The sequence below is a fragment of the Mus caroli genome, unplaced genomic scaffold, assembly GCF_978045245.1.
Source record: "Mus caroli unplaced genomic scaffold, Mus_caroli_1 scaffold_17, whole genome shotgun sequence".
NCBI classification, from domain to species: Eukaryota; Metazoa; Chordata; class Mammalia; order Rodentia; family Muridae; genus Mus; species Mus caroli.
This window is the reverse complement of record NW_028227272.1, coordinates 75957101-76245458: the sequence shown is the minus strand read 5'-3', so window position 1 is coordinate 76245458 and position 288358 is coordinate 75957101. Positions and strand designations below refer to the sequence as shown.

The window sequence follows — 288358 nt, the reverse complement described above, 5'->3', positions numbered from 1 at the left end:
CACTCTTGTACAGCTCATGTTGGGACAGTCATGTTGGTGAGACTTTATAGTTATAGTTTCTGCTATTACCAGGAGGCATAATATCACAGAAAACTCCCTGATCTTCTGTCTCTTAGAGTCTCTCTGCCCCTATTGTGCAACGTTCATTGAGCTTTAGGTATGGGAGTGTTTGTAGGTATGCCCATGGGACAGTACTAAAAAGAAGAAAGACACATGAGATGGGAGGCAAGTTTACAGATGTCAGTATCATCCTCCAAATGCTGATATTTATTCATTTTGATGCTATAGATCATAGCATTGAAATTTGAAAAGATGTGTTAAAAATTGACAGTAGTGTAGTGATAGAAATTAGAGCTTCAAGTCTATCAGGGGTAGTGGTAACTTGCTACATAGCATAGACTGTTTGTACTTATTCGCGAACTCAAAGCCCTCTGAGTAAGTGCAATAGGCCTGATATATGAGTGCAATGGTTGTATTGTAGCCATAAAAAGGCATTTTGAAGCCATTCTCCCTATCTTCTATCTGTTAAACTCTCTCTGCTCTTCTAGAAAGCTTTCTGAGATTTAAAGAAAGTGTCATAAATGACTTCCTTAGAACTGATCACTGGACCATATTGTAACTCTCACCACATTGAGCAGTTGTAAGTCTCTATACTCATTTCAAGTCTCTGAAAAGAGAATTCTCTAAGTTATTTAAGATGAGAAATAGCTGTGGATATAAATAGATACATAGGAATTTGGAAGGTAATTTTAACTACATCACTTTAATCTTACAACAGTATAGTAAGTTCCCACCTTACAACTATGACTTTCACAACTATGAGATTTTAACTGGGATTAAAATAGGAAACATGGGATCTCTTTCCTCTGGAGCAGTCCTCAAATCTAATTACAGAGTGGCTGGTTATGTCTATAATTGTCATACTACTTCTGTGCCAATGGACACACCTACAAATTGAAGTTTGTAAGTTTAGATGTAAGTTAGACTATTGATGGCTATTCTCTTTTAGTTAGCCACCAGATATGCAAGCTCAGTTCCAGCTTGACATGTCAGTGTCTTGCAGTTAAGATTTGTGGTATTTTCAGCCAGGGTTAGGGTTAGGGTTAAGGTGAGTTAGTCTTATTAGGGAGGCATTAGATGTATGTATGATATTGTCAAAGAATAAATTACATTAATAAACAAAAACTAAGATGGAACTACTATGTGATTATGCTCTACCACTTCTACATATATACCTAAATGAATTCAAATCATCAAATGTGAATAAATGCATAGTCACATGGATTATGACATTATCTGTCACACCCACACTGGAGAGTTATCATCCTAATTACCCATCAAGTTAACTCAGGATGCACACTGGACTGTTAGCCATAAAATAAATAATATATTTTCTTGCAAGAAGTAGATAAAATTGAGCATTATAACATTAAGTAAAATATTTAATACCTTGAAAGACAAAAATCACATATCTTCTCTTAAGTGTGGAATCTAGATAGGTAATATTAAAAGGACATTGAAGATAATGGGGCCTATTTTAAAGATATTAATGGTCCCAAGGTAAGATTGAGAGAATATATGAGCAAGCAATATGAAAAATTAATATGATCAAGTTATATTATATACAAATAAGATAAGAAAATGACACAATGAAAGAGATTGTTTGTACAACAAAAATGTTTGGGTAGTAATTAGCATAAAATAATGACAGTATTTTTGTAAAAATGTGTCTCTAAAAAACACATGGTGAATTATAGGATGATTTCCTATTTTTAAATATAAATTTGAAGGGAAAACTATTCTGTAGTGTTATGTCAAGGCACTGACACTGGATACTCTGGTTTAAACATTGCTAAGAAAATTCAATTTCAATTTGTGCATCAAATATAATTTGAAAGTATCATTCAATGGTCAAATGTGTCTTTTATAACTAAAATATATCTTGCTCAAAATAAATGAAGTTAGTTGTTTCTCAATTTCAAAAGTGATTAGGTGGCATAAATTTCTGTAATATTAGAGGTATATTAAGCTACCTAATTATCACAGAATTCCAACTTGACTGGTTGCATTATGAAAATAATATTCCTCCCAAAATATTTTGAGATGCACTCCCAAATACATTAGACAAAAGTTGTGAGATGATAAGTAATTTATTTGTAAGTAAAGTCACAATATTTTGAGTAACTGAAATCAAAGTTGTTTACTTAGAAAAGTGTAACTCTTCACCAAGTAGTGTAAAAATTGGTTAAAGTGTGGATGGAAAAGAGGATATGGGAGCTATAATAGAACATCAGTTGTATGCAGTGGAGTATAAAGGTGAGAAGTTCATAATTACTCATCTCTGGTAGGAAATTCAGTGAATAATTATACAGCATGTACAGGAAATGAAGTTAAAGCTTTAGAAACCCAAAGGTCGCTCATTCTTATGAATAAGAAAAAAAAAAAGAGTACTTTTATTTAAATACATAAATGAGCATACTATTTTCCCCAATGAGTTTGAACTTTCTCTATACTTTAAGAGGTTATGAACTGTAAACAGAATTTACAGAGAGAATTCTATAGAAGGTAAATCTTATGAAAAAAATAACTGGAATCCAATGGCTGAAGTGCTGGGTATGGAATACATACATGCATGCATCCATACACAAGAACACAAAGCAACAACAACAAAATTAACTTAAGAGTCATTTAGGTGGCCTTCAGTATGCAAAGTTTGTGTCAGAACGTACAGAGAAAAGTGGATTCTTAAGGATTTTGAATTATATGTAGTGAAACAAGTAAGGCAGAAGTCCATATCTTTCTATTTATATCATAGCTACATTTTCTACAATTTATGTAAAGGGAAAAATTTTAATCAAGTTTCAACAATTGTTGGGGAATTTTATTTCTTACAACAAATTTTACCTCTCTTTGAGTAAATAGTAGCTAAACTAACTAAGTAGTTAACACTGTGAGGTGTCTCATGAAGTAATGTCTCAGCCTTCTCTTAGCAATGCTAAAATCATACACTGTCTTTTTCGTCATATAAGTTACGCTGGGAACTGGGATTTCCAAGTAAATGCACTTTTCTTCCAATATTTCCAACATAACAAGAACTTGTAACCATGAAAGTGGGCAGGCACCATACCCAGCAGCACGTGGAAGTCAGGGTTTGCTTTCAATTAGGCCTCAGGCTAATTTGATGAACAAATATGCCCACGGCAACAGCCCAGCTTCACTTAATGCTTTTTCTCTCTATTTGGTCTTCTGGATTCTTCAGTGCTACATCCACTCCAGTAGTGACAAGCACAACAGGCCCTGAAAACCTGGGCGCTGTCCCAAGGCAAAAAGTTCATGCAAACTTAGTCTCCTGGAATCATGGCATAGTCTCCTGGAATCTTGGCATCCTATATAAAGAATGCTCCAATGTCCTTGCTTTAGTTGGTAAACAAATCTGTGTGCTTTACCTTAATATTGCTTTATTACAAGTGCTCCTTTTTTTTAATTTTTAATATTTTTATTACATATTTTCCTCAATTACATTTCCAATGCTACCAACGGATTGACTTTTTGACATATAGCTAAGTTAGATTCTAGGCAGTCCTTAATCCGACCTTGGGCATGGATAGCTAAATCACTGCCTACACAGGAATTTACCATTATCTAGGAAGGATGTTTGTGATGTAAGAAGGAACCAGAGTAGATACTTAGAATACTTAGAACGATAGATAGCTGAGTTACACCCATACACAAGTATTTACAATGGCCTAGGGGGAAGGTGGAGTATACAATAGACTGAGAGTAGCAACTATGGCAAGGGAACGAAGCCCTTGACCCTGGCTTCTAAGATTAAGTGGACCTTAGGTGAAGCTGTTTTTGATCCCAGTTGTTAACATTAAATTTTATCCCAGTTGGTTCCTGCCAGTCCTTCCGTGTTTGCATTCCTCTGTTTTGTGTAAGAATCCAGTAACCTCTTTGTACCTTGCCGGTGTGTCACTTTACTTCCCCGTTTTCTTCTGTATAAAAAGTTTGATGCTCAATTTGACAAATTACAGTCAGATTCTACACCTTCTCTTGTGTCACTTCTATTTGTCATTTGCCTACTCCTTGTCCACCTGTAACCAGAGACCTGTTCCACACAGATAGGAGACCCAAAAAGGGAATAGTCTGGGGCACTTCAGTACATGCCAATATCTAGAATTTAAAAATATGTTGTATAAGAGAAGGGTAAAAAGAAGTGTATTACTTTGATTTTGTTTATTGTGAGTTTTGTTTTGTTGTTGTTGTTCGTGGTGGTGGTGGTTGGCTGGTTGGTTGATTTTTGTTTAAATGAAAGTATTTGTTTTCAATGAAATGGAACCAGGGAGAATAGGCTTAAGTCAAGCCATACTAAAATATTTTAATATCAGAGATAATACAGGTTTATATTATTGATGAGGAAGACAGGGAAACTCTTACTACATTAAGATTAAACTGGAGAAAGAAGATGTAAAATTAAAATAAAAATTTTGTTGTGGTAAATCTCCAACCCAAATATGCCCCAGCAATGAAAACATAACACAATTAATATGAATACATGCTATGCACCTAGATTGGGCAAATCTACCACTACACTACCGTCTTCCACATCTATGAGACCCCTTGGAACTTGCGGTTTCTCCAGACCATGTGCTTCTGCTCTGCTTTTCCTCTTTTTCTTCTTCCTCGTCTGTGTCCTCTCCCTCTTTTATTTTCTCCTTCTTCTCTCTCCCCACCTTCCCCTCCACCTTCCCTTTTATTTGCCCAATCATCAGCTCTCCTTTATTTTACAAATTAAGGTGGGAAGCAGATTTACAGGAAATCACCTGAGTGCTGACTCAGTCCTTAATTGTAACCCGTCAGAGGAGAACAGAAATAACATCAAATATAATTAGCCCCAGGGCTATCCACAACATAAAAATATTAAAATGATGAAAGATTTAAAATCAGAAAATTATCAATTCTTACTTATACCTTCTAAATACCTGGGTATGAAAAGCCCAGAAAGCCTCAACAATGAACAAAGAACTACAGGCACCTAAGGAATACTGAGAACAATAGAAATAGTCTTCTGTAGAGATGACCATAACACTTGGTTAACCAATACAAAATATCCCTGAAAACATATGCATAAAAGTAACAATAGATAGGAAGATAGGTAGATGATAGATATAATAGATATAAAGAAAGCTAGATAGCTAAGATAGATGATATATAAATAAGACAGGTAGATGATTGATAGACAAATAGATAGATAGATAGATAGATAGATAGATAGATAGATAGATAGATAGATAGATAGTATTGGTATTGTGGCATTGTGTCAAGCCCACTCATCTGAAGTCTTCCAGTCATATTGCACAATATGAATTAGAAGAAACCATCAATGAACCTTTTTTTCTTCCAGCTTCCTCTTGTAATTGTAGACCTATCAAAGCTTCATCTATAGTCATTAATCCTTTGTGAAGAGAGAGAGAGAGACAGGATTTTACTTATATGTTTCATTTATGAGAGTCTGCCCTGAACTCCTATGCAATATTAGTATATTTTTTCTTGTTTTCTAAGGCACCTGAGGGGATGAAAAGCGGGGTAAGCATCCCAGTAATCCATCATTCTTATCACACTAGGTTTCATTGTCAGTCCACAGTCTAGAGAGACAAGTGCAGCATAGAAATGGAACCAAGACTTCTGGTTCTTAAGCTGTCTCTACTCATGGTCTTGGATTCTTATTTCAACTACAGGAAAAAATGGCTATAACAAAACCATCTACATCTGACTGTATAACGTTCTGGCTGCTCTGAACATAGTGGAGCATGTTCCCCTGTTCTTTTGGGTATATCTTTTGGGTATATGCCCAGTAGTGTTATAGCTGGGTCCTCAGGTAATACTATGTCCAATTTTCTGAGGCATCTCAGGGTTGTTTTTGATTTGCATTTCCCTGATGACTAAGGATGCTGAAATTTTCTTTACGTGCATCTTGACCATTCGAGTTTCCTCAGTTGAGAATTCTTTATTTAGCTCCGTACTCCATTTTTAATAGGGTTATTTGGTTCTCTGGAATCTAACTTCTTGAGCTCTTTGTATATATTGGATATTAGTGGTCGATTGGTTGTAGGATTGGAAAAGCTCTTTTCCTAATCTGTTGGTTTTTTTCCTAATCTGTTTGCATTTTTTTCTTACTGACACTGTTCTTTGCTTACAAAAGCTTTGCAGTTTTATGAGGTCCCATTTGTTGATTATTGATCTTAGAGCATAAGTCATTTGGTGTTCTGTTCAGGAAAATTTTCCCTATACCTGTGTTCGAAGATTTCCCCTCTTTCTTTTCTATTCGTTTCAGCATATCTGGTTTTAAGTGGCGGAGCTTCTAGAAGAAGAACATCCACTTTGGAAGTACATTCTTGGCCTATCCCCGGTGTCTGAGGCCTCTTCTTTTTCTGTATGAGTTTGCTCTCACATGGATTCCTGTCATGACCTTGTTCACCATGAGGTTTCCCATCAAGGCTGAAAACATAAACCATGTCAAAGTGAGGTCATTGGTTTTTAAATGTAAGATAACCAACATTTGTAAGATAACATATTTAGTCTCAGAAGTTTGTTCTGACAATAAAAATTCAATGTTATAAAACTTTAATGAAAATTGGATTGTCTATATGTGTTAAAATATGTAAAAAACTTTGTAACTGTAACAAGATATATATATATATCATATATACTTCATATATGCATAAAATATGATATATGTATATATATATATATGTGTATACGTTGTGCCAATATACAGTATATATCATATTATAGCCCAAGCTGGTCCTGAACTTATAATCTCCCTACACTCACTTCTCATGTGCTTGGATTATATTGTGTGCTACCACATGATTCCTGGTAGAGCTTTAATACTTCACGCCTTCCCTGCTAGGTTAGTCTTTCTTTCGAGTTATTTATTGCTTCCTACTTCCCTATTACTTTTTTAATACAGGGAAGTTTATCTTCTTCATTATTAATTCTTTCTCATTGTTACAGTCCCTAGTTAAAATGACTTTGCCTTGAATCACAGATGAGGTCGTGATTTTGGACTTTTCACTGATGACAGAATAAGACTTGAGACTATTAGAGTTGGAATGAATATAGTTTGTATCTTGAATTAAACATAAACAAAGGTAGCCTAGGGTTAAATATTACAGTATTTATATTGAGTATGTTCCTATAATGTTTCAGTCTTCAAAGATGGTTGCTAATGAACCAAATTTAAGAGTGACACATTGAAAATTTGAGGCATAGGGCAAGGTGTTTTTGCCATTGAGGGCATTATGAGTATAGGAGCAAAACAAATTAGACGTTTTTATTTTATAATCATTATTATTATCTGAGGAGGGGGCAGGGTCACACGGTTGAGGGAGGACTGGAAAGTGAGTGTAATCAGGATTTATGATGTGAGATTCCCAAACAATAAAAATATTATGAAAATAAAAACATCCTCGATGAAACTACATAATTCATGTGAGGCTTTAGGCTGTTGTAAACAGGAAGATTCTCTTCTAGGCATGCTGACTTACTGTCTTTCTTGGTGGTGTTTCTATTATACACATAATACCATGGTAACATACATCTATAAACAACATACTCAGGAGAACCTGGATTCAGTGGGAGCTAGAATGTTTATACTTTAGTCTCCAAAACTATGCTCTAGGCAAGAACCTTCTCTTCATAAATTACACAGCACCGGGTCTTGTGTTTTAGCAAAAGAAAACTAGTGAGAATTCTTAATATCATAGAAGAACAAGCACAGTTGGATTCTCAATCTGGCAATAAAGAAAATCCCAAAGTGAGCAAACCGTGATGAAATTGTAATGCCTGAATAATTAGAAACATAAGAAATTAATAATGGATAAAATTCTTCCCTCAATCTCAAAAAATAAAAAAATTCTTGGATCTATTATAAACCTAGAGAAAAGCTGAAAGTAACCTTCTGGTTTCAAAATTTTTTACTTAAAATAAAACAAAGGATATATTAATGCTAAAGGTCTTCCAAATAAATGCTGTTGTTGGCAATATTTGTGTCCTTGCCAAGATATGACTGGTGTGAGTCATCATATGTACTGACTAATCTATTACTTTGGCAGTCAGAGCACCCAGGCTAAAAATAGCAGTAGAGAAGTTCTTCACAGTGACAGGCATGGCTTTGTGTAGAGTACTTGGAATCTTGCAGTTTGATTTGTAAAACAGGAATCAGATATCCTCATTGTTATCATCCACTCTTGACATAAGGTGGATGACATAAGGTTACAGACTTTGGACACCGGCTCAATGGTACACTCTGGAAATATGTCTTACAATTTCACTTGATCAAAATTGACCATATTAAAAGCCATCACAGCACATATTCATTCATATATTCATGACATAAAAATATTCACCTGCTGTGAATGTTGTTTAGTTTTTATAAATACATATAGACTCCTCTTGAAATCATTGTGTCTTACTTTGCAAACCTATCAAATATATGGAAAACGGTGCAAGCTACTCATAACAGAATGACTTCAATGTTTTTTAAAAATCACTATACATACATGTGTGTGTGTGTGTTTGCATTTTTTTCTTGGGGTTTTATGGCCTTTGCAGATGGAGCAAGTGGTAGAAATGAGAGGCTTTTCTCAAGAAGGAAAATAGTAGTATTTCATAGTAAAGCAAGTATTATACACTGTTTCTGTTCATATTGCGAAATCAGAATTGAGCTTGTGGATATTCTAATAAGCTTATTTATATGCACAGACTCATTAGCTCAAAAGATAGTATTATAAATAATAAAATATCAGAAAAATAATCAAAGTCTAATTAAAACCCTGACTCATATAGAAATGTTTTCTAAAAAAGTGCTGTTCTTCTTGAATACTTATTCTGAAACTAAAGATAAAGATTTAAAAGGTAAGAAGTTTGACTTAACAAGGAAAGCAATAATAACCTTCAGATAATCTGTCTGGAATGTTAGTCTATGGAGCTTAATGCTCATTTTTTGATTTGTTCCTATAAATAATTGTATACAAAGAACTACACTCCCACAATAAAATAGTCACAAAAATTATAATATTTAGAACAATTTAGAATATTTGTGTTAATTAGAATATTAGTACAGAATGTTTAGTACTAGATGCAGTCTCTACCACAAAATGGGAATGTTACCAGATATTTAATCAAAAACTGACAGCATTCCATGGGACAGCCCCAGATACATGATTACTTCAAAGTCTTTTGACTAGAAATCAGCACATTGTATCCAGAATATGAAATGAATACCCAGTGTCCGGGAATAGATCATTTATGTTATTCTGAAATTATTTGCTGCATTGTGGAGTGAATGCATTCATCCTTTCAATTTGTAATGGCTGCAATGCTGTATCCATATGTATTAGAAGACAAGACACTGATCATGGATGATGGTCAATATTCTAGATAACTATGATATAGAACTTTTTAATTTAAAAGAAAAAAAAATGTGCCAGGAGGATGTGAAACAAAAGAGAATCCAAATGAAACGTTGTCAAAGGTATAGCAAAATTTATCATGAACATACATCCATGAATAGTTATTGGATTATAAGCATGGTTTATCTACATCCTGGCATCGTGTGATAGTTAAGCACAAGTTTTTGTACTTCTGCAATGACTTGTTAACCTTTAAATGTTTTTTGTTTGTTTGTTTGTTTGTTTGTTTTGGGTTTTGACTAAATTCACATCTTTAAATGTGGAATCTACAGAAAAAAATACATAACAGGTAACATGCTGCTATTGACAAAATTTTTTTCTAGATGCAACCAAACTCTATTTTTAAATGAAAAGACTTCCAGTCACCTTGAAAATTAAGTTAACTCTGGAAAAACACTTTCCTCTAAAGCAGCATGATCAACATGACAACAGGTCATTTGCCTACAAGTTATTTGTTCTGTGAGAAAATATTCACTAGGCAAGTGTCATTAACTGGGGATGCTTCATGGTGTCCTAATATGACTTGGGGACCTCAGGGAAAGAGGAGTACTGATGTGAACATCCCCTGGTGACAGTGGATTTAATTAAGCTTCCCTCAGAAATGTTCTTTGTCTAATGCATACGCAACCAAGTGAACTCAAACTTAAAAGCTCCTGAGCTAAATACTCAGCTCTCTGGAAGAACATTCTAAATCATTTCTCCGAAAAACATGACAACTGAAAATGATGCGTTCCTAGGATTGTTTGACATCCTATGACCCTCAAACTCCTTCAGTGGGAGAAACACAGGAAAAAGCAGCACACTTGGGAACCCTCCCCTTCAGAGCCCTTGGTCAGCATTACAAGTGGCTCTTAGGTCTGACTGCCCCCTCTCAGGAGAAGTCTATCTATGACTTTCATCCTGAGAGCCAAGGTATTGGTTATCAGTATCTAACATGGATACCCGTGTTGTGGTTCCCAGGGATCTCCTGCTCTGAGGGCTCCTTGTCTCCCCAGATTGAGCTCCTGTTTGGAACCGTAGAGAAACAAAGTTTTATTTTTTGTTTTTTTGGTTTTGTGGGGTTTTTTTTTTTTTATTGCATTTCTGCTTCCTTTCAGAACTCAGCACCTCAGCATGTGGAGTCTGACAGCTAGGACAAGGACTTCAAGATCTTCGTAATCCAAACAAGAGAAGCTGTGTCCTAGAACAACACTGGCTTCTGAAAACACCTTTCACCTCCCTAGACTCAGACACTAATGACACATAAGATCCTAAACTACTATCCCATTTTACAATTTCACACGATAAAGGAAAAGAATATAACAAACTTTATTTGCTCGTTTCTAAGGAGATTTAAACTGGGGAAATAAGTATGTTTTACTTAATCTCACCAAAAAATAAAAAATAAATAAAATAAAATGAATACTTGAATGAATACTCATTTGAGAGTTTTCTTCCTGTGGGTGTTATCATCAAATAGTTTAGCAACACTCCTCTAAATAATGAGTTTTTTCCCACTCATCCTCCATAAATTTCTATTATTAAATATTTGGTAAAATATAAATGGCAGTCTAGAATCTTCTTTTATATATTTAAAGGTCATATACATGAATAGATAGATAGATAGATAGATAGATAGATAGATAGATAGATAGATAGGTAGATGATAAAGTATGCTCCCAGTCTTATGATAATAAAATGTATCATTCAGATAGAAGAAGTTAAAGGGGTTCAAATGGACTTTTGGCTACACTAGGCAATTTTGGAATTTCTCAGCGTATCAGTAAGTGATCAATATTTTCATAAAATAACTACTCCATACAACGTAAAAATATTTTTATAAATGCTACTTTCTTCCTTCTGTACTTTCCTCTTACCTAGAAAGCACCTTATTCTCTCTGATAAAATCCTTCCTCAATGTGAAAATGTTTGGCCGTATATGTCATGTGTGAGCTCGGAGTTCTGGGTTTTTATAGTCATTGTTAAAAAGGTCAGGACCCCTGTTCTTCCTAGTGTAGGTTTCATTTTTAATTCAATTGCATATCTGAACAACATTCAGACAGCAAAGTCAGTATTTTCCTTCAATGCTAGTAGATACTGGTTTTGGAGGACAGATCTCCTACCGTCTTCTGAGATGCCCGTATTTAGATCATAAATTAGTTCAGACTCTATCTGACTACAATCATGTAGACCTGAGAGTCCAATTTATTTCTTTTCACACGGAAAAGATCCTTCTGCTCTCTGAAAACAACGGCTTTTTAACCTACTACAAAGTGATTTCTCACCTGTAGCCCTCCTGGTCTCTATCACATTATAGATGACCCTTGTTAAAATGAAGACATTCTACTAATGATTTTTCTCATGGTGTCTTTAATTCTGCTCATCTTCTGTAGAAATTAGAAATTATAATTATTGAATTTGCTTAGCAAGTAGAATTGCAATTTGATCCCAGGTAGATAGAAATGCTTGTAAGACCTTTAAAAAAAAAAAAAGTGGTTGCCTCCATTTGAGTCTCAGATCTTTTGGTAAAGTCTTCCTGCAGGAATAGTTGGTGAATATAGAGCAAAAAAGTCAGAATTTGCCTTGAAAATGATAATCAGGAAGGTGCCTATGAAATGAAGGGCTGTGTTTGATGGTCCATGAGTGCCCTCCACAGGGTGCAGGGCAGACTGAAAGTGTGTCTCTGCTTAATTTTCTTGAGTGTTCTGCCTTGGATCATTCCTATATCAGAAACTCATAAAGGCTTGAAAAGAAATTAAATCCCTTGATCTAATTGAACAAAGGTTTAATCATTTAAGTGAGGAAGGAAAATGTCAACGCCAGGGTAGCCCTCCTCCCGCCCCAACCCTGACTGAACATCATCTGATCACACTCAATTGCTTGATAGGATTTTCTGGAAAACAGTATTTTGGTGCCTGAACAACAGGTAATACACTTTTAATAGTTTTTTTTTTTCCCCAAGTCTTTCTTTCTGTAGGAAATGAAGTTAGGAGCATGAATGTTGGGAATAATTCTTGCACTGCATGGCATTTGCTTGGAAGGAGTGGTTAATAAATCTCCAGCAACAGTTTTACTTTCTAGACGGTTTATTATGAACCTTGTCTAAATTTCTTCCGAAATAGAAATAGCTTCATCTTACTGTTTCAAAATGTAATGCGAGTAAGAATTTTATTGTGTGATAGCAAAGCACCAAATATTCTTGTGCAGCATTCGATTTTGAAAAGTAATTATTTTAGATTGTCAGAGAGGAATCAGTGAAAGAAAAGAAAGCAAAGGAATAAGTAACCTCCATAGGAGATATGAATTATTTTGGAGTAAATAGAGCCTCTCTCTCTCTCTCTCTCTCTCTCTCTCTCTCTCTCTCTCTCTCTCTCTCTCTCTCTCTCTCTCTCTTTGAGTAAGTTTTGAAATTACAAATAGAGATCATCAGACAACCAAAGCAAAGAAAGTGCATAGTGCAGAGAGCAAAGCGATCATGGAGAGTATTTTGTCTCATGAAAATAAGGTGCTATACAAAAGCAACCGTGTTGCTCTAGATGAGCGAGTAGAAGGACATGTGCTAACAACATTGAAATCAGGAGAGACTGAACATTAAACATGCCCCCCAAATAGCTCCAGGCTTCTAGCATGGTTGGGCCTCGTCAATTCTGACAGCCACTGATACAGAAAGTCCTAGACACAGAGTTGTTCCTGTAAGGTTAATATGTGTCACTTGTGTAGTGCATCACACACGTCAAAATATAGCTGTCTCTTGTGAGACTAGGCCGGGGCCTGGCAAACACAGAAGTGGATGCTCACAGTCAGCTATTGTATGGATCACACGGTCCCCAATGGAGGAGCTAGAGAAATTACCCAAGGAGCTAAAGGGATCTGCAACCCTATAGGTGGAACAACAATATGAACTAACCAGTACCCCGGAGCTCTTGACTCTAGCTGCATATGTATCAAAAGATGGCCTAGTCGGCCATCACTGGAAAGAGAGGCCCATTGGACTTGTAAACTTTATATGCCCCAGTACAGGGGAACGCCAGGGCCAAAGAGTGGGAATGGGTAGGTAGGGGAGTGGGGGGGAGGGTATGGGGGACTTTTGGGAGAGCATTGGAAATGTAATTGAGGAAAATACGTAATAAAAAAATATTAAGAAAAAACATATACACTTCAGAGTGGCCTTGAGTAAGAGAAGCTTTGAATTGATTTACTTCTAACTGATAATACGTCTGTGCATGTATGTGTGTGCATGGGTCTGTATGCATGCACACCATGTGCTCACACACACACACACACACACACACACTTGCCTTTTTTCATTTCTTAACTAGCTTTTCAACTTTTTAATCACACAAAAAAAGACAAAGCCAAACACAAAAATAAGATGACTAACTGATGAAAGATAAAACTCTATCACAAGTTACATTTCTATCCTCTTCCAAAAGACAAATCAAGTCATGTCCTGTGATCTCCCGTGACGGCTGGTACCAATAGATGTGTATGAAATTGGAATGGTGAGTGTGCTCTATACATATTTAGAGAACACACAAGTGAGCTATCGTAATCCTAGCTTCTAATTGGACCAACAGACCCTGGAACAGATGGACATCCAAGGCTAATGGAGATGAGGAACAGAAGTAGGGTGAAACATAGATGACTTTTTAAGAAGAAGAGAAAAAAAAAAAACAGTAAAGAGAACTCACAATATCTCTGTACACTCAAAAAAAAAAAAATCTTCCAGTGCCCCAAAATGATGTCAGTGTGGGGAAGATGATCTGAAAAATTTATTGTGTTATCGAGAATTAGATGACAGGGACGATAGATTACAGAAACAGACATTAAAATATACTGGAAATATAATGGGCCAATTTCTACTATTACATGAAATACCAATATCTCTTTCCCTGTCAAACTTTAAACAAATGTGATATTTTGTAATGCTAGTAGTTATAAGTAATTATTGAATATCTCTCCTTACTTTTGTTCAAAACCCTTACACAATAAATCTCTGGGTTTTTTTTTTTTTTTTTTTTGCTTTGTTTGTTTGAGTTTTTTGTTTGTTTGTTTGGTTTGGTTTGGTTTGGTTTACTTTGTAGTTTCTTTTTTCTTTCTTTTTTATTTTTTGGTCATATCTGAAGAAAGCTTTGGGGAGTATATTAAATTTCACTTTTGTATACTTCATTTATTTAGGTAAGAGAGTTTAGAAGAGACCCTTAGGGCATTTACAGGGAATTGAACACTGAGACATTTACCTCAATTTTACAATAACGAGATAAAGCAAAAGAAATCCTTGTCAATTTAATAGAAAAATCATCACAGGAGAGAATTCGGTTGCCTTTGAGCTTCACAGAGAGGCATGTTTATTGCCTGATTAAATATTAATATGATTAGAGGTCATGTTCCTTGGCAAAATCCCATTAGTAACACAGAGTGGAATAAAAACATTCAACTTCAGCATTTTTTGTAATGCACTTAGAGCTATGTGAATAAGAGCTAAAAAAGTGAAAACTTCAGCATGCTTCAAGAATTCACGGGGCAGCTCTGCTATGATCCAGTGATGCTCAAGTCAAGGAGACATTAAGTATGCAAGGAATTAAAGAGGAAGGGTTTCATCCTCTGACAGTGGTGACTGGGAGAAACCATATTTCAATCCTAAGTAGATCAAATTGCAGTTAAGTAAGTACATGTGTCTCGATTAACTAATCAACCATTATACTTGTAAAGGCTAATTAGGTAGAGTTGAGTTGTAGCCTATCATAAACTAGTGATTAAATAAGAAAAAGAAGAATATTCAAAGACCTGCCACGGTGAAACAGCAGTAGAGTGAACTGGGTGCTTTATGTCTTCATTTCTCTTTATGCAACGCCAAGGTAATCTATCTCATGGACCTGATAGCTTTAAAACACAATTAATAAAGATAGTGCCACTCAAAATGAGCGAAGCTTCAAGCAGGAAGTTTGAAAAATATTGAATGATAAGTACAAAATTTTTGACTTAAAAATATGAACATATCAGAATAAAACTTGTGAAACAGAAAAGGAAGTTTTCATGGTAAGCCGTAACCAAGTTTGGGGTTGGGAATGTGGGAAATTAGTGGGCACATTGAGGTTGCTGCTGCTAAGGAAATCGTGTAGTCCACATAAGGACAGACAGCTCCTTTTTCATAGACATTTTTTATTAATCATTTTACGTCTTTACATTTTAAATGTTATACCCTTTCCAGATTTCCCCTCCACAAACTCCCCATCCCATCCTCCTTCCCTGTGCTTCTATGAGGGTGCTCCCCCACCTACCTACCCACTCTTGTATCACCACTCTACTATCCCCCTAAGCTGAACATCGAGCCTCCATAGGACCAAAAGTCTCCCCTCTCATTGATGCCAGACAAAGCCATCCTCTGCTACATATGTATCTGGAGCCACGGATCCCTCGATATGTACTCTTTGGTTGATGGTTTATTCTCTGGGAGCTCTGTGTGATCCCGTTAGTTGATATTGTTCTTCCTACAGGGTTGCAATCCCCTTTAGCTCCTGCAGTCCTTCCCCTCGCTCTTCCATTGCTTTCAGTCTGATGGTTGGCTGTATCTGCAGCTGTATTAGTCAGGTGCTGGCAGATAATAGGCTCCTGTCAGCATGTGCTTCTTGGCATCAGCAATAGTGTTGGGGTTTGGTGTCGGCAGATGGAATGGATCCCTAGGTGAAGGGCTTTTCCTTCAGTCTCTGCTCCAGGTTTTGTCCCTCTCTTTCCTTTGGACAGGAACAATTCTGGGTCAAAAGTTTTGAGAGCCAGAATACAACCTACAAACCATATGAAGCTTAAGAAGGAAATAAGACCAAAGTGTGGATACTTTAATCCTACATAGAAGGGAGAGCAAAATAATCACAGGAGGTAGAGGGAGGAAGGCATCTAGGAGGGAGAGAGGGATGGGAAGGGATGGGGAAGGATGTAAGAGAGAAATATGTAGCAGTGGGGGATGGGAAACTAGGGGTAGCCACTAGAAAGTCCCAGACTCCAGGGAGGAGAGAGGCTCCCAAGACCCAAAGGGGATGACTTAAGACAAAATACCCAACAAAGGGGAGATAGAACCTGTAGAGACCTCCTCCAGTAGATAGGTATGGCTCCCCAGTTGAGGGATGAGGCAGACAGGTTGTTTGTTTGTTTGTTTGTTTTCAATGAACATCTTTGCCTAAGACTTACCCTTGGGATTTCTTTATAAGAATGTTAAGTCTTAAAAGCTACTTTTTACTTCTTATTCAAATCTACATATCATCAGACACACCATAAACTCTACTACATATTTTCTCTCCTCCACATTTTATGGTTTGTCTAGGGTTTTCAGAACCATCTGAGTATATACAAAAATCTGCAAATGCTTAATTAAGTCTGTCACATAAACTGTTCTACATTAGAACTTGAATATTATCTATGCACCTCTCTCCATTATCATTCATCGTCTCTGAGTTACTATGTTGAATCCAGTGTCTAATTGGTTGATATATATTTCTAAGTAACACATGTACCTATGCCCTGCAGATTTTTTTCAACATTTTTTTCCATTGTTAGTTAAATCTGCTGATTTGGAGCAGACCGAACTAGAGGAGAGACTGTATGTACCAAGATAAAAATCACTGTGGAAAATAACACCCTTTTCACTTGTATTTTGAATCTAATGAATGTGGATAGAATTAAACTATTAATAAAATAGAATTCCACTATGATTGTTCCCACAAGTGAGATCCTTGGGATTTGAATTAACAAGATAGGCCTCTATAGTAAAACACTATCTAATTCAATTATAATTGATACTTCTTTCTAAATTGCATGGAGGAATACGATATTTCACACAGGAACTCTGCACCACACATACATCATGTAGTGGTAATTTATGTCAGGCTTTTTAACGCTCGGCTCTTTCAAATCAGTTCAAGACTCTATAAAGGAGCTGATTGACAATCCTTAAAACCTCTTGCTTACGTGTATCGATAACACAGGCATCCACTGTGCAAATTTCCCCACAAGCCCGGAATTTATGTGTGAACTATAGGCATCCTGAGCTGATGACAACAGGGTATTTGTTACGCTTGGTTTCCAGGGGAACGATACTTTACAGAGACCCCACTTATGCTGCTCCATGCGAAGCTGTCTCAAAATCGCCTTCAAAGAGCCCTTGTCTCCATCTGTGAGCTGAAGGTAGGTGCTGTGAAGGCAGCTGCTAATGAGCTGACTCGCCTCCATCAGGGCAGGTCTAAATTTACTTCTGCTGTCCCCCTAGGGAACTGTCAATCCGGAATATGAGTGAGAGGAGACGAAATCTTTGCCCTTTCCCAGGAGTGTGGCGCTCGCGCTAACGCACTTGCTAATTTGCTAAATACAATAAAGAATGGATAGTCAGAGGAAAACCCATGTCAGCTAAATGCTTGCTTCCCAGCTTTCCAGTAACAGCTTCTCCCAGACATGCCTACTACCTGTGCCTGGAACTACATTCTGTCACTGTACTCAGTCCTAATTACAGATTTTTGCATAGCATACCCTTGTGGAAGCCTGTGTTACCTTGCTCCCATTGTTCATTTATCAGTGAAGTATTTTAACAGCGGTTAACACAACCACAAATGGATGTGCTTGGGATCAATTGTCTAAGACACACTTTGTTCTGGCGGCTCTCATTAGTCAGCCGTGCAAATCCTGAGAGTATTAATGGCAGGTGGCCTTCGCTCTTGGTGCTGTGACCTGGAGCCACAATGAAGCTGTGTTTGGAATGTGTGTTCATGGATGATGACAATTGTATACATTCTGCTTAGATTGGAGTAAATCAGTGAATGTTGGTGTACTTTGACTTGATATGTGCGGCTTGTCACGCTTCCTGGAGCTGTGATTCCAAAGGTTGTAAAGACATCATTCTACCTTATGAATTAATTACAGGAGAGGGGATGCTTGCCACCACTTGAGTTTTCCTCTTGTTTATACATCTGCTATGCCTCATCTAACTAACCTTATTATCTCCTCCTCAAAACAAAAAATAATTGGCTACATTTTATAGCACTCAATTAGGGAAAAAAAAAAAAGCGTTGGTGAGGCTTATAGATAATTTAGGCTTCCAAAATTATGTCAGTCCTTAAGAATACCATAGAAATCATGTCAGACTATATTACATGTTGTAAGAGAAGGAGTGATATTTCAAGATCATGTGCAGCTGTATCTGTACAAATACATGCCTACATGTAAAGGATTTAAGATGGGAGAGATGTCATAGTAAAACAATAAGAACAAGTTGTTCTAGTTTCACTCTGTTGTAATAAAAGTCTGACCAAATAGAACTTGGTGAAAGAAGAGCTGGTTTGGCTTACATTCCAGGTCACAATGAATCATTGTGGGAATTAAGAAGAACTCAGGTAGCAGTATGCTGCCTCACTCATAGGTTCATGCTTAATCATCCTTATTATATAGTGCAGGACCATCTTCACAAGAAATGGTGTTGCCCAAGTGGGGTGGACACTTCCCCATCAATCATCATTCAGGACAACCTCTAACAGGCTCAGGCAGAGGTCAATCCCATCTTGATAAAGACTCAGTTGATGTTCTCTCTTCCCAAGTGACTCTAGTTGATGTTGACGATAAAATCTAACCAACAACAACAACAAAAAAAATTATTTCTTTCAAAATAGTTGAAGGTAATCTGAATAATAGCAAAGCCAAAAAATACCAATGGGAGGATAGGCACTTGGAGAGACTTGTTGCTCCAGTGAAGAAGGATGCTAGAGGGATGAGGCGGGAGTGGGTGGGGAGCACCCTCTTAGAGGCAAAGGGGAGGGGGGAAGGGGGAGGGGGATTTGCAGAGGGGAGGCCAGGAGGAGGAAAACATTTGGAATATAAATAAATAGAATAACCAAACACACACACACATATATATATATGATAACATATATATATGATAACATATATATGATAACATATATATATGATTATATATATATATATGTATATATATATATATATATATATGTTATTAGTTGGAAAGAAATCAAATAGATAAGAGCACATCCAAAAGAAAGTTGAACGATAACGGAAGTAAAGTTTCTCAAAGACCACAGAGTCGTGCCCTGAATAGCAGAGATAATAGTCATTTATGAAACACAGAGAAAAACCATACCTCAAAATGTTGTTCTGACAATTACCCTTAAGAACTTTTTGTTTTGCTCAACTGACAGTGCTATATTGAGAGAAGAAATGACAGGTGATCCTTAAAGAAAAATGTGTAAAATCTCCATGGTGCATAGACACGAGGACCTTCCAAAGACCACAACCACTGGTAGTTTCCTGTAGAAGTGCTCTGATATGATGTTCTTGCTGAGGAGGACACTATAAGAACTCTCTCTTCTTTCCCCCATGTGAATTTGATGAAGAACACACATCAACAAAATTATGAAGACACTCAGAATTCAGAACCCCCAAGAACTGCTATATGGACACTCCTCATACATCATTAAATAAAATCTCATTTAAATTGTTCTGCCTCGACTCTCTTCTCCCTTTCTTGTTAAAAGTGCCTCGTTTTCCAGCACAATATTATTCCTACCCCTTAGGGGTATTTTTCCCTTCCTTCATGGAATCTTTTCCTCCTCTTGATTTAAATCCCAGAATCTAGGGAATGACCTTGAAAGAACTGACATGTCTTGCTACGCTCTCCAGTCAAGTCAGCTGGACAAGCCGAAAGGCTTAAAAGTCACTCATTAGGCAAAAGAGTTTCAAGGAAGCTCTCCTCCTGGAGTCTAGTGTTCTCTACCCATACATTAATTTTTCATTCCCGCATTCCATTCCCGCGTTAGTCTAGCGTATGGATCCACGTGCTCTCTTTCAGTATTTTCCTATTATAAGTGCTTTTTAAAATTGAATTCTGACATGGCTAAAGCCTTCCGCCAGTGTTCCAACAGTCCTAGAACGTCCTTGACCAAGATCAAGGGCTTGGAATTCAGTAAGATTGTAAAAGCTAAGTCACTCCCTTACACAGGAATTTACCATCACTAAGGAAGAAGGAAATTTCAGACCAAAGGAGAAACCAGAATAGATACTTAGAACTATAGCAGAGTTACACCCATACACACGTATTTACTATGGCCTAAGGGGAAGGTGGACTATACAAGAGACTAAAATAGGAACTATGGCAAGGGCTCGAAGCCCTTGACCCTGGCTTCTAAGATTAGTGAATCTTAGGTGGAGCCCTTGTTGATCCCAGCTGTTATCAATGAATTCTATCCCAGGTGGTTCCCGTTTGACCTTTTGTGTTTGCATTCCTCTGTTTTATGTAAGATTCCAGTTACCTCAATTGTACCTTGCGAATATGTCACCCAACTTCCTTATTGTCCTCTGCATAAAAAGTCTGATGCTCGATTCGAAAATGACACTCAGATTCCACACGATCTCTCCTGTGTGCATCTGTTTGTCATTCATCCACGCTTTGCCCACCCGCATCGAGAGACCCATTCCACGCAGACACAGGGACCCAGAGGGTCTGCGGCAATGTCTCTTGACCTAAATGTCCAAATGAAAAAAACAGCAGCAAGTGATTTGTGTCAAGTACATGCTGCCAAATAATTCAAAACAGTGGGCCTGTCCATTTCCTCAACGGGAAAACTCTTAAAGACGGTCTTCATTGCTCTTCCAAGAAAAAAATGACTATGGCTAGACTCATACAAAATTGGGTGTCAAGTCAAAGAATTCAATTTCCATATTAATTATGGACTAAATCTTTACCATTGGCTACACTTGCATTCAGACAATTGTATGACAAGAAGACTTTACCTCATGTATATTTTGCTCTCTGAAATGCAAACTAACTTGATTTGGGAAATTATATAACCTGCTAAAAGGAACAAGTGCTTAAGGAACTGTGTAAAAACAAACTACTCTTCAAATTATTATTTTTATTTTCATGCATCTTATTATTTCTGTATTTCAAATACAAGACAAAAGTTGCATCTATTAAACAAAACTTGCTTTAGCAAAAAATTTTTCCCCTATGCCATTTACTAAGTATCAGAAAAGGGAGAAGGCACAGCCTGGAGGGATATTAAAAATGAATGAAATATCAACTTTTCAGTAACATCTCTAGAGAATCGTAAAGTCAGCACCAGAGTGCTACAATTATTTGATGTTGGAAGCAGGCCTGAGAACCAGATTTTCCAGTACCATTTCAACATTGTTTTGACCAAAATACTAAACAGCGTATGAAATATATATAGTTACATAATAAGAATTCCTGAGTGCCAGATGATTAAAGATCACATCAGTATGTGATTGTGTGACGTATACTATCAAATTTCTCTGATTTGGTGTATGAATATGCACTATATATTGCATTTTATGCTCATATATATCTTTTCTATACATATATATCTCCTTTGTAATAATAATTCAAGTTTACTTAAATATTTGAATTCAATGAATCAATAATACATCAAAAATGCAGCCAATCATTCGAGGACACACAGTAAATTTGGCGCATGTTTTCTTGATTCAGTTATCTCACTGGGAGCTAAGAATAGTCCACATGGAATTATAGTGACTCTATAATTACAATAAAGCTCATTCACGTAAGAAAAGAAGCTAAAGCAGATAAACATGCTTTTTCTAGTAATTTCTATATGTTATAATTTTTACTTTTGAAATAAGGACTTGTGCTTGAAAGAAAAAAATAAAAAATGCTCCATAATTTCAACTATAACTCAATAGTTAGATAAAATTAGCTGGTTTTAATTTAAATAGTTACCTAGCTTTCAAGGAACAACTGCTTTAAAAACTGTGTAAGAACAGACTATTTGGGGCTGGAGACATGGCTCAGAGGGTAAGAGCACTGACTGCTCTTCTGAAGGTCCTGAGTTCAAATCTCAGCAACCACATGGTGTCTCACAACCATCTATAATGAGATCTCATGCCCTCTTCTGATGTGTCTGAAGACAGCGACAGTGTACTTAGAAATAATAAGTAAAATCTTAAAAATAAAAAACGATTCTTCAATTCACTGTATTTATTTATGTTCAAAGACCTAGAAAGTCTTTGGATGTAATTTTTTGCCAGAGCGGCCATGCCCCTGGACTAAAATTCTTCTACAGTTGAGAGAGTAATAATTGTTCTTATTGGTTCTAATCTATCTGAAGTTTTCTTTCTAACCAGTATCTGTACCACACCTTTCACTATAAATGTAAATTTTAGAACCATCAGAAGAAATGAGTTCAGTTCCTCTTTACCATTAGTAAGCTTCTGAGGAGCTCATTTATTCCAAGTTGGTTGGTAATTAAAGTTGGTTCATAGGAGGAAGCAGCCATGTGTAAAAGTGACTTCTAATTGAGGGTCAGGCAAAGTGGTGACTCAGAGAAAGATTTAAAAGAATGAGATCCAATAGGCCCAACTGTCACAAGAACAGGACAGAAAAGAGGGGCGATCTAAAAAGTTCAGCTGAGAGAGGTGGTGGCGGGGGTGGGGAGGTAGAGGAGAAACTTTTACTCGGTCAGTTTTACAGAGACACACTACAGGTAAAAGTATAAGGAGCCAGAAAATGAGAAGAAAGCCAGAAGATTAAAACAATGTAGCAGAGTTAGTGTGAAGTCAAGCTGGGCAAATCAATAAGTAGTCTCAAGGAGCCAGTTTGCATCAGTCAGCTTGGAGCAGAGTTTGGGTCATAATAGTTCTAAACCAGGCAACCAGTGTTGTGAACGAGCTGGAAAGCCTCTGAGACAACAGATGCATATAGCACATAGCAGTGACACTCAAATCTCATGCCACAGTCAAATTTGATGACAGAAATGTCTATGGTATGCTTCAAAGAAGCCACAGTAGTAAAATATATGTGGCTGTGGTAAGCTAAAATTGAAATTTCTTCTTCTTCTTTTCCTTTTAATTCATACATACTTATTGTGCATATTAAATTTTTTTCTTTTGGAGGGAAAAGGGTAACTTGGGAAGAAAAAAATTCTTGTAAGATACACAAAACTCATATCTCTGGTAATGGAAGCTGTGAGTGGGTTGAGCAGAGCAGACTCTGAGGTAGGATAGTCCCAGCCTGTTAACTCTCTGCACACTGGGAGCTCCAGGGATGCTGGTCTCTTGACCAGTCACCTATGCCCGGATAGGTTCTCCAGTGGTACAGCTAACTGAACCATCCTCATTTATGCATCTATTCTAAAACCATCAGTTTGCTAAGGAGGACTTCAGAAGGAGTGTTTATTTGGTGCGTCTGCCTGTCCTACCTGGGATAAATACACATTTGTTCACATCTCCCCTTGAAAAAAATCACACAGCATTATGTCTAAAGTAAATTTGTCTTAAAGAAGTTTTACTGCCATTCTACAGAAGACGACCCCGATTCTAGCACTCTGTATCTAGGACATACAGAATTGAAAGAATCTTAATATAGCTAAACTTGTGAATAAGTTAATAGTATACCAAGATAAAGTAATGCTATATATTCATGAATGGTAAAATATTAGTGCCTTAAGCTGTATACATGTTAAAATTAATAATGGCCCCATTTATATACTGTGCAACATTTAGGTCTGCAGTGGACCATGTATAGGAAGGTATATATTCTATAAAATTATTGCACCTAGTGACATATTAGCTATCTTAGTTTGTGGGTGTATAAGAATATGGTGTTAGTGTTACTTCACCTTCTCTCAGAGTTCATTGAACAGAGTTCTGCCATTGAGGGAGGTGATAAGACTGTGGGCCAGCTATAGAGTTCTGCCATTGAGGGAGATAAGACTGTGGGCTAGCTATAAAGAAGACTCCACCAAATGGGTTTCTGCTACATTGCATCCTATGTTTATTATTTGCTCTGATTTTTGCTTCTTTGCGACTTCTGATTTCTTTTGTTTTTGTTATTTTTGTTTTTGTTGTTGTTGTTTTGATCTTTAGATACATTGTGCTTGAAATCCTGATCCTCGTGGCCCTGTCTGTCAGGCTTGTAGATGGAGATTCTTAGAGAATTACAATACTGATTAGTTCATATTGGTAATCCTCCTAGAGGGCTGCAAACACGTGGGGGAGAGGGGATAGAGGTTTTCTGGAGGAAAAACTAGGTAAGGGGATAACATTTGAAATAAAATATCAAATAAAAAGAGGATAAACTTTGAAAATATCAAATAAAAAAAGAAAAGAAAAGAAAGATATTATGGTAAACCAAGAAACACGTAGCAAGGCTTCTCTTTATCATGAAGTATCAGAAAACAATATTCTGTGACAAGCTGGTTATCATCTGTACTGCACGCGGACTGTCTTAGCAGAGGGAGACGTCAAGGAGAATGCATAGGCAAGCACTTTCCTAGGTATAGACTCAATACAAAGATGACAAAGGTATCTTAGTTTAGCATTGATTAACTTAACCGGCATGCAACGTTAAGATAAAGTTAACATCACTGAGACTATCTCAGGTACATCTAAGGTACACTATATTTCTCAAGAACATGAGAAAGTACATTGTCACAGCTGGCAAGGGAGATTATGATGAGGATCCCCTCAGTCCTCTCTATATTTGTGTCACTGGTCTTTCCATTTGTTTCTGTCTTAAGAGCTATCGTTTCAGCCAATACTCCTTCTCTTCATTGGTTGAGTCCATATACAATACTTAACCCTGATATCTTTGGATGTCCTCTCCCTTCCATGAGAACTGACTAGTCCTCCTTCTTCTCCCAAATCCTTTATGAAAGAATGCCTTCCTCCATGGAAGCGATCTTTTCTGAATTAGTTCATTCTGTGGCATGTTCACTTCCAAATCCTGACATGTTTAAAATTTCACTTCAGGGAATCCTTAATTCTTTAACTCTGATGCATATTTCATATCGTTCCTCCAACACACATCTAAGATAATTGCTTTTAATATCTCAATGGTAGCAGCCCTTTCTCTAAACATAAAGACACAGATTGACCTACATTTTAGACTTAATCCCCTGTTCTCTTTTTTCCCACTGCAGTCAAAAAGGCACCCCTTCCTTCTGGTTTAATTAGCATTTCTAAATATAACTCTAAATTTATGACAATATAAATCCTTTCTGCAGTGAGTTCTGCATTTCTAGGGAGAATGAGTGTATTTAATCAAAATGAAAGACTTTTCAACACTTAAAACACCACTGATTTCCTTGTATTTCTCTATAGCATAGACCTCCTTTTCCTTTCATTTTTACATCCTGTGGGCTTATTTTCTTAAAAAGTTTAGCGTATTTTCTATTTTATCTCTGTCCTTGAACACCTACCATTAATTAGTAAAAGTTATTGTCTCTCTGTCTTTCCAAGTGGCATATTTTTTGTCTTTTATTTTCCTTGTTTATCACCCTGTCATTATTAATATTCTTACCATTTCATGGTAGCTTTATGAAACAGATCACTCAAAAGATAAGTCTCTAGTTGAATATGTAGCAGAGGATGGCCTAGTCGGCCATCAATGGGAGGAGAGGCACTTGGTCTTGTGAAGATCATATGCCCCAGTACAGAGGAATGCCAGGGCCAGGAAGCAGGAGTGTGTGGGTTGGGGAGCAGGGGCCGGGGGAGAGTATAGGGACCTTTGGGGATAGCATTTGAAATGTAAATGAAGAAAATATCTAATAAAAAAATAAGTCTCAAACAGCTATCTTTTTGTAATGCCAGTTGGGTCACATCCCATACCTGATTGCCATAGTCATACAAAGTTTTTATGTTCATTTGTCTTTTTAATGGTTTCTAATTTTTTGATGTATATGAATATTGTCGCATGCATGTTAAGTGTATAAGATATGTGCCTGAGGGACCAGAAGGCAGGGCTAGATCCCTTGTAGCTGGAGTTATGGACAGTTGTGAGCCACTATGTGGTTTCTGAGTAGTGAATCAGTTCCTTTGCAAGAGTCCCCATTGCTCCTAACTTCTGACTATATCTGTAGCCCCCGTTTATCTTCTTGTTTCTACTTCCCCCTAGTCTCTTTATCAAAGCCTGTAGATTTGTATATCTCATGCCACAAGGTCTACCTGAACCTGCAGAGTTCTGAGTAATCCTCTGAGTAATGTCTTACAAACGAATTTGAACATAAACTCATGTTTCATGACCAAGTGCAAAACATGTCTTTCTGCCATAGAGGACTGTAATTCACTGTGACCCACAAGAAACTCCTAACTCTACCTACCCAGCAAGCACATTTTTCACATATGATGTGTGATACAGGCTTTTGAAGCATATTCATCATAGCTCCTTAAGCATCCACTGTTCTGAATCAGAAAATATAGCGTATTTCTAAATTAGTCATCATCTGTTGTTTTCAGGATTTATTAATTATTATATCTAAGTACACTTTAGCTGTTTTCACACACATCAAAAGAGGGCATCAAATCTCATTACAGATGGTTGTGAGCCACCATCTGTGATGCTGAGATTTGAACTCACGACCTTCGGAAGAGCAGTCGGTGCTCTTACCCTCTGATCCATCTCTCCAGACCCATAATCTCTTTATAATAAGCACAGTATGTCTCAAGCTGACTTTAACTAAAGGTTGCAATACTACTAATGAAATATAAGTTGTATTTCCCAACCACAAAAGTTGAATTTTACATGTCGATATAGTGTAGCATTTTACTAATCTAAGTAGAAAAATAATTCTTCCCCAGCATTTTTATTTTTAGGTGCATGCCTGTGTATTTTCATCTCCACTCCTAGGTGTCTTACACAGGCATTGCATTTTGCTTCTCAATCTCTTTTCTTATCTGTGAGTCATGAAAGTACCTGCCTTCTCGTTTGCACCGTGGATGGGTAAATAAGAATGTGTGCTATGGTATGAATATAAACTATGTTTGCATAAGTATGTCATAGCACCACAAAAGGAGGCCTGTCTATGCAGCAATGGCTATTAGATTTTTTTCACATGATGAGGAGCAGAATTTTTTTACAACGAAAAAAAAAAAAAAAACCAGAATTATGTCTAAAAATTTTCTGTAGCGTGAGTGCCAGATCATCTTTCTTTTTTCTCATTCTGGGTAATGATCTCCAACTGTATATCACAACGATAGGTAAAATGAGTTTCACGGAAATTCCAAGTTAAATATTCAACCTGATAAATTATATAAACTTCAATTAATTTATTTTCCTCTTTCTGAGAATTTCATACCAGAGTACAAATTCTCCACTCAGCCAGTTTTTAAATCCTCGGTGGCTAGTGAGGGTACAAATGGTGCGCTAAAGAGCAGCAGTGTCCCCTAGTGGCGACATTCTATGCAAGCCCTATAAATAGTTTTTAAATCTCTCAAGTATTTCTATGTTACTCATTTGACGCTTCTGGTGGTAATTATTTCCTAGCAGAAATTGCAACAAATATGCAATTTTCTTCTCTGTCTATTCATTATAAATTTTATTAAAATGTATGCAACCGTTAATTATTTTCTGAAATTAATCACCCGGCTTTCTAATGTACAAACCTACTCTCAGGGATAGGTCCATTGGGTTACTACAATAACTGCCTTCACACGTTTGCCAAATAAGATGAGACAGTCAGCCTACCTTCAGACATCTGAAGCAGTTTGTAAAATGATATTTTCATTTAATTTATCTGTGAAACATTGTAATTTAAGAAGACTAAAGTATCCATGAAGAAAAGAAATACCTGATAATAAATCCAAATATCTATCCCTATTACTTAGTCGCCTAGAATACATAAAGATATTAAAATAATATATGCATTCTAGAGGCTTATTTTCCTGTGTATGAAAATAATCCTATGCCTATTTGTAGTTTAATTCGTTTAAATAAATATTTATCAAATATCAATTCGTTTCCTGGATGATGAAGATGCATTAGGGAAGGGAGGATTTTATCTTCAGCCTCTCTTCCATTAATAAGCCCCCTTCGTTTCTCTAGCAAGGCCGTCAGTTCCTAAACGTCCATCCCCACTCTGATCTAGTCTTGAGTCCCTCAGGGGATATCTTTACCAAAAGCAATGTTACAAGTTCATACTCAGCACCAAAATTCATATGGTGAAACCCTAGCTGCAAGGAATTTAGAGTCGTGTCCCTATAGAGTATTTAATTTATAATTAATTTGAAATAAAGCTGTAGGCATGGACCTTTATCTTATCTGATGGTGTCTTATTAAAATGAAGGTACTAGAAGATGAATGAGAACGATACACACAATATACATATGCACACATGCGCATGTTGATATGCACACTCACACACATACACACACATACACACACACACACACACACACACACACACCTGTCATAAGACAGGGACAACGTGAACAGCAACTGCAAGCCACTGAGAGCAGTGGTATGAGAAATCAAGCTTTCTGGAATCTGTCTCTAGAGTCTTCGAGAAAACTAACGTCTGAAGCTTACACTCTTTCAGGCTTGCAGCCTTAGAACAGTAGTCAGTAGCCCGCACCACATAATAACTCCTCTGAACACTATGCTTGCCTTTGTAAACGCTGTCGGTTTCAGCTTGCGGAATTACCCTATTTGAGGATGCTGCATACTTCTTAGCTGCAGCCCCCTCCCTGTTTACCTTTGTTCTTGCCTTTAGAGTTTGTGGAAATGATGGTTCTCTTGGTTTCCTGGGGATGCTGTAATGAGATGCTGACCAAAATCTTATGACCAAAATCATGAAGCATAGATCTCAGGAGGCTACACTACCATGTGATGCCTTGGGGGAAGCCCTTGGCTGCTTCTTGACCTTCTTCAAATCTGAGATGCATTCCCTGGAGACCCACAGGACACTCCACCTGGGAAATAAAATGGTCTACATGCTGATCTACATCTCTCTCTCCTCTCAAAATCCAATCCCTAAGAATCCACCCCAGCTCTTTGGCAACTTCTGAGGCTTCCCCTTCCCCTTACAACACCAGCAGGCATTCCCTAGGAAGCTGCCAGATAAGCCTGTCAGGGAACTAACTAGGCTAGGGAAGCAGGCAAGCAAGACACAATAGAAGAAATAGATATTTTAGCCAAGGAAATGTTAAATCATATATATATATATATATGATTTATATATGGAAGAAGAAATCTACAGAAAAAAAACAAACTTTTAACAAAAATTATAGAAAAATTGTACAAAAGAAGAAAATATCTTATCAAGGTAAAATATTCATACAGAACATCAAGGAAACTGGACCAGGAAACGAATTTCTCTGAGCACATAATTATTAAAACATTAAGTATACAGAAGAAAGACAGACTATTAAAAGTTGAGAAGAGGAAAAGCTTAAAAACATCTCAAGGTAGACCTATTAAAATAAAATCTTAATGGAGACTCTAAAAACCAGAACAGTGACAAATATTTAACAAACTTAAGAGACCATGGATGCCAGCCTCAGACTACTATACCCAACAAAACATTCAATCACAACAGATAGAGAAAATGAGGCGTTCTGTGGTTAGAAAACAAAGTTAAAATCAATCTACAAATCTAGCCCTACAGAAGGCATGATGAGGAAAATTTCAATCTGATGAGGTTAACCACACCCAAGAACACATAGGGAATAAGTAATAATACCAGACATGGAAATTAAACAATAGGAAACACACACACATACATCACCACCACTTAAAAATTCAACAATAAAAAAAAAAAACAGGAATAAACAAACACTACTCACAGATAACTCTCAACATCACTGGTCATGATTCTCCAATAAAAACATTCAGACTAACCAAATGAATAAGAAAACAGGACCCATCTTTCTACTAAATCCAAGAAACACACCTTAATATTAATGATAGACATCACCTCAGCATAAAAGGATGGAAAAAGATATTCTAAGATAATGGACCTAAGTAGCAAGCCAGTGTAACCTTGGTGGTTCTACAGATTGCAGCTTGTTTATCTTTGTCTTAACAATAAAAGAAAAAAAAGATTTTTCCCTTTATGATTTGGCAGGTTAATACTGGAGGTGTGGGCCTATGGTATCCTATTCTACTCTTGAACATTGACTCCCAGTGGCTCCTGTGCTCTCTCTCTCTCTCTCTCTCTCTCTCTCTCTCTCTCTCTCTCTTTTCATTTTTTATTGGTTATGTTTCTTATTTACATTTCAAACATTACCCCCATTCCCATCACCTCTGTCTTTATTCCAAATGAAAACCCTTATCTGAAAATTCAAAGATAGTATCCATAGTCTCTCTCCCAATGTTCAAAGACCATCTCCAACGATTGAGAAATACTGTAAGAGCCTGGAGCAATAGATGGCCATAAACCAACCAACCAACAAACAAACAAACAAACAAAAAATGGTTCCCAGACATGACAGTACAGTTACACAGTGGTTGTGACATTATACACAAGACCTTTGCAGGTTCACATCAGCACCAAATCCCAGAGTGTGCAGGCTTGCCTCTACTTAAGGAAATATTGGCAGTTGATGACTGTTGAAAGAGGGAGAATTCTTCTTAAGGGTGTGACCCCAATAAGTTGAACACACTACAGAACAACACTACATGCTTAAGGGTGTATGGGCAACACAAATAGTACTATATGGGTTTTTGAAATGAGAATACAAAGTTGGGTGGGTAAAGAAAGGGGGCATGGATCTAGGAAATGTTGGCAGATTTAGGAGTTAATATGAGCCTTATCCCATGGCTCTCCACACACACTTAGTGTTGGCACTAAAGATGGCATCAATTATATAGCTGATTGCATATACAGCTCCTTGTTTTCACAGGAGGAATGAGTGTATGAAGTTCTCAATGCCTTAACAAAAAATATTTCTTTTAAGTTTTATGTGTGCAACCCTTAAACCATCTCCCTTCTAGGGAACCTTTTGACTAGCACTAAGCTCAGTCTGAGAGCTGAAGCATCCAGAAATGACCACACAGAAGGAAGAAAGCATTACAAAGAAATCACAGCCTTCCCATTCAGGAGGCAGCTAATATTTGGTTTATATTTGATTCATATGCATTGAATACACAGGTTCAGACATTTCTTTTACATTCATATTCATCAAGATGTCTGCTAAAGACTGACAAAATATTGAATAGTCTTTAAGTATTTCAGCAGGAAGCTGTGCTCTAGCTGTTTTACAGAGAGATTTTTTTCTTCATGTTTAGTGAGACTTGCTTGCTAGGAAGATGCCATATGGTGCTGAAGTCATTAAATTCTTCCCAACTGGACATGAGAGTTAACTTCATGCTGGAGTCCTTATTTGCAAAGAAATATGTTTGTTTAAGGAATTATTCACAGAGATGTGTAAACACAAGGACCTTTATATGCATTCAACTGAGTGATTGATGTCATCTTTAAGTGTCAACAATAAATATGTGTGGACAACCACAAGATAGGGATCTATTGATAAGTCAAGGATGTGAAAAATATGAATCATAGAGCATGCCTATATTTTTAATTTTTTTATTATTTAGCATGTGAAATTGACCACAGCCAGAACATAGAATATTATTACTTTCCAGGAGAATGAATTCAAGACATTTCATAATATAAATATTCCTTTATTCTTTTTCTTTTAAAAAACCCACCCATATTTTATATTCTCCTCACTGTGAAAAGAAACAAATTCAAACTCCAGTTAAAAAAAACAAAAAAACAAAAAAACAAACCTGTAATGTCAGATATTTGTACGCTTACAAATTTACCCACAATTTCTCCTGGATGCAGGCACCATGAAAAAATCATTTGCTTCTGCATCTAACAGGCCTGAGATGAGGCTTGCATGCTACTAATCGGTTCTCAGTATTGATTGAAAATCAATAATTTTCTCTATTTCTCTTCATGTGCATACATTGGTATAATCACTGTTCATTTATTTCCCAGTGTTACTTAATTGAATCCTCCCATTCCTACCTCAAGATCTATGTTAATTACAACATAGGCCCTCAAAATATTGTATTGAATTCTTAACGCAGCTAATGATGAACCTTTCCATTTGTCTCTCTTCAAGCATCACAACTGCGCAACTTTAGATCTTGAACAAGTAGCTCATTCTTTGTGAACCAAGTCCCTAATGAACAAAAATACACATTTCAGTAAAAATACTTTTGTACTCTTCAACTTTGAAGCCCTCAATAAAAAATAAAAAAAGTAAAGGTGTAGTTTTATAAATTCACACTAAGTCACTTAGTAGGAATGTGATCTTTGGACAAAGGATTCGATATGAAAAGGTGAATATGTCTTCTTCAAAAGTGCAATGGGATTCTGTACCATCATCATGAGCACATAAAATTAAAGGTCCAGTGATCATCCTAACTAGGAGTCATGGCCGTACTAGTTAGCACCATGCTGAAGGCTAATTGGTTTGGGAAAGCAACACTTGAGCATAGCCACAAAGTGCAGATGATGTCTAATGACGAGTGAGAGAAGCCTCATGCATAGTTGCTCCCACTGTTTAGCAGTAGTTATTAGTGGACGCCAACGTCCCTGCCTCCAGCAACGTCGATGTCTCCAGAGCTCCTGAACCCATTTAATTTCCACTCACTGCTTGTCTCACTGCCTGCAGCTGTATTAATACATCCCAAAAGAATTTGTTCCCATAAATTATTGTAAAAGTCACAATTCCGTGACACGTCAGTGCTACTAAAAGAAGAAAGAGAGAGAGAGAGAGAGAGAGAGAGAGAGAGAGAGAGAGAGAGAGAGAGAGAGAGACCAGAAATTCAGCTCATGAGTTATGTAAGTAAGACACAGTACAACAATGAGAAAACAGAAAAGACTCGTCTGCTTGTAAGAGGATTATTTGACACCTGAACTATTTTTAGATACATAGTACAATAATGCTTTTATGATGTTTCTGGACAATATGTGCAAAGTAATTTTAAAAATGATGAGGGGCCGGGTGTGGTGGCGCACGCCTTTAATCCCAGCACTCGGGAGGCAGAGGCAGGCGGATTTCTGAGTTCGAGGCCAGCCTGGTCTACAAAGTGAGTTCCAGGACAGCCAGGACTATACAGAGAAACCCTGTCTGGAAAAAAAAAAAACAAAACAAAACAAAAAAAATAATGATGAGTATTTTTCATGTTAAACTTTCAGAGTGACTAAATGGTTAAAATAAAATTACAGAAGTGGAGGACTAGATTAATTATTTCAATCTGTAATTGTAACACTCTTGAGACTGAGAAGATTAGCTTTCCACTTAGAATCAGCTTGCGAAATGTTTATCCTACTGCTGGAAATTATTAGTGAAATAAGACATTTTAACAGTTAAGTGGTACTGCAGTAATGCTGACAAAACATTAAAATCATTTATAAAATAGTATTGTGATAATTACTATGACTGATACATTTTAAAAAACAGATAAAAATCACACCTCCATGCCATTCTTCCATTGGAGCGACTAAAACGTCTTATCTGGAGACTGAGTTGAGAGCTTCAGAGTCAGGCGATTTTTATTCCACGTAGTCCACACACAATCATGGCAAAAAAATGCAAAACTGTATGTTCTTAGTGTCTCAATTATCAACTGAACTCTCTTGCTTCATGTCTTGCATTCTTAATGAAGATAGTAATCACCTCACCTTATATTTAATATTTTAGCATGCTTATCTTTCAACAAAGAACCTTTGGTTCTTGTCCTTCATTATACTCTGCTTTTCCTTTGCCACTTTCTATCTTTTTTTTTAAAAGATGGGGATTTGGCTTATGCTCACTTCATGTTAATGTAATAACTTATACCTTATTATAAGTTTAACAATCACAATGCATTGTTAATTGGTACTTATATGTGATTTATTATTCAGGGGTGTCTCCTCCATCCCAATGTGATGTATCTACTAAGACAGCAGATTGCTTCACACACTTGATTTGAATATATGCACACTGGCAAGTAAAGTCATAAATAATATACAGTAAGATCAAAATAAATAATAACAAGAGAGAATGTGATATAAAAAGTCCTCTAAGGAATAAGAGGGCATAAGTTTATACAAAATGTGGAAAGGAACTCTTTACCAATAAACCAAAAATATATACAAGAAAAATGATGATTTTGATTAAAAGGTATCCGTTGTAATTTAATGGAAGAAATTGATGGATTATTTTTATGTAAAATATTGTTTTACCTTACATGAAGTAGATGTGTGAGAATGTCATCTAAAAGTTGGATTTAAAATATCATAGACTGCATCCCTTGGAGAAACTGAAATATTAAAATAGCCACAGATAGATCACAGAATAAAGTTCAACAGGTATCAATTCTCTTCCAAGAACCACTGAGAAAAGAACAGATGATCAACAGAGTGCGGTAGCAGTTCAAAGATCTCCTCTGAATTTTCTCTCTGAGTGCAACCATCCGCAGTGTTAGTAACAACGAAGACAGACATCCAGACTCCATAAAATCTCGGGGCTCTGATTTTCTCATGTAGAGGAAATCGAAGGATGCAGAGCACTAATGAAAATGGAGGATTCAGCCTTGACACGGAAGGTCATGCTGCTCTCTGAGGAAATCTGCACTGGCTATAAGAATGGAAAGACAGGAGTTTGTAATGAAAGAGCTGCATGTTAAATTTAAGATAAGAAAGGCAACAGATAAAAAAGGAAAAGGCCAAAGTGGGACCATTTCAGAAGGTGAGCAAAACCAAACTGAATTCTGAAAATTATGAAGGATTGTAATAACAGAGTATTGATAAGTGTTACTTGAGTGTCCTGAGCTAATTCAACATACAAATAGTACATAGAGAAGGGAAAGAGGCGACTGTTATCCCCATAGGAGAGACCTCACTGTGTTATTTATTTATTTATTTATTTATTTATTTTGTTCCTGGGAAAGGATTGAGTCATCATGGGCAGATATATCATGGGGTATGAACCTCATGGAGAAAAACCTCTCTAAGAAATTGTATGGAAGTGATTTAGAAGTACAAATGAGCCAGGGCACAGAGCGCACTGATAGAGAGCTTACCTAGCTTATGAAGCTCCGGTTCAATCTGAAGAAATACAAAAAGATAACACAAAAAACCCCACAATACAAACACATGAGAAAACAGAGGCCAGAAGAAAGCTTCAGGTGAAATCAAAGGCTGGCTGAACTTAGAAAAACACTAGCCGTGATATCTAAAGGAACTCCTCTTGTTAATAAGACAACTGGGTTTCAATTAACAGGATTTTTCCCCTTGTTTGTTTTTGGGGTGTTTGTTTGTTTGTTTTCTTTTCCTTTTATTTTGTTCTAAATAATTTTTTTTTTACACTCCATATTTTATTCCCCCATCCACCCGCTGAATGACTGCTCCATATCCCATACCTCCTCTTCACCCTCCCTTTCTCCACCTGGATGCCCCCACCCCCACTGCCCATCCCACCTGACCTCTAAACTCCCTGGGGCCTCCAGTCTTGAGGGTTAGGTGCATCTTCTCTGAATGAACACAGACACAGAAGTCCTCTACTGTATGTGTGTTGAGGGGCCTCATATCAGCTGGTGTAGGCTGCCTCTTTGGTGGTCCAGGGTTGAGAGATCTTGGTGGTTCAGAATTTACTGAGACTGCTGGTCCTCCTACAGGATCTCCCTTCTCCTCAGCTTCTTTCAGCCTTCCCTAATTCAACAAGAGGTGTCAACTGCTTCTGTCCTTTGGTTGGGTGCAAATATCTGCATCTGAGCCTTTCACCTGTTTGTTGGATCTTTCAGAGGGCAGTCTTGACAGGTCCCTTTTTGTGAGCGCTCCATAGCCTCAGTAATAGTGTTAGGCCTTGGGACCTTCCCTTGAGCTGGATTCCAATAAAGAGGATTTTATTAGTTCTATATGAGGGTTTCCAAACACTGTAGTATCTTGATTTAAGTTGAAGTTATTGTTGTTTTAATTTTTGAGCTCTTTTTTGTTTTGTTTTGCTTTTTGCTTTCTAATTTAAAATTAAATATGTTCCCAGGAACTAGAAAATCATATTAACAGAGAATAAGAAAAATTAAACAGGTATTGAGCCAGCAGGGATATTGAAATCATGTGTCTGTGTATATATAACTCACCAAACAATATCAGTTTGTGGCAATACTATGGAATTCCTTTAATGAGGGCTAAGTATTAAAAACCTGAAACAAGCTTGGGAGTGGTGGCACATGACTTCAATCCCAGCACTGTGGAAGCATAGGCAGGTGATCTCTGTGGGTTTGGGGCTAACTAGGTCTACAGAGTAAGTTTCAGGACAGAAACGGTTACACAGAGAAATCCTGCAGGATAGCCAAAACAATCCTGTACAATAAAAGAACTTCTGGAGGTTCATGTAGAGAGCATTAGTTATAAAATCCACATAGTATTGGCATAAAACAGAAAGATTGATCAATGAATGGAATTGAAGAAACATAAGGAAATCCACACACCTATGACACCTGAATTTTTGATAAAGCAGCCAGAAATATACAATGGAAAAAAAAATCTTCGACAAATGGTGCTGGTCTGACTGGGTGTTCACATGGAGAATAATGCAATCAGATCCATATCTATCACCCATTCTGAAGACTGTCAGTTGGTCCTTTTGACTGATGTCTGATATTCAAAATATATAAAGAACTCAAGAAAGTAGACACCAACAAACCAAATAAAAATTTTAAAATTAGGATACAAACCTAAACAGAGTATTCTCGACAGAGAAAACTCTGATGGCCAAAAAAGCAACATCCTTAGTTACCAGGGAATAAGTCATCAGCAAATGAAAACAACTATGAGATTCCATCTTACATTTGTTAAAATGGCTAAATTCAAAGACACAAGTGATGGCTCATGCTGATAAGGATGTGGAAAGATGGGAACACACCTCCATTGCTGGTGGGAGTGCAAACTTGTATAGCCACTTTGGAATCAATATGGTGATTTCTCAGAAAATTGAAAATCCTGGGCATATACCCAAAGGACACTCCACCACACCACAGGGACACATGCGCAAGTATGTTCATAGAGGCTTTCTTCATGCTATCCAGAAACTTGAAACAACCTAGATGCCTCTCAACTGAATAATGTTTTCTTTTTAATGTAGTACATTTACACAATGAACTATTACCCAGTTACTAAAAACAATGACATCATGAAATTTACTGCCAAATGTAAGTAATGGGGGGGGGGAACGACCCAGAATGAGGAAGCCCAGACCCAGAATGACACACATGGTATAAATTCACTTATAATTATTAGCTGTAAAGACAAGCATAACCATGCTACAATCAGCAGACCTAAAGAAGCTTAAGTAACAAGGAGGGCTGAAGAAAGGATGCGTGAATCTTACTAAGAATACTTAAGCCTTAAGAGAATAGAAATAATGGGTTGTTGGTGAATGGGGACTCTGGTGGGGTGGGGGATTGGGATAGAAACAGGAGGAATCAGTAGCTGGGATGAGAGAGAGTCCTTGGAGATTTATTTGGAATGGGGGCTGAGGAGGGGCATTTCTGGGATAAGCTAGAAACCTACGACAAAGGAAAGCTCCCGGAATGACTGATGGTGACCCTAGCTATGACTCCTAGCAATGGTGGATACAGAGCCTGAACTAGCCATCTCCAGTAACCAGGCAAGATTTCTAATAAAGGGATTGGAACACCAACCCAGCTATAAAATCTACAGTTTCTCTTGCCTACCAAATGTGCTGGAGTAAAGGTGCCACTGAAAGTATAAGAGTGGCCATCCACTGACTATAGTGTAAGAGTAGCCATCCACTGACTATAGTGTAAGAGTGGCCATCCAATAACTATAGTGTAAGAGTGGTTATCCAACAACTATTGCAGCTTAAGACCCTTGCCTTGAAGGGAGCCAATCTCTGATACTGCCTGGAGGGCCTGGAACTAGATACTGGATAGTTGAGAGATCTACTAGAGAACAAACCACAAATGGAAAAAATATCAGTGAAATGATACCAAATGATATTCTGCTATATTCAATGATTGGCACCTAGCCCAATTATCATCAGAAAGGCTTCACCCAGCAACTGATGGGTAGAGATGTAGGGACCCATAGCCAAACATTAGTCAGAGCTTGGGGAATCCAACAGAAGAGGGAGGACAGGATTGTAGAAGCCAGAGGGGTCAATGATACCACAAGGAATTTCATGGAATCATTAGTACTGGGTTCATAGGGCCTCACAGAGACTGAACCATCAACCACAGAGCCTGCATGCGACTGACCTAGGCACTCTGCACATATGTCACAGTTGTATAACTTGGTTCTCTTGTGGGAATCCTAACAGGAGCAGAAGCTGTCTCTGACTCTTTCCTGCCTTTCTACTTACTGGATTGCCTTGTGTAGCCTCAATAGAAGAGGAGGTGGCTATTCTTGCTGCAAGGTGACTTTCCATGGCTGGTTAATATCCATGGGAGGTCCTCTGTTTTCTGAGGAGAAAGGGAGGAGAAGAGGATGGGATGGGGGAATGAGAAGAGGTGGAGGTGGGGACTGGGAGGAGAGGAGGAAAAAAAACCTGTGGTCAGAATATAAAATAAATACATTTTTTGAAAAACCCAATAGGGTATACTATGTGTCAAATACCGCAATTTTTTTTTCTGGTAACAGTAAAACAAAAATAAAAGAGTATCAACTGTCATGTTTCATACAGTCTATTAAGTTCTAGCCACTGTAATGAGATCAAAGAAGGAAATAAAACTCATTATTTAGTGAATTGTGTGACTACAGCATGTATTTATCAATTGTTCTGAAAACAAGACTTATCAAAAACAAATATGTTACCATAATTTATGATGATATAAGAAGGAAATTTTTAAAATACTGTTTTTACAAGAAACAAAATACGAAAATTACAAAGTGAACAATAACTATGTAAAAATTCTATCCTAAGTCCAAATAATTCAATAAATTAATTCTGTGTGATACGGCTATACTTATTCTGCTATCATATTTATAAGTAAAATAAGAATTTAATTTGAAAGTCTATGAATGAACACACAAACTAAAGATAGGTTTTTTCCTTTTATTTAATTATTTTTATACTCCAAATTTTATACCCCCCAGTCCACCCTCCAACTATTCCACATCCCATACCTCCTCCACCACCCCCTGTCTCCATGAGGATGTCCCCACCTCCCATCCCACCAGACCTCTAAACTGCCTGGGGCCTCCAGTCTCTCGAAGGTTAGGTGTATCTTCTCTGACTGAACCCAGACCTGGCAATCCTCTGCTGTATGTGTGTTGGGGACCTCATATCAGATGGTAAATGCTGCCTGTTTGGTGGTTCAGTGTTTGAGGGATCTCAGGGGCCAGATAGAGATTGCTGGTCTTCCTACAGAGTCACCCTCCTCCTCAGCTTCATTTGGCCTTCCCTAATTCAACCACAGGAGTCAGTATCTTCTGTCCATTGGTTGGGTGCAAATATCTGTATCTGACTCTTTCAGATGCTCATTAGGTCTTCTGGAATACAGTCATGATAGGTCCCTTTTGTGAGCACTCCATAGCCTCAGTAATTGTGCCAGGCCTTGGGATCTCCTTAAAGATAGTTTTAAATACTAAAATAAAATAAAATAAAAATATAAAGACCACAGAAAAATGTGTACTATAGTATCTGCTAATAAACAATAGGAGGTAAGATTAAGCAGAATAACTTAGCTATTATCAAAATTTATAGTGGATACAGAACACAACACAGCAACACATCCATTCTTCCACAATAAGCTTTAACAACAAAATCAAAATGGTGTTGTTCAAATAGAAATACAATTCGAAGTTCTTTGAATTGTCTCTACATCTCTACATCACATGATATACACATATACTATATATGCATATATACATTTATTTGTGTGTGTGTGTGTGTGTGTGTGTGTCTGTGCTATACAAACTCACATATTTAAGGAAAGAGAATAATATGGATGAATAAATTAACAAGTAATTAAACACATCTTTCTAGTGAGAAGTCAAGGATTTAGGGTCGAAGTTGGCTTGTATCTTATTTCCTCCTTTTAATGGGGATACATGAGAAAAAAATAATCTGATCAAATCCCACTGAACTTATGGTTCTCAATGGGTGCTGGCCAAAGGCTTGTATTAAACATTTCATGTTGGATGTACAGGAGAAACTTGCCTAATGCAAGTTATAAAGAGCATTTGTAAAGCAGTATTTTAAATTCCAGGCATGGCTTTCCTCTGATCCTCTGAGTTTTGTTAAATTTTTAAAATGTGACTTAGGTATACCTCCTGCATGCCAAGAACTCTGAATTGACCAGACATCAAATTCCTCCTCAGATTGGATAAATATGTGGTGATAAAGTAGTAGTAGGATAGTGGAGAGAGTGAGAATTAATTTAAAAGGTAAGCAGTCATTTGCCCAAATTGCTAAGGATAATGATGAGAAAGGGAAGGGAAGAGTAACAACAAAGAGACTGCATAACACTTGACCCTACGGTTTATGTAACGAATTTAGGTAATACACCACAGAAACATGTATATTTTGACTCCCCTACGCCTTGAATCCATGGACACCAGGCATATTTGCTCCTTTGACCTGATTTTATGGATGTCTTTCCATGGTGAAAAGAGAAGAGAACAAATAATCTGTATGGTTTATGAATAAATGCAAGTACTTCAACTTGAAAAATCAAAAGTGAAAAATGTCTAAACAAGTGAGATGGTTATCAGCCATCATACAATTATTTTAGGGAAAAAACAAAATAAATTGAACTGCAGGGATTTTTTTTTCTATTTTGATTATCTGTATGTATTGGAAAAAATACAGGCACAAGTATACTAAAAGAGGACAAGTAACTAAACAAAGAATTCATAAATTCTTAGGTAAATGAATGGAATTAGAAAATACCATCCCGAGTGAGGTAACAGTCACAAAAAAACACACATGGTATGCACTCACTGATAAGTGGATATTAGCCCAAAAGTTCATAATACCTAAATAAAATTTACAGATCACATGAAGTACAAGAAGATGGAAGACCAAAGTGTGGGTGCTTCTGTCCTTCTTAAAAGGGGCAACAAAATACTCATGAGAGCAAGTACAGAGACAAAGCGTGGAACAGAGACTGAAGGAAAGACCATTCAGTGACTGCCCCACTTGGGGAACTACCCCACATGCAGTCATCAAACCCAGACACTATTGTGGTTGCCAAGAAGTGCATGCTGACAGGAGCCTGGTATAGCTGTCTCCTGAGAAGCTCTGCCAGAGCCTGACAAATACAGATGTGGATGCGCACAGCCAACCATTGGACTGAGCATGGGGGCCATAATAGAAGAGTTAGAAAAAGGACTGAAGGAGCTGAAGGGGGTTGCATCCCCATAGGAAGAACAATATCAACCAACCAGACCCCTCAGAGCTCCCTGGGACTAAACTACCAACCAAAGAAAACACATGGTAAGACTCATGGCTCCAGCTGCGTATGTAGCAGAGGATGGCCTTGTTGGACATCAATTGGAGAACAGGCCCTTGGTCCTGGGAAGGATAGATGCCCTAGTGTAGGTGAATGCCAGGGCAGGGAAGTGGGAGTGGATGGGTAGGTAGGTGAGCACCCTCATAGATGCAGGGAGAGGGAGAAGGGTATAGGGAGTTTTCTGAGGGGAAACCAGGAAAGGAGATAACATTGGAAATGTAAATAAATAAAATTTCCAATAAAAAGAATATTTATGTTTTCTACTTTCTAATAAATGTTATTTGTTTCCTCATACACATTGTGTTTTATAAATACATCCATAAAGGAAAAATCTCCAAAGAGATTAAAATACATGCTCTGTATTGTAAAACTATCATGTCAGCATTGTTAAAAATCCGAACCCCTGGTGTTAGAACAAATGGGATTAATCACAAGCATTTGCTAAACATGAGAATATAACTGTTTTATTTGAGAAATAGCTTGACATCTAGGGAATCTCTCTACTTTTTGGAAAAGTATTAAAATATCAAAAATAAAAGTACTATTACCTGTAATTGGGCTTACCCTTTGAAGAGCACATGTGCTCTGAACTTTAGCATGCTCTGATCAAAATGAAATGAAATGACAGCATAACTATGTAAAATTGGTTTAATGAGTTCCAAAGGAAATTAAAAGTTATGGTTCTACATATTTAATAGGAAATGCAAAAACGTACATCAACATCAGTAAGTTGGAATTGTGATTTCTTTGAAAAGTATAGCTGGGTAATATAGATAATAATAATATAGTAATAGGTCTAATCACAGCTATAGAAAAAGAACTTTGCCATGTGTGACCTGAGATTTTAGGTATGATCTGTACATATGGAAAAGAAAAAGGCAAAGATAAAAATCCTGTTTATCACATACCTCGTAAATAAATGGAAAAATTATTAGTATACTCTGACACATTAGAATAATATTAGTTAGAAATGAGAGAAAAGCATGTTAGCTAAATCTAGAAAAGTGTGAGCTGAGAGTGCCCTCGCAGGCCATGGGATATTAAGTTGGAACATAGAATTACATGCTCACACTTGGAGGGAAAAGCATTTCAGTACAAAACCCTCATAGGCAGAGTTCAAAGAATTTGCTAGTATAGTAGAATCAGAAATATAAAATTTCTTGTGTGGTTGGTTAGTTTGGGGGCTTTAATGGGACAGTGGAAAATGAAAAAGGAATGCATTGAATAACATACAAGATTAAAATAGTCTTCATTCTGGGCTTAGCAAAAGGCCACAGGAGTACAACACTAAAGTGAAAAATATGCCACTCTTATCCCACATAGTCTATGATTACACTGTAAACTAAAAACTCGATGAAATACACAAAATGTTAGTAGATTATTAGAATAATAACATTCTAATATTATATAACTATTTTAAATATTTTGAGATATATTATTTTACAAATATACTCTATAGTGGTGTGTGTGTGTGTGTGTGTGTGTATGTGTGTGTGTCTGTGTTTTCTCAAATATTTGTCAAGGAACTGTCAAAAATTGTGTCAATTGAAAAAGTGTCAAGACATGTTAAAATTGGAAAGCTATTTGTAGCTTCATAAATGTATTAAGGATACATAAAAGTAAATGAATCCATATAATTGTGTAGTACAATATTAGACTAAATGCACTAAAAAATTCTAAGTGTAAAGATACTTTAAAAGCTTGAAATTATAATTCACAACAATTTATCAATACCAATATAATTGCTGAATCAAAGGAAACTGAAAAGTTCATATTTTCCAAAAGCATTACTATTCAACATCTAAATATGTACTGCCCTTAATTTTTTTTAATTTTTAATATTTTTTATTACGTATTTTCCTCAATTACATTTCCAATGCTATCCCAAAAGTCCCCCATACCCCCCCCACTTCCCTACCCACCCATTCCCATTCTTTTGGCCCTGGCATTCCCCTGTATTGGGGCATATAAAGTTTGCAAGTCCAATGGGCCTCTCTTTCCAGTGATGGCCGACTAGGCCATCTTTCGATACATATGCAGCTAGAGACAAGAGCTCCGGGGTACTGGTTAGTTCATCATGTTGTTCCCCCTATAGGGTTGCATATCCCTTTAACTCCTTGGGTACTTTCTCTAGCTTCTCTATTGGGAGCCCTGTGATCCATCCAATAGCTGACTGTGAGCATCCACTTCTGTGTTTGCTAGGCCCCGGCATAGTCTCACAAGAGACAGCTATATCTGGGTCCTTTCAGCAAAATCTTGCTAGTGTATGCAATGGTGTCAAGTGTTTGGAAGCTGATTATGGGATGGATCCCTGGATATGGCAGTCTCTAGATGGTCCATCCTTTCATCACAGCTCCAAACTTTGTCTCTGTAACTCCTTCCATGGGTGTTTTGTTCCCAATTCTAAGAAGGGGCATAGTGTCCGCACTTTGGTCTTCATTCTTCTTGAGTTTCATGCGTTTAGCAAATTGTATCTTATATCTTGGGCATCCATTAAACCATATCAGATAGACTTTTGTCTTTGTTTCTATTGCTTTGTCTATAGAGTTTAAAAATAATTCCAGCAAAATCCAAATGTGGCTTATGTGTGTATCCTTAAAATTGACCTTACTTAAATGAAGCTGATATTCTTTTCCCTGCATACTGCATTAATACAAAGTTTAGAAAGGTTGTTGCTGTCTATAGTATGAGAAAATAATAAAAAATAATTGAGACACAGAGATATAACTGTATTCATGAAACTGTACATAGGACTGGAAAAATATGATTAGAACTTGTCTATTCATCTCCATATATAAGATTCTATTTTATAATCCATCTTTTTATGTTTTTCTTTCTTTGACATGACAATAATTTGAAAGAGGATTTATCAGTCAATGGCTTCTCCCCCATGATGTAAAACAGGCATCAACAAAAATGCTTCAAAGAATAATATAGATTGAATTGCTAATGAAATTTGACTATATATGTATTAAATAAACCACATCATTATGATTTAGCTTATTGGGAATAAACTAAATGATTTGATGAAATTCAAGTTATTGGTTATTAATCATGAATCAGGCTAAAGTCTTTCTTATTTATGGTTTGTAACTGAGTATTATGTAGCTCAGGCTGGCTTTGAAAACACTGTATAGCTAGGATATCCTTGAAATGTTTATCCTCTTGCCTTCATATCTGCATATTCTGAGATTATGGATCTGCACCATTATACGCAGCTTTATATAATACTTCAAATACAACCCAGGAATCTATGTATGATAGGCCTGCCGCCCATTCCTTTGAACAACATCTCCAGCTGAGCTGTTCTTAAGTTCACTATTTTATTTTAGACTCACAATTAATTGAAGAAGTTAAAGTCAGTATTTTGCAAATGAGAAGAAAAAGCATTTAACATACACAGCTACAAGAACCAAGCACACCCAAGAGGAGGAGACACCAGGAAATAGCTAAACTCCAGGCTGGAATCAATCAATTAGAAACAAAGACAACAGAACAAAGAATCAACAAAACTGAGAGCTGGTTATTTGAGAAAATCAACAACATAGATAAACCCTTAGCCAAACTAAGTAGAAGACACAGAGACAGTATCCAAATTAACAAAATCAGAAAACAAAAGGCAGATATAACAGAAACAGAGGAAATTAAAAAACAAAAACAAAACATTAGCTCTTACTTCAAAAGTTCATATTCCACAAAACTAGGAATTCTAAATGAAATGAATGACTTTATAGATAGAGATCACCTACCAAATTTAAATCAGTTTAGGTAAAATATCTAAACAGTCTCGCAATCCCTGAAGAAATAGATCAGTTGTGGTGGTGGGGGGGGAGTTTGCGGGGCTGGGATAGGGGATTTTCTGAGAGGAAACTAGAAAAGGGGATAACATTTGAAATGTGAATAAAGCAAATATCTTAAAAAAAAAAAGAAGCAGTCAGGAAAAAGCTCTCAACCAGAGAGAGCCTATTTTGCACTCAACATGATTTTAGTGCAAAATTCTACCATAGTTTCAAAAAAGAGCTAATAACAATTCTTAAATTATAGAAACAACATGAATACTACCAAATTCATTTTATGAAGCCACACTCATTCTAATACCTAAACCGGATAAAGACTCCACAAAAAAATTGAAATTTAGACCAATTTCACGTAGGAACATCCACATTTAAATATTCAAATTTTTTGTCTCAAACTAAACTGAAGAATACATCAAAAACATCATTCACCAGAGGTAGACCTTATCCCAAGGATGCAGAGATCGTTCAGTATATGAAAATTCATCAACATAATCCACAATATAAACAAACTGAAAGAAAATCAGATGAATATTTCATTGAGCTGGAAAAATTATTTGACAGGATCTAACACCCCTTCTGTTAAAAGGCTTGGAGAGATCAGGGATTCAAGGTAGATATCTAAACAAAATAAAAGCAATATACAGCAAGCCAATAGCCAAAATCAAATTAAATGGAGAGAAATTAGAAGCAATCCCACTAAAATCAGGGACAAGGAAGAGAAGCCTGCCCACTTTTCTGCTACGTACTTGATATAGTACTTGAAGTGCTAGCTGGAGCAATTAGACAACAAAGGGAGATCAAAGAGATACAAATTTGAAAGGTAGAAGTGAAGGTATCACGATTCTCAGAGGATATGATAGTATACATAAGCAGTCCTCAAAATTCTACAGAGAACTCCTCCAGCTGATCAGCAACTTCAATGTAGTGGCTGGATATAAAATCAACTCAAAGAAATCAGTAGCCTTCCTTGACATAAATGATAAATGGGCTGAGAAAGAAATTAGGCAAATAACATCCTTCACAATAGCCACAAATAGTATAAAATATCTTGTTGTAATTCTTAACGAAGCAAGTGAAAGATCTGTATGACAAGATGATCAAGTCTTTGAAGAAAGAAACTGAAGATATCAGAAGATGGAAAAATCTCCCATGCTCATGGATCATTTGGATTAACATAGCAAAAATGGCCATCTTACCAAAAGCTATCTTTAGATTCAATGAAATTGTGATTAAAATTCTAACACAATTCTTTAAAGATGTAGAAAGAACAAGTCTTGACTTCATATATAAAAACAAACAAACAAACAAACAAAAAAACCCGGAGAGCTAAAACAATCCTGAACTGTGGATGCCAACAAGTGCTTGCTGACAGAAGCCTCTTATAGCTGTCGCCTGAGAGGATCTGCCAGAGCCTGACAAATACAGAAATGGATGCTCACAGCCAACCAGTGGACTGAGCACAGGGTCCCCAATGGAGAAAGGACCCAAGGAGCTGAAGTGTTTAGCAGCCCCAAAGGAGGAACAACAATATGAAATAACCAGACCCGCCAGAGTTCCCAGGGACTAAACCACCAGCCAAAGAGTACACATAGAGGAACTTATGGCTCCAGCTGAGGATGGCCTTATTGGTCATCAGTGGGAAGAGAGGCGCTGGGTCCTGTGAAGGCTCTATGCCCCAGTGTAAGGGAGTGCCAGGGCCAGGAAGCAGGAGTGGGTACATTGATGAGCAGGGGGAGGTGGGAGGGGAAACCAGAAAAGGGGATAACATTTGAAATGTAAATAAAGAAAATATCTAATAAAAAACTTTATGTTAACCAAACCATTATGTTAAATTAATTACTGACCTACTTTTTTAATAATAAAGATTTTTTTTACATTGATAAAAAAAATCATGAACAATAAAAGAACTTCTAAAGGAAGTTGCTCTTGAGCTTTATTACAGAGCAATAGTGATAAAAAAAAAAGTACATGGGTTTGGTAAAGAAACAGACAGGTTGATTAATGGAATCGAATGAAAGACCAAGAAATAAACCCACATACAACTTTTTCTTTGACACATTGATAATTTGCAACAATTGCTGTAAATATAGAATACAATATATTATATATATACCTAATTCACATAAAGATTTGAGAAGCCTCATTCACTACAACGGTGAGCAGAGCTTCAATTCTTTAGAATCCAAACCCTTCTTTCACTACATATGTCATTTCTTGGTGCTTCCTTCCATGACACATCTCTAACACTGAAGAATTTCAGATATAATTAGGTCCAGTTAACAGAAAGCATGAATGACTTATGAGCTATATTACCTGACCTCTCCCTGGTGACTACCATTTCTTCAAAGAACTGGGCAGCTCTTTTCTTTTTCAGGGCAAAGCTTCTACAATCAGCAGGATTCAGGCAATATTTTAAAATAGCGTACGATCTGAAAGCATGAAGTTTTACAATACAGGGATATAGCAACTTATTTTTGTTAGCAAAAATGGTTTGTCTGTAATGATACCTATTTTGAACAATAAACATGTGTTTCAGGTTAGATATAAAGCTTTGAAATTGGTTTGAAATCACAATTCTTTTTGCACCAAGCTAATATTTATAAATCACATACTATAGCAAATACACAAACCATTCTTCAAGTCATAACTTATTAATGCAACAATATTTTATTTAAGCCCTATAACCTTGTAACCAAGAACTGTGGTGATACAGACAAATTAAATCCTTATGCCCTGCAGATATGTACATACAATCTATATCCAGACAGTACTGTAGTGCTTATTAAACAAAGTAAGTTAAAATGTTAATTAAAATCAATGATTTGGTGATAAATATAAATAGTAAATTTGCTTTATTATAAAATAGTTGGTCTATTTTCACCAAGAAAAGATATTTCATGTTTTTTTTCTTTTTTCTCCATTAAGTTTATTACACAATGTTTGAAAAGTTACTTATTTATCTTTCATTTTGTAATTTGATCTATAGAAATATTTATCATTCAAAAAGATTCGATATTACAGTTTCTGCCACAATTCTGAAAATAATACAGTGAAGGAGAATTCATAGAGTTCCATGATACCGCTAGGCACCTTAAAGTAATATTAAAATATGGACCATGCTATATCATATCAACCAAAATTTATAATTCCAGTGCAGGAGGACATTATTCCTCACAGTGTTCTAAAGGCCTGTGATGAATAAAAGAGATGAATGTTGAAAAATATTATTCAGAGTTTATAATTTTAAAGAATAACTTCTTTCTTCAGATATAATTTTAATATTATTTGAATATTCCTTTAACTCAGATATACATATATTACATCAAACCCTTTTTGGCACCCATTAAAATATAATTGTCATGAGTAATTTACTTCCTCTATTCTCCAGTTCCAATCATCTTATAATTAGTGTAGTATTTCCCTATTGTTGTCAATAAAACTAAATAATATTTAATAGATATTGATCACAATTTCATGTGACCAAATAAATATCTGTACAAAGTCCACAGTCAATCTTGTGGGGAGGAAGTAAGGAAATCTGAACTGTTTAAGCTTTATTGCACAGTAGTTACTCTCTAGACTTGCCAGTAGTACTTGTATCAATAAAAGAGTTGCCAAGAAACAACCATGCCTGGACCTAAGCTTTTCATGGCCACTATTACTCAAGATCCAGATCAAACGCCTGTGTCTTGGATCACAGGTGTTTCCTCCACTTCTTGTTTGTAGTCCATTCCAGATTAAAAGTCCAAATGAAAACAGCAACTTAACATGATATAACTATCTATTGATCAACTGTAAACACATAACAATAAGGTTAGCTGGATGTGATCTTGCCCCAAGGTCACCACTCCCTTAATTTCATTTTATATCCTTGAATACAGGATTTAGCTCCATTGCACTTCTTGATACCATTTTATTACTTAAACTATACATTCTGTATTTTTCTGTTCTGAGCTTGCTATGCTTCATCAAAGAACTCTTTTTGAATGTAAACCAAATGTTAAAGTCTATGAGGGGCTTATCTGAGATTTCCTGCATCAATGCAATTAACCAGATTCTCTTCACCTTAATCTCAGGCAAATTCTTTAAACAAGGGCAAAAAATCAGCCACATTTTTCACCGAAGTATCATAGGAATGATCTATAGACAGCATACTAAAATTCTTCTCCTCTGAAAACACTTGAGCCAGGCTGCCAGAGATCAATTCACCCTCATCACCAATCTCTTCCATATTCCTACTAGGACTGCCCAACAAGTCCCACTTAAAACATTCCATAGCTTTACAATGTCCCCAAATCAACCTTCCTCCAAACAAAACCATGGTCAGGCTTATCACACAATACCCTACTCTTGGTAACAATTTCTGTCTTAGCTAAGGTTTTATTGCTGTGAAGGCATACCCAGGTAACTCCTCCACCTACCCCTGATGTCTAATCTATTTCCCCTTCTCAGTGAGAATCAAGAGTTCCCTTTGGGGACCTCTTTGCTACTTAGTTTCTTTGGGTCTGTGGATTGTAGCATGGTTAGTTTGTACTTTATGACTAATATGCACATAAAAATGAGTACATACCACGTTTGTCTTTCTGGGTCTGGCTTACCTCACATTGGATGATCTTTTCTACTTCCAATCATTTGCTTGCAAATTTCATGATGTCATTGTTTTTAATGGCTTTATTGATGAAGGTGTTTATCAGTTGTAGGAGTTTCCTGGTATGACTTTTTGACATATACTATTATATCACCTTTGAATAGAGATACTTTGACTTTTGCCTTTCTATTTTGTATCCTCTTGTTCTCTTCTTGCTGCTATATCTAAAACTTCAAGTACAACTTTGCATAGATATGGAGAGAAGGGCTAGACTTGTCCCTGATTTTAATGGGATTGCTTCAAGTTTCCCTCCACTTTCATTTGATACTGGCTATAAACTGTTGTATATTGCCTGTATTGTTTTTAGGTATGTGCCTTGTATCTCAGATCTCTCCAAGACTTTTATCATTGAAAAGGTGTTGGATTTTGTGAAAGACTTTTTAGCATCTAATATGAAGATCATATGTATATTTTTCCTTTCACTTTGTTTATATGATGGGTTACAATGATAGATTTTCATATGTTGAACCACCCCTGAATCTCGTGTATAAATGTTACTTGATCATGGTGGACAATATTTTTTATGTCTTCTTGTATTTGGTTTTTGAGTATTTTATTGAGTATTTTTGCATCAATATTCATGAGGAAGATTGGTCTCTAATTTTTTCTTGGTTGAGCTTTTGTGTGGTTTAGGTGTCAGGGAGATTGTGTCCTCATAGAATGATTTTGGCAGTATACTTTCTGTTTCTATTTTGTGAAATAATTTGAGGAGTATTAGTGCTAGCACTTCTTTGAAAGTTTGATAGCATTCTGCACTAAAACTATCAGACTCTGGACTTCTTTTGGTTGAGAGATTTTTAATGACTGCATCTACTTCTTCTGGGGATTATAAATCTTTTTACAGTGTTTACCTGATCCTGTGTATTTTGCCCTTTTAAAATCTTCCTTGTGCCTGACGGTGGTGCCACATGCCTTTAATCCCAGCACTTGGGAGACAGACGCAGGTGGATTTCTGATTTCTAGGCCAGCCTGGACTACAGAGTGAGTTCCAGGACATCCATGGCTACACAGAGAAACCTTGTCTTGAAAAAAAACAAACAAACAAACAGAAAAGAAAAGAAAAGAAAAGAAAAGAAAAGAAAAGAAAAGAAAAGAAAAGAAAAAGAAGAAAAGAAAACTTCCTTGCAAAGTTAAGTTTGGTGATAATGATAGATAGTTCCTTTATCATGGAATAATATATGTAAATATAGCAAAATAAAATATGTCTTATCTCTTCCTACTATTTATGCATGTACCTCTCTACATGTTAGATACACAAAGACATATAACATTATTTATTTTATAACATAAATTTATTTTTATATATAAAATGTTGACATCTATACAGAAAGATTCAAATTGATATCCATACATACACATATAAAAAGGTAAATAGATTTTATATTTGTGTATTTAAGTTATAAGCATATTAAAAATTACTTAAAAAGCTACACCATTACAATTAAATGCCTGACTAACTTTCTGGTCACTGGGTTATTATCTTTAATAATAGATGAATACTATCTATGTACTATTATAAATAATATTTTAATATATCTATGTATACAATACTAACAATAATCAATTATACAACTAATGATAATTTGATTCAAATAACACAAATCGACAGTGGCAGCCTCATTAGGGTAGCATAAAAAATAGAGAGTAAATCATATCAATAAAATCATTTTCCCTATTTGTTAATAACCACAAGAAGAAAGCTTCATTAAGGAGTTTTCCACATTCTATAAAAATTTCTATGGCCAATATTTAATTATAATATGCAGGCACTAAAATGGAAAAGGAAAACTAAAAATAGACATTCTCACAGCAGGAACAGGAAGGGCATGAACAATACAGCCAACTTTATTTTGCTTTTAAAAATGACCTTTTTTGAAATCCAGTTTCCTACAACTTCTCTAAAAACACTTTTTTGAAGATTAATTTAAATGAAACATAGTATTCATAGTAATAATCCCTCCACTTTGGAGACAGACACAGGAAAATCAGAGGTTTAAGGTCATAACTGACTTGGAACAGCTTGGGCTACATAAGACCTTGGCACATTTTTTTCAAAAGATAGAATGGATTATTTGAAGTATTGTCACAAAACAAGATAACGTAAAGAACAATTAAAACACACACATACTTTTTACAGAGATATTTAAAGAAAATGTAGGTAACATAAAACAGGATGCTTTTAAAAAATAAAGTTGGGTCAGTTGGATATTCACCCAAGTAAGAGGTCTTATGTTATTATTAACAAACTATCTTTGGTTATGATTATGAATAGTGTCTGAAGAGTTTATTAGTCATTATGAGAAAAGGTTCAGAGATATAATAACAAAGGTATACATTTTAGTAACTAACCTATGTTACATTTTAAAATAAACCACACTACGTTATCTCATGGCCAGTGACTACTGTATGGGATAGAGGTTGTTATTCATAGATAAAGGGAAAATGCACACTGATAAACCAACCACAGGACAAAACAATCTGATTTCTATAATTGAAATATTTTGTCATAAATGTATTCTGATCACTGCCTCCTTTGACCAAATCCTCCAAGATCTTCCCACTTCTATACTTCTATACTTACCTAACTCAATGTTTGTTCTCTCTCTCTCTCTCTCTCTCTCTCTCTCTCAAACAAACAAAGAAGGTAAACAAAACTAACAAGCAAACAAAACAAAACAAAAAAATCAAGAAAAGACACATAGCTATGCACACACACACACACACACAGGTTTTGAATTGTAAGCTTTATAACATGTACAGAGTGTCTGATTCACATCAGAATCCTCTGTGATTTCCTTCAGCTCATTGCTGCTTGAAATTTCAAAAACTGGAGTATGGCAACAGCCTGAACACATTCCTTATTCCAGGCCTTAACAGTGATGTTTGGCCATAACAAACATACGGTGTTTGAACATAAACAGCATATATCTTGTAGTACTAATTAATAATTGTTAAATTAATGATTCCTTAACCTTATCTGTACCACCTAGAATTCAGAAAGCTGTTTTAATATAACTTTGCTGCAGTTTTTCTTGTAGCCCCAACTTAATAATCCTAATAGACTGAATGTTCTTCTGGTTTACTTTGAAGTTTTAATAAATGCTTATTTTCACATCAGTGGGCTTAGGTTCTCTATCACACTACATTCCACTATGGAGAACATTATTGTGGGCCTTAGTGGTTCCTTTATCTATATATCAGCCATTCATTATATTTATCCAACACATTACTCTAGTGCTTTGTATCTAAATACATTTATATATATATATAATATATATATATAATATATATATTATAGTGTTTTGTATGTATATATGTGTGTATATATAAAGTGCTTTGTATGCACATGTATGTGTATATATGTACATGTATAGTGTTTTGTATGTGTATGTAGATATATGTATAAATAATATATACAGCTATTTATATTTAGTTTACTTGAAAAATTACAAAAGCAAAACAGCCAAGCCTGAATGAACATCTGTTGTTGTTCTGAGGCTTACTCATTACCTCCACCTCCAGTCTCTCTTTGTAGAATCAAAGTCAAGTGTTGAGTGATATTGAAAATAGCATCATTCATAAACGAGTATTTTCATATTCAATAACTACTTCTTAGTATCTGAGTACTATCAATTTCTCTCTTTTTTTTTTCTGTTACTTCTCATCTGACTGTGCCATTTTCCAGAAAAGTGTGACTGAAGCAATTGCATTTTTTGAAAAGGGAGACTTTATTTTCTGCATTTTATCAATTTGATGTTATTCCCACATTCTATTCATTGCTTTTACCCCATTAAAGAAGTCAATCATTAAGGCTTCAGCATTTCCCTTCATGGTTCATGCTGGCTGTTTAATCCCCCTGCTTTGTTTTATCTACAGGAGGCCACATTGTAAAACCCATCTGGGGTTGTCTTGCTCAGAGTGTTGGCAAAGATCTACTGGAACATACAACCTCTGTTGATGTCTCTAACACATCGGCATAAATATTTCTCATAATCCAACTACTCTTGCCAATTTTGTGGGTAGCTGCAAATATCTCAAAAAATGAAATTAAGTTTTTCAATTACATTTGTACAATGTGTTAAGACTTATTACACACACATACAAATACACACAGTGTTTTTGTTTAATATTCTAAACAGTTATAATATAAATCATAAGAATAATAAGATGAGTTCAAATCTAGACTGCAAATGTATACATGAATAAGATTTAGGCCTTAAGATTTGCTATTTGCAAGCTCCAAACTGTAAGCTATTCCATACTATGAGAAGATCCCACAAGTGTAGCCCTTTTCAGTCTAAATGATGAAAACAAAATAAACTGCAAACCTAAAATAATAATATCTATCACACTATTCTGTTTTTTTTTAGCATGAAAGTTTAAGATGGATTCATTTTCTGTGAGATTTACAAAATAGAGACGTAGAACATATTCCTTTTATTGTTGTTAAACGGAGTGCTATGAACAGAATTATTAAAGTAACCAAGAAATTGGTATCTAAATTATACAACAATAACTCTTTTTTGAAGCGAGACTACCATTTATAAGTTTGTGTTTTTGATAATGAGTCACTTATCAACAGCCTCTTATCAAACCTTCTTGTTTTGAATTTTTTTAACTTTGTTTGTTTTTCTTTTATTGAAAATGGATGTTTTTCTCACATGATATATCCTGATTATGGTTTCAGATTTATCTCTTCCTCCCAGTTCCACCCACTTGCCCTCCCATTCACACCCAACCCATATCTGACACTCATTAAAAAACAAACAGACTTCTAAGGGATTCAAATATAATAATATAATGTAATATGAGATGATACTATATGATATTATTGGTAGGCAATACAAAAACCTAACACAACAGAATGGAGCAAAACAAACAAACATTCATGCAAACAAATGAAACAAAAAGAATTTAGCCTAAGAAAGTCACAAGAAATAGGGACTCACTCATTCACACAGTAGGAAACCCCATAAAAACCACTAAACTGGAAACACCGGATACTCTTTCAGCCTCCTGTAATACTGGTTTCACTGATCCCTCCCTGAGGAAGGATTTGGTGAAGGCAGCCCTTTTAGAGCTGAGTGTCCCAAGGTCTCTCATTCTCTGCATAATATCTGCTAATGGGACTCTGTATTTGTTCCCATTTTCTGTAAGAGGAAGCTTCTTTGATGATGGGTAAGCATGCGGATGATCTGTGAATATAAAATCGATAGCAAAATGCCATTAGCATGACACATATATATGCACATATATAAGTTATATGCATGAATATAAATACATACATATTCCTAGGCTCTTTTACATTCTTATCAGAGGTTCTTGGTCACCCTAGCAGTCTCAAGTATAGGGTCTACCTCATAGAATAAGCCTTAAATCTATTGGGTGGTTATTCCCATAAGATTTGTACCACTATTGCACTAGCATATCTTGCAGGCAGGACACGATTGTATATCAAAGGGTTTGTGGCTAGGCTAGTGTGTATAGTTCTCCTTCAGTACCTTTTTGTTGATACAGAATAGCTTCCAGGATCAAATACTCCAGCATGTAGGTGTGAAGGCTCTATGTAGTTACCAGTCTCATTTCTCCATATTCAGTGAGTGGTGGAGGTTTTGTCTTTGGTAATAGGTTCATGCCATCATTTGTGGACAGCAGCCTGTTGCCTTCTCAACAGCTTAGGTTGTTCTGTAGGTTCCTATTAGATCCCTTTGACCAACAGCTCAACTATATGAACCTAATCCCAGTAGTGGAAACTTTATGGGATAACAAGAGATATCCAGTTGCACTCAGTCTTCCTAATATTTGGAGAAAGAAAATAACTACAGTCCTTGAGGAAACTCTTTAGGTATCTAGCAGAAATCATTATAGTAGAGAGAGTAATTATTATTATTATTATTTTTAGTTATTCTTCTCTCTGTGAGTTGAGCCTAGGATAGGTTAGCAACTACTAAGCTTTAAACAAACATATAATGGCTGATGTCTGTGACTTCATGCAGAGTTAAACAGGTTCTGATCAAAATGAGGGAGGTTCAAGTGAGAACAGAGATGCTAGGCTTTTATCCTGCTTCTAATTGTCCATCGGAAGACTGATACTTTGCTGTATACAGTCTATATGATACTTTGTTGTATACAGTCTATATGATACTTTGCTGTATACAGTCTATATGATATTTTGCTGTATACAGTCTATATGATACTTTGCTGTATAAAGTCTCTACGGGCCTCTTATAAAATCTGTGGTTGAACTTTATCAATATCACGAGGCATTAGAAACAAATTTTGAATTTTTGAGCTATTTTTTTTACCACTTGTTTATACTGCCTGATCATGTTCCAGAACATTAGCAGAGAAAAATTTCATTCTGAATACAAATTGCTTGTAAAATGTAGACCTGAAACCAACATGTCATAATACAAAATCTGTTACTGTATAAGCACTTTCTTCAATATACTTGCTATTTTTCAAGAACATGTTTGCTCATAAATATAGCACCCCAGTGTTTCCTTTCTATATTCATGTGGAATATAGAAAACCAGTTATCATTCATTGCAACTATATAAAAGAACAAAATCATCTAAGAGTGATTTAAATTCCAAAATGAAGTTGGAAAAGGAACAGTATCACAGAGGACATGATATAAATACTTTACTATTAACTTCACTGGGAGAGAAATATGAAGTATTAATCCCCAGTAATCTTAGGTTGGTCAAGAAACAAAGAGCCATGGCAGTAAGATACTTGTTCAGATGAAACATAATTAAAACGTTTAGTCTATTCCTTTATGTTAGATACAAGAAAATGGAAAGTAGCACTTATTGTAACTCAGTTTACCAAAAGTTAAGAAAGATTTCATTTCTTCTCTGGTTATCATGGTGTACTGGCTAGTTTTGTGTCAACTTGACACAGGCTGGAGTTATTACACAGAAAGGAGCTTCAGTTGGGGAAATGCTTCCACGAGATCCAGCTGTAAGGCATTTTCTCAATTAGTGATGAAGGGGGAAAGGCCCCTTGTGGGTGGTGCCATCTCTGGGCTGGTAGTCTTGGTTCTATGAGAGAGCAGGCTGAGCAAGCCAGGGGAAGCAAGCCAGTAAGGAATATCCCTCCATGGCATGTGCATCAACTCCTGCTTCCTGACCTGCTTGAGTTTCAGTCCTGACTTTCTTTGGTGATAACTGCAGTGTGGAAATGTAAGCTGAATAAACCCTTTCCTCCCCAACTTGCTTCTTGGTCATGATGTTTTGTTCAAGAATAAACCAGTTATCATTCATTGCAACTATATAAAAGAACAAAATTATCTAAGAGTGATTTAAACTCCAAAGTGAAGTTGGAAAAAGAACAGTGCTACGCACTCGAGTCAGCTTGACAGGCTGAGAGACCTGGAAGCCACTCATGAGTTAGAGAGTTTCATGGAAACTCACCTCCTGGAGTCTGGCGTCCTCTCTAACCCATACATTAATATTCCACTACCCCATTAGTTTGGTATATGAATCCACATGCTCTCTTTTAGTATTATCCTATTATAAGTGCCTTTTAAGATTGAATTCTGACATAGCTAAGCCTTCACCAGTGTTCCAATGTCCTAGAAAGTCCTTGAGCTGACCATGGGCTTGGAATTCAGGAAGAATGTTGCCTATTTAGTGACATTCAGAATTGCCTCTGGTATTACACTATCACTTTGAATAAAAGCTAAGTCACTGCCTTACACAGGAAGTTACCATCTTCTAGGAAGAAGGAAGTTTGAGATCTAAAGAGGAACCAGAATAGATACTTAGAACTATAGATAGCTGAGTTACACCCATACACACTTATTTACAATGGCCTAAGGGAAAGGTAGACTATACAATAGACTAAAATAGGAACTATGGCAAGGGCACAAAGCCCTTGACCCTGGCTTCTAAGATTAAGTGAATCTTAGGTGGAGCTCTTGTTGATCCCAGTTGTTAACAATGAATTCTATCCCAGGTGGTTCCTGTTAGACCTTCTTCTGTGTTTACATTCCTCTGTTTTATGTAAGAATCCAGTAACCTCTTTGTATCTTGCGGGTGTGTCACCCAACTTCCTTATTTTCTTCTGTATAAAAAGTTTGATGCTCGATTTGACAAATTACATTCAGATTCTACACAACCCCTCCTGTGTGCATCTGTCTGTCATCTCATCCAACGCTTTGCCCACCTGCGACTAGAGACCCGTTCCACACAGACAAAGGGGCCCAGAGGATCTGCAGCAGAACAGTATCACAGAGGACTTACCCCTAATAAGACACATGGTAACTGAGAAAATTCAGAATTATTTGTTATCATTAATAAGGTAATACTAAAATGTTGTGTCTCCAGAATTAATGCTTAGATGGCTCACGGAAATAAAATTAATGACTTAAAACTTTACTAAATAATTTTATATTATATTTCGATTGGATTACAGAAAAAAAAAACTTCTTTCTTTTTTAATAAAAGAACGCATTTAATTTGATGCTTAAGCCTTTAAAAGTTAGGGTCCATGACAATCATGGCTGGGACCATGGCAGCAGGAAGGTGAGCAAGGCATCTTATATCTGATCAATAAGCATAAGAGAGTGAGAGAGAGAGAGAGAGAAAGAGAGAGAGAGAGAGAGAGAGGGAGAGAGAGAGAGAATTATATATAGAGAGAGCTAACTTTCAATTGTATGATCTTTTAAAACATCAAACATCACCACCAGTGACAAACCTCCTGCAGCAAGCCAATACCTTCCAGTTCTTCCACAGACTGGGGACCAAGCATTGGAATATATGAGCTTATGGAGCTATTTTCTTTTTTTTTTAATAGATATTTTCTTTATTTACATTTCAAATGTTATCCCCTTTCCTGGTTTCCCCTCTGAAATACACCCTCCCCCAATCTCCTCCCCATTCCCCTTGCTTACCAACCCACTCACTCCCACTTCCTGGTCCTGGCATTCCCCTGTACTGGGATATATAATCTTCACAAGACCAAGATCCTCTCCTCCCATTGATAGCCAAATAGGTCATTCTCTGCTACTTATGCAGCTAGAGACAGGAGTCCCACCATGTGTTTTCTTTGATTGGTGGTTTAGTTCCAGGGAGCTCTGGGGGTACTGCTTAGTTCATATTGTTGTTCCTCCTATAGGGCTGGGTCCATTTTCATTCAAACTATTGTATCTAGTGAAGCACCTTGTCTTAAAAACAAAGTAATAAGTTTTACTTAAAATGTGTGTGTGGATGCGGTGGGGGTGTGTCTGTTTACATCTTGGGTGAGTATGCATACACTTGATGGTGGTGGCTAGAAGTAAGCCTTGGGCATTTTTATTTACAGAAAAACTCCTTTTTAAATTGGTTATTTTATTCATTTACATTTCAAAGGTTATCCCCATTCCCAGTTTCCCTTCCACACACCTTCTATCCCCTCCCTCCACCCTTGCTTCTATGAGGGTGCTCACCCACCCACACACACACACCCACTGCTGCCTCAGCACCCTGGCATTCCCCTAAGCTGGGTTACTGAGGCTCCACAGGACAAAGGGGCGCCCCTTCCATTGATGCTAGATAAGGCAATCCTCTGCTACATATCCAGTTGAAGCCATGAGTACTCTGTGGTTGTTGGTCTGGGAGATTTTTGCAGGGGTCTGGGGAGGGTCTGGTTGGAAACTTCTTAAGACACAATTCAGAATAATTTCTCACTAGTCAATGAAATTTTCTCCAATATATATAATATGTCTTTAGGACTACATTTTTTCCTTCCATAAATAAAATTTGAGCTAATACGGTTTTATAGCTGATACATCTATGTCTACAGATACTTTAATTTTCTTGCTTAGGACCCATACACCTTTCTTTCATTCCTATCTCACTTACTTTGTCTACACACACACACACACACACACACACACACACACAAACACACACACTTTGATTAAGTATGAACTTCTATAGTACTGACCATCTTGAAACTCCACTTATCCTACCAACATCTTATTCCTCCTTTCTGTTTAATTTTCATTCATCCTTTTGCTTGTGCTATGATAGAAATCCCTACTAAACAGTTTATTTTCCTTCCATGGCTCCTGTTAGTAATCAACACTTCAAGGAATAGAATTCAACCACATAGTTTTGTTTTGATTTTTAAATTTTGACAATGAATTATTATCATGTGTGCATATCCCAGTGTGGAGAAAAAACAATGCAGCATGACTTCTCTAAGATTTACCAGTTTCTCAGCAGTGGCCTCATTACGAGGGAATTAGATTGATAACCACTTGCAAATGGTTTTCTCCCAGGAAGTCTCACTGGGGAAAACAAACTACTGTGAAGTGTGGGCTGCATACCCAGGAGAAGTTGGCCAACAGAAAACAAACTCAAAGGCCTCTTTAGAGTTTCCTTGTCTCATAATGTCATGTTATGACTCTGCCAATTTGAAAAATTTGTCTTTTAAGATTAATTTTCTCTTTTTTCTACCCTATAAGTCCTATGCATATATATCATGGTCTCTAGTTTTGTGTTTTTACAAGATTCCTGAGTGTGCAAATATGTGTGTCTCTGTGTATATGATTCTTTTGCCTTTTCCTAAACACTCTTCCTTCTGTTCATTGACTTTGTCCTATTCATATGTGTTTGTTTCAATTTTAATTTTCATATTAAATTTTAGTATCATTCCTTGTATCTCTGTTCTCTTTTTTTATGTTCTTTTTTTTATTGGGTATTTATTTCATTTACATTTCCAATGCTATCCCAAAAGTCCCCCACAAGCTCCCCCACCCACGCCCCCACCCACCCACTCCCACTTCTTGGCCCTGTCGTTCCCCTGTACTGAGGCATATAAAGTTTGCACGACCAATGGGCCTCTCTTTCCACTGATGGCCGACTAGGCCATCTTCTGATTCATATGCAGCTAGAGACACGAGCTCTGGGAGGTACTGGTTAGTTCATATTGTTGTTACACCTATAGGATTGCAGATACCTTTAGCTCCTTGGGTACTTTCTCTAGCTCTTCCATTGGTGGCCCTGTGATCCATCCAATAGCTGACTGTGAGCATCCACTTCTGTGTTTGCTAGGCCCCGGCATAGTCTCACAAGAGACAGCTCTATCTGGGTCCTGTCAGCAAAATCTTGCTAGTGTATGCAATGGTGTCAGCATTCGGAGGCTGATTATGGGATGGATCCCCGGATATGGCAGTCTCTAGATGGTCCATCCTTTCTTCTCAGCTCCAAACTTTGTCTCTGTAACTCCTTCGATGGGTGTTTTGTTCCCAATTCTAAGAAGGGGCACAGTGTCCACACTTTTGTCTTCGTTCTTCTTGAGTTTCATGCATTTAGCAAACTGTATCTTATATCTTGGGTATCCTAAGTTTCGTTGGTACAACCACTCTGATATCTCTGTTTTCTAAAGAGAGACAGAAAGGGCATGTAGATTAGAAAGAAGATAATCAGGATATATGTTATAAGAATATCTATTTTTAATAAAACCAAAAGGGTGAATTAGATGAACACTAAAAGAAATAATGGAGGATTTTAACTCTACCAACTTAACAAGAAACATAATAAACCTGACTAAGGTTAAAGGCAATAGTAACCTAAATGACATCAAGAAGAGAATACAAACCCGACAACAGAAACCAACTTAACAAAGAAGCAGAGACTTTAAAAATTCAAATGAAAATCTTCTCATTTTCAGAGGGAGGGTGAATTAGGGTTTAGTCAGTGGGTTGGGAGTCAGTGCATTGAGCTCAGTGCAGCGGAGTTGAGTTCCTTCTTGAGTCAGTGCAGTTCAATGAAGGCCAGCAGAGGCAGTTGAAGCCAAAGAATAAGAAGGAACCAGAAGTTTAGGACAAATTGCCAGAGTTGGCTTGAGGCTAAGCAGAACAAGTCAGTGAGACAACTAGAAAAGCCAGAATGAACTAGTGTGCCTGGAGAGAAGTTTGAGCCAGAACAGATGAGATGATCCAGGCCAGCCAGAGTTCAGAAAGAACTAAAAAGTGTAGGCTTATTCAGTAGTAAGCCTAAGAGGACAATTACATCTGGCAAATAAAAATTATATTTACATATAACTCTTGCTCTGCTTTTTTTACAGGATTCCCTGATCTCTGTCTAATGCTTGGATGTGGGTTTCTGCATCTGCTCTGATCAGTTGTTGGATGAAGCCTCTCTGAGGATAATTATGCTAGGCTCCGATCTCCAAGTATAGCAGAATATCAATAAGAAAAATTCATTGGCAATTTTTCTGGTTGCATTTGGTTCTACCCTAGGTGCACAGGCAATCCAACCTCAGGCTCCTAGCCATTAATTCAGTGTCACATAGGGGTTTGCTCTCATGGCATGGGATGCAGGTTGGACCAGTGATTGGTTGGCAGCTCCCACAAGTCCTGGCCTATCTTGAGCCCAGTATATCTCACATGCAGGAAATTTTTTGTGGCTGGTTGGTGTCTCATTTCCTCTACTGGCAGCTTTGCCTGGTTACAGGAGAATAGGAGAAATTAATTAATGATATGCAACTGATGATATTATTATCAAGAATGCATAAGGGAATCAAAATAGCTGAAAAACCAAATCACCATAATCCATAAATGGACTAATAACATTAACAGGAAGTTCACCAAAGTAAAATTGTAATTAGACAATGAACAGATGAAGAAATAAGATTATCAGCCATTAAAAGGTAAATTTAGAGTTTATACTTTACTTTTGAGACATGCTATACTTTAGAGAATGCGTAATAACAAATCTGATAAAATTGTGGAGGAAAGGGAAATTTCATATGTTTCTTGAGGAATATGTCAGTGTGATGCTATGAAAATTGTATGGTAGTTCTTCAGCACACCAAAAAGTCGACCTGTCATCTGAACCCTCCTATGTCAACCCTGGTAGAGTCGTCAAGTAATGTACCACAGAGAAATATCAATCTGTGTTTATTGTACCACATTTCATAGCAGCCAGGCTATGGAATAAATCCATATGTCCATCAGCCAATATACATATGAATATGGCCAATGAGGCTATAGAGAAAATGACACTTCTACTGGCGTTGCATTCATTCATTAATAAAAAACATAATTTTTATAACACCAGGAAAATAGATATATACAGAGGTCACCATTAAGTGGTACTCAGACAAATACTACATTTGTTTCAGTGGCGAATGGAATTTTCTTTAAACGCATAAAATTATTTATGTATGTTTTTGACAAGCTATTGTAATGCAGAGATCTGCTGTGAAAAGAAGAGATGACAGAATGCATGACTTATGTGTGTGAAGACATCTTTATGACATGCAGTCCTATATGATGAACTTATACCAAGAATATACACACATAGGCAATTTTACAATTTAAATTTTTAATGAATTAAATTATTTAATTTTAAGTAAGAAAATCTGAAGCCCAAAGTGAGTTCCTCTGATATTTAAAAAGGAAATGACTTTTCTCTTCAATACAAACATCCATTTACATCTAGGAAATTCTACAATTAAGTATGCCCTCCTTCTGCCTTCAAAATGTAATTGAAAAAGAAAAGGGAACTGCTGGAAGCACGGCTACTGTTAGGACTTTTTTTCATTAGCCAGCTGGACATGAGAGCCAAGTGTTTCAACAGCCAGCTGCAGTTGATTTCTCCTCTGGCAGTTATGTTAAGGCATGTGATTTTCTACGTTATATACATGCAAATTTCATTAGCAACCAAAGTGATTTCTCTTTCATTGAAAGGAAATCATAAGGTAGGACTATACATGAATATGCCACCGTTTATTTTGGTTTTCCCAACTAAAAGTTATTAGCAGAACACATTTTGTTGAAACTAGCAATACAGCTTCCCCTGTGAAGAATAGAATTACATATGGTACCACCTGGAGGTCTTATAGAAAGTAAATTAGAAGGCGAGGGACCAAGTATACAAGACAAAGTACAGTTATTTATTTTAAATGAAATAAAACAAATTACTAGGCTTGGGTAAGGGAAACGATTATTCTTCTCTCAAGTTGCTTCTGTACTGTATGATTTCTGGCTTGGTCTCATTTCTCAGTTCGGAAATGAATTGTATCACTGTAGTTAAGAGAAGCATTCTAAGGAACAATCAAAGAGATTTATTTAAAAATTATACAAAATACTTACTAATTATATCTGTGCTTGAAAAACTAGAGAGTTTCTGGGTTTGGTCTGCTTTCTACATGCACCTATAACTGGTCCTAGAGAGGCTTAACAAGTAATGCTGAGAACAGTGAACAAGCCAGAAAAAAAGATCTTGTCATCAATCAGTAACTATATGTCAAGTACAAATGAAGCTAAGCTGTCTGACATCCGCATAAAGGAAATGCATCCATGGCTTGTTTTTCCAGTGTGTTATACCAATCTGGGTCCTGAGCACTAAAGGAGTCATAAAGAAGGTATTTCTCTGTACCTTGTATAAAAATAGAATAGCAATATTCAGCTGTCTTTATAAATTTTAAATTACTGAGGACCTAAGATTGAAACAAGAGAACAAGAGCTCACTGTTTTGTTTTTGTTTTTTTTGTTTGTTTGTTTGTTTGTTTGAGACAGGGTTTCTCTGTGTAGCCCTGGCTGTTCTGGAACTCACTTTGTAGACCAGGCTGGCCTCGAACTCAGAAATCTGCCTGCCTCTGCCTCCCAAGTGCTGGGACTAAAGGCGTGCGCCACCACGCCCAGCAAGAGCTCACTGTTGAAACTATACAAGCACATAAATGTTTTTTGTATAAAGGAGGGGATGGTCAACATTTTTGGAATTCATTTTTGAAAAATCCACCTTTCCTCTTGCTTTTTTCCATACAGCAGTTGCCTGTCTTATATTTTAAAAAGAAATTAAATGACAGGAATTTTTACAAAATAGGATTTTTGTTTGTTTGTTTGTTTGTTTGTTGGTTGGTTTTGTTTTTCAAGACAGGGTTTCTCTGTGTAGCTCTGGCTGTCCTGGAACTCACTTTGTATACCAACCAGGCTGGCCTCGAACTCAGTAATCTGCCTGCCTCTGCCTCCCGATGGAGAAACTGTTTGACATTCCCAGAAGTCCTGTTTTTCTTCTTAAACATAGATACTTAAAAGCAATATAAAGCAAGAGAATATATATGTATGTATGTATATGTATACACACACACACACATACATATATACACTTACCTGTGCTAGAGAGATAGTCGAGTACTTAAGAGCATTTGTGGATTTCAAGAAGACACATATTTGGTTGCAGCATTTATGAAGATAAACTATAGCCACCAGAACACCAATTCTAGAAGACCTGGTGCCCCCTTCTAACCTCTGTGGCCACCTGCACACACAAAAGACATACATATACTAGAAAGTGTTTAATATATTCTAAATAAGTATTTTAGATATTGTATTTATGCATTTAAATCCTCAGATTGGTTTCTCTACATGTGTTCATTTATAAACAATAGCTGCTTAATTATGTCTACTTGTGATTAATGTCACTAAACAGTTTATCTTCTAGATTTAATACAATACCCCTTGGTAAGAAATGCACATTAGAGATACATAGAAAATTAGAACACTTTGTCATGATTTCTTACCTACAAAAAAGATTTATAGACACAAATTCATAATTTAATATAATATATTCTGTGGTATTTTCTTGCTACTGTATACAGTCATGAATAACATTTAAATTAAGATTTTAATTTTGTGTCACATTTTTTCTTCTTAGAACCACAATTACCTGCTATTATTCTGCGACCTTGGCTAGAGAGTTTGTCTCTTGTAGAGTGAAAGTGTATTTTTGGTGAGTTATCAATGCTATGCAATGATCTTAGTTTTGACTCATTGTATGTGACTTGAACATTGATCAGTACAATTTTGAAGGATAAACAACTCTCTTGATCACAGAGCATGCATTTTTAACTAAGTCTTGTTTCTCTTTGTTTGTTTGTTTGTTTTTATAAGTAAATGTAACCTCCTCATTGAAACAAAAGGTTATGAAATTTGAATAAATTAAGAGCTGTAAAGATTTGAAAAAAAAAGTAACTCCTAATTATCAACAACAAAATAAGATAAAATTATCCTCATGTGAATTGAAAAACACTTTAAAAACTTTAATTTATGGTTACAATAGCAGCTTTACATAGAAAATATACAGTTCTTTCAATGTAATTAAAACAAGCATAAACCTGGGAAAATGCAATCCTCAGTAAAGAGAACTATGGTTATTGAAACACATCAGTTTAATGGAGGACAGTTCTAATATGCAAAGGTATTAGTTACTTCCCTTCTCCCTGGGATCAAACAACAGACAAGAAAAAATGTAAATGAGAGTCTTATTTTCACTTACGGTTTCAGGGAGCACAGTACATTATGTGTTTTATCTGAAAAAAGACTGCATTGTGGCAATATGGAATGCTGAAGCGTTAATACAAAGGAGATGCAAATCAGAGGGACATGTTAGTAGACTCCACTCCTGAACGCTGCATTTGTGGATTTCAAGAAGACATGTGTTTGATTGCAGCATTCATGAAGATAAATTTCAGGGTCTTATCTGATCAGCTGTTTATTTGAAAGGAGTAACCAATTGTCTACTCAGTAAGGTGATATTCAACAGGCTCTTCTGGGTTGTTCTTCAGTGTTCTCTCCCTCCAGCCATCGGCCTGTCAGTCTGCAGTGTATATTTGGTGCTGGTCAGTTTTCATAATGATGTAAAATAAACCATGTAAAATCAATTCTTTTCTCCTCCATATACATGATATTCATTCTATTTCTATAGGGAACCCTGGCAAATGCAGGTATAAGTAAATAATCGGCTTTGTGAAAAATTACAAAGGAGGAATCTGTATACATGAAATACACCAATAAACTACAAAATAGGTGATTTTCAGACAAAGAATAAGATACCAAACATGCCTTATAATTCTTTAATAAGTCATGGAATTTTCTGCCACTGAGTGAATGCAGCAGGTAATTCTCTTGCCACCCAAGTCAGATGATCTGAGATCTACCCTAGAACTCAAGAAGTTAAAAAGAAAAACTTTAATCCACTGACATCCACACCTGCTGTGTGGCACACACACACACACACACACACTCGCATACCTGTATGAGCATGCACACACACTAATATGAATATATAAAGTAATAAATAAAAGAATCATTTAGAACAGTTAAACAGTTTTAAAGGAGTTTCGAGAACTATGTGCAGTATATCTACAATGGTATTTATACATCATTTATAGTTTAAATCAGTGCAAGCATATATCATTATAAATACATATTATGTAAAAAATTGAGTAAAATGACATAAGTTCTCCACAGGTTTTTTTTTAAGTCTCCATCATATTTCAAAGTGTTTTTTTAATAGAAATTTACAAAATGATCATAAAGTTTCCTAGAAATGTAAGAATCTAACATGAGAACAAAACTGGTTTATAAAAGGAAAGTCATTAACATGATTTATATTACCAGATGTATGCATTTATTTTAAAGCTATATTAAATAAGACAGACATTAATTTATGGGTAGGAATATAGTCTAGTGGAACAGACTGCAGAGTACAGAAATAGATGCAAAGTTATATGATAGATTGATACTTGAAATGTATTAGAATATTTGGAAAAACTTTGCTTCAACGCATCATGCTAGATCAAATGGATATCCCTATGGAATAAAGGTGAGATGAAGCCTTCATATACTTTATACACCTTACTTTATACGTACTTAACAAGTCAGATGCACCATTGAGTTAAACAAAATGGGTACTAAAGAGTATCTTTACTCTTTGTGGTTGAAAATAAAATGAGGCAAGAATAGAACCAGGGAAAAATATGTGTTTGAGATCATGAACTTTAAGTGCCAGTGGGCCTATGCCTTCTTGCTTTGAGAGCAGCTACCACTGGGTGAGTCACTGTATGGGAAGATGCATGGGCTTGCTGTTCATGATGTGAAGTGCACAAATACTGAATAAAAAGTTATTAACATGGGAATCAAACCTAAGTATCAACAAGAAGAGCTACATGGAACGTTTCTATGCAGCAGTAAAATCAATCAGCAGTCCAAGAAATTAGCCTAAAGAACAGGAGAAAATTTCTACCAGTTACACTCCTGACAAGGGATGAACATTCACAACATACAAAGTACTGCAAATAATAATAATAATACAAGAAATTAAATCTGCTACTTTACAAACCCACAAAAATAGTAATAGAAAGTTGTGGGTTAAAAGTGGGGTCCCACGTCCTGCCCAAGGCCTTTACATGAAGCAGAACTGTGCAGCCCATGCCACCTCCACTGGGCGGACATCGGGCTGTGAGAAGCTGCAGGACTCTGCTTGGTGGGTCAGGAAGTAGAGTATGAGGTCCCAGCGGACCTGTTGGAGTTGGCTCAGGGTTCCCAGGCCTTCAAGGAGGCCAGGAACAACAAGTTCTAGCTCTTGGACACCACAAACACTTCTGGATGTCACAGAAGAGCTGAGAATAGAGTAAAAGAGTAAGAATGAGAGAGTAAGAGAGGTAGGAGGGGGCAAGCAGCCCGTTTTATAATGGGCCGGGCCTACCTGTCTGTTGCCAGGTGACTGTGGGGAAGAACATACCTGGCTGTTGATGGAACTGTGAGAATAGAGTCCAGACAGAATACCAGGAGCTTGGGGCATTGCCCTACATGACTGATGGCCATACACCTCTCTGTGGGGAGCTGAGGGAGGCTGAAGCTAGGGACCCAAGGGGCGTGGCCAAACACCTGTCCTTTGCAGGCTAGACAAGAGTCACGTGCTGGATCTCCAGGGTTCAAAGCCTGCAATCGACCAGGGACCAGGCTGCCTGTGCACAGCTCACTGACCCACAGAAGTCTTCCCAACAAGAAAAGAAACACAAATGATCATTTTGTAAAAATAAACTTCAATCCCCCAGCTCTCTACTTCTTCCCCTATTTGAAGGATATTCCAGAGCCTGAGAAATAACTGAACAACTAAATGCTCTGTCCATTAAGCCCAATGACCTGAATTCGGAAGACTTCTAGTGAAGGGGCACCAACAGAGCCCCAAAACGTTCAACCTAAATTTGTCCTGCCTGCAAGTTGAGGTGAGATAAAGATGGCGGAGAACTTGTGGGAGTGGCCAATCAACTTGAGGAAATAAAGACGTAACTAAGACTACAATGGTTCTTATCATTAGGTTTGTTTCCAAAAAAAGACAAACAGAGGGGGTGACCATCTGCCCTGACTTTAGATTGCATCATCCCATGAATCTGAGCATCATACTCAGTATAAAGGAAAAGGAGGGAAAAGAAGCTGAGCAACGCAATTCGTCTTTGTCTACCTCCTGATCCACTGAAATATGAGCAGCCCACCCCATATCCCTGCCCTGCACCATAGAGTTTCCTGCCACCATGCCACTTAACCAGGCTAGACCTTATTCCCACAAACCTACAACGAGAATGTAGATTTTCTCCTCATTTAACGAATATAATTTCTGACAGCATTGAGAAATATATTACTAATATATGTGCAGTATATGTTATTTTGTTGCTCAGTATTGATTATTATGAAGCAAAATGACTGTAACTTGTCACAAAGGAAACAGGATATAAAAAATGGATCTTTGGTACTATTTTCTGCAATGTACCAATATAATTTTCCAAAGAAGTGCACAAAGTCTGCATATGTTTATTGTTTTCTTCTTGCTAGTGCACTTGATTTCAGTACCTAAGGACCAATATTATCAGTCAACTATGACAAAAAAAGTCAGAGAAGAAATTAATTATTCCAACTCAATTTTTGTTCCATCATCCTGGCTGAAAAACCTGCCTACATGGTTAGTGTGATCCTATCCAGATTAATTTATGTGCACTTGCCTTTTAAGGAAGTATACGGGGATCTAGATTGCTCCTATGCTAGGGTCCTTCCACCATCCAAGTATGGTTAGCAGGAAGATGCTAGCCATGGTACAGGCCTGAAATCTGTCACGATTGGAGAGCAAGTTCTAATATGAGCATGGCAAGGTGTATGATCAGGTTAGCCCTTGCCCTGGGTTGTGAGTAGCAGCAAGAGCCATCATGTGGGGACATCACATATATGCCTCTGGATGAGATGGCCATATGTATGGTTTGTGAACTACTTAATATATATATATATTAATATATATATTTGGGCAATGTCTTCCATTCATCTAATATAAGTACATTACACCTTTCGATGGATCAATTGCAATGTTATGAGTTCTTTGCATACCAAATTGGGTTTCCCTACATTTTTGGTTATTTGTTTCAGTTTTTGTTGTTATTTATATCTCATTAGCTACTGAATCTCAAAACCAAATATATTTGATTGGAAGAGTGGAGTGGAGTTATGCCTTAAGAGAACTTGCCAACCCATCATCAAATGGTTTCACTAGCTAAAGCTAACCATATTTTCCTACCTAAACTGGGTAAGGAACTATGTTCACAAGACCCATAATGTTGTTGGAACAAAATCCCTATATCAACAATACACATCTCAATGTAGATGATTACTGGGAAGGGTTCTGAAGGCATACACAACATAACATATTGCTACTGCTTTGAGTTGAATACCAAAACTAGTATTTTTGAGTCTTACAGACTTGAAAAAATCATCTAGATAAAATAAGAATGAACAAACTTGCACAGAACAAAACAAAAATTGAGAGAGCAAGGAAGTGTGTGCATTTTTTTGGTGTGGGGAGTTAGGAAGGTTCTGGAAGGAGTTGATAGAGAAAAAACATAACTGTGTGAAAAATATTCTCAAAATAACCAATAAAATTAAAAATATTTAAGCTAAAAATTAAATGAAACTTTAAAATGTAGAAGAGTAAAAACATCGTTCATGAAGGCGTTCTCCATCAGGATAGAAAGGTGTTCTCAAAATCCATAATGTTGTCAGAAGAAAAGTCCTGTATCACTAACATGTTTCTCAATATAGATATTGTCTAGGGAGGACCCTGGAGCCACATACTTTTGGTTGAATACCAGAATAAATATCGTATGTTCCTATTCCTGAAGACAACATATGCTTCGCCTTAAAGGACAAAACAGAAATCACACCAGTTTCACTAGTAGGCCCTTTTTCTGCTTCCAGGCTTCTCTAGTACCAGAAGAGACTGTGAAAGTTGCTTGGGGTGCACTGTCACACAGAATGCTACTCAGTTATGATACTGTGTGCAACAGGTCAGGTAAGATATGACCACTGGTGAAACGGTGACATGACTTTTTTTTTTTCAATTTTTTTATTACGTATTTTCCTCAATTACATTTCCAATGCTATCCCAAAAGTCCCCCATACCTTCCCCCGCACTCCCCTACCCACCCATTCCCACTTTTTGGCCCTGGCATTCCCCTGTACTGGGGCATATAAAGTTTGCAAGTCCAATGGGCCTCTCTTTCCAGTGATGGCCGACTAGACCATCTTTTGATACATATGCAGCTAGAGTCAAGAGCTCTGGGGTACTGGTTAGTTCATAATGTTGTTCCACCTATAGGGTTGCAGATCCCTTTAGCTCCTTGGGTATTTTCTCTAGCTCCTCCATTGGGAGCCCTGTGATCCATCCAATAGCTGACTGTGAGCTTCCACTTATGTGTTTGCTAGGCCCCGGCGTAGTCTCACTAGAGACTGCTATATCAGGGTCCTATCAGCACAATCTTGCTAGTGTATGCAATGGTGTCAGCGTTTGGAGTCGGATTATGGGATGGATCCCTGGATATGGCAGTCTCTAGATGGTCCATCCTTTTGTCTCAGCTCCAAACTTGTGACATGACTTTTATATGTACAAATAAGTATTGCTTTTTAAAATTTTATTATTTCATGTGAACAAGTGTTTTACTTACCTGCATGTGCATATGTGTCTGTTCAATGACTCTGGAGACCAAAGAATTCCCTGAAATTGGAATTACAGATATTTATGAGACACCACGTGGATACTAGGAAGAAAACTTGGGTCCTTTGGAAGAACAGCATGTGTTCTTAAACATGGAGCCTTTGTCTCTGGTCTTTTTTTAATTGTCTTAGTGCTACAAGAAAGAATTCTTGTTTGTCAATATAAGATGTATCAAAAAATACATGGGTGGAGGGGTCTTCTAACCCAGTAAGTAGGAACTGCTAGCGTTCTCTTAAATGAATGTCATTTGCTTGCCAGATCACTGTATGTACCATTGAGTTTGTGCTCATAAATTAATGCTATTTTCAGGCTTTGTCAGGAATTTATGTTCCAGTGATTGGTGGAATATTAACTCCAGACGCCCCCCCCCCAATAAATGGCTGTTTTTATGGCGTACTTACACAATTTTCTGTCATAAATGGCACAAAAATAGTACACCTCTTTATTATCCCTCCCAACATTCATGAGAAAGTGTAGAAGATGAAAACAAATGAATTAAAAACCCCGAAGGCACGGGGTGTCACGTAGTTTCTTAGATTGAAATAATCTGTCCCGAGGAAAGGACAGAGGTTCATTAAACAAAAGTCAGAAGCTGAAAATCTACAAGGCTCCTGAGACCCATTCTAAAGTTTGAGCGAGCACTAAGTTCTCACCAGGGGAGAGTTGACTATTCAGTAGAATATGTGTGCATAAGTACTGAGGACTCCATTGAAGCGTTCCCCATACATGCCACTGAGAGCAGGGTCATTTTAGGACTACAGCTGCTGTTCCCACCCATGCTCTTGTAAGGAACCTGTGTCTGTCACTATGTCCAATAAATCTTTGATGGAATTGTTTCTTTGGTGTGGGCTTACTCTTCCTAACAGGGTTGAATTAAAGTAGTCAAGACAAATAGTTAATCTCTTGTATGTAACTACACCATGTAGAATTGCTAATGGGGCAGAGAAGAAATGTATGTTTCCAACATTCCCTTATCCTTAATTTATGAAGAAAGGTCCATATATTCTAACGCTGACATTATCATCTATAATATAACTATAACTACTCCTTACTCTTTGATCCTAGAGTTTACTGGGAATTTTTGGTATTGCAAAACCTAATTTATATTATGTATAAATTTCATTTTATATAAGGATATATCATATACTTTAAGTAAAGTTATTTCTAGGTTGATATATATTTAGAGTGAAAATCACATTTTCTAGAAATCTGTCTATTGAGACTGTATATTAACCATTACTAAAGATGGTACATTTGTTGAAAGTATACATATCGGTTATTTTGCGAGCAGTAGTATAATAAGCTTATGCATCCATTACATTACTCATCAGCCGTTTCTTTTTATAAAAATTCTGACAATCTTCAGTTAGACATTGGCTTTATATTTTTCACTTTTCCTCCTGTTATTTTGAAAGATTATTTTTAATTCAATGATTCAAGTACCTTAATAAAATGTAAAAAGCTATGTAGCTCTCTTCTGCTCCATTACTAGATTCTTAAAAATGAAGAGGAGCTAAAATATCCTGAGGTTTGCAGATTTTAAGTGTGCACGTATGTGTGTGTGTGTGTGTCTCCATGTGCTTGTGTGAGAATGCTAAATAACAAGATGTGAAAGGATAATTTGAGAACTTTGAAAGCAACAATTCTAAGAAAAATAAATAAATTCAACTCAGTTGTTCAGTGAAATCTTTTCTATAGGCATTCTATTTAAATATTTACAGATGAATGAGGGTGTACTAGAGAATGTCTCGGAGAAAAGATAAACCTCCTGATGTTCTTCTTACTGAACAGCTAACTTCTTGTGGACATGTTCAATTTTTCCATTAAAGAATTCTATACTATCTGTCAAGAGTAATTGTGGTAATCTCATTTCTTTGACAAAAAAAAAATAATTATGTGACACTTCTAATTAAATTATTTTCTTCTTTGTTAATTATGATGATATAACCTCACCCAAAGAATTAATTTTGTTTGAAATAATTTTCATGATCTGGGGACTATTCATTTTAGTAATCTACAAATAGACGGTAGTTAATTATTCTGAAGAAATCAAATCAATTTTTAAATCAAAATTGTTATACAATACTGCAAGTGGAAACTGTTTTGCTTTCATTTCCTTTTTGGGCTTAATTTTAGGTTCTCAATAAGTGTGATTAGTTCCAATCATTTGCTAGCCCTTCTTTCCCTGAACTCATTGATTGTCACTGTTGGTTTCTGACACAAAGCCATAGGCTCACGCTGAGAAATTTAAGAAGATTCTTTTCCCAAGAGCTCAGGCCTATGAAATAAGCAGAAGTCTCCCTGGCTAAAAGGAAATGTTTATAATTCTGCAATGCGTTAATAAAAGCTCCAAGGTCTGGGGCTTACTACAGTTTTAGAAACTAAAATCCTAATATTTCTAGGCTCATAACCTCAGCAGTGCAATTTTGGCAAAACTGCTGGCATGTTGTCTGTGTGCCTTACAGAAACATGTATTCCACAGAGGACCATGATTATAGGATTTGATGGCCTGCAAAAGAATTTGATCAGACATTCAAATTAATTTACCTTTTAGACTCCTAGGAAGAGCAGTCAGTCATTGTTCCCACTGAGGGAGATGTGTCAGCTTAAGTCCACCTAATGGAGCCAGCTGGCAAAGCCCTGTTTCTGTGCATGTTGATTGTGGTGCTTCTGAATTTGATTAGCACTTGATTATTTTATAGGTCTGACCTCATGTTATTATAGAGTGAAATGTCTCTGTTACAGCTCTTAGTACGCCGTGTATATTATCTGCTGTATTTATGACTATCCTTCCTTCCTGTTTTGGGATACATAGAAAATCTTATTTAATCCCTTTGCTTTCAATATATATAACCTCTAATTTTTCAACTTTCTTGTGATCATGTTTTGCTTTTTCAATCTGTCACTGCCTCTTTTAATTGGAAAATGAAATCAACTTACATTCAAGATAGTTTTGCTTTAACTCCTTAGATTTGTTTATATGTTTTAACTGCATGTATGAATGAAGACCATGGGCTTACTTGGTACCCACAGAGGCCAGAGGAGGGTGCAAGAGCTTCTGGAACTGAAGTAACACATGGTATGATAAATGACCTTGATTAAAGATACGATCCTCAAACCTGAGCCCTCTTTAAAAAAAAAAAAAAGTATTCTTGACTGTTCAGACATCTCTCTAGTCCCCAAGGTAGTTTGTGAGCAACAAAATTTTAAGAATTTTACAGACTTGTGTTATCTGTTTCATCTGACAGATATAATAACTTCTAGTATTTTATTTGAAAAGCCTAGAATTTATATTTGCACACAGCCTTCTTACCCTGGAGGGTGACACCGGAGGAATCTACAGTAATGCTGACATTTAAAGCTGTGTTGAATTTTTCTACCAGCTAAAGAAGCATTTAAGTGGGTCATGGCCCAAAGGTACTGAACTTCTTCCCTTGCTACTTCTGAGAGCACAGTGGAAGGAAAGAAGAGGAAGTTCAAAACTCACAGTTCATTGTAAGGAAAAAAAGAAGGTGGAGGGGTAGGCAAGAGGGGAGTGGTACTGAGATGAACCAGTGGTAGAAAGAAATAGGATTGTGCTCAATACACACTATATTGTATGTATGTATATATAGGAATTATGTATTCTGTATTATTGTAATGCATGTATGCAATTATCAAACCATTAATAAGAATATTCTATTACTTTATGTGTTCACTCTCTGGTCCATCCATTTATTCATTTATTCATTTATTCATTTAAAGCAATTGCTAATGTCACTCAAGGGATAATTATGGCTTCTAGAGACCAGATGATGAGAGTGTAGCAGAATGATTACCAAACTTGTTAAAGCTCCAAGAGCTCATACAATGGACTATGAGGCAGTGAATTCTCACCCTAAATGACTCTTAGCATTGTAATGACTCACACTTAGAATAGTCTGAGGAGAGTAGTTAGACCTGTTCTCTGATACATAAGTCACTATATACCATGCATGCTGAGGAGCCAGGAACAAATTTATTACATTGGCTGGTTTTATTTAAAAGCAGCTTATTAGATGCCCCAAACTAATTTAGAAGGATTCTTCATAAATAAGTCTATAAATAAATGTTTTCTAAACAACAACAACAAAAAATGGTACTTTTACATAATTCCCAGAGGAAGCTCAACTATTTGGAGGTTTTGAAAAATTGTATGTTTTAGTATTAAGACCAGGCCAACGTTCATAGTTTATGAAAAGTATGTGCATTGATAATAACATGAAATAAGTTATCCAAGGAGAGATCTGTTGACTGGAGAGTTTCATAACAATTAGCAGTAAGTAAAAGCAAGAAATAATTGTGAGAGTAGAAAATCTATACATAGATGTTAAAGACAAACAGCATGTCTGCAATATTACCTCTATAATTTGTTTTAACTATTCTGCTGCAGTGGGAAAAAAAATTTGGTGTTCAATCTAAGGACAGTGAAATGCAGGTGTGCTTGAGGTTAGCATTTAAAAAATGACTTGAACTTCTTTCAAAAGAAAAGCAATCTCACACCAATACCAAAAGCATACACTACCAGAAGTTCTATGCAAACTAGCAAGGAAGGGAAACAAGCAATAGCCACCTTGTGGTCATGTTTATTAACCACAATCAAAATCAGTATTGCAAGAAATCCTTAAGGATGAAGTAGTGTTCCTCGTGTCTTTGCAGTAGCACACAATTGTCCAACCAAACTTAAGGCCAGCTTAACAGGAGCAAATTCAACTGCAGTCCTAGACACCTAACCAACTCTCCATGGATAGTCAGGTATGGATCTTAGAGGACAACCTACTTGTACTACTTTATAGAAACAGCAGAACCCCTAAATGCTTTCTATATACTTATTCTTATGCCTACATATATGAGGGGCATATAGACCTTGTCCCTCATAAAATACTTCTCCTTCAACTTCTTTCTTTAATGAAGAAAATCATTAAAAAAAATTACAACTGTTCAAAATGCAAAGAAAAAATGATCAAGGGGTCCCAGATCCAACTGATTTATTGATAACACAACTGTACCTAAGGTTCAAGGAGCATAACTAAAGATGGGACAGAAAGATTTCAAAATCCCGAGGACCAAAAAAAATCTGTGAAGTTGTTTCTTGTAAAGATGACAGAGGATCCGGCTGGATCAGCGCCGGGGTAGCTGGAGCGCAGGGTTGCCTGACACCCGCCAGCTACCCACGACCCCCGCCGCAGGATTTTGGGACTGCTGGTGAGTGGAACACAGCTTCTGCTCCAATCCAATTGTGCGGGACCTGAGACTGCATTAGTTAGGGAAGCAGAAACTGGCCTGAGTAGGGCCACAGGCCTCACCCGGCCGGATCAGCGCCAGGGTAGCAGGAGCGCAGGGTTGCCTGACACCCGCCAGCTACCCACGACCCCCTCCGCAGGATTTTGGGACTGCTGGTGAGTGGAACACAGCTTCTGCTCCAGTCCAATCACGCGGGACCTGAGACTGCTCTGGTTGGGGAGAGAGAAATCCGGCCTACATAGGGCCACAACCCTCTTCCGGTCAGAAAAGCACCTGGGCAGCTGGGGCGCAGGGTCGGCTGACACTCACCAGCTACCCACAACACCCACCACAGGATCTTAAGACTTCTGGTGAGTGGAGCACAGCTTCTGCTCCAATCCAATTGCACGCGGGACCTGAGACTGCATTAGTTAGGGAAGCAGAAAACCGGCCTGAGTAGGGCCACAGGCCTCATCCGGCTGGATCAGCACCGGGGTAGCAGGAGCACAGGGTTGCCTGACACCCGCCAGCTACCCATTACCCCCGCCGCAGGATTTTGGGACTGCTGGTGAGTGGAACACAGCTTCTGCTCCAATCCAATTGCGCGGGACCTGAGACTGCATTAGTTAGGGAAGCAGAAACCGGCCTGAGTAGGGCCACAGGCCTCATCCGGCTGGATCAGCGCCAGGGTAGCGGGAGCACAGGGTTGCCTGACACCCGCCAGCTACCCACGACCCCCGCCACAGGATTTTGGGACTGCTGGTGAGTGGAACACAGCTTCTGTTCCAGTCCAATCACGCGGGACCTGAGACTGCTCTGGTTGGGGAGAGAGAAATCCGGCCTACATAGGGCCACAACCCTCTTCCGGTCAGAAAAGCACCGGGGCAGCTGGGGCGCAGGGTCGGCTGACACTCACCAGCTACCCACAACACCCACCACAGGATCTTAAGACTTCTGGAGAGTGGAAAACAGCTTCTGCTCCAATCCAATTGCACGCGGGACCAGAGACTGCATTAGTTAGAGAAGCAGAAAAACGGCCTGAGTAGGACCACAGGCCTCTTCCGGCTGGACCAGAACCGGGGTACCATCAGCTACCCACGACCCCCGCCGCAGGATTTAGAGACTGCTGGTGAGTGGAACACAGCTTCTGCTCCAATCTTTAAATAGTGACAACGATAACAACTAACCCCAGAGATTACCAGATGGCGAAAGGTAAACGTAATAATCTTACTAACAGAAACCAAGACCACTCACCATCATCAGAACCCAGCACCCCCACTTCGCCCAGTCCAGGGCACCCCAACACACCGGAAAAGCTAGACACGGATTTAAAAGCATATCTCCTGATGATGATAGAGGACTTCAAGAAGGACTTTAATAACACACTTAAAGAAATGCAGGAGAACACTGCTAAAAAGGCAGAAGACAATAAAGAGGAAGCACAAAAATCCCTTAAAGAATTGCAGGAGAACACTGCTAAAGAGTTACAAATCCTTAAAGAAAAACATGATAACATAATCAAACAGGTAGAAGTCCTTACAGAAAAACAGGAAAACACATCCAAACAGATGATGGAAATTAACAAAACCATACTAGACCTAAAAAGGGAAGTAGACACAATAAAGAAAACCCAAAATGAGGCAACGCTGGAGATAGAAACCCTAGGAAAGAAATCTGGAACCATAGATACGAGCATCAGCAACAGAATACAAGAGATGGAAGAGAGAATCTCAGGTGCAGAAGATTCCATAGAGAACATCGGCACAACAATCAAGGAAAATGTAAAATGCAAAAAAATCCTAACTCAAAACATCCAAGAAATACAGGACATAATGAGAAGACCAAACCTACGGATAATAGGAGTGGATGAGAATGAAGATTTTCAACTCAAAGGACCAGCAAACATCTTCAACAAAATTATAGAAGAAAACTTCCCAAATCTAAAGAAAGAGATGCCCATGAACATACAAGAAGCCTACAGAACTCCAAATAGACTGGACCAGAAAAGAAATACCTCCCGACACATAATAATCAGAGCAACAAATGCTCTAAATAAAGATAGAATACTAAAAGCAGTAAGAGAAAAAGGCCAAGTAACATATAAAGGCAAGCCTATCAGAATTACACCAGACTTTTCACCAGAGACTATGAAAGCCAGAAGATCCTGGACAGATGTTATACAGACACTAAAAGAACACAAATTCCAGCCCAGGCTACTATACCCAGCCAAACTCTCAATTAACATAGATGGAGAAACCAAAGTATTCCACGACAAAACCAAATTCACACATTATCTCTCCACGAATCCAGCCCTTCAAAGGATAATAACAGAAAAAAACCAATACAAGGACAGGAACCACGCCCTAGAAACAACAAGAAGGTAATCCCTCAACAAACCTAAAAGAAGACAGCCACAAGAACAAAATGCCAACTTTAACATCAAAAATAACAGGAAACAACAATTACTTTTCCTTAATATCTCTTAATATCAATGGACTCAACTCCCCGATAAAAAGACATAGACTAACAAACTGGCTACACAAACAAGACCCAACATTTTGCTGCTTACAGGAAACTCATCTCAGAGAAAAGGATAGACACTACCTCAGAATGAAAGGCTGGAAAACAATTTTCCAAGCAAATGGCATGAAGAAACAAGCTGGAGTAGCCATTCTAATATCTGATAAGATTGACTTCCAACCCAAAGTCATTAAAAAAGACAGGGAGGGACACTTCATACTCATCAAAGGTAAAATCCTCCAAGAGGAACTATCAATCCTGAATATCTATGCTCCAAATACAAAGGCAGCCACATTCATTAAAGAAACTTTAGTAAAGCTCAAAGCACACATTGCACCTCATACAATAATAGTGGGAGACTTCAACACACCACTTTCACCAATGGACAGATCATGGAAACAGAAACTAAACAGGGACACAGTGAAACTAAGAGAAATTATGAATCAAATGGATCTGGCAGATATCTACAGAACATTCTATCCTAAAACAAAAGGATTTACCTTCTTCTCAGCACCTCATGGTACCTTCTCCAAAATTGACCACATAATTGGTCACAAAACAGGCCTCAACAGATATAAAAATATTGAAATTGTCCCATGCATCCTATCAGATCACCATGGACTAAGGCTGATCTTCAATAACAAAATAAATAATAGAAAGCCAACCTACACGTGGAAACTGAACAACACTCTTCTCAATGATAACTTGGTCAAGGAAGGAATAAAGAAAGAAATTAAGGACTTTTTAGAGTTCAATGAAAATGAAGCCACAACATACCCAAACGTATGGGACGCAATGAAAGCATTTTTAAGAGGAAAACTCATAGCTCTGAGTGCCTCCAAAAGGAAACTAGAGAGAGCACACATTAGCAGCTTGACAACACACCTAAAAGCACTAGAACAAAAGGAAGCAAATTCACCCAAGAGGAGTAGACGGCAGGAAATAATCAAACTCAGGGGTGAAATCAACCAAGTGGAAACAAGAAAAACTATTCAAAGAATCAACCAATCAAGGAGCTGGTTCTTTGAGAAAATCAACAAGATAGATAAACCCTTAGCCAGACTCACTAGAGGGCACAGGGAAAGCATCCTAATTAACAAAATCAGAAATGAAAAAGGAGACATAACAACAGATCCTGAAGACATCCAAAACACCATCAGATCCTTCTACCAAAGGCTATACTCAACAAAACTGGAGAACCTGGATGAAATGGAGAAGTTCCTAGACAGATACCAGGTACCAAAGTTGAATCAAGATCAGGTTAATGATCTAAACAGCCCTATATCCCCCAAAGAAATAGAAGCAGTCATTAATAGTCTCCCAACTAAAAAAAGCCCAGGACCAGATGGGTTTAGTGCAGAGTTCTATCAGACCTTCAAAGAAGATCTAATTCCAGTTCTTCACAAACTATTCCACAAAATAGAAACAGAAGGTACTCTACCCAACTCATTCTATGAAGCCACAATTACTCTGATACCTAAACCACAAAAAGACCCAACAAAGATAGAAAACTTCAGACCAATATCCCTTATGAATATTGATGCAAAAATCCTCAATAAAGTTCTTGCTAACCGAATCCAAGAACACATCAAAACAATCGTCCATCCTGACCAAGTAGGTTTCATCCCAGGGATGCAGGGATGGTTCAATATACGGAAATCCATCAACGTAATCCAGTATATAAACAAACTCAAAGACAAAAACCACATGGTCATCTCCTTAGATGCGGAAAAAGCATTTGACAAGATCCAACACCCATTCATGATAAAAGTCTTGGAAAGATCAGGAATTCAAGGCCCATACCTAAACATGATAAAAGCAATCTACAGCAAACCAGTAGCCAACAGCAAAGTAAATGGTGAGAAGCTTGAAGCAATCCCTCTAAAATCAGGGACTAGACAAGGCTGTCCACTTTCTCCATACCTATTCAACATTGTACTTGAAGTCCTAGCCAGAGCAATTCGACAACAAAAGGAGATCAAAGGGATACAAATTGGAAAAGATGAAGTCAAAATATCACTTTTTGCAGATGATATGATAGTATATATAAGTGACCCTAAAAATTCCACCAGAGAACTCCTAAGCCTGATAAACAGCTTCGGTGAAGTAGCTGGATATTAAATTAACTCAAACAAATCAATGGCCTTTCTCTACACAAAGAATAAACAGGCTGAGAAAGAAATTAGGGAAACAACACCCTTCTCAATAGTCACAAATAATATAAAATATCTTGGCGTGACTCTAACTAAGGAAGTGAAAGATCTGTATAATAAAAACTTCAAGTCTCTGAAGAAAGAAATTATAGAAGATCTCAGAAGATGGAAAGATCTCCCATGCTCATGGATTGGCAGGATCAACATTGTAAAAATGGCTATCTTGCCAAAAGCAATCTACAGATTCAATGCAATCCCCATCAAAATTCCAAATCAATTCTTCAACGAATTAGAAAGTGCAATCTGCAAATTCATCTGGAATAACAAAAAACCTAGGATAGCAAAAACTCTTCTCAAGGATAAAAGAACCTCTGGTGGAATCACCATGCCGGACCTAAAGCTCTACTACAGAGCAATTGTGATAAAAACTGCATGGTACTGGTATAGTGACAGAAAAATAAACCAATGGAATAGAATTGAAGACCCAGAAATGAACCCACGCACCTATGGTCACTTGATCTTCCACAAGGGAGCTAAAAACATCCAGTGGAAGAAAGACAGCATTTTCAACAAATGGTGCTGGCACAACTGGTTGTTAACATGTAGAAGAATGCGAATCGATCCATTCCTATCTCCTTGTACTAAGGTCAAGTCTAAGTGGATCAAGGAACTTCACATAAAACCAGAGACACTGAAACTTATAGAGGAGAAAGTGGGGAAAAGCCTTGAAGATATGGGCACAGGGGAAAAATTCCTGAATAGAACAGTAATGGCTTGTGCTGTAAGATCGAGAATTGACAAGTGGGACCTCATGAAACTACAAAGCTTCTGCAAGGCTAAAGACACCATCAATAAGACAAAAAAACCACCAACAGATTGGGAAAGGATCTTCACCTATCCTAAATCAGATAAGAGACTAATATCCAATATATATAAGGAACTCAAGAAGGTGGACTCCAGAAAGTCAAATAACCCCATTAAAAATGGGGCTCAGAACTGAACAAAGAATTCTCACCTGAGGAATACCGAATGGCAGAGAAGCACCTGAAAAAATGTTCAACATCCTTAATCATCAGGGAAATGCAAATCAAAACAACCCTGAGATTCCACCTCACACCAGTCAGAATGGCTAAGATCAAAAATTCAGGTGACAGCAGATGCTGGCGAGGATGTGGAGAAAGAGGAACACTCCTCCATTGTTGGTGGGATTGCAAGCTTGTACAACCACTCTGGAAATCAGTCTGGCAGTTCCTAGGAAAATTGGACATAGTACTACCGGAGGATCCAGCAATACCTCTCCTGGGCATATATCCAGAAGATGTCCCAACCGGTAAAAAGGACACATGCTCCACTATGTTCATAGCAGCCCTATTTATAATAGCCAGAAGCTGGAAAGAACCCAGATGTCCCTCAACAGAGGAATGGATACAGAAATTATGGTACATTTACACAATGGAGTACTACTCAGCTATTAAAAAGAATGAATTTATGAAATTCCTAGCCAAATGGATGGACCTGGAGGGCATCATCTTGAGTGAAGTAACTCAATCACAAAAGAACTCACACAATATGTATTCATTGATAAGTGGATATTAGCCCAAAACTTAGGATACCCAAGATATAAGATACAATTTGCTAAACGCATGAAACTCAAGAAGAATGAAGACCAAAGTGTGGACACTGTGCACCTTCTTAGAATTGGGAACAAAACACCCAGGGAAGGAGTTACAGAGACAAAGTTCGTAGCTGTGATGAAAGGATGGACCATTTAGAGACTGCTGTATCCAGGGATCCGTCTCATAATCAGCTTCTAAACGCTGACACCATTGCATACACTAGCAAGATCTTGCTTAAAGGACCCAAATATAACTGTCTCTTGTGAGACGATGCCGGGGCCTAGCAAACACAGGAGTGGATGTTCACAGTCAGCTATTGGATGTATCACAGGGCTCCCAATGGAGAAGCTAGAGAAAGTACCCAAGGAGCTAAAGGGATCTGCAACCCTATTGTTGGAACAACATGATGTACTAACCAGTATCCTGGAGCTCTTGTCTCTAGCTGCATATGTATCGAAAGATGGCCTAGTCGGCCATCAATGGAAAGAGAGGCCCATTGGACTTGCAAACTTTATATGCCCCAATATAGGGGAATGCCAGGGCCAAAAGAATGGGAATGGGTGGGTAGGGAAGTGGGGGGCGCTATGGGGGACTTTTGGGATAGTATTGGAAATGTAATTGAGGAAAATATGTAATAAAAATATTAAAAAAAAAAAAGAAAAAAAAAAGATGACAGAGAAGTTTCACCCATGATACACCAAAAACATGGCTGACTAACAAGACCTGAAGAAGAAGTAAAGCATAAGTAGACATACTAGCATGTTTGTGTGTGTGTGTGTGTGTGTTTGTGTGTGTGTTTATGTGCACTGCATGATCTCTCATGATTGTGTTTTCTCTGTGTGTATGTGTGTGTTTGTGTGTGTGTGTGTTTATGTGCATTGCATGAGCTCTCATGATTATGTTTTCTCTGTGTTTATGTGTATGTTTGTGTGTGTCTGTGTTTATGTGCATTGCATGAGCTCTCATGAATGTGTTTTCTGTGTGTGTGTGTGTTTATGCGCATTGCATGAGCTCTCATGAATGTGTTGTCTCTGTGTGTGTTTGTGTGTGCATGAGTTTGCACTTTGAGCCAATGTATATGTATATCTATTCATGTATACATCTGTGCTTTCATATGTGTGCATATGCATTTTTGTGTATATGTATGAGGTTCTGTATGTACATATCTGTATACATCCCTCTATGTGGGTATTGTGCATGTGTATTTGTGGTGTCTTCTGGCCTCTCTTCTTTTAAAGCTAGCAGTATTCAACTTTGACTGCTTTCATAGTCCCATATAGGATCAGGGTTAATCAAAGATTTACTCTAATGTTGGACATCTCTCTAAGACCTCATTTCTAACCAGTATGATAGAAACAAGTTCCCAAAATCCTCAACTTTACAACATGGCTTAAATTTCAACCCAATGAACACCTGATTTATCTATTCAACAATATCAAATTGATAGCAGCCAGACATAAGTAACAACACTTGATGGCAAGAAAGTGAGGTTTCAATACCATCACAATTTCTTGCAAACATAAGCACCAGAGGCAAGTGATTGTACTGACCAGGACATGGTGGGCAGTGGGCAACAAGAATTAAACATAAACTTTATTTTTCTTTCTTTTCTTTTTGCCTCCTAACATTCTATTATGCTTAAAGACATTCTAGTTGCTTTTAACGATCATGAAAAACAAACAAACAAAAACAATTTTATCGTTAATTTTAGATTATATAAAATGTAACCAGCCCCATGCTACATCTACCAGCTGCTTCCAAATGCAAAGCAGACAATATTATTTGAGACTGACTGTCTATAATTTTCAATGTGGATTTGTCTGTAGAATTCTCTATTTTTAAAGTAGTTTTGCTGAGGGCAAGGGGAAAAAAGCATGAATGGTGAATCTGTATGAATAAAGATTTCAATAACATTAAGCTTGCAGCTTCTCAGTTGGGTCTTTCTTGAGGAGTTTTGGGTGTTGCCCTTTCAAGGAAAGCCTTCTTTCCTTTAAGTTCTGTTCCTTTGTGAATACAGAGCACTCTGTTCTATTATTCATCTACTGGTAGTGAGTTGATTTTCCTTTAAACTCTCAGGCATTTTTTCCCCTAACATTCTCTTAAATCTTGTTTATTCAGTTTCCTGGTTCTCTCTCATGCTGCAGTGATCTCAAAAAAGCTCAACAAATGACTGGCAACGTCATTGTCCCTTTCCTGTAGTTCCTGTGCCCGGCACTTTGGGCTTAGTAGTTCTATTTTAAACACTACCTTATAATTCATAACTTCTCACAAAGCACAAGGCAGTCATTTGCACAGTCGTCTTTTCCCCCTGTCGTTCCTTTGTCAATTCTTTACATGAATCTGCCGAGTCGACTTTAGTTAGCTCTGACTCAGAATTCAACCTATCCAGGTCTTGCTTATGTTTTTCTTCTTATTTTAAGCAAAACAGCATCATGAGTTTTATGAATCAAAAGACTAATGAGCCCATCTGTCTTTTTTTTTTTTTTTTTTTGCAACAATGCTACAATGAATCACATATTTTCCTGGCTTTAACCGGTACTGGAAAATTACTACATGTAAATAGACTCACTGAGATGTCAAAACAAGCATGGTACATAAAACAACTCTATAGTTCCCTTAAGAAGTTTTCCTGCATTTAAAACTTTATCAGACACCTGGGAGCAGTCGGGGTAGCAGCGTTTAAACAAAGTCTTCAGAATTGTAAAAGATATAACAGAGGATTAAACAGCTGGAAAATAGAATTTTCTCTCAAGTTAACAGAGTTATGGGCCTTGCATGTTATGGCTGAGGTAAATGAAAGCCGAAAGAATAAATAAAACACTGCATGTGGTGGAAAATGCTTTGAATCCCAGTGCTCAGGATGCAGAGGCAGATGGATCTCTGAGTTCAAGCCAGCCTGGTCTACAAAGTAAGCTCTGGGATAACAATGGCTACTCAGAGGAAAACCAAGTCAAAAAACTAAAATAATTATAAGACTGTAAATAATATGATACAGGAATTGGTTTAAGTATTTAACACATTTGAATTAAAGGTGAAAATATAATCATCTATCCTTTAAGGACTGGTAAAGAAATCGTCCTATTTAAATATATAGCGAAAACATCAATGTCTAGCTGAACCTTCTACTGTTACTGTCTATCCCATTTCGGTTTCTTGATGATGAGAGCTTCATGATGGTTCCCCATAAACTAAATGGGGATGATGATGATGTCAAATATCCAGATGCAATGCTAACTACAGTGAGCTATAATCCATTTCTGTCACATTAAGCTTTCACCTCTTGATATCAAGAAACATCTTCTATTAAAAAGTATCTTTATTTCTTAGAGATGTATCACACAGTAAATTCTATTAGGAAAGAAGAACTTCAGAGGCATAGAAAATAAATGAGAGCTGATATCAAAACTTAAACTCTGTGTGACTATGACAAAGGACACTGAAACAAAAATCAGTAAGATTATGATCAGAACATCAATCACGAAATAGCAATAGGAAGAATCTAAGGCAAGAGTTAGCAGTGTCTATACAAGATTACAGTCTCTCCGTTTATGGAACAAAGGGAGTAACTGAAGATCAGGTGAACAACAATTTTAAACCTGTAAATAAACTAATAAAAAGAGTGGTAAGCTTATACATATAACTGAGAATTCATGTCTATTTTTGCTATAGTTTTCTCATCAATTATAATTCCATTTCTACTCATATGTTTAAAGACTTCAGCCCTAGATAATTGTCCTGTTTAGAAAGATCATGAGACCTTTAAAAGTTGACTTTCAAGGCTATATATCCTGACACTGTTCACTACTTCCTGAGTGCACTGTGGTCAGCCAGTTTTGTGTTTGATCCTGTAACTATACATTCCCTGCCTGTTAACACATCTTTGCAACCATGACAGAAACTGTGAGCAAAATTAAATAATTTCTTCTCTAAATTTCTTTTGTCTGTGTATTTTTTCTCAGCAACAGAAGTGAAACTAATACAGGTATCATAATTTGAGTAACCTTCACAGGGAATCAGAGCCCTCCACTCCAACCCTACATAAAAGCTTTACCCACAGCATAAAGAAACTAGAGTTACAGAGATAAAGTTTGGAGCTGTGACGAAAGGATGGACCATCCATATCCAGGGATCCATCCCATAATCAGCTTCCAAACGCTGACACCATTGCATACACTAGCAAGATTTTGCTGAAAGGACCCAGATATAGCTGTCTCTTTCGAGACAATGCTGGGGCCGAGCAAACACAGAAGTGGATGTTCACAGCCAGCTATTGAATGGATCACAGGGCCCCCAATGGAGGAGCTAGATAAAGTACCCAAGGAGCTAAAGGGAACTGCAACCCTGTGGGTGGAACAACATTATGAACTAACCAGTACTCCCAGAGCTCTTGCCTCTAGCTGCATTTGTATCAAAAGATGGCCTAGTCGGCCATCACTGGAAAGAGAGGCCCATGGGACTTGTAAACTTTGTGTGCCCCAGTACAGGGGAATGCCAGGGCCAAAATGTGGGAGTGGGTGGGTAGGGGAGTGGGGGGGGGGGGAGTGTATTGGGGCCTTTTTGGATAGCATTGGAAATGTAAATGAGGAAAATACCTAATAAAAAAATTAATTCAAAAAAAAATAAAGAAGAGATGTAAAATTAAAAAAAAAAAGAAACTAAAGTAACCCTGTGCTCATATAGTGTTATGTTCACCAAAATACAAATCATATGGATGATCGGTAACACATTTGATACCCACAAAAAGACCTAGACCCCTGCAATCATATTTCTCATTTCCTGTCCACCATTTCACATCCATCTTTCAAATTTCATAAGTTCCTCTTGTTCCAATCATACCAAAAATATTTAGATGTAGATATTCTGAAACAAGTAAAATTAAAGTTTAACTAAGAAGACACATAGAAAGCCACTGAGGTTAGTATTAAGATTCAAATTCCCTGAGTTATTTTTTTTAATCTAGTACCTACTGGATTGAATACATGTGGTAGTTAATCTCAATTATCAACTTAATGAGCTCTACAGTCTCCTGAGAGATGAGGATCTCTGGGAATGCCAGAGGGGTATTCTCTTAATTAGGTTAATTGCAGTGGGATATCTGTCCAACTATGGGTAACACCATTCCCTGGGTTGGGATCATTAACTGTATAAAAAGGCAAATGTGAGGTGAGGAGTGGCATTCTTTGCTCTCTTTCTCAAAGGAGGATGCAAGGTGGCCAGCACGTCAATCTCCTGTCTCCCTGGTTTTTCCACTATGATTTTTCCACCAGACCTTCAAAGTTAGAGACTAAGTGAACTCTCTCTAAGTGGCTTTTGTTAAGGAGGTTTATAAAAGAAAAATGAAAAGTGAATAATATATTAGATTATTTCCATACGCATTTCTTGTGCCTGTTTCCATATTGCCAAAGAATAGTTAAAGTATCTGACACCTGGGTTGATGTGAATTTAGATAAATAAACATTAAGGTCTTAGAGCCCCATGTAGAACATACAAGATGACCATTGATTGTAAGTAATTATATATAGGTGCTTACTTTATTTTGTCCACTTTCAATGCATGGAGAATGTAGGTCAATGGTAGCATGCTCCTCTCATTTCCAGGAGGTCATGAACTCAGTCTTCTGTGAGTAATAATTCCATAACGTGGTGTTTTGAGCTCTTCATCCATGCTGCATGAATCTTTGCTTAGATTCAGATGCTCTTTTTAAAGTTAGAAGCAACATCCACTGAGTCTCACCAACATAATTGCCAAAACATGAACAAGGACTGGAACAACAGACATGCTAAGGAAAACAGGTCAAAGCCCAAGAGACTTCAACCCTACAAGACAAATGATCAAACAAAGAAACAAACACAAAACAACAAAAAAAACAACCCAAACACCCTATAGGACACCAAGGAATGTTGAGAGCTGGAGAATTTGCATTCATTGGGAAATACCAAGTTGTTATCTCTGAAAATATACATCCAAGTAACATTATGCAGACTGATCATATTATGCTTATATACTTATGTGTGCATGTAATAACAATTAATGAAAAAAGTCATGAATTTGAAAGAGTGAAAAGGTGGGTATATGAAAGAGTATAGAAGAAGCCAAACAAGGGGAGAATTATGTAATTATAATCTCAAAGAAAAGAAATATTTTTCAATAATCATAATAATGCCAAGTATCAAAACACTGTTTTAGATTTCTCTGTTATCTCTTAAACATAATGCATTGGTTCAGTGCTCTACCTGAACTCAAAAGCTCCAGTAATTTGAGTAGTTCTTAACTGAAAGCTAGCATCAATATCTAGTTGTCTTAACAAAGCTAAGGCAGGGTAAATGGTTTAGCAAATTTGGCCTCTCCTGTGCTTGAGTGTTGCACACTCCTATACCTTAACAATGCTCCTAACCACTTGTTTGCAACCTGGGACCCACCCTTCATCAGACTGCATGAATACCTACATTCAACAATGGAGACTGTTATTCCTATAGCAACACTTCGTTAGCACCCTATTTCTTTCAGGCATACTATGTAGGCATATGTGCTACCTTTGCCCAATCAAACATCAGTGCAGGGTGCATGAATTATAAGGAAAACTGTGTTCTCAATTTTTTTTTAATTTTCATTTTTTATTGGATATTTTCTTTAGTTACATTTCAATTGTTTCCCCATTTTGAGGTCTCCCCTTTGAAAGCTCTTAACCCACCCCCCTTCCCCTGTCTCCATGAAGGTGCTCCCCGACCCACCCACCCACTCCTATCTTCCAGCCCTGGCATTACTCTACACTGCGGCATCAAAAACCTTCAGTCCCAAGGGCTGCTCAATTATTTAGGGCAAATAATCTCTTTACCATGATATCCCTATTGGGTATGCATGTGATTAAAATAAAGTGCTTATAGGAAGAGACTTGTATAGGAATCCAAGACCAATACAATCTAGGGTATCTGTTAAAATAAAGAATGACACTTTCTACATGCCTACCAACCAAACTCCTTCTCTTGAATCCATACAAGAAAGTCCCAGACAATAATTGAAATTCAAGAACTCATGTTCCACTATGTTCATAGCAGCCCTATTTATAATAGCCAGAAGCTGGAAAGAACCCAGATGTCCCTCAACAGAGGAATGGATACAGAAATTATGGTACATTTACACAATGGAGTACTACTCAGCTATTAAAAAGAATGAATTTATGAAATTCCTAGCCAAATGGATGGACCTGGAGGGCATCATCTTGAGTGAAGTAACACAATCACAAAAGAACTCACACAATATGTATTCACTGATAAGTGGATATTAACCCAAAACTTAGGATACCCAAGATTTAAGATACAATTTGCTAAACGCATGAAACTCAAGAAGAATGAAGACCAAAGTGTGGACACTGTGCACCTTCTTAGAATTGGGAACAAAACACCCAGGGAAGGAGTTACAGAGACAAAGTTCGTAGCGGTGATGAAAGGATGGACCATTTAGAGACTGCCGTATCCAGGGATCCATCCCATAATCAACTTCTAAACGCTGACACCATTGCATACACTAGCAAGATTTTGCTGAAAGGACCCAAATATAACTGTCTCTTGTGAGACGATGCTGGGGCCTAGCAAACACAGGAGTGGATGTTCACAGTCAGCTATTGGATGTATCACAGGGCTCCCAATGGAGAAGCTAGAGAAAGTACCCAAGGAGCTAAAGGGATCTGCAACCCTATTGTTGGAACAACATGATGTACTAACCAGAACCCCGGAGCTCTTGTCTCTAGCTGCATATGAATGGAAAGATGGCCTAGTCAGCCATCAATGGAAAGAGAGGCCCATTGGACTTGCAAACTTTATATGCCCCAATATAGGGGAATGCCAGGGCCAAAAGAATGGGAATGGGTGGGTAGGGAAGTGGGGGGCGCTATGGGGGACTTTTGGGATAGCATTGGAAACGTAATTGAGGAAAATATGTAATAAAAATATTAAAAAAAAAAAAAAGAAATTCAAGAACTCAAGAAGCCCTTGAGTTCCCATACTCAAGTGATCATGTTACTCTTGACCTTTTGTCTGACTTGGGCTGTTCCCTTTGAACAATGTTTTCCTGCCACTTTGAAAATAGGTATGGCCTTAGATTTTATTCTTAAGTTTGAAGCCAAAAACCTGGAATTATACAGTCTGGACTGTGACTACTGAGATATATCATACATCTTTTTTTTTTTAATTTATTTTTTATTAGGTATTTTCCTCATTTACATTTTCAATGCTATCCCAAAAGTCCCCCATACCCACCCCCCCAATCCCCTACCCACCCACTCCCCCTTTTTGTCCCTGGGGTTCCCCTGTACTGGGGCATATAAAGTTTGCAAGTCCAATGGGCCTCTCTTTGCAGTGATGGCCAACTAGGCCATCTTTTTTTTTTAAATTTTTAATATTTTTATTACATATTTTCCTCAATTACATTTCCAATGCTATCCCAAAAGTCCCCCATACCGCCCCCCACTTCCCTACCCACCCATTCCCATTCTTTTGGCCTTGGCATTCCCCTATATTGGGGCATATAAAGTTTGCAAGTCCAATGGGCCTCTCTTTCCAGTGATGGCCGACTAGGCCATCTTTTGATACATATGCAGCTAGAGATAAGAGCTCCAGGATACTGGTTAGTTCATCATGTTGTTCCAACTATAGGGTTGCAGATCCCTTTAGCTCCTTGGGTACTTTTTCTAGCTTCTCCATTGGGAGCCCTGTGATACATCCAATAGCTGACTGTGAGCATCCACTCCTGTGTTTGCTAGGCCCCGGCATAGTCTCACAAGAGACAGCTATATTTGGGTCCTTTCAGCAAAATCTTGCTAGTGTATGCAATGGTGTCAGCGTTTAGAAGCTGATTATGGGATGGATCCCTGGATACGGCAGTCTCTAGATGGTCCATCCTTTTATCACAGCTCGAAACTTTGTCTCTGTAACTCCTTCCATGGGTGTTTTGTTCCCAATTCTAAGAAGGGGCATATTGTCCACATTTTGGTCTTCATTCTTCTTGAGTTTCATGCGTTTAGCAAATTGTATCTTATATCTTGGGTATCCTAAGTTTTGGGCTAATATCCACTTATCAGTGAATACATATTGTGTGAGTTCCTTTGTGATTGTGTTACCTCACTCAAGATGATGCCCTCCAGGTCCATCCATTTGGCTAGGAATTTCATAAATCCATTCTTTTTAATAGCTGAGTAGTACTCCATTGTGTAAATGTACCATAATTTCTGTATCCATTCCTCTGTTGAGGGACATCTGGGTTCTTTCCAGCTTCTGGCTATTATAAATAGGGCTGCTATGAACATAGTGGAGCATGTGTCATCTTTTGTTACATATACAGCTAGAGACAAGAGCTCCGGGGTACTGGTTAGTTCATATTGTTGTTCCACCTATAGGGTTGCAGTTCCCTTTAGCTCCTTGGGTAATCTCTCTAGCTCTTTTTCTAAAAGAGTGAAACCTGAAATTAAGGCATTAGATAAATTATAATTAAAACCTCCAGGAGGTTTAACTGTATTGCCCAGGACAGGTTTTAAAAAGTGGGAATTGTCATAAACTCTTGTCAGAGACCACATTTAATGTAACAGTCAAGTGTAAGATTACTCAGAAGTTTGAGACTATAGTTTATCTGGCTGGTGCATGCAGCTTAATGTAGACATTCTATTGAAGTGGTGACCACTGGCACATCAACATGGATGACTGACTATACAATTCTTAGAATACAGCATTTCTAGCAGGATGTTCTCATTCTGACTGCCTGCAGTCGCAATAGAGAAACATGAAATAAAAACAGACTAAATCCCTTAACTCTCTTGCATAATCCACAGAAGCAGGATACCCACGTGACCCTTTATTTTACAAGTTGACTTTCAGCTAGCACCAAGAACTAAAATGACTCCTGGATAGAGGAAAACCAGAGGAAAAGATGTACTCAGAAGAGATGAAGTAACTGCTACATTCATTTGTTGATTGTTCATGACTACAAAAACACATATGTAATAAATTTGATTATTTTTTTCTGCTGAAGAAAAAGACCATGTTACAAACTAACTCTTTTCACTGAATTGCTAGAAAGTCCCAGTCTCCCCCTGTAAACAGTACTCCATCGAAAAACTAGGCTATTTTTGAAGGAATTATTTGAAATTTTTATGTAGTTTTTTTCGCACATGTCAATTTATTTGTATATGTTTCTGAAGATATACATATATAATTAGGGGGGAAATGACCATGTTAACCTGAGTATGTGTATCTGTATGTTCCAGTGTTGGGTATATATACATACTTGCACTTGTAATATTTGAGTGTTTGGTTTTAGATATGAAGGGCTGTAGTTTTTGACTGGCATATATAACTGCTTGTAACATCACTCCCCTAACTAATATAGGTCAATTTCCATTGATCACAATTAGCTTCTGGCAATCTGGGTAAGTCACTTCACTGAAGAGTCAATTTTATTATTCTTCATCAAAAACAACTAGCAGGTACAGGCATCTGAGAGTTTTCAGCTCTACTTTATCAGAGAGTTACTGAGAGGTTGAATTTAATTAAGTTGAGAACATACCAGACTTGCACAGTACGGATAGTAGGAATTTCAAAATGTTTCAAAATCATTACTCTTGTTATTTTTGTCCCTTACTATTGGATAAAAAAATTTGTTAGCTATTATAATTGCATATTTAATTACACAACTGTACTATGTAACAAATCCACCGTATCTGTGTTAAATTTTGTCCCCAGAGACTCCTCTCTAGTTCCATTGGACCTTCTTATTTGCAATGACAGAAAGGTTTTGGTAAAGGAGACAGCCCCGGTAGAATTATACCTAATATTGAAATCATTTATTGTTGCCTTCATATTCTCGTGGAGTGGAAGACTTTGATGGGATTTTATTACATATTTTCCTCAATTACATTTCCAATGCTATCCCAAAAGTCCCCCATACCGCCCCCCACTTCCCTACCCTCCCATTCCCATTCTTTTGGCCCTGGCATTCCCCTATATTGGGGCATATAAAGTTTGCAAGTCCAATGGGCCTCTCTTTCCAGTGATGGCCGACTAGGCCATCTTTCGATACATATGCAGCTAGAGACAAGAGCTCCGGGGTACTGGTTAGTTCATCATGTTGTTCCAACTATAGGGTTGCAGATCCCTTTAGCTCCTTGGGTACTTTCTCTAGCTTCTCCATTGGGAGCCCTGTGATCCATCCAATAGCTGACTGTGAGCATCCACTCCTGTGTTTGCTAGGCCCCTGCATAGTCTCACAAGAGACAGCTATATCTGGGTCCTTTCAGCAAAATCTTGCTAGTGTATGCAATGGTGTCAGCGTTTAGAAGCTGATTATGGGATGGATCCCTGGATACGGCAGTCTCTAGATGGTCCATCCTTTCATCACAGCTCCGAACTTTGTCTCTGTAACTCCTTCCCTGGGTGTTTTGTTCCCAATTCTAAGAAGGGGCACAGTGTCCACATTTTGGTCTTCATTCTTCTTGAGTTTCATGCGTTTAGCAAATTGTATCTTATATCTTGGGTATCCTAAGTTTTGGGCTAATATCCACTTATCAGTGAATACATATTGTGTGAGTTCCTTTGTGATTGTATTACCTCACTCAAGATGATGCCCTCCAGGTCCATCCATTTGGCTAGGAATTTCATAAATTCATTCTTTTTAATAGCTGAGTAGTACTCCATTGTGTAAATGTACCATAATTTCTGTATCCATTCCTCTGTTGAGGGACATCTCAGAAGATGGAAAGATCTCCCATGCTCATGGATTGGCAGGATCAACATTGTAAAAATGGCTATCTTGCCAAAAGCAATCTACAGATTCAATGCAATCCCCATCAAAATTCCAAATCAATTCTTCAACGAATTAGAAAGTGCAATCTGCAAATTCATCTGGAATGATGGGATTTTAATAATGTCTTTTTTAATAAGAAACAGTTTAAAAGTAAAATGATGAGATCAATGGTGATTAGTGTTACATGTAGCATTATAAGACTCCAGTTTGGAAGATGTTTGAGTAAAAATTGGCTGAACAACAACCAATAGGATAATTTTTCTATATTTTCCCTTTATTTGAGTTCAGTTATTTGAGTGTATGTAAATATTGATCTTGCAATTGGTCCAAATGTAAATTGATTGCCTACCTACATTTTCATTTTGCTATATGTAAATTTGCTCTATTTAGTCTCGTTACAAGGAGCTAATATCCTTATGGAATTTTAAAACCAGCCAGAAAAACACAGTGTGCTCAAAAATAAATAACCAGAGCTTTCTAGAGATGTGCTGTCTACCATAATATCTATAGTGAACAATAGAGCCTGGTATAGTTAAAAGTAATTTTGGAAAAGTATAAGAAGACATATATCAAATATTCTTAATATACACTGGGGACAAAAATGAACTATTAGAAGAATTGAAGTCGCCTGTAAATTCAGTTGTAGTGATATTTCAATGACAGCTCATGCCCATCCTTAATAACCTCTTCACATTAAATACCTATATTGATATATATATATAATCCAGAAAAACAGAATAAAATTTAAATAGGAAAAAATGGAAAATTAAAAATAATACTAATAAAAACACCTTAATTGATACAAAAATTTAACAGTTTAGTGGGTGTTAAATTGTTCACAGCTGATAAATTATTTTCCTGAATTACTTGCTAAAGAAGAAAATGTCATTATATATAGAATTGTGGAATCCCTGCTTTTAAATAAATGAATAATCATCTTCTAAATAAATAACATTAATTTATAACATGATTTTTATTTAAAATTCTAATTCATACTTATAATTCTTATCTCCCCGTATACAGTATGACAAGGAGGTATCAAGAAAAGGAAATTCTTGATTCGTGGATACATACAAATGTCACTAAGAATGGCCATGTTCACAGTGATATCCCCAGATAGCTTTTGAAGATGATGCTTAGCCTATTTTGTCACATTTAAAGAGAAGAATAAAAATGTCATGAAAGTTTTTTTGTGTCACTTCATTTATTTTTGTAAGGCTTACTGAATATATTTTTGGTTATTTTATTTATTTACATTTCAAATATTGTTCCCTTTCAAATATTGTTCTCCTGTTCTCCTTCACAAACCCCCTATCCCCTCCTCCCTCCCCCTGCTTCTATGAGGGTACTCTCATACCCACCCACCCATTCCTGCCTCACTCTCCTGGCATTCCCCTACATCTCATTGATGCCAGACAAGGCCATCCTTTGCTACATATCCAGCAGGAGCCTTGGGTCCCTCCATGTGTACTCTTTGGTTGGTGGTTTAGTCCCTGGGAACTTCAGGGAGTCTGGTTGGTTGATATTGTAGTTCTTCCTGTGGGATTACAAACCTCTTCTGCTTCTTCAGTCCTTTCCCTAATTCCTCCATTGAGGTCCTTGTGCTCAGTCCTATGGTTGGCTGTGAGCATCTGCATCTGTATTGATCAAGCTCTGGCAAAGCCTCTCAGGAAACAGCCATAACAGGCTCCTGTCAGCAAGTGCTTCTTGACATCAGCTGTAGTGTCTGGGTTTAGTGTCTGCACTTAAGATGGATCCCTAGATTGGGCAGTCTGTAGATGGAACTTTCCTTCAGTCCCTGCTCCACTCTTTGTCCCTTCATTTCCTCTAGACAGGAGCAATTCTGGGTTAATATTTTTGAGATGGGTGGGTGGCCCCATCCCTCAACCGGGATCTGGGCCTAACCTCTGGATATGGTCTCTACAGGTTCTCTCTCCCCTTTGTTGGATATTTCAGCTAATGTCATTCCTGTTGGGTCCTGGGAGCCTCTTGCTTTACTGGTATCTGGGACTTTCTAGTGGCTACCCCCCCCCCAGTTCCCCATCCCCCACCGCTACACACCTCCATTCAATTTCCTGACCCTCTATACTTCTCCCCTATCTCCTCCCACACCTGATCCAGCCTACATTTTCCCCTTCTTCTCCTCTCTTGCTCCCAGGTTCCTCTTCCTCTACCTTCCTTGATTATTTTGTTCCCCCTTCTAAATAAGACTGAACCATCCACACTTTGGTCTTCCTTCTTCTTGAGCTGCATATACTCTGTGAGTTTGTCGTGGGTATTCCACACGTTTTGCCTAATATCCACTTATAACTGAGTACCTACCATATCGAGGGCCCTACCCAGTCTTTTCACCAGGCTTTACTAACCAGAGATCCCCATTTTTCACAGCAGTGACACAGGCTTCGACCAGAACTCAATATGTAAACCATTCATTAGAGACCATTTAAAAATCCAGACCAAACTAAATCCATATACAAATGTCACTAAATATTGCATATCTCTGCAAAAACTTTTGTTAGAAATGTAATTCAATGTGCCAATATCCTCTTTAGTTTTCTAATCAGATCCATCTAACCTGTCTCTACCATTCCTTTTAGTTATTTGATGCAACAAAAGCACTAGCTAGCTTCCTTTCAATATTAATGGTCATATTTTTTAGCAGCAACAGTAGAATCATGGAAGTGTTCATTAAGCACACAATTTTGGGTGCAACATTATGTTATTTAAGAAAAAATTACATACATACACACTACTTTGTATCATATGGCACAAAGTAAGTAAATAATATTCATATAAAGCTATGTATTAACCAAGACTAACTAATCCCCCAGTGTACTTAATTTCAGTGGTATATAAAACTTTTCTTTGAAAAACTTGAGACTTTTGAGATGTAAAAAACTTTAAATTTTCTAAACTAAATGTGTCTAAATTATCATCAACCCTGTTCTATCACTTTAGGAAGAAAAAAAGTGTAAGCTTTTGGGCTTGTTTTAATGAAAAGACAGAAAATTTAGCAAGTTGATGTAGAGAACTTGTTCTGTGGAAAAAGTGAGAGTGGATGTAACAGTTTGGAGATGATAGCAGGGCAATTAGATAAAAAGAATGCTGAGAAAATTTGACAAGCAGGTTCCCTCCTTTTCAATATCAAAATATGTTTTGACCTCCAGGCACTAAGATGATTAAAGTTAAAAAGGAACATGGTGAGAAGATAAATCCTGCCTGAGCTACAGATGCGGCTGGCACAACAATATGAAATCATGGGGTTGAGAATTGGTTAGGATCCTGGATACACAGGAGGTTTCTTTGAAAATGACCTAAACTAGGAAGAACATGCTGATATTTTTTTCAAAGCTCCCTACTAACCAACTAAGATGCTATAAAACGTGTGGTAACCCCTACTAGGAAAAACCAATCTCCCCCCAGCCTAGTTCATTTTTCTTTGCTGAAATACAGGTCTATTTTTGAATACTTCTGTGAATAGAGTTCTTTCCTTCAGAACAGTTAAGTGCTAGTGCTATGCCATTCAGCATGTTCTGGTATAATACCCTTTATTCAAAAGTTTTATAATCCACTCTACAGATAAAGGTAGATTAGGGAGATAGGCTTGGTGAGAGTGACTTTCATATGACAAGGTAAAAAGCCACATGTGGAGCCTGAACAAAGGCTGGAGGAGCTGGGAAGAATTTGCATCAGCAATGAGAAAGCAAATATGGTTTCTCTGCAGTCAGAGGAGTTGGGCAGGCAGTGAAATGAACCACAATGAGAGAGAAAGGTCAAGGTGAAAGATCTTAAGAAAATGTTATAAAAGACAGTGTCTCACAGAGATGAATTTTAGGTGACTATCTGAAACATTTGCTTTGCTTTTAAATATGAAGGTGGAAAAATCATATGCAGTCTTTTGGAAGGAGCCATGAAATTGTAAAGCCAAAGTCATGATTTATTTTCTTTTGTTTTACTAGATATTGTCTTTATTTACATTTCAAATGCTATCCCGAAAGTTCCCTATACCCTCCCCGCATCCCCCGCTCCCCTACCCACCCACTCCCACTTCTTGGCTCTGGCATTCCCCTGTACTGGGGCATATAAAGTTTTCAAGACCTAGGGGCCTCTCTTCCCAATGATGGCCGACTAGGTCATCTTCTGCTACATATGCAGCTAGAGACACGAGATCCAGGGGTACTGGTTAGTTCATATTGTTGTTCCACCTATAGGGTTGCAGACCCCTTCAGCTCCTTGGGTATTTTCTCTAGCTCCTCTATTGGGAGCCCTGTGTTCCATCTTATAGCTAACTGTGAGCATCCACTTCTGTGTTTATCAGTCACTGGCACAGCCTCACAAGTGACAGCTATATCAGGGTCCCTTCAGCAAAATCTTGCTGGCATATGCAATAGTGTCTGGGTTTGTAGTCTGATTATGGGATGGATCCCCGGGTGGGGTAGTCTCTGGATAGTCCATCGTTTTGTCTTAGCTCCAAACTTTGTAACTACTTCCATGGGTGTTTTGTTCCCTGTTCTAAGAAGGAATGAAGTATCGACACTTTGGTTTTCCTTCTTCTTGATTTTTTTGTGCTTTGTAAATTGTATCTTGGGTATTCTAAGTTTCTGGGCTAATATCCATTTATCAGTGAGTGCATATCTAGTGACTTCTTTTGTGATTGGGTTACCTCACTAAATATGATATCCTCCAGATACATCCATTTGCCCAAGAATTTCATAAATTCATTGTTTTTAATAGCTGAGTAGTACTCCATTGTGTAAATGTACCACATTTTCTGTATCCATTCCTCTGTTTAGGGAAAATCAGTAACTTTGTTCTCTAGATGAGAAAACAGTAGCACAGAGTTTTCTGGAATTCCCAAGTCACACAATAAGGTCGGTTGCTCTGCAGAATCTTGTGCTAGCACTTCTAGGGTTTGTGTGTGTGTGCACATGTACATGCATGAGCATATGTATGTATGTGTGTCTACATACGTAGATATATGTATATATGTGTGTATGTATATAAAAAAATCATACCACCTTGTTAAATAACAACATCTCTAACTACTTGAAAGGTTGTGCTTTTTATATTCAAAGATTGTCCTCTATGTACAGAAGAATTAAGAGGCAGCTTTAAGTCCTAAACTGAAAGAAAAAGAGGAACACAAATATGGTTTGATAAGATTGCAATAGAAGCAAAATATTGCAACTGACTTCAGTTTTTCTTGCCATCAATTTGTAACGGTATTCTGCCAGACACTGAATTTTGTAGTATTTTTTAAATGGTTGATTAACTGAATAGTATGTCCATTTCTAGCTTGTCATAGAAAGGAAACTTTGATATGAAACTTAAATTAATTTTTACATTCAGTTGTAATAGAGTAAAATTAATGTAGGCTTCAGATGTTTAGGTCAAAAATTGCATTAGTTTAACATGCAGTTGAAGCTGAAGGACAAAATATTTATCTCACATGTATAACCCACATACTGGTAAAAACCTAGTAATACTTCAATTAAAAGCTTACCATAAAAGGAAAACCAAAATTAAATGTAAGCAAGTAGACTAAAAACTGAAATTCATAATATATGATTTGTCCAAAAATAAGAATATAACAGACCTGGGATGTGAGCGGCACCTCAGCAGTCAGGGGCTCTCATGGCACTGCCAAGAAAATTGGGTTCCCAGGACTCAAGTCTGATGGCTCACAACTTCTGTAAAATCAATTACAAGAGACTTAATGTTCTCTTCTGGTTTCTGTGGGTACCCATACACATGTGCACCACATATTCAAAATGGAAACCGTTTTTTGTTTTTGTTTTTTTTATTTTATGGAAGTGAGTGTTTTGTCTGCCCATAAGTGAGTGTAGCAAGTATAGACAGTGCCAGTGGAGGACAGAAGATGCAATGGATCCCTGGAATTGGAGGGCGCTGTAAGTTTCCATAAGGGTGTTGGATCATACTCAAGCAAAGAGAGTGCACTTACCTACTGAGCCATCTGTCCAGAACCCAAGTGAAAATCCTTAAAGGTGAATTACTTATTTTAATAGAATTTTTTTTCAAAAAACAAATATTCTGATTACAGTTTTTCCTTCTCTATTCCTCCTAGTTTTTCCCCATCTCCTCTCGTGTCTGGATCCACACACTTTCTGTCTCCTTAGAAATCAAATGGGTTTCTATGGAAAAATAAGGAAATTAGATGAGATAAATCAAAACAAAACAATTCTATATATGACAATACATCCAAACAAGACAGAAGAAAAGCACGTTAACCATATATAAATATAGAAACACACATGACCACCACACACCTGGATTGCATAAAAATCCCAAACTGATAGCCATAAAATAACCTTCAATATAAAGCTGCAAATAACCTATAAGGTAGAAAAATAAGTCAATAAATTCCTGAGAACATTCTGTGATGAATGAAACAAAGAACCTCCAAAGAAACTATTGAGTTTATTTTATACAGTGTCGGGCATTGCGCTTACACTTTAATGTCTGTGAACTGGAGATAGCTTTGGGATTAAAGATGAGAAATCTAGAAACCCCTCTGGTTCAGACTCCTTAAAGACCTGTGTATACTATCTCCATCTCTGGGAGTTCAAGGATGCAGCTACTGAACTGAGTCTAGAAAGCCTTGATTCCTTAGTGTCTTCTATCCTCTATGCCTCTTAACACTCTTTCTAAATCCTCTTCCACAGAGTTCCTTGAGCTCTCAAGGGATAAGATTCGAAGGAAACATCCCTTTATGGAAAAGCATCCCAGGGTCCTTTATCTTTTGCATCTTGTCTGGCTGAGCATCTCTAGAGAAGAAAGGCTCCCTGATGGTGGCTGAGCAAGATACCCATCTATGAGCATAAGAGAATGGTCTTAGGAGTCAGTCATTTTATTGCTAACTTCCTTTCGTGAATGGTCGTTCTCAACTATCCTTATGCTATGACCCTTTAATACTGTTCTTCATGTTGTGGTGACCCTAAGCATAAAATTATTTTTGTTGCTACTTTATAACTGTAATATTGCTACTGTCATGAATCATAATGTAAAATAACTGTTATGCAGTATATTAGATATGTGACCTGTGACCCACTACCTGAGAATCACTGTTTTAGTAAAAAAACAGTATTCCCTTTTCCCCTAAGTCTCTGGTCTATCTAGTCACAGATTTTTGGCCACCCAAACAGGACTGGGTATGGGTTCCATGTCATGGAGTGGGCCTTAAACAAAGCAGAACTTGCTTTGTTACACACACAAGCTTCATGTCATGATTGCTCCAGTGAATTCACTGGCGAATCTTGCAGGCAGGTCACTCACTCTTTGCTCAAAGGGTTAGTGGGGTTTTGTTTTCCTTTATTCTTTAGTAGCAAGCATAGCACTTTCCACTACCATGAATACTAGGTCATAGGAATAAAGACTTTAGTTAGTCACCAGCTTGATTTTGTTCTATGTTCAGTGAATTGTATAGGTGTGGTCTCCAGCATTAGGGCCTCAGTTTGTAGAGAGTTCCCAATAGCCTGAGTTGTTTGTAGTGTAGGTGGGACCCCTTTGACCAACAACTCAACTAGATGTAATCAATTCCCAGTAGTTGCATTTCAATTGATGATGAGAGATGAGCAGTTGAGGACCTATATCATACCTTGTTCTTTGCCAGTTTTATTTAGATCACCTTCTTGTGTATCTATTTTAGAAAGCTACTACTATATGAGGTTTCTACATGCTGCATCAAATATCCCTTTGTTTTATCTTCTTTCTCTTATTCCCTTGCATGTTCCCCTCTTACCTTCTCCTTCCTGTTTGATCTTCCCAATTCAGTGTTCCCCCTGTCCATCCATAACTACTTATTCTATTTCCTCTTCCTAGGCAAATGCACATATATCTTCCCTGGGCCCTTATACTCTCCCTAACCTCTAGTTGTATGGATTATAGTTTGTTCATGAATAAAGTAAATGCTAACATATACATATATGTGAACATAGGCCTTATTTTTCTTTTTGGGTCTGTGGTTACCTCACTCGGGATGATTTTTTCTAGCCCCATCCATTTACCTGTGAATTTAATGATTGCATTTTTCATAACAGCTGATAATATTCTGTTGTATAAATGAACCATCTTTTTTATCCCTTAATCCATTGATAGACATCTGAGGAAATATAATGCAGAAGTAGCAAGAACAATTTTGCTGATGTTCCTGGCTAGGCAAGGAAGACACAGAGCCTTCCATTTCCTAGAGATTCCAGTCAATGTATAGAGAACATCTTGAGTATCTATAACCAAGCAAATGAAAGACTTGTATAATAAAAACATTTTGACATTGAAAGAGATATCTGAAGAGGAAAAGATCTCCCATGTTTGTGAATCTATAGAATTAATATAATAAAAATGGCCATCCTATCAAAAAAATGTAGATTCCCTTTTCTTCAGATTGTTTGCGGTTTTAACTTGCTTTTCTGGAAGCTACAATGTGGCACTGAAGAACTTTAAACGGGAAATAGAACGTCAAGATTTTTAATACTTTCTTTTAAAGTATGCCCTTATAATTCTCTGGATTTTCTTGGTTTCTCTTTTTATGTCCCACTTTTCATCTCTAAGTTTGTCAATTTGCTTCTTCTTTCTCTGGCATTTGGTTAATTTTATTAAGGTATTAAGTCTTATTGTTTTATTGATTCTATGTATTGTTTGTTCATTTATATGATTGTTACTTGTATTTTATTGATTTCAGCCCCGATTTTACCTTTTTTTTTTAATCAATCTTTTTTATTAGGTATTTTCCTCCCGATTTTACTTTTTGATATCTGCTCCTTTTGGGATCTATTTCTTAATTTTTTATTCTTGAGGTTTCAGGTGTTCTGTTAAACTACTATGATGAGTTATACTTTTTTTTTCTTAAATGTTGAGACTTAGTGCTATGAACTTGCCTCTTACAACAGGCCACATTGTAACCCATAAGTTTAGAACGTTGTGTTCCGTTTTATTCTTTCAGAATTTTTTTTTCATTTCAATCTAGGCTCATTTAACATTCAGTATTGAGGTTGTCAGTTTCCATGTGTTTCTTTTGTTGTTGATATCCAGCTTTAATCCTTGGTGGGCAGATAAGATGCAGAGTGTTATTTCAACTTTCTCCTATCTGTTGAGATTTATTTTGTGTCCAAGTATATTACTCAATCTTTTTGTCTTGAACCTTTTAATATTTAATTTACCCTGTACAATTATTGTTTTATTCATCATGTACTGCAGGGAACTTCTTTTCTGAAGCAGTCTATTTGGTGTTTTACACGCTTCTTGTACCTCGATAGGCACCTACTTCTTTAATATAGGAACATTTTTCCCTATGGCTTTTTTTTTTTTTTTTTTTTGAAAATACTTTCTGTGCCTTGATCTGGGTTTCTTCTTTCTCTATCCATATAATTTGTAGATTTGGTCTTTTAATAGTGTCTCAAATTTACTGAATGTTTTGGGGTCATGATTTATTTATTTACTTACTTATTTATCTATCTGGTTATTCATGCATTAAGTTATCTACTTACTTACTTAGATTGAACATTTTCTTTGACTGAGATATTTCTTCTATCTTGATTTTAATCCCCAAGATTCTCTCTTTCATCCCTTGTATTCTGCTGGTGATGCTTGCCTCTCAGATTCCAGTTCAAGTTGACAAACTTTCTGTTTCCAGTTTTCTCTCATTATTTTTTAATTCATTCTATTTCCACTTTTATGTCTCGGGCTATTTATTCATTTAATTGTACTGTTTGTGTATCCATGGATTTTGATGGTAGTTTCCTTCATATCTTCTTTGAGGGTCTTGAAGATATGGATGATAGCTATTTTGAACTCCTTTAGCTCTATTGAATTTCTCATGGCCTATTATAGTAGAATTGCTTGGCTCTAGTGGAGATATATTGCCCTGGTTGTTATTGGGTGTGGTTTTTACACCTGTCGTCTAAAATTCTGAGTTTGGGATGATTATCTGCTCTTGTAATTTTTGAGTGGTACATAGGCCCCCTCCTGACAACGGAAGCACATGAAAGGGAGGCCACAGAAGGAAGCATTATACAGAGCTGGGGACAAGTTCAGGGAATTAAAATTGGAAGACTGGATTTTTTTCTCTAACTAACAAGGAAAGTCACTTTTTTTGTAGTGGCATACTTTTAGTGTTTCCTGGTAAATTGCTCATATTTATTACAATTCTATACTTACAACTGTAGTCAAGTATACACGCATACACACACGCATACACACACACACATACACACACACAGAGAGAGAGAGAGAGAGAGAGAGAGAGAGAGAGAGAGAGAGAGAGAGAGAGAGAGGCATCTTTTCTTTCTTTTTTTTACTGTGTGTGGTTTTGGTGTTGCTGGGGTGGTCTTTTGGTTTCTTTGTTTGTTTTTGTTTTCAGTCTTTTTAATTTCCTGCTACCTGTATTCACTAACTAAAAGATCATTAGGAAGTCTTTTTAAAATTCTCTCACTGTCTTCATTTTTGGTGTATATCGTTGTGCAAAGCAGCAGATTCCACAGTGTCATTTTTAAGAGCTGACAGGCACTGTAAAAGTATCCTCCACGAATGTGAATTCTCCTTCACCCCAGCTGATGAAACAAGCATCTCATGAGTGTCCATCTCTTCTCCTAAAGGACAAGCTGAATATGCCAGAGGGAAATAGATAGTTCTGGAGTCACTCTCCCACACTGAGCATGGCTCTGTGTTGAGTAATGATACAAATTACTCACCGGGAGACCTTCGAGCCTGCTTTCTTAGGCTTCCACTGGTACAGGCAAGATCCTTTTCCAGGTGCCAATACTGGTATTGGTAATGGACTTGACCCCACCCGTGCGTCAGTGGCTTTATTTGCTTTGAGCAATTACATAATTTTCTTAGTGAACCTTCTGTGGACTACTTCCCTAATCAATTTGACCATTTTGGGTTATGGTGGTGGTCTAATGACTACTGTGTTGCAAACAGATACAGAAAGATAATCTCATAACCTTTTCTCTAGCTTTGATTTGTTTTTGTAAATGTATATGTAGTTCATATATATTTACTCCATCTTGAGTTTATTCATCCTTAGGCTGTGAGATAGTGATCTAATTTTATTTATTGTGGTGACAGATAAATCATCTTAGCATCATTCCTTGAATAGTGATTCTTTGTAAGATAGTGACAATAACACTATGTCTGATATATGATGTTTTCCAAGCACAAATCAGATTGTTTCTGTGCTCTTTGTTCTACACTGAGTTGTATTTCTGCTCCTTGACTGACTCTACACTCACAATGCAATGAGTTCTGTTACCTAAGAGGGCAGCTCTGATTTTGTTTTAATAGGATTGTATGCTTCAAGTCTTTATATATTACTTCTCACATACACTTGTTTATTTAATCTCAGACTGCCCTGATAAAGCATTGTCTTAAACAAGATATTGTTCCATGTATATATTGCACAGAGTAAACTCAGCTATTTACAATGTATCAGGAGAAAGTAATTATAATCTCAATTTTTTGTATTATTTCTAAAACTAAATATATTCCTTTGGTATTTCAATTTTATATTTTATGTCTGTTTTGTATGCGTGTAATAAATTTTATGAACTCAATACTGTCTAACATAATAAAAAGTATATGTCTTACTCCAAAACAGATCAGATGCAAATGATTGATTGAATAATTGATTGATTGATTTATATCCTGGGCTCATTATTTTCAAGTTAAGAAAGTTCCAACTGTACATTCCACTCTAATTATAAGAAAAGTTTCATTTTTCTTGGAAAACACGGGTTTATGATTATTGCTATGTACTTCTTAACCTGGTCTCCTGCTTTTTTTTGACAAATTTATGATGCTAAACTACAAGAATAAATGAACAAGGTCTTCTCTACCTAGCACATTTTCTTAAAATAGAAACCACCAGTCTTTTTTATCTCAGAGTTATTAACCCCAAATACCAATAATTGCTCAAGTAATGTAGAGTGGTGATATGATGCCTAAGTGGATTTTCCTTTAAGCACAATCAATACTGCCTTATAGTGCAAAAACTTCAAGTGTGACATCATAAAGTTCACAACACTTGTGTTTGTTTCAATTAGGTGTCTATGTACACATGCATACACATAAGAGGAAGACTGGGAAAGAAACAGGAAGGAAGAAATGTCATGAGTAGAATAAGATACTATGCACCTATACTATACATGTGTAGATATATACACACTATGCATCTATGTATTTTGTGGCTTAGTATTTAACCTTTCTACAGAAATATGCTAATGATAAGAACCTTAGTCACAGGACAGAAGGTTGATCTGTTTGGAACACTCCTACAAATATTAAGTGCATTTCCCTAATGACCAATATGTCTATCATCATTCTCATGTTCTTACTAGTTCTCAAGGAGGCCAAAGGTCAATTTTTTGTTGTTGTTTTGTTTATGGCCTGCATTTAGTTTTTTCTCACCCTGACAAATGGTGATTTGTGTTCATGTGATTGTAATTTACAATTGTAGGCATCTTTACTTGCTATATTGTCTTAAAGATTAACTACTCCTTTTAAAGATACGGAATGTATGGAGACAAACCATTTCCAGAGACACGCAGCAGACTCACAGTGAAGAGTCCCAACATTAGCTTGAATGGTTGACGACTTCAGGAACTTGAGAAGTTTTACTCTCTAGTTAATATCAGAGTATCCATTTTGTTGATGTGGAAAACTACGTTTTCTCATAGTTCCTAGCACTCAAAAATCAAAAATGAAATCCAGCAGAGACAAGGCTGTAGGACATCATTCAATCAGCTCTTTTGAAGTGATGCTCTCAGCGCTCTTCATTATGCTCATGGTCTTCTCTATTGGATTAATTGCAGTGTCCTGGCTTGCAGTCAAGGAATCTGAAAGAGGTAAGTCCTGCGCTGAGACAAGAAAGGTATTCTAAGTCATCCTTTGCTGTATTTTATTCATAACCTTGGCTTTGAATGGTTCTGGGCATCTTAATTTGCAGAATATTAAGAAAATGATTTTGTATGTCATTTAAAATAATCCCAAATTCAAACCCGGAACAAAGTGTTTTTTTTTTTTTTCATTTTTGGAAAATAATGTTCTTTTTTTTTTTTTTTTCATTTTGGCACATAATGCAGGAGGTTCCATACCTTCTAGATTCATGGTGATGAAAATGAAATCATAAATATGTTGAAATATTATGGACAATGCAAGCTTATAAACATGAAGATTAATTAGAACTATTGTCAATTTATATAAAAATGATCTCTGTATTCTGTTATTGGTTTAAAATGTTGCTGTTCAATTTGAATAAAGAAACTCAAACTTAAGTTGATAAATATATAGGAATTTCAATCTGTTTGAGGAGTAGTATGATTTTAAAATTTAAAATGAGAACTATGTTATTATGGGCCAAAAAACCTTCAAAGATAGTCAAATATAATACCATGCTGTAACAAATCTTTGACTTGTTTGTTATTGGTGCCTCATTTTCAGGTTATGAATCTGGGAAAAAATTGAGAACTAGCTTGCAATAAAAGTTGGCAATATTTGGTACATAAAAGATACCTGTTGCTGAGCTGGATCCCAATTCTAAGAGTCTATGCCTATTCACTACCTATGTACTTATAAATACATAAATAGGTATCACTGAAATAGCCTGCATAGTAAAAGTTGATTCATTTTTTGATAAAATATAATTTATGTTTTAAAATGATGTATGTGGGCAAATTAGTTCTAAAGCCTCCCAAATGGGAGACTTTAATTGTGAATGACTTTAGTGTGACCCAGTAAGCATTCTGTTTTCCTTGACAAATTGTTTTTTAAATTTGAATATAATAAGAAGTGTTTGTGGTTTTATAGGAACAAGATTAGTATAATTCTTGAAAAATTAAAAATGTTATAACTATTTATAGGGAACTTGCATTTCAGATCAATAATAATACTTGTAAGTATTTGATATGAAAAACAGAAATTTCACCCAGATTTTTAGAGAAATGTTTTGCATCTTATTTATATCCTGCAAATAACTCTTAAAAGCATAATAGTTTTCAATCTACTGGAATTTTGTGAATTCATAAAGAATATGTTATTTATGGATATTATTTATCAATGTTGATGTAATGCGATGAGTAGCTCAGAATAAAAATTTGAGTTTAACTACTAGCAAACATTAGAGGAAATCAAATGTATTATAGTTATTTAATTTATGCATTTATGGACATAGAGTAGAAATTTAACATTTTCCATTGGAATGTATTTCTATCACTTTCACCTTCCATTTGCTTCCTCAAGTCTCTCCCAGCTAGCCTCCCTTGCAACACTCAAAAGTCCCCCAACTCTCAAGATGAGAGCCTCTCTCCTTGATTATTGTTATATGCATAATCGTGTGTACAATTTTAATATGTAAAAATTATAAAAAAATTTTAATATAGCTTTCACAAAACTTATTTTTATGTGTGCATAGTAATTATCTCTACAAAAAAATCAGATTGATACAATATTATTTACTAGTCTGTTTTCTTTATCCAGACTCTGCCAGTTTTGCTACCAGTTTCCTCCTGCCTAGGATGCAGCTCAGTTCCATATATCATGCTAATAAAAGTCTCTGAGCCTACTTCAGTCAGACATCTCCTAACCCTTCATCATCTTCCATATCTAAAAGGGAAATTTTAGATATAACTAATTTGTTCACAAAATGAAAAATTGTATAAATACCAGTAGAGTACGTAATTGCATAGTGCTGATTGGTTGAGCTAAATGTTAAGTTAATCATTTGAAATGTTAGGTTTCATATTTTGGGGGACAGGATAATTATATATCTAGAAGGGGCTTGGAGTTATAGTTAGTCAAACATATACTTAAATTTTACTACCATCATTGCTCATATTTACTACATTAGGAAATGATGTCATTCTAAGCCCTCATTTCCTTTTTGTAGGAGGAAAAGAAAACTTTATATCTACCATTGTGATAATTATGTAATGTCATTATTGCATTGAGAAATGGTTTCTCTTTTTGTGTGTTTAAGCAAAAGCTATTCATTTTTAATATAAATATGTATCAAAGAAAATATTCTGATAAAAGGATGGTTTAATTTGTTCACCACATCTTACATCGTTTCCCCACAGTGTATTTCCTACATCCTTCTCTGTCACTTCTCCAAAATAGATAGTTCCCATCTCATGCCAAAAGTCATACATGCCAAATTTATAATTACTAGGATGTAAGAAGTGGCTTCAAAGCTGTGTTTCAAAGTTACACACGTACAGAAATCTTCACAGAATTTCACATGCAGAAAGCCAGCAGTGTCCTGGAGGCTTGGGGTCCAAGAAACATCTAACAGCAGCTACACAATTTTAATGGTCCATTTCTCACTATGTTTTCCTGAATTGCTTCCCATAATTGGTAAGGTCTGATTATTCCCTGTGACTTCCAACAGGAATCTCAATTTGAGAGAGAGAGGGAGAGAGAGAGAGAGAGAGAGAGAGAGAGAGAGAGAGAGAGAGAGAGAGAGAGAGAGAGAGAGAAGAAAAAGTATGGCTTATTTTCAAAGAAAAGAGGAAGAAATAACGAAGGAGAAAATAAGCCTATAGTTTTTTTCAGTATTTTAAAACAACCAGACAAGTGAAAATGAAAAGGATGGAAGGATGGGGATACCTGCTTTTGAATTAGAAGGACAACAAAGCAAAAGCAAGAATTAAATAATTACAGGGAAAATATATTAAGTGAAAAATGTTGCCTCTATGTTATAAACCAGGATGCAATATTCTCTTCTATTCATAACTGGGAGCATTTTTTCTTATTAATTCATCTAGATGCAGCCCTGGGAAAAAGCCATGAAGTCAGAGGGACATTTAAAATAACATCTGGAGTGACATATAATCCTAATTTACAAGACAAACACTCTGTGGATTTCAAAGTTCTTGCTTTTGACCTTCAGCAAATGGTAGGAGCCTGTTTCTCCAAAGCTGGTTTTAAATTTCCTAATCAGTTTCAGTAACTTCTCTTCAACTGAGGAAAAAGATCACATTTTCTCACTCAGAAAATATCAGTAAAAGTATGTCACATTCATTGTTCACAATTGTATGAAGCCCGCATTCTGAAGATTTCTTCAGTTCTAAATAAATGTATTACCTCTACTCTGTATTAAAAGTTCAAATATTCTGTTTAACACAACTTTCATCTTTTCAGATAGACGAGATCTTTGAATCAAGTAGCCTGAAGAATGAATATGAAAAATCGAAGGTTTTTCAATTTGAGTGAGTATACTCTAAACCGTGCTACTCTTAGCACATTGTTTTGAGCCAAGATTAGACACAATGTGTAGTGTTTTTATGTATAGGAAAGAAGTAATGTTTCCCACATCTTCTGAGAATTTGAAAATGTTTTATATTAAAAAAAGTATTTTTAGTAAGAGATGACAGTAATATTTAATAATTTATATATTAGCATGTTTTCTCATAAGGAGAAAATATGAAGACAGGAAAGCATTGAGATTGGATATATGCACATGTAGATTTAGTATTTAATTTGTTAAGAATATGTAAAAGAAACTGCCTTACTAATATAATAATATACATTGTAAATCACAAAAGAAAGTAGATGTGTTAAATATCTTACTTAGGAAAAAAAAATACTATAATTGTAGCATCCTCTGCCCCTTCTGAATTCTATGGACACACACACACAGCAAATATTTATACTTTCAATGTTTAATAAAGGAATGAGTCTCAGATTAATAGGATAACATAATTACATTATGGATATTTCAATTTAGAGTATGAAGTGTTGTGTAGATATATTACCATACACTTTGTATGTAAGTATAACCTATACTATAAGAACATTTAATATGAGATTTATCCTTTTAAAAACTAATACTTCCTCAGATATTGATCCATGTGTGTCCGTTGAATCATTGTGTCCATAAACGAAAGTCCAGGACTCCGTGTCCCGTCAATCTGCTTATGTCACAGTGAATTTACTGATTTATAAACTCTGAGGACCCAAGGAACTTTGAAACAGAGATACAAATGAATAGCACAGCTGGCAAAGAAGATTGTAGCCCTAAGAAGAATCTATAAAATTTAAAGAAAAAAATAGATAAAGGAGAGTTCTCCTCAAAAACTAGAAAATTCCAACAGAGAGGAAGAAACACCTACAACAAAACAAATATGGGAGATTTGCTTAAAATGAGAAAAGGTAGAACAAGGCAAATGCATTTTGGATGAGAAAAGAAACCTAATATGATCACTTCTGTCCCTTTTGGATAATTTTTGTGTAAAAACATTGCTAAAGATGGAGAAGAATGGAATGGAATGTGCACCTCCAAGGTCACACTTCGTGAACTGTCACATCACTGTTAGGAACATTTTTCCTGGTGGCTTCACTCACCTCTGCATGTCTCATTTAGTTCCTTTCCTAAGTTGACTTATTATAGGAAAATTCCATCCTTTAACTGCCCCTCATTTTGGTCTCCTTCCTGTTCTTTCCTCTTCAGGGAATTAATCAGTTTATGTGCAAACTTAGAGCACAATCTGAATATGAAATTCCTTTCTTTTTTAAACCAGAGAACTAGTGACTCTGGAAACTATAGAAACCATAATTGAAACAGTGCAAAAATCTCCATATTCTTCCATGTGATTTGTCTTCAATTTTATCTGTGTAAATAGTTCTATAAGAGAAACTCTTCTCTGAAATATCAATGGTGGATGTTAGAACAAGCATATAGAAAGATAATAAATTAGATCATTTATTAAACGAACCTGACCGGAGTCTGATGTGTGCTACTCAATCCTGAAACCTAGAAGCGGTCTAGCATTATGTTTTATATCAAATATGATGCAAATTTAGTTTTACAAATCATACAAATTTGTTAATCAAATCTATAGGGAAATTGAAGGTGTAGAAAGATTCTCCAGTGACTGTCTTGTGGATATGATGTAAAGACACATCAAAGTTTTAAAATGACATATGGGTAAGGATGGGTAAGAAGAGTGCCATAGATGAAGACCTAACTGTACCCTTTTTCAATGCAAGCTGTTACCTTCATTTTCATTCTCTTTTACTTGCTCCTCAGAATGGTACATCATTGTTGTGTTTTATTCAGTCTAAGCAATTACAATTACTTCTTCAATTTCATGTGATGGAAACTGTCACCATGACTTTCTGTAATCTCTAGGAAGTAGCATTCTCTTCCCAAAATGATCTTTAGCTGAGTCATAGAAGAGGCCTCCACTACTCTCTAGAGGAAACTACATGCTTTGAATAAAGCTGTGGGAAGCAAAAATAAAATCAAGTATAATGAAAATAAAGTAAAATCATGCAAATATAAACTATTGTTCTACATGTTGAACAAATAGAGGGCAGAATCATACCAAGGGGCAAACATAGGTACATAATTCTTATAATCACCAAAAATTGCATGAAAATGGCAGTCAGTCGTGGGTAGGAAAGATACCTCAGTCAGTGAAGTCTTTGCTGTGAATTCTTGGAGACTAGAGTGCATTGTCCAGAATTGACATAACAAAGTAGATTTGTCACGTGCAGGTTAGGGTGGCAATGACAACCAGATCCCCAGTCCTTTCTGGCCAGCTAGCCAAAACAAAATTCAAATCAGTAAGACCCAGAAAATAATAAGAAATTCTGTCTTAAAAGTGAATGTGGGCAGCATGCTGAGGGAGGACAGCTGAGGTTACCCTTGTGTGCACACACCCTCCACACCCACAAATGCAAATGACACCTACCACAAGAACATACACACATACATGCCCATGTACACACACAAAGAATGTAAAACATAACTCATGAATATTAAAACAAATAGTTTGTCTTCTCAACAAGAACCAATGACTGTCCACCGATGGACAGCCATTCATCCCAGTCACAAAGGAGCCATCCTTTGAGCCAGAGAATTCGCAAATCTTTTAAGAACAAAGATGCTGAGAAAGCTTTTCATTAAGGAGATCATATAACCAATACCATCAAGACGTTCTCTTGTGTTGAGGTACTGGTGGCATATTATTTACCTTCCTATGATTGCGGTGCTCAGACAATTTTTAATATCCTACCTACCAAGAGTTACCTAGGAGGCAACTGATGAGTACATACAGCCTTTAATTAATTAACAATAAATCACCCTGAAAATGTGATGAGGATGCTGTTTTAAAATACGTTTTAAGGAAGTGAAAAATATTTAAGAGCTCTATCAACCTCAAGGAAGGTCTAATAACGTTACCAAATGGCAGCTTATAGCATAGTATGCATACATATCATATAAAAGTGCAAAAAGAAATATAAGATAATGATGCCTAGAATTTGATGGGCTGTTTTGTCTGGATTATGTTTACAACTTCAGAAGGAAATTCATTCAAGTAGCATGAAAAGTATGCATGCTCCTTAAAATTGATCCCCTCAAGCACTATGAAAAGACTGGGAATATCCGTGTTTAAGATGGTGGTGGATGCCCAGAAAACATCCCACTGAGTAATCATTGCTTTCTAGTTCCAAAAAGCTTTGTTGCCCTTAGCCCAATGCACCATTTATGCATTTTCATCTACGATGGAGGCTGTCAATGACACCTGAGTTTGACTCCCAACGCATACCTTGGGTTTTCAGCTCATGAAGACTTCATAGTATTGCCATGCTAAATGCAGGCATGTTCATGTGTGCTGTTTCAGGCATCCATTCAGGCACCCAGTTAGATTTCATTTCTTCTTCCTGTTCTGGTTTAGTTTCTCGGCTGACTTATCATGTCATGTAAGATAGCCCTAGAGCCATCCTGCATTCTTCAGTATAGCTTGTCTTCAGCTTGACCCCCGTGTCTCTGCTTACCCTGACCCCTTACCTTCCCATCGGGCACCAATCCATCGATGCTTAAGTGACACACCTGTTTTTTCTTTTGAGGGAGGATTTCTCTCACCAACTCATTCAAAATACCACTGTCAACATGGTTGTGATGGAATTATTTATTTTTTTTCTCCTTACTAGACCATGTGGTCTGACTACAGAGGTCAGAAGGTGACATTGTGTCTCCTGGAATTGAAGTTATGTATTGTTCTGAACTGTAATGTGGGTGCTGGGAACTTAACACTGGTCTTCTACAAGAGTAACAAGGACTCTTAATGCCATGACTCCTCTCTCGAGCTTAGAATCCTCTGTAATTGATGACTAAACTCACTAACAAAGAAATTGTCCCTAGAAAGACATAAAGTCAAGTGAAGATTAATGGGAAAGGACAGGCCAGAGGTTTGTTACATTCTGTGGAGCAATAACCTGGAAAAGAGAGATGTGGTAAGGGGAAAGAAAGGAAGGGGTGTGTGTGTGTGTGTGTGTGTGATCAGAGTCTTTTATTTGAACCCAGACTGGCTCAGGTTTGCCATCTCTGCCTCCTAAATGTTGGTACTGCATGTAGAAGGCAAATACCTTCTTAGCATTTATATTTGAATTCCAGTTCCTATTCTTATGTGGCCTCTCCTCAGACTCAGGGTTATCTTAAATAATCATGGAAGACTATCATAGGAAAAAGCAACAAAATTACCATTCGATTGAAGCATTTAAATATTTAAATCCTAAAATCAGGAAACAGAAATGGTTGCTGTGACAAAAAATTCTAAAACCCCTTTTAAAACACTACAATTTTAGTGACCTCACATGACATATTACTAAGAATATCAAACATAGTCTTTTATACTATGGCACAATTAATTGATGTATTTTTTTGCCATTTTCAAAAGTGTGTGTGTGTGTGTGTGTGTGTGTGTGTGTGTGTGTTTAACCAGTCTGAATAACAGGCAATTTTTTTCCCTTTCTTTTGGGGATACTCTTATTCTGCTGTGTGGAAAGTGTTTTGATTCACAGAGTATTAGCAGTTGACTCTTTTAATAAAGGGCTGTTTACCCTCTGTGGCAATGTGCACTTTAAGCTTGCCCTTTTCTCATAGATGAGTCACAAAGTTCTTAAAGGAAAAGGCTGTGTTTATTCAGCAAACCTAAAGGTTATCAGTATCATTAAGGAAAATATAAGATAAGAAACATTTTGATCTATTACTTCCAATCTCTCTGTACAATGATAGGATTTATCTAGCTATAAAATTAAACACACACACACACAGAGAGAGAGAGAGAGAGAGAGAGAGAGAGAGAGAGAGAGAGAGAGAGGAGAGAATGGGGTTATGCAGCTCCTTTACTGGAAAAAAAAAAACCACCTAGTACTTCACAATGAAAATGGCTATTATTTTTTCTTAAAGGAATGATTTTTCTCATTTATCTTAATAAATAAAGTAAATCTTACAGCACAGATACAGATCATTGACAACTACCAAAAATAAGTTTCTGTCTGCTTATGAGATGAAACGAATATTTATCATGGTTTCCTTGATTTCTACCATGTATCTTTCTTATCTCAACATTTACTCTGAATAAGAGAATAAAGTATAAGGAATACAATTGTATGTGTGTTTGCAATATAGAGCCTTTATCTTCACAGATATAAATTATTAAGTACAATATATTATTCACAACTAAAATGACATATCTTTCATATAAATATGTTTACGCCTGAGGTTGAATTAATCCAGTTAGTTAAAACTCATTGAAGGGAAATTTCAGAATTGCATTTTCTCTGCCCCAAATACCTTGTCCCGGTGTCTTCTACTGCCTGATTCAAGCAAAGCAAAGTCAATTGTTCTGTATAATTAAATATGTGGAAATATATAGAGAAGATGCAGATTTCATTACCATTTAAATCATCTTCTCTGGCTCAACAAAAGAGAAAGTAAAACCATGGAGCTGAAGAGAAAAGATAAAAAAATCTCTGTGAACTAATGCTTTATTTTAAAGCATATTTAATCCTAGCCACTTTTAGTTCATGCTTAAGCAGTCATGTTTTGGCAAAGGGCATGGATTCAGAACACATAAAGGAAGAGAGAGGGATTAAAGAGAGGTTGAGGAAAGGGGAAAGCTGATGAGATGAGTGAGGAAAAGGAAGCTGTGGCTATCAGAAACATATGGGAACAAAATATCTTTTCGACTGACAAAAACATCCAAGTAGCTAGCTGTTTCTCCATCCATTCATATCTAAATTTCTTACAACAATGCAAGACCATAAATATAGGTACCAGTCACAGTCGCTTTCCTTAAGATGAATAGTTCACTATAGTGTTGAAAAACATGAGAGAGGAAATCATATTCATGGGTTTCTAAGAAACAGAAATGTGGTTATCCCCTCGGTTATAAAAAGACATAGAAACCTATGTAAAGTTGACACTCTTTCTTTAGGTGTCCATGTTTGTATAACTATAGAGAACATATGGGCCAGTGTGAAGCACCATGAACATCTCCTGATCTTCACCATCCTTTCCTCCAAGCGTGGCATGAAACATGAGGGTTGTATACCACTTAACATGTTTTTTTTTTTTAATTATCAGTTAACAAAGTCTATAAATTATTGAAGCCTTAAGAAGTGGAGGGATTCTTTTTAAATTTTCTTTTCCTTAGTTTTGTTTGATTTTTCTGACATCACGAGGAGTTTTGGTTTCTGTGAAGGTTAATTCAATGGTCTGTTGACAGCAATAGAAAAGATTCACCTGTTTGATTTCTTTTAATATGCTGCAAATGACTTTCAGCCATGGCTAGCGTAATGATCCCCAGATGGTCTTCAAATGGTTCTCTGATTCTAGCTGCTATGTGTAGACATAAAAATAAGCAAATAATTAAAGCAGTACTTCTCTGTAGTTTGTTATTATTATTATTATTACTGTTAAAAATAATAGTCTAATGGTCTGTTGTCTGTCTTCTCACATTCAATTCATAATGACCCAGTCTTGAGAAATGAATAAAGAAGACAGCTTCCTTCCTGACAAGTGGAGAGCTAATCTCCAATAAGAGTAAGGTTAAGGACACGAGTGTTAAGGATGCTTGCTCTTGCAGAAAACCAAAATTTAGACCCTAGCACCCACACCAAGGTACCAGCAAGAGATCCATTGTTCTCGTTTGATCTCCATACACACCTGCACTCATATGTGCATACCCACAACACCCCTGACACAAACACACAGACAAGTAAATAGAAAACAAGATATTAAATAAATATTTAACAAACAAACAAACAACAACAACAACAAAACACAGTGGTCAGCTGGTATAGAAAATGTAAGGGATATTGAAGACCAGATTGTAATAATGTGTCTGTGAATAACAGAATCCTTAGTAAAGAGAAGAGTTTCTTATGTGTGAACATTTAGGAGCTCTGACTGATTACCAAGGTGCTGTTCCTCTCATAAGATTTGGTTATTGGGAATTAAGAAAGTAATTGGACAGTTAAACCTCCCCACATCTTCAAATAATTAACTCAATAGAAGTGAAGTGTGAGATAATTCTAACAAAGTGTCTTGATCATTTAAATAATGAACAACCAGCTTCATGGAATGAAATAATTCCTGCTGAGCAGTGAATCTGCATTCTGATGCAACCATTAAAAGGGGACACCATGTCTTGGGAAATGGTAAACTACTGTGGTCTCCAGAAACTTCCTGCTCTTGGTACATGATCATGGAAAGGACAAATAACTTTTACTCTAAGTTCCAGCAGAAAAAGTAGCTAATGAAATTTTTCAGGGGTAACCAAGTCTTTGGAGATGCTCATTATCTTAAAGATACCAAGGTTGCAAGAGCACAATCTTTGTATTATCAGCAGCAACCCCATGTCGGAGCTGACTCTCCATGGCCAGTCTTAAGGAGCTTACTGGACCATTTCGTTTTCAAAACCTTTCAACAACGTAACAAGAAAGACCCTTTAAACTGTAAAATACGGGAGTTAAAATAAGAAGGAATTTAGGACCACATGGTTGAGTTGTACTATGGTGGCAGATCATGTAGGTAATAAAATTATTAGTCAGGATGATAAATATCCTGAGTGTCCAGTAATTTCAGGTATGTTTGTGTTCTTTCCAGTCATCAAAATTTAAGACATATTTTTAAGGATTTAGGTGAAACAAAGGAAAACGGAAAACTAAGAGCAGACCTTTATAGAAGCTTAGTATCAGGCCCTTTGAAAACGTGTACAATTTATTTGAAGCAAGTGAAACGATGCCAGAGTCCTCTTGACCTAAAATCCCACCAGACACATTACAAAACCCGCACACTCCATTCCCTCAAATAGTAAAACAACCGGACACTGTTTAAGTTGACAGGAGACTGGAAACCAGCGCTGTTTTCCTGGATCTGTACTGAACCGGGACGCCTCTGTTGGGTGTAGGTTAGCATTTATCTTCTTGGAAAACAATATTGACAGTTTCTAATTACCCTTTCCTTCAAGGGTAAATTAGGATAGTATGTCGCCGCATCTATTACATTCATTCTTATTTCTGCATTTTAGAAAAGCAATCTTGTAAACCATGTTGCAGAGCAAGGGTTACAAGGTCTTCCATGCCGTAATGAGGATCAAGGACAGGATAACTAACTAGCACATTCTAAGGACATTCTGCCTGAATTGAGAACAAATCACCTGAAGACTTTATATTCTTATATCATTACATTTGTTTTTTCTTTTGCTTTGCAGCAAAGGCAGCGTTATTGTCCTCTTTGACCTCTTTTTTGCTCAGTGGGTGTCAGATAAAAATGTAAAAGAAGAACTGATTCAGGGCATTGAAGCAAATATCTCCACCCAACTGGTCACTCTCCATATTGATTTGAACAGCATTGATATCACAGGTATCTGAGAACATTATTTGATTTCTTTGAATCATTAAGCTATGAAATTAAGATTCTAGCAACATAGGAGTGAGGCAGGAGAATCGTCCTTGGCATTAGGAGCATGTCGGATCGCCTGAGGTAACACATTTACATGAGAAGAGTGAAATATTTGAATGGAAGTACCAGTGAAGAGAAGTTTGGAAAGCATCAAATATAAAAAGGATTCTGAAAATGTCAGTGGGCAGAGATGTCTTTGAGTCTTGTCACATTCTAACTATGAGTTTCTTCAGTCATTCATTAGGAAGGCAAATTATAGAATTTATGTTTGAGTCACAGACCATATGAAATTGCAGTCAAGAGGCAAGGACAAATGTCTAATTAGAAACTGAAACAAAGACAAAAGAGGGAGAGATAAATGTAATCCGATCAATTTTCTACCAAAAAGGTTACGCTTACTCTTGAAGTGACAAAGGATTTTTATCCTAAGAATAAACAAAAGGCAAAAAGCTTGGGAGTCAAAGACAGCACTGGAGATGCTGGGGAGATGGCTCAGCAAGTGGCAATGCATGGCAGACAATGTGAGTTAAAACTCCTGAAGCTAAAATGATGACGGAACTGACTCCAAAAATTGTTTTCTAACTTCTATAAGCGTGCCCTCTTGACATACCATTCACAAAAACACACATATGCACTCACAGACAACACACACACAAACACAAACCACAAAAACACACATACTCACACAAACACACACACATACAGCACGCACACATACAAACAGCACACACAAACACACTAATACACACATTTATAGAAAATAATAAATAGTCTGTAACACCCAGACAATATGTCCCCTGAACCACTAATTTTGTGTATGACGTTTCCCCTTAAAACGGTCCCATTGAAGAGTTGGTTTTCCACTCATATAGTGTCTGAGAGATACTTGGCTCAGGAAAATGCTAAATTAACCAATGTATTAACTCATTAATGAACTGCTTATAGAGTATGCTATTAGGAGGTATGAAATGCTTGAAGAAGTAAACCACTTTTGTGGCTTAATTAAATACACACACACACACACACACACACATGCACACACACACACTAAGATACCTAAGCATTAGAAAACATTTCAGTTCAGGAATTGTCTCTACTGTCTCTGCCCCTGGTCATGTATGTGGGCATTTTCTGAAGGAGCAACCAGCCCATGGTAGTTAAAGCCAAGCCTGGAGAGATAAGCCTAGACCGTTTAAGAAATATAGCTGAGCAAGCTATTAAAATGGAGCCAATAAGCAAAGTGTTCCTGTGGCCTCTCCTTCAGTTTCTGCACCCAAGTTCTTGTCCTGGTATCCCTAGATAATGAATAGGAATAGGCACTTTCCTGTCCAAGTTGTGTTTGGTCATGTTGTTTATAACAGCAATACAAAAGCAAACTAAATCATTTCCTAAATCATTTCCTTCTACCATGATTGTCCAACCGCATCGCTTACCCAGAAACAATAGAGTGAGTTACCTAGACCTGAACCTAAATAAACCTTTCCTCCCTTCAGTTGTTTATCTTGCCATATCAACAATTAAAATTAACATATATATGCTAATGATATTTTATTTTTTATCCTAGGTTTCCTTCATTCAGCTCATTTAAAAAATATTTATGATCTGTTTAGCCTAGTTATAGATATCAACAATTTTCTTTGCTTTTTTATGTTCACAGTGCCTTATTTATAAATGCTGAAGCTAAGTGTACTTCAGAATTCATATTTTGTGAATATTAGGACACTCGTATCCAAAATAACATCAGTAGATAAGTATGCATGCCAAAAACAGTAGAGACAAACTGAATGACCACCATCAGTTCTGATCAAACCCAGACAACCCATGCAGGTTTGCTTTTCAATTAATTGCATAAGCTTGCAGAAGGTTATGTCTCTTCTAGGTTTGGACTTTTTTAAGCAATCAATTCACACCTGTGACACATTAGTATAGGATAATTTTCTTAGCAGGGTTGGTTCATGAAGCACAGTTTTCAGTTACTTTCCTGCTTACTTCCTAATTACTTGCCAAAATGTTACCTAAATTTCTCTGTATGTCAAGTAAAACCATGTATCCTTCAGTACAGCCTATAGAGTGGACATGGTGTATTTTGGACAATTAACTTTGAAGTTAATTTGAAAGTTACCATTAGCCGCCATTATATATGCTAGATATATTTATTACCCATCAAACCTTTTTGTAAATAAGTCTAGCAGAATATTGTTGTGCAATCATGTCCCCACTCCTATTTTGCCAAGTAAAAGAGCAAAATCCAGAGGATTTTGGTGACTTGCTCATCATAAACTATTTTACAACAGATAAAGAACTCTGACCCAGGCATTTTAAGATTACTGTTTTTCTTCTTGACCACCACTAGGGTTTGCTTACAATAGTTATATGATTGAAAATTAATGCTTGATGTTTTTCAAGTAATTTTTTCTGAGTAAATCTTCTCTTTAGTGTGCCTTCCTGTCAGTAGTCTATTTGACAAACTATTGACAGATATGCTAAAATTAATCTTAATGGGTCCATAAACTTGCATAACCTGAGAGATGAAATTTATGATCAAAAAATCAGATACTGAGTCGAGTAAATAATATCTTCTTGAGTTGACTTTAGTCTGCCTTACACACACCGCAAACTATATTGCAAAATTTCTCAGGAACAGTCTCAAGTCAAAGTTGCTATGTTTGATTTACTGATTATCTTAAAACATATCTATAAACACACCAAGCTTAACTTTTGACATTTATGTTTATTATTTGCATTTTACAATTTTTCAACTATATTTGATTTTTAAACTGATTGCTATTATTCCTGGGAATGGCAAGGTCTGATATGCTTTGTTCTGTTAGTTGAATATAAACTATTCCATACAACTATAGCAAGAATGTTTACATACTATTCATGAATTGATTCAGAACAAAGCAAACGTTCCTTAGGTAAGTTATATAAACTGATTATTAACTCACTAAAAATATATCTAAAGTATCATAGCCACATAATGAATAGGAATAGTATGCAAAAAAAGTAAATTGGAACTCAAAAATATACATGCCCTTTGTAGAAATATTCAAATTGTATACAATGAATTATAATACATTTATATTATAAAGCCAAATATAAAATCTTTACTTTCTTCTAGCATCCTTGAGTGACTTCACAACAGCAGTTCCTGTAACAACTTCAGGTCAGTATATGAATTTATAACATTGTGTGTGTGTGTGTGTGTGTGTGTGTGCATGTATGTGCGTGTGTGTGTGTGTGTATGTGTGTGTGTGCATGTATGTGAGTATGTGTCTGTGTGTGTCTGTGTGCGTGTGGACGTGTATGTGTGTGTGTTTACTTGTGAGTACAGAGGCATATCTGTGAACAAGTAGATATAAACATGAGGTTGAAGAATGCTGTTTTGCATATTTCTATCAATCTTATGTTTTTGAGACAAACTACTGGCCAGTTAGACAGGAGAGCAATCTTCTGGGAACCCTCCTGCCTTCCCTCACACACTATGTCTGGGATTACATATGTATGCAACCAGGCCTGATTTTCTTTGGGGGGCTGTAGGGTGTTTCAAAACAGTTTTTTTTTTAATTTCTCTGTAGCCTTGGCTGTCCTAGATCTCACTCTGTAGAACAGGCTGGCCATGAACTCAGAGATTCACATGTCTTTGTCTCTCAAGTGCTGGGATTAACGGTGTGCTACCATTGCCTGGTCAGACTCAAAATGTTTAGAAGTTCTGAGGAACTAAATTCAGGTCCTCATGCTTATGTCACACGCACTTTGCTGACTACACCAATTCGCCTGCTCACAACTCAGTGATCATCACACTTCATGACATTACAGAAGAATATATTTTCTTTCTGCAGTTAGCTATGATATGTAGTCTTCATTTTAAAATATGGAAGTCATAGTTTGGTGAAAAGTAACGTAGCTGAGAACATTATAAACTTAGTAATATAGAGTTGTTCATGCCAAGGACAGATATTTCTGATTTTGATAGTTATGCTTTGTTTTAAACTTTATATGGTATGCATATTATTTTACAGCTGGTCCATGTAACAAGAGCCTGGAGATAACACCTTGAAAATAATCACTGTGGAAATGTATTGCATTTTCAGAAAGTAAAATCCAACTCTAATGCTAACTTACCCACATCAGCACTATCCTGTCTCTTTCATTGACATTGCTATCTTGGCTTATCATATTTTAGAGCTTTCTCTTTTCTCATCAAGCTAATATCGCTATTGGAAGAAATCTCTTTGACAAATGATGGATCTATTTTTGTACAATTAAAACTAGTTGCCTTCAAATGTAAAAATAATGGAAAAAAATTAATGGAAAAAAAGTATTAAATAGCAACCAGAAATCTGAAAACTCATTGCAGTTCTGCCAACTACCAAATCCAGAAGGCACCTTGTTTTATAAAGTCGTTGAAATCAGTGTCCTAAGAATTGTGTGACTATTAATCTTCCCCTGAGCATTGCAGAAGTTATCCTAAATGTCAGTCTTAACTATGTATCATTAAAAATGGAAATTGTTATGAGGTTGTAAAGATAATACTCTTAGTGTTTTGTTTTGTTTTGTTTTGTTTTGTTTAAATTTTTTTATTTTTTTTTTATTTTTTTCTCTGTTTTTTTCCTTCTTTTTATTTTTTTTTCTTTTTTTTTTTTATATTTTAATTACATATTTTCCTCAATTACATTTCCAATACTATCCCAAAAGTCCCCCATAGCGCCCCCCACTTCCCTACCCACCCATTCCCATTCTTTTGGCCCTGGCATTCCCCTATATTAGTGTTTTTTGTAATCATGATATTCCAACAATTCTTGAGACAAATACATAACTGGGCTGATCGTTACATCTTGTAGTTTTCAGGCAGACCTGTTAGGGAAGTGACCTTTTTCACATGTAAAAGACATAAAAGATGAAATAGGATGGAGAGATAGCTCAGTGGTTAAATGTGATTACTGCTCTGGCAAAGAGCTGAGTTGGTCTCTGCATCTACATTACAGTCAACAACTTTTAGTAATCCAAGTCCCGGGTGATCCAGAGCCTTCAGGCTTCCATGCAAACCCCACACATGCATGGGGTACACACATATCCATGAAGGCAGGGCACTCCCACACATAAATCACAACAAGTAAATCTTTTTTTAAAATAAAGAAAAATCACATGCCCATGGTAACAAAGGTTGTGTCAGTGTCAGAAAACAAAATGTTCAGTAGGAGACATGCTTAGACTACGAGATGAGAAATCATGTCTCCTACTTGTATCCAGTTTGGAAAGTTTCAGCTCATAGGCACAAGATCAGTGATTCCTGATGCTGCCTTAATGACCACTGAATAACATCATCTCCTTAGAAATGAAAGAGTAGGTAAGAGGTTAAAACCTACATCTTAATATTTTGAAAATCAATGAATAAGTATTTAAGCTTAGTTTATCAATCTAACTTAATTATCTCACTTTGTAGTTATATGTCGAAAACATATTGAATCCCATAAATTTGCAAAATTACTTGCAACTAAAATAATTGTAAAGTATTAAAATAAAACATAAAAAGTTTTACTAATATCAGAACATATCCAACATGAACAAAAGTAGTCCAAATAAACTTGAACATTCCTAGGTGAAATATTATAAAGTCCTTATAACCAGTATAAAATATGTCATAATGATTTTAATTTCATTTGTCTTTTCAGATAAGCTAACAACCAGCAGTTCTATGACAACTTCAGGTCAGCCTTAATATTGTCATTTATTTTATTTATGATTTTATTGTTTGAATATGTGTATGTACCTGTGTGCATATGTGTGCATCTGTGGATGTGTGTATAAATGAATGTGTATATTCATTTTTTATTTATGTCATTGTCTCTACCTGTCTGTGTGTGTGTCTGTGTGTGTGTCTGTGTCTGTGTGTGTATATGTGTGTGTGTGTGCATGTGTGTGTGTGTGTGTGTGTGTGTGTGTGTGTATACCTGCCAATGATGCACTTGACAAAGTCTTGGAAAACTCTCCTCTACCTTGTGGATTCCAGGGACAAAATCCATGGCATTAAACTTGAAAACAAAAACCTATTTCATGAAAGGCATGCTTTAGTTTCTAGTATGAGTTACACATTTGAGTTTCTTAATTCTAGGGAAAAATGCTAAAAGATGAAGAAGAAAATAAAAAACATAAAAAGAGCTGAATAATTATTACATTATATTTTTATATTTATTTGCTTGTTGATTTCCTAATGAGGAAGAAGGAAAGGGTGTGAAATAGGTTGAGTGAGTGGGTGGAGACATTCTGGGGGGAAATTGGAAGGGTAATTAGAATATATCATATACAGTGGGAAAGTACTTCATACTGAAGCAATTCATTTCCAGGAAATATTATGTGGACCATTATTTTGAGATTGAAATCATTCAAATACATTAGTGAAAAAAACTTTCTAGGAATGGCAAGATCTGAATATAAATCATTCTATACAACTATAGCCTGAATAGATACTTTTCTTGAATTAATACAAAACAAAGGAAACTTAGCTTCTGTGAATTAGGCAAACAGATTATTCAGTTACTAGAAATTCACTGAAGACATCAAAGAGAAATAATGAATAGGAAAGCATGGGAGCAGGCAGGAAAGGAACTCAAAACTCAAATATTCAAAAAAAATGTCCATGTTCTACAGCCTATTTTAAAACCAAACTGTCAAGTCAGTTTTACTTTCTTAAAGCACCTTGGGTTCTCACAGCAACTGTCTGCATGGACTTAATGTGAGGTAAGCACTAAGCAGCATAATGGTCACCTCACACTGAACCCCATAATGTGCACAGTTATCCAGCAACAATCAATAGCTGCAAAACAATTTTTAACGATCACACAGGATTTATCCTTACATTTGGATACAAAGGGGAAATCTGAGTTAATATACACTAATGGATCACAATAAGCTAAAAATACATGAAAAGTTATATTTTAGATGCATTCATTTCATTTATGTATTATACTCTATGAATGAATGTTCTGCCTGCTTATCTGTGTTCACACTACATATATGCCCTGTACCTATGAAGGTCAGAAGAGGGTGCCATATCTCTGGGAACTAGAGTGACAGACAGTTGGGAAACACCATGTAGGTACTAAGAAAGCTACCTAGGTCTCCTGAAACAGTAACCAGTGCTCTTAACTACTAAATCATCTCTACAGCCTCATTGAATGAAACATTAAATAGTACTCACAACATTTTATTAAAATATGTGATGATTATTTTAATGTTACTTATCTTTTAAGTCCACTGGCAACCTAAGTTCAGGATTAATAGCATATCTACAATAGGTGCTAAAAATGCAACCACCACCACCACCACACAGATAACATAGGATAAGCAACTGACACTGTAACAGTGACTTACAATAAATTTATATCATAAATCTGAGGATAAAATCAACTTTGTTTTCTTCCAGCATCACAGGGTAACTTATCAACAACAGTGGCTGCAACAACTTCAGGTCAGTTCTTATAGCATCAGATTAACTTAAAGTACAATAATATTTTACATTAAATTTAGATCATAAACCTGAAGGAGATTCAAAGCAACTTTGCTTTCTTCTAGCGCCATTGTGTAATTTATCAACAGCAACTGTTGCAACAACTTCAGGTCAGGTCTTATAACATTATACTGATTGCCAAAAATATGCAAAAGCTTTTGTCAACAAAAATAATTGTAAAATGTTCAAATATCAAAATATGTATATCTCTAGATCTGCACTAAATTATATAATGAGTTAGCATGCATTAATAATTTACAATAAGATAAAAATTCTAAGGTAAAATATTATGCAGAGAAAATATATAATGAATAGTTAATATTCATTTAAAATATTTTAATTCCTGACTTATTTATCTGTTTATTTTTACTTATTCACTTTATATCCTGCTCAATGCCTACCTCCAGGTCACCTCCTCCCACAATTCTTGCTTTCATCCCCATCACCCCTCCTCATCTCCTCTGAGACTGTGAGGGCCCCCCTCCCCAGTATCCTGCTACTCTGGTACATCAAATCTCATGAGAATAGGTGCATCTTCTCCCACTGAGCTGAAACAAGTCAGCGCAGCTAAAAGAACATATCCCACGTACAGGAAACAGCTTTTGGATAGCTTCTCTCCAGTTGTTCTGGAGTCTTAATATTTTTTATATGTTTTAAAGTTTTTTTAATATTATTTGGAAATTATCTGGTGCATCAGAAGTTTCATAAACTCTCTAAAGGAACAAATATGGTTGTATAGTAGGGACTAATATCTTTATTGCCTAATTTACTTTTGCATTCTGGTTTTTAACACTATGGTTATGACCCATTATTATGCATGTAATCACTAGAATTGAAGCATTTTCTAGAAAGGATGACAGATTTATCAGATATTGAGAGATTCTCTTTTGACCACATTCTCCACATGCAACATAAACAGGGTTGTTCTATTAATGTGGTCCTCTTATTATTAGTAATAAAATATGCCTTGATTCATTTAGTCAATCTTGTTTTTCAGTAGAAGTATGCTATAAGCTAGTTCCCAGGATGATTTTTTTTCTATGTATTCACTGATTTATTCCACAAGTAGAAGAGCACATGGGTCATAACCCACATGCAGAAGTCAGAGGACAACTTGTGGGAGTCAGATCTCTCATTCGGTGTGTGGGACTCAGCGATCACATTCAAATCATCAGGCTTGAGAGCAAGTGACTTCATTCTGCACCATATTGTCCTCCCATGTCTATCTGTGAAGTGCCATTTTCTCTAGAATCTTGGTAATTTGAACACTGAGCTTCTCTGGTTTACATTTTGAGTTTATAATTTAATTACAAAATTTCTCCCTTTCCTTTCCTCCCTTCAAACCCTCCCATATAAATTCTGTGCTCTTCTCATTGGTGGCTTCTTTTTTCACTGTTATTGCATATATAGATACGTATTTTCATATGCATAAATCTCATATAAGTGGCAGACATATTTCATATATAAATGATATGGCATATATAGCTGCATATATATGCATGTGTGTATATATATGTATATATACACACATATATATTTCATTCACCATATATATGTGTGTGTATATATATATATATATATATATATGATGTTATTTTTATGTTACATGACTGCTTTAGTGTCATCCTTGCACTCATACTTAGGTGGTCATGATGGTGAGACTTGCTCTGGCCTTAACTTAATCTTCATGGTAAATGGCCAAAGTATGTTTCAACATTTAAGTTAACTCAGCAAAGTCAAAAACTCAAATCTCCTGTTGTTCACTCCAAGTTGTTTGAAAATTCTCAGAGCCCCGGAATTCCTAAAACAGCAGGTAAAACAGAACACAATACACAAAGTCACAAACTTACAGTGGTTCAAACTAAGACTTTGACTATTATGACATAGAATGTACAGGTTACATTCTAATCTGTAATTTTAACATTTAGTAAATACATAAAACATGCCATGCTTTATTACACAGTAGACCTTCTCTTGTATGAGTTACACAGTTATAAGTTAATACAAGTTCTCTGAGCATGTTTAAGGTCAGCTCAGCTTAGGTAAGATGTTAGTACATAAGATGTATTAAGTGCAGCTTTGACATGACATGATCATGATGATTGTTTTAATAAAGGTGTAAAACTATGGTAGATAGAATAGCATCTCCATGTATTATTTCTTTTCTTACAATACATGGATATTATTATGACAAACATTTCACTTTGCATTTTAAAAACCATATTATGATGTTCTAAGGAAATATACAAATTTTACACCTGATTCCTATGTTTTGGGCTGCTTATTAAAGCAAATCACATGTATGTAAGCTATGTGACTCAAAAACAGCACGAAAAATATACATTCTTAGTGACATACAGAGGAGTGCTGTGTACAGGATGGGTGCACTTGAAAGGGGGTGACTCACATCCCAGGTAACATAAAGTATCTAAGCAAAAGATTTTATCAGGCAGACTTGAAAGGCATGGAATTCTGCTATTACAGTACTTTCTCTGTTTTAGTTTTATTTCACTAATCTGTATATCTCAGATGACAGACATATAAAAAAATATTTCTGAAAGTATAAATGTCCTCTGTTACTTAGAATTGATAATTCCTGTACAATGTATGCTGGTGCAGTGTTTGAAATGAATTAATTAATGAATAAAGCCTTGTTCATTAATTAAAATGATTTATTACCAATAATAACAAGTCTAGAGCTTACTGAAAGTCCATGACAGTGTGGAGAAACCCGCGGTACTATTTAGGCACAGCACAACCGTGGACCTGGCACTTTGAAAATTGTCAATTAGTTACATTCGTTTTTACAATATGGAGGAAAGAGTTCCAAAGATCACACACACACACACACACACACACAAACAAAGCATGCACGCACACACATACACGCACGCGCGCACACACACACACATATATATGCATCTTTAAATACTAATTATAATATTTTAAAAATAATTATAGATAGTTACACTTTCATTCACCTAAACAAACTGGAAAAGTAGCTTAGTATTGCAAGGCATTCTTCATGAGACTTGAAAATAATCAACAAGCATCTAAATTAGTGCTTGTCTTTCTTGTTGGACATGAGCAAGTGATATTCGAGATAATAATGAAGATGTTATATAAAATATAACATGTATCTCAAAGGTACTGAACTTTTCAAGCATGCCCAGAGCTCTAGTTTATAAAGTTTAATATGACATAAAAATGTTATATAAAATTGTTCATTCTTGACATGACATGGTCTAATATATGCATTGACCAACTGCAGCAACTGTTCCTTATATACTTAGAAAGCTATTTAGTATCTTAGAACTTAATAACTATCACATAGAATATAAATATTAAAATAAATGCCTGCGATGTTGCCTTGATATTTCTTGTTACTAAAAAGTCAAATAAAAATATAAAGAGAAATTATTCAGATACCTTGTTACCGTGGATACCACAGCAATTCACACAAAGGAAGACAAAACCAATACTAATTAGGTCAGTATTTCTACTGACTTATATCAAAATAACAACATTAGTATTATTAGCAGCTTCATGTTGTTATAAAAGAGATTTTTTTCTAACAACAGATTTTAAACACAATTTTAAATTGGTATTGTTCATTTAAATCTAGTAACTTATTCACCAACAAATATTGTTTCCAACTATTTCTTTTCACTGAATTGTCTTAATTAACCCACAAGCAATTGTTGTAAGGTAACTAGGTAGTGAAATACAGTATTCTCCTTGGCATTAAGTTCATGCTGCCCATGAGTCCTGAATCCTACCTCTCATTTATTCCTCTCATACAGAGAGACACTATAGATTTATAGAGAGGAACGAGGCAATTAAACTTGAAAACTGCAGTTCCTAAGCAGTAATTTATTATGAATATGTCTTTCAGGGATGTTAAGTTTATTCTCATTTTTATATGCCTTGAAGATAGAGTTTGAGAAAAATCAACAAACACATGCATCATATACCCGGCATTAGTACTATAATAAATTCTGCCAAAGAGAATTTTTATATGATAACAGGTAAAAAGTCCATGTGGGTTATGTCCTTTTGTTCAGCTGCCTTTGTCGCCAATTACTGTAAAGTTTTACTAACCAATTTGGAGTACTGGAGGGGAGCGACAGGAGCTCAGGTAGCATTACACAGATTGATTTCTTGGCTGCTGCAGTGTACCTGGAGGGGCTCTCTAGGGCACTTGCTCATATGCATGCAGGCTTCCTACACAGCAGCTTGATCTAGGCCTTTGTTGCTGACTGTGCAAGCAATGATTTCAGAAACACAGAGGTTTCAATACTATAGGCGTTCTCTACTTCAGACAAAATGCAACGCCTTGCCAGTATTCTACTGTGGGGTAGAATTTCAGGATAAAAGAAGGAACGCATCAGCCTGCTTTTGTGAATGACATGACACGATGATGGGCCAAAAGAATCTAGGAAAACTTGGACCCTTGGTTGAATTCCTCAAGCCAGAGATTTTTATACCTTCAGAAACATACTGAGGTCCTTACTTGAGAAACGACTCTTTTCACACATCTAAGCCTTCTTCATTCTTTTGTGGCATGGTTCCAGCATCATGACTTCTAGATAAATTGAGCTTTCTATACATCTTATATTGATATCCTCTTGCAAGGTTATCACATATAATCCATACTTGTCTACTTAAGTTACTTTTAGGAATTCTTCTTAATCTAATTTAAATGTGAATTCTCTTGTGAAGATGGTTTTAATTTTTGCCTAATCCTCAGTGCTTCTATTGCACCGTTAAGATCTCATTAGAAATAATTAGGACTCATCCCAGATACAGTCACCAAACTCCGACACTATAATGGGTGCTAAGAAATGCTTGCTGGAAAAAGCCTATTATAGCTGTCTCCTGAGAGGCCCTGCCAGAGCCTTACAAATACTGAGTCGGATGCTCACACCCAACCATTGCACTGAGTGTGGGGTTCCCAATGGAGGAGTTAGAGAAAAGACTGAAGGAGCTGAAAGGGTTTACAACCCCATAGGAAGAAAAACAATATCAACCAACCAGACCTTCCCCCAACCCCCCAGGGACTAAACCACCAACCAAGGAGTGCATATGGCTCCAGCTGCCTGTGAAGCCGAGAATGATCTTGCCAGGCATCAATAGGAGGAGCGGTCCTTGGTCCTATGAAGGAAGGCTTGATAGATGTCCCAGTGTAGGGGAATCGAGGGCAGGGAGGCGTGAGTGGGTAGATAAAAGCAGGGGAAGGGGGAATGGGACAGGGGGTTTACCAGGACAGGGTGAAACTGGGTAAGGGGATGACACTTGAAATGTAAATAAATAAATAAATAAATAAATAAATAAATAAATAAATAAATACATAAATACATAAATACATAAATACATAAATACATAAATACATAAATACATAAATAGTAAAAAAGAAAAGGAAAGAAATAATTAGCATGCAGCTCAGCGGGTAGAGTGATCACCTCCTGCTAACCCCTGGTTGTAACTTTTCATGTCTCATAACCTAGGTATGGGAATACACATCTACAATCTCTACACCCTCAAAATGGCAGCAGGATGATCAGAATTTCAGGGTCACCTACAGCTACATGGGGAGTTTGAGACCTGCCTCCTCTTGAGACCCTGTCTCAAAATAAATTAATTGACTAATTAATTAATTACTTTTGGAAGCCTACAAAAATGAGTAGTAAACTATTTTCCCATATCAGGTTGAAGGAGAAGAAAGGCTGCACTGTGCCACATTTTTTTCTCCTTTTATGTTTGTCTGCACACTTTACAATTCTGTGACTTAGTAGCCATAAAAACTTGTCAATTAAGGACCACTGTAGTGGACATGATAAATCACCAGAGCCAAAAGCCACTTGAAAAAGAGAAAAGTTGGGTGGGGGATAGAAAGAAAGAAAAGAAAGAAAGAAAGAAAGAAAGAAAGAAAGAAAGAAAGAAAGAAAGAAAGAAAGAAAGAAAGAAAGAAAGAGGATTGGAGAAGAGAGGAGAGGAGAGGAGAGGAGAGGAGAGGAGAGGAGAGGAGAGGAGAGGAGAGGAGAGGAGAGGGGAGGGGAGGGGAGGGGAGGGGAGGGGAGGGGAGGGGAGGGGAGGGGAGGGGAGGGGAGGGGAGGGGAGGGGAAGGGAGGCGTGAGTGGGTAGATTAGGAGAGGAGAGGAGAGGGGAGGGGAGGGGAGGGGAGGGGAGGGGAGGGGAGGGGAGGGGAGGGGAGGGGAGGGGAGGGGAGGGGAGGGGAGGGGAGGGGAGGGAAGGGAAGGGAAGGGAAGGGAAGGGAAGGGGAGGGGAGGGGAGGGGAGGGGAGGGAAGGGAAGGGAAGGGAAGGGAAGGGAAGGGAAGGGAAGGGAAGGGAAGGGAAGGGAAGGGAAGGGAAGGGAAGGGAAGGGAAGGGAAGGGAAGGGAAGGGAAGGGAAGGGAAGGGAAGGGAAGGGAAGGGAAGGGAAGGGAAGGGAAGGGAAGGGAAGGGAAGGGAAGGGAAGAGAAAAAAAGAAAAAAGAAAAGAAAAGAAAAGAAAAGAAAAGAAAAGAAAAGAAAAGAAAAGAAAAGAAAAGAAAAGAGTTTATTTCAGCTTACAGTTCCACATCATAGTCTAGCACTAAGGGAAGTCAACAGAGCCTGAATCTGGAGGCAGGAGCTAACGCATAAATACTGCTTACTGGTTTGCTGCCCCAAGGCTGCTCAGCTGGCTTTTTATATACTTATATACTCCAGGGCCCCCTTCCCAGGGGTGGCACCACCCACAATGGACTGAGTCCTCCCTAAATGATCACTGATTAATAGAATGCACCACAGGCTTGTTCATAGGCCAATCTCCTGGGGGACATTATCTTTTCAAATTATTCCAGACTAAATAAAGTTGACATAAAACCAGTCATCACAGGAATCAAAGGGTACTGAGCACCAGTGAGATTTTGAGAGTCAACAGATAATAGAGACAAGTTGAACTTCAGGAAGCAAAGATCTATAGGTAACATCAAGAGAGACAAAATTACTTTTCTTTCTAGTTATGGCCCCTAATCTAGTCTTCCAAGCACTGAAACATATAATCTTACAGGCCTCTAGTAAAACAATGTATCCATTTTAGTAAGTGCTTTATTAGCACCTATTTATTTAACATACTATCAAATGTTATGTCTTTTGAGATTTGGAACATAGGAATATAGCAATTAAATTACTTGCTTGATAAGTAGTATTAAATTCTAAGTATTATGTGACTTGGGTTTAATAAATATTATTTCCATTTTTATTGTATTAAATGAGAATATTCTCCCATTTGAGAATATCACTGATATTTATACTATGTTTTGGACATTAACCTTTCTATTTGTCTCTCAATGATATATGTTTATTTTAATCGGAACCATTTTTAAAGGTCTAGTTTAGGTGTTTATATAGTCACCAACTCTATCTATAAATGGACTCAAGCAAGGTTTAGCTTGGTATATTAATACAAATATTGATTTTATAGAGCATACGAGCTCTCAGAATTCATTTTATAGTTTTATGCCCCAGCAGATGGCAGTACAGTGTTTCTTTTCATGTTAGGAACACCAGTGGATGTCTCTACTCATCGCACATACCAGAAGCAATAATATTACTCACTGGGGGGAAAGCAAAAGACATGAGGTTAGAAAGAAGATGTGGTGTGGGAGTCTAGGTAGAGCTAGAAGGGAATTGGCAAGACAAATGATCAAAGTATATTACATACATGTATGATAATTTCAAAGAATAAATAAAGAGTAAAAGTATTGGTAAAAGTTAGAAAAAAATAAAACAAAATGTTAGAGTTAAATTTTTCAAAACCCTTTAAAGTATCACTGGTACTCTAATCGCAAACTGGAATGTTCACATTTCCACATTGTTCTGAAAAACACAATACATATTATCTTATAGGCATATAAGAATATGTCTTATTCTTAGGATTGAACTTAAAATTTCAAAGTGAATTTCTAGAAGTATCTGTATCCTGGAATGTCTCTATACCATACCCATGGAAGCCAGGCAGCTAAAGGATAAACAGACTGAGAGCTAGACAATGGACCCTCCTGGGCAGACAGGGTATGATCTAGCACCCTGGAGGGATGTGTTTGTATTGGATGCCCTAAAGAATGGCTGGGACAAAAAGAAGAGGGTTATGGAACAGAAAGAGTCAAAGGGTTTCTCCAATTTTATTACATAGTACACTTGCAAATAGACATTTTATCTTATCAAAATGTCTTTCTTTGATACATTTTCCTATGCATAATGTATAAACTTTATGAAATCCAGTGTTTTCAAATAATAGTGTTGTGAGTACATGAAGTTTCTACTACATGGCATGATAATTCCAATGTATTATCTCAAATAACTCAACCTTGTTCAAGGTATAAATTTAGGGAATTACATACTTTTCTATTGCTGTGATATGACATCATGACCAAGGCAGATCTTCATGGCACCCATAGCACTGGGGTAGTGGCTGAGAGCTTGCATCCTGCTCTTAAAATATGGGACACAGAGAGAGGCAGAGAGTGCTAACTGGGAATAGCTTTTGTATGTTACCTTGTATACTATGGCATTGTGTACAAAGAAAAAAAAAAACAGCTAATATTTACCATGTGGACCAAAGTGAAGGCAGAATTAACATATGTTTGATACATAGATTTTAAAGGTCATAACTTTTAAAAATAAATAATATACTTGCAAAAGACAATGAATATTTGCTTCCTAAAATAAAACACAGACTCTGTTTTTTTGAAAGAGATATGGGACAAGTATTCTTATGAAACAGTGATCATAATCAAAATATTGTATTGTGTACATGTAAAAACGATCAAAGAATAGATGTAGATATCATGTTTCAAACAACAACAAAAAAGAAATGTCAAAGCTGGTCCCTTAGGACACATTCTCTTCAACAGTGTCACAACTTCTAATTCTTTCTATGGAGTTCCAACAACTGAAGATGAAGTATTCAAATATATGCTCTTACAGGGGTAGAGGGTCAGTCTCACTCAAATTACCAAGAGGCTAAGTGATTAAACTATACGTTTACAGAAATAAGATGAGCAGCATCAACATTCACATTTAACATTAGTAAAACATATATATTTTAATAGAATTTAAAGTGCTTTAAACTTTTAGGAATGACTGATTCACCCAAGGAAATAAATATTTCTTTTTGCAAAATGAATTACATCAATCCATTAAGAGTCTAAACTGGCAAAAAACACAAAAGAAACATTCAGCCATTGTGTACATTGTGTGTAACTAAACCAATCAGAAATTTATTGTCCTAAATCTTACGATCTGAATCTGTTTTTAAGGCCATGTCTCAATAGAGTGCCAGCCTGGTTCACGGCCCTGTGCTCATGCTTGGAACTGTGTAGCAACTGATTTGTTTTGTGATGGAGAAGTGAACTGTCCAGATGGTTCAGATGAAGACACTGGGCTATGTGGTAAGGTGGGCAACTCCCTGCCTTTCACCCTTCTTCATCTTTTCTCCTCCCTGACAACACACACACACACACACACACACACACACACACACACACACACACACTGCAGAACACACTTGCAAGCAAACACACTGCAAAACACATGTGCAAGCACACACATACACAAACTCCTGCACATGTATTACATCTCATAGCTGAAACCAGTGATTTTTCAATAACCATATGCATAACAATACAGAACCTAAAAATATATATATATATATGTATATATTATTTTTAAACTTAATTGCATAATACTTGGTGCAATTAATTTTACCCAATCCCATTTAAGAACACTGTGGGGAATTCTATGAACAGGGGTACATCATTCAGGTAAGCGGGGAATGTCACTTTTCTTCATCTCACTTTGTCTTAAACACTCTGATTGTTAGGTCCAAGCACTAATAATATGTTTTCATAATATTTTCACATTCATATAATATCACTGCCCTTACCCCTTTCTGATGGAAACAAATCAGTGAGCATTATCCACTGTTCTTCATTGCTTCTAATTTCCATCTTGCCGCTCTATAAATAATACAGTTGTAACAACCTAAGGGCTTCTGAACAAAAACCGCTGTTTTGTTCTGTGTTCTGTCTGCTCTTATTTTAATTGCATCATTAGTAAACACTTAAATAACACATTCACTACACCAAACACTAATGTAGATAATCTAAATGGAATCTCTCTCTGATTGATAGTTCACCTTAGTTTGGTTGCATTTACCAAAGCTGACCAGTAAGAATCTAGTCAAATAATGCTCTTCCACGTGCAAATCTATCACCATGTAAGTATGAATTCAGATTGTGAACAATGAAAAGAACCATTAACTTAAGGCTAACATATAACTGAAGTTTTTGAAACTTAATGAGAATCCTGAATGAAGCTTGATTTGGTGTGATGCATAATCACCTTTTTTATTTCTGCCTTTTTGAGAGACTCTCTGACTTTGAGCTCACTGTTAGGATGCCCCTGACAAAGGCTCCTGGGTGCTGGGGTAGCAGACCCACTGTGGAATATCATCAACCCTCATAAAGTTGATTGTGAACACAGCTCCTGGGTGTGCTAAGTCTGTAATTTCCTTGTCTGTGACAACTGTGTTCTCATATTCTTTGACATTAGTTAAAGATAAAGTTTTGAATAAGGAACTAATTTAGAAAAATCACCTATCCACTAGGTCCATGCTTCCTAAGACAGGTCCTGGGTCTGTTATCCAACAACAACTCAAAACAGCACTTAAAATTTTTTTTCACTGAAAATTCCCAAATCAAGTGTTCTTGGATAAATTCCAAACACACAGAATTGAACTACGTACTTTGAAATGCAGTTGTCATGTATTGGGGTAAAAAGTGCAATCTATGGAATATTTTAAATCTATTTTATATAACTATGTTATCATACAAGAGGATGGCGATTGTTGCATGTATTTATTCCTGGCATTTTCCAAAACCTTTTCCCAGATAACATGATCCAAGTGTGACATCAAGAAGAAACATTGGCAATGCTGATTTCTGTTCAAAAACAATCATCCATATCAAAATTAGATATATAGCTTTAAACCTATGTACAAATGATCCACAACCTTAAATATAGGAAGTGATATAACAACACTAGGCAAATCAAATAATTTGAAAATGTGTCTCACTTACTCTTTGGTCCTAACCAAATTTGCTTATTTACTGAATTCTTTTTCTCTTTCAAAATAAGTTGATAACAACTCATAGCAAAAAAAAATAATAATCATATGATTAATAATAGAAGGATGATAAATTGACTCCAAATAAGGTTTAAAGTAATAAATTATTTTTCTTTTTTTTTTTTTTTTTTTGGTTTTTCGAGACAGGGTTTCTCTGTGTAGCCTTGGCTGTCCTGGAACTCACTTTGTAGACCAGGCTGGCCTCGAACTCAGAAATCCGCTTGCCTCTGCCTCCCGAGTGCTGGGATTAAAGGCGTGCGCCACCACGCCTGGCATAAATTATTTTTCTAAGTCACAAGATGAGTCTCAGTATCTAAATTAAATGTCTACCTTTGCTTTAAACACATGAATTTTTTTCGGTGGCTTTATATTTATTAAAGCTTACGGTCATCCAGCTGTCAAATGACTCCTGAGTTTTGTGTGCTTATAATCTCTGTTCCCCTGTATGTACTATAAATTTAGCATTGCATTCATTTCTGAAAAATAGTTTCAAATCATTGTTTAGACAAGGTAGCAGAAAAATCAATCAAACGAACTATCTTCAGCAGCAGGTGTTTCAGAGCACAGGTGGTCTTATTCATTTTAATCAGCGGTGGTGGTGAGCCCCGAGCCCTAGACAGCCCTTCAGCACCAGCTCCAATGTTTAGCAGCAGGACAGCATCCCAAAGCCCCAATGCATCAATCCATACTCAGAGAAAAGAATGTATAAGCTAATTTAAGCGTTTTCTCTGTGAAACACTGACCTTTGCTCTCTTGCTTATTTATTGATTTTTACCCCAGCTGCAGTTTCTGATTCTAGTTGTGTTATTAATAGAGTCATATTAATGACTGCTTCTGTAACGAGTTTCTGTATTTAGTCTACGGTTATTTAGGTTTATACAACTTATAGCTGATTGTAGCTAAAATAAGATTTCTTTAAATTGTGTTCATCTTCTGCTTAGTATTGGATCAGCAAGAAAGTTTACTTTTTAGCTGACCTGTGTGGAGAAACCTACGCTGAATAGCAGCTCTTAGGCCAAGGTACTGGGCTGTTTCAAAGTTGGCAAGTGTTCTTATAACTTGCACGCTCGTACGCGTGCACACAGTATTGTTTGCTGTGTCTGAATAAATCATGTTTAATTCCTCTAACCTACAGAAATCAACACGGGAAGACAGAACTGGTAAATAGTGAGCCAGCAGAGGGAGCGCGTTGGCCAGCCCCAAGCTCAAGCCACTGAGACTATTTCCCGAATGCAGGCAACATATCTGGCTAACAGGGTGGCTGCTGTCATTTGCAGACTGACTTACGTCCCACTCAGAATTTGTTGTAGTGTTCATTTAGGAGGCTCTCAGAAGGTCACAGAATCACAATTCTAAACACTGTTTTCATTCATAGTTGAGATGTATTTGTAATTCTTTTTAAATCCTGAGGACCTATCTTGCTTCATTGTGTAAAACTGCTTTTTTCTTTTTTTTTTTTTTAAATTTTTAATATTTTTATTACATATTTTCCTCAATTACATTTCCAATGCTATCCCAAAAGTCCCCCATAGCGCCCCCCACTTCCCTACCCACCCATTCCCATTCTTTTGGCCCTGGCATTCCCCTATATTGGGGCATATAAAGTTTGCAAGTCCAATGGGCCTCTCTTTCCATTGATGGCCGACTAGGCCATCTTTTGATACATATGCAGCTAGAGACAAGAGCTCCGGGGTTCTGGTTAGTACATCATGTTGTTCCAACAATAGGGTTGCAGATCCCTTTAGCTCCTTGGGTACTTTCTCTAGCTTCTCCATTGGCAGCCCTGTGATATATCCAATAGCTGACTGTGAACATCCACTCCTGTGTTTGCTAGGCCCCGGCATCGTCTCACAAGAGACAGCTATATTTGGGTCCTTTCAGCAAAATCTTGCTAGTGTATGCAATGGTATCAGCGTTTAGAAGCTGCTTATGGGATGGATCCCTGGATATGGCAGTCTCTAAATGGTCCATCCTTTCATCACAGCTACGAACTTTGTCTCTGTAACTCCTTCCCTGGGTGTTTTGTTCCCAATTCTAAGAAGGGGCACAGTGTCCACACTTTGGTCTTCATTCTTCTTGAGTTTCATGCGTTTAGCAAATTGTATCTTATATCTTGGGTATCCTAAGTTTTGGGCTAATATCCACTTATCAGTGAATACATATTGAGAGTTCAGTTAAAACTGCTTTTTTCAAAGACATCCTGTAAAAAATAATAAACCTACTCAGGGTTTATGTTTTCTTTTTTCTTTTTTTTTGACATAATATTTTTGGTATCTTGACCATTATTATTGCAAACTGTTTAATGCTGTTGTAATTTTAAATGCCTTCGGGATATTGTGTACTTTTGTTTATTTTAGGAACTAGCAGAGTCCATTTATATCAGACTAAAATACAGATTATTTACTGGCAATAAAAATGTGAAGATTCATAGAAAACTAGACAGGCTAGATACCATGACACAAAACCCTAGCCACTTAAGATGACAATAGCCCTCTTAATTAAGTCACAGATATTTACCTGATGATTAGAGGTGCCAGATTCGTGGCTGTTTCTCTCTTAATTGGCTCTTTCATAAACTGTTCATGGGCAAGAAGATATTTGGAAACAAACACAAGTTAGTTCTAGAAATAGCTGATTAAGCAACTCATCCCCATGACTCCTTGACTGCAGGATATCTGAGGATGTACAGAGAGTCACGTGTTCCTGGACGACCAGCCAAGGGCTTCAACAAACACAGACTAATCTCAATCTTGTGTAAAATTACACATTAAATCATACAGCATGACCCTGATGATTCCTTTACTCTAGAGCTATGTCAAAAACAAATCTGAAGGACAGCTCAGTTTCATCAATCAGCATAGTAAACTGCGATGGAAAATATTTAAAGTGTTCTGTTTCCTCGTCTTTTTATTTCACCGTCTCTTCTTTTCATGCTAATACTGACATGACTTGTCAAGAACTTTGCAAAAGATGGAAATTTTTAATTTACTTTTGCTTGTTTGGTGTACATTGTCACGGGGAAATGCAGATAGAAGCCTCTAGAAAAAGAAGGCCTGCTGTGACTATTATTTATGAACAATTGGGTGGATTAATTAATCCCTTGAATTCAAAGACTACATAGAGCTAACATTACCTGACCTATTCACACAGCCACAGCTTGTGATGGAAGATTTTTGTTGACTGGAGATTCTGGGGTTTTCCAAGCTGATCATTATCCAAGGCCAGATGAATCAGGTGTTGTTTGCCGATGGATCATCCGGTAAGAGATCATCATCATGACCCGCTCTTGGGTCTGAAAATCTGCTAACATTACAGTTTTTCCCTTTCTATAGTATGTTTAAAATAATTATAGTTTCCATTAACAAACAATTGACTGTCTCAAGTTTCTCTTTCAAGCTTAACCTTAAAAACTACTCTGTACCAAGAAAAGCTATGTGTCTGAGAAATGGCAGTGGGATACTGGGATCTAAACTATTGCCTCAGAACAGATTTTAGACATCATGCTCCGACTGCATTTAGTTAGTCAAATAAACCATTTAATATTTCTCCTTTTAAAAGCATTTGCTATATTTAGAGATGAATTTACCAAATAGCATGCCCCCCCCAACCCCATGTATCAAAGTATGAGTAAATACAGTGAATTTTATTCAAATTTAGAGGACAGATTAAATAGAGATAAAATTTTCAATGTGCCAGTAAAATACTAGGAACAGTAAGTTTAACCACTTTGAAATGTATAACTGAACTTAGCATCTTGCCAGTGTTCCATAATGTGGACAGAAGAGATGGGTCCTCTATTATTATTTCTCCATTCATCAGATTCGCCATGTTCCCATAAATGTGAACAAATCTCTTTCACCTCAAATTCACACATCTATTTTGTTCAGAATCTATAACTATGGGATCAAAGTCATTATATAATACAATAATGGGCAAAACCTCTTTAGCATATATCAAGTGTCCTTTGGCATGGTTAGTTAAGAGAAAAATATGCAATGTGTGAATATTGCATTTGGAAAAGTATATATTTCCTTTAAAACATTCAGAAGCAAACAAAAATGCCCGAATACTATAGCATAGGACTCTAGTTTCTATTAACCATATTTCCACAGGAAAAAAATGCTTCACTATTTCTTTCATTATTTTAATATATTTAAAATTATTTCGTGTATTTTTGAAGTTATTTTAATTAAAATATAATTACATCACTCTCCCTTTTTCTCCATCCTATTCCTCCCATGTCCTCACTCATGACATCTCAAATGGACGCCAATTTTTCTATGATCATTATTGTCACAGAATAAAACTGAGTTTATTTTTGTTGTTTGTGTTGCTGTACAAAGGCTTACCACCCTGCATTGGATAACTAATGAGAGGTTTAAAATAGAAGAAGGGTTATTCCCCATCTCGTAGATGTACCTGTGTTTCTCTTTACTGTGAGTTAGAGCTTCTGGTCCAAAATGTAGCAAAGAACCAAATGGGATTGTTCTTCTCCTCTGTTCCCTGGTTCTTCCTCCAAAAGGCAGAGGTCAATGAGCAAACAGCTCTAAGCATGCTTCTCTTATGTTCATGTGAATTATAATGTCAAACCCACATCAGATGAAGAATTCACTATGTCTTGTCTTCAGACACCAAGGGTTTAACTAAAAGATCAGATTTTTCTTTTTCCTTATCTTTCTTTCTTTCTTCCTTTCTTTCCTTTCTTTTTATTTTTCTTTTTTCCATCTTTTAAATATTTTTTAAATATTTGTCTTCTTCAGTATGGGCTCCACCTTCCCCATTGGTCTTACTATAGATAGGTTAACTCAACATTTCTCTGAACTGCCCTAGCAGCCCCTAAATTAACTATGCAGCTACAACCATCAGCCTTGCCTCTCTCCTCCTCTTAGTCTGGGCTGGGCTCCTGTATGCCAACTCCATATTTGCCCATATCATATTCCTGCAGTGAACAAGCAAATCTGAGCAAATATCCATATCCACATACTGAGCCATATCGACATGCTGAGCTATATCCACATACTGAGCCATATCCACATAGTGAGCCATATCCATATACTGAGCCATATACACATACTTTTGCAGCCTTCTAAATTTATTACTGCAACATAATAACCCCATTAAGCTAAACATTTGCAATCCACCCATCTGCTTTCTGCTATGAACTATTACTGAAAGTTATCCTGACAGTGTTCAATTTGTGACCATGGAAGAATGTATATAAATATTAGAGAATACAAGAATTAGTCAACAAGTTGGACTTTGAATCACAAATTTCTGATAAACAAGACAGCAAATATGTATCTAATATTATCACTAATATAATAAGATTATAGGCAACATAATCCACATAAATTAGGAATCAGAATTGTTTAAATGTTCACTGTTTGCAGATTCTATGTCATCAGTAACAAAATACTAATGGTAATTTTACATAAGTAAAAACATTATTTTTCACAAATAATGAAAAGAAAACAGATAAAATAGAATAGACATGTAGACATGTATTGTCACTGCTCTTGACAATAATTTCTTAGGTATGACATAGCACAAGCAATGCTAGCAAATGGGTAAATAAAAATCACCTTCAAATTAACAACTTCCAAAAAGCAAAGGAAACATTAAAATTGTAGAAACACAGATAAATTCTTTTCTAATAATCTACAATTCTAGTGAATAAACATCTAAAATCATAAAGAATTTCTACAGTAACACCTTAGAAAATAATAACAATCTGAATAAAAGTGAAAAAGGCTGGGGCAGTTAAGCACATTTTCTATTCCTTCCACAAACCTGGGTCTGGGTCCCAGAATGGACAAGGCACCTTACAACCATCTGTAACTCCAGTTCCCAGGCACTAGGCTCACAGGTGAGTACGCAGGCAAAACATCCATACACATAAAAGGGTTTTCAATTGCATTAATGTGTGTCTTCATGACATTTACCAAAAGAAAGTGGATAAAAGGGTTAATTAAACATCAACCCAATGAGATAGAAATGGACAAGTATATGACAAAATTTAAATGTTCCAAGTAAAAAAAATGACCACCACTAAGAGCATTTACCAAAAGCAGATGGTAAGACCTCTGTATAAAATAACAAAATAAGTGTTAGCATAAAGGGGGAAATGGGAACTTTTGTTTATTAGTAGTAGAACTATAATGTGGTGAGTGGTGCCTCTGGTATAGAAATACTGTAGAGTTTATTTTTTAACCTGTGATCCAGTTCAGATTATTAATACAAAACGTTAGAATCAGGATCTCAAGAGACACTGTAATTTCCTGAACATATCAGCAGTTCCCACAATGGTCTGTATGTGGAATGCAAATATTGTAGAACATCTTTATTCAGCATAGAAAATGGTTGCCCATCACTTCTTCATGATTGCAACTTGAGAGTTAAATATGAGATATGCTAGAAATAAGGGAACCATGCAAGAAAAATCCTGCTTAATTCCAATTAAATGACTTACTTAAAATGGCTAAAGTCCTAGAATAATGTTACTGGTCTGAAAGGGGCAGAACATTGGAAGGAATTTGTTTCCTAGATGCTGAATTTCAGCTGTGCTAGATGAAAAAGTCCTAAGTGTGTATGTTCTGATAGTAGTCAACAAGAGTGTATTTTGTGGTTAAATTAGTAGGATGGCTTATCCAATCTGTTTTGTATCACAAGAATCGAAAATACAAATTGCAGAATCATTGAGATTTATCACAACTGAAGAACTTTTATCTTTTTTTAATTTAGTGTAAACCAAGGACTTTCCATTAGAATGAACTTTGGATCTTTTATTCCACATTATACAGATGTGTTAGATATCTATGAAGGTATAGGACCTAGCAAAATTTTAAGAGGTAAGTTAAAACAAATGAGGAATTGATTATCAGAATTAAAATAAATGGGCAGCTTCGTGAGTGGTAATGTTTCTCTTTGATTGTTTGATGAGAATATTAACTTGATATTTAGTTTACTAAAAGAAATATGTCCTTCCCTGTCAAAATTAGGACATGAATGCTGTACCTTGTCTTCTTGGAGTAAAAGTAGATTTTAAAAAGTCATGTAAATTAGTGTATCTGTAAATATGTTATTTGTTCTTTAAATGTTGATGCCCTGTCCCTAAATATTACATTCTCTTTATTCACAATACTAAGCAGGTTACAAACTCAGAATCTCTTATCATATTTTCAAGCATGTCCTCAGTTTTTCTTGAAATTAAAAATAATAATAATAATAATAATAATAATAAAATGAGTGGCATAGGACCTTCCGTAGGAGGGATCTCAGTAACAAAGATGTGTAAATGATGTCATTGTGTCAGAACAATTTGTCATTAGAGCAGAAGCAGAGATAGAGTCCTGAAAAAGTAGGAAATCAACTCGTGGTCTACACCAGACCTATGAACTTCGTTTCTCTTGGTCTAAATTGCAAACCCCTGTTATCACATAGAGTGAAAATAGAGGGAAAATTCCATATGGAAATTAAATATATATAGTAGCTGGATGCAAAATATATATAGTAGCCAGCTTTCCTCATAATTGAGGGAAAATAGAGAAGAAAGAGTTTCTAATAATTCCTGGTAGTCAGCATAATGATTTTACTTTTGATTTATATGAATGATGAAAATGATTCTGAAATACTTAAATGGTTTTGGTTGATTTCTTAATGATGTGTACCTAAGCATATCCCAAAGATACATATATTGAAGCATATTATTGATCTACTATTGCATTAGATAATCTGTATAAACTTTCCTTTTTTATTTTATTTATTTATTATTAGATATTTTCTTTATATACATTTCAAATGCTATCCCAAAAGTTCCATATACCCTCCTTCCACCCTGTTCCCCTACCCACCCACTCCCGTTTTTTGGTCCTGGCATTCCCCTGTACTGGGGCATATAAAGTTTGCAATACAAAGGGGCCTCTTTTCCCTGTAATGGCCGTCTAGGTCATCTTCTGCTTCATATGCAGCTAGAGATATGAGCTCTGGGGGTACTGATTAGTTCATATTGTTCTCTAGCTTCTCCATTGGGGGCCCTGTGTTCCATCTTATAGATGACTGTGAGCATCCACTTCTGTATTTGCCAGGCACTGGCATAGCCTCATACGAGACAGCTTTAACAGGGTCCCTTCAGCAAAATCTTGCTGGCATATGCAATAGTGTCTGGGTTTGGTGGCTGATTATGGGATGGATCCCTGGGTGGGGTAGTCTCTGGATAGTCCATCCTTTCGTCTTAGCTCCACACTTTGTCACTGTAAGTCCTTTCATGAGTCTTTTGTTCCCTATTCTAAGGAGGAATGAAGTATTCACCCTTTGGTCTTCCCTCTTCTTGATTTTCTTGTGTTTCGAAATTGTATCTTGGGTGTTCTATGTTTCTGGGCTAATATACAACCACTCTGGAAGTCAGTGTGGAGGTTCCTCAGAAAATTGGACATAATACTACCAGAAGACCCAGCAATTCCTCTCCTGGGCATATACCCAGAAGAAGTGCCAACTGGTAATAAGAACACATGCTCCACTATGTTCATAGCAGCCTTATTTATAATAGCCAGAAGCTGGAAAAAAACCAGATGTCCCTTAACAGAAGAATGGATACAGAAAATGTGGTACATTTACACAATAGAATACTACTCATCTATTAAAAGCAATGGATTTATGAAATTCCTAGACAAGTGGATATATCTGGAGGATATCATCCTTAGTGAGGTAACCCAATCACAAAAGAAGTCATTAGATATGCATAATGATAAGTGGATATTAGCTGTATAAACTTTCTAATTTAACATTGTCAATAAGCTTGAAAAATGCATGTTACTAAAGAATATAGTCACATAAAGGGGAGCAATCTAAGTTCAGAGAGGGTTAGAGGCAGAAGTCATCTAGTAGCTTTTGACCTTTAAATATTGTGAAGTTGCACTCTGTGTTTGTTCTTAAAGCCCAAGCCAGCCATCATAATGAGAATGCCTACAACACCTGAGATCACATGCTCACATTTCACTTCATCAAATACAACGATCAGCTGATAGGCTCTTTCTGTAGCTTAAGACTGCAGTTTTCAAAATAAAGATAGAAAAAACACAGATGGTTAAATATGGTGACCCAATTAAGTATCAAGAAAGTCCAATATGTCATCAGTATATATTTGCTAGAATCGCCACTAACAGTGTATAAATCAGTGTTTCAGTCTTCTCAATAAATGCATTCCAATTGGTATAAACTATAGAAAAATATATCATGCTGATGATAAAATACATTTTCTGCCGGGCGTGTTGGCACATGCCTTTAATCCCAGCACTTGGGAGGCTGAGGCAGGCAGATTTCTAAATTCGAGGCCAGCCTGGTCTACAGAGTGAGTTCCAGGACAGCCAGTGCTACTCAGAGAAACCCTGTCTCAAAACAAACAAACAAACAAACAAACATATTTTTCTATAGATGCACAGTTTTCATCTTCTTTAACGCTTAACTATTATTTTAAAATGTATTTCAATTAAACAATGAGCAAACTTTGAAATAGTTAGGTATGCTGATGTCAATAATACAATAATAATAATAATAATACACAAATGTTTCAAATTAAAGCTATATCAATCTTAAAAGAAAAAATGATGTCATTTAAAATGAAAACACTCACTTTTAACACCAACAATGCTGCTAATATTTACCATATATACAGAATTATAAAATCTCAGATTTCTTTGTTTGTTTTCTTTATTGGATATTTTACTATTTACATTTCAAATGATATCCTTTTCCCAATCCTCTCCCCCCCCCCCCCAGAAAACCCTTATCCCACTAAACCACCTCCTGCTTCTATGAGGGTGTACCCCCATCCACCCACCCACTCCTGCCTCCGTTTCCTCCCATTCCCCTACACTGGAGCATCAAGCCTTCATGGGACCAAGGGCCTCTCCTCCCATTGATGCCCAACAAGGGCATTCTCTGCTACATATGCAGCTGGAGCCATGGATTCCTCCATGTGTACTCCTTGGTTGGTGGTTTAGACCCTGAGAATTCTGGTTGGTGGATATTGCTGTTCTTCCTATGAGGTTGCAAAATCCTTCACCTCCTTCAGTCCTTTAACTCCTCCATTGGGGACCTTATGTTCAGTCCAATGGTTGGCTGTGAGCATCCACCTCTGTATTTGTCTGGCACTGGCAGAGCCTTTCAGGAGACAGCCATATCAGGCTCCTGTCAGCATGCACTTCTTGGCATCCACAATAGTATCTGGGTTTGGGAACTTTATATGGGATGGATCTCCAGGTCGGGCAGTCTCTGGATGGCCTTTACTTCAGTCTCTGCTCCACACTTTGCCTCAGTATTTTCTCCCATTAGCATTTTGTTATCACTTTAAAGGAGGGCGAAAGCACCCACACTTTGGTTTTCCTTCTTCTTGAGTTTCATGTGGTCTATGAATTTTATCTTGGGTATTTCCAGCTTAGGGCTAATATCCACTTATCAGTGACAGCATAGCATGTGTGTTTTGTGATTAGGTTACCTCCCTCAGGATGATATTTTCTAGTTCCATCCATTTGCCTAAGAACTTAATGAAATCATTGTTTTTCATCGCTTACTAGTAAGCCATTGTGTAAATGTACCACTTTTCTGTATCCATTCCTCTGTTGAGTTCTTTCCAGCTTCTATCTATTATAAATGTAGTGGAGCATGTGTCCTTGTTATATGTTGGAGAATCATCTGTATATATGCCGAATAGTGGTATAGCTGGGTTCTCAGGTAATACTGTGTTCAATTTTCTAAGGAACCACCAGACTGATTTCCAGAGAGGTTGTACAAGCTTGCAATCTCACCAACAATGGAGGAGTGTTCCTCTTTCGTCACATCCTCACCAGCATCTTCTCTCACCTGAGTTTTTGATCTTAGTCATTCTGACTGGTATGAGTTAGAATCTCAGGATTGTTTTGATTTGCATTTTTCTGATGACTAGAGATGTTGAACAACATTTCTTTAGGGGTTTCATGACCATTGGAGTTTTCTCATTTGAGAATTCTTTGTTTATCTCCATACCCCATTTTTAATAGTTTTATTTGATTATCTGCGGTCTAATTTCTGGAGTTCTTTGTATATATTGGATATTAGCCCTCTATCAGACAGATGTAGAATTGGTAAAGATCTTTTCCGAATATGTTGGTTGCCATTTTGTCCTATTGACAGTGTTTTTTGCCTTATAGAAGCTTTGCAATTTTATGATGTCCCATTTGTCAATTCTTGATCTTAGAGCATCAGTTATTGGTGTTCAGTTCAGGAAATTTTCCCCTGTGTCCATGTGTTCAATGCTCTTCCCCACTTTCTCCTCTATAAGTTTCAGTGTATCTGGTTTTATGTGGAGGTCCTTGATCCACTTGGACTTGAGCTTTGTACAAGGAGAGAGTGGGTTGATTTGCATTTTTCTACATGATGACTGCCAGTTGAACCAGCACCATTTGTTTAAAATGCTGTCTTTTTTCCAGTGGATGGTTTTAGCTCTTTTGGCAAATATCAAGTGACCATATGTGTGTGTATGGATTCATTTCTGGGACTTCAATTCTATTCCATTGATCTTCCTGCCTGTACCAATACCATACAGTTTTTAATCACTATTGCTCTGTAATACAGCTTGAGGTCAGGCATAGTGATTCCCCCACAGGCTCTTTTGTTAAGAAAAGTATTTGCTATCCTGGGTTTTTTGTTATTCCAAATGAATTTTCAAATTGCTCTTTCTAACACTATGAAGAATTTATTTGAAATTTTGATGGGGATTGCATTAAATCTATAGATTGCTTTCTGCAGGATAGCCATTTTTACTATATTAATCCTGCCAATTCATGAGCATGGGAGTTCTTTCCATCTTCTGAAATATTCTTCAATTTCTTTCTTCAGAGACTTGAAGTTCTTATCATACAGATCTTTCACTTGCTTAGTTAGAGTCACCACCAACGTATTTTATATCATTTGTGACTATTGTGAAGGGTGTTGTTTCCTTAATTTCTTTCTCATCCTGTTTATCCTTTGAGTAGAGGAAGGCTACTGATTTATTTGAGTTAATTTTATATCCAGCCACTTTGCTGAAGTTGTTTATCAGGTTTAGGAGTTCTCTTGTGGGATTTTTGGAGTCGCTTAAGTATACTGTCATATAATCTATAAATAGTGGTATTTTTCACTTCTTCCTTCCCAATTTGTATCCCTTTGATATTCTTTTGCTGTGTAATTGCTCTGGCTAGGACTTCAAGTATTTTATTGAATAGGTAGGAAAGACTGGTCAGCCTTGACCAGTACTTAATTTTAGTGGAATTGCTTCAAGTTTCTCTCCATTTAGTTTGGTGTTGGCTACTGGTTTGCTGTATATTTCTTTAACTATGTTTCAGTATGGGCCTTGAATGCCTGATCTTTCCAAGACTTTTATCATGAATGGGTGTTGAGTTTTGGTCAAATGCTTTCTCAGCATGTAGTAAGATTATCATGTGTTTTTTTTCCTTTGAGTTTGTTTATATAATGCATTGTGTTGATGAATTTCCATATATTGAACCATCCCTGCATTCCTGGTGTAAAGCCTACTTGATTATGATGGATGATTTCATGTGTTCTTAGATTCAGTTTGCAAGAATTTTACTGCATATTTTTGCATCGATATTCATAAGGAAAATTGGTCTGATGTTCTCTTTCTTTGTTGGGTCTTTGTGTGGATTGGGTATAAGCATAATTGTGGCTTCATTGAATGAATTAGGTAGTGTTCCTTTTGTTTCTATTTTGTGCAATAGTTTGAAGAGAATTGTTATTAGGTCTTCTTTGAAGATCTGGTAGAATTCTGTACTAAAACTGTCTGGTCCTAGGCTTTTATTCATTGGAGACTTTTAATGACTGCTGCTATTTCTTTAGCGGTTATGGGACTGTTTAGATCATTTATCTGATCCTGATTTAACTTGGATACTTGGTATCTGCCTAGAAAATTGTCCTTTTCATCCAGATTTTCCAGTTTTGTTGAGTACAGTCTTTTGTAATAGGATCTGATAATTTTTTTTTAATTTCCTCAGTTTCTGTTGTTATGTCTCCCCTTTCATTTCTGATTTTGTTAATTTGGATACTGTCTCTTGTGCCCTCTGGTAAGTCTAGCTAAGGGTTTATCTATTTTGTTGATTTTCTCAAAGAACCAGATCCTCATTTGGTTGATTCTTTGTATAGTTCTTTTTGTTTCCACTTGGTTGATTTCAGCCCAGAGTTTGATTTTTTTCCTGCCATCTACTGCTCTTGGGTGTACTTGCTTCTTTATAATCTACAGCTTTCAAGTGTTACTCAAGATTTGTTTATTTAAACAAACTAAAAGCCTAATATTCTGATACTATGATAATACACTACAAAATCAGGATATCAGCAGTATAATCTTCACTGTACATTTTTATGAAATCACAGCTAATAACTATTTCAATTTATAAGCATATGTTTTCAAAACTGTTTTTACATCTTTTGTTTGAGAGATGTTCACTAGATATCTTTCATTGAATTCTAATTTAAAATGTATAGCTGAAATGCTATTATTATTTTATCATTTTGGAAAATTGATGAATTTCTTACTTAAACCTGGATAAAATATCTAAAGAAATTATAAGAAAATAAAATAATCCAATATTACAAAAATAATTGTTATTTCATTGTTAAGGTAGTCAAAATATATAATTTACAGGATTATTCATTAGTAATATTTACATAATGCTTCTAAATAATTGCCAGAATTAGGTCAAAGTCTTGCTCTTTAGGTTATACTCATTAATAATCTTAATTCAGTGACTTTAGTAAATATCAATGTTAAGTATTATAGGATGTCCTGTGAGCAGTGGAGTCCTTTCTATTACTGCCTAAAATAATATTTTTCTAAGATATTATGGTTACCCTAGTACTTTGTATATGCTGGGTAAAGGACATTATTAGATCAATATCCTCAGTTTTGTTGGTTAATTTTTTTGAAAGAGTTTTACAAAGTTTCCCAGGCTAGTTGTATTTACCTTGTACCATCAGCATGCCTTGAACTTGCAATCCTCCTGCCTCAGTCACCTGAATAACTATGCATCTGGGAAGATAGTTTTGGGTCTCCTAACCTTGCAACAAATGCATGCTTTGCCAAAAAAATTAATAATAATAAAATAAAAAATAAAAAAGCACATGAAAACTTGTTTCTAAAGGCTATACATAGCCTGATATTATGTTTTTGAAATCTTTTTTTTTATTCTAAAGGCTTAGCAAATTCTATTCCCATAGACAGAACAGTTCATAGTGCATGCCCAATACTGTAGCTTGATATCACATACATATATAGACTATGCTTAAGTGTGCATAGGTATACCCGAGGAGCTGCAAACAAGACTGTAGAGTTTCCTGAAATGACGTATTGTTATATTGTAATAAAAGCAAACATAAAGCACATAAATAATTAAACAACATGTTGCAAGTATGTTCACAAAAAAGCAGCTTCCATAAGCTTTGGGCTTTCATTGACACACTTTAGTCTACACTCAGAAGTAGCCATTGACTCCTTTTCTTGACGGTGATAATTTATATGTAAAAGTTCATCACTAATTTAAAGAATTGTTTCAGTCTGAAGCTGACAAAATAAACCACCTCATTAGTGTGCTTGGAAAATTTAGGAATTCTTTCTTGATTATTCCCATCATTTACCACATCAAATAATTCCAGTTGTCTATTGTGTTGACTCAAATGTCTACATTTTTCTAAGGATGTATATAGTTACTTCTCCAGGTCATCAACACATAGCCCCATACTCAATTCTCAGTGGCCACTCAAAGCAACACGTTGGTCATCTTTGAGGTCTTTCTATTATAAACTGATGTTCCAGTAATACCAATATTTTTCTTGTCTAAGTAAAAGAATATAAATATCTTTTATAGCACCTGTTGAAACCTACTCTCTAGAATGTCTGCCATTTCTGTCCTTTGCCCTCTTTCTAAACACCTTGCCTTCTTTTTTCACTAACATTATTCCCTAGAGTTAATGGTGTTAGAAAACAAATTATTAGTTGATCAATGATACCTATGCAATTTTATGTAAATTAATATCCACATATGTGTAAATTTTGAAAAAAAATCTTGCTGAGAATTATGCTATTGGTTATAATGTAATATTAGGAAAAAATCCATCTTTTAAAATTATAAAGTGATTTTTATAGAAATCATAATATATTGTAGGAATATTAAATAGCTATTTAGTCATATTTTAATCCTTGTGCTCAATCACAAACTAAAATGTGCTCAGTACCTGTCCAAGTGAGGAAGGCACGCAAAACATTAAATCATAACCATTGCTTTTCGTCCATTAGAGAAAAGAGGAACAAAAAGAACTGGAGAGAGACATGAGTGAGACTAAACTGAACACTGTCTACAGAATCTCAACCTTAAAAACTTAGCCCTCTGGATCCCTCTTCGGTGCAGAGCGTACCATATGGCACTGTGGTTCTGATTTGATATGTGGTCAAAAGAATTTTTCCAGTATCATTATTGCTTCATGAAATCTCTACATATAGACATCCTATACATTGCCCAGGGAGACTGCTTGTATATCAAAAGCAGGTTCATGAGCCATATGACCTAAACTCTAGAACTATTTACAGTCGATCCCTGACCTTTGCAAATGGGGGGCCTGATACACTGTATAATGCACTGGGGTCCCTGCTCTCATTTGATCCACCCAGAAGCCACTCTATGTGGGATTTTAATATACACAAATGAACACAGTGGTAGAAGGAGACATAGCCTAACATCAAGCTTCTAGCGTATTCATGTCTCTTAAATCAGTGCACAAGATTTTCAATATGAGACCCATGATGGTGATAATCCACATACACTGCTAGGAAGAGTCAAATAGACCATGCAAGCCTTCATGAGCAAAGGGTGATTGAGAGACACATTATGGATGGGAACCTTTAAAAATGGCTCATGATATTTCTACTGGGGTTTGTGAAAACTGTCATGTCAGTGTGACATTCTACTAATTTGGAAGAAGTACATATTTTTTTCAGTATTTCATGAAGTGTCACTTTGAAAGAAAATTAATAGCACTGTGTCCTCCATCTGAAGTTTGACACTTTTCAAAGGCCTGAATTTGATACTCAATCCAGATGGCCCATCTAAAATGTGTGCTTCTGCATACTTAAACATTACACGTTTAATATTTGGACTTTTTTCCTATAGAACTCAATTCTGAATCTCCTGAGATATTAGTTCCTTTAATGATACACATGGTAAGCTACACACTGTTGTAAAAGCATTTCATATAATGACAATTTTATAAATTATGGGAGTTCCTTTTGTTTTACAAGCAAATTTTGGAGAATCAAAAGCAGAAAAAATACTGCCAAGGTAGCAGAGTTAAGGCAGAATAATAATATAATCAATATATTCAGTAGGAGCAATTTTTATATTATCTATTATTAGTTTGAGATTCTATTGTTATATGGATAAACCGGACAAAATTACACAATTTACTTTGGTACTATGATGCTACTCTATCTCTCATTGCTATGATATGGGACACAAGTTATCCTTTAGTCCTCTAACTGCCCAACTTTGTTGTGTTAGAGGAGTAGGATGTAAAGTACTCCATCTTTTTCTTTTATGTGTAATTATAGAATATGCTTATAATAATTTCTAAACATTTTCTTTTATAGGCTCTTTTTGGGAAACTGATCCTGGAACAATTCGAATTTTTTCCAACCTAGTTACTGTCACCTTTCTGATAAAATCAGATGAATATGATTACATTGGCTTTAATGCAACATACAGCACTTTCAACAACAGTGAACTTAACAGTAAGTACTTTCTACTGTTTAGTCTTTGACTCCACTGTTTAGGCTGACTCTCTGGTTACTGTAGTATCTTTATCAGCAACACAATCTAATTTTCTCACTATGTGAGTTCTTTCCTAGCCCTTAACTGTCTTAGATAATGAGAAACAAATGACAAATTAAAAGTTACTGTTATTTTTCAAAGGAATTGCATGATCAGCTTTAGAAAAACCATGAGGAAACACCCTCTTATAGGCAAAGGGGAGGGAATAGGAAGGGGCATTTGCAGAGGGAAGCCCAGGAAGGGGGGCAATATTTGAAATGTAAATAAATAAAATAGCCAATAAAAAAGAAAAGAAAAAACAAAGAAGAAAAATCACTTCAATGTAACAATTAAATGAAAAATTTTTATTCAGTAAGCATTACATGTGAAAGTAGATTAATACAAAGTAATCCCAAGAAATTTCAGCAAGAAGTTGGTTTGATTGAACTACCGAACTTAGTTTTAGGGCAGAGAAACTGACAGGACAAAGTTTATATGGGTAAACAGTGCAATCAACATGGACGAAGGAAGAACTATAAGTTTGCACAGTTAAAGCCCAATGTACAATAATTTGTCATGCTTGAGACATATAGGTACCTTAAAATAAATAAAGTGGATCAGAGTTAACATTAATAAAAACAATAACTTGATTTATTGCAAGCAATCACAAGCGCTATATACTTGGAATGTTTTCTATGTAATATATTGCTAAGGTTAAATACTAAATTTGAGAGTTTTTTTTTTCTAATTCACAGATTATGAGAAAATCAACTGTACATTTGATGATGGATTTTGCTTCTGGACCCAGGATCTTGATGATGATAATGAGTGGGAAAGAATCCAAGCGACCACGTTTCCTTGCTACACTGGTCCACGTTTTGACCACACATATGGGAATGGTTCAGGTGTGATTTATATTTGTTCATTAAGCAAAACAGAAAAAGCATTCGGTACTATTATATTTAAATATAGCTATGTTAAGTAAAAATATGTTATTGTTTCTATTATAAACTAATATATATACACATATATGTAGGCAATCAAATATCTAAGTAAAAGTGAATGGGTTTTAAAATATATTATTTTATCCTTTTTACCCCGATGTGATGGTAAGAGTAATGAAAGCTCATTAAAGATAAGGAAATTAGCTTATAACCATAGCTTTGAAATGATTCATTAGTAAGTGGACTCAGATAAAATAATTAAATTTTTTGACCATTAGTTTGTTTTACCTTAATTTCATTTTTCAGTTGTTCATCATAAGCACACAGAAATATAATCTAGTTTAATATATTGGTCCAAGACCCATAAGTGTTATGAACTTGTTCATTGGTTCAGATAGTATTATTTTTAAAAATAACTTCGAATTTGTGAATGTAAAAATTCTATCAGGAAAAAAATGCAGACTGTCTTCAGATAACTATGCATAAGAGTGACTTGAGAGCATTTATTGCAAGAGAAAGCTGTGGCATGGAAAGTTAGCTTCCTGTAAATGAGATGCTAGACTCCATGTAGAAAAGCCATCACTGAAAACAATACAGTTTAAGTAAGTAGGAAAGTGTGGGAAAATTAGGGGTAAGTAATTGTCCTGGTAAGATACTACTGAAAAACTTGAAGTAACTAATTTGTAACACTAATAAACCCAGTGAATAAGGGTTGCAAACTTAGTAAAAATATGTACTGTAAATGTCAATAGAAATCACAATCACAACAGAATGAAAATCTGTATGTGCATGTGTATTTGTGTGTATGTTTATGTGTGCATGTTCGTGTATACATGTGTACATGTGTATGTATGTACATGTATGTATGTGTGTATGTATATATGTTCATATATGTATGTGTGTATGTATATATGTATATGTATGTTTATATTTATGTGTATATGTGTGTATGCATATATGTATGTGTGTGTATGTATATATACATATGTCTGTGTTTGTAGAGACATATATAGAAACAAATCCATTCTTTAAAATGACCTGTCATGTCACTGATAAAAGTGCAGTGACTATAGCTTCATGCTGACCACACTGTGTTCAAGTCCTGAGGTTACAACTCACATGTCAGTTTCCACACAAGTGTGAGACTTCAGAGTTGAACCCACACTTTCCCTCAGACACTGTTTGCTGCCTTAGTGGTTTCTTTTGCCACATAATTCTTTCCAGTGACAAGAACATAGTGACTTTTATGTTAATCTAACCAACATGTAAGGTCATTTTGAATGTACGAATGTATGTGTACCTACATTTGTTTGACTCAGTTACCATGTCTGAATGATTTATCAGGTGAAACAAATTATAGCACTAATAGTCTAAGTGCCTGTATTGCATAACTTCTTCTTAATGATCATTTGTGTCACAAAGGCCAGTAATTTCCTTTTTATGACCCGAAGAGTAAATAGTTAACTTAAAGTGAACTGTGACTGACATATGACTTAAAGAAAACTGAAAAGCTAAGTGCTTTTCAACATTGAAGCATGTTTAACTCTGGTTCTTTAAACAGAAACATCTCAGTAATAGATAAATATGTTTAATCTCTATGCTTTGATTATCTGTTTTACTAACATGACCATAGTTAATGTATTTTCATAGAAGTAGAATACATAGCCCCCTTTTATGTATTCTTATAAATATTGTAAACATTTTAGCCCCTAAGTCCTGTACAAGATACTTGTACAAGGAATTGGCTTAAAGTTCAGCTCAGAGAAGTGTTAAGGCTCATGGCAACCCATAGAACTAGCACAGTTTATAACAAGGCAAGTCAGTGGACGAGACACCAGAACCCAGGTACCCACTGACCTAGAGAAGTTCCCAAATCAGAGAGCAGAGGTTGTGCGAAGTTAGACTGTGAATGAAAGCAAAAGCAATCCAGTTGCATAGTTTATCTATGAATTAAAATACACACACAAATATGTATACATATATAGTATATATATATATATATATATATATATACTAGTTTTATAGATCAGAAGTTCTACTAAAATTAAAAAATAAGCAGTTTACATGCAGAGTAATTTTGTATGATAAATGTGCATGAAGAACCTAGGAAAATAAAAAGCTTTGAAAGTAGAAATGGGAAAGAAATTATCCATTAAAACAAGGCAATCACATTAGATGTCACTGAAGAAGAGACATGAATCAGATTTCTAAGGGATCACAGGAGCCAGCCCTACCTACACTAGACAAAGGGAGCAAAGATAGCTAAGAGAACAGAAGGTAACATTGGCCCCCTTTGAGGAAAAGCCATTAGGCCCACCAGGCTGGAGTACAGGAGGATAAGCAGTGTAGCATATCTGACCATGGATGCTCTATGGTTGTGGCATGTATGCTGAGGATTAGAAGGAATTGGCTTAAAGTTCAGCTCAGAGAAGTGTTAGGGCTCATGGCAACCCATAGAACTAGCACAGTTTATAACAAGGCAAGTCAGTGGATGAGAAACCAGAACCCAGGTACCCACTGACCTAGAGAAGTTCCCAAATCAGAGAGCAGAGGTTGTGCTAAGTTAGACTGTGAATGAAAGCAAAAGCAATCCAGTTGCAGTTAGTAATTACTAGTTAATAATAACTAACAACTAACAATTGAAAGTGAATCATTGTATATAATTCTAGACATGCATAGAAATGTGTTGTGCATAATAGCTGCTTCCAAAAACCCAATGATATTTAATAGTGAAAATGATGCCATATGAGTGAGCCTGGGATAAATTGTTTCCAAGAGCCTGATCTTATATAGTTAAACTACTAACTCACCCAGATGGAGACTAACCGTTAGATTGATAAGCACCTTATCCTTCTAAAAATATCCCGAAATAGCTATATAACAAGATCATCTTTTATTTCTTCTTGTGTGAAAAAAAAATCTAATAAAGTCTCTACCACATTTAACCAAGAGGAGTTAGATGAAAGTCAGGAAACCATTAGTACCTATTGACTATAGCAGATATGTGTTATATAGGTGAAACCTTTGATGTTAAAATTCTCATTTTCTACTTTTGTGTCATTATTATGGAGATAAAATAATTTTGTCACTATTTCAAAGAGTCTACGTACATTACAGGAAGAAAAAAATGCTTTTGGCTTGCTAATGGATTAATAACTAAAGAAATGAGATGAAACTGGACAAAAGCATAGCTGGATGAATGTAAGGTAGAGATTTTTAAATAGTTGGGAGGGAGTTGTAGTCTCAGGAGAAAGTTATGTTGCAGGAATTATAAAAATTAGACAAGATCAAGCAGGTCAGAACGCACCGGTGGCAGTGGGTAATGAGGGTGAAGGTAGGGCTTAATAGGTCTCACTAGCTCACAAAGCTGTGATTTCATAATCTACCAGTCATTCACCCCCCGGGGTATTTTTCTTCCAACTGACTTTTTTTTTTTTAATGTGCCAGAACATTGTGCGTCTGAAATGAAGGAGAATTAAATGTATCCTGCAGTTCTTCTTATCCACATGGGGATCTTTTGTTCTTAACCTTCCCTTTAAATGACAGTCAAGCCTAAATGGAACAGATAAACTTTGAATTACCATCACTTCAGGGAAGAACATCTAAGCTCCTTAACTTTTTCTAGATCTTCTAAAGAACTCCCTCTTGGGGGAGCCACAGCCCCTCAATCTTTGCCCTGTCAGCTTTCAGGGTCTCTTTGTACCCCTTAAAATTAAAGGGAATTGGGAGAAGGTGGCCTTGATGCAGGGCAGTGCTTTGGTATGCTTGGAGGGGGTCTATTTGTTCAGAACATTTAGGGCAAATGGGGTTAGTAGCATAAAAAGACTTCATAAATGTCAGGGTCTTTAGTTCTTTTTCCCCTCTTTTCAACAACATGGCGATTGTTTCCAGGGCTTTGATGGGTAGCATTGAGCAGACCAAAAGTCATTAAAGTTAAGACCCTGATGTTTTAGCTAATAAGGTTAAATTTTATTGCCCCATGCTCCTCCGTTTATGTAAACTGCCTTTCTTCTCTATCTTGATCTCTTCTTTTAGGAACCAAGATTAATGATAATAAGAGTTAGATATTTAAGATATATAATCATTCCATTCATCACTATATTCTAAAATGGTCAGGAAAATGCCTGACATGAGTGTCAAATAATGTTAACATTATTTTCTTTCATGGCATGAAAGTATTAAAGAGGTAGCATTGTTCATGATTGTATTCAAAGTTGCTGTTTGTAAGGAAAACAGTTGCTTGGATCAATATATATATATATTAAAATTTCATTTCAACTTAGCAAATAAATATACCTTTTAGTGTAGTTTATGTCCTTTTAAAGTAATAGTCTTCTCATTTGTCTTGTCTTACTGTTGTATTCAATTTTAGAAAATTTTGGAAACTTTATAGTATTTTAGAAATCAGGCAGTAGGCAATGGAAATTCCATAGAATGATGGGAGGGGAGAGAACCTGGAGGATTCCTGATCAGCCAGAATAGCTAAATCACAAAACCTTGCCCTGTGAAAGCCCCTGTATCAAAAATAATGGAAGAACTTGGAAAGTTGGACACTAAGGTCATCCCTTGTCCTACATAAGCTCATGCACTTGTGCAGAAATGGGTGATCCTGCACAGACACTAACACAAACAAACACGCACATATGCACAGATATCCATAAAAATGTACATAAATAATATAATAAAAATGACCTATTTCACTTATGTAAAAAGGAGAATGAGCAGCCCACCATTCAAAATAATATCAGATGGGGAAAACATATTTTTGAGGATTCAAATGCTTTGATCAGTTGTGTCAAGGAGGCTTTCTTAAAGAACTTAGTTAAATTTTCTAGGAATATAAGTCTATTATTGTGGATACTTCATTCCTCCTTAGAATAGGGAACAAAATACCTATGGAAGGAGTTACAGAGACAAAGTTTGGAGCTAAGAGAAAAGGATGGGCCATCCAGAGACTACCCCACCCGGGGATCTATCCCATAATCAGCCACCAAACCCAGACACTACTGCAAATGCCAGCAAGATTTCGCTGAAAGGACCCTGATATAGCTGACTCATGTGAGGTTATGCTAGTGCCTGGCAAATACAGAAGTGGATGCTCACAGTCATCTATTGGATAGAACACAGGGCCCCCAATGGAGGAGCTAGAGAAAGCACCCAAGGAGCTGAAGGGGTCTGCAACCCTATAGGTGGAACAACAATATGAACTAACCAGTATCCACAAAGCTTGTGTCTCTTGTGTCTTTATGTAAATTAAGAAATGTGTTTATTCTAACACCAAATCAGGGATACTGTTTTATTGTATGATTTATTCAACTTAAGATTTATTTGTTATAAGATATATTCTTCATTTACATTTCAAATGCTATCCTGAAAGTCCCTTATACCCTCCCCCTGCCCTGCTTCCAACCCACCCACTCCTGCATGATGGCCCTGGCATTCCCCTGTACTGGGGCATATAATCTTGGAAAGACCAAGGGCCTCTCCTCCCATTAATGGCCTACTGGGCCATCCTCTGCTACATATGCAGCTAGAGACACAAGCTCTGGGGAGTACTGGTTACTTCATGTTGTTGTTCCTCCTATAGGGATGCAGACCGCTTTAGCTCCTTGGGTACTTTTAAGTCCACAAAAAAGTTTTAATGAAGAGTCATCCTGTGAAGACATTTCCCAGAAATATATAAAGTTTATGAAAAAAAATTCAGTCTTACAATGGGTTTTTAAAATTACAGAACTATATTCTTTTAAGATTCTTATTCATTGTAAAACATTAATAAATATACTTTTGAATGATATGTGATTGTAGTATTAAGTTTAGCAATAATAATATTTAATTATTATCTTAGTATATTTGTATGAAAATATTTCAGATGTATCATTTGGAAAAATATATCAAATAAATGCATTGGTGAGTGAAAAAAAGAAAATACTAAAAGAAGATGAAAAATAAGTCTATTATTTTAAGTATAATAATATAAGGCAGAATAGTTGAAAGAAAGAAACTATGGCCAGAAGATTGCAGAGGAAAATGTCCTCAAATTTGTATGAGCTTGGAAGTACACAGAGTATCAGAACTTAAAGAACTGATCTGCATTCAATAGATAACTCATTAGTATTAGGGCTAGAAGTTATGGCTGCCATAGCAAAGAGGCTTCAACAGAATGAATTTATATTTGTTTAGTTAGAAGACCTTGAATAAGAAACTGAGCAGGTTACATTTCAGGAAGCATCGTTAAGCATTGCTGTAGTAATTTTGCTGATACAGAATTCCTGATTTATAGAACGACTTAGAAGAAGGAGCATTTGAAAATAAGCACAACAGTGTTCTAATTAGCTTATATGTTACAGTGAAAAAATGTGAATTAAAACAACTTGAAAAGGAAAGGGGTTTATTTGCTGGACAGCAGACAGTCCATCATCAATGGAAGGCAAGTCAGGACTTCCTGGAAGGAACCCAGAGGCAAGAACTGCAGCAGAGACCACTGGGGAGTAGAACTTACTCCTTTTGGCTTGCTCAGCTACTTGTCTTAAAGAGCCCAGACTCAAGTGCTCAGAGATAGTACCACCCGAAAGGGCTGGACCTTTCTAGGTCAATCAGCAATTAAGAAAACATTTCTTCAGATATGCTCGTGAGCCAATCCAAACTCAAAAAACTTAACCAGCATAAATGGTATAATGACTTAGTGTCATCATCCATAATGCTGGGATTTCTTCCTCCTCCTGATGATTCACAGTAGTTAAAATACTGTCTGATGTCTTTGAATATAAACAGCTGGATATACAGCTAATTTAGACTTCAACCAGTGAAGACACAAAGATATGTTTATAGAATAAGCAAATTTCAGAAGGCAGGAAAAATATGGTCAATTGTTTGAAAACTTAAGAAAAGACAACATAGTGTCCTAGAAATTTTTTAAAATGTATCTAATCCCAGAGACAAAAGGCAGCAAATTGTTGTGGATAAGATATTAGTCCTTTATATTAGAAAATCTCTTAGGCTAGGAAAAAAATCTAATCAAGTTATAGTGAAATGTATTCCCTTTGAGTATATCTATTGCATCCTGTTTGTGTGATCAATATCAAAATGTCATAGATTATGTTAAAGAATAATTGAGGGAGTGGATTAAATTTAATATAAATTATGTATTCTACTTCTATAATTTTATAGGGAATTTATTTTACCTTTTGTTAGCTGAATAATTTATTTAACTTAGGCAATAATTTAGCAATAGCATATTGTTTTTTATATAACAATATCTATAGCTGGAAAATGGCATTAATTTATCTGTGTAAAATATAAAGAATACTATAATTTCTATGATTAATGTTGTTTTATGCGGACATGAAGTCATGTATTGATTGTATGATCAGTTCTAAACCTATTACCACTAGTTGTGGGAATAATAGACTTAATGTATTTCAAATTATACTTGGTAGACTGCTATGTGAATATGACTGAACAGAAAACATTAAGGGTGCTTCTATTATACAACTACCAGCTAACTAGAAATGTTTCTGAGCAGTTAGACTTAGTAGTCTAAGTAGTAAAATAAGAATTTCTTTCTTAGCATGCCCTAAACATGTAAAACCAAGATGAATTTTAGATGAATTTTGATACAGACAGCTAGCGATCACATGCAGGGACTTTGGCTGAACTGAAGCTGATCTTCTACATAGCTTTGGATGAGTGAGCAAAGACATAGCCAAAATATCCAAAAATATCATAACATACATAAAAATGTGAGTAAGCTGGTACTATCACCACCATTTAAACACATTTATTTCATCTTACATTTGGAAATATGAATCCAATGTATGTGCATAGATTACATCTGTAAGTCATTTGACCACAATTTCACCTTGATAGAACCCTCATTTAGTCTGAATAACTTCTGCTTCATTAGGTTAAATATGTGTTTATGGGCAACTCTACTTCTATTTCTCTTCTTATCTTATTCTTACTCTGCCTATTCCAAACGAATTAGTTCACCTTTTATATACAACACTGCCCATATTTCTCTGTTGAAAGGCACGGGAGAGAAGACATTCATAACAAGCAAACACATTTGAGCATTTCATAAAATAACACATGTCAATCACATTCGGTTAGTCCAATATTTCATTTGCTTTTATCATGGTTTGCTGCATGATTCCTGCTTCTGTTTTAATATGTGAGCAGCAAACTAAGACTGAAGTAAATTCCCCAAAGAAAGTGTTCAATATATTCTTCCTAATCATACTTCACATACTTGGGATGGCTCGAATCACTGGCTGGAGTAATGAATTCTAGACCAGAAAGCACTTACAGAGTATCCTGTGCTATTTCAAAAGATGGCATGTGGATTAGCATTCTGCCTGCTCCTCTGTGATCTGATTAGCTATCATTCAAAGAAACACAGAAATATGAAGCCCTTATAAAAATCAGGCCCCTTCTTATGTAAAGATATGCAGTGTAGTCAATGGGATATAAAATTATTGTTCCTTCAACGCTTAGCCCTGTCATCAAATGTCCTTAAGTAATTGTGTATCCCATGAGTCAACCAATCAGAATATCTAAATAAAGTCAGTCATGTGCTGATTACCTGTCAAGCTGTGAATTCATCAAGATGTATAGAAAATTTGAACTAATGATGGAAGTCCAAGAGTTGAGTAATTTTCAAAAACAATTTACTATGGCAGAGTCATCCATTCTGGACGCAAGTCTAGTATCTCTTCCAGTGTGCAGAAAATGCATGTCCTAGTAGTTCATTTTTAAATGTTTTTGTCCTTTAAACAAGTAAAAGTTCTTGTTGGTCTTTACAGGATTTTACATTTCTACACCAACTGAACAAGGATGGAGAAGCGAAAGAGTGGGCCTTTCAAGCCTCTCTTTAGACCTCACTTCAGAGCCTGTCTGCCTTCATTTTTGGTACGTTTCCAGTCAGTCTCTTAGCTTTTTCTTTGGTAGGAAATATTTAAACGCCTTCTCTGTAAATGTTTAGGTAGCAAGGCTTTTGTTAGGGAAGCAGGATCAGATTTTCACTATGATTTTGGCTAAAGTATTTGCTAATGCATAATGTTTTATGTGATAGAAGAGCAAAGTGTTAGTAGAACACAAACCCTCTGCCCGAGAAACACCCAAAGAAAACAAGGATAATTTAAATACAAGAAAAGATGCAAAAAGAACTGGATAAATGTATCCACTATGTTAGACATCTAAACATCTTTGCTTATTTCCAAACCAGGTATTACATGTGCTGTGAAAATGTCTACACTTTAAACATTCATATCAGCAGTGCTGAAACCACAGACAAGATAGTTTTTCAAAGGAAAGGAAACTATGGGAGGAACTGGAATTATGGTCAAGTCACATTAAATGAAACAGGAGAATTTAAGGTTGGCAAAAATACTTAGTAATTTCTGTTTCTATTTTTTGTGTTTGTGTAATAGTGTGAGTATACTTTACAATAATAGGATAAAGTATTTTGTGGAGAAAAGCTAGTAACTTTCCTTCCTTTTCTAATCTGATTTATTCTTTTAGGACATTTCATCTATTCACTTCTGACTTTTATGGAATAATTTGCAGTCCATTCATGGTAATCCATGAAATCCATAGGAAAGGAGGCAACTCCTGTCCCTCCAGCAAGCGTTCTTCTATGCTGCCTTATGGGGACTGTGAACAATTCACAAACTCCACCTGGTTTAACTCTACTCACTCTAGATGATTGTCTTTCCTGGTAGGACATCCATGCCCATAAAGACCCACCATCCTGACCCTCCTCTGACTTAATCTCTGTGGATTTCCTTTAGAAAGAAATTCTATGAGCCATATCATTGGGAAGTCTCTGATCATTTATTCTGCATTAAGTTGAATTAATTTTTCCAGATAAGAATTTAATGTCTTCATTTCCTGAGGGTTGGTGCAATTAAAATATAGGATATGGTAGCCTATTAGTTTGACTAAATTAACAGGGTTTTAATTGAGTAATTTGAAACAAGTTCATATCACTTTCACGGGATGTACGTTTAAACAGACAATGCCATCTCCAGAGACATAGATTCTCCCTTAGGATCCAGAATGGTGGTTCTCAACCTTAATGCTGCCATTCTTTTCCTCACATTGTGATGACCCCAACCACAAGCTTATTATGTTGCTACTTCATAGCTGTCATTCTGCTACTGCTATGAATCTTTATCTAACTATCTGGTATGCAGGGTCTCAGATATGTGATCCTTGTGAAAAAGTCATTTGACCCAATAAGGGGTCATGATCCACAGGTTGAAAGCCACTGACATAGATTATGAGAGCCAACATCAGTGACCCTAGGTTGTATTTTTCATCATATTTACCTTTATATTTTTTATTCTAGTCTTCTTTGTGAATTTTTTTCTTTGACTTTGTTCTTCTCTGATAATTCAAATAAAAATGACAGAATATCAAACCAAAAAAGAAAAGATAAATGAAATGAGGAAATCAATATTTCAGCAGGTGATCCTGGACGTTGAAGCTCTCTTCTAAACTTTTAATGACCCAATATTTTTTTAACTTGGCTCCCCAACAGAAATACATTGTTACATCTCACATGCACAGTAATGAATGTTTATTCATAATTTAGGTCCCATGGTTTAGTTAACTGGAGTCCTAAAGCATTGAATGTAAAACTTTAAAAATAATCCCCAGCTGGACAGTGGTGGTGCACACATCTTTAATGTCAGTACTTGGGAGACAGAGGCAGGTGGATCTTTGTGAGTTTGAGGCCAACCTGGTCTACATAGTAAGTTCCAGGACAGCAAGGGCTACACAGAGAAATCATTTCTCAGAAAATAAATTTGCATCACACAAATTTTATGATAATATATTGCTATAATTAAATTGTATAACACTAAGACAGTAATCCTGGGGATATATGAACTAACATCTAGTCACTCCAGATAGGGAGGCAATGACAGACCAAAGTAAAGACACCAACGAAGTCTAACTTGGTGAACCATTGATAGGTCCTGGGATTATTTATAGGCGTATGGGTGAGAGGTACTTACAGGGGCAGCTGGTCTGAGCCTATCCAGGTTGCTCCACCTGTCTGATAATGTCTCTCAACACTTCATCCTACTTACAAAACCTCAGAGAGGACATACCTAGTGAACCTCATCAATTCAAAGGAATTCTTGAATCTATTCGGTAATCTGAGTCCTGAGTTTAAAAGAACTTCCCTGCAGGATAGAATGTTTTGCCTTGTTTTAAAATAACCTGAGTTTTAAGGAGTTTCCTTGCACAATGGAGGAAATCCTTTCACAAAGAACTGCTCTGGTACATTGTGTTAATATTGTCTGTCTGTACTGTGCCTAATTTAGGTATAATATTTCTTCATAGGTAAAATAGTATAAATCATATTGGGGTCAATATAAGGGTTCAGCAATACTGGGAATTTCAGGCATTCAATGGTATTCTTCTGCAAGGAATTGTTCTCTATGGGATAATATTACCTCACTTTTTTATTATGCCATTATATTGAGAAGCTGTGGACAACTTACTGTTATGTCTTTAAATCATGATTTTTCTCTTATGGGAAAGGGAAAGATTCACATTTATTTAGAATAGTGATTTGTAGGAGATCTATAAAATTAATGAACAAATTAATGGATTGAGGTATATTTAATATTTTAAAAAATCAAATGAGTTATGTATATCGTGTGCCTAGCATAACACGTACCATGCAACAAGTATTTTGTTCATGTCATTCTTATTCTACTCAAGATAGAATCAGGGCAATGTAGTTGAAAACAGCTACATCTCTGAGAACCTGCTGGTAAGCCTCTAGCTCCCAGGAGCTGTGACTAAGTCTGTTTGTGTATCTTCTGGTTAGCGTGCTCCCGAGAATGCCAGGCAGTACTCTGAGTGAACTATGGCCAGTACGAGATGATCTTGAATGCTTAGACTACTCTAGTCATTTTTTTCTTGTGCATTTTTTTCTAACTAAATTATCTAATCACAATCTCTTCTCTTCGGGACTGGTATATATTATGAAGGAAAACAGCTATCAGGATTTTTAGCATCATTGGTAGGAGTTTTATCTCTGCTTCTGAATGATGTATAGGTTTTACCAAGTTAAGTAAAGTAAGATAAAATCAGGAGAAAGAGAGATACATCATAAAGCTAAAATCTAGCTCAGAAGGAAGGCTTATGTGGGTATTTTTGCCAAGATTTATATGTGATAAGAAAGTGTAGGGCCTCAAAGGAACTTACAATGGGTGATTTATCAATATTTCAATGTGGATTATTTTATTATGCATCATGTATGCATGCAATTACTGATTCTGCAGTGTTATTGAACCATAAGAAAAGCAAAGTCAAAGATTATTAGAGTGGAATAATATTATACCCCTCTCTGAATTTCAGGCTGTGTTCAATGCTTTCAGAAACCGAGGTTGCAGTACAATAGCCCTGGATGATATAAACCTAACAAATGGAATTTGTAGTCAGAGTCCTTATCCAGAACCAACCTTGGTTCCCACCCCTCCACCAGAGCTTCCTAGTAAGTAACTTCATTGGGGTTCTCATTTCCCTTTTCGGAAAAGATTTGGGGACCAAAATTGTATGTCTATTTTAGAATGATTTGGTAGCCTATACTTTTAATACACAGCCACAATGAATGGGAAATATTTTCCTCCTGAAATGATGGCTCAGTAAGGCATTGTCATATGTTCCTTTGGTAGCTGCTTAAAGATTGTAGTTGAGTAATACCTAAGATTTTTCAGACTGCCAGAACTTCTAACTCAAAGAATAAAATGGACCCTATGCCTAGTTCTATTCTTAGGTCAAAGTGGAGAGGCTACCTTTCAAAGAAGCCTCAATATGACTCATCTTATCCATATCCAAGGAGCACATCCATTAACAGACGATGAACTTTGACAAGCCATAAAAGGAGGATCACTGATAAAGATAGCTTATAATGCCTTTTATAACACACCTACTCTCCCCGTGTTAGGATAATTTTAGTGCAGTGCTGTGTTTTTGAGGCAATATCTCTTCTTTCTTGTGATCACGGGAAGCTGAGAGAGCCAATGTATTCCATCATATATCTGAGCACTCAAACACAGGATTTCCTCATCTCATTTTTGTCTCAACCACTTTCGAAACAACTAAAATACTCACAAAGTACATATTTTTCTACTTACAAGCTTCAACTTGAAATAAACAAACAAACAAATAAAAAGCAAAAATGTTTGGTAAAAGACCATCATGGATAATAGCATTTGCAACCAAACCTGATTGTCTCATAATTGGCTTCTGACATTCACATGCTCAGCATGGAATGCAAACACACAGAAACACAGACATGCTTGTACACATACAGAGAGAGAGAGAGAGAGAAACTACATTCATCTGTTTCCCCTTTTGTCTTGTTGTCATTTTTCAGAAGCAGATTTTTGGTATTTTTTTTTTTAGAGTGGTTTTAACAAACCCAAAGTTCTTTTCTAGAAAATGGCTGGTATGTGACGCCTTTTAGCAAATGAGCTTCCGTTAAATAAAGATGCAGTTCATCCTGGCCTCCAGCTGCCATCTTGGACTTATATCCCAACCAAAGGCTTGTATCTATTCTTGCATATTGATGAGTTTAGATGTTCCCTGCATTCTACAGTATCTCCATCATTCATTTAAGTCATAGAAATCTGGTCTGTGAAAGACACTGCCAAAAACACTTACAAGGTGTCTGTATAGGCGATTGTGAAAATTTTAGCATAATATAAAAATAAATACATTAGCCATGTATGGCTAATCTGTGAAAAAATGTAAAAAGGTTTAAGTAAGGAAGCGTGTGGATGAAAGCTGCACTCAGAGAGCTTCACGAGAGGGAGCAAAGACCCTGATACCACAATACTGTGCTAAATTCTGGCAAAAGCAAAGGTTTTTGGTTTTGGTTTTGTTTTTTCCCGGTTCTGGGAATGGAGTGCAAGGCCGCTCCTTAACACCAGTGCTTTTGCTCAGTTTATCCCACCTGTGTTTCATTGTGCCTGTCTGGATCCTATTATCACATGAAATTAATAATCCATAAATACTGTTAAACACATCTCCTGAACTTTATGCTATATTCTTCTGATGTCCAAAAGTTTTTGAAATATACATTTTCAGTAGAACTAAACTTTGAAGTGATACCAATATGAATGCAATAATTTGGGCATGGTGGTATTGGATAATAGTGGTCTTATTTTTATTCTGTGTGGGTCTTCTATATTTATATTATGTCACATCTTATGCAAAATTATATTCAAAAGTCTTAAAATCATTACTGGCTTGATGAGTATTTCCTGTAAGCTAAATGTCTTTTGATGATTTAGGAGAACAGATTTCTTCTGTTTGTGTCAGTGTCTATTAATCAAAAAGTCTCAGTTGCTGCATACTTAAGATATTAGCTTAGGAGTTACAGAGACAAAATTTGGAGCTGTGATGAAAGGATGGACCACCTAGAGACTGCCGTATCCAGGGATCCATCCCATAATCAGCTTCTAAACGGGGACACCATTGCATACACTAGCAAGATTTTGCTGAAAGGACCCAAATATAGCTGTCTCTTGTGAGACTATGCAGGGGCCTAGCAAACACAGGAGTGGATGCTCACAGTCAGCTATTGGATGTATCACAGGGCTCCCAATGGAGAAGCTAGAGAAAGTACCCAAGGAGCTAAAGGGATCTGCAACCCTATAGTTGGAACAACATGATGAACTAACCAGTACCCCGGAGCTCTTGTCTCTAGCTGCATGTGTAGCGAAAGATGGCCTAGTCGGCCATCACTGGAAAGAGAGGCCCATTGGACTTGCAAACTTTATATGCCCCAATATAGGGGAATGCCAGGGCCAAAAGAATGGGAATGGGTGGGTAGGGAAGTGGGGGGCGCTATGGGGGACTTTTGGGATAGCATTGGAAATGTAATTGAGGAAAATATGTAATAAAAAATATTAAAAAAAAGATATTAGCCAAGTTACATTACTTGAAATATAAAATCTGAGATAACGTATTATATAGTATCATACATAAAATAAATAATTGCAACATGGTTGGCCATGCTAAAATTTGTATTATATATAACGTCATATATTCTAGTCAGTATTAAAACAACAACAACAACAAAGGCCCTCAGTGTCTCAATATATAAAAGTCTGACATCTATGCACAATTTAAGACAGGGAAAATTGTACTGTTAGAACAACCCATCGGATTTTAAGACATAAATTTAAATTTTGCCCAGAGTGTATTTGTTCCACTTTCCAAGTGGTTCACTTTGAGCCAATGTTTAGCACAGCATAAAATGTTAATTACCAACCAATGCATTCTGAACAATTTCTTTCTAATGCCCTTTGCAGCTGGGTCACTGGAAGTCCTATTTTTAAAGAACGCTTCAGATTCCAAATCACTGATTTGTTTAAGCAAAAATAAAAGGAAACCACGGTTGACTTGCTAAAACCTTTCACTCTTTACACAGCAGTTAAATAAGAAAATCTCAGACAACTGTGTGAATAATAAAACTCTATGCCCACTCCATTCCTGAGATTAGTTTTTGGATATAGTTTTGTGGACATTCACAACTCCAGGTATCCCTCTACCATGTGACTTTAGTTCTGTGCTCCATCAACTCCAGGATGACCCTTGTAGTGGTAATTTCCATATGGAAACACCACTGAGAGAAGTTTATAAAAGCTAATATTCTATTGTACAAATATCATATGGAATAGAAAAACAATCCTGAAACTCTGTGATGAACTACAGTAAGTGTAGACAGAAAGAAATCTACACTCCAGGACCTGATTAACTTCTGGGGTTCTTGACTAATTAAGAAAAAAGTGGCTTTAGCTATTTTAATGTAAGAGTTCTTTCTATTGTATCCTGATTTCAGCCATTTTTCATTTCCTAGCACACAGTAAGAGTTAATTTACTAAACAACCATGTGAAAATCAATCTGCATTCATGCTGTCTTAGTTTTTTCCTGCAGACCAGCATTCAATGGTATTTGTTTAATTGTTAACCCCTAGTACACACAGATACTAATGTCATTCACAAAAATCTCTCATCAAGGACCGTTTTCCTACTCTGTACTGTTTTCATCAATCTATCTTCACAACTAGTCCATTTTCTGTAGTCATTGGTTATATTCTTAAGGAGCAAATAAAAGTTGGTTTTCATAAAAAAACATATAACCAATTTGTCACAAATTGCATAAAACTATTTATATTATGAATAGGTATAATAATGTATTAAATTTGTTCATTTTAAAAAATCAGACTCTTAATTCTCAGGACAGATTTAATTTTGGATACTAATATAAACTTATTAACATGTTACATATCATTTCAAAAGATTTATTATATATTATTAAGATAATAGAAAATAATTGAGAATATTGAAATTTATTTCACACAAATTCAATGTGATTTATCATTTCTCAAGTTGTATCTATTATTTACTATAATGGACATAATAAATAGTCATAAAAAAACTACCAATCACAAGCCTATTAGTAATTGCAACTATGTCTTCATTTCTTATCTTATTTTCTTCCACATGTGTTTAATACAAACTCTCTTCTAAAAGTGAAAATTAACTTTTTCCTCCCCCCCTGGACACATGTCCATATGGACACAGACAGCAGAGGTTACTAATAGAATCCCTCAAAAGCAGACTCTATCTTTAAAAACCAACTTGGAGAATGCTGCAAAAACCCATTGTGAAAATGAAAATCCCTATGGCATCATACAAGACGAATCAAAATATAAACATCTGAAGGAACAGAATTAAGACTATGAAAATGTGAGAATTTAATACTGTTAACAGGAAGACACCTCCAGGCTATTCAGCCTACATTATTCTCATTGGCTAGTGGGCAGTGATTACATATTAGCACAGCCTGACTGAAATTTCTGGAATCACATATCACCAGTCTATGGCACTTCTCCTAAGAATCGTGTGCTACACTCACACTGTGGGAACACCCCCATTAAAATGAGTTGTGCTGTATTATCTACAGTGTCATAAAATGGTTTCTGAATTTCTCAGTCATTAACATAGAACCAGCCACTGAAGCAACGTTCATCCAAAGATTAAAGGAATCTTGATGCTCAGTTATTTAATGAGAAATTATACTTTGAATATCTTTTTAAAACTGGCATCTTAAGCCCATTGAAGGAATGACTTTCCCAAGATTTCTGTTTGCAGATTAAATGCTAAATTAATCACCTGCCTGATTAGGCTTAACAGTTACAACTGGCATAACTTTACTTCTGGTTATGAGATTATTAAAATACTATCTATTCATCTTTTTCACATAGTACACTTTTAAGTTTCATTTACATAAAACTTTAAACTCTTAAAATATTACCTATGTGTTAATTGCAGTTTTCAATTTAGAAATTTTCTGATTTTTAAATAGAAAAGGGGAAAATCGTAATGTGAACATGGAAACACACTTGTGTACAAATCAAACACATGTAAACCTATACAAACATGTATACATATTCCTGCACACTATACATACATAAATATAGACAATGCACACATATAAAACACACATTTATATATGAAAATAGGCACCAAATCACATGCATTCACATGTGCATATGCACACAGATACACATATACAGAAGTTCATAAACAGCCACATGCACATACCATGTATTCATAGAAACACACATGTACACATATACTCATCACTGATAGACACACAGGTACACAAACAAGCCATACATACACACACTCACAGATACACACAGATACATACCTATGAATACCCAGAACTACACATATTCACACAGACTACATGCACACATGTATGCAGGTACATAGAAACACTGGTAGAACTATACTTACATGAACACACCCAAACATGCACATTCATACACTATACATACACTCACATACATACATTCACATACACATAACACACATACAAGCTAAAACACAATGGTACATTTGCAAAGGTGAACACACACTCATACACACACACACACATTCACATGCATATGAACTTCACAAATAAGTACACTTATAATTTAAACAAACGCACACAATCACATTCATAAATATATAATGTAGACACTTAAACAAATTGCACACATTTCTACATACCTACTAACACAATCTTGAAGACAGACAAGTACACTTATGTTCAAATGTATACAAATCCATACTATAAACATTCATATGAACACACATGTGTGCAAAGACTGTCTTGGCTAGGTCCAGGTTCCTGAGAGAAGGGGTGTTTGAGTTTGTCAAAAACAAACAACATGAAGTCAAGTCATGGGTCCAAGCTGGTGCTGTATGTTCTGCTTGAGACAGTTTTCTAGATTGCTTTCTCTGGAAATCTCCAGATAGCTCTCTATGTTCTGCTTAAGACATTTCTCCAAGCAGTGTTCTCTTACTATTCTAAAAAAAATGTCTGAATAGCTCATCTCTTACAGTTCATAAACCCAATCTTTTATTTTACATATCAATGCAGTCATTTACTCCAGGTTCCCTTTGGATTATCCTATGAATCTGTAATCAATGAGCCAGCCTCTTGATTCTTAGGAGACAGCAAACACATACTTAAAAAAAAAATTGCAAATAAATTCAGAGATCTATCTCCCTTTGTTAAGCACAGACAATAATCTAGCTGCTTTTGGACTTTAAGATTCATGAAACCCCTCATATAATTCATATTACATCCTTACATTTCACATAGTTGAGAAATTATATGTATGCATGTATATATATATAATATAATAAGTAAATATAATTGGATATTTTATTTACTTACATTTAGAATCTTGAGGTTCTAAGGGGTTTCCAAGTTTCCCTCTGGAAACTCTTTATCCCATCCTCCCTTTTTCCCACCCTCCAATCCTCTGCTTCTATGAGGGTGCTCACCCAGGACTCCCGGTGCCCTGCGCTGGCATTCCCCTATACTGGGGAAAGGGCCTCTCCTCCCACTGATACCTGACAAGGCCATCCTCTGCTACATAGGCCATGAGTCCCTCCATGTGTACTCTTTGGTTGAAGGTTGAATTCCTGGGAGCTCTGGAGTGTCTGGTTAGTTGATATTGTTGTTCTTCCTATAGGTTGTAAACAGCCTCAGCTCTTTCAGTCCTTTGTCTAACTACTCCATTGGGGACCCCATGCTCAGTCCAGTGGTTGGCTGTGAGCAACCACATCTGTATTTGTCAGGAACTGGCAGAGCCTCTCAGGAGACAGCTATATCAGGCTCCTGTCAGGAAAGCAGTCCTTTGTAATAGTGACTGAGTTTGGTGACTGTATATGGGATGGATCCCCACGTGGGGCAATCTCTGGATGGTCTTTCCTTTCGTCTTTGCTCTGCACTTTGCCTCCATATTTGCTCCCATAAGCATTTTTCCCACTCCTGAGAAAGACTGAAGCATCCACACTTTGTTCTTCCTTCTTCTTGAGCATCACGTGGTCTGTGAATTGTATCTTGGGTATTCCAAGTTTTGGGACTTATCGGTGAGTACATACCATGTGTGTTGTGTTCTTTTGTAACTGGGTTACCTCACTCAGGATGGTATTTTCTAATTCCATCCATTTGCCTAAGAATTTCATGAATTCATTGTTTTTAATTGCAGAGTAGCACTTCAGTGTAAATGTACCACATTTTCTGTACCCATTTCTGTATATATTTTTGAACACAGGTTTTTAGAGTACTTTTCCATAGCTTTAAGGGCTCTTCTGAAGATCTCAGCATTTACTGTTTTACTGAAAAATTAGCCACACTCCCTAACTCAAAAATCTTGCTGTCTCTGGTTATCATGGAGCCATTAACATTAACTGGAAGGACACTCCTTGAAGGAGGAATCTAAAATTATGTACATTGTTATACAAACAAGTCTTATGCCTATAGCTGCCATCAACACTCCAGGAAGCCCATTCCCTTTTTTGTCTCTGATCCAAGGGCAGGAAGCTTATCATTCCACCCCTACCAAAGACTTGATGGACCCAGGAAGCAGGTTCACACACAAACACACAATCATATCCAATGACACATGTTTACACAGACTTTCACGCACACAAATGCACACATGCACATGTACAGACACCACACACAAACACGTGTACAAACTCACACAAGTATACACACACACACATTCATCCATGTTCAAAAATACCTACAGAAACAAAACTAAGCATACTCATGCATGCATGCACACCTGCACACACAATCTCACATATACAAACACATGCCTATGCACACATTCACAAAGAGTTTAAGTGGTTTAGGTAAAGAAGGCTGGTGGACAACTGTTATTAGAAAAAGGTGTGAGTGAAGACTTTGCGTGAATATATTTTTCTTAATTAAGTTAACTCTCTCTCCTCTGATGCAATTTCTGACTTCTTGAGCATAAAAAAAAAAATCTAACTTCATTTACCTTCACTGAAAGGCAAAAAATACTTGATATAATGAAATCAGGCTACCAATATTTTGGAAATCATTTTTCAATAGAACAATGGTAACAAGCATTAAAATCAGGGTCCTTAAAATAGTCAATGATTAGTAAGCTGTTTCAGATTTGTTTCTAATAAATAAAATAAAATATGCTAAGTGTATTGGAATTTTAACAAATCTAATTATAGTCAGAACTAGAAGATTTAGTCAGAACTAGATAAATTTCTAGTAAATTTTAATTAAAGCCTGGAAATGCCAATTGACTCTTGTAAAATGTTGAGTTACAAATCTAACCAGAAAAGAACACTAAAACTTGCTGTTTTGTTGTATTTGTGGGGTTTTGTATACGGGCTCTCATTTAGCATAGGGTGGCTTTAAATTTCAAATACACTTGCTTTCGTGTTCTTAGACCTGGGATTACAGGTGTTCACCCCCGCATGCTTTGCCTCAGAAGAATTATTAAACAGGAGGAAAAGGGGTCATTCTCCCCTTCGTAGCTACCCAATGTTTCAACATTTAGTAACATTTCTACCCAGTATCTTAAGAATAAAGGATTTTTAAAATAATAGGAAAGTCCAGATTGCAAGATCAGTGACTTACCAGCACAAGCCCTTCTACAATGATGGCAGGGATGAGATTTGCTCTAATATAAATATCCATGTTTTCCTGCAGCTAAAATTTCACCCTTTTGTTTTGCAAAATATTTCCCTTGATTAAGCCCTAAACACTATTATATTCTCTTAAAATCTTCTAAATTCAATAAAAATATAAAGATTTTTGAGAACGTTTCTAGGATTGGCATTGTTGTGCTGACATTGTTTCTCCCAACAATTTATACAGTATGCAAAATGTATCTGTCAGAACTGGCATTGTAGGAAATGTAATTGTACAATGTCTGGCATCTAATGAAATCTCTGTGGAATGGGAATGGTGCTGTAGTAACTCTTTCCTAATTCCTTTCAGCTGACTGCGGAGGACCTTTTGAACTGTGGGAGCCAAATTCAACCTTCAGTTCTCCGAACTTTCCAGACCAATATCCCAATCAAGCTTCCTGTGAGTATTCTCTTTCCCAGTTTACCAAAAGAAAAATGTATATAGCAAGGGTGGGTCTCTCTGAAAAGAGCCAAGTAGATTATGAATTTGTCGAAATGAATGCACTAATGTGTTTACTACTATCAAATACTTCTTGAATGATGTGTTTAATGTTTGAGAATATTATAATTACATCACTTTCTCCTTTGGTTTTCTCCCTCCAAAGCCTCCAATAAACCTTTCCCTGATTTTTAAATTCAAATTTATGACCTACTTTTCATTAATAACTTAAAGGGAGACAAATAATGGTGTCCACCATACATTATTTCAATAAATTCCCAATTATTCTTTAAATGTATTTTTTAATTGTAATTCCAGAATAAAAGAATAAAAGTAATGCTCTTGGTGCAGTCACCCATGCTTTAGGTATTTCTCACTTACCATTTTCTAGCTCATTGATATAATCCCCAGATTATGTACAGCTACATAGAACAAGGCCAGTGGAAAGGATTAAAAACAGCTAGTGTAATATCTTCACATTTAGAGAACACATACTAGACTATGAAGACTATAGCTAGGGTTACATGGTTAGAGTCCCAGCACAAATGAACTAATAATAGAGGGGGCTATTGAAGCACCTAAATTTAGAGAAAATAACCTACAAAAATATATGTAAAAGCTACTGCTGGGCCAGGGTAGCTACCTAGACACATTCACTATAGTTATCTGAAGACTGCACAGCCTGCATTACAAATTCAGATTCTCTATTCTGCTTTACAAAAATCATAATTCCAGGGGAATGGACTGAAAAACATCCATGATTTTTCCATGACCATATCTAGTTGGGACTCAAATGCAGTCCTGAGCCACTGATGTGAGTGTGCCAACAATGACAGCGACAATGGATTTTAATATATGAGCCTTCTTCACAGACATGAGCAGGCAGATCAAGGCAAACAGAGGCCAGCAGAATAAATGAATAGGCAGAGGTAAACATTGGTTTAACATGAACTGAAAGTAGAAGCAAAGATTGTTTTTTCTACTTCACACTTGATGCTAAAGTCAACCAATAATTATATCTTTTGCATAGAGGAAAGATTTTTTTAAAAAAATCTAAAACAACATTGAACCAACTAAGAGAAGTTTTATTGCTTTTATTTTTGAGATTATATGATAGTATCCCCTTTCCTTTCCTCCTTCCAATCACTTGAATATACCCCTTCTCACTCTTCTTCAAATTCATGGATTCTTTTTATATGAGTCATTATTACATTCATATATACATATGTGTGTATATATACATACATAAATCATAGATACATACACATGTATACATATATACATATATTTACATGTATATACACACATAAACCTGTATTATATAATAGTAAATGTTACTTATATATGCTTTTAGGCTATTTGGTAATGAACAACCAAGTGTTTAGGCTCCTCCCAGAGAAAGAATACTTCTTCTTACAAATGATCAAGATATTATTAAAATGCAAGTAAAAGAAAGGCATTCTAGAGCGATGAGAAAGGGATCTTCACAGATAAGTCCAAGAAATGAAGACTTTAAGGAAAACCAATGAATTGTAATTGGTTAAAATTGGTAATGTGAAAAAAAATTTGCTCTGTGTTATGGGACTCGAATTTTATATGCGAAAGAAAAGAGGAAATTTCCAGAAATTTGCATGAGAAGCATGGTAGAGTCCGTTTGCATTTCAGGAAGATCCTTCTATCTATTTATCTTAGCTAGAGACTGAGAGGGAGCATCAGCAGCATCCAATCAGGACATAAGACGTGTCAGTACCTTGTGCTCCGATGAGGCAAGAAACACTGAGAATTAATGAGTGAAGGGCATAGGAGGCAGGATTGAAGTTTCTCAGGTTAGTTGTATGTGATATATATCACATACAATACACACACACACACACACAAACACACACACACACAAACACACACACACACACACACACACACACATATATATATATATATATATATATATATATATATATATATATATAGAGAGAGAGAGAGAGAGGGCCAACATAAGGTGAGACATCAAATGATGCTACCATTTTCTAAGATGAAAAGAAGACCCATGAGTATTCCAAATATACACTCCTCTGTGTGTGTGTGTGTGTGTGTGTGTGTGTGTGTGTGTATGTGTTCCATATACAGTATGAAGGTCTACCTATCTTTTCATCAAATGAAGTGCATAATGCAAATACCTGGAGCGGTCACTACTCTACAGACAGAGGTTGATTCTTGAAGTGTGAGTGAGAATACTCAGAGTGTAGGAGGGATAGTACAGCAGAGAATCTGAATGCTAAACCACTCAGAAATGAATTTTTAAAAGGGGATATTTACTGAGACAGGTGATTTTAAAAAAAAGTAACAGCTTGCAATTTATTTTAATGAATCGAGACGCTTTCATATAAATATCAGAGTTTGCTTATTGGATTATGGAAAATTAGGTGAACTGAGCCTGGCTCTGCAGCTTATCAGGTAAAGATTTTTTTTCTTGCCAATAAACATGATGCCGTCTGTCTGATTCTGGGAACCTCAATGGTAGACAAAGAGAACTACTTCAGTAAGTCGTCCTATGTGCACTCTAGAAAGATCATCCCAGTCACACACATACACACACACACACACACACACATACACCAAAAACATGCACACAGGCACACAGACATATACACACATACACAAATGCACAAACAATGAAAATAAACAAAAATACAACCATATACATTGTAAATTAATTGTCATTATTTATTGTCTTCAAGGTATATGGAATTTAAATGCACAGAGAGGGAAAAATATTCAACTTCATTTTCAAGAATTTGATTTAGAAAACATCAATGATGTGGTTGAAGTTAGAGATGGGGGAGAATTTGACTCCCTACTCTTAGGTAAGTCTGAAATTTCAAACCTCTGAAAGTTGTGTAGCTCAAGATACTTGACTTACAGAGACAGCACACTGAAGCAGATGGGAGTACTTTACAGTTGACAAAACAAAAATATAACGGCAAGGTAACATGTTAAAGATTTTTCATTCTGTTGAAAAAAATTTTTTTCAAACAATGTATTCTGGTAATGATTTCCCTTCTGCCAAGTTTTCCCAGGATGCACTGGGACATGTTTGCAATACTGACAAGATTACACTCTTCTAGAACATTCTTTGCTAATCAGGATTGATATATTGGCTTCACAGGTATGAAAAGTTGGTAATAATTAACTATAAATGCACCATGTATATCTCACTATGTAGTTTTATGAAATACATGTACAACAGGTATTCAAAAATAGTTATTAAACCAGATTTCCCTTGGCCCTAACATATCCAAACACTGTTCCTAATAAGTACTTTAAGTCATCTTATTCTGTATTTTGTCACCGTTTTATTATTGTCCATGCCATCCTCTTCTTCTCAACAGCTGACAATGTTTCAAGTAACTAATGTTTATTTTTCTCTGTTATTGATTATTACTTTCTAACTACACATGAGAAATATTTGTGTCTGAATGATAAAATATATGCTAGCACATTTAAAGATTATTAGTCAAGCATATGATTACATTGTATTATTTAGACATTCATTAAGAAAGAAGTATGTTTGGTAAGTAAGCTACACATTAAATTACAAAGATCCTTAGGTGTTTATGCTTCACCACAAAATGGGTCTTATCTAGCTCTTCTTGTAACTCATGTTCATCTTTAACTATAAAATCTACCCGAGGTTCTTTAAATCAGGATACTGTTACATAAAAAGTATAACAAATAAAAGAAGACTCACCTTGTGTCTCTACCCTCTGAAGGACCAGGATAATAGTGAGGATTCCCCAGATATGTCAGGAAAACCCCAAAGAGTTCCAGATCACAGCTTTCTGGAGTGGATGGTCAGAGCATCACACAGAGTAAATCAGCAATGAAATCCTATGGGACTAGCAAGACTTGGGGAACATTTCATCTGGATCTTTGTATCCATTTCCAAGGGTTTTTGTTATTGTTTTTCATTGGTATTGTTGTTTCAGGCTAAATTGTGTTCCTTAATAAAAACACTGCTTATAAGATCAAGGAAAATTACAGTTTATTATTTTTCTTATTTTTTTAATTTTACTTCTTAATATTCACACAAATACAAAGAAAGAAAATCCCACAAGGATATCTAAATTATACTATAACTTGTAGATAGAAATTGTTTTGTTCTGGAATTGTTTTTCTGCTTCTCATAGAGAAGGCAGTTAAGAATTTGCATCTAAACTATAAGACTATGCATATGCTTCAGGTGAGCCGTGCTGTGTGCAGTCCTACCTTGAGAACTTACAGTCCCCTTTCTCTTTGCTGCAGCTGTGTACACAGGACCTGGCCCTGTGAAGGACTTGTTCTCTACCACCAATAGGATGACTGTGATTTTCAGCACAAACATGGAAACCAGACGCAAGGGCTTCAAAGCAAATTTCACTTCCGGCTATTACTTGGGGATTCCAGGTAAGGAATGCCCACCTCCTTAGAGTGTGTGGATGGGAAGAAAACAAGGAAACACATCCCACTTCAAGCCCAAGTCACAATGTAACTGTTTCATTCTGAGATGCTATTTTTTTTTCCTCAGCATATTGTCGTTTTTCTCCCTCCTCTCTATCAATATAATGGTTACCTGAGTTTTGTCACAGCAGGAGTACACGACATTTTTTTTTTGGTATATCATTAACACCTCCTTAGAAAACTCCATGACTTCTATTCACCAAAGTTATATTTTACCATAAAGTTCAAAGTAATTGGCTTAGTGAGGAAGGGATTTTCCATTTGCCCAGACCTTGTTAAGAGAGGAAGAGAGAGATTAGCCCTGAACTGCTGGGATGCAAATGACACCCAATTAATATATCAATGCAAGGGAAAGGCTGGGAGTCAGTAAATGAAGGAAGGAGAAGGAGAAGGAGAAGGAGGAGGAGGAGGAGGAGGAGGAGGAGGAGGAGGAGGAGAAAGAAGGAGAAGGAGGAGGAGGAGGAGGAGGAGGAGGAGGAGGAGGAGGAGGAGAAAGAAGGAGAAGGAGAAGGAGGAGGAGGAGGAGGAGGAGGAGGAGGAGAAAGAAGGAGAAGGAGAAGGAGAAGGAGAAGGAGAAGGAGAAGGAGAAGAAGAAGAAGAAGAAGAAGAAGAAGAAGAAGAAGAAGAAGAAGAAGAAGAAGAAGAAGAAGACACTACTTCAAATTCAGAAAATACAAACAGAGAAGCAGATTCTCCCAGCCATCCGTTGGACTGAGCCCAGGGTCCCCAATGAAGGAGCTAGAGAAAGTACCCAAGGAGCTGAAGGGGTTTGCAGCCCCATAGGAGAAACAACAATAACAACCAACCAGACTCCAGCCCCACTCCCAGAGCTCCTAAGGACTAAAACACCAACCAAAGAGTACACATGGAAGGACTCATGGCTCCAGCTGCATATGTAGCCGAGGATGGCCTTTTTCAGTAGGAGGAGAGGCCCTTGGTCCTGTGAAGGCTCCATACCCCAGTGTAGGGGAATGTCAGGACAGGAAGTCAGAAGTGGGTGGGTAGGTAGGGAAACTCCCTCATAGAAGCAGGAGAAGGTGGGATCTGATAGGGGATTTAAGGGGAGGGGTGCGGGACTGGAAAAGGGGGTAGCATTTGAAATGTAAATAAAATATCCAATAAAAAATACATAAAGATCACACCATATAAAAGAAAAAAAGAAAACCTCATAGGGAAAAATAACACTCTTTCTAGGACTGATGAAAATGAACTGGAAAATCCTGACATCTACTGTGTTTTGTAAAATAAAAATAAATTAGAAAGTATCAATAGTATAGCCACCTCTACTTAACAGAGAATAATTCATTTAAGTTTCACAATGAATAATATTCACAAATGAAATATGTATCTTCAAGCACATGAATTACTGAATCAATTATATTAATGAAAATTTAAAATAATGATATTTTAGGTTTAAAAAATACTGTACAATGAAAAAATGCTCAGATACCAGTATTACCTGTTTCTTATGAGACTTCAGTAACTGTCTACATGCTAAGGAGGAGAGCATTATTATGTTTATTTGATGCAGGATAGATGTGTGCATGTATCCAGTATGGGTACATGCTAAGCTATGCAGCACACCATATAATGGAAAAGGAAAACAGCTAATACGTAAAGGTGCTTATCGTGCCAGAGGGATAGACTTCTTGGTAAGTTTTCAAGAGCTTTTTCATGAAAAGAAGTTTTCATAAAATAATTATGTGCATTTTAAAAATGGAAATAAAAATAATTCCAATTGAAGTAGTTTAGGTGTCTATACACCAAACAGTGGATTTGCTACAAACCTAAGCAATTGAAATAAATGTAGAACATTCTTTCATATATAAAGACATCAATGGACCTCAAAACAAAGTTTATAAAAGCAATAAATAGGTCTTACAATCCTAACTTATAGACACAAATGGCAATTGATGAAAAAATAACTGAAATACTAGAGACTATCAAAATCAAGAACAAATGCATCTCTTCCAACAAAATTATTTGTTATTGCTTCTATATAATTCATACTCTGAAGAAAAAAAAAAAGAGTGTGTTGAGTATTTTGAAAAATGTCTCTGAGAAAGTTGCCAAAATCATATACTTTAATGAAATCAATACAGAGCCTATGCTGTTTTCTGTGAAGGGCATCTTTGCATTTGGTTGGCTCTGGACCAACATTTTGGTCAGAGCATCTACCATATACAACCACCAAACCCAGACACTATTGTGGATGCCAACAACAGCTTGCTGGCAGGAGCCTGTCTCCTGAGAGGCTCTGCTGGTGCCTGAAAAATACAGAAGTGGATACTCACAGCCATCCATTGGATGGAGCACAGGGTCCGCAATGAAGGAGCTAGAGAAAGGACTCAAGGAGTTGAAGGGGTTTGCAGCCCCATAGGAGGAACAACAATATGAATTAACCAGTACCCCCAGAGCTTCCTGGGACGAAACCACCAACCAAAGAAAACACATGGTGGGACTCATGGATCTAGCTGCATATGTAGCACAGGATAGCCTAGTCGATCATCAATGGGAAGCGAGGCCCTTGGTCCTGTAAGGCTCTATGCCCCAGTGTAGGGGAATGCCAGGGCCAGGAAGAGGGAGAGGGTGGGTTGGTGATCAGGAGGGGATAGGAGGCTTTCGGAGAGGAAATGTGGAAAAGGGATAACATTTCAAATGAAAGTAAAGAAAATATCTAATAAAAATGTGATACATTAAAAAAAAGAAGAAGAATCTTTTTAATTGAAGATGAGAGAACATCAGACATGACTATTGTGCACAGCTGCCATTCCCGCTGGACCCAGAAGACAGTTCCCTGACTTCCTCACAGTGACACAGTTGTCCCCAGCATTGTCTGTCAAGCTTGTTTTTGTTGTTGTTTTGTTTAATTGTTTTTTTAATAACAGAAGCCTGAAAAACAGCGAAACAGAGACTTGGCAATAAAAGATAATCAAACCAGCAATGTACAGTGAGATGGGGTACACATACTCCCTTCTATTGATGTTCTGCTTTGACAATAATTTTAGAAAAAATTATGTGAAAATTATGTAATAAACTGTTTCCAGTGTTTATGAAGACTTTCCTTGTCTTCTGACATATATTAGGGATCCTTGAACATTTTCTATTAGAGTTATGAGGCATATTTTATTGTATTTATCCTCTCATCATTTCCATTCATGATGAACTTGAGGATTCACAGTAGATATTAATTATGGTAAGTTGCTTGTGGATGCGCACCAGTTGCCTGTTTCTGATCCGAGCCGTCTTCAGGTGGGATTCAGTAGAGCATACAGGAAACTTACAAATGGCAGCTGACTACAATCAGGGCTCCTGGGCCCTCCCCAGTTTTGTGTGCTGTGTGCCTTAGGAATCAATTCAGTGCCTTTTTTAAAAAGCAAGCATATGGTGTCTAAATGAAGCAGAGCTATAGAGACTTCATAAAGAGAAGATGGGGAAATTCAGGTCTGAATAATATTACATTTTTCTCTCTCACCATGGGCATAAAACTATCTGAGGTAAGATTTCAGACTCTAGAGAGTAAATTGTTGTATCAAAGGCTTCCTAATGACCTGAAATAATGTATGTTCCAAAAATGAAAATCAAGTTTAGATATATATGGAAAGCTTTAAATAGCCTATTTATACCTCCTCTCATATTTTATAATTCCTATTCACTTCAGCAACAATATACCATTTTTCTCCATTTGGAAATTGTTTATCTAATATATTCTAACATCTAAACTAGTTATCTTTTCTGGACTTCCAGGTATAATCCTAACAGCTTTGAGTATAGATGGACAGTAAATTACACTATTTTAGACAGGGACATGGTGCATGTTTATATTCAAATTTTATTTTTATTTATATTTATTTTAAATAAAATATGCCTTTCCAACTGAATATAGCTCGACTATAATAATAAAAGCAAAATTATCAATAAATATATCTATAAATAAGTACTGTCATTGTACATTCATTTAACATAATGATTATAAAATCATTATGAAAAACATGAAAAGTAATTTAATAGTAACTGGTAATGACTAACATAGAGTATATTAAAATATTTGATTATGATCCAAAATTAATCTGTTACCGTATAAAAATTAACATATGCTGACATACATATTGTTGTAGAATGTATATTTACATGTGTGCATTTACTTTTAAGATTTTCTTTATTCAAAATGTAAGTTAAAGAAATGATAACACCCAGAAGAAAAATAAATTTTCTCACTAAAAATACTCATGATTCATTGTAATATATATATATATATATATATATATATATATATATAATCATTCAGGGTCATTTGTCATCTCAGTAATCTGTTTTAAAATATGTGTTTGTGAAACAAATTGATAATTGCATTTACTAGAACCTCCCTAATAAAATTATGTTTTGAGATATATAACCTACTTTTCTCCTGTTATAAAAATTTGGAGAAAATGCCAGTCATAACCTCCTAAAAATACCTTCATTAAGGCAAATTAGATTTCGGGTAAATGATAGGATATTTTAAAGCTTAAAATAGACAAACATCCCCCAGTTATTATTTTCTGTTACCAAGATTGGATGGTTAGATATATCCCCTGATTATCTAGGTATTTGATGGTTAGATATATCCCCTGCTTATCTCGTTATTTGATGGTTAGATATATCCCCTGCTCATCTGGGTATTTGATGGTTAGATATAGCCCCTGCTTATCTAGTTATTTGATGGTTAGATATATCCCCTGCTTATCTATGTATTTGAAGAGAAAAGTGGTAGAACCAGAGTGAAGGATATGAGTGTTGATTTAACAGACAGACATGTTTTAGAGCTCAATGTTAGGACGAGAGAGAGAGAGTGAGAGAGAGAGAGAGAGAGTATTTAAAATAACAATTTACATTTTGAGACTCACATACATGTATATCATATATTTTATTATATCCACCCTCATGTTCCAATTCCCCCTCTCAACATTATACCCTCTGCTTTTTAAATTTCATGTTGTTTTTTTTTTTTTTTTACATTTGCTTAGTGACTGCGTGTGTATGTGTGGACATCTGTTTATTGGCACTAAAGCCAAAATCAGAGAGTGATGATCGTAGGAGCGCATTCTCCTCTTCCACCAGGTGGATCCCTAGGTTCAAACTTAGTTTCTCTGCCTTTGTAGCAATTACAGAGATCCATTGGGTTTCATCCTTCTCAGTCCAATTAATATTACCAATTAATAATGAGTGTGGGGTCATCTAGTAGATCATTGATAACCTTCTAGAGACCACATCCCCCCCCCCCAAAGTGGATCTCCTTCCTTTAGTAACTATCTACCTCCAAAGGCACCCCAGGTAAAGATAATGGGACGAGAGAGCCTCCTACATCCATGCTAGATTGTTGACTTGTTCTTGAGTAGATCTTGTTCAAGTGATCACAGCTGCTATGAATTTGTGAGTGCTACAGATATGTCATTCAAGAAGACAGCATTTCATGGGACTTCTTTGCCTTCTCATCTCTTGCAATCTTCACATCCCCTCTTCGGTTATATTCTTGAAACTTCGGGGGAATTTAGGATGAGGACTTGCAGTCACATTCTCAATACTATGGCAGAAGAAGTACTCAAGAAAAAGCAAGTCAATAATCTACCATGGATGGACCTGTCTCTTGTGACCCATTCTCTTTATCTTCTGTGTTATTGAAAGTTGATGACTACTAAATGAAGGAGAGTCATTTTTCTTTAGGAATGTGGCTCCTAAAAAGTTCCTCATGATCCAATAATCTCAGAAAGATTAATGTTTGTACATAATCAGTCTTGAATGATTAAAAAAGACACAAAATTGGGTAGGAAAGGGAAGAGAGTGTATCAACGTTAGAGGCTTAGAGAGCGTAATCAAACATGTATGAAACCTCAAAGAATAGTTTAAAATCTCTCATTAAAAATGTACAATATTTAATACTTTTGTCAGATTTGACTCTAAAACTTATATTCCTAGGTGAAATGATTTCCAACAAGGACCACCACCACCTTTGGTTGTTATAAATAAACCCTGAGAGCTACAATAATAACTGGTCTGGCAAGACATACAAACACAGTAATGGCACAAACAGCATGGGAGTAACCAACCATGTTGGTTCTGGCTGGATTTGCATCCAATAAGTGATGCCCATGAGGAAAAAAAACTTGTAGGGAAAGAAAATAATGATAGAAAAAGTGAAAGAGAGAGATAGATTGGTGTTTTATATCTGTATGAATTTTAATAATTTTTAAAACCCCACCTTCCTTAAATATTGTCAGATTAGCCAACACAGAACAATTGTTTCTAGAGAAAACCCAGGCATATTATCTATACTTTTCATAACTTTTTTCAAATGTCAAAACCTATCCTTGTTTTATATGTATTTCTGATTAGTGACACTGTATCATATGTGTGCACAACACACACACACACACACACACGCACACACACACACATTCACACATATGCCAAATGAATAGTTAATTTTGAGTAACTTTTTCCATGGAAGTAGTTCTTCCTTTTATTCCTGATATCCTTCTAATATAAGTTGTGACTTAGTGAAATCAATCCAAGTTTGATATAATGATACAATTTTGATTTTAATTTATATTTTCTACTTGTTTTCAAAGTAGAGGTCTCCAGAGTCGTCTTGTTATCAAAGGGTTTTGTTTTTGCTTCCAGATTGTCATTGTACCACAGAGCATGAGGCGTTAAGTGTCTCCATAAACAGCTGTGCAGTCACAGAGTATGGACATTATAAGTGATCTGAACAGGGCTCCTCTTGTCATATAGCCCTTCTTTCTAAGTCTCGATGATAAGTGTCTTGAGGGAGGTATCTCCCAGTCATGTTTGAGATCTATAGGGTCAGGTCATTTTAAGAATAATCTCAGTTACTTCTTAGAACTTTCCCTGATGCAGTTTTTCAAAAAAAAATGGCCAAGGTTTAATCTATATTCATTCAATCTATGTGTATACCGTTAGTGCTGTTTCTGAAGCAATCTGGGTAAGAAATTTTGGAGTATATCAACATCGAAGCTTCTTTAAGCACTAAATCAAATGTCTGATAATTAAATGTCCATAAATGGAATGCATATTCATAAACCTTCAAAGTGTGGTTTGTTTGTCTGTTTGTTTTGCTCTATATAATAAACAGAGCCCTGCCAAGATGATAAATTTCGGTGCAAAGATGGAAACTGCATTCCTATGGGGAATCTCTGTGATAGCTACCCACACTGTAGTGATGGCTCAGATGAAGCAAACTGTGGTATGTCTTATTCTCATGAACATGCTTGTGTGCATTAATTTTGATTTTAGAATCTCCAACATGAAAGGAAGAACACATATTGTTTCATTGCAATGTTGAGGAATGTGAACTGCTCTCCTGATAGGAGCTTCAAAAACATTTTGGTTTGCAGTAAAACTAATATATAGACCTCTGGTTTGTTTATGTTACTTGGTTACATGTTATAAAACTGTAAGTCTAGGACAAAAAAGATTCTTTCAGAAAACATAAATATAAAAGACAAATAAAAGCAAGCCAGGCACCTTAGTACCTGGCCCTTTGGCTATTCTATTTTGCTTATTGCCTTCAGAAGGAGCATCTGACTGCATATTATAACTGACTTATCTTTATATTTTTAGTTCTTAAGTGTTTTATTTGATTGGTTTTGGGCCAAGCCCTCATTTCAGGTTGCAATAGTTATATGAATAATGTATTATTTTATCATATATTATTTTAATTTTATTTCTAAAAATTATTACATATTGTATGTGTTTTGCAATATAAATGTGTCATGAAAGAGTTCGATATCAATAACTACCTTGATTTAGCACTGAAAAAAACTGAGTTGAAAGAAGTTATCCATCTGTCAGAGATCACATGCCTCACAAGAGCTAAGAATGGTTTTTGAATCACCATCTGTTTAATTCAATATCAAAGTCTTTTACTGAAAGAATAAAGTAAAAACAAGAACAGCATGGAGTTTGTAGGTCAGAGTTCCATTGCTGAGAATTTCTTTCCTTGAAAACAAACTTAGGTTGAACCCCTTCCTGGGCATAATAAGCCAAATATTCTCTACAGAATGTTTATAAGATAATAGGAAGAATAGAGAAAACAAAGCAAATACAGAGAATAAAAATATGGTTTCTGAAAAGGCACCACTAAACACATGAGTTTTCTCCTGAATTTCATTTTCTCTCCCTCTTCTAGTTTACAAGTTTATAAGCATCACTTTTCATAAATAAATTTTAACAACTTAAGTAACAAAATATACAACTTTATTTTTGATCATTTGCTGGGAAATAAACTTGAACATTTTGCTTCTTTTCAATTTATACTCATAGAAAATGACAAAGTAATATAATAGCAACTCAGTTTGGATTTATCAATTTATATCTTCTAAGATACTCTTCAAAAATTACAATCAATCACTAATCCAACTGTTAAGTATGAGCACTTTTTCCTTAAGGCCACCAATCCCCAATGAAATTAACCAAGATGACCCTGTGTATAATCCAATATGCTAAATGAATCTCTATGCACTTATTGGTATTTTACAAATTTTGTTGAAATTTTAAAATTATAGGTATAACTTTATGGGATGCAAAGTGGCATTTTGCATTATGCATACAATGTGAAATGAACAAAACCTAACTAATCAATAAAAGCAGCACTTCAAGTGCTTAATAGGTTTTTTTGTGATGAGGTAGTTTAAAATTTATTTGTTTATTATTTTAGCAATTTAAGAGCTAGAGAAAGTACCCAAGGAGCTAAAGGGATCTGCAACCCTATTGTTGGAACAACATGATGTACTAACCAGAACCCTGGAGCTCTTGTCTCTAGCTGCATATGTATCGAAAGATGGCCTAGTTGGCCATCAATGGAAAGAGAGGCCCATTGGACTTGCAAACTTTATATGCCCCAATATAGGGGAATGCCAGGGCCAAAAGAATGGGAATGGGTGGGTAGGGAAGTGGGGGGTGCTATGGGGGACTTTTGGGATAGTATTGGAAATGTAATTGAGGAAAATATGTAATAAAAATATTAAAAAAAAAGAGTAGATACTCAATATATTTGTACTGTATACTTGGTCACAAAAAAACTTCTTTCCTCCAGTATAGATAAATTATTTTCTCTTTGACCACATGGCTCCCACTCACTTGTTTCTTGTAACCACCATCCTATTCTCTGCATTTTTAGTGCGTTTTCTCAATGGCACAAGAAGCAACATTGGGTTGGTACAGTTCAATATACATAGCATATGGCATGTAGCTTGTGCTGAGAACTGGACCACACAAATTTCAAATGAAGTTTGTAATCTTCTGGGACTAGGGTAAGTGATTATAATCTGCTGCCCTATTTTTCATTATTAAAAATGCTTGTAATGTGTGTGTGTGTGTGTGTGTGAGAGAGAGAGAGACAGACAGACAGACAGACAGACAGAGACAGAGAGAGACAGAGAGAGAGAGAGTAAATATGGGTATATGCATGCCAGGGTACATATGTGAACAACAGAGGACTTCAAAGTTTTGGTATTTGGTATTTTGGTATTTGGAATTATATTTTATTTGATAGTATAACTAATATAGATCACAGATTCAAAAGTGCTAAATGATATACGTGCAAATCAAATACGGACATGCATTGAAAGGATTATCCTCTATGACCAAGTTGGATATATCTCAGAGAAATGAATGCAATAAACCATATAGTGAACTTGAGGACAAAAAACACAGTCACCTCAGTACATGCTAAATAAAATAAATAAATAAATAAACCCTCTGAGGTCAACTTTTTGAGTTCGTTCTCTTCTTCTCCCATATGGGTACTGGGTGTCCAACACAGTTAAATCAAGAGTTAATGACAGAAGCTGTTATACAAGGACTCATTTCACTGGATCACTATTGAGATCTCTTTTAAGAGACTGACAATTTGGTCTATCTGAATTTTATAATATAAATTTAGAAAACGTTTGTTACCAAAAAATAAACAGGGAAAATAATCACTAATTCATCCTGAAAAGAAAAAAAAAAAAAAGAAGAAGAAGAAGGCAGGAAGGCAGGAAGGCAGGAACCCGCAGGCAAGAAAGAAAGAAAGAAAGAAAGAAAGAAAGAAAGAAAGAAAGAAAGAAAGAAAGAAAGAAAGAAAGAAAGAAAGGAAGAAAGAAAGAAAAGAAAGAAAGAAGAAAGAGAGAGAGAAAGAGAGAGAGAGAGAGAGAAAGATAAAAACTCATGAGTTCTGCACATAGACTTCATGAGATAAAGGGACTTGGAATGACAGCCTAGCATTGGAAATATATGGATTTTTTGTCTAATAGTTTTTATGATTTGGGGTTAATTATAGTATATATCTAAAAAATAAAAGTTTAGTTTGATTTTTTAAAAAAGAAGAATTGTGCTAACAGATTTGTACACTTATTAATTTGGGGGCATTGCATACATTGTGTTTTGATATTTGTCATGGCTCTCATCTCCGCTCTTCCTTCTACACTCATCCAACATTGTGTTTCTATTTCTTTTGTTCTTGTAAGCCCATCACGTCTAATTAGTAATACTTAGACTTTTGGCTATTAAGCCACTTACTGAAGCACACAAGACCTAAGAGGAGTCACACCCCTAAAGAGAACTGCCTCCCAACAGCTATCAATTATAATAATCCCCACCTTTTCTAATCAGAATCTCACTGGGACTTAAGTTCTAACACATGGATCTTTTAGATATTTTGTGTTCTAAACTATAACATACATTAAGTTTATCCATTATCATTCCAAATGTCAAAAAAAAAACCTTACAAGGTAAATATCAACAGAGGAACTAAATTAACTCATACAACTACAGTTATGTCTAGATAAATAAATGTATGAAAAGGTTGTCTAGCTATAAACAATAATGATTTATTTCACCATGAATGGCTAAATGATTTTCTTAAATATTCTAAAAGTCACAGTCAGTCATGGTAGTACACGCTTGTTACAGGTAAGAATTCAAGGCCATCCTTGGTGATATCCAGCCTTGCCTGGGCTACATGAAATCTTATTTCAAAAGCAAAATCAACATAAATAAACCAACCAAACCACAATTAAAAGTACAAAGACACGGGCTTCGCAATTACCTGGATGCATATGTATCTTTCTTTGATTTGGTTGTAGATATCTACTTTGTGAATGTTTGCATATGTGGAGAGGCTAAATAACAATACTTTGGATGAGTAGCAAGGTAACCTGATATCTGGAAGGAACACATTTAAATGGAACAGGAGTGATTTTTCAAAAGGTAATAACAGTAGTCATGAAACCTACGTGATCTGAAAGAATTCACGACAAGGATACCAAGTTAAGGAGGAAAAGCAAATGCATGGACATCCAACTCCACATATAAAGTTGGTGTTTTCAGTAAAGTATACTTTGCTCTAACTGACTTGTAGTTCACATAAAAGATTTTTCAGACATGATTAATGACATGTGCATACATGATCACTGCTTGAAAAACAAAGGCAAGAGAATTGCCATTTAACTCCAGCCTAGTCTAGTCTGTAGAGTAAGTTCCAGGACAGCCATGACTACATAGTGAGACAAAGAAACAACAACAAAACAAAAAAATAGTCTCTGCAAAGTTTGGAGCTGAGACAAAAGGATGGACCATCTAGAGACTGCCATATCCAGGGATCCATCCCATAATCAGCCTCCAAACAATGACACCATTGCATACACTAGCAAGCGTTTGCTGAAAGGACCCTGATATAGCTGTCTCTTGTGAGACTAGGCTGGGACCTAGCAAACACATAAGTGGATGCTCACAGTCAGCTATTGGATGGATCACAGGGCCCCCAATGGAGGAGCTAGAGAAAGTATCCAAGGAGCTAAAGAGATCTGCAACCCTGTAGGTGCAACAACATTATGAACTAACCAGTAACCCGGAGCTCTTGACTCTAGCTGCATATGTATCAAAAGATGGCCTAGTCAGCCATCACTGGAAAGAGAGGCCCATTGGACTTGCAAACTTTATATGCCCCAGTACAGGGGAATGCCAGGGCCAAAAAGTGGGAATGGGTGAGTAGGGGAGTGGGGGGAGGGTATGGGGGACTTTTGGGATAGCATTGGAAATGTAATTGAGGAAAATACGTAATAAAAATATTTTAAAAAAATTAGTCTCTATAGTACATAGATTTTCTATTTAGAACTCAAAAAATGAAAATAGTCTTCCTGAGAATACCCCCACAAGCAGTAGCCAATAGCAAAGTTTCAAGCTGATGCTATAAAGCTGTATGACTGCTGGAAGACTCCTGCTGTGTAACAATGCCTTGATAAGATGCAGCCACTGCACATAGTGGTAGTGGATAATAATGTGCTGTCTCCTGTGAAATGTTAGAGACATATGAGAACTTCCTGTAGCTTTTAAGGAGAGCTCGGGTTTCTCTTGTCTTCTCAAGGTTTTTGCATTCACATCAGGCCTCAGCTAAAAGACAATTCCTATCCAAAAAAAAAAAAAAAAAAAAAAAGGCAAGAAGGGAGGGAGTTTTATCATGCACACTATGTAAATGATCATCACTTTGATTTATGACTAAAATTAAAATTTAGTTGATTTATCAACTAAAATTCCATGCATTTTAAATATCCATATACATGTAGGCTCCATCCTTTTAAAAATATATTATAGATTTCATTTTAATAAAATCACTTCAATTTAGGGAAGATTTAACAAAAAGAACTTTGGGATGATAAGAGTTGTAGCAGGAGTAATGTTGGGAGTCATTTTTTTTTTTCATTTTGGAAGAGTCAAGAAAATATAGAAGTTGACAATTTGTTCACTTTTCTAACTTCAGTTAAAACACCGGATCGTGACATTCATTCTGGATTCACACTTTAACAGTAATCCAATAGCAATTTCAGTGAGGCTAGGCAACTGAGAATAGTAGAAGGGCTTTGCTTCTGCTGTTAAAAGCTTAGTGAGCTGAGGGTCTCTTTCATAGACACACTTTGCAAAGATGGAGGGGAGGATACTGATGAGTTCCCCTTGTGCCTAAGCCCGGGCCACTGAACAGCACCAGCGTTTTGACATTACTCCAGGGTTATAAATACAAGGAATCTTCATGCCGTGATTTGTCAATCACATTTCAATTTCTTTTTAGAAGATGCATGTACTTGATTTGTTTATGAAAATCAAAGTGATCAACATCTCAGTTTGATATAAATATGTATATATGTGTATGTATATATATATATACACATACATATATATGTATATATATATCATGTTATCATGAGCACATGCACATGAACATAAATATATATATGGCTGTGAAATAAGAATAAACAAATCATGAATTTGAAAGAGAGAAAGGAGGTATTTGAAAGGGTTAGAATAGACAGAAGAGAGGAGATGCATGTTGCAATTATATTATAATTTCAAAGGTGACAAAACCAAAATATGTTTAATTAATATGAGTTAAGTATCTGAGATGAAGTGATGTTTTTTTTTTCCAGAGGCAAAATAGAATGTACTAGAATGAATTCATGTGTCTTTAGTGCAATTAAACTTTATAAGTATATTTTGATTATTCCTGATTCAGAAATAAAAGCATTAGTCATGATATTAAATCAGGTCCATGAATAAATAAATCATGATTTGGTTTTACATATTTATATGGTGGGGATAAACATGTCAAGAGAAAATTAGTGTATACTATTTTAATGTGGCAGAGAAGACTTGAACTCAATTAGGGTCTATCAGCAAAGGCTTTCAAGGGACTGGTCTGAGTTGAGTGAATATAAATCAATTCTACAACACTGAGTCCTATTATTTACCTGTTATCTCATGCCCAGCCAGACTCTACTGTCTGGTCCATTGACCTCAATTCCTGTGGATCACAGTTCTTGCTTTGAGACATGGAGATCAAGAGACAGGGTCCTCCAGTGTAGAAAATAAGTGATGTGGCCCATTGCCTTAGATACAATATTTTTGAGAAAGGCCAGGTACTTGCTTTCTTCTGAAATGATACAGTTAATTTGTGCAAAGATGTTAATCTTTGTTCCTATCCATGCTTATTAGTCTCTATAGTTCTTTAATAACTGAAAGGACATTACTTCATTAATGAGAGTTGTCTAGACTGGCATATGGAAATAGAAAAAATATTAGTGTGTTTAAATGATGTCTTTGGTTCAGTGGGAAATAATTTAGGATCTAATTTTTAAGTGGGGGAGGCTGTATTCTCTCAAGGTTATTTATGCAGATTGGGTATTAACTGCAATTCCCCACAGATCTGAGAAAATCACACAAGAAGGATTCCATCAGCCTTTACTCCTTTGTATTAAACATTTTAATTCCATTTCATTTATAGCATCCATAAGTAAAAAGGACTTTGAATAATAACATTTTTGTATCTTTGATGAAAGTAAGGAAATTTTGTTTGTTTTCTTGTTTGTTTGTTTGTTTTGGTTGGTTGATTTATTTTGATGGGTTGATTTGTTTTGGTTGTTTGTTTGGTTGGTTTGTTTTGGTTGGTTGATTTGTTTTGGTTGGTTGGTTTGGTTTGGATGGTTGGCTGGTTGGTTTGGTTTGGTTGGTTGGTTGGTTGGTTGGTTGGTTGGTTGGTTTTGGTTGGTTGGTTGGTTTTGGTTGGTTGGTTGGTTTTGGTTGGTTGGTTTGGTTTGGTTGGTTGGTTGGTTGGTTGGTTGGTTTGTTTTGGTTGGTTGGTTGGTTTTGGTTGGTTGGTTGGTTTTGTTTGGTTGGTTTGGTTTGGTTGGTTGGTTGGTTTGGTTTGGTTGGTTGGTTGGTTGATTTGTTTTGGTTGGTTGGTTTGTTTTGGCTGGATGGTTTGGTTTGGCTGGTTGGTTTGGTTTGGCTGGTTGGTTTGGTTTGGCTGGTTGGTTTGTTTTGGTTTGTTGATTTGTTTTGGTTGGTTGGTTTGGTTTGGATGGTTGGCTGGTTGGTTTGTTTTGGTTGGTTGGTTTGATTTGGTTGGTTGGTTTGGTTTGGTTGGTTGGTTGGTTGGTTGGTTTGGTTTGGTTGGTTGGTTGGTTGGTTGATTTGTTTTGGTTGTTTGATTTGTTTTGGTTGGTGGGTTTGGTTTGGTTGGTTGGCTGGTTGGTTTGTTTTGGTTGGTTGGTTTGTTTTGGCTGGTTGGTTTGTTTTGGTTGGTTGGTTTGTTTTGGCTGGTTGGTTTGTTTTGGTTGGTTGGTTTGGTTTGGTTGGCTGGTTGGTTTGTTTTGGCTGGTTGGTTTGGTTTGGTTGGTTGGTTTGGTTTGGTTTGGTTTCACACTGAGGTGAGAGTAATACTAAGGGAATGGTGAGTTTCCGATTGTTTTTTTCTAAGAAAGAGATCCAAAGTTTCAGATCAATCCATGCACATGAGATTTGCCTAGTAAAATCATTAAAATTAATAGTTTGAAAATATTAGTGGGAAACAGAGCTAGTCATTTATCTTTTAATTAGACATTTTGGGAGAGGTTGTTAACTCTCCTAAGAGTCCTGCGCAATATATCTCTACCTTTCATATCAGACTAGTCTTTTTTATCCTCTCATTCTCAAAGCTGGACAAGAAATAGACTTGTATCAATGTTCTTCTACTTCAAGGTGTTTGTAAACACTGTTACGATAATTAATTGGAGGAAAGGGAAGGAACAGATGTTGTAATTATAATCTCAAAATAAAGAACAATCCCATGCAAACACACATTTAATTTATTTCTGCAGTTTGGCATTAGGTATTGAAAACCTGAAATTAAAACTGATATCTTATACTGGCTTGATAAGTTGACAGACATTATTCTGGTTCCTGTGTGTAATTTCTATCAGTGTCCTTCGTAGACTGCATTATGGTTTCTGTATGTGTGATTTTTGTCTACCAGCGTCCTGATAATTCTCAACTATGTAGTCAAAGCTTTAACTCATAAGAACTGTAAACACACACATGCACACATACACACAGAAAGAGAGAGAGACAGAGAGAGAGAGAGAGAGAGAGACAGAGAGAGAGAGAGAGAGAGAGAGAGAGAGAGACAGAGAGAGAGATTGGAGGGGTGCAATTTTTACCAGAGAAGTTTTACAAAGACAAGTTGCAGATCAAGACAGAACAAGTCAAAAATTCAGAACAGATTGCCAAAATTAGTTTGGGGTCAAGCAGAGCAATTCAGTCAGAAGCTGAGAGGAGCCAGTTTGAATCGGCCGGCTTTGAGAGGAGTTTGGGCCAGAAGAACTGATTTGAATGAGCCAGCCAGAGTTCAGAAAGACCTAGAAAGGGTAGGCTTATTCAGCAGTAAGCCTCCAAAACAACAGTTATATCTGGAGAATAAAAGATACTTTTATACATTTTATTGCATTTATCTATATGTTTAAATTATGGGGCAGTAAATACATGCATACACATTTACAGAGAGGGGGCAAGTTGTTGGAAAAATAATTTTCACTCTATTAAAATGACTACTTAAATAATTTCAGTGAATGTTACACTTTACCAAGAAGCATGTAATTTACCTGACATACAATTTACACCTATTTTCGCCTGCTTTAAGATGAAGGGTGCCTTAATTAAAAACAACTGAGGGGCTAATGAGCTGCAGTAGTTTGATGGCTTCCCAACATTCATCTCTGATCAATTGTTACCTTATGGGGCTGGTCAAGGGACATGGGCAAGGGATGCCAACAAGTTATAATTAAAGAACTAAAGCAGTATAGAGATGATTAGCCTGAAAGCACCCCAGTCATCTGGCTTAGACATATTCGTGTGAGCACACACACTACACAAACACATACATCCCCGCAAGTATGTGCACAATGAATAAAATCATAAATATACATAAATTTAATTAAACTAGACCCAGTAACACTTGAAAGAATAAAGATAAAGGAGATGCATGCTGCACGAAGTACTCCAGACAGTGTCCATGGAGTGCCCTGCCTCCTTGACAAAATCCTGAAAGCATCATCACTCAGCCACATTTTGGGTTGAAGAACCAGTAGTTTGTTTTCATCCAAACACTATTATGTCTGTAAGATAACAGAGAGCAATGACAAGATTGGCCCATTGATTTCTCTCTTTCTGGGAGTATGGTACCTTTCACAAAGAAGGGATTGATTGGGTTCAAGATAACTTTTCTATTGACATTTCTTTGCTTCTATGCATGTGTCGCAAACTTTGAAGACCCGAGGTCAGAAAAATCTCAAATTCAATACGTTTACCTACTCTTGAACAGTTTTCTTAAATGAGTGACAGGTCTGTTGCTATAAATGTAGTAAATGAATGAGATTGCAATTAAAATATGTCCAGGTCTGACGTGGTGTTACTGAACTGCCAATGTGGAGACTGACAGAGTGGGATACTTTGTTTCAGGCTTCTTCGAACATCCACTGCTCCCCATCTATAAAAGTCCTGAACTCCGTCCTGCCAAATCAATCCCCTTCTTACTCTTCAATCAGAGGAGAAAGACCTTCATTCTCCGAAAGCCTTTTAGCTTAATCCCACCTGGCTCTATTCATTGCTTAAACCTTTTGGGGTGTGAAATGAGCTACAGTGTCGGACCGCACTATTTGCGGCATGCATTATTCCTTCAGCTTTAGTGTGTCCAAAGGCTTAAAACATCTCTACCTAAGCTCTTGCTGCAGGGAAGAGTCCTTATCTCGGCAAAGGCAGTCTGAGTAGCAAGACAAAGGAGAGGCAACCTAAGCAGGGACTGAGCAGAGAACCTGAAGACTGAATACCGCCAAAGCAGCCTAGGGATATCCCCTCTTTCTCTCCCTAGAATTCCATTATAAGTATATTTTTATACTCCATCTGTGACCTAAAAAGTAATAATGTTTGCGTGCATATGTTTCTCTTCTCTCATGTAGACTAGACTTTTCCTGAAGTCAGGAGAGAGCCCTTTAAGGGTATATAAGCCATAAAGCTTATAATAATGGCTTAGAGATAGGTTGCTAGGAGACACGACTCTATAAACAGAGTAAAGCTGTGTGGTGATCTTTGTGATACTAAATCTCTAGTCATTCAGACACTTGTGGGAATGGGCACTCAAGTTCTCAAAATGAATAAATCTGGAAATTATCACACACAAAAAAATTTTAACTACTTTCAGTTACCAAAGATTGTTTCTCTGTGATGTAACAAAAATAGTGTACTAGACTGGTCCTCTTCATTCAATTTAATACATTATGAGAAAAATTTTCAAAGATGAATAATGACATCACATAGAGCTGCTAATCTTTTATTTTACACATATTGTTTATTATTTTGTCCTGTGTTAATCAATAGTGTCCCAAACTTCTGGTGCCTTGTGTTCTATTTATTGTGAATCAGGCTTAAATAAATTATTTCTAGAGGAAAAGGATAAAGTTAAGTTGGCAAGATTTGAAATCCACACAACCTACTTCCTCTAATTATGTTCCCAAGTGGAAATATAAAGATGAACTGGGAAACTCTGTAGGATACTTTTAGGATCCTGAGGCCAATATTAAACATGAAAATGTGTGCACGTGAACGTTTTATAACTTTCGTTGAAAAGGGATATTGTTTTCTGGCAAACTAAAGGTGGCGTGATGCCGAGTCCCTGCAATCCTAGCAGGGACTCAAGACTCAATCCAATACTCAACAGGAGTACTGAACGACCAAGGTTAACTAGGACGGATGAGACTAGCATCAGCGTAGGAAACATAGAAAGACTCTGACGTATAACTACATAATTAAATGTACTTTCTTTCTTTATTTTCTTTTCATCTGAATCACATAGAAGAAAAAAATATGGGTCCTTCTTCCATGTGAATACATAACTTCCACTACTTCTCTAGGCAGCACCAACACCACCAGGGAACAACATTTTTTGAGATCCCTAAGGGAAGAAAAGGTGTCTATTATTCTGAAAGGTCATTCTCTGAGCTTCCTGTCATTCAAAATACATGTGTTAAACTCATTAGGCACAGTCTCACAGTGTAACACCAATCGCAGATATGTAATGAGTAGAGTGGACTAAAATACTTATAAAAATCATAATTTAATATTTTCTATTTTTATTTAATTTCTACATATACTGGTAGGTCTTTTCAAGTCCTATCTAAAAGAAATGTCAAAGGCAAAGGGTAGGGAAATTGAATTGTCTAATATCCAAATGCATGCAGTACATTTTATTTAAGAAGTCTTGGTGTTCTTCATCTCATGCATTAATTAAAACAGATTCAAACAGTTAGAAATCAAATTGGAAGCCAAAAGACAGAACTTTGTACCTACTTTAATAAACAGAGCTTTTATTTCCCCCACGACCTCGTTTCCTTTTCTATAGCAAATATTAGGATCCTTTGAAAGGTTTCTTACAGTAGCAGGCTGGACCGGCAACCTGACTTTCCAATCCCATTTGATCTAAAGTGGCTCTGGGTAGTTTATCGTTTTAATTTTTAATCTTCTGGAACGACCGCCGCTACTGTTGACAGAGCACTGTGACAATGTCTCCAGAAAGATAAGAGACTTAGAGAGCTACGAAGAAAAGTGTTCCAAGGCGGCAAACCGTAGGCAGAATAAGGAACTGTAACTTGAGTAAACAAGAGAAGAACGCTGTCTGAAGAGAGATTAGAGAGTAATCACCACTGTGGACTTTACCCCCACCCCCCAACGCCCCCGGCATGCAGGTGCACTCACCAAGTCCAGTACTGAAGCCTGAAGCCAACATTCAGGAGGCCTGATACTTTACCTTGGTGCGTTGATGCGATCTACCAGAAGCCACACCCTGATAAGACATAGAGGCCTTGATCTCCATTTGCTCTCACAAAAATGTGTAGTTCTTCACCTGTGACTAGTTTATATCAGTAGACGTTTCTACGACTCAAGCGTCCCTAAGCTTCTACATCCACTTCTGCCCTTTTTTCCCCCTAAGCTTCAGCAAATACATTGCATAGAGCTATTTAAATGAATAATTCTTCTGCTCATGTGGTTGGAGAAAAACAGTATCAAATCCAAAAATAACAATAGCAAGGCTTGTCTTTGTTTCGGAAAATCTATTTGATATTTTGTTAAAGGAAGATTAATGGCTTTGTGTTCTTTCATTGCATTTATCTGTTTACCAAGTGGAAGTGAAATATACCAAATATTGGGACATTAGACAGAGCATCTATTTTCCCAACATCCTGTTCAGTGGCTGGAAGGCAGCAAATAAATGCTAAGTCTGATGAAGGCTTTGGAAAGGAGAGGAACTACCTCTTGAACATTTGTTTTTCTTTTCACTGATTATAAGAATTTTGAGTGCTCCTGGCCCATTTCCCGTGCACCTAAACACGTTGTTATTGTTTGCTATCATCTAGGGGAGACATTAAATATTCTGGAGAGGCAACAAACACACTCAACTTGTTATTTCAGTAGGTAGAGGTTACATTGTCTCCTAACAACCATAGAGAACAGTAAAATTAATATACCTAGAATCCAGAGGCAAACGTGATGATGGTGATGGTGATGATGGTGATAATGATGATGATGGTGATGGTGATTTAACTGCTGACGATTTCCCACGTGCATATTGTATCACTTTTAACCATCACTTTTCCCCTTTGCAGGTTCAGCCCACTGACTTTCACATTTAAAGGCATAGTTTTATATTAATACTAAGATATTGATTGAGTAAAAGAATTAAAAAAAAAAGGTCGGGTTGTAATTTAACTAAATTTAGTTAAATTTTAAAATAAAAGTAAAATTAATTAAGAGAAACCTTCACTAAGCCTCACAGCAGACGGTGCAGATGCCACAGGTTGTAGCCTAGAGGATGGGATGCTGTGTTACATGGAGGTGTCTTTTGTCACCCTGCGGTGGCTCACCAGTTGGCAACTGCAGATGGAGGCTATGGAGGACCTCAGAGCAACCGCTTGTCTTCGTCCTTGGATTTAGGACTGCTTTGACTTTAAATTTAATGAGATAACAAAAGCAAAAAAGAAAACTAGAAAGCTAAACTCTGAACTACTAAAGCTAGAGCTACTCTGTGTAGTTTTAGGCGATTTGATTTTCTTGAAAGATGAGTTATACCTCCTTAAAGAAAGGTTTAAATCGTGATCGGTGTATTTATTTTTCTCATTCAAATTTAATTCAAACTTTATATGAGCTGATCCATTAAACTATTCACATCCTCTCAACAACACTGAGAAGGGAAAGACAGAACAGAAATCAGATCCTCAAGAGAAATGTAATATAATGTAGGATATTCAAACATGTACTAACGGCTTTCCCCCAAAACTGACGATATTTAATGTCCTAAGTAATAATTTTGCTAACGGTCTACAATATTGTTTGATATTATATCTATTGAAAAATGGATTCTTCCCTTATACAATAGACCCTGCCCAGTTTCTCTGCCCTCTACTTTTCCCAAGTGTTAACATAATTTACTTCCAATTATGTCTCATCGAATAATGAAAATGTAGCATTAATGTTGGTAATTTTATCTCCTGTTCATATGTCGTTTATTCTACCTTAGGAGTGCAAACTCATCAATGCCAATATCATCTACCGGAGGTGGACCGTTTGTGAGAGTAAACCAAGCCCCTAATGGAAGTGTGATACTAACTCCTAGGTGGGTGCCAGGATGTTTTATTTTTATTTGGTACATAGGACTAGATTTAAAAAAATATTTGGAGCCAATAATGTGTCAGTGCCACCACACATTGACCACATACATTTGAAAATCGTTCAATTTCTTTTGCTTGTTGGTCGGTTGGTTGGTTGCTTGCTTGCTTTTTGTTTTGTTTTGTTTTGTTTTTTCGAGACAGGGTTTCTCTGTGTGGCCCTGGCTGTCCTGGAATTCACTCTGTAGACCAGGCTGGCCTAGAACTCAGAAATCCACCTGCCTCTGCCTCCCAAGTGCTGGGATTAAAGGTGTGCGCCACCACGCCCGGCTATTCAATTTCTTTTATTTGTGTAATGTCAAGAAACATGTTTTTTTTTTTTTCCTGATAGGATTGTTTGATCTTCATTTGTAGAGGACAGTCTAATTTACTGTTTTAAGCCATTACTGCTATGACATACCGAGAGGAAGATGATATACCATAATACTCTTCTTATTCTCATACTAAAAGCTCTAAATATCATGGAAATAAACTGTAAGTCTTAGAATAAATAGGATAAATACGCCTCAGACAACCATCAAAAGATGAGGGGTTACATGAGAATCAAGGGGTTATCTTTCTTAGCAAACAAATATGAATATAATTTAAAAATAATATAATTAGTCCTATATTATGTCTCTTTTTTTTTTGCTATTTTAAGCTAGATCGTCTCTTCTACCCTTTTTTGTGAAGTGTTAAAAATCAGCATCCTTCCTCTCTTCAAAATTCTGTCATAGTACATTATGTAATCTCTCCTATTTAGACATTAGTGGTGATTTTTGTCTGAGACTGAGGAAATTGGCCTCTGAATCTCATAATCCCACTACAGACAAACTCCGGATGAGAAATGACTGCAAAGAGACATCAGAATTATACTCTTAACAGTGAGCATCCTGTTACCAGTACACTTCCCTTAACAGACTTGACGTTCAAACAGCATCAGCTTATTCCACTGCTCGGGAAAGTCAGCGCGCCCCAAAGCTCAAGCAATAAAACAAATTTGCGAGCACTACGTTCAGTATCAGTGAGAGAACCTTGGGGTTTAGCACTGTCAGTGTTGACTGATAGGAATCCCAGTGGGTTTGAGCCAATCCACCTGGAAGTTTTCACACAGGTTTCCCAACTTCCTTTCTAATAAGGCGTTCTGAAAGCTCGTGGTTCTCCAGTATGCTGAGAATTCTACCTGTTCAGGTTTCCTAGATGTAAATATTAGTAAGAAAGAGAAAACAAAGTTTAAAGCCATTCAAATTAATTGAATGCCTCTTTCGGGGAAAGACCATATTATTTCCGTTTTTTTTTTTTCTCTTTTTTTCTTAATTGATTTATTCACTTTACATCCCTGATTGCAGCACCCTCCCTCCTCTCCTCCCAGGCTCATCTTCACAAGCCCCCCCCCCAACCCTTCCGAGATAGGAGGCCTCACATACACCCGGGTAACAACCTGCCCCAGCAGATCAAATTGTAGCAGAACTAAGTTCACCCCTTCCCACTGAAGCCCAACAAGGCAGTTCAGCTAGAGGAAGGGGATCCAGGGTCAGGCAATAGAGTCAGAGACAGTGCCTGCTTCAATTGTCGGGGGACCCACATGAAGGCCCAGCTGTGATATCTGCTACAAAGTCGTAGGAGTCAGGTGACAGTTTCAACTGATATTAGTGCCACTATTATACTTATATTCATGGTAGTTGAAAAAAGAAAGACTTTACATAGATGTACCCTTTATGTTCATTTACACCAAAAAAGCCAATTAGCTAAATGTCTTCAATCCTTTCTTTAATTGGCCATATTATCCTGAGCGGGCAAAATTGAGACATATTGATTTATTCAGTCCCTTAGTTAATTAATGTTATACAATTATGGCATTTAGTGTAAGATGGAAAAATACTTTGGGTGGCATCCTTGTTCTAAAAGCTGTAACAAAAATAAGGAAGAAGTTATCGGGGAGAATATGAAATGTCTTGTGAGATGGTAATGAACTATTAACTGCTTATGGGCTTGATTGAAAATATTTAAGCATTGTTTGTCCTTTCTAAGGCCAGTAACAATGTCCCAGGAGCCACTCTGAATATGGATTTTTATTAATGAGCACTGTAGAATTGAAAAGCGCATTTGTGAGACTTGAAAGTATCCTAGAATGCATCCTGTAACCTACTTTTCTTTCGAACACACGTGGGCATCAAAAGGGAAATTAATTGAGATTTTCGAGGCATTTTATAGAGAGGTATATAGAAATACTGATCGTTCACAAAGTACATTTTCTTATATTTCTATTGAAGTTGTCTTATATATTAAAAGAGAATATTGATAATAGAATGTCGTATGTTCTTTTAAATAAGCTTTACCATGCGTGTTCTAAAACTATGGAGTTGCTTTTAGTGAGCACATAGCTTTGCTTTGTGTTTTTTTTTTTTCTTTTATCCTTTTTCCAAAGTAAGAGTACTCAAGCAACATTCACACCTCATTTAAGTAAATACATAAGTATAAAGCATTTAATTCTATGTGTGGGCACACGTATACAAATATTTAATGTGTGGGATATCCTCAGAGGCAGAATAGTGGCAGTGTTATAATTCCTGGTGCAACATTGCCCTCTGCTGGTCACATTGTATAACACTTCGTATACAATTTTATTTTTTAATGTAAGTTTTCCTGGCTTTGGAAAAACCAAATTTCAAAATTATAGGCGATGTGATTTCATCAGTTTACGCGTAGTCGTTATTTTATAGTCGCTACGCACATGTCTGCCTCTTTTACAAACGGAAGCTCATTTACTTTCCAGAATGAATTTCACAGCCTCCTAGAAGGGCTTGTCACTGAACAGCCCTGAAGTTGATGAGACTGGAAGCTGGTCTTCATCAGCTCATCTTCTTCTTACAGTCTTAGTTTCTACTACATCTGTCATCAAATGGCCAACCATAGTCTAAAAGTATTAAAGGGTAAATCCATACATTAGCAGTTCATTAGCTTCAGTTATTACCAATCTCGGAAGCACTAAGCAATCTCACTGTGTACAGAGTGAACCATCTCTTGTTGTGGCAAGAACAAAGCATGCATTACCTTTCCGCTAATCCTTCAGAATTTAATTTAATTCCCAAGATTACTTGCATGGCCATGCTTTGCCCAAGAGTAGCACCAGAGTACAGAAAGACTCTGTTTCTTTAAGTAAAAGTTTTCTACCTAGTAAGGAGAGAAAGAAAAGTCATATGCTAATATTGCTAAAAAAAAATTACAGCCTGGCATTATCATGTGTCATCTATTCACCAAAAAAAAATGTAGAGAAGAAAAATAATCAATTTGCATTACTATCATCACCTAAGCCCAAAATTCAGGATTTGCAACCATGATGTGTCACAAGTACTTAGTTGAAAAAGACCATGTTGAACACAGGGTTTAGCACTGTAAGTGGTTTTAGATATAGACTAGAGTAACTGAGACATATTCCCTAGGAATGAGAAAGTAGTGAAATCCATGTTTGCTGTATTCAAAATAATTCGTGATAAAAAAATCCAAAGCAAACATTTCTCACAATCTTCATGAAATCACAAGACATTGTATTTATTCTATTACACCCATATTGATACTGGATAATTTTCCTAAAATAATTTGAAATTCCATGGGAAGAATACAAGCACAGCCCTATTTTGAACACCGTGGGGCATTTGCTTCTATGGATTTCCACTCTTCTGAATTTCATATTTGGTATATAGATTTAAATGTCTACTTAACTAATAAAAGGTTCTTTTCTCTTATAGTCCACAATGCTCCCAAGATTCCTTGATTCTACTGCAATGTAACCATAAATGTAAGTATTTGTCACCTTTTACGCCTTCAATTTAAAATTCTGACATAATTTTATGTCACTTGAAGCTATTTTGTTATCACTTCGATTTTCATGACCAAATAAATTATCTAAAAAATAAGGTATATCCTTTCTTCAATTCTTTTAATAGCATGTGGAGAAAAAAAGGTGACTCAGAAAGTCGGCCCAAAGATCGTTGGTGGAAGTGACGCCCAGGCGGGGGCCTGGCCCTGGGTTGTGGCTTTGTATCACAGAGACAGGTCTACAGACCGTCTGCTCTGCGGTGCATCTCTTGTCAGCAGTGACTGGCTGGTGTCTGCTGCACACTGTGTGTATAGGTAAGTTTGAACATGACTTCCAACTAAATGTCACTTAGTCATGACTCAAGAACCATTGACTTGGGACAGTGGCTCCGTGTTCTCTTTCTCCTGCTAATAAAGATATCGTATGTATATCTACCCAAGTAGCCACAGCACAGTACATGTTTTAAAGGCTATTAAGTAAATCTGACAAATTTAAGGAAACATGAGAAAAACTTTCAAGAGTTGGGGAAAGGGGGATGAGTCCTACTTAAAGAAAAAGCAATGGAGGAGCTAGAGAAAGTATCCAAGGAGCTAAAGGGAACTGCAACCCTATAGGTGGAACAACATTATGAACTAACCAGTACCCCGGAGCTCTTGACTCTAGCTGCATATGTATCAAAAGATGGCCTAGTCGGCCATCACCGGAAAGAGAGGCCCATTGGACATGCAAACTTCATATGCCCCAATACAGGGGAACCCCAGGGCCAAAAAATGGGAATGAGTGGGTAGGGAAGTGGGAGGGAGGGTGTGGGGGACTTTTGGGATAGCATTGGAAATATAATTGAGGAAAATACGGAATAAAAAAAAATATTTAAAAAAATTAAAAAAGAAAAAAAAGAAAAAGCCCTTGACATGATCTATGAGTTTTTATTGGGCCATAGCACAAACACAACAAAGATTGAGGTAAGTGTTACGCAATGTATTGGTTCGATGGCTTATCAGAGACTAAGTCAACTCTCAGCCCACATGCTCTGAGTTCCCCTACCCAACCAGGGGAGTGATCATGTACTGGCATGGACTACCCCCCCCATAAGGCATGTTTTATGACCCCCGACTGTCCAGGGGTCTCCTCTTTTGTTAGTTATAACTGTCTCCTAAGTGTTCGTTACCTCGCTGGTTACCTCTCAGGAGTGAAAAGTGCAGCATTATAATTATTCTAAGTTCTCTTTGTACTCCCAGCTACCAAAGGTATATATAATTTTTATTAGTCAAAGCTGGTTTACCACCTTGTCTACAAGATAGTCTGTGATCTCTTTCCTGAAAAAGGCGAAGGCTTCCTTAGAGATTGCGTTTCAGTGGCCTGCATTATAAACAAGATTTTTTTTTTTTAAAGGCACTCAGATATGCTTCCTCGGAAATTGGGATGGTGTTCTCAGGAAATTTAGCTAGCTGGCATGGTGACACTGACCTTAATTTTCAGATCCTGCCTGTTCTCAGGACCTCTTGGCTACCTCATATGAAACTGCCAGTTCTTTGCCTCTTATCCCTAATGTCTCTGCCCTCACTACTTGGCTCTAACATTTCCTTTTAACTCTAACACCCTTTCCTACTTGATTGAGCAATTTATAGTCACCACCGTGGGTCCTGGACTATTTTCTCTTAAAACCTACAGAAAATGATTTCCTATCTCAGCAAGGGGTCCTTTAGCAAACAAGTTCATCTCATCTGACACAAAAGAGCACCTCATTTTGTGTAGCCCCAAGCCTGACCAGGAAATGTGATTTCAGTTTATGACATAAACTTTCCAATAATTTTCCATAAAATTATGTATAGCTTCTTATTAAAATATATTAATCATTCATTATATCAGCTATTCTATCTCCCCATACAGAAAAATTTGACATTTTTCCCTATTCATAAGGTAAACATTTCAAAGTGTAGAATTCATGTTTATTGCATCATTTTTGTTATTATTCAGTCAATATTTGCTCTTAGCAAATCATCACTGTGATAATCACATTCACAAACAACCCTCAAGTTTTATAAACACACTGTGCTTTAAAAGTTTGTGTTAAGTACCTTGTAACAACTTAATTCACAGGTTTTCATCTATGTTACTACCACATAGAGCCAAAATTGAGAACTCATTTCCACATACAGCTTTGCTTTGCAACAAGGAAGAGCAAAACTCAAGCCTAGTTCTAGGATTTATTTCCCCTCTTTAAAAGTAATCGTTCTCAATGCAGTGTCATGGGGGAAAGGGGAGTAAGTGGGGAAGATGAGGAGGAAAGGAGAAGATAAATGTGAGGGGTCCAAGAAACAGTTCATCTACTTCAACACAAGGAATGTCCAGTCTTTAGTCACCTACTGATGATTCCCAATGACATCATAAAAGAAAGATTCCTCCTAAGAAGTACAGGAAGCTGATATAGAATTGATAACCTGCATCTAAGAGCCAAGTCATTGTCTCCCATAATTGTATCTAGGACAATTAGGATAAAACTTCCCATAGCAGCAAGAGACTCTGAGAAGGAACTGCGGGCTCAGACTTGGAGGAGGCAGATGTACTAATCAGGAGCCTGATATAGAATTAACAACCTGCATCTAAGAGCCAAGTTGACATTGGCTCCCATAATTTTATCTAGGACGATTAGGGTACGTCTCCTTATAACAGCAAGAGACCCTGAAAAGGAACGGTTGATCCAGACTTGGAGGAGCCAGATTTATATAATCAGGATAGAAAAACTAAGCTCTCCTTCCAATAAGGACAAGGAGAGTTTCTGGGTGTATGCAAACAAATTGTCAGACACTTTTGGGGAAGGGAGAGGGATACGCAGAAATGGTGACCATGATTGATTTCACCAAAATTTCTAACAAAACCAGACTCACAGAAGTCTTCGACAAATGGCAGACGACATCCAGTCTCTGTAGCTCTCTGATGTCATACATTGGTGGACTATCGAGGTAACTAAACAATAACATCACTTTTAGTAAAAGTGACACTTCCCTAGATCCTGCTGATCTCTGACAATGATAATTCTCAACACACCTTAAGAAATTATTCCACCAGGCATTTGTTTCTCATTTGTGCTATGTATCCTCACTCTTTTCCTAGACTCATTCTTTTGAGCAAGTGACAAGGGGTATAATCTCTGTCACATATCTATAGCATAATCTATCCGTACTATAAACAAAAGTTTAGCTAAATCTTTGGTCTTTTCTGTTGCACATTGGTAGGTATTAGCATATTGCTTAACTAGTCTCAGGTTCGGTGTGTTATTGTTTAACATCCTTCTAAAACAAATGATTTTCACATGTCACATAGGCCTAGAGCATTACTAATGACATCTTTCAATTATCTGTTCCATTGATGTGCTTTTTGTAGGTCAGTGATAGCAACATAATATCTATTTAAACCACAAATACCTGAATGGGTAGGAAGCCAGTTCCATTTATGAGCACATGTTCAATCACAAAATGTGTTCATCTACTCTCAGTTTGAGCACAAATAAGTAAAGATGGGATGTACTAGAATTATAAAAAAATCAGAACTGTCCTGAAATATTTGCATTTTACTATCATCAGTCATTTAATAGAAAATTATTTCTCTTACTAATTTTCTTGTATACTTCTTGATATCACTGGCAAAGCAAGAAAGTTTTACAAATTATTTTAGTGATTTATACTAAAAAATTTTAACAGAATAAAATGATACTACCAATTTTTATTTTATTCGCTAATTTTGTCAGTAAAAAATAATTTCTTCTTTTTCTAATAAAAATGTATTTACTTAGAAGCATTCAGAATGTCAACAAAACAGCCGCAATTTTATTTGCAATTACAGGGTAGTATTCAATTAACAGAACAACAATTATCTTCATATAAGCTGCATCAGAGACAACTGAAGATGAGAAAGAAAAATAAAACCAAAAGCAAAAAATAAAAAAATAAACTTTTGTCCCCATATATAATTAATTTGTGCTATGCACCAACAACTACGTGCTTTAAATTTCCATGCCAATTTACAACACCCCCCCCCCAATACCGTACCAGGCAAAGTTAGTGGCTGTTGAAAATACCACCAGGACAGGGCTATCTAAAGATACATTCGGCAATGTATCAACTATACAAGAAAAGACACTGTACAGTTTAAAAACAAATCTTACACAGCCTTACATTTCAATATTTTTCTTTAAAATTTTAGATTATAGACTTTTTCTTTAAAATTATAGATTATAGATTTAGCTTTATAGATTAAAAAAAAAGCCTGTTCCAGAACCAATATGTTCATCATCTTCTTCTGCATCTTCATCTTCACCTTCTTCATCTTCCTCAATCTCTTCATCACCATCCTCAACTTCCTCTTTCTTCTTTTTCTTGCTCTTTTCATCCTTGACCACCCCCTTTTTCGCTGCATCGGGTTTTCCTTTAGCTCTGTAGGCAGCAATATCCTTCTTGTACTTCTCCTTCATCTTGGCAGCCTTCTTCTCATAAGGCTGCTTGTTCCCCGCTGCAGTGTTGTTCCACATCTCTCCTAGTTTCTTTGCAACATCACCAATGGATAAGCCAACATGCTCATCTTGGATCTGGGGGCGGTTCTCAGAACAGAATAAGAAAGCCAAAGGAGCCCTCTTGGGTGCACTGGGGTCCTTGAACTCCTTTTTGGTCTCCCCTCTACAAACCCCTATCCCATCCCCTGACCCTGCTTGATCAAGATACTCATTGAATAAACACTGCACAAAATTGTTACATTTGTATGACCTTAACGGGCACTTTTACCCAGCATGTGGACTGGTCAGCCCCTCTTTCCCTTTTATCTGTTCAAAACTGTCTACTTAACACTTTCCTAACATATCCTTTAATTGCTTGTCTTTATAACAGACATTTTGCAGTTATTAGACTTCACTGTAGCTGTATTTCCCACACATTTCTGTATCAGATCAACCAAGGTGTCTCTATGCCGGGAACATCTACCACCTTGAATTCATGGATAAATCTTATTCTTCCTTAGTTTGGAGAAACACATGAGCTTTAGACTTAACTGGGGGCTAGGGGTTACTCAGTCCTTTCAAGTATTTCTTTGCTGTCTACTTTTTACATTTTCATACAGAAAAGTGATATTTGCTGAGAACTCATCCTGCCCTAATTTTGCAAATATCTGGGCTTGATACTGCTATAAGGACCAAGAAAACTCCTGTTTCAGTATTACTTACTGTAAATATTAAAGGATGAAAACATCTTAATAAATGTTTCAGAGAATGATATGTGCACTAAAGATGCATCTCACCAGCACAGACAGAATGATGGGAGCACTAGATCAGCAGGAGAGATATTCACTGATTTATTTGAAGGAACAGCTAAAGAAGAAATAGACAGATAATATGATTATATATCTGCCTAGGGACAAAGACACTCTGGTGTAACAGTATTGTAGGCCTACTTTAGGAACCTCAAGAATCCTTAGTATACTTGGCCTGGCTCTTAAATAACACTGGATATTGAAGTACCGTCTTTGAGAGGAGATAAATGAGAATAAATAGGGAGTAAAAGGAAATAAAATGTCATACTTATACACTATTTCTGAACTTATTCTTATTGAAAATAGACTCTTCTCTCATACAATGCAACACAACCACATCTTCCCTCCCTCTACTTCTCCTGCTCCCCCACCTACCCTCTCTCCTCCAGATCCACTTCCCCTCTGGTTTTTCTTCAGAAAAGAACAGGCCTCCAAAAGAGGACAGTCAAATGGGACAAGACAAATAGAATAGGACAAGGGAAAAGCCCTCATATCCGGTCTGGACAAGACAACTAAAGGGAGAATGAGCTCCAAGAGCAGGCAAAAGAATCAGAGATGCATCTCCTCCCACTGGTAGGAGTCTCACAGAACACCAAGCTAACAGCCCTAACATATACTCAAAGGCCCTAATGCAGACTCATGCAGGCCCCATACTTGCTAACTTAGTATCTGCGGGCCCATATGAACCCTGCTTAAATGGTTAGTATCTCCTGGTGCCTGCCATCCCTCTGACTTCTACACTCTTTCCTTTCCTTCTTCCATGGGGGATTCACTGAACTCCTGGAGGAGGGACTTGACCTTGAGGGAGACCTCCAATTTAGAGTTTCTTTCCGAATTATGTCTGGCTGTGGGTCTCTATTGATACTGGTCAATTGACATGTGGATCTAAACTCTAGAGAAGCAATACTTGAATTATAATAACATGCTGTTGATATTTGAACTCATAGCATCACTGGATAAGCTCATAGCTGGAGTAAAAGCATAGTTTAAAAACAGACCAATGCAGAATCTTGAAATATTACAATTCTTAGTGCTTGATATGAAAGAGAGATGGTGGGGATAAAGTAAGAGGAGTTGAGCAAAAGGAAATCATAATACATGGCATTCTGGAAGCTATAGAAAAGTGAGTGTACAAAGGCAATTCCTTGTGTTCCTATGAACAGTACACAGGCAGATAGTGATGGCTTTCGGCTCCTCCCAGTGTCTTGTACTTTGCTTTCCTGGACTTACATAATACTTAGACTTACTCACAGACAGAATAGAAACTGAGCACGTCTTTGTTGTCTACACATTTTTCACAACGCTACCACGTCTTTCATGCTTTATTTTTTCTCTTTTGCACATACTGTAGATTCATGTCCTTCTACCAAGTTATTATGCTTACTAGGATAATTTTGATAATTACTGCATGTTTTCAAAATTTGTTGAAACTTGGCTAACTTTGTCCAATTTAGTCTGATGTTTTTGTACTTTCTGAAACCATTCTTGATAATTCTTAAAGGACTTTTTACTCTAGTATCAATTTTAATTCCGGAAACATTTTAATTTTTACTCCATAAAATTATAATTGACTATATATACTTGCAGGGGTTTTCGTCTTATTTAGAAAAAGATAACTATAGAGGCTAAAACCCTTTCCTATGAGAAAGCAGGGTTTTAGATAAACTTGAAGAGGCTGTTCTTGTACCATTTCTTAGTGTAAAGTACAGAATCAATTCAGTTTACACTCAGAAAATCATACTTATTTTAATGTCTGTTTCGCTTTCATGTTGCTCTTCCGTGACTCTCTTGGTAATTTTACTTCCTAAAACATCAATACCTGAACCAACACCACTCCTTGAGAATACCACTATTTTATCCTCCTGGTGTAATAATAATTTCTTAGAAACTAATAATACAATAGTAGTTAACAGAGGCTAGGTGGAACAAACAGAAGAATAGTAGGACGAAAGGCTAGGACATAAAGTAGAAGTTAGTATTCTATTGTAGAGCAGTGTGGCTACAGATAACAGTGCTGTAGTATACATTTCAAAATGGGGAGTAAAAGCATTTTGAATAATTTCACCACAAGAAAATAAGGCTAGAGAAAATGTATATGCTGACCTTGACTTAAGCATTACAACATGCCTACACAACCCCTAAGTGTGTCCAGTAAAAAACATAAAGCTTACTTTGACAAAAGCATTCCATAGAGGGATCAGGGATGCTACAGAATGGAAATGCTGCAGAGTTCTAGCTTTTTTGTGTTAGGTATCTTCTGGAAAGTTGTTATGGAAGGAAAGTTTCTTGAAACTATTTTCTTATTACAATCTTCAGAAGAAATCTAGATCCAACCAGATGGACAGCAGTCCTGGGCCTGCATATGCAATCAAATCTGACTTCTCCTCAAGTAGTAAGACGGGTGGTCGATCAAATTGTCATAAACCCTCATTATGACAGACGCAGAAAGGTCAATGACATCGCTATGATGCACCTTGAGTTTAAAGTAAATTACACAGGTAAGAGAACTACACCTAGTCATCTCATCTGCTGACAGCAAGCCAAAATGAGACTTAAAATGTCATCCAGAACAGTACACGTGAAGTCATAAAAACTGGCAATTCTCTGCAGCCATCTTTATAACCTAAATGCAATTGATGTATAAAGGAAAATGTATGAAATCTCTCTCATCATAGTGCTTAAATCCAGCTTTAGGGAACTCTTACAGTTCTCTAACAGAGAAGCATCCGGAACTGTACCTGCTGCATCTGTTTACCCTGCAATAGAAACATAGGGGTCCATCTACCACAATGCACAAAACAAGACACAGGAGAAAAGAGAACAGGTCAATGTTACCCACAAGCAGATGTGGAAGCATTAGCACCCTCTGTCAAATTAATTCATTTTTGCAGAACCTTATAAAACAATTATCGTGATTATACTCGTGTTTAATATGTGAGAACCAAATTTATGAAGTGTGGTCTACATGTGGATTATGGGAAAGCAGACCATTACAGTCCTTAGTGGCACCACACTTTGGGAGTCACCTTCTTTTCTGTATTTTTCTCGTATCGGGCATCAGATGCTCACTGAAAAATCTAATTACTTGTAAATGGATGCTGAAAGAACCAACGTGATTCTCCAGCAAGATTCAAGTAGAACAACTGTTGGGGAGGCAGGTTTAATATGGCTATATGTGTCAAAAATATTTTAAAACACCATACAATATGTTTTTCTTAACTAACTTTGAGAGAACATTAAAAGGCACAGGCAGAGACAAGCAGGCAAAGACACTTTCTTGTAGGCTTGATGATCTGAGTTCACTCCTGAATCCCTCAAGATGACAGGATAGAACCAGCTTTATAGGGTTGTCCCTGCCCTCCACATGTAAATGAGTACAATTTTACATACATGTACACATACACCTATAAGTATATACATATCTATGCACGCATATATGTAAACATACACATATAAAGAAAATAAAAATTTAAAAGCACATTTCGAACATTTTACAAACTTAGAACTCTTCTCAAATGAGTACCATGAATTTTAAAAATCAAATACAAATGATGAATGCTGAAGTAAGGCATTGGGGACAGGAAAAAAATGAGTAATTATAGAATAAACTAGAATCCAAAGAGACCACCAATACAAGAAAATCAAACACAAGAAAGCACTGATCCTGAATGCCTTTGTCTTTTATGATCTGAAGGTGTTCCAGCATAATGAAATCAAATACAACTATTTTGGTTTGAATGTTTGGAAATGTTTGTTTGTTTTTTAATTTGTTAGAAACAAGAGTGGCATTATGTCTCTGTGAGTATGTTTGTTTGTTGTTGTTGTCCTTCTTTTGTTTATTTTGCTTTGCTTGAGTTTTCAGATTATATACAGCCTATTTGTTTACCAGAAGAGAATCAAACACTTATACCAGGAAGAATTTGTTCAATTGCTGGCTGGGGATATAATGAAATAAATGGTAAGTTATCACACTTGAAAATGAGAACATGTTTACTAGAAAAATATGGGCTACTGAAATTTACTGTGTATATTATAATTTTTAATACATCTCTTAGTCTATTATATTTGCAGAATCTGCAAAAACAATTGTCAGGATTATATTCATGTTTATGTGTGTTTAATAACACCAAATATTTTCAGATTCCTTTCAGGAATACATCTTGAACAGAGTTTTAAATGTTCAATAAGGCGAGGCAAGAAGGAAAGACACTTTTGTCCGGAGCAATCACCTGAGTCTACAGTTACAAAACATTATAGTCATGATAGCTAATTGCTTCAGATGTATTTAAAATAGAATCCACAAATATAAATGAGAAGCCTAGTCTCAGAATCAAAGCACTCACTTTGAAAATATCCTTTGGAGAAAATGTATGTAATGGCTCAGTTGTTTTCCAGCCTTTGGTCTTATGAGACATGTTGACATGAAACCTTAACACAATGTCATACATGGCCATGCATAAATGCATTGTTTCCATTCTGTTCCTTACTTCACTTTTAAAACGCAATGATACAGAAGAGTTGGGTCAAGCTGACCTAGAAACTGCGTGCATGTATGAATAAAGAATAAACACAAAATAATCTCTAAAAAATAAAAGAGCCAACTTGCTTGTTAAAGAAAGCATCAAGTTTAGGGGCCAGTGCTCACCAGCTTGCTAGCTCAATATAATTCTCTATGACAGTCACATTACCTAGCTGACAGTATCTCATGGCTGCTGTCCACAAAGTATATTCAAGGCAAAGACTATATATATTATTTTATTTCCTCTGCTTGAAAAATGTAGTGGCTTATTACCTCTGAAACTTAAATAGTAAAATGATTGCGAGATGGATGTTTTATTTTTCAAACTTCAAAGAAACAGTTTTTAGCCACAATATAGACAAATTCAAAACAAATTATCTGCTAACAAGATTTAAAGCTCTTTATTCCATGCAATTTTTTTTTTTTTGGAGCTGAGCAATCGTGGCTTACTTATTGTGCCGAAAATATATGTTTAATTGAATTAAAATGTCTCTAAAGGCCCTGTGGAGCCAGAAGAGGCAAACAACATCAGAAATCATTTATAATGAAATGGTCAGACCATGTTTCAATCCTTTTTACATGTTTTCATAAATTTTATTAATTTTTGCCTTATGAGTTATGCCTACTCAGTTTCATAGAATCCCATTTTTTGACCCTAGGAGTATATTTTATTAATTAATTAATTATTGATGGTATTTGGGAGCATATTCTTCATTAGGAAGAGATGAGGAGAAAACTGTTTAATTTGGGCTACCAGTACTTTAAAATAATCAATTTTGGCCATATATTTTATAATATTATTTTATATTTATATCTGTGTATCTTTTCAATCATCCACATAGACACTATAATATAAAGAAATAAATACGTGCTGCAGAGATGGGTCAGCAAGCAGTTGAGTGTACACTGTTCTTTTAGAGGACCTGAGTTCACACCAATGTAGTTAGTTCATAACTAACTGCTTTTAACTCTAGTTTAAAGGTTTCAGACACCCTCTTCTGGCATCCTGTACTCCTTTGCACCTCGGCACACACATACATATAACGTAAAAGTAATAAAAACAAAAAAAATGTCGTAAAAGAAAGAAATATTAAATATACAGACATTGTTCATAGTTTCCTTTACAAAAGAGCTCTGTTACTTATTCAAACAAAATTTATATTCAGGGGCAAGTACAAAGAGAGGTTTCTGTTTTTATTGTATTTTTTCCTTCTGACCACACATCCTTGTTGTTCACAGGACAAATGACAGAGAGGTACTGAACCTTCCTCTTGGTTACAGTCTCCTGTGTTTGCTTTCTTAACTTGAAATCTGCCAGATTTTTGGAGCCAGTGATGGGCTGTGTGTTGCTTACTTAGCTGGTATCATGGAGTCAAGAGATATTTGTACATTCCCTTCCCATCTCTGTTTACATCACAGTGCCTATACTTTTAAATCATTCACTGTAGACCTGATTGAGATAAGAAGAAAAGAGGGCATATTTGAGACATTTTCCCCGAGATAACATATATATAACATTTACAAACAAATACTGAGAGGTGTGTGTGTGTGTGTGTGTGTGTGTGTGTGTGTGTTGAATTGCACTTAAATCACACACATAGCCAGACACACACCTTGTTTGGTTTTTTAATATAGTAATGTTCTTAACATATAAGTGAAACTCATCACAAAACGGGATTATATATATTTTTACAATACTGCCTGACAGATATAATAAGTTACATTTAAGTTTCTATCCCTTTTGTGATATCAAAGAGAATTGCTAATCATGAATAAATGCTTATGTTCCTTTTCTGGAGGTACTAACACCTGCTTGCTTCACAAGCTTCTTGGGAATAGTAGTTTAGTAAGGAGAGATTCATCCTTGCAGTGAGTGATTCGTGATAAAACAAATGCAAACACACAATGCTATAATATGCTTCCTTTCTCTTCACCTGCCTGGGATGGCAAGCATATTGCCCCCAGAGTAGAGCACAGTTCATCGGGCTTTGTCCCCTGTTCAGCGTGCACCTGCTATCACACACACAGAACCACAAAGGGGCTGAATGCCTTTACACAGGAGGGAGCACCTCCTCAGGTGCTGGATGAAAAGCTCTTCTGGATATCCAAGTTGGTGCTGATTTCCATGAATGAACTCTTTGTGCTGGCAGACTTCGTTTCTACCAGCAACACTGTAACTCTTTAAAAAATACTGAGAATGCCTAAAGACCACCCTAGTCCAATCCACAATTCTTACTACCCCTTACGAAAGGAAGAAAGAAATGCTCTCCATTTGCCAAAGTGCACAGATGGGTTTATTATGTACTTTAAAGTGCAAGGTTGGTAGTTAGTTCCATTATACATCCACATAGTACTTGATAATGAGAGCAAAATGCTGGGATAAATCAGACGGATGGCGTTTCATTCAAGGATGCCTGATAATCATTACTGACTGGCTGTCTGCATTTCCCATTTCAAGCAGGTTCTACTGTTGATGTGTTGAAAGAAGCTGATGTTCCTCTTATATCCAATGAAAAGTGCCAGCAACAGCTGCCAGAATACAACATCACTGGAAGTATGATATGTGCAGGATATGAAGAAGGAGGAATAGATTCTTGTCAGGTAAATATAGGCCAGTAGTCATCTTATACATTGAGATCGCATTGTCTTTGTTTAGACATAATTTGGGAATCACGAAATCACTAAGGATCCTCAATTCCCCTTTCATGTTGAGAGTGGGTGACTTTAGGCAAGCCACTTGTCACTTAGGGAGATGGTTAAGAAGGATAACACATGTAAAGCGATTAGCCAACATTAAAAACAAACCCATTAGGGTATTTTATTAGGAGACTTACTAAATACACTATCTGGCATATCTTAAGTATTTGAAAGTTAATGAAATATTAATGTATCCACATCTACTGCATTAAATTAAAGTAAAACTTATTACAGAACAAATGAATAATTTACAGATGTGAAAGTAGTCATTTATACCGTGAGAAAATGGTTATACTACATTAAAGTGTAGCAACTTGTTTTATATTATATATATATATTTATATATATATATTATAATTTGACAATACTTTTTAACAGGCAAGAATATAAATTTGTAGACATACTCCCTAATTAAATCAATGTCTTAAGTCATGTTAAAATTTCAGATTGCTTTTACATTTATTCTGCTTTGATGAACACTCTAATTCTATACAAGTCAAGTGGCTTTATACTTGTTCAAAATTTATCTCTAGAGCTCTATAATTTCCTTATAAAATAAATAAATGTGCTAAGGATAAGATACGTTCTCACTTAACATGTGATTTATAGAATTATTTGTAAGAGGGAAATCAGCTATGCAGCTTCAATTACAGTTAATGGGGTTTGCATAGCAGACACCTCACAAATGAGGTGGAAAAGATGATGGCTAAAACTATTGATCTTAGGGTTACATTACGTGAGTAACTCATTCCAGACCTGTGAAATCTTGTTTGGCTCTGCTTTCAACAGGATCTAAGCATATTATTCATTAGCAAGAAAAAAAATTCTAATGCATAGAAATATTTCATGCAGCAGAATGATGTTAGAGTTGGGTAGCCATCACTAGATTATAACACAGTTTCCTTGGATCAACTTTACTATTAACATTATTTAAAATGTTTAATAGATCATTGTTTGAATATGTTCATTGATTTTTTTTTTTTTAGCCTTTAAAATCTATTCAATCAGGCACGCCAAATTCCTTTGCATATTTGAGGTAGTCTTCTGAGTTTAGAGTCAATAAGAAAGAGTATAAAATAATTCCTCATTGATAAGAAAAGTAAATGGTATCTCATTATTCACTCGGAAACTGCATTCTTTATCAGCACCATCAAAAACATAGCCTACAGTCCATCAAATGGATCTCTTTCTATGGAACTTATTTAAACTGCAAATTTTACAATCCAGCGTGCAACAACTAATCAGAGTATTAAATTGAGGCCCAATGATGAATGCTTTTTTGTGTCCTATAGGTGAAAAAAAAAAATATATATATATATGTAAAGTTTGAAAACCATTATTCTAGAAAAAAATAGCTAATACTCCCTCACATTCAAATAAGTTAGTGATAAATTAAAGTCCTTAATCCTAACATCAATATCTTATATTTACCTAATAAAATGTCAATTATTTTTATAAAATAGGGAGAACCAGGTGACTCCTTTTAAAAACCTCTGACTAAACTTTGGTTTAGTTTTAATGACTTCGAAATGCTATGTAACATATGGTGGACATGACTTCCCCATAAATATTTCAAATATACATACACAGATCAAGGCCTCCGCATAAAAAAAAAATGGAGATCACAGCCATTCCTTCAGACAGTTTTGGTACAGGTGTTTCACCTTGAATACAGGTGACCTGTGGTTTCTGATGCCACTTGAAATCCTCTGCACCCAATTGTGGAGCTGAAGAGCTGGGACAAGTCACCTTTTCTCCTTGAATAGGGCACCAAAGATGATGAAACTATCAGACAAGGGATCTCTCAAGATAGTTCCTAGCATCTGATTTAATTTTAAATTCTCTATCGAGGCAATCATTTTGGTCAAAGTGTATAAGGTTGCAAACTATTTTGTTATATAAAAACAAATAACTTTCTGGGAGCCTGGGGGATCTCTATGAGTTCAATGCTAGCCAAGTGTAGCCAGTCCCAGATCAGAAATGCTACATATTGAGACCTTCCCTCAAAAATAAATAAATAAATAAATAGCCAGAATTCAGTGCATAGTTAATATGAGAGAAATTTTCATAATTAAATAATACTACTACGTGTCCATATCATTTCTATTTGCATTAGAAAGGAAACATTGCACACAAATAAGATCTATATGATTAACTGTACTAAGACCCACTATCATGTGCATTATGAGCAAAAGACATCCTCCTATAAATGAAATCTCAAGTGAAAGCACATGTTCTGGTTGCCAGAAGACATGAGATTTGCTTATTTCTGTTGAGATATTAAATTTTTCAAATCTAAAAATCATGGTGTTCAATACTGTGGTTCTGAATTTGGCTTCCTCATTCAGAGTGAACACTGGAAAGGAAAGAAGGAAGTGAAAATTCGGAAAGGGTGGGTCAGCAGTGCTGGGAAGAGAAGGAATTCTCCAAAAATTTTAATGTTATAACTCTCTTAGAAGATATTCAGTGAAACAGCTTGTGTCCATACACTTTATTCAGGGTGAACTAGGGCTATATACATAAACCCTGGAGAGTGGGAAGAGGTTTCAGAGTGAATATAAATCACTGAGGCAGAGATTAGCATACTGGGAATGCCCCATTTGCATGGAGAGGCATTCCTGGAATTTAAGGTGCCTGTTGAGTGGGTTCTAATACAGAGAGAGAAAGTTACGCCTGTAATTTTTGCCAAGGACTATGTGACATTCCTCAGGTAGAAGATGTGGGTAGTAGGCCCTCCAAATCAGTCAGAGAAAGGAAAGCCCTGCTAAGAAGAGGAAGTCCTCTATTTTGCACCAAGCTCAGAAAAACTGTAGGGACATGATAGACTACAACCTTAGACGCAGTAGCGTGGTTGAACAGAATATTTTGCCTTTTCTTCGAAGGCTTTTTCTGATCTTTCACATATTAATTAATTAAGTGATTTGTTTAGGTTGACATGATTTTTTTTATGGTACCGTCTTAGGGATTATGCTGAAATACAATAATGAAAGTGAGAAAATAATTGCTAAGAAGTGTACCATCAGAATTAACTTCCTGTTGTTACCATTTGCGCCATCTCATGGGAAAGTATTCTCATGACTGGAATGACAGTAAGAAGACGGAAGCATGACTGTCAATCAATCATATTTCTGTACATTAGTTTTGGATTGGTGAGCTTAGCATGTTGTACTTACTGATGCCGACTGGCCATTTACCCACATTTTTCTTTTATGGTTCTCACTTCAGGGTGATTCCGGAGGGCCATTAATGTGCCAAGAAAACAACAGATGGTTTCTTGTTGGTGTGACATCATTTGGAGTCCAGTGTGCACTGCCTAATCACCCTGGGGTATATGTCCGGGTCTCACAGTTTATAGAATGGATCCATAGCTTTCTACATTAGGCATTTTCCTGACCCAAACATAAGTGATGGACAATTTTTTTTCCTCATTTTTACTCAAACTAGTATGGCAACTGAGAGTTTCATGAGAAGAAAAAAAATTTATATTTTTAGCTAAATCATTTAAATGCTGGAATGGGGTTGGGAGACAAAGCAATAAATTAAAATTAATCTTTGCAACATAAAGTAGCCATAAAATGCGTTTCTGTTTCACAGAAAACAATTACTCTTCTATAGACATTATTTGTCTTGAATCAATTGTTATCATTTTCTGTTGTGTGAAGGGATATTATTTTATGACATTTTCCACACATGTAAGTAAAAATGGGTGCATAAGTGAAATGAAGTAGTTTTTCTGGAGTGTATCATTTCTTTTGAAATAAGCTGTTGTAACTCATCTCATTTCAATTTATTGTTACTAGCAGAGTCGCTGTTGCTTTCTTCTCCATTCAATGCATTTCTATTTAAATATAATATTTCCCTGTTCATAAAAGTACATTTATTATGAGCCCATGTCCCAGACACATTTACATCATAACTGTGCCTTTCTTCTAGGTAAATAAAACATGCAAAGGTCTCTCTCCTGACCTAGCATCAACATAAAAGTAAACTACTTTACACCCTCAAATAATCTTTACATTGACTTCAAGCCATCTTTTTTTAACCTAAAAATAAAAGTTTAAAATTGTACAGTTTATAGACTATCCTGAACATGTGAAAAATTTGTTCAGACACAGCTGAATTCCTCACTAAAGGCAAAAATGTGTAATAAATTAATTTGCTCCACTCCTTTAATCTCTTGGATTATTTCCAGAGAAAATGCAAATGTCAGGTCAGTTTATCACACACAATCTGCTGAAATCCATGCTAACTTGACACAAGTGCTCACACACACACACACACACACACACTAACCCTGACACAGACGTATTTCATCAACATAAATACATTCATTGTTTTCATTTTTCTTTCATGAATTAATCCAATGCAAGAATGAGTAGGGTTCAAATGAGTTGTATTAAAAAAAAAAAAAGCAACTGATATGATTTGCTTTAGGGAAGGAAGAAAGCTTGAGCTATAGTTTAGATGGGATAATTACAATTCGATGTGTTTAAGAGACACTAGAGACAACTCTGCAGGTGACAGTGACCCTGAAAATGGAGGACAGAGGTTTGAGACAATCATGTTGTAACTGAAGACAGTCAGAGCATGGGAAACATTTCAATAAAAGAAGATTCGCCCAGATGATAGGGGACTGCATGTTCCCACAAGCACTGGCACTAATAATCAAAGGTCCCTGGACACTCTTCTTAGGGAAACCTTGCCAATAACCTCAACCTAGAAAGGGGAAATAAGAAGAAGAAGCGAATGTGTGGTTTGTTTTGAATACTTGAATAGATCATTTCCCAACATATATTAACACTATGTTCTGAAAATACAGAGCAGTTACATCATGTACCCATTTTGCAAGGGCCAGATAAAGCTTTAGAAACCCCTTTCAAAGATGGTATCATCACCATCTTTTAAGAGGACAGAGAATTGTTTCCCAACCCTTGTCACAGATGGAGTTTGCCATTAACACTGGATGCTTTCCTGACCTTGATAATAAATGAAACACCCGCCTTCCCCTTTCAGTTTGTGCCTCCATCCTTCAGCTGTTAGAGTTCTGGGTAGCTAAATGGAGAAACGAGTAGAGTTGGCATACAGGCAAAACAGATCCAAACAGCTGGCCTCCCATTTGACCCACAAGGATGGGGCTAAGTGGGGGCAGCTGAGCTTAGAATGCAACTAGTTGCCCATTCAGTCTCAAGGCAGCAGGAAAAGATCTGAGAGCCCGTTTTTGCCTCTTGTTTGGAAAACCAAGTCTACTTAAGGAAACCGTTTTACTGTCTAACTGAACAAGACTGACAGAGAAAGAAGAAACCTCCCTGTTCATTCAGATCCGCCGCTGTCTGGGCTCTTCACATGCAATGTTTGATTTCATCTTCAGGTAATGATGAAACACATCTGGGCTTTTTCCCCTTTAAGAACGTAGACAACACCAATGATCATTCTTCAGAAACAAGAATTCTTTATTTGGCTAAAAGTGACACAGGGACATTTGAAGACAAAATAGTCACAACTCTCTTGAGAAGAACAAGCGCTACGTGTTGAGGAAACTCCATCAGACAGAAGGAAGCCACAGTTCACAACCACAAACAACACTCATCAAAGATAAGCAAACATCAGTGACCTCGAGTCCATGGCCCATTAAATGATGTGGTTTGTAGTTTTGTTTTTCTTCTTCTTCTTCTTTTAATCAGTAATATCAGTGTGTTCTGCTTAGCATCACACTGCTGGAAACCATTGAACTTTATATATTATACAGGCTAAATTCAGTTAGGAAAACCCCAGTCAAACAGCAACTGTCTGACTCCAAAGCCTTCAAATAGTTACTCTGTCTGATTGAAAGGGAGGAACCACATTGATTCCTGACACTCTGGGGAGCTATTTGCAATTCTATAGGCAACATGTGAAGACCTGTGATTTGTACTGCAGATGCCATTTTTTCAAGGTTAACTCTATTGGTGTCTATACAAGTATTATTAAAGATACTTTATTACAAAAATCTGTTTAATTTTAAATTAAGAATAATTGTAAGGCACGTGTCTTGCACAATTGAAGTTAGACAGTTCTTGCCTCTAAGTAAAGTGTTTCAGCAGATTAATAGCACAGTCAATGAAATAGTTTCTTATTTCTGAAGATACTTTCTAAACTTTATTGAACCCAAAGCAAAGAAACAGAACAAACATGAACTATCCTACAAAAGAAATGTTTTCCCTATGCAAGGATTTCTTTGTGTCTGTGTGAATTCAGTTTTTAATGAAAACACCATATATGTAAAAATCAAATGTCATAAATATAAATATCAGAACACTCTATTTTCATCAAACACTTTTGCAAAGGTAGAATGTTTCTGCACACCGTAAATTGAAATACAATTTATATTACATGACATAGATCAAAATTTATGAAGATGAAAAAAGAAAGAGAGCAAGAGTAACTACTCCCAACACAGGTATTCCAGATTGGTCCACAGAAATTATATCCTCATGGTCCATTTCTTTTATATGAAATTTAGGTGTATCCTTTAGTGTAAGCAGGTCTCACTCAGCATATGTTGTAAGTGAAACTATAAACTTATAAAAATTATTTTGACATTTGCCTCAAGGGGGAGCTTACAGTTCATCTTGCAGATCCTTTGAGATTTCAAGCCATTCCAAGGTAATGATGCCATTCCTTACATTGATCAAGAATTACAAAACTATTTTTATTTTCCAGAACAATGCCAGTTCATTATTATACCTCCATGCCGCTTTCCTTCCTCGTGCTTTTTGAAATCCACAGTGTAGACTGATTCGGGCTAGTTTTTGATCTCCCTTTACTGAAAAAAAAAAAAAAGAAAAAGAAAGAAATTCAGTTCTTGAGTTGTATCAAACTAAATGTGTCTCGGTCCAAATGGAGACAGTCAGACAGATATTATGAGTTCTTCTTTCCTCCTGAGAATACTTTCCATTCCTACAAAAAAGTCTAGATTATTCCAAGATGTAAAAATGGCAAACAGTTCTTATAACTGTTGAGAACAGACAAGCAAATATATTTGCATCTTTTCACTAACCATAGAGCTCAAACACACATGTGCAACAGTGCCCAGCAGAGTACTAAAACCTCCCATCCCCCCCCCCACACGCCCAATAAACCTTGTTTTCTTTGGCCAGGCTTCTGAAGCTTGCTTTATGGGCACTCTGATATAATTGTTGATACAATTAGTGTCCAATCATTCCCAAACACATGCTCTGGTCCTGAGTGTAAGTAAATATCTATTGTTTTTTTCCTTTTGTCTTCCTGAACTGGATTTAAGTCCTTTGTGTACTGAAAGGTTCATTGTGCCTCTCTCTCGAACCAATGTATGTCCAAGGCAGATGCATATTCAGGGACTTGGGAGCTTGTGAGTTCTTCCTCCAAGATAGGTCTGACATGTAAGTTCCATTCCCTAGAATGAGACCTAGGCCCTTATGGGATTGTGCCTGGGATTAGGTTTGTTCTTTCCCATGGTAGTCATTGTTCTGACTATGATAAAAGTGCCTGTAAGTATCCCCAAGATCAAATGTCAAGATTTGCATTTCTTTGCCTTCGTTTCCTGGAAATAATCTTTCACTTAGTCTGTCCACACCCCCCTATGTTTAGTCCTTATGTTGGCCCAAGGTTCCCACAGTTCAACCCCTAATAGCTTTTGCCCCCCACCCCGCCTCTCACAGATACACTTTTGCAACATCCCACCATCCTGTCAATTTGCAGAACTCTTTAAAGACAAAAAGATCCATTTCTAAAGCCTTGAGCATTATGATGCAAAAACACTTGCTTCATATCAAGTTGAGTGTTGTGGTGATAAATAAAATTCCAAATTACACATTCTATGGATATTCCTTCTAATCAATAAGATCAACATACTGTTACCAGGTATATCCAGCATGAAGAGAAGGTAGGTCAAGCCAAGTTTATGAAGAGGAAGGGATTTTAAATGGTAAGAAAAGTAGTTAAGATATCCATGTGGCCTCAGTTGTAATTAATAGTTCACTAAAAAACTGTTCTACTAATTAAGGGAAGGAGGGTTAAATGGAAATGGTATGGAATGAGAGAACCCGCCATGTGTACCAGATTGGAATTTAAACTTTCTGCAAGGCACTCAGATGATAATGGAGTGGAGTCTTTGCTGAAGTTTCTCCTTGCTTTCCTGGAAGAAAGGAAAAGGGGAGGATCTAAGAATGATGGACAAAGGACTTAAGCTCATCCCGGGCAACTGACAGGGCCCAATTTTGGTTTATTTTCTCACACTGAAATTTTCAAATGCGTGAAAACAGCCACCGACCTTTTAAATGAAAACAACCACTCTTGGGGAAAACAAAACAAACCTTCAAGGCAGCGCCACCGTTATGTCACTTGACAAGTGAGAACCTTTGAATCATATATTTTGTGTTTACTAATGGAGCTGCTATTTAAATGGCCACTTTAGACAGCCTGTCTGGGTTAGAAGAGATTTGTAATCCCCCTAAGCCACTGCTTTCCCAGTAAGAGATCAACATGATTCCATCCATAGTCTTAGGAATTAGGACAAGAAATGACATATTTATTTTCATGTGTGTGTGTATACAGGAAGATAAATTTACAGTGTTTAACTTGTCTTTTAATGAAAATTAAAAGGATCTCAAAATTTAGTATTAATTGCCAGACCTTAACCCCCTTATTTTTAAATGATTTTCATACTTTCAAAAGTTATTGTTTTGTTTTATTAAATTTTTTCCTTTGTTATTCTTGTTTTAATTTGATTTCATTTCATTTCATTTGACTTGATTTGATTTGATTTGGTTAACAGGGTCTGCTTTCTTGTTTGTTTAGATATGTTCTTGGTATGTAGTAGAGGTTAGAATCAAACTCATAGTCCTTCTCTTTCTAAGCTCCTAAGTTCTGTAATTGAAGGCATGTGCTACCAGGCATGCCTAAATTAGATCACTTATAAATACATACTAGCAATACAATTAGTATAATTAGCAATTTATGGTTAACATTTTGAAGGGGTTGCAACTTTTCAGGTTCTTTAGAATTTATTTAAGGGAAAGATAATGAAACAGGAAGACAAAATTATTTCACTTGCAGGTGCTTCTATGATAAGAGCCTTCCCTTTGGTCAGTTATTTAACCATTAGCAAAGGGGCCATTTATTCTAGCAAATCTGTCCTCTCTTAAATGCATCTTCTATGTTTTTTCATGGAAACATATTTTGTGAATTTAATTGCCAAACTGTACTACACGTGAAACATTCACTTCATTGACTCCCTGGAAATCTTGCCATTTGGACATATCATTTTATTTCAAAATATCTGTCAGACAGTACCCAGTGTGTGTGTTTGTGTGTGTGTCTGTGTGTGTCTGAGAGAGAGAGAGAGAGAGACAGAGAGAGAGAGAGAGAGAGTCTATGTGTGAGAGTGTGTATGTGAGTGTGTGTGAGTGTGTGTGTGTGAGTGTGTGTGAGTGTGTGTGTGAGTGTGTGAGTGTGTGTATGTATAAGTGTGAATGTGTGTGTATATGTATAAGTGTGAATGTGTGTGTGTGAGTATGTGTGTGTGAGTGAGTGTGTGTGTATGTGAGTGTGTGTGTGTGTGTGTGTGATAGTGTGTGTGTGTTAGGAAAATAATGCTTTTCCTTTATTATTATCATTATCATTATTATTATTATCATTGAAAACGGTCACTTAAGCTGGCTTTACATTCATGATAATCCTGTCTCAAACTTTCAAACTACCACACTCACCTTGCTATCTTTATAACTATACTTAATTTCCTAATCTAAAGATGTCTTTTTGAAATTAAAAAAAGGTTATGATTTGAATGTTGAATTTATACTACAAGTATACCTTTAAACTGATCGAATGGTTTAACTTTTTTTTTTTTTTAATTTACCAGTCCAGAGACTGGAGAGTATAGTGCATCTCATATGAGGTTACAAGCACTCAAACTTCAGATCCACAACATACAGTAACTGTACAACACAAGACAAGTAAAGGTGACACACCATCTTCCCGACTGAAAAAAAGAAACTGAAAGGCACCCAGCCCATGGGACTTATGAAGTATAAAGGAGACACTGGGCACCTCATTAAATCCAAGAATGTACTTTATGTGTGCTGGAATGTTACTGATAGCTAAGAATACTAAAACTCTTTAAAATAAGTTAAAGACTCGGTAACATTTTTAAAGATGTCTCAAAGTATATTTAAAGGTTTTTTTTTCCTTAATTATCTGGATAGCAATATGTTTTTTACCTTTTATGCAACATCTGGAAACAGCAGGTTCCTAAAGCAACCAGTATCAGTAAGAGCAGCGGAATCGTTGGTATAATGACATAGATTAGATTGGGAATTATGCCTACAAAAGAAAAATAATCTTAGTGTTCAGTGATAGCCCAGGAAGGACCCCAATACAAGGTTATAAACACATGTCCCTAAAGCTTAAGGTAAAATATAATATTTACCAAAATAAGTAAATTCCAAGTACAAAGCCTTATTAAAAATACATGGATGCTTTGAAAAAAGTCCAAACAAAATTGTAATGCCCTGGTTGACATGCTCAATTAAATATGTGTGGTTTTAAATTTTCTATTACATTTGTGATTCCAACATGAACTGATTTTCAAAATGCATTAATCTTACCTGTCTCATTTTATTAATTTTCTGAATCATTGGACAACTAAAGATTTTCTGCTAAGTCATAACAATTATTATAATCATTGTTCACCTAGAAGATAATGAATTCTCTTACTCAATAAGCTCAGTGTCATGATAAAGTGGAAGCGCTTGGGATTAAATGACAAATAAGCACACATATGCAGTGACACAGTCCTAACCTAGAGACATAAGACTCGGGACACAACAGCATGATTTAATTAAACTCTGAAAATAAGTGCTCTTCTAACCCTACTCTACCACACTCCATAATGACAGATATTCTTAGTATATTTTAAAGAAACTTACCAACACTCAAGATGTACAGAGCATGAAATGGCTTTATTAACCATGATTTTATATATATATATATAAATATATATATAAATATATATATAAATATATATATAAATATATATAAATATAAATACATATATATATATATATGAGGGTAAAATAAGAATAAAATATCCGTAGTTTAATTATTTACTAATGATTTTAATTATGTTTCCTATTATGAATGATGTTAAAAGCAGATATCTGGAACAGAAAAAGTACAGAGCCTTAACACATATCTGCAAAAGGACATGTTGAGGAACATGACATTTGGCTTACAAACTGAAAGTTAGTCAACACTATCACAAATGTTCATAATTCTGACAACTGTTGGCCATAGTTAGTTCACTTTACTGCGCATCCTATCTTTTGCTAAGGGATGTGTTTAGAGAGACCTAGTTATTGGTAATTTGGAGATACATTGCTGTTTAACATATTTTTAAGTTCATATGTGAATTCACTTTATTTTAATCCAAGTCAGTCCTCACTCCCCACTCCAAGTGCTCCAAGATCCCTTTCTTTACTTATTCCTTGTATGTGTGTGTGTGTGTGTGTGTGTGTGTGTGTGTGTGTGCCCCACATGCTAGATGTTAGTCGAGTAGGATTAAAATGTAGACAATGGTGGTTGTGCTCAGTCCTCTTCCTGAGCCTTCACCAGGTCCAGGAAACATTTTAAGGATCTGTGAAAGACTTTCGTTTCAAATTACTGTTAATATTTCCAATACGAATGAAAAAATACAACATTATATCTAGGAGTTATTGATTTTGGAACACTTGGGTCTTTGTATCAATATTAACAAAAGAAATAGCTAAGACATTTCTGTCCATATGGTTTAGGTTATGATTTATTAAGGAATATTAAGAGGAGTTTCTATCTAATAGGGAACTCACATCAGGATTGGATGTGTTTTTTACTCTGTCATCTGGGGTGACAGTGGGATAGAGAGCCCATTGTACGCACCCCTTCCAACACGCCACATAGTAATATCACAGTGATAGTGTAAAATTGGCCTCATAAAGGATTTTATACCATGGAAGTCAATAGAATCTATAATCAGCCTTATTTATAACTTATCTCTACCTCAGATGAGCCCTGTACATTCAACAGCAAACTACTGTTGTTCTAAGCCACTAAACAAGTTAGTTGGAATGACAGACACCACATTATATTGGGAAACGCTTTGTAGATACAGGCGTTACTGTTGCTCACTTGCTTTCATACTAGATGGTTCCATTTCAAATAGAAATGTCAAGAAAAAGTTTTCTTTTAAAAATGTATCATTGCATAATTATGTCTAAAGAAGTTCAAAAGTGTTGACCGGACCATAATTAACGCACCACATCCCTGAACCACAAGAAAAATTTCACTGGGGTTAGAATGAAGCATTTGTTCAAAGCACGGTTCTGTAGGTGAGAGTTAAAAGGCTCAGAAGAAAATTACCTGCTTCAGTGACAACCACATTTTCATGGGTCTCTTCAGGTTGGCTTGTAAGATACGGCTTTTCAGCGGGGTCTGTTGGATGGATCTCTGTAATAATTAGCATAGGAATCATGCTTAATAATTATACAAGAAAATACAAGTGTCAATAAAAGTAAAATGTATCAACAAACAATAAAGAAGGTTGATTGGGGGATCCATCCCATAATCAGCCTCCAAACGCAGACATCATTGCATATGCCAGCAAGATTTTGCTGAAAGGACCCTGATATAGCTGTCTCTTGTGAGAATATGCCGGTGCCCGGCAAACACAGAAGTAGATGCTCACAGTCATCTATTGGATGGAACACAGGGCCCCCAATGGAGGAGCGAGACAAAGTACACAAAGAGCTGAAGGGGTCTGGAACCCTATAGGTGAAACAGTAATATGAACTAACCAGTACCCCCAGAGCTCGTGTCTCTAGTTGCATATGTAGCAGAAGATGGCCTAGTCGGCCATCATTGGTAAGAGAGGCCCCTTGGTCTTGCAAACTCTATATGCCCCAGTACAGGGGAACACCAGGACCAAGAAGTGGGGGTGGGTGGGTAGGGGAGCAGGGCAGAGGGAGGGTATAGGGAACTTTTGGGATAGCATTTGAAATGTATATAAAGAAAATAATAAATAAAAAAAGAAAATAATTTAAAATATATAAAAAAAGAAGGTTGATTTTGATTTCTGAATAGTTTGCAGGCAAATATATATTCTGAATTTAAATGTCCAAAAAAATCAACTACTAGTAGTCAATATTTAATTATGTTTAAACAAAAGAACCAATTTGATGAATTCCCTTTATAACCCAAACTTCATTAACAACCAAGAGTGGTACAGCACTTAAATTAGCCTGCTACAGTCAGAAATGATGAAGGGTTACAGGAATACACAATAATTTGTGAATTACCCAGAATTCCCAGGGACTAGACTACCAACCAAGGAGTACAAATGGAGGGATCCATGGCTCCAGATACATAGGTAGCAGAGGATGGCCTTATCTGACATCATTGGGAAGGGAGGCCCTTGGTCCTGTGGAGGCTTTGATGCTCCAATATAGGGGGACACTGGAATGCTGGGGCAGGAGTGGTTGGATGAGTGAGTTAAGGAATACCCTCTTAGTAGCAAAGGGGATGGGGAAGAGAGTAGATGGAATGGGTGGAGGGTGGAGGAGTAACTGGGAAGGGGGATATTATTAGAGATGTAAACAGCCCCAGAAGGCAAATTTAGCACAAATAATACATTTAGAAGTATGGAGTATATATAAAGTATATATATATATATATATATATATATATATATATATATATATGTATATATATATATATGAAAGATATCAGTGAACTGAAAGAATATGTATGTGTTTCAATAGAGGAGAAAAAAATAAAACAACTTAAATCCCATTTCTGAATAACCAGGGTAATTTTAAAAAACATTTTCAACATTATTGGCCATGCTATTAGATAGTGTATGGGAGTAAAAATAGGAAAGTAAATAATAAATTTCAAACTGATCAAGCATATAACATGTACATAAATACATACATATTACTTAACTATACTCATTTTAACCCTTGACATTGACAAGTACTAAATCATAATTACTAAATAATAACAGTAACTAATAATATAATGAATACTGAAATTTTGACATGAATAAATGTTGAGTGTAAAGCACATTTAAAATATCACAGAATTTCAATTGTATTTCTCAAAGATACAATTAGAAAGAATATAAATGAATAACAGACTTTGTTTGCAAAGGCTTCCAGGAGTGTAATAACAGCAACCAAGGGCAAAGTATAAACTCACCAGGAATATAAAAAGTTGGCTAACACACTGGAGAGAAGCACAAACACAAGAATAAATCTAGTCCAATAATCTCTTGTGCTTCATGGCTTTAGGAGAAAAGAAATTGTGTAATTTCAAAAGAATAATATGAACATTGGTACTTGGTTATAATTGCCTTTTATGGGCACATATTATGAGGTCATGCGGACAATACTTCATAAAAGTTAATATGACTCCGACATTGTGGAGAAAAATAGAAAAATAAATATGTCAAGGCTTAAGTTTCTAACTCTAGTGTCTAAGAGGATCAAATATATGTTTGCACATCTTTGATTAGTCCTTCTTTTAGGTGAAATTCTGGCTCAATTGAAGTATCTTATTAAAGTAACTCAATTTCACTATTTCAGCAGGAAGCCACATTAATGTGCCTTAGGTCAAGGTAATTTCCCCAGTTATGGCACATGACAAAAGAAAACTGATGAAAGTATCCTTTTTCTAAGGATACAAACCAGAGTAAGAAAATAATTGAAATTAATCCTTTTAACTATAGCGAGAGACATTACACTTAAGTAAAGGACCACACTGCAAGCATTATGCTATGACATGATGTACCAATGAACCCAAAGAAAGCTGCTTCACTTCCCTAAATTCAGCAAGAATAAACCAAGGAACTATTGCTCACAAGCATGTATGTCCATAGGCACATTGGTAGCCTATGCCTACCTTCCTCACAGTCTTGGTTTTTAAGATATTTTCATATAGACATTGGTCATTTACAAAATATGAGAACAGCTTGGTCTTTGCATACATTACTATTTTCTCTTGGAAACACCTTTGCCCACAAATGGTTTCTACCCATTCCCCTTTACTCAGCCCACTGCTAGGTGGACTCTACTGCAAACAATGTGCTTCAGTACTTTAACAGGGCAAGCTGTGGGGCAATGCCTCTTTCCTAGGAAGAACAGAGAAAGGCTGGGAAATGTAAAGACAAAGTCTCATATGAACAAACATGCACAAACATCTACCATAACTATGGATGTCTTTTACCTGGTTCATACTTGCAGATGTAATTGTGCTTCATGTTGCACCTGTCGTCATTCCACTGGTAAAGGTAGGGTCCTCCTAGGCCAGGATTGGCAGTTGGTTGGTGATACATGACTACACATTTTTCACTTCCACAAGAAGGTTCATCAGTGTACCAGTTTCTACAAACAGAGACCCATGGGGACACTTAGCAACATGTATCATAGCTTTTCTTTTTCCACACTGACTCCAGCAGGGTTCAAATGAACACTTCAGAATCCAGTCATAGCTTACCTGAACCGGGAGCTGCTTCCATCAGACCACTGGTAGAGATCTGGGCAGGCACCTGATGTTTGGCCATCTCCGCTTCTCAAAAGTCCTATCCAGAAGTCACCATCTGAAATACCTGTTCCGGGTTTTGTCAGGTTCTGAAGCATGCTCTCTATTAACTTCTGTTCAGCTTCGTTCTCAAGACTGAGGAGGACACCTCCTTCACTTTCACAAGCCAGTCGTGCTTCCTGGAAGCTCACCCGGCTAGACAGCTCATGGAAGTAGGCCATTTTGTAGCAGGGGTGTTTCACATCAGCAAAACACACCTTTTGACCTAAAACAAAAATAAATAAATACATAAAAAAACAGACAAATTGATTGTGAGTTCTCTATTCATAACGTTTGATGTTGATTCCAACCAAAGAATAATTCAAAACAGAAAACATCAAGAATTCTTTTCTCCAAAGTATGTCCATGGTTGCAATAGTGGCATGATGGTTATGGGTGTAAATAACTACTCTCTGATTGGACTTAAGTCCCACCTCTCCAGGATAAAGTGCATGCATGTCCAGTATTGCAAATTTGGTCAAGAACTAATGATTGGGGAGTTCACGGGCCACCAAGGTGAAGCTACAACTGTTGTTTTTGGTGAGTATACATATTATCAAACCTTCCCTCTAAACTCACATGTCTCTACTCATAGAATGGGGCACCACATCAGAAAAGTGTCTTTGTGCAGCAGGTGCTGGTTATCACAGAAACTCTACAAAGAAAGGGTGACTATAGAGTGCTCTGCCAGCAATAAGACATCTATGTCAGACCCTCCTACCCAAGGCCTTGGAAAAGGTGTAGAAAGAGTGTAAGAGCCAAAGGTTAGGAAGGATGAGGTCAAAACTGTTTTATAGACATGATGGGACCACTAGACTCAGGAACCCACAGCAGTTGTAATTGCCTACACACGACCTGCTCAGAATAAAGTCAGTCAGCATTTTATTATGGAGTGGGAAGAGTGTCATGAGGCCCCACCTAACTGTGGACATCTGAGTTTCTTGGAGAGAGACAGTCAGTTCTCTTTAATTGTTTGAATGTATGGTCTCACACCAAGAAGTATATGGACAGCACATATTAGTGTTAATTAGTTATGAATTTTAAAAAGAAAAAGGCATGAAGTTGGGAAGGGATCGGGTAGAAGATCTGAGAGGAATTAAGGAATAGAGTTGAGCTGAATATGATAACAATTATCCTGTGTGACATTCTTAAAGGACTGACAAAAATATTTTAAGAGTGCTTTCTCACACAATAAGATTAGAAAGTTTACCTTTCTAGTTTATCATTTTCAACTTATGAAAGTAATGACGAGACTTGGGAGATGCTGTATGGGTAGAATGTTTGCTGTATAAGCATGAAGACCCGAGTCTTTATTCCCAGTAACCAAGTAAGATGATTGGCATTCTCTTATCCTGTCTATTGAATTTTGGAGTATGTGTGAAAAGTTGTCACATGTAGGGTGAGGGCCCATGCTTAAATACTGGGGTAAATGAAGCATTTGCAACGTTTCACTCTTAATTGCAGTCTGTCAGGCTGAGCAACTATATCACGCCAACGTCGAAACAATACCCCAGCCCCTGAAACTTCAATTTGTGATAAGAAACGGCATTCAAGGCCAGAGCATGCAGAAATTAGCAGAAGACCATTATTCCCACAACAGTATTTAAGAGACTAGTGTTCAGGATCTTGGCAAAGGAAGGAAACATAAAATAGTTATTTAGAAATGCAAACAAGCTATCTAACTGGAATGTGAACTCTGGAGCTATACACGGAAAAGTGCAAACAAATTAATATACAAGCTAAACTAACTTTAACTTTAATAAAAATTTATATATCTGTAAAAATGGCCATGGAAAGGGAGCTTAAAGGTTTCAGTGGGGCAAATAAGTCTTAAATAAACACTCATTGACAGGAGGCAATAGAAATATCAATGGTCATTTCTATTATAAATCATGAATAATTTTGGAAAGTTATTCCTATTATAAGGTTTTGTGATGCTTTCACTGTCTAAAATAGTTGTTCCTTATAAAATGCCAATGATTCTTACAAGCCTATATTTTCATTATTGTATTTAAGAAGCAAGCTCTCACCCTATTTTCATCTAGTCCATCCTTTACATATTTCTAAGTTTCCAAAATTCTCTTAGCTACATTCCCCTGAATGTTCAAGCTCCAAATTTTCACCCCTAAGATATTTAGCCATGTCTTTCACTCAAGCACTTTTAAATATTGCTTTTTTTTTTTAAAGATTACTTTGCATGATCTCAATGGAAAGAGAAACAGAATAACAAGATGGTTTTGGCGAGTAACTTGGATTTATATGTAACAAAATTAGGGCTCCTTATTATATACTCACCGCTCGTTATCTTTGATATACTAGAAGATAAGTTTATCCCTGGTTTATACACAGCAAAGACATAAAGTATAATAGACATTTACTCATTTATAAAATAGAGATAACACATATAATAGAATGTTAGGAGGGCTCTAAGTATGATGCAGAAATATCTAACCGTTATGTTACATTGTAAAGAAAATTAATAATGATACCTAGATAGCCAATTGCATCTTACCACCAACTAAAAAGTACACATGGAGGGACTCATGGCTCCAGATACAAATGTAGCAGGGGAGTCCCTTATCTGGCATCAATAGCAGGGGTGTCCCTTGGTCCTGTGGAGGCTCAATGCCCCAGTGTCAGAGAATGCCAGGGCAGTGAGGCGGGACTGGGTGGGTGGGTGGGGGAGCACCCTCATAGAAGCAGGGGATAGGGAGCTTAGAATAGGGAGTTTGCAGGCGGGGGCGGGGGGGGGGGGAAGTCCGGAAGGAGGATAACATTTGAAATAAATGTAAGTAAATAAAATAACCAAAAAAAAATTGTGTTTTTAAAAATCCATACCTAATGCTAGATGGGTCCTGAATATGTTGCCAGGCTTGTCTCTCTATGCCAGGCAGTCTCTCCCTATAGATGGAGTAGTTCATGTTCTCAATAAATGAACAAGAGAGAGGAGGATGGCAGCACAAAAGAGAGCTCCTGGAGGAGTCAAGACAGAAGCCTTTTATTAGCAAGAACAGAGATGTTGACCCAGAGGACCTTGGGTGAGTACCAGCTGAGTCTTCATGTTTGAGCTAAAAGAGCTCCTACCAGGTCAGGGAGAGCAAGGCAGTTTCTTGGGAATTATAGGCATACTGCACAATCTTTATGGCTTATGTAGAATCAGTTAATGGGGATAGGCTGAATGCTGATTTCCACCTTACTGTGCACATTTGGTCCAAGCCATGGAAAAATGAACAGAGGCTGGAGCTATGGAGGTTGCTGCTGCACTTCAGCTGATTCCATTTGGCTGCTATCACAGCGGAACTCGAACAGCTGGGAAACAAATGCTGCCCTAATTCCCAGACAAGCTCTGCTAGGGCAGATCAGATGTGGCTTTCCCACTCCTGGAAAAGCCTGACTTCCTAGAGAACAGAGACGATGGCCTCCCTTCTCACCCTGGCCGCTTACATGAAATCTCTCCCTAACATTTAGATTTAAATATCATATTCAACCAAAATCTTCCAGAAATAGTTAATGGGAGGGGTAATTTTTCTGTAAGTCACACAATGGTTTAATGCTACCCTAAGGTTATACTCATACTATCTATCTCTACAAAAGTCCCAATTTAGAATCTCTACTTGAAAGTCACCTTAATTTTTGGCTTATCTACAAAGACTTTCCACTCTGCATTCCAGAAACATTGAAAAAAAAAAAAAAAACAGACATCCAAGAGAGTCTTGTGTACTTTTATGAAAATGTTCTCTCTACATTTAAGAATTACTTTAATATTTTAATTTTCTCATGTAAACTTGTATAGAATTATAGAGAGAAATATTTACCCATATTAGATTTGTATATATAGGAGCACACACTGACACAACCTAGTTATGTACTTTTATTAACAAATAATTCTTAGTAATGACTGTTAAAATTCCCTGTCATTGTCACAACTAATATTCTATTGTCATTTCCATAATTAATTGTCTTGGTTTTCATACTTATGAAAAATCATAAATGTTGGCAAAACTTGAAAATGATTTGAAAATGGTTTAAGCAATTATAAGAAAGCAGGGGTAAACTCATGAAGTTACAACAATTTATTTCTTCTTGAATAGATACAGTAACTTGGTTTTATGTCATTTAAAATACTTATTGTGCAATGCTCAGCAGCTGTGAGTTTGTCAATTGTTTCCTCATCCAGCTTACTATAATAAAATGTAACCAACATTAGCTAAGTATCACATATAGATCATGTTGTTCAATCAAAACATAGATGACATAGTATAAATTCCTTCAGTTATAATCCACTTGATTTTAAAAATTGGTATGCTTTAACAAAAATTTTTTAAAACTGAAAATATAAAAAAAGGGACAGCATGCTCATTCTCACCTAAGCCAGACTGGCTAAGCTTAAGGTACTCACCTAGAATCCAAGAAGCTGATCTTTTTCTATCATTCTTTCCTACCCTGCTTAAAGCATACTAGAACACTTGGTGGTATTGCAATACTGTGGTTCATGAGCTCTGAGAATAAAGCCGATTATCGTTAACTAAATGAAACAAAGTCCCATTTATTCTAAGTGTTCTGTGTTGCAGTTCACAAGAGTACACCAATTTCTTAATTTTTGTTTGAAGTTAAGACAGATTTACCAAAATTAAATTAGTTATGAAAGATGAATATTGTGATTAGCTTAATTGCAGAGTGCACTACTGCTAGAATCTATTCTCTGGCACTAAGAAAATGAAATATGCCATATTGGGTCACTTCAGGGATGGTGGTGGCAGCAGTCTTTCTTATTTATCCCTCCCCCCTCAAGACATAGCGGGCTTTCTGAGAAGAGAGTGGTCTCATATTTTATATCCTGATATTTAAAATAGAAATAAAGATTATGAATGGAAACCCATATAATAATATGACTTCAGAGTTCAAGAAGTCAATCAAAAGTTAGTACTTTGAGTCCAGCAGCACTGAAGGAAGTTAGAATGAGCAAAACTTTCATGATCATTTTTCTTACTTTAATGACTAACAGGCTATATGTTTCATCAAGCTAATGATAATAATTGCCAAAAAAATGTCATAATTGTCTGAGATTGATTAATAATTTGAAATATTTGAGACATCACTTCCAATACAATTAGCACCTTTAGAAGAAGTAGGAAAATCAAATCTGTTGATACACAACTAAGAGGTCCTTCTGATAAACTATTCATCTAGAGAAGGTAACTTTGCCCCTAGAAGGTTCAACTCTAGGCACAGGGCTTACCAAGCTAAGCCCTTCCTCTTCCCCTCTCCACATCCACAAGACCCAGACTAAAGGGCTTTCAATCTTCCCAGCCACTGTGTGATGTAGTTTTTCTCATCCCAACTCTAAAATAAGGAAGGGGGGGGCATAGAGAGAGTTGAATAATTTGTCCACACACAGCTTATAATTGCAAACTCATGTTTGAAACCAAGCTTACTTTCTGTTGCCCATTTTCTTTCTTTTTTTTTTTTTATTGGATATTTTATTTATTTACATTTCAAATGTTATCCCCTTTCCCGGCTTCCCTTCTGCAACCCCCCTATCCAATTCCCCCTCTACCTACTTCTATGAGGGTGCTCCCCCCACCCACCCACCCACTCCTGCCTCACTGCCCTTGCATTTCCCTACACTGGGGTATCGAGACTCCACAGGACCAAGGGCCTCCCCTCCCATTGATAAGGCCATCCTCTCCTAGATATGGAGCTTTGATTGGTGGTTTAGTCCCTGGGAGCTCTGGATCTATGCTTCTCCACATGTATCTGAAGCAATAGACAGTTAAGACACCTTATTAATAAAGGGTTTTGTTGCATGCCATGTGTCTCTTCTGTGTTAGATACATTGATCTAATATAGCCATTGGTGAGTTATTGATTGCTGGCATGAGCACAGGATTATGCACTGGGAACTTATTTCTGAGTGTGAATATTTCATGTTGAATAATTAGATCAAAGTGAATCTGAGGACAAATATATATATATATATATATATATATATATATATATATATATGGGGGGTATGTATAATAGCAAATGAGAAATCACATATATATGATGTCATTCTATTTTATTTTATCAATATGACAGTTAAGGCCTAGTTGAATGTTGTATCAAATATAAAAATGGTCACTGTATTCAGATTATTGTGGTGTACATTCCAACAGATTTTTAAAACCTCACTTTACAGTTGTCTAAATGATTGCGCATGTATATGAACTGAAGATCTAACACAGAAGAAGAGAGGTTTTTTCTTTTGAAAGTTCTCCTCTTTTTTTTCTTTTTAATCAGATATTTTCTTCATTTGCATTTCAAATGCTATCCCCTTTCCTAGTTTCCTCTCCAAAAATCCCCTACACCCTCCCCCTGCTCCCCAACCCATGCACTCCCCGCCCTGACATTCCCCTATACTAGGGCACAGAGCCTTCACAGGACCAAGAGCCTCTCCTCTCATTGAAGAAGAGAGTATTAAATAGTAAAAATAACTAATGACGCATCAGCTGGATATCCCCTTTCAGAATCCTTTTTTTTTTTAATTATAGATGCTTTTCCAGCATTAATGTATAGATATTGCCACTGTAAGATAATGATGAATAGCCAGTAAGGAATAATGCCTATGATAAATGGGTAGTTTATTAAATGCCTAGTAATAAGATTAATTTGCTCCCTTCTTGCCCAGGAGATACTTAAAATAATTGCATCTTTGCAATTTGCACTGTCATCATTTTCGACTTTGATGATGTCATGGAATCTTTCTTTGAGCTTGGATATGCTCTGCAGTTTCATTTGTATATTTCTTACTACTTACTAAAGCACTTTTTAAAGCTACTTACTGCTCATCACTTATGCGATATTCTACAGTCTCTTCACGATAAAAGAGCGGAGGGTGGAGGGGGGCGGGCAGGCGCTGCATATAATCGGTTGCACCAGCTAGATCTCTCTCTATAGTGAATAGTGTGTTCTTTACTCTCTATGAAAATATGGAGGAGAATGACTTAAAAGTCATAGGCTGAGAAAAGTTAGTGGAGAGTGACTGGTTAAATTGTACATTTAAAGACGATGTCTGACTCTCTGAAGAGCATGAATTGCTGACGTCAGTGCAAGGCTTAATACCCTTGTTCCTAACGGTCTGCTTCCACTCAGCCTTTACAATAAAGTGTATCTCCATTGTAGCAGAGTTAAAGCTGCATGTGTAAGAGAGTTCTCGAAAAATGTAAGGGACACCTGAAATATGGTTAATGCCACATCACAGCACGAGGGCGTGGAAGACCAGTGCTCTCAACTCTAAAAGAGAAACAAAAAATTTGTTAAAATAACAAATCTTTTGAAAATGTCACTTGCTTCCAAACATAGTCTCCCAAACTAGAACCTCAAATTTTAATCCCCCTTTTTCATATTATACCATACGGAGAAAATCTTAAGAAGTTGTCATAAGAAAAATATCAGCAGCTAGTGACTTTCTGAACTGAGTGTTTAAATAGATGCAACAGATATTCTCCACACATCTGTGTGGAGTAAGAAATCACCATAAAATTCAAATCCTCAAATTAGTTTCCCATGAACCATAAATTCAGTAAATAGAACGATTGTTATCATCAGAGTCCTCTATGTGTGTCTGTGTTCTGCCTTATTACATCAGATACTATTAAATCTTTTGTAGATCAGCTGATAGTGAAGCTGTTCAAAATGTATTTGTCCCTAAAATATTTTATCCTTAAAATGGTGTGCTTAAAGGATTATAATGTATTTTGTTGATTTTTTGAAATATGAAAAACATATCCAGAGATTTAGTTTGTCAGTGTCTGTCTTTTGAGGTCATGGTGGGTACAAGATTATTTGATATTGCACAGTAATTATACATTTTTGTCCCAAAATTTAATAAGTAGAAATAATTTTCCATGTGTTCTAAGTATGTTCCAAATAGTGGAAAGCAGAGAAGCTGTCTCAGTTCTCATCAGACTTGGTAACCAGTCCCTAGTGGCATAAAATAGTTGCTACACCATTCAGAACAAATATCAACAGGCAGACAGTGGACATGTTAGGAAATATTGCTCCAAAAATAACAGATTTTAGACTGCTCTCTGCTCAGCCAATAACAGCTAGAATTAATCAAATCCTATGACTCAGAAATCAGTTTATAGATGGATAAATTTCAATGTGAAAAAATCAAATTATCCATAAGAAAGACATATCTAAGTAATTGTTTTAATCTCAAGTCAACATCATCATTTATACTAAATCAAATAAATCATGGTCAGTTACTTAGAAATTTTCCAGATGCCACCTTCAAGATGCCTATGAATTGCCAAAAAAAAAAAAATGCTAGCCAAAAATTTGGAATAATTTGTGTAGAACTATATTGGAAATTAAACTTTTCATCAACAAAGTACTTGAGTTCTATTTTCCACTTTGAATCTCTCTCCATCCCCCAAACGTTAATGTATTTAAATAAGAGAACAAAGAATCGTTATTTAAGTTAGTTAAATGCTTCTGTTTGCTTTTAAAATAACTTCAAAGTACATTTTTTTTTTTTGCTATTCGTTTATTTGCATATAAAACTCAAACAAAGGTCGTGAAATAGTTTGTTCCACCGGATAGATGTCCATGCAGTTCTTTATCTTCTGCTAAATTAGGAAGGAAAGGGACTTAAACTCATAGGCTTTGAACACCCTGTAAATAGCTATAGGAGACTGAATTGTATCTGACTGAGTGAAATATCTGCTGAGGAGAAAATTAGAGGCAACCTTAATGCTAGATCCTCAAGGTCTGTTTTCTGAACCCATTAAGTTACTGTCATCAACCTTTATATCGGTGACACCTACTGTACAGATGGATAAGCTTTCAGAGGAACCACGTTGGCCTTATATGTTAGAAGCAACATTCAACAAACACACTCCAACAGTTTGATGAGCATAGCAAGAGCTTTCTCGATGGGTGACTGTTCAGCTGCCGTGTGCGGTGCTGTTCACATTTGCCTCAAACACAGAAGAGCCTTTAAAGACTTTTCTCAAACTAAGAGAAGAAGATGGATACGGTGTGGATGGCATTGAACACGGGAGCTGTGTGTGCGGATGGGGGCGGGAATCAAGAGATAAAGCAAGGAAGTTTGGCAAATTTGACCTTTCATTGATTTGAGAGACTTAATTGTGCACCTGCTGTTTGAGCAAATCCAAATTCATCACCACAAACATCTCAAAGCAAACCTCCACCCAGCTCCAAGAGGTGTTTCCTGAGTGTTCTAATTTTGAAATTAAGTCCAAAAGCGAAGGCGACAGGGCAGTAGCTCTCCCCTGTTCTTCGTCAGTCCTCCTGAGAACAAAGGCTGCAAACTGAGACATCTGGACTGGGCTGGTCTCAGAAACCATCCTTGTGAGCACCCTGGCTGGACTAGAGCCAGACCAACAGGAGGTGGCGTTCATGCCGCAGCAGCTGCTCAATGTTCAAGCTTGGTCAACCAGGCTCTACCACACCCCTCTCACAGGTGCCCCAGTCCTGTCTGCCTGTGTTCCACTCACCTGCTTCCAAATAAACTAGAGACTCTTGCCCTGAAGAGACGGAGCTGTTCCATATTTAGCTTAAGCTTGCTCCCCAACTATAGAAGAAGGCACTCCAAAAAAAAAAAGAAACTTTTCTGTTATGCAAAGAGAAGGTGAGAGGAAAGAATAAACAGATTTTCCACCTTCTCTCTGGACGCCTACTAAGTACTGTTTTCCAAGTCTATAAGGAGTCCCCAACCTAGTGCAGAGTACCCCATACCGCCCCAGAATCCCAAGTCCCTTGTTTTATGCTGCTCTGACTCACCACTGACCACCCTTCGGGCAAAGGCTCCCTGGGCGCAGAGCAGCGCAGCTCCCAACAAGAGTGAGGCGATGCGGATCATCCTGGCGAGCCTTCTGCAGCAGGTGTCCAGTGGAGGAAAGACGAGGTCCTCCCGCAGCACGGCCACCGCCGGTGGCTCTCACCAGCAGCTTCCTTGCTTTCCTGCTGGGTCCTACTCCCTCCTTCCCAGCGCAGGAGCTAGAATGCCTGTAAGCATCGCCTTTAAGGAGGACCTTCTGCCAGGCTGCCCCGTGCGGCACTGGGCTGGAGTGCAGGACACCGTGGGCGTGTCTGGGAGCAGGGGACAGTGTTAGGAGTTCCTCTGTCTGTATCTGTTGGAAAGGTGAAACAGGAGTTCTAACGCAAACCTAAGCAGCTGCCTTCCCTTCCTTCTCAGGTCTCTGTGTTCTAAGGGACTGAGCTGGTGTGTCCTGGTCGTGGCTCCAACAGCAGCAACAGCAGCAGCAACAGCAGCAACAGCAGCAACAGCCGCTCTGCACTGGCGGCACACTCTTATATATGCCCAGAGCCTGGGGTTCCAACCCCTAGCTAGTAATCATTTTAACTACTTCGTCCCTCCTGCCAAGCGGAGCATCTGGCCCCTCCCCTAAAAACTGGAGCCACTTTGAAAAGAGTCCAGTCAGCAGCCCCTCCTCCTCCACTCCCGGTCCCCACCCCCTTCCCATTTGCCAACAGACTTCAATACTCATTTGTGTAAAATGTGACAGCTTTGCTATTAAACTCGGGCAAAAGTTGGCTCCATTTGGTTTTCTCGGAGATAAATGTCCACGGGGATGCCAAGTTTCAGGGCCTTTCTCTTTTTCTGCTAAATTGCTTGATCATATGTATGGTGAGATGCGGGGCACTAGCCACTATTTAAGATGGATTGGCAGAGTGGAAGCCAAAACCTGCTCAGTGAATTATATAATGTGGCAGCTTTTTCCCCACCTAGGTTCTGCAAATAGATTATTTCCAAGCAGGTTGCTTGACTAAATTGCCATAGAAGCAAATTGAAAAGAATCTTGGAAACAAGTCCCCCCGCACCCCCGACTAACTTCAGTCTCAGTGTTTGCAACTACAAGGGGGGAAAAAATCCAGGCAAAATAAATAATCTGAATTGTTGAGAACTTCACGAATGCAAAATGAATGTATTTCTTTTAACGTATCCATCAGTGGTGTATGGATTCCATTAAAAGTAAGCCAGCCTGGTCTACAAAGTGAGTTCCAGGACAGCCAGGGCTATACAGAGAAACCCTGTCTCAAAAACAAAACAAAACAAAACAAAAAAAAACCAAACAAACAAACAAACAAACAAAAAAGTAAGTCTCACTTTAAGGAATATGTGCCTTTCCAAACCTGACCCACTCTTCTGTAACAGTCCAATGACGGGCTTCCCATTTTTATGGAGTTCAGAGATGTTCGTGAGAGTTCTCATAATGAGAGTTTACACATAGTCCATGAGAGGAAACCTGAAAATGTTCTTAGAATCAGCTTCTGTAAAACAGGAAGGTTTTTTGTTATGTTGCTTTTCATTATAATTTATAATTAATTAATTAGGTTTTTTTAAATGTGTACAAGTATGTGATTGTGGGTGTGTGGGTATGTGGTGTATGTGTGTGTATGTATGTGTATGTGTTTGTTTGTGTGTGTGTGTGTGATTTTGTGTGTGTGTATGTGTGTGTATGTGTTTGTGTGTGTATGTGATTGTATGTGTGTGATTTTGTGTGTGTGTGTGTGTGTGTGTGTGTGTGTGTGTGTTGAGGCCCAAAGGTGCATTCAGGAATCAACCTTCCTTCTACCTTATTCATTGATGGGTGAGTCTCACCCATCTCACCTCTAGTCCAGTCACCCCCATCTATCCATAGCTATCTATTCTCTTTCCCTTTCCTAATGAGATCTGTCTGATCCCTCTAGTCCCTTAGTCTCTAACTACCCTCTGCGGTTCTATGGACTGTAGCTTGGTTATCACTGACTTCACAGCTAATATTCATATATAAGTGAACAAACACTATAATCATCTCTCATGAATGAAGGGAAACCTAGTCACTAGAGTTAAATTGTCATTTCACGAAAGCTAAGCTGTCATATATGTCTGCTGGGAAATCAGTTTCTCTAATCGAGTGACCCTGGGTACATCGACCACTCCAGGACAGGCCTCATGTTCAAGAGTAGTTGACCAACATCACATGGACTCCACAGTTGGTTTTTATGAATTTCTTTACAGTTTGGTGGAGTTTTTTTTTTCATTTTTGGTGTCTTTTATTTTGTTTTCTTGGTTTGGGTGGGTGCCATTGTATTAGATTTTTATTTTTGAGACAGAACTTAAAATTGGGTGGACTGGGAGAGGGGAAGAACCTGGAAGGACTTGGTGACAAGAAGAATATGAGAAAAATGTATTTAAATTTAAACATTGTTTTAGATATCAAATATATAATTAAAAATAAAGTAACAACAGGTAATTGTTCCATAGACAAGTATGGTAGCTCATGCCAATAGCTCCAAAACTCTGGAGGGATAAGGCAGGGGGATTCTCATAAGTTTTACATCAGCCTAAGCAACATAGGGAGAACCTGTTCCAGAATACATACATACATACATACATACATACATACATACATACAAATTTGCAGTAGATATGTTGCATAGTTGTTGGAGTTAGTGGAAAGTAAAAAAAAAATATGTTTAAAACAATTTTGTTAATAAATGATGCTCACTTATTTCCTCTGTAGTCATACATAAGGAATAGCAAAAGAAAAATGAAAATGTTGTGGCAAACAGAGTTTAGCTCAAAATTACCCAAACAAAACTTGACTTTGAAGTACCAGGTTTGGAGTAATGATGACGGTAAGGGATTCTTTGAGGGCAAAGGAGAGGATGAGTATAGGAAGAATTGTTTACAAGCTTGAGGAGCTGGGCTCAGGTAAGGTGAAATCAAGGTGTGAATAACAATCAAGGGAACAAGGTGACAAGATCTAGAAATCAGTGATGTGAAAGTGTAAGGGGACTGCGGGAGAGAGATTGTCTGAAAAGAAGAGGCAACAAGAGCAAAGGAGCAAATACGAGCACACTGCACACGTGTATGAATACCTCATAATTAAGTCCGTTATTTTGCATGCTATTAATATACGCTAACATTGCACTTAAATGTCTTTTCAAATCATACAGTGAGAACAGTAAAGTGAAGAGGATGAAGAGTCCAACACTGACTCAACACCTAAAATGTATTGTTCTCTTGAAACTCTAAAATAAAAAAGGTAATCTCCAAAAGGGTACCCCCCCCCCAAATTATCTCACAATGTTCCAGTGGCTTGAAACACCCATACAGTATTATTAAGTAAAGTGTGAAGTAGAAATTCCTGGTTTCTTTTGGAAACTCAGTTGTGTCACATATGTTTTTCTGGATGCTGTCTTGTGAGAGGATGCTTTGCTGAAACAGACACATGAGAGGATATTTTGCTGAAGTGGTTATAGGATGTTTTGCTGGAGTGGATGCATGGCAGGGTATATGATGTTTAGAGAGGATATAAGTAGAACCCCACAGACAATGAAAGGATGCTATTGCATTGCTATGCTTTGCAGCACTTTACTGGCCTTTGCTAGTCTTTGCTGGTCTCCCTTCTTCACTGCTCTTCACTTCATAGAAATAAAGATGCCAAAAAAAATTCTCATGGTATTCTAGCTGATTCTTGTCACTTCCTCTGACTCACGCTGTTTTGGCGGAACCTTGTGCTTTCTGTTGGATCAAGCCACGGCTACTGATTTGTGCTTGGTGTTTGCTATTGAACTGAACTGCTCCTATCCTGGCAATGAAGATTGGAATTGCCCCAAAGAATTATTTCTAAACAGGTCTACAACACACTTGTCCTATTAACCATCTTTGATCAGTAGGCTAGAAGGGAAGTTGAAGCATTTAAGGATCCATAATAAAGTTGGCTTTTGAAAACTATAAGCCTATAAAAGCATCATAAAATTAATAAACTAGATAATATTGGTGTACTGGCTGGTTTTATGTGTCAACTTGACACAGCTGGAGTTATCACAGAGAAAGGAGCTTCAGTTGAGGAAATCCTTCATGAGATCCAACTGTAAGGCATTTTCTCAATTAGTGATCAAGGGGGAAAGGCCCTTGTGGGTGGGACCATCTCTGGGCTGGTAGTCTTGGGTTCTATAAGAGAGAAGGCTGAGCAAGCCAGGGGAAGGCAAGCCAGTAAAGAACATCCCTCTATGGCCTCTGCATCAGCTCCTGCTTTCTGACCTGCTTGAGTTCCAGTCCTGACTTCCTTGGTGATGAACAGCAGTATGGAAGTGTAAGCCGAATAAACCCTTTCCTCCCCAACTTGCTTCTTGGTTGTAATGTTTGTGCAGGAATAGAAACCCTGACTAAGACAATTGGGTTTGATAAATCACAACTATATCAATGTAAAGTTATGGGAAATCTTTCTTGGAGATGATGATGGTCATCTTTCTTATCTGGGGCACACATGAATGAACTCTGCTGTGTCTAATTATCAAGTGGCTGTGTATAGTTACTTGTCCTACACAAAAGCCATTGATTGTAAACAAATGTCTGGACATAATGCTATCTTCATATGAACTAACGAGAACATGAAGGAGCTGTTCAGTGAGGGGTGCACCTTCAAAGTGAATGAAGAGAGAAGTAAGTCATGAACTTGGGATGCAGACTGCAAGTTAGAATTTGTGCAGGCAAGTTAGTTACTGACTCAAACATGAGATGAAAAGGTGGCCAAACTCCCCCAAGATGGACTTAATCATCTCAAAGGGTCTCTGGACTGTTGAATACATGAACTACCAAAATTGGGAGCCAATGTCACTCTTGAAATTTCAGAAATATTTTTTGGGAGAGCTCTCTCTCAGAGCTCCAGTGTTCATAGTGATGCTAGAAATGTAGTGAAGAGCTACATGAGCGCAAAAAGGATGATTTTTGTATCACTTTACGTTTAGTGATGGTTAACTTTGTCCTAAGTATGGATCTCTGCCACTGGAACATTTTGCATCAGATCTGAAGAACTGATTTAATTAAAGTCAATTTTAAATAAATATTTTTAGTAGCTCCTGGTAGGCCAACAATGCTCAAATGCATCACTCCATACCCAGGTATATTGAGAGGCAAATTAGGCACAACGAATTATTAAAATAAAAGGAAGACATAAAGTGTGTGGTAGGAAGGTGGGAGTGGATTTTGAAGGAGTTCGCACAAGGGATGGGTTGAATATGATCAATATACATGCATCAAGTTCTCAGTCACTTAAGACAGCTACAAGGTAAGTAAAAGCAATTAAAGTGAATGGCATTGTTATGAATCCAGAATGAGTAAATGTTTTTATTCTAATTCTTTCTTAATTACCAAATCTAATTTTAATTTATATTAGTATAATCATTCTCTCTGCCTTAGCTGTCTAGTTTTATTAGATACATAACAAATTCCTTCATGATGATCATCTCCATCACACCACTGTCTCCCTCTAGCACACTCTAGAGTACTGTACCGCATCTCACTTCCAGCTTTCTTTCCTCTTTTAAATCTGGAAAGGAGATAACATTTAAAATGTAAATAAATAAAATATCCAATTTAAAAAATTGAAGAAAAATTAGCAATAAATTGAGAGAGAGAGAGAGAGAGAGAGAGAGAGAGAGAGAGAGAGAGAGGTTACCAGGTCACTACTTCACTGACAGAAATATGACCCTAATGCTTTTGATTTCTTCTTCTCCAAACGTCTTTAACCTGTTTGGCTTTGACTTTATAAGAGAATGACATGAAGAAATGTTGTGGTTCCCAACTGCACGGTGTCCCTCCTTTGAAATGCTGCTACTCTATTTTACAAGGTATCCTGGTTTTAAACACTGCCCCGGCCAGAGTGGTGTATGATGTTTGCACTAATTTTCTAATTGTATATAATCTTGTTCTAGTAAAATATAAAGTTAATTTTCAAATATCATGAAAGTTATAGAGCTCTTCTCCATATATTTAATCAATAATATGAACTCCTAAAAAAAGAATAGAATGTATGTCCAGTGGCTTCATACACAAAGGATCTGGAAAGAGTGGGACAGATCACTTCTGAAGTCTCTGACTTTGTGTTGCTGTATCCACAGAGGTGGGAAGCCTCTGATTTTCACTCCTCCCTTCCTTTTCCTCCACTCCTTTCTCCAGCATGTTCTCCTCACTCTCCTCTTCCTTTGCTTTCTTTCTTTCTTCCTTCTTTCCTTTCTCACACATTCTTCCTACAAAAGAAAATACCAATTCATAATGAGCGAGTATTATCTTATTAGAATTTCAAATTTGCAGCAAATCAATGTCCTGTGTCTGCTTCTGTGGCCCTCTAATTAATAAGTCATTACTTTGCAAAGAAGACACAGAAATGCAGAGTCCAGACAAGGTAAAATTAAGCTGAAGGCCAGGTTGAATGAAAGATAAGCCAATCAAGAGACTATAAAACTTGGATGAATATTTGAATATCCTGACTTTTATGTAAGAAACAACTTTAAAAGTGCAAACGGAAGAGCTAAAGACCTGGAAAAGCACAAATGGTGTATTTGTGCTGTTTCCAAATAGTATGAGTTCACATCAATCAAGCAACTAAAAGGGTGAGGATTCCGACGCAAGGCATAATAGCAAATTAACTGGGTGGTGTAGCTTGATGTACAACATTAGGGAGGAATTTGTGGAGAAAACACAAAGGTATTTGTACAAAAAAAGTTAATCTGCATATCCTTCTGGATGTGCACCTGTCACTTTGCTACGTTTTCAGAACTGGTTTCAATGTGTAAACAGCTCATATGCCAAGCCCATGTGTACGATTCAGCACAGCAATGTGGAAATGTTAGAATTAATAAGGAGCACACTGTCACGGAGTTGCATCTTCTGCCATCCACAGAAAGCATGCAATCCATGCCTTCAAACTAAAGCTGGATACAAATGAGGAAAAGAATAAAACTAAGTGCGTCTCTGTTGCCAAAATCTTTGCACCAGCAAAAGTCTTGCATAAGAAATGGATGCTATTGTATTTACTTCCAAAAAATAGATATAGAATAAAATAGCCTTGATTTATAAGAGCTTTAAAGACTATCAGCAAGACAAGAAATCATCACAGATATTTTAACCAAGTACTTTTCTAATGGGAAGCAATCATTTAACCTCATACTAAAATAACAGAAATAACATTTAAGATTTTTAAATATTTATGAAGTTAAATAGTACAAGTACAACAAGCGACACATCCAGTTCTTACCAAAGAAGCATAAGTATTGTGGCCTTGGGCTCATCTCCATGGGGACTCATTAAAATGAGACTGTAAAAGGCTTTCTTAGAGCTGAAGGGATGGCTCAGTGGGTCAGAGGACTTTTTGTGCAAACATAAGGACCTGACCTGAAAACCCCAGCACCCATAATACAAAAAGAGCTAGGCATGGCTGCATGTACCTGCAGTTCTAGCACTGAGGGGGGAAAAGACCCACAGACCCACAGAGATATTCAGCTGGGTGGCCAGCCTGAGTAACTGAAGTTTTGTTATCATTCTTGTTCACTGAGTGACCCCATGTCAAAGACAGTACAGTGGTAGAAAAAGAGCCCTGATGCCTCCTGTGACCTCTTTATGCACACACATGGGTGCATCTGCATGTATACAGGTGTATGCACATGTGTGTGTGCATGCATGTGTGTACACAGAGAGAGAGAGTCAGACAGACAGACAGACAGACAGACAGACAGACAGAGACAGAGACAGAGACAGAGAGAATGAGACAGAGACTTTTGTTAAAACTAGTTTATTGTAGTAGACTTCACTATCTTATCCCCTTAATTAATCACACTACTATCTATACTCATCCCAACCTAGACTCTCACGTGAGCCATGACAACACACAGCTGATTTTAATAGTTAGGGGCCATTAGTACCCTGTCTTCTAGGGTACATGATGGGTTTTTGTCCCAAGTCCAGTCTTCAATCAATTTATCCAGAGCTTTAGGGTGACCCTACGGGGAGAGGGAGAGAGAGAGAGAGAGAGAGAGAGAGAGAGAGAGAGAGAGAGAGAGAGAGAGAGAATGAATATCTGCTTCTAGATAAGCCTGTAGCAAGTGCTACCTGACTACAGAATCTAAATCCATCTCCCACCTCTGCTTGCTCATTGTGCCTTCAGTGTGTCTCAATACAGAATCTGTTACTCACTTAACAAATATTTGCTTGAGTATACAATAAAGTTATTCGGCTAAAACTGTGGTTATATGTCTGTTATGCTTGTCTCTTTCTGTGTACTGTAAATCCTGACCTTGTTTTATTTACTGTTAGTGGATGTGTTTACTCACAGTCTATTGTCTACTTGGTAAGTAGATGGATCATTTGGCAAACGCACAATAAACAGAATATTTGATACATTTTCATAAATAAAGAATGGGTGGGTAAAATATTTATTTTGTAAATAAACATTAAGTATTAAGTTACTGCTTATTCTTAAGAGTATATGTCATGCTATAAATATTAAATGATGATGTGGTTTGAATGTAAAATGTATCCCATAGCCTCATAAGCTTAAATACTTGGCCTCCAAATGGTGGTGGTTGTGGATCCTTCAAGATTTGAAACCTTATGGGAGGATGTTGATCAGTGGAGACTGGTCTTGAGAGTTTATATCTGGTCCTAAATTTCTGTTCATTCTCAGTTTCTTAACTGCAGATGCAATGAGGTCCTCCTGCCTCCTTTTCCTGGTGCATTGTCTCCTCTTAGTAGTCCTATTGTGATTTCCACTGTGACATGGACATGAAACCAAAAAGGTATATATAGTGGCTACATCCCATAGCAGTATGCTCATACCTTTAAAAGAACCCTGGGTGTTCATTTTGTGAAAATCTGAGCCTTCAGAAAACACACTGTAAAAGCCATAGATGTGACCAAAATGTTTCCCTGAAGTAAGAGTACAAGTGTTCAGAATCTACCAAAAGTAGTCAAAGCTGAGAATGTAAGGAACACTTTGAGGTTCAGAAAGACTGGAGAGGTTATTTACTTAATTAATCACTCAAAGAGAATACAACTGCGACTGGACACTCTAAATCTAACAATTGTTAGGAGAAAATCATGTGAAACGTTAAAATTTGCCCTTAATATATGGAAATTAGGAGGAATAGCATTTAGCTAAATAGAAGATATTTGCCTTCTCTGACTCACCTCTAATTCTCTAGTTTCCAATTTCTATTTTAGGTTGCCATGGCAACAAAATACAATTGACAATAAGCTTTGGTGGGAAAAAATATTTCGAGCATCTAATTTATCTAACTGAACACATTCAGTTAGTCACATGCATCATAGAACCTGCTAGTTACAAAAGTATTTGAGTACATCATTCCCTCTGACAGGTACTTGTTAACCCTTTCACACCCTTAAATGATGCTTAACAGTCACATACCACACGCACCACAGTAAGAGTCATAGACGGTAGAGACGACGGTGTGCAATCCCAAGAGTGAACTCATATTTAGGCTCCAGTCATTTCCAACCACTTCTCATCCCATCTGCAGTAATGCAGTGTTTTGTCTAAAATACAGCTTTAAAATACTTAATAATTTCAATTTCTTAATCTTTTCCAATGTTAGTATGAATATACTTATAAAATCCATACCACGGAGCCGGGGGTACAGCTCAGTTGGAAAAGTGTCTGCTGTACAAGTGTGAAGTCCTAGGTTTGATTCGCACACCTTGTAGGCTGTGTGTAGTAAAGCATGCCTATTACCTGAGCACTACAGAGATAAAGGTAGGGGAATCAGTTTAAACTTCTATTGTTTAAAAGATCTCTTTATGATTGTTTTATGAGTGCCTATAATGTATTTATATGTAGATGTTCATGTCCCATTTCCTAAGGACAGAAGAAGGCACAGGAACCTCTGAAACTAGAGTTAAAGGAACTTGTAAGCTGCCATGATGGGTCTTTAGAAGTAAACCTTTGCAAGAGAAGTTAAATGTGGCTAACTTCTGAGCTGTGTTTCTACCCCAGCTCAAGCAAAACTCTAAAGTTCTTTTTAATGTTTCTGTTATTTATAATTGTGTGTGTGTGTGTGTGTGTGTATCCATGAGAGTATGTGAATGTGAATGAAAGTGTCCACAGAAGCCAAAGACATTGGCTCACCTGGAGCTAACTGCAGTAATTAGCCACCTAACATAAGTTTGGGAAACTGAACTTGGGTTCTCTGAAAGAGCAGTGAGTCCTATTAGAATGTTTTTAGTCATCCCTTCAGTCCGTAAAGTTCCTACTTTTAAAGTGCACAGGCTTTTAGTTGGTAGTTTGCCTAATAGAACAGAGGCAGGATTTCACTGTCCCTCACTCATGCCCTTCTAAAATCCAAGCCCCAGTAGCTACCAATTGTCAATAAGCCCACATCTAGGAGTAGGACTCTGTGTCCACCTGGCCCCTGCATGCCTGCTTGTCGTCTGGTTTGGATTTCAATATTTCAAATTTCTGGTGCATGCTGTCACATTCATTTTGAGTTCATGTACACAACTATCCCCATTGTGTCCAGATGACAATGTTTCCTTGTAGACATTTTTATTAGTTACTTTTATTGACTGTGACAAACACCATGTCCACATAACCTTGTATAAAGAAAGGTTTATTTTGGGCTTCTAGTTCCAGAAGGATAAGAGTTCATTACCATCACAGCAGGAAAAAGTGGTAGCAAATGCCAGGCATGGGGACAAAAGTGAATAAAGCATCATATGTCATACCTCAAACAGCAAGCAGGAAACAGTGACCACTCAAAAGGGCACAAGTCTGTAGATTCTAAGAGCCTGCCATTAGTAACTTATTTTCTCCAACAGAGCCACATCTCCTATACATTCTCAAACAGACTCACCAACTAGGAACTTTTTTTTTTCAAATGCCAAAAGCTATAAGGACTATTTATCATCCAAACCACCACATCATCTAATGCCTGTAGCATCATCTAATGCCTCATAATCTTTTAGATTTCTCTTCCTCAATGACAAGACTGTGTGTCTCATGACCTCTTATCCTCAAATAACTAATAAAATAAATGTAAAAATAAATTGCCATACCAGGCATGGTCATGTGGATTAGACCTGAAATCCAATCAAAAGATCATGTGGTTATCCCACAAGAAGTCTTGTCATTATTGAATTAATGTGAACATCTTCTCTTCCAGGCCCATGTTGTAGCATACAGGGTACATCCTTGGATAAGATCATTGGTGTATTTCTTCCTAACAGCCTATCAATTGCTAGCCCATTAAAAGCTAACATGTTTGTAATCAGTTTCATGGTCAAACTGAGATGGCTTTATCTGTGACCTGCACTCAAAAATATGTGATGTGTACAATAGGAATTTACCATCTAGCCATGCCAATGATTAATAACAAAAGCCTTTATTATTTTCCATGCTCCTGGAGCTTCTGAGACAAATAACTCATAACCAAATAAGCCATGCCTCGTACTGGAATTTTCATTTAATTATCAATGTCTTCTGGAGCAGCCTTGTTCATTCATACAGGGAACCTCGGTTTATTCTTTTATTTTTGATATCTTCTTTTTGTTGTTGTTTTCTTAGTTTGTTTGTTTGCTGGTTTCTTGTTGTTATTGTTTTTGTCTTTTTAAGGACGGGCTTCTCTGTAGTTCTAGCCATCCTGAAAGTAACTCTGTGTATCAGGCTGGCATCGAACTCAAGATATTTGCCTGCCTCTGCCTCCTGACTGTTGGGATTAAAGGCATATGAAACTACTGCCTGGCAATATATTTTCAATTATCTCCCAGTCCTGTGGGTTCTTTCATACATCTTTATTTTGATAAACATTCCTCTATTCCTTTGCTGTCTCCCTGTTTTTATCTCTGCTTCAACCTTAGCCCCTAATACTATCCACATTTTTCACATCTTATGTGCTCTGATACTTATTCATAAACACACACATATATGTATTACATATTTACATAAGTGATAAAGTTGTAATATCATGTTTCTACAGCATTTTATACACACATCATTATCACTAACCATTTCAACCACCTATCATTTTCCCATCTCCATCAATTTAGTCTCTTTCTGAACCTTTCTATCACATGGCCGCTCTCCTTCATCTTGCCATATCCTATTATCTCTCCTTCTTTCAGGCATGCCCCATCCCAAAGGTCTTATTCTAGTTTCCTTGATTCCACATGCACTCTAGGTTAAACATGCAGCACAAAAGATGTGAAGCTAAAATCTACATATGAAAAATAATTTGCAGAATGACCTGACTGTAGAACCTATTTTAAAAGATAAAATGGTTCTATATACTGAGACTCAATCAGAAAGAAAAAAAAAGAGATAGAGGGGGATAAGAAAAATAAATTTTGTAGATGACATATGACCAAGAGAGAATTGAAAAATGTTGGCATCAACTCTGCTGTCATTTCTGAAGACAATTTTCCTATGGATTAGCCCGAGTTTCTGAGCAACTCTGTCACTGAATCATTAAGGCTGTATCATAATGTGGCTTGGCCATTTTATTATAGAGATCCCTAAGATTTATCTTTCCACCAGAACCATGGACCACAAGGGTAGAAGCTGTACCCCTTCTCCATCTGTGGTAGTGTGTGGAACAGAGCAGAACTTAATTTACTAGAACAACTAACCAAGCATTTTTGAAAAATACTGCAGAACAGAAAGGGACAGATATGGTGGCAGATAGAAAGAAACATCTTGAAATTGAGGGGTCAAAAAGAGAAAACACTAGCCCATACTAGCAAAGCCTTAGCAAGTAAGCTACATAGACTTTGTCTATGTTATTCTCCCAAATGATGCTGAGACAAAGGCAGTGTTATCTCATTTGTACATTAAGGAAACCTAAGTCCATCAAGCAAACAGTCAACTGAGACAAATTTTTTTTTCCCCCAGTGGCAAAATCAACCTTTTCTTTTTTTTATAATTTTTAATATTTTTATTACATATTTTCCTCAATTACATTTCCAATGCTATCCCAAAAGTCCCCCATACCGCCCCCCACTTCCCTACCCACCCATTCCCATTTTTTTGGCCCTGGCATTCCCCTATATTGGGGCATATAAAGTTTGCAAGTACAATGGGCCTCGCTTTCCATTGATGGCCGACTAGGCCATCTTTCGATACATATGCAGCTAGAGACCAGAGCTCCGGGGTTCTGGTTAGTACATCATGTTGTTCCAACAATAGGGTTGCAGATCCCTTTAGCTCCTTGGGTACTTTCTCTAGCTTCTCCATTGGGAGCCCTGTGATACATCCAATAGCTGACTGTGAACATCCACTCCTGTGTTTGCTAGGCCCCGGCATCGTCTCACAAGAGAGCTATATTTGGGTCCTTTCAGCAAAATCTTGCTAGTATATGCAATGGTGTCAGCGTTTAGAAGCTGATTATGGGATGGATCCCTGGATACGGCAGTCTCTAAATGGTCCATCCTTTCATCACAGCTCCGAACTTTGTCTCTGTAACTCCTTCCCTGGGTGTTTTGTTCCCAATTCTAAGAAGGGGCACAGTGTCCACACTTTGGTCTTCATTCTTCTTGAGTTTCATGCGTTTAGCAAATTGTATCTTATATCTTGGGTATCCTAAGTTTTGGGCTAATATCCACTTATCAGTGAATACATATTGTGTGAGTTCTTTTGTGATTGTGTTACTTCACTCAAGATGATGCCCTCCAGGTCCATCCATTTAGCTAGGAATTTCATAAATTCATTCTTTTTAATAGCTAAGTAGTACTCCATTGTGTAAATGTACCATAATTTCTGTATCCATTCCTCTGTTGAGGGACATCTGGGTTCTTTCCAGCTTCTGGCTATTATAAATAGGGCTGCTATGAACATAGTGGAGCATGTGTCCTTTTTACCAGTTGGGACATCTTCTGGATATATGCCCAGGAGAGGTATTGCTGGATCCTCCGGTAGTACTATGTCCAGTTTTCTGAGGAACCGCCAGACTGATTTCCAGAGTGGTTGTACAAGCTTGCAATCCCACCAACAATGGAGGAGTGTTCCTCTTTCTCCACATCCTCGCCAGCATCTGCTGTCACCTGAATTTTTGATCTTAGCCATTCTGACTGGTGTGAGGTGGAATCTCAGGGTTGTTTTGATTTGCATTACCCTGATGATTAAGGATGTTGAACATTTTTTCAGGTGCTTCTCTGCCATTCGGTATTCCTCAGGTGAGAATTCTTTGTTCAGTTCTGAGCCCCATTTTTAATGGGGTTATTTGACTTTCTGGAGTCCACCTTCTTGAGTTCTTTATATATATTGGATATTAGTCCCTTATCTGATTTAGGATAGGTGAAGATCCTTTCCCAATCTGTTGGTGGTTTTTTGTCTTATTGATGGTGTCTTTAGCCTTGCAGAAGCTTTGCAGTTTCATGAGGTCCCACTTGTCAATTCTCGATCTTACAGCACAAGCCATTACTGTTCTATTCAGGAATTTTTCCCCTGTGCCCATATCTTCAAGGCTTTTCCCCACTTTCTCCTCTATAAGTTTCAGTGTCTCTGGTTTTATGTGAAGTTCCTTGATCCACTTAGACTTGACCTTAGTACAAGGAGATAGGAATGGATCGATTCGCATTCTTCTACATGTTAACAACCAGTTGTGCCAGCACCATTTGTTGAAAATGCTGTCTTTCTTCCACTGGATGGTTTTAGCTCCCTTGTCAAAGATCAAGTGACCGTAGGTGTGTGGGTTCATTTCTGGGTCTTCAATTCTATTCCATTGGTCTATTTGTCTGTCACTATACCAGTACCATGCAGTTTTTATCACAATTGCTCTGTAGTAGAGCTTTAGGTCCGGCATGGTGATTCCACCAGAGGTTCTTTTATCCTTGAGAAGAGTTTTTGCTATCCTAGGTTTTTTGTTATTCCAGATGAATTTGCAGATTGCACTTTCTAATTCGTTGAAGAATTGAGTTGGAATTTTGATGGGGATTGCATTGAATCTGTAGATTGCTTTTGGCAAGATAGCTATTTTTACAATGTTGATCCTGCCAATCCATGAGCATGGGAGATCTTCCCATCTTCTGAGATCTTCTATAATTTCTTTCTTCAGAGACTTGAAGTTTTTATTATACAGATCTTTCACTTCCTTAGTTAGAGTCACGCCAAGATATTTTATATTATTTGTGACTATTGAGAAGGGTGTTGTTTCCCTAATTTCTTTCTCAGCCTGTTTATTCTTTGTGTAGAGAAAGGCCATTGATTTGTTTGAGTTAATTTTATATCCAGCTACTTCACCGAAGGTGTTTATCAGGCTTAGGAGTTCTCTGGTGGAATTTTTAGGGTCACTTATATATACTATCATATCATCTGCAAAAAGTGATATTTTGACTTCATCTTTTCCAATTTGTATCCCTTTGATCTCCTTTTGTTGTCGAATTGCTCTGGCTAGGATTTCAAGTACAATATTGAATAGGTATGGAGAAAGTGGACAGCCTTGTCTAGTCCCTGATTTTAGAGGGATTGCTTCAAGCTTCTCACTATTTACTTTGATGTTGGGTACTGGTTTGCTGTAGATTGCTTTTATCATGTTTAGGTATGGGCCTTGAGTTCCTGATCTTTCCAAGACTTTTATCATGAATGGGTGTTGGATCTTGTCAAATGCTTTTTCCGCATCTAACGAGATGACCATGTGGTTTTTGTCTTTGAGTTTGTTTATATACTGGATTACGTTGATGGATTTCCGTATATTGACCATCCCTGCATCCCTGGGATGAAACCTACTTGGTCAGGATGGATGATTGTTTTGATGTGTTCTTGGATTCGGTTAGCAAGAACTTTATTGAGGATTTTTGCATCAATATTCATAAGGGATATTGGTCTGAAGTTTTCTATCTTTGTTGGGTCTTTTTGTGGTTTAGGTATCAGAGTAATTGTGGCTTCATAGAATGAGTTGGGTAGAGTACCTTCTGTTTCTATTTTGTGGAATAGTTTGTGAAAAACTGGGATTAGATCTTCTTTGAAGGTCTGATAGAACTCTGCACTAAACCCATCTGGTCCTGGGCTTTTTTTAGTTGGGAGACTATTAATGACTGCTTCTATTTCTTTGGGGAATATAGGGCTGTTTAGATCATTAACCTGATCTTGATTCAACTTTGGTACCTGGTATCTGTCTAGGAACTTCTCCATTTCATCCAGGTTCTCCAGTTTTGTTGAGTATAGCCTTTGGTAGAAGGATCTGATGGTGTTTTGGATGTCTTCAGGATCTGTTGTTATGTCTCCTTTTTCATTTCTGATTTTGTTAATTAGGATGCTTTCCCTGTGCCCTCTAGTGAGTCTGGCTAAGGGTTTATCTATCTTGTTGATTTTCTCAAAGAACCAGCTCCTTGATTGGTTGATTCTTTGAATAGTTCTTCTTGTTTCCACTTGATTGATTTCGCTCCTGAGTTTGATTATTTCCTGCCGTCTACTCCTCTTGGGTGAATTTGCTTCCTTTTGTTCTAGTGCTTTTAGGTGTGTTGTCAAGCAGCTAATGTGTGCTCTCTCTAGTTTCCTTTTGGAGGCACTCAGAGCTATGAGTTTTCCTCTTAGAAATGCTTTCATTGCGTCCCATAAGTATGGGTATGTTGTGGCTTCATTTTCATTGAATTCTAAAAAGTCCTTAATTTCTTTCTTTATTCCTTCCTTGACCAAGGTATCATTGAGAAGAGTGTTGTTCAGTTTCCATGTGAATGTTGGCTTTCTATTATTTATTTTGTTCTTGAAGATCAGCCTTAGTCCATGGTGATCTGATAGGATGCATGGGACAATTTCAATATTTTTGTATCTGTTGAGGCCTGTTTTGTGACCAATTATGTGGTCAATTTTGGAGAAGGTACCATGAGGTGCTGAGAAGAAGGTATATCCTTTTGTTTTAGGATAGAATGTTCTGTAGATATCTGCCAGATCCATTTGATTCATAATTTCTCTTAGTTTCTCTGTGTCCCTGTTTAGTTTCTGTTTCCATGATCTGTCCATTGGTGAAAGTGGTGTGTTGAAGTCTCCCACTATTATTGTATGAGGTGCAATGTGTGCTTTGAGCTTTACTAAAGTTTCTTTAATGAATGTGGCTGCCTTTGTATTTGGAGCATAGATATTCAGGATTGATAGTTCCTCTTGGAGGATTTTACCTTTGATGAGTATGAAGTGTCCCTCCCTGTCTTTTTTAATGACTTTGGGTTGGAAGTCAATCTTATCAGATATTAGAATGGCTACTCCAGCTTGTTTCTTCATGCCATTTGCTTGGAAAATTGTTTTCCAGCCTTTCATTCTGAGGTAGTTTCTATCTTTTTCTCTGAGATGAGTTTCCTGTAAGCAGCAAAATGTTGGGTCTTGTTTGTGTAGCCAGTTTGTTAGTCTGTGTCTTTTTATCGGGGAGTTGAGTCCATTGATATTAAGAGATATTAAGGAAAAGTAATTGTTGTTTCCTGTTATTTTTGTTGTTAAAGTTGGCATTCTGTTCTTGTGGCTGTCTTCTTTAGGTTTGTTGAGGGATTACCTTCTTGTTGTTTCTAGGTCGTGGTTCCTGTCCTTGTATTGCTTTTTTTCTGTTATTATCCTTTGAAGGGCTGGATTCGTGGAGAGATAATGTGTGAATTTGGTTTTGTAGTGGAATACTTTGGTTTCTCCATCTATGTTAATTGAGAGTTTGGCTGGGTATAGTAGCCTGGGCTGGAGTTTGTGTTCTTTTAGTGTCTGTATAACATCTGTCCAGGATCTTCTGGCTTTCATAGTCTCTGGTGAGAAATCTGGTGTAATTCTGGTAGGCTTGCCTTTATATGTTACTTGGCCTTTTTCTCTTACTGCTTTTAGTATTCTGTCTTTATTTAGAGCATTTGTTGTTCTGTTGTTCTATTTGGAGTTCTGTAGGCTTCTTGTATGTTCATGGGCATCTCTTTCTTTAGATTTGGGAAGTTTTCTTCTATAATTTTGTTGAAGATGTTTGCTGGTCCTTTGAGTTGAAAATCTTCATTCTCATCCACTCCTATTATCCGTAGGTTTGGTCTTCTCATTGTGTCCTGTATTTCTTGGATGTTTTGAGTTAGGATCTTTTTGCATTTTACATTTTCCTTGATTGTTGTGCCGATGTTCTCTATGGAGTCTTCTGCACCTGAGATTCTCTCTTCCATCTCTTATATTCTGTTGCTGATGCTGGTATCTATGGTTCCAGATTTCTTTCCTAGGGTTTCTATCTCCAGTGTTGCCTCATTTTGGGTTTTCTTTATTGTGTCTACTTCCCTTTTTAGGTCTAGTATGGTTTTGTTCATTTCCATCATCTGTTTGGATGTGTTTTCCTGTTTTTCATTAAGGACTTCTACCTGTTTGATTATGTTATCCTGTTTTTCTTTAAGGATTTGTAACTCTTTTTCAGTGTTCTCCTGCAATTCTTTAAGGGATTTTTGTGCTTCCTCTTTACTGTCTTCTACCTGTTTACCAGTGTTCCTTTGTATTTCTTTAAGTGTGTTATTAAAGTCCTTCTCGAAGTCCTCTACCATCATCAGGAGATATGCTTTTAGATCCGTGTCTAGCTTTTCCCGTGTGTTGGGGTGCCCTGGACTGGGCGAAGTGGGAGTGCTGGGTTCTGATGATGGTGAGTGGTCTTGGTTTCTGTTAGTAAGATTATTACGTTTACCTTTCGCCATCTGGTAATCTCTGGGGTTAGTTGTTGTTGTTGTCACTGTTTAAAGATTGGAGCAGAAGCTGTGTTCCACTCACCAGCAGTCTCAAAATCCTGTGGTCGTGGGTAGCTGGCGGGTGTCAGCCGACCCTGTGCTCTAGCTACCCAGGTGCTGGTCCGGCCGGATGAGGCCTGTGGCCCTACTCAGGCCGGTTTCTGCTTCCCTAACTAATGTAGTCTCAGGTCCCTCGAGCAATTGGATTGGAGCAGAAGCTGTGTTCCACTCACCAGAAGTCTTAAGATCCTGTGGCAGGTGTTGTGGGTAGCTGGCGAGTGTCAGCCGACCCTGCGCCCTAGCTACCCCGGTGCTTTTCTGACCGGAAAAGGCTTGTCCAAATTTTTGTGATTTGGAACCAATTCTATTCTTAAAAAAAAAAAAAATGGAGAAAGAGAAATGGGAGAGAGAAAGAGATTAGAAAAGAACAAAGCTTTAAAAGGCCAAGAAAATACATTTCAAATGGGCTCACTCATAGATTTAAAAATAATGCAAGAATAACCACACAGTCATGAACCCAGAACTACTATCCTAACAACAGTCTAGTACAACACTACATCTATACTTCTAGACCATTTCTGGAATGACTTGAGCATTCAGTGGAGAAGAGAAGTGTTTAAATTAACTTAAGTGGAGGCACTGTGTGCCAAGTCATGGAGTTATCGTACACTCAATGGCCAGCAGCCATAGAAGCAATTTCTGCTGAGTAGGTTATAAAATAAAATGGGTTACTGCAGGGCACTCTCGAAGCAGTTTCATTTTGTGATGTGCTCCAAAACATTGAGCACTTTAGTGGGCTGGCAGGGAATACAACAGTCATTTACCTTGTCAGAAATCTTTATTAAAAGTATGCTACTTTATTATTACACAGATTATGATATTTTTAAACTGAAAAGCTGAGTCATGTTTTTTCAAAAGCAAGCTACAATATATACCTTTTCCCAGCTTTGAAACTTTTGATTTGCAATATATCCTGCCTCCAGATATTCTAGGGCAATGGTGGCACAGAACTTGTGGCAGTAGCCAAACAATGTCTGATTTGACTTAAGCCACACTCCACAAGGAACCCATACACAACACTGCCTATGTAACCAAGAGTCAGAGATTAGATATCCCAGAGACCGGGGGTACAACTAAATACAACTGGTCTTTTAAAAATGTAACAATAAAATCACTCCTAATGACCACATCTAGACATTATTTAGAGAGACACAAAGGAGAGAGAGAGAGAGAGAGAGAGAGAGAGAGAGATGGCAAGGGAGAGAGTAAGAGAGAGAAATTGTCAAACTTAAACAATAAAAACATTATACTTGGAGGATATAAAGGGCAAAGCAGAAGAAATGCAAAAGGAAGTTTTAACTGGGGAGGAATGATAGAGGACATTACAGAAGAAGTAGGAGGGAGAGAGGAGAGATTGATAACACTAAGGATGTTTGAAAAAGCCTTAAGCAAGCATATTATTTTATTATTAGCCAATGCTACATATAATGCATACATATGTATACCCAGACATACACATATACACACATACACACATATGTGTGACTTTAAAACATACACATAGATAGATAGATAGATAGATAGATAGATAGATAGATATAGATAGATAGATAGATACATAGATAGATACATAGATACATAGACACATAGATAGATACACAGACAGATACAAAGATAGATACATAGATAGATACAGAGATAGATACATAGATACATAGACACATAGATAGATACACAGACAGATACAAAGATAGATACAGAGATAGATACAGAGATAGATACATAGATACATAGACACATAGATAGATACACAGACAGATACAAAGATAGATATATAGATAGATACAGAGATAGATACAGAGATAGATACATAGATACATAGACACATAGATAGATACACAGACAGATACAAAGATAGATACATAGATAGATACAGAGATAGATACAGAGATAGATACAGAGATAGATACAGAGATAGATACAGAGATAGATACATAGATAGATAGATAGATAGATAGATAGATAGATAGATAGATAGATAGATAGAGGTATGCATCCCAGAACAATATAGTCTATTGTTTCCTTTGATTTGCCATACAGAAATGGAAGATAAACTCCTATTGCTAATGATAGCATGTAATCTGAGCACAGGGTTGAAATGATGTTAACCAGGACCTGACCAGAAAACCTGCTTCTTGAGAACTAATTTTCAAGTATCATAGTGCTATGTAAGCTGATGAAAATCATTCTACACATCTATGATATCTATGAACTACATGTAACAATACCGCATAATATTCCTAAGAGTGTAATAGTGTCACACATGGCTTTGTGGTAACCAACGCTGTCTAATTGGACTTAACTCCTGCTTAAAAGGGAAAAAAAATCTAGTACTGGAAACCCAGCCCACTAGCTGGACTATGGAGGTTTGGATCTTGGAGGGGAACCTACAGCTCCTAATTTACTAAATCAGCATAACTCCAAAATGCATTCTCCATATTGGACATAGTTGTGTGACATAATATTGCTGTGATGAAACACCATGACAAAAAAAAAAAAAAAACTTGTGGAAGATAGGCTTTATTCCATCGACAGTTCCATATAAGAGTTTGTCATTAAAAACAGTGAGGGCAGGAACTCACACAGGACAGGAACTTGGAGACAGGAACTAATGATTCAGAGGCCATGGAAGGAGTGCTGCTTACTGGCTTGCTCCCTGTGGTTTGCCCAGCCTGCTTTCTTATAGAATGGCCAATCCAGGCATAGAACCACCCACAATGGGCTAGGCCCTCTTCCTGAGTTCAATTCCCAGCAACCACATGGTGGCTTACAAACCATCTGTAATGGAATTCAACTCTCTCTTGTGGTGTGTCAGACAGCAACAGTGTAATCATATACATTAAATAAATAAATAAACCGAAAGAAAGAAAGAAAGAAAGAAAGAAAGAAAGAAAGAAAGAAAGATGCCATAGATCTCTATCTTAAGAGTCATTTTCTCATTTGAGGCTCTCTCTTTCTTGTAGTTTGTATCAAGTTGGCATAAAGCTAGCCAGTACAGTACTTATCTTTAAACCCAAAAATAAGTGTAGTTCCCATTTATCACCTCATCAAAGAACATTCTCTTTTCATCAGACAGGAACCATTACAGAGAAATATAACTAGTAAAATAAAAAGAATAACTGATTTTGATGTGCACAGCTTCAAATGATGTATTGACAGCGTAAATCCTACAATTAGGTCTCAAGAATCATTATGGAGGAGATAAAAAGAGTATATGAACTGGAGGACCATAAAGTCTCTTGTGAGACAGTGTATGCCAGAAATGACAGGAAATCTACACCTATGATACCTCAGCGGCACAGCCATCAAAGCTAGGGGAATGTATCCATGGAAACAGCAAAAGTCATAAAGCCAGCACAGCTGCTTGACAAAGATCAAGCAAAGCTGAATCACATGATGCAATTGTTGTCATGTCATCATTCACTTTTGATCTTGATCTCCAGGTGTTGCAAGCTTGGGGAGTTTTTAATATTTGTACAATTTAGGGATGTTGGATTGATGGGACATTTCTAATAAATCATTTATGTTTTTTCTTAGGAGTACTGCTTCTAAGCTTCCCTGGGAAAATCCTGAGCATACTCCCCTTTCCACTTTTTGGGAGATACCTTATCTGACCCTATGAAGTTGTGAGTCAAATAACGATGCCAGAGATGTCCTTATGAAGTTCTGACTCCAAGATACTCTTGGAACATCTGCCCCTGTATTTAGTCAGGAACAAGAAAATCAGAACCAAGGAAACTTTAAAAGGTAAACAAGATTTGGTGGGCTAGAGGAGTTGTCAGCAGATCAGACTACAAGCCTCTTTCTACTGTATACTCGAGCCATTATAGGGCATATAAGATAGGGGAATGCACATCTTATACCCCTTGAGGAAAAGATACAGCAACAAAGTTAGATTGGCTGAAGTAATCTCTGACCTACATAAGAGCTTATATTTATGGGCAAAGAATGGTGTGGCAAAACTATATATGAAATATTAAGTCCTCCATTTCTTAGAAGAGTTATCGCATGCAAATCTACTATGGTGTCATATGACCAAGAAACAAAAGAATACCAAGATTAGACATATAAATTGCCATACTCACTCCAGTGAAGTCTGCATGGCAAGTCCAAAAGCTTGACCACAGTCCTGAGGCAAAAAGTTTCATGGAAACTCGTCTCCTGGAAGTTCTTTGGCATCCTGTAATACAAATGTGTTTCAGATTTTTCCCTGAGAGTTTTGCCTGCTTTCCTTCAGTATTGTTTTTTTTATAGGTACCCCCAAGAAATGATTTGACAAATAGCTAAGTTAGATTGGACATTGCTTCCTGACCTCACCAGAATCCTAGGCAGTTGTTGAGCTGATCCTGGGCTTGGAATTTTGTAAGAATGTTACTCATTCTGACGAAATGCCTCCAGTGTTGTTAGTTACAAATCACACATGCCAGATAGGAGCTAGAAATCTCAGGGCTAGTTCAACAATAAACTTAGAATTCTCATTACAGACATGAAGGGCAGCCGACATTACATAATAGTAGAAAGAAGGTGGGTTGTGGTTTAAGGAGGAACTAGAGTATTGTATTACTCACGAAAAGGTTAGTAGAACAATTTCCCTGGTTCATGTTTTTCACTAGGTCCAGAGGAATGGCATAATTAGGTATTTACTAAGGGACCCCTGGTGGTGGGTTTAACAACAGACTAGTATTGCACCTGGGCGTATTAGCCCTTTCACCTGGCTCCTGTGAATAGCTGACTTTAGATATGGCTGATCTTATCTCAGTTGTAAACACTGCCTGGTTCCTGTCAGCCTTTAAGTATGGATTTTCTCTGTTTTGTGTAAAGAGCCATTATGCATATCAATGTACCTTGGCTGATGTATCACCTAACTTCCTTGTTTTCTTCTGTAATATAAGTCTGATGCTCGCTTTGAGAAATTACATTCAGATTCAACACTCTCTCTGGTGTTTGTGTCTGTTCATTTTTTCTTGCTGACTCCTTGCCCACCTGAGTACCGGAACCTGATTCTCCCTCGAGTTGAGGGATCAACTGAGTCCAGTCCATGGCAATAAATACATTCTACAAAAAATATAAACATTGTCATTATGACAGAAACTGAATAAGAAATACAGCAGGTTTGGCTTGAAGATGTTTTTCATTGGCCTGATGATAATTAACACTGAACCCATTAAAAGTTGGTACTACACTGTCAGGTCATGAATCTTCCCAGACTGGCTTGGTAATTGTCTTTCTGTCTACTGTCCTTGAACCCACAAGCACTATCATCCTGAGGATGGGCTCTCATTCTTTACCCCTCTAGATCCTCAACAGTTAGGTTATGGGGGTGGTTAGGGGAAATGATTGTAAAAGATAACTCTGTTCTGTTACAGGTTATCAATGATAACTATGACCAAGAGGAAGTTAAAACATGTGTCCAGAGACAAAAATGATATGATCTACATTTTAGAATAACATGATCTATCCTTGCTTATTGAGGTCTCCCTAAGAATCAACCTGACTGACAGTCAACTGCAAGATTCCCCTGATCACCACACCAAATTCACTCCTCCCTCTCTGATTCCTCATCTCCTCTATGGGACTTGGCCATCTCTCTAGGCTGGCCCTTGGCAACTTAACATTATTGCTACCTGGATAAGAATAACATCAGCAGATATGTTAATATGCAAAGGGAAATATCCCAGGGATTATATATATATATACATATATATATATATATATGTGTGTGTATATGTATATATGTATAATGACGACTAAGAAAGAAGGGAGAATTAGTCTTCATTGGGAATAAGCCCCTAATGGGGTCTTCAATACCAAGTGATCAATCCTGAAATCACATATATACAAGCATCGCCAAATGGACCCAGTAAGTTATTTATATATTTCTCTTTGTGTGTGTGTGTGTGTATGTGTGTGTGTGTGTGTAACCAGGGCTCTAAATGACAGCTAAGTTGAATGCACCTGGTATGCATAGATCCAGATACAGACATGTATAGAGAAAATTAAGACTTTTATCTAAGCTATTGAAATAATGTAGTAATTTCTTACTTAAAATCATTTCAGATAAATCTCATAAATATACAGTTTTGTAAGTTTCAAATTAGCAAGTAATAGTTACATAAAGGCAAAAGTAAGGTTTTACCCGATCTTCTCCTCTTGCAACCTTCTCCTATTTTTATGTGTTTTATACACTCTATTGTATGGCAAGAACATATGTGTATTAATGATCACTTTTATTTAACCAAGCATTCTTATAACCACAGTCGGTATTTCAGAACACTCATAAGTAAATATTATGCTCTTCACTTTTAATCTGCAAGGACTTGTGACATGGTAAATGAGGATGGCATGGAGAGGGGTGGGGAACTGCATGGAATTCTCTTTTATCTGCTGTGCTAAAGCCATAAGACAACCGTAAGACTTGTGATTGCATTCAGTAGAGGCCTTGCTCCATAATTATTACTCCTTCTATGTATCCCCTCATTATAAACAGTGTTTTAGTTCAAATCGAGAATTTTTACTTTTAACAACAATCCTCTAAATCTTATTAATCAAACCTAAAGTAAGAAACACTGACCCATCAACTCATTTAAATGATAGAGTATTATTGTGTCTAATTGGGCTTTAGGATTTAAGAGTCCTCTCTAGCTGCTCACAACATCAGCAAGAGGATTATGCTGGCCAACGAGTGCCTTTACATGCCAGAACGGCCACTAGGGGACTTAAAACACAGCTGAGATGTTTGGATTACTTGTGTGACAAGTCCCTAAGGAACTGCAAGGCAGATGCCCACAGTAAAGCTATCACTGCCTGTGTTCTACAAATGTGAAATTAACGATGCATCTCATGGTGCAGCCATTAAGATAATGCCACCTGTTGGTTATCCATCCACAATTTTATTTCTTACAGATGTGTATCAAAGAATGATAGAAGAAAGAGAGGGGAAGAAAAGAAAAGAACATGGAAAATAGTTTACATGTGGACACTCCAATGGCATGCAGACAGAGTCTAATGTCTAGCCATGCAGGAATCTGAAACTCCCTTCCCTGTGCGATCTTGTTTTAGACCATCCACATTTATGTGCGTCACACTCAAAGCTTAAAATTTTAAACTGCAAGCAACAGCAAAATTCACCAAGTCATTCAAATTATTAGTGTAAATATTGTGGTAGGATATAAGAGGACTAGCAATAGTTTACAAATGTACTGGCGAGACAGAGGCAATTGATTGGGCTCTATCAAATTAAAACATGAAAACCAGAAAACCCAGGGTTGCTCAGCAGGACTCAAGTTATTCTCAGTAGTTATGTAACAGCAAGTCTTACAATAGTACATGTACAGGTCTTGCCCTGCTGGAAAATTAGGAATTTGCCTACATCTATAGTAAGCCACAGAGTTCATTCAGGTTCTGTCAGTGTCTTCTGATCTCCAAATCAATCTACAAATAATAATAATAATAATAAACCCTGGAGATTTGAATTTTTCCAGTTTATGGATTCTATATCATTATCTTTTGTTGTGATCAAACAATGAGATCAATACAACTCGTGGAAGAAAACTTTACTTTGGTTTAATGTTTGCAGAGAATTAGAATCTATAAAATGATAGGAATGGAGTGGCAGCAAAGAGCAGGCATATGGAACTGCAAGCAAGAAGCTGGTAGCTTACACTGGAAAAAGGTAGAGGGTTTTCTACCCTCAAAGCCTGACCCTAACAACATATAGCCCCTAGCATGGCCTCATCTCTTAAGCCTTCCCAAATAATGTCCCTAAAACCACCATAATCATGAAGAACTATGTAGTAGGTTGGCCTGATAATGCTTGTATTCTAATGCTAACTTGTGATCCCCAAGACTGGTGCCCCAGAGAGAAGAGAGTCCACTTGTAAGATGCTGACTATCCCTGACCCCAGTTAATTGTGATTGGTAAATAAAGATGTCAACAGCCAATAGCTGGGCAGAGGAGACATAGGTGGGTTGAGGTTTCATGGGCTTGGGAGAGAGGGGACCACTAGAAGGAGCTAAGGGCCAAGAGAATTGTGGCCGAGAGTGCTGGCCAACTAAAACAAAGAGCAGCCCAGGTAGAACATAATAATTAATAGTAATCAATATTTGGGATTATCGATAGGAAAGTGAATTCTAACAGCATGAAGGATAGGCAGCTGTCCAGCTATTGTGCTGCCTAAGGCATATTAAAAATATACAGCCTGTGTGTGTCTTTCATCTGGGAACACATACATATGGTCAATGGAGGAGAGGAAGCCCTGGGCCATGATAATAATTAGTTTTCATTGCCGGAACAAATAATAGTTCACAGGTTACTCTAATTTAAAAAGAGCTCTGTTTATGATTTTATTAAATACTTAGTATATGGTACTATCATTTGCATTTAACCTATGAAATATCTGAGACATAATCAAATAATTAGCTCATCTCCCCAGTCCTTCAATGGCTGACAATGAGAGGCCAATTCTGAATTAAGATTTTCTAAATCCAAATGGAGCTGAATTTTTATTGTGTAAAGAATTTTATTTTCAATTAAAGTTAAAATTTCTACCTTTCTTATCTGCCTTAATATCAAGAGAACAAAAGTAAAATTCAATGAGTGTTATAAAAGTTTAAAGAAAAATGTCAGATATTAAACAAAATACCAAGTAGAATTGATATGTATAGTGACTTAATCTACTTTCGTACTATCTTAAAAAAAAAATCCCTGTCTATAAAGTAACAACCACAGGAGATGATCAATTGCCCTGAATATAAGAATAAGCACTTTAAATACACACTCAAAATGAACAAAAGAGCTAGTCTTTCTTCAAGAATAATTATAAATTTTTCTAATACTTCATTTTTAACTCAAAGGGCATATATCATGTCTTAATGATAACATACTTAGAATTTGTTCATTGTGATAACCGCATTTTATGTTATACCACAAATCATAAAGGACAAAAGAATGAATGCACAAATGTTCAGCCTTCCAGAAACTCATTATTATCTTAATTACGTATCACCCTTCCCCTTTTCCACTCTAAAACCTTTTTGTTCTTCTTCAAATTCATGATTTCTGTTTTTTTTCCCATCAACAGTGAGTGTTTCTAAATTTACTTACACTGAGTGAAAAAAATACAGATAACCAACAAGAAAACTAATATTTCTAATATCCCCACAGCTATTTTTTCATGGAGATATATGATGCAGACTGATAAATCCATGGACTATTAAGAAAAAAATTATTAACCTTTTGAATATATAATTTTTAACCTATATTTTTCTGAATATACCTTTATACCATCTCAGGTCTCACAGCTAATGCTATAAAAATCAGTTCATGAAAGGAATTACAGAGACAAAGTTTGGAGCTAAGACGAAAGGATGGGCTATCCAGAGACTACCCCACCCGGGGATCCATCCCATAATCAGCCACCAAACCCAGACACTATTGCACAATGCCAGAAAGATTTTGCTGAAGGGACCCTGTTATAGCTGTCTCATATGAGGCTATGCCAGTGCCTGGCAAATACAGAAGTGGATGCTCACAGTCAGCTGTTGGATGAAACACAAGGCCCCCAATGGAGAAGCTAGAGAAAGTACCCAAGAATCTGAAGGGGTCTGCAACCCTATAGGTGGAACAACAATATAAACTAACCAGTACCCCCAGAGCTCATGTCTCTAGCTGCATATGTAGTAGAAGATGGCCTAGTCAGCCATCACTGTGAAGAGAGGCCATTTGCTATTGCAAACTTTATATGCCCCAGTACAGGGGAACACCAGGGCCAAGAAGCAGGAGTGGGTGGGTAGAGGAGCAGGGCAGAGGGAGGGTATAGGGAACATTCAGAATAGCATTTGAAATGTATATAAAGAAAATATCTAATAAAAAATAAATTAAAAAAATAAAATAAAATAAAGTTAAATATTGGAATTGCAAAAAAAGAAAGAAAAGAAAGAAAGAAAGAAAGAAAGAAACAAAGAAACAAAGAAAGAAAGAAAGAAAGAAAGAAAGAAAGAAAGAAAAAGAAATTGCATGATTACAACATATATAGGAAAAGAATTTCAACTCTGCATTAAATACTCATTGGAGTTTCAAAAGATGGCAGTTATCCACACATATTTAAAATTATCTAGATGGTACCACTCACTATACAGAAGAAATCTAGCTTGTTCAGCTGGCAAGGATCTGACTCCCTCTGACTTATCAGACTACTTCACTAACATAAATAGTAATAGAAAATCTGCCCCGTTTGGACATTTTGATATCAACTGCTTTTCATGATCTAGGCTGTTTTTCTTTCCTCTGCCTTGATGTTAAATAAGAAGTCTGTGCTCACTCCAATAGTTTTGCCACCTTGACTCTAAGATCATTGATGCCCCTGGGTCTTAGCTTCTGCTCTTGTTGCCCACACCTCTGTTAAAATTCATATTCTAACATCAGCTGGTTTCCCTTCACCCTCAAACAAACTTCATTTTTTATTCATTTCCAATCCATCTAAGTTCAGTCCTCTAAATGCTTTGTAACATGCTAACATACACAAACTACGCTGAGAACAACAGAGAAGTGTGCTTTCAGTCTTTTTTTTTTTTTAAAGGATCAAGTATTTTTTTTAATTTTTAATATTTTTATTACATATTTTCCTCAATTACATTTCCAATGTCATCCCAAAAGTCCCCCATAGTGCCCCCCACTTCCCTACCCACCCATTCCCATTCTTTTGGCCCTGGCATTCCCCTATATTGGGGCATATAAAGTTTGCAAGTCCAATGGGCCTCTCTTTCCACTGATGGCCGACTAGACCATCAAGAATTGGACAATGGTGTCACCTGATTTTTTTTATTGAAACATAATAAGGCATGATCACAAACATCTATAAAACACTTTGTATTCTGTGATTGAAATTATAGTTTTCTGGTCCCTTCAAAATTACAGGCACTTTGATCATGCTGATAAACATGTTGTACATAAAAGTGTGTCCACTCACACAAGTCTTTCAGACATTAAAGGTTGAAAATGTCCAAACAGCAATCTAAGCCAGTGAGCCTGGCTAAAGGACAAGAGCTACTTAAAAGATATATCTTTGATCAGAACATTACTCACAATTCCCGGAACGAATGCCACAAGCAGCATTGTGTTGTCGCAGATTGGGCCTAGATAATTCACTTGACATCAACTATTGAGAAAACAAACAAATCTTTGCATCTTTATTGGTGTTTCCTGAATGCTGGATTCACTAAATGCAGGTGATTACTCTTGAGCTGACAACACCATCACTTCCCCAAATAACATTCTGTGTCTGGGCTTCCTACTTCCACCCTATTTTGCTGCCTAGGTATAATGAGCATTGTATTGACACATTTTATTGCAACATCATTTTTCTGTTATGTATAAATGAAAATAAATCAGGAAAGAGATGAGTTGACAACTGTTAAGTTCAAGACAATACTCACAGAAAGATTTCTATAAACTGTTTCTTGGCCAAGTTTTATCTTAAGTACAACATATCTTTCTCAGAACATTTTGACAACCCAGAGTGAATATACATGAGAAAATTGTGTTGTACACAAATAGCAACTGTGTCTCTTTCTTCATCTACCAGTTCCTTTAGTTTAGTGAATTTATTTTTACAAAGAAAACTATTAAGGTTTCAGTGACCTTAAATTAATATCCAACCAAACCTGTAAATACGAATTGGCACTCCTTTAAGTCCACATATATGGGAACTGGAAAAGCAATTCACTTGCTTCTATTTTGTTTTCAAACCAATTCTAAATTTGTCTGGGTTGTCAAGATCAAAAGTAACCTTTCCAAATGTGATTTATTGTTTGGTATTTGTATCTAAAACCAAAAGGAGTCTTTCATTGATTTATTGATTTCTAAGAGCAATTATGGTAGTTTCAGACACTAAAATTGCTATTAACTGTGACTTTATTTGGGCAGTGGCAGAGCCATGCTATTAGTTAACAATCAGACTGATAGTAATTGGCATTTTTCAGCAATAAACATAAATATATTCAACATCAATGCTCAGCCTTTTCTTTCTGACAGTTATTATTTTAGCAAAAATATATTCAAACATATTACATGCCTATTCCTGTACATGACATAAGATTAATTGCTGCTTTATTTCTGTACATTTAATATTTCATATGTGCTTCTAATGCAACATTTACTACATGATACTTTGGGTTAGTATTGTTCATCTACTCTAAGTTTCTTCATTTGTTTATTTTCTGAATATTCAGCCTACTTTCTTTATTAAAAAAAATGCAGATTTGGCATTATTCCCACCCTGGAAAGACAATAGATAATGAAACACAAAGTTTCTTTAAAAAGAACTACAGGCAAATTATTAGAATTGTTACAATAAACTGATTGTTAATTAGTCAATCAATTGTAACTAAGTTGTAAATAATTGTTACAACTAATAAAATTAGATATAATAACAAAAGTTTATGGATGGAAATCCACAATGTCCAAAAATAATCAATTAAATTAGTGAAGAGAAAAGTATCTATTTATGTAATAAATAAAATCTGCAGTATTTTATGCAAGTTCTAAATAAATAAACACATATTCTTCATCGTAAATTCTTTGTTTTTTGAAGAACTGTTTCTCTTCTTATCTCTAACATATCTATATATACTAGTTTATTTTTATTTAGCAATTTTTCATGGAATATATTTTGATGTCATTCTTTCCCCTAGCCAGTTGCTCCCAGAAACTCTCTACCTCATTTCTTCATTTCCTTTCTCCCCAAAACAAAACAAAATTAAAATCAAAACAAAAGCAACAAACCAATTTGACATAATACATCCAAACCAGCCAAGCATGATGGTACACACTTCTAATCAGCACTTTTGAGGCAGAAGTAAAAGAATCTTTGTGAGTTCATATCTACCCTTGTCTACGTAGAGAAAGAGACCCTGTCTCAAAAAGCAAAAATAAGAACATTAAGGGAGAAAAGAAAGAAGAAAGGAAGGGAGGGAGAGAGGGAGGGAGGGAGAGAGGGAGGGAGGGAGAGAGGGAGGGAGGGAGAGAGGGAGGGAGAGAGGGAGGGAGGGAGGGAGGGAGAAAGGAAAGAAAGAAAGAAAGAAAGAAAGAAAGAAAGAAAGAAAGAAAGAAAGAAAGAAAGAAAGAAAAGAAAGAAAGAAAGAAAGAAGGAAAGAAAGAAAGAAAGAAAGAAAGAGAGAGAGAAAGAGAGAGAGAAAGAGAAAGAGGGAGAGAAAGAAAGAAAGAAAGAAAGAAAGAAAGAAAGAAAGAAAGAAAGAAAGAAAGAAAGAAAGAAAGGAAGGAAGAAAGGAAGAAAGGAAGAAAGGAAGAAAGGAAGAAAGAAAGAAAGAAAGAAAGAAAGAAAGAAAGAAAGAAAGAAAGAAAGAAAGAAAGAAAGAAAGAAAGAAAGAAAGAAAACACATATACACACATACAAATGTAGGATTCTTTTCGAGTTGGTTTTCTATTTGCTGGGCACACCGTTGGAATTTCCCTTTCCCAGGAGGCATCAATTGCCATTGCTTCTTGGTGAGAATTTGGGCCCACTTTCCCTTCTCAGTGACAGATTTTGTCTATTCTGAGTCTGTGAGTCTTGTGTATTCTGTCACAGTATTCATGAGTTCATCTGTGCATCAGCTCTGTTATGTATAGAAGGCAGTTTCCTTGAAATCATCTACCATCTCTGGTTCTTCCAAATGGCCCTTCTCCTACTTCATATAACTCCCTGAGCCTTCAGTGGAATGGTTTGATGAAGACATCCAATTTAGGACTGAGTGCTCCAAAGTTTCTCACTCTGCACATTGTCAAGTTGCGGGTCTTTGTGTTCATAGGCATCTAATGCATAAAGGAGCCTCTCTGGAGACGACTGAGCAATGTCCTGCTCTATGTGTTAGATAGCTCGTGGGTTCTTGGACACCTTGGTAGCATTGCATATGGATTCTATCTCATGGAGTTGGCCTTAAATCTAATCAAAATGTTCTTGGTTACGCCCATGACCTTTGAGCCCTATTCCTTGCACCAACATATTTTGTAGGCAGATAGCGATGGTAGGTGCCAGGATTTGGAGATGAGTGGTACTGTTGATGACTTTTCTCCTCTAGTAGTACGCAAAGTCCCTTCCAGCACCTGGAACGTAAGTCAGGAGAGGCGAAGCCTCTACTTGGGTAGTCATCGCCTTTCTCCATATTGGATGACATACGTGCTAACTTCAGCAATAGGTTGTGGAGAGTAACCAATACGTACCCTCAACAGTAGCCTGTTATGTTTGGTGAGATCTATGGGATCCATTTGGACAATCACTCCACAAGATGAAACTCATTCCTGGTCCTGAAGGTTTAATTTAGTGGAATAAGTTATCTAGTCAGGGCATGGTCTCCTGTACTATATGTGATTCCATTTAAATTCCACTCATGTGTGTGTGTGTGTGTGTGTGTGTGTGTAGAAGCTTCTACAGTAGTAGGTTTCCAAAAGATCCCCCCTTTATTTTTGCATTTCCAAAGGCCTTTACTGTCAGTTTTCCCTCCCTTTCTTTATTCCCTCCTTGCCCCTGTCATCTCAGCCTCTTCCATTTAATTCTGCTCTTCCAGTTTCCTCTTCATACCGCTCTACTCTATCTCCTCTACCTTGGAAGATCTCCTCATACTCCTTAGTAGATCCCTAAACTCTGTGACTATTCAGACCAAAACACACACACTGAAAGCTTAAAAGCTAACATCCATATATATGAGAAAATATGCAATATTTGTCATTTTGGGTCTGGGTTGGTTTCCTCATTCAGGGTAACTATTTCTAGTTCCATTCATTTTCCTGAAAACTTCACAATTTTCATTACTTGATTGACACCTAGGCTGTTTGCAATTTCAAGCTACTATGAATACAATGGAAATGAGCATGGGTGAGCAAGTGTCTCTGCAGTAAGATGGAGATTCCTTCAGGTATATATCCAAAAGTCAATAACTTGATCATGTCCAGGAACAACTTTTAGCTTTTTAAGGAATCTCTACACTGATTTTCGTAATAGTTTTGCCAGTTTTCACTCCCAGAGAGGTTCTCAGATGCTCAACATAGAATATTTTCAAATTAATAAACTTGTTGGAAAACAAATAAGTAACCAGTAAAACTGTTCAAAAGAAGTGATGGTGAAACACTCAATCCTACATGGGCAGCTACATAGCCTCCTCCAAAGGACAGGGACCATCTTGGTAAAAAGGAATCGAAAGAATACTAAGAGGCAATGATGGGAAAATATACAACAAAACTATAGGTTCCGGACTTGGCACGGCTAGGATGAACTCAATGGAACCGGAAACTGGGTGCCTCCACAGTTCATCGTGGATAGGCTTGCTCTCCTGTACCCTGATAGTTGCTCTCTTAGACCCCACACTCATGGAAACAGTGGTAGTTGGCAGCTGTTAGGGAGGCAAGAGTCATTTTACTCCATGGTGCAAACACTAATAAGTTATTCTTGTTCCAGTACATAGCTTCTCACCCATCCTTGATCATGAAAATTTAACCTCAGTGGGTCACATAAACACAGAAGGCAAGAAAGGAATAGTGGGACAGAGAGAGAGGGAAGTGTTTCAGTGGGTGAGGGAGCAGCAGAAGAGAAAGGCACAGGGGCAAATGACTAAAATTGGTTATATAAATGTATGGATAAATAAAAGTATGATAATACAACTAGTTACTATTAAAGATGTTCAACAAATACCTTAATTCGTTTCTATATCTATAAAAGTCTTAATATGTGACTAACTTATATAATTCGTCATCCCCAAAATTCCATGAATACAAATGAAAGTATACAGCCTGAGCAGATAGTATTTATATATTTAGGAATACAGAGAGAGAGAGAGAGAGAGAGAGAGAGAGAGAGAGAGAGAGAGAGAGAGAGAGAGAGATGTGCATGTAACATAAACAACATATATATGTAACAACTAAATAAAATTATGGCAAAGGCCATGAATTTGAGAAAGGAGCAAGGGGGGGGGTCCGTGGGAGGGCCTGCCTGGCAGATAGAAAGGGAAAGGAGAAAATAATGGATTTACAGTTTAATTTCAAATAATAAACATGCTTAGATGTGATAGTTACCGCACACATGATTTGGTGTCGGATGAGGCTGATAAGTACCCAACCTCTGTTTCCACCCAGGCATCCCATTGCTTCAGTCTTTAGAAAGGATGCCACACCTTGTGTCATACAAGTGCCCAACGTTGAAGACTCCTTCCCTTCCTTCAGTCCTTCACTGTTTGCATCTAAGGACTTCACAACTGATGTCCTTTTCACTTACCACAGCCTTTTCCAGATGTATCTACCATGTCATCAGGGCAGTACTTTCTTCCAATGTCCTGAAGATGTTTCCCACTGTTGTTTGATTTTTGTTTTGTTTTGTTTTGTTTTATGTTCATAGTATTTTTCTTCATGTAAATATCATGTTCACAATACATTTATGGAAAAAACTGTCTTCTGCTAACTGATTATCTATCCCAATTGCGCACCATAAAGGTATGGATTTATTTTGCATTCTACTCTGTAAGATGTGAATAAGCATCATTCTGTGTGGCAACATCATGCTACTAGATTGCTCTGTATTTGTTCTATACTTTAACTTTCTTAGTATGACGTCTTCAGCTTCATTTTTTGTCTATTTCTTTTCTTCATATGCTTTTGATTATTTGGAATCTTCTGTGGTTATCTGACTTCTATGACTTTTTTTCCATATTTATTTATTTATTTTCAAGTTAACATCTAATTATGTGCCCCAAGCAAGCCTCACTAGCAACCTTCCCTTTTTGGGTTTCTGAGTGTTCAATCACTGAGCTCTGGGCCTCACATTGCTTATGACTATTTTTCAATTTCTGTGCAAAAAAAACCTAAAATTTGAACAAGAACTTCATCAAATCTATAGGATTCTCTAGGAGCTATGAATATATTTTAATATTTTATTCCAGGAAAATGAAATAGTTTTCTAATTATTTGTGTTTCATCAAGTGTTTTCTTTTTCATGAAGTCTTTATAGTTCTCAGTACATACATACTTCATACATTTGGCTAAACTTGTTTTGATTTAATTTTTTGATGATGTTATGAATGCCACTGCAAGATGTTACAAATGATTTCATTGCAATGTTAGATAACTTGCTATTTGTATATAGTTGCAAAGATTTTTATGTGCTGAATTTGTGACTGGCAACTCCATTAATCTTGTTAGTCTTAGCAGTATTTTTGTGGATTGCTTTAGAGTCATTTATTGATATATATTTATCAATCTGTAAAAGTGGCATATTTTTTCTTTCTCTCCAGTATAGATAAATTTTATTTTCCTTCTTTGACTGTTTTGTTTAGGACTTCCAGTTCTGTGTTGAACACGCAGGCAACAGGTTTTGTGATAGCCCCCTATCATGCCTAAAAATAGTACAAAAGTAAATTAATTAATAAATTAAGATAGCTTTAGATAACTTTTTATTTTTTCTAAAATATGTTGTTGCTTTGTATCCCTGATACTATGAGAATTTGAATAAAAATAAAGTATTTAAATAACAGATATCATAAGGGCACATTATTTAGTATAAAAAGCACACAGTAGAATTCTAGGGTTTATATTGGTTATTTTGGAGATGGCATGGTCAAATCAGAATCATCCAATGTAATCCTATGTCTCCTAAGGTTTGATGTGGATCAAGCTACTCCTGTTGTTTCCATACAGTCGTACTTTCTTTTAAACAAACATATGGATGTAGTAGTCAAGTAGACAACCATACTGAGTGGATGCAAAGAGATAAGTTCCGTTGATTAGTTTCAAATTAGATATGCATCAATCTCTAAATTCTATTGAGTGGATTAAGCCTTACAAAGTATGAAGGAAATGGGATAAAGTAATCAAAAGATTCTTCATGTGAAAAATCACAGAGTTTTAAGAAGCTATTACACTATCGTCGAAAGCCCCTTTCAATTATAACAAGGAAATGGAATGTGTAGTCAGCAGCAAACCATAAAGCTATAAATCCATGTTACTGTTGTCTGAGAAGATTTAAATGCAGCAAAAAGTCTGCCTGAAACTTTAAAGGGTAGTATACAATTATTTATATGCACTTTTATACAAGCAATCATTTTAGTAATTATTTTTAAAATACTGCAGAATTCCTCTCCATATTTGATTGAAAAAAGATTGATATATCAGCCTTCTGAGCCGACTTTTCACTCAAGTATTAAAGGCCTCAAAATATTCAATGGCTCCTTATAAACTTTGCTTCTGCAGTTCTTGGTCTTCTAATGGTCTCAAGAATCTATCTGAGCCAGGATGTGCCTGTTTTGATCAAAATAAAATACTTAAGCTATCAGATATATTAAATAACATATGTGACTTATTTTGATAGTATAAATAATCACAAATAAAAAAAACATTGAATTTAAAATACAGAGTTTATTTAGTGATTCCACTGATCTTTATATGTGATTTATTATTTTATATCAGATAATAAAAACAATTTTTAACTTGAACTTTCCTTTTAAATAATTGAAAATGACATTGGACAGTTATTAGCTTTTGTAGATGCAGCAAATGTATTATCTATGTTAAGTTGAACTGAATATTATGCCTTTGAAGACAAAGACACCTTATTATAAAACAAATTACTTTTCTATTAGCTTCAATCCTCTATGGTAATAAAAATACTTAAATAAACTTTCCAAGGAATATGAAGTAGATTAAGTACTAATTATGTGAGCATACACACACTGTTAGTTTACTTGGGCTGCTATGATGAAATATTGCAAAGTTGGGGGTTTATGCAACAGACATGCATTTTTTCTTCTTTCTTAACATCAGAGGCACAAGTTTAAGGGCCAGACAAACTCAGTTTTCTGGGGATGACTCTCTTCCTGATTTGTAGACAGCTGGGATTATAGGTGTGCCATGCCTGGCTCCTCTAAACTTTCCAAAATCTTCCTGCAATGTAATCCAGAAGGTCTCACCAGGTCATATCATCTGTGCATCAGCAACAGTCACAGTTCTTGGTGCCATTTTCCTATGATAACTTTCTGACACCACAGTGAGTACCTAGAACTACCAACTGAGAGTGAAAACTCAGAATTTTAAGGCTTCAATTCTGTAGCAATTGCATCTTTGTTTTGAGGACTGCAGGGAAGAAGCATGGTGGGAATGGGTAGTGACCAATATTCTTCACCTCTGTGCTGATTTGAATATAAAAAGATTCATTAGATTCATATGCTTGAATACTAGATCAACAGTCGTTGGAACTGTTGGCAAAAGATTAGATGGTATGGTATGGTCTTGTTGGAGGTGGGCTTTGAGTTTTCAAAAACCAGTGTCATGTGGACTTCACTCTGTTTCCCTCTTGCTGTCCAACATATGTTGTGGATCTGTCTGCATGCCGTCTGCTCCACCATCATGGATGCTGTCTGGAGCCTAAAACCCAAAATAAATTCTCCTTTATATCATAACAATACAAAAGGAACTAATACAGCCTTGTGGATGGGAAAGAAAGAGAATGAGGAAAGTGTAAGATCTTATCAGCAAAGAACTTAAGGGCAAAGGGAGATGGAAGCTGTGTACATGGAGTTTTTAGGTCAGTTAAACTATTTCTGTAAAAATAATTGACATGGTATTACAGATTTTCAGAAATGATAAGCCACAAAATCAAAGTGAACCCTAGTGTATGTATGGACTTATACTGTATCAGAATTAGACTTCTGTTAATGCTATAGCAATGTTAGTTAGCCAACTATAACAGCTACTATGGTATAAGGTTTCTAATGGTAATGTAAACAGAGAGGAGAGAGCCTATGGGAAGGGAATTCTCTGTACTCCATATCAAATATCCTATATCTAAATGTTTTCTTAAAATATTCTTTTAAAATGTTTATTATCTGTAAAATATTTTCAAACATTGTGGAATGGTTAAGGATATCTGCTTAAATGTATTAACCTACCTAGGGCTATTACAAAAATAATATTAATAAACTAATTAGAGTTAAACAACAAAGTGAATTTTTCTCCTTATCCTAAATTAAGATTGTCTTGACTGAATCAGCTCTTAAGTTACGTGAGATTTCCATCTGTGACATGATAGCTGGTTTATGGTCATTCTTCTTTCTCATCCTTACTGGGCCCACTTTCTGACAGTCTCTAAAAGCCAGGAAATAAATAGAAACTGTCATTTTATTCCTAAGACTCTGAATAGTACCTTATTAGCATTTTTTTTTGTTTTCTAACAAGCAGAAAATTGATCCAACTTATTTTAATTCTTTGCCTCTAATATCTCTCTAAACATCCTTAAAATTGTATGGCAGGAGCAGAAAATTCAGCTTTAATAAAAAAATTGACTATATTATTTTTATTCCATAGCAAGTGTATTTCAAGTGTATTTATTCACCAATGGTGTCTGACTCAAATCTGTTTAGTTTTTTGTGTTTTGGTTTTTGGTTTTTGGTTTTTTTTTTCACCTAGTTTAATTGAAGGAAAAGGCTACCTTGTGCCATTGAACCTTTGTTTTCACTTTTATGATGTTGCCACTCCCTTTGTTTCCATGTTTGTTTAGTAACACATAGCATACCAAATAGGGGTGTTTTGAATACGCTTGACCCATAGGGAGTGGTAGCTTTAGGAGGTGTGGCCTTGTAGGAACAAGTGTGTCACTGTGGGGGTGCTCTCCCTAGTGCAGAAGAGTCAGTCTGCTCCTTGGCTTCCTTAGGATGAAGATGTACAACTCTTAGCTCCTCCTGTGTCATGCCTACCTGGACACTGCCATTCCCCCACCTTGATGATACTGGACTGAATCTCTGAACCTGTAAACCAGCTCAAATTAAATGTTGTCTTTAATAAGATTTGCCTTGGTCTTCTTGCCTATTCACAGCAGAAAAACCCTAGCTAAGATACCTAAGTAATGAACTTAATCTCGAATTATATGAAAATAAAAACTCTTTCCTTCCCTCAATGTTTATCTTATACTTCTACTATGCTAACACAAACACAACAAACATATGAGATAAGTTTTTGAAAACATATGTATATTATAAGCTGGGAGTGTCTCTTACAGAAATATGACAAAAAACAATGTCGAATCATATGGATTAATTCATCATGGTATCCTATGACATCAAACCATTCTTTATTTTAGATAACAGTAATGTTAACTTCTATTCTTTTTTTTAAAAATCCTGGTTTTTAATAATAGGCCATTTTAAAAATATTGGGGGAAATAACATAAATAGTTGACTGAGATACATTTTATTTTAATGTTATTGCAAATATTTGCATGATCTGCTATGGAATGAAGGATAATCTCATCCTTGATCTATAATTATGCCAAGATTAATAGAATACAAAACCTCCATAAACTATTATATCCACCTAGGGAATACCGAAGCCCTTTGTATAATGCACTGCTTAGCGTCTAACTGAAAATCTAATTAAGTAAAACCATAGATGCCAACGAACCTTTGTGCTTTCAATTGTCTGCGTTATTTGCTGACATGCAGATAACTTTCAGCTTGCTATTTTCAAATAAATAATAAAGTCCACTAATAACCATGGCTTTTCATTAGGTAAATGCCTTTTGATTGTCAAGTCAATTGTGTGTATTTCCTCTTAGTGGTGATTCAAAACGCTTAGGTAAGTTTAAAGGATCATAAAATATTTATTCAGGTGCACTTGCAAATTTTATACTCACATGAATAACTGTGAAGTTGACAAAGCTTCCTTTGCAAGTTTTATGTCTTCTATTTGATTGTCTTTCCTTCAGGTGTCTTTGGCCTCGTAATGAGGCAGCTTAGCAATTCTCCACTTACTAAAATCTAAAGTTAAATTTTATTTAACCTGATGAATGATTATAATATTGAAAGTTAATGTTACTGCAAATAAAAGAAATGTCAACAACATTATGTATACTTACATTTGAGCTCAGCTTCATTAATTTCATGGTTTCTAATTGTGATGTTCTAAATGACATCGTTGAATTGTCTATCTCTCCTCTTTGGTGACTTTGCAAACTTTTTTTTTCTAGACCCCATTCCTCTATCATCGAATGAGAGGTGTCCACTAATTTTTAAACCTAGTTTTCACTACATTTAAATTGCAAATGACTATTTTATACATTTACCCTTAATACCTGCATATTAAAGTTGTTTGACACCAAGCTCAAATTTCCCTTGAATCCATACTTAAACTTATAACTACCTAAGTATACTGGTTAAGTTTGTCCACCTTTATGATCTTATTTTATTCCAGATTTATTACAATATAGATGACAAGATTATACATATTTAACATGTTTGACTTTGTTACAAATCTATACTTGAAAATTCTTAGCACGCTCAATATCATTGATATATCACTCCTTCTCATGGTTCTATTTGTGCTAGAAAGTATCCCTGTGTAAGAGAAAGAGAAGATAAGTGGCTATATAACAGAAAGTGTGTAAAAGAGAGACACTGCTTGTGAGCTATGTGCGTATACTCATATATGTTTGTGCATAAGAAAGAAACTATGTAGGTTTGTGTATAGAATGAGATCTAATTTACTGACAAAAACCACATACTCTGTAATAATAGTCACTCTGCTTTCTGTTAAATCTCTAGAGAAATTCTATACACACAACCAAAACCTAGGGCCCTTTCATTTACAGTGTTTCATCTTCCTGTTGCATGTCCTGAAACTGCCATTCTGCTCTGTACTTTTGTATCAAGCGCCTGCAATTTCATATCTAAGTAGAACCATGAAGCATGTGTCTGTCCTGGCCTGACTTATTTTACTTATCATGGTGTTCTCCAGGTTCATAGATGTCACAAACAACAGGACATCCTTAAGCCTAGGAGTTAAGACCAGGAATCATTTGAATGTGTTTACCATGGCTTCCTTACTCATTTATTTATTGGTGGACATTGGAGTCAGTTTCACAACTCGGGTACTGTGAGCAACCCTGAAATGAGCATGGAAATCAAAAGCACATATTTTTACATTGTCATTAACATAAAAAGACTGATAAGCAAAAGAAATAATTTCTCTCAAAATCTTCCATTGTTGTGGTTCCCAAAAGGTCACCACTTGTAGCTAATTCTATCCATGCTTTTTTGTTTACATTTTTGTGATGGTTATTGTTAATTATCCACTTGACAAATTCTAGAATTGCCTCTGAAGATGTGTCTTGGGGATAATCTTGATTATGTTAATTAATATGATGGGAAAACCCATCTTAACCATGGGCATAGTATTCCAGACAGGGAATCCCAGACTCCAAAAGTAAAAATGAAGGAGCTAAGCACGCACATGTGTGTGTACCTCATTCTCTACTGGCTACAGATCCAAGGTAACCAGCTGCACCTCCAAGGTCCTCTCATGGTGACTTCCTCACTATGAGACATATCATTTGTGAGGTCCTCATAAAGAAAAACACAGTGAAGAGGTATAGCTGCTTCGCTGTGTCTTAGTCCTGACTATTGTAGTCATTCCCCCATTTCCATTTTATAGGGAACACAAAGTCAGCTAAATATGCCTGGGTGGAAATAGTCTGTATGGTATTTCTGAGCCACAGAGAAAAGACATAATGAATTTTTACGGATAACTAGTGGTATCTCTCATGTGCTATACATACACAAGCATACATATATATGCATGCATACTATATATTGTATATCATATGCATATATTATATGTATACATACATAAACATTTCCTGTACACATATAAATGCATGTATGTGTACATCTGTGTTTGTGTGTGTGGCATAAGAAATGCTCAGAATAATATACGGGAGCCTCATCAGATGAGAACAATTGAACTAATTTCAATTCTATTGCTATGATAAAGAGCATGACCAAAACGAACTTGGGTAAGAAAGGGTTTACTTCATCTTACAATTCATATTTCATCATGAAGGCAATTCAGCTGAGAAACTCTGATCAGGAACCTGGAGTCAGGACTAAAGCAGAGATCATGAAAGAA

General features: G+C 36.6%; 2 protein-coding genes across 4 annotated transcripts; one reads left to right on the top strand and one right to left on the bottom strand.

Moving 5' to 3' along the window:
• Positions 1-107974: 107974 nt before the first annotated feature.
• Tmprss15 (transmembrane serine protease 15) lies at positions 107975-223662 on the top strand. 3 transcript variants are annotated; one of them, XM_021185181.2, is made up of 28 exons: positions 107975-108119; positions 111036-111166; positions 111412-111479; positions 119778-119929; positions 123090-123134; positions 125644-125679; positions 127395-127439; positions 127544-127588; positions 136784-136915; positions 141802-141910; positions 145393-145499; positions 155315-155455; positions 156230-156379; positions 165220-165325; positions 165642-165792; positions 168794-168929; positions 177786-177875; positions 180650-180775; positions 182214-182354; positions 189541-189651; positions 191587-191719; positions 203821-203916; positions 207697-207746; positions 207895-208081; positions 215382-215563; positions 216928-217023; positions 220043-220185; positions 223507-223662. In XM_021185181.2, the coding sequence occupies exons 1-28, from the start codon at positions 107975-107977 to the stop codon at positions 223660-223662; spliced, it is 3210 nt and encodes a 1069-aa protein (XP_021040840.1). The 3 variants fall into 3 exon arrangements, with proteins under 3 accessions (XP_021040840.1, XP_021040841.1, XP_085688371.1); XM_021185182.2 differs by lacking the exon at positions 127544-127588; XM_085832245.1 differs by lacking the exons at positions 127395-127439; positions 127544-127588 and having other exon boundaries at positions 220046-220185.
• A 2852-nt stretch (positions 223663-226514) lies between these two features.
• Positions 226515-246115, bottom strand: Chodl (chondrolectin). The gene is made up of 6 exons (XM_021185169.2): positions 245700-246115; positions 235825-236134; positions 235555-235712; positions 232693-232779; positions 230517-230619; positions 226515-227083 (listed from the first exon to the last, which is right to left on the bottom strand). The coding sequence occupies exons 1-6, from the start codon at positions 245776-245778 to the stop codon at positions 226999-227001; spliced, it is 822 nt and encodes a 273-aa protein (XP_021040828.1). The 5' UTR covers positions 245779-246115; the 3' UTR covers positions 226515-226998.
• Between the last annotated feature and the right edge of the window lie 42243 nt (positions 246116-288358).

Coding starts and splice junctions, on each gene's coding strand:
- Tmprss15 (XM_021185181.2), top strand. CDS start 107,975: ATGAAATCCAGCAGAGACAAGGCTGTAGGACATCATTCAATCAGCTCT. Junction 111,480..119,777: donor TCGAAGGTTTTTCAATTTGA/GTGAGTATACTC, acceptor TTTGCTTTGCAG/CAAAGGCAGCGTTATTGTCC. Junction 127,440..127,543: donor AGTGGCTGCAACAACTTCAG/GTCAGTTCTTAT, acceptor GCTTTCTTCTAG/CGCCATTGTGTAATTTATCA.
- Chodl (XM_021185169.2), bottom strand. CDS start 245,778: ATGATCCGCATCGCCTCACTCTTGTTGGGAGCTGCGCTGCTCTGCGCC. Junction 235,713..235,824: donor GGAAGCAGCTCCCGGTTCAG/GTAAGCTATGAC, acceptor CTCTGTTTGTAG/AAACTGGTACACTGATGAAC. Junction 230,620..232,692: donor TGTGGTTGTCACTGAAGCAG/GTAATTTTCTTC, acceptor TTTCTTTTGTAG/GCATAATTCCCAATCTAATC.